At 43.6% G+C, this 285,178-nt stretch overlaps 12 protein-coding genes across 20 annotated transcripts; 4 read left to right on the plus strand and 8 right to left on the minus strand.

Moving 5' to 3' along the window:
- Window positions 1-30,673: 30,673 nt before the first annotated feature.
- LOC101880254 (nucleolar protein 8) lies at window positions 30,674-45,217 on the minus strand. Of its 5 annotated transcripts, none has more exons than XM_034066053.1 (17): window positions 45,172-45,217; window positions 44,447-44,630; window positions 44,142-44,204; window positions 43,114-43,192; window positions 42,654-42,801; window positions 41,839-41,907; window positions 39,591-41,519; window positions 39,190-39,306; window positions 37,679-37,798; window positions 37,334-37,418; window positions 36,303-36,447; window positions 34,582-34,665; window positions 33,887-34,164; window positions 32,861-32,987; window positions 32,359-32,429; window positions 31,603-31,685; window positions 30,674-31,288 (listed from the first exon to the last, which is right to left on the minus strand). In XM_034066053.1, exons 2-17 carry the CDS (start codon window positions 44,577-44,579, stop codon window positions 31,235-31,237), a joined length of 3,585 nt encoding a protein of 1,194 aa, XP_033921944.1. In that variant the 5' UTR covers window positions 44,580-44,630; window positions 45,172-45,217; the 3' UTR covers window positions 30,674-31,234. The 5 variants fall into 5 exon arrangements, with proteins under 5 accessions (XP_033921944.1, XP_033921942.1, XP_033921941.1 ...); XM_034066051.1 differs by lacking the exon at window positions 45,172-45,217 and adding an exon at window positions 44,937-45,002 and having other exon boundaries at window positions 44,501-44,630; XM_034066050.1 differs by lacking the exon at window positions 45,172-45,217 and adding an exon at window positions 44,937-45,002 and having other exon boundaries at window positions 36,303-36,444.
- A 2,092-nt stretch (window positions 45,218-47,309) lies between these two features.
- Window positions 47,310-49,151, minus strand: LOC101879765 (uncharacterized serine-rich protein C215.13). Its single transcript, XM_034066192.1, has 2 exons — window positions 49,061-49,151; window positions 47,310-48,625 (listed from the first exon to the last, which is right to left on the minus strand). Exons 1-2 carry the CDS (start codon window positions 49,149-49,151, stop codon window positions 47,310-47,312), a joined length of 1,407 nt encoding a protein of 468 aa, XP_033922083.1.
- Window positions 49,152-55,981: 6,830 nt separating this feature from the next.
- On the minus strand, window positions 55,982-60,841 carry WDR6 (WD repeat domain 6). Its single transcript, XM_034066468.1, has 6 exons — window positions 60,742-60,841; window positions 58,253-60,671; window positions 57,822-57,917; window positions 57,514-57,630; window positions 57,217-57,335; window positions 55,982-57,102 (listed from the first exon to the last, which is right to left on the minus strand). Exons 1-6 carry the CDS (start codon window positions 60,806-60,808, stop codon window positions 56,612-56,614), a joined length of 3,309 nt encoding a protein of 1,102 aa, XP_033922359.1. The 5' UTR covers window positions 60,809-60,841; the 3' UTR covers window positions 55,982-56,611.
- An 85-nt stretch (window positions 60,842-60,926) lies between these two features.
- Window positions 60,927-76,827, minus strand: P4HTM (prolyl 4-hydroxylase, transmembrane). Its single transcript, XM_005149462.2, has 9 exons — window positions 76,573-76,827; window positions 76,418-76,499; window positions 67,987-68,177; window positions 67,359-67,455; window positions 65,799-65,961; window positions 63,989-64,174; window positions 63,044-63,134; window positions 62,482-62,605; window positions 60,927-61,252 (listed from the first exon to the last, which is right to left on the minus strand). The coding sequence occupies exons 1-9, from the start codon at window positions 76,825-76,827 to the stop codon at window positions 61,032-61,034; spliced, it is 1,410 nt and encodes a 469-aa protein (XP_005149519.1). The 3' UTR covers window positions 60,927-61,031.
- On the plus strand, window positions 70,172-74,642 carry LOC101877404 (secreted frizzled-related protein 5-like). Its single transcript, XM_005149447.3, has 4 exons — window positions 70,172-70,522; window positions 70,927-71,096; window positions 72,026-72,115; window positions 72,589-74,642. Exons 1-4 carry the CDS (start codon window positions 70,197-70,199, stop codon window positions 72,921-72,923), a joined length of 921 nt encoding a protein of 306 aa, XP_005149504.1. The 5' UTR covers window positions 70,172-70,196; the 3' UTR covers window positions 72,924-74,642.
- Window positions 76,828-79,180: 2,353 nt separating the features above from the next.
- Window positions 79,181-111,092, minus strand: ARIH2 (ariadne RBR E3 ubiquitin protein ligase 2). Of its 2 annotated transcripts, none has more exons than XM_034066314.1 (15): window positions 110,787-111,092; window positions 106,659-107,006; window positions 93,726-93,793; window positions 91,982-92,045; window positions 89,600-89,747; window positions 88,842-88,963; window positions 87,873-87,982; window positions 86,763-86,880; window positions 85,936-85,986; window positions 85,812-85,833; window positions 84,153-84,304; window positions 82,943-83,086; window positions 82,550-82,618; window positions 81,303-81,386; window positions 79,181-80,847 (listed from the first exon to the last, which is right to left on the minus strand). In XM_034066314.1, exons 2-15 carry the CDS (start codon window positions 106,905-106,907, stop codon window positions 80,776-80,778), a joined length of 1,473 nt encoding a protein of 490 aa, XP_033922205.1. In that variant the 5' UTR covers window positions 106,908-107,006; window positions 110,787-111,092; the 3' UTR covers window positions 79,181-80,775. The 2 variants fall into 2 exon arrangements, with proteins under 2 accessions (XP_033922205.1, XP_030905090.1); XM_031049230.2 differs by lacking the exon at window positions 110,787-111,092 and adding an exon at window positions 109,190-109,205.
- Window positions 110,917-121,964, plus strand: SLC25A20 (solute carrier family 25 member 20). 4 transcript variants are annotated; one of them, XM_034066315.1, is made up of 6 exons: window positions 110,918-111,349; window positions 112,281-112,573; window positions 114,323-114,450; window positions 119,636-119,745; window positions 120,187-120,311; window positions 120,812-121,964. In XM_034066315.1, the coding sequence occupies exons 3-6, from the start codon at window positions 114,347-114,349 to the stop codon at window positions 120,872-120,874; spliced, it is 402 nt and encodes a 133-aa protein (XP_033922206.1). In that variant the 5' UTR covers window positions 110,918-111,349; window positions 112,281-112,573; window positions 114,323-114,346; the 3' UTR covers window positions 120,875-121,964. The 4 variants fall into 4 exon arrangements, with proteins under 4 accessions (XP_033922208.1, XP_033922206.1, XP_033922207.1 ...); XM_034066316.1 differs by having other exon boundaries at window positions 112,286-112,573; XM_034066317.1 differs by lacking the exon at window positions 112,281-112,573 and having other exon boundaries at window positions 110,917-111,349.
- Window positions 121,965-134,154: 12,190 nt separating this feature from the next.
- LOC117436668 (uncharacterized) lies at window positions 134,155-137,000 on the minus strand. The gene is made up of 4 exons (XM_034066193.1): window positions 136,586-137,000; window positions 135,929-136,123; window positions 135,275-135,337; window positions 134,155-134,511 (listed from the first exon to the last, which is right to left on the minus strand). The coding sequence occupies exons 1-4, from the start codon at window positions 136,904-136,906 to the stop codon at window positions 134,155-134,157; spliced, it is 936 nt and encodes a 311-aa protein (XP_033922084.1). The 5' UTR covers window positions 136,907-137,000.
- LOC117436656 (nucleolar protein 8-like) lies at window positions 136,882-149,877 on the plus strand. The gene is given in 16 exon segments (XM_034066039.1): window positions 136,882-136,949; window positions 137,310-137,493; window positions 137,736-137,798; window positions 138,748-138,826; window positions 139,139-139,286; window positions 140,035-140,103; window positions 140,423-141,230; window positions 141,233-141,791; window positions 141,793-142,286; window positions 142,289-142,338; window positions 142,623-142,739; window positions 144,137-144,256; window positions 144,517-144,601; window positions 145,488-145,632; window positions 147,271-147,428; window positions 148,866-149,877. Coding segments are annotated over 15 exon segments (2,991 nt in total). The 5' UTR covers window positions 136,882-136,943; the 3' UTR covers window positions 147,335-147,428; window positions 148,866-149,877.
- Window positions 149,878-154,234: 4,357 nt separating this feature from the next.
- Window positions 154,235-212,552, minus strand: ATXN7 (ataxin 7). The gene is made up of 8 exons (XM_034066194.1): window positions 212,330-212,552; window positions 211,900-212,160; window positions 211,236-211,304; window positions 189,796-189,900; window positions 162,793-163,045; window positions 161,813-162,075; window positions 160,971-161,053; window positions 154,235-154,300 (listed from the first exon to the last, which is right to left on the minus strand). Exons 2-8 carry the CDS (start codon window positions 212,147-212,149, stop codon window positions 154,235-154,237), a joined length of 1,089 nt encoding a protein of 362 aa, XP_033922085.1. The 5' UTR covers window positions 212,150-212,160; window positions 212,330-212,552.
- Window positions 212,553-236,571: 24,019 nt separating this feature from the next.
- THOC7 (THO complex subunit 7) lies at window positions 236,572-245,913 on the plus strand. Its single transcript, XM_034066440.1, has 8 exons — window positions 236,572-236,725; window positions 237,230-237,347; window positions 238,252-238,379; window positions 239,164-239,250; window positions 240,348-240,405; window positions 244,082-244,148; window positions 244,261-244,330; window positions 245,533-245,913. The coding sequence occupies exons 1-8, from the start codon at window positions 236,707-236,709 to the stop codon at window positions 245,598-245,600; spliced, it is 615 nt and encodes a 204-aa protein (XP_033922331.1). The 5' UTR covers window positions 236,572-236,706; the 3' UTR covers window positions 245,601-245,913.
- Window positions 245,914-281,321: 35,408 nt separating this feature from the next.
- On the minus strand, window positions 281,322-284,579 carry SNTN (sentan, cilia apical structure protein). The gene is made up of 4 exons (XM_005149388.2): window positions 284,447-284,579; window positions 283,791-283,825; window positions 283,309-283,448; window positions 281,322-281,577 (listed from the first exon to the last, which is right to left on the minus strand). The coding sequence occupies exons 1-4, from the start codon at window positions 284,554-284,556 to the stop codon at window positions 281,419-281,421; spliced, it is 444 nt and encodes a 147-aa protein (XP_005149445.1). The 5' UTR covers window positions 284,557-284,579; the 3' UTR covers window positions 281,322-281,418.
- Between the last annotated feature and the right edge of the window lie 599 nt (window positions 284,580-285,178).

Consider the following 285,178-nt stretch of genomic DNA (forward strand, 5'->3'; position numbering starts at 1 on the left):
GTTTCAAAGGGGGAAGTACTACAAAAGTACTGTCCCACCAGTATCCCTATGAACTCCAGCTGAGAGTCCAGTCCAGCTGGAGACTGAGTCAATAATCTTTGCTTCAATAAGAGTAGGAGCCCCCCAGATATCATGGTAATCTGCTATTTTTTTTCAATTCAACGGTTTCTGCAAGAGTCAAGTCAGTGGTGAAAAAATTAATAGTCATCTATCCTTAACAACTGAGTCAGTGCAACAGTGCTATTCGCTGCCAAGTTAAGGCCAGAGTAGAGTTTATCCTCTGTGATACTATCACAGGGACCTGCCTAGGCTAGCGTTTCCTGGTTACCTTGCTCAACCCCTTTTCTGTCTACAAATGAACCCTGTCATTCAGTTCCTGTCCCTAATTAGCTCCAAAAGCATGTCCCATGCAGATAATGTTGTGCTGCTCCCCAACCTAGACCTGCATCCATGCCCTTTCTGAACACCCCAAGTAATATGCCCACTTGCCATTTTGGGAAACATCAAGGCCAAATTCTCTGGTGCCTGTGTTTCCACATTTAGTTTCCACAGGATTCTCAATACAGATGTGGATGGCGCAGGGTCACTTAAGTCTGTTTACCAAATCAGTGAAAAATTCTGCTGTGTACCTGCCAGGCACATTGGAAGTATCCCCTGCCTATCCACAGTGCCCACATTCTTGGTCACTGAATCTGTCACTTGAAGATGAAGACAGAAGGTTACAACCCAGCTACTTGACCTCTGCTTTAAGCTGTATTGTGTTTACTGTGGTTCAAATGTCCAAACATGTTGGTTCTGCAGGGCAAAACTAACAAAATTATATTCAAACTCTATTTATAAAAAACATTCTTCTTCTTAAACCAGGTTATAACACACAAAATTGAGATTAGTTCAACAAAGTCAGACCAAAAGATGGACTAGCATTCTGTCTTCAACATTGCCATGTAAGACTGTAAGAAATAGGAAGGGCAAGGTACAAATTACAAAAATACAACACTTGCTCCAACTACTCTTCCAAATTGTGGCTATTTTCAACTTGGGGAACCTTCCAAGTCAGATGTGGCTCCCTATGTTTGGCAGTCCTCAACATATTTCTATTCCATATACAATTTCACTCTTGCAGCACAAGTAGATCTCTAATATCCTTTGGAAATAAGCTTCAGAAGTCTACTGTGTATTGCATCAAGTGCACAACCTCACTGTTAGGCTTATGCAGTATCTCTGAAGTTCTTGTATTGGAAGAGGTGCTGAACCTTAGATTTTAATTTAATCTCAGTAACAGCTCTTTAGCCTCTGTCACATCTCAAGTTTTCTCTTTCCTGAACTGAAGACTTTGAGCCTAATCATCTCTTTCTCACACTGATCAACCCTGTGATTTAGACAGGATTATTGCAAGAGTTGCAGCTCCTTTTGCAGTTTTTATAATCAGTTTCTCCATAAGTCACTGATACTATCTAAAAATTTATTATCTAAAATCTTCATCTTTGCATTTTGTCTTGTAAAATCACAGGTGACTTGTGCTTAAATTGCTTTGCATCTAGAAAGGTCATCTTATATTACTGAGATTACTTCATTGTAACCAGAAGTTATTTGGTTTGTAAATTTTACCACAGATCAACTGCAAAGTATTCAGCTCTTCCCCTTTTCAATGTAACAGCTGCCAACAAGATGTCTCTAAAGAAAATAGGACTAAATAATTTTAAATAGAGAAGTATTTTGTTCAGTATCAGAAAGGAAAGAATATTTTAAACACTACAGTGTTTGCCAGGTGATAAACTTCTTGTGCTTCACTGAATGTAGGTGCCAAGTTAGATTTACCTTTTTTTATGTTACAACCTGAAAGTAACTTCAGCTGTTTGTAAACAAACACAAAGTACTTGCTTCCAAACATGAGAAGAAAGAAAGAAAAACAAGATCACAACTTCCCTGTGGTATTCCTTATTAATCTATAGACAGGAAAACTGATAGTGAGTTGACAAGTCAGGGAAGAGTGACAGTTTTCTATCATATTACAGTCACATCACTAAAATCTTATCTTCTGGAAGAAATACAGTGCATTTCACAGTTCCAGCTGAAATTCGTCACTTAAAACAGCAGGACTACTGAAGCCTGTTTTCCGGTAGGCTCATGATTTTCAGAACTCTGCATCATGAGTTCATCCCTTAGGGATGACTTTCTGCAAACTGACATAGGAGAGAAATTTTAACAGAGATCTAAATCTGGGACTTTCTGTTGTGGATTCTGATCCCCAGGTTGAGTCCATATTGCATTCTTTAATACAGCATCACAGTCTGTGAATTTCTCCCTCTTCAGAACCAAAATGATTGGTGTGTCCTGCCCTTCAGATCTTCGCATCCCTCCTGGGTCTAGAAACTATTATTAGGGACACGCGTGCTACAATATGATCTTTAAGAGACAAAGCTAGTAAAGAAAAAGAATCAATACTATATACTTCAAAACATTTGAACAAATGTTTCTATTCTGTGGCTTGTATTAAAGTACTTCCAGTGCTGAGCTTCACAAGCACACATAGAAAGGTGCTATTCTTCCTGAAAACTAGATGTTAATACAATGGTAGTATTCATGCAGTTTATGAGATTATGAAGAATTTAGCTTATTCACTTTTCAGGAAAGTTGGGTGATATGCACCTAGACTGATATTAAAGCATATCTGAATAGCTTTAATATTGAAAATTAAAATGTTACCACTGGATTATGTATGCAATTAAGTAGAGCATGATCATTACTACTGTGATGATTATAAACAGCACTGTGATTACTATAAACATTGAGTTTGGGATCCTACCTGAGTTTATGCTGTTCCCACAAATGTTTTCCACAGGGGGAAAAAACTTCCATACACATAGTAATGAGCTGTTTATTCTTAACCACTGACATTAACATTGACCACTAGTTACCAAGTTTCAGAGGCAGAAACTTTCTTACTTTCCTCTCAGTTCATGTATACATTGTATGAGTGTGTTATCTAACTGCTAACCTGTTTATTACCTGGCTTATATCATTGTTTACTCCTGATCCATCAGTACCAGAGAAACTGCACATGCATGCACACATATCCATGAGTAAAGAAAAAACTTAGTATGTCTCATACATACTAAGGAAATACTGGATTAAAAGAGATCCTTTCATTCTGATTGCTCCTTAGCTGTTTTTCTGTGTCCCTATTTAAGTAACCCATGTTATGAGAAAAAGACAAATGTTTTCATGTTTCAAGACCTGCTTCAATCCATTTTACAGATAAGAAAGTCCTGTTACACATCAAGAAATTCTCACTATGCACAAGAGAATACTTTTTTTTCCCTCCCGTAACTAATTACTGCAAAAATTAGTAAGTATTGGATGTCTGTCTAAGGGTATCTACCTAAAGGTGCAGTGGTAGAAGCATTAGCCTTCCAGAACACAAGACAACCTCAAACATAGGTTTGATGCTTCCCCTTTTTGTTCAGAGAGCAGAAATTAGTCAGGCATATTAGAATCTGGTTTCCCTTTGGATCTGAGACATGTACTGTTTAATTAACAGTAATAAGCACACAGGCATGAAAGAAGCAATAAGCATGCATGGATTTCTTTGCTAAAACTTGCACAAGGAATATCACTCCTAAAGAGCTAGGAAAAGCAAGGCACAAATTTAACTAACCCTTGCAAGTCAAACAATGCAAGTGTTGGTGTGTATGCTGGCTCTTTTGTAGATCAGTATCCAGTATACCAACACAAAATTCTGCCAACTAAAAACATAAATCTTGATTTGGACACTCCCAAATTCCTAAGATTTGCTTTTATTATTGCCTTTATACTAATTGATCATTTTCACTTTCATTTGAGGAGGAAGCTTAGAGGAACACAACACCCCTGGCCCTTCAGAAGTTTATAGCTTTTGAGGGAAAATTGCCAGGCTTCTAAACGCATAGCATTTAAGGGGTACAAATCCAGCCTTAAAAAGTGCAAGCAAGCCTTCTCACTAGTGATCAGAAGGGATTCTCCATATCTCTGCTTTCTGGAAATATTTCTTGTGTTCATAATACTCGGTTTGCTTTAGCACCCTGCTGCTCCAGCTTTCTCCTTTCTCCCTTCTGTTCCTGAAGATCATCTGTTTCTCCCCTCTTATCCACACCTCTCATTGTCTTATTCTCCTTACTGTTCCTACACCCCAAAATTTGGTCTTGGTAGGACTGTAAGAGATAGTGATTATCAGAACAAGAAACTGCTTCACTTTCACATTGTTTGGTTAGGATCAACTCACTGACTTCAGTAATAACAGGAACTTGCTGTCCTCAGTTAATAAAATCACAAGAGAGCAAAGTTTCAGAACACTAGAAATACATTCTTAGTCAGACCAGTGGTCCATCCTGCTCAGTGCTTGACCTCCAATGGCAACAAAAAAAGTTGTTGAGAGGAAAGCCTGTTTTCTATTTTATGTTCCCCTCATATTTCCACAACATCTACTACTGTTATGCTAACTGTTCCAATTAGCTTATGGATCTGTCATCACAGATTGGTCTAATCCCTATTAGACCAATTGATACAATCTGCCCTATGCTAATTTTACTGAGATAAGGAACAGAATCTGTGTTAAGTACTTCTTTTTAACTAGTTTAAATTAGTGCCCCCTTTTCCTTCTACTGTTTTGTGATTAAACACATCAGATACTTCATACAGGAAGCACTATAAATATTTAACAATCGTAAAAAATATGGGACTATTCTGAGGCCACTTAACTATTACTCACTTCCCACAGTTATTCAGGACAGACAAACTTTAGCACTGTCTTACAGCCTAACCTTAAGCAAGGCAGGTCTATGCTAGTGCTACCACAGCCTTACACCAACACTTTGGACCTAATTCAACTTTACAAAGCCAGCAGGAGCTGTGTCTACACTTGTCAGGAGTGAGGTTGTCAGTCAGCTATGCTTTACAGCTTTCCATCTGCAGCATTCCGTCCTCCAAATTCTCTGGCGCTTTGAAAGGTTCAGGAAGTATGTACTGACTAGGTGAGAACTTGCACAGCCATTGTCTGCCCTATAACTGGGTCTGTCCATCCTGGCCTGCTAACTTCTGAAGGCTGTGGGAACAAATGGAGTGCAGAGAACTAGTTTCTGCCATTGTTTTATTGCTCTTTAAAAAAAAAATAAATCCTTGCTTGCATTACATTCCCAACCCCTCAGTTTTCACTTCAACATTTTTCATCACATGATACATGCAGGAAATATAAAAACTGACAAAAGTAAGAGCTTAATTGTGAAGTAGTGTAACAGGCGTTAGATATCTGAATTTAACTACTTCCAGTGGCTCAGTAAACCTGCTGAGCCAACACTATGCTCTTCTGAAAAACTTCAAACCAAAATCCTTGCCTAAACCCATTTCTTCACCTGTAATAAAATCTCCTCTATTAGCAAATTTGTATTCATATTAGTTTACAATGGCCTACCTAGTACACAGTAATGCTAGTTAGAATTACAGAAGAGATCTTTGCAGATCAGTTTTTAGAGACAATTAATCTCTTATCCTATTTATTTTGGACTACTGCTTTGCTTTGCCAAACGCAATACAAGCTACAGGTTTCACACTTCAAAATATAGCCTCTCCAAAACATACCTTAAATGCATAACAATTTGCATTATCTGAGAAAGAAAAGTAGACAACAGAACAAAAGCTGTTACAAGCACTTCTCCAACTTAAGGTCTGCATGATACTCCCTGCTGAATGCACCGAACTTAAGGACACTGATGGCATCATTTGCATGGTGCAGGTTTTGTTCATCTGTAAATGCCAGCCACACAGAGGAAATACTTGCCTAATCACAGCAGTGACCGCATGTACAACTGTTTCAGGCTAGAATCAATTCTTACTTAGGGAAACAATGCCTCTGTAACACAAATAAAAGACTAACAAAGCCTTTAAGTGTAGAAAATGGCTTGCATGGGATGTACACACAATTCTAAGAGGTGACCTGCTTTTTAGTTACTGATCAGTGTTTCCTAACTTGTTAAATGTTATTTTCAAGAATTTTAAGAGATACTCAGCTGAGATAAGGAAACATGGGAAGCAGCAAGGCACTGTGAATGAGTGGGGAGGGTGAGCCATTTGCTTCCCCAAGAGCCTGCAGCTCTGTCATCATGCAGACCAATATCCTTAAGCCTTACTAGTGGGAAAGAGCAAAAGGGTGGGGAAGAGGGAGAGAAAGCACCAACAGCACTTTAAATTATGTTAAAGTACAACTTTATCTAATTGTAGCAAGAAACAATTAAATTCATATAGGGGGAAAAAAAAGCCTCCTAATCAGAACTACAGTTCCCCAAATTCCTCTCAGCATTTAACCACTGAAGATAAGAACTCAAGTAAGTTCAGTCAAGACTCAGGACCTTACTTGTGTAAAATAAGAGATTTGGCCAGGCTCTTCCTGGCGATGCCAAGCAGGCAAGAGGCTTGGGTATAAACTAAAGACAATAAGAGGCAATGGGTATAAACTAAAACACACAAGGTTCCACGTGACCATTAGGAAGAACTTCTGTACTTTGAGCACTGGAATAGGCTGTCCAGAGAGATCAGGGAGTCTCCTTCCCCAGAGATAATCAAAAGCCAGCTGGACACAATTGTGAGCAGTGTGCTTGATGTGACCCTGCTTGAGCAGGGAGGTCAGACCAGACGATCCCCACTGGTACCTTCCAACCTCAACCATTCTGTGAGTCTGTGAAACAGAACAGGATGAAGAGCACCAGAGTTTAGAAATGGCTGCTGGTACAGCTGAATTAAGATTATAGCAGAAGGGATTCATGCCAAGATGCACTGTATTACATACAAAACGTAAGGGCTAAGTGGTAACACCAGTTAACCTCCTGAGTCACTGCCTCTGCCCTCACATGAGTATGACTAGATTTGTTAATGTTTGGCGGCGGTGGGGGTGGTGTTATATAAATAACTCCTATTAGTGCTGATCAGGGCTGCCCTTTGAACACCTTACTTCACAGAAGAAAATTCAGGACCAATTTGTTAAGCTCTTTCTACTGTAACCCTCTCATGCATTAGCTGCCAGGTTCTTGTAAAACTCACGGGGGGGGGAACAAGAAAACAAAACACCCAAATGAACAACCCAGCAGAGAGGTTAATGCCTGAAAAATCAGAAAGAGAAAAGGAGTGAAAATGAGAAAATATAAAATATGAAGGCTACTTCAGGAGGAGGCTGCGAAAGTGATTAAATGTAGGTATCCCATTATACCCTAGATTATTTCCCTTTCCCCATTATTCAAAATCCACAGTTCCTGTCTTTGCATTGGCCTGGCCTGTGCTTTGACTTAAAAACAAACAAAAAAAAAACCAACCGCCCCCCCCCCCCCCCAAAAAAAAAAAAAAACAAACAGAAAACAACAAACCACCAACACCCAAAACCCAACAAAAAGCCCACAACAAACTTCTGGACATATGGGGGGAGAGAATAAAAAAAAATGCCTGGAAAAAAATTGAGCTTGGGCTGATGTTTCAGTGCTTCAGGAAGTGTTTTTCTGGTAAGAGGAGAAAAAAAAAAGCACACAAATAAAAAGGTTTTCTGCTTGCTTCTCTGAAAGGGCTTAGGATTTATTTTCTAATTTTCCCAGCTACAGCCCTATAGTCTTCATCCATACATCTCTGTGCATCTCACTCACACTTCCTGTGCACATGTGATGCAACAGCCATGGTTGGTATATGCTGGCTGTGAAGAGATCCTTCCTGCCAGTAAGTCCCACCAGTTCTGAAAATACTGGCTTTAGTCATGCTTGCGTAGCACAACTCAATTACATGTTTTGTTCAAAAACACTCAGAGAGAAACAAGCCTTCTTCTGCTGTGCAGCATTTACAGAGAAACTGGTATTTTTTTATATGCAGAGTTGCTGCACTTCCGTTCCCACTGCCGTGTCCTTAAGCAGGCGTGCATGGCTCTGCAGACATACCTGCAGGATGTACCTGCTGCATGTGTGACATGCATTAAGCTGCTGCTCTGGGATATGCAGTACAGCCACTTCCTTTCGGAGACCCACCAGCCTGGCTGCTCATTCCCTGCACGTTAATTAAAAACATCAGCAACTATAGCTAATAGGGGAAGCTGAATAGATAATTACAAAATGCACACAATTGTCATTGTAAACTTTCCCTATGACAAAGAGAAGCACTAATTTTTCAGAGTTGTCAGCCCGGAACATTTTGTTTGTGGATTAACTTACCCACCACTAAAAATCAGATTACTTTACTACATCATGCACTACCCAGCTGTTAGCTCATCTTGGTCAAAAACCAAAACAAAATCCTGTTAACAGTTCCAAATCAGGATGGCCCTGTACCTCACTGGTGAAGTAATGAAGGCCATTATTCCAGGCTGGTTAGAAACTAGAGTTATATGAGACTATATTCCTAGCATTGCTTCAGATGGTATTTGTGACCCCTCAGCAACTCCCTTAGCCTTCTGGTGCCTCAGATGGAAGGCATGAAGGAGATTATTTCAGAGGAAGCAACATCTCTTTCCAACGCTGGAATCTCTAAATGATTATCTGTGAAATGCTTTGGGTTTACTGATAGGTTTTGATAAAAGACACGCTCACAGTACAACATATACCATTCCAGTGTACCTGTGAAACAAGCTTGAAAAATGCACTCAGTATTGTATAGCAAGAAATGCAACACAGTAATTTGCAACAGAGCTAAAAACAATTATCAGATGACAAAACTAGGGGAGAATAGGAAAAACAACTTCTCTGTTACAGCATCTACCCACAGTTTCCACCTGAGACCTACGTCCAAGATGTTTTCCCTTATTGACCACATGACATACCTTGCTCCTACAGACCAGGAACCAAAGATATTGTTTCCTATGACAGCCACTATAAATATGACATCACATTAATTAACCTTTCTTTTACTCCACTGTATGAATAATATTACAGTAGAAAGTCTAGATAATATGCTCATTAACTTTTCCATTCTTTGAACCAGTAAGCAGTCAAATTTGAGTGAAAGTATTTGAAGTAAGCTTCATATGTCTCAGTTTTTATTAAGTTATCTGCTCAGCATAAGAGACAACTTTTTTCTGATATATGAAGCAACAATTCTTTTAAGCAGATAGCAGAGCTGCAGCAATGGCTAAGTGACAATAATGAGACCAGACACCTTAAAACCTTGATATTGTTTCTGCCTTGCACCCAAGCTGACATCCTGCTGAGATCCTTCCACATTTGCCTCCCTTTACGGAACTGCAAAAGGCACAGCTCATCACAGCTAATAACATTAATGAGACTTCTATTGGGATTGCAATACATTTTTGTATTGAGAGCATTTGGACACTACTATTTGCCTAATTATTCCTCACCTAATTAATTATACTGGCAGTTGCACATCTTCAGGTACATAAATACTCTCCTGTGTTTGTTCAAGTGGAAAGATTCCCGTAACCCAATATATTGACATTAGCATAAAACCACCTGCATAACCTCCACCCAATATGGAAAATACTGAAGCTTTCTAAAAAAAGTGCATTAAAAGCTCCTTAGACCTCTATGTTTTCCCAATATAAGTAGTTCCTTGTTTTCAAAAGTATATTACAATTCTTATTTGATCATTCAGAGGGAATAAAAGGATTCATCACTCTGCTACATTACTCAGCACTTGGACATACAGTTAGGAATGAAAAGAAAGAAAAAGTACTTGTGTCTAAGTGTAATATTTTGTCTTAATGGCTTTCAGTCCAGTGGAGACACAGAGAATTCATTCATCCAGCTCTTCAGAGGAGATCCTGCAGCACTGACTACGTCAGCCTTGTCTTGTGAAATCTGGCCAAAATCCACTTTTAGGGAGATCCACAGAAAAATGGATTTCTCCCAGCAGGAAAAAGAACTTCACTCTGCAAAAGGACAAATCCTCTACAACTGACCACATGCACATTCCATTAAGAGTTAACTGACTATCCAAGCTTCTGAACTGACAAATCACTTACCATGCCAAGCACTCCTCCCCAGACTATTCACTCCATGCAATATATTCACTTTAACACATGCTTCAGACTTGCATCTTTTTCTGAACAATTACAAACAACATAGATGAATGTCTTCAGTAACTGCATGTCACCAGTTTCTGTGCTTTCCAATGTGTGTACAACCACCTTGTTTGGTTTGGTTCAAGACTAGTAATATACATCAAAATCTGCTTTTGAATGCCAGAACTATATGTGCCAGCAGGTAAATATTTCAGCACTACAGGCAGAATTAACTTTAATGAAATGACAGTCAAAAATTTGGGGACATATTTATGGCTAGTAGTTCCCTTAAATTCCATCTTAAGTTACACAGAGTGTCTTGGGATGCCTGTTTGTGACTGTCATTCAGTTATATCATGGATTTGATAATTCTAAACATTCATATCATTTTGAGAGTTCTCATTATCACTGTACTTTTAAAACAAACTTCTTATGACACAGACCACCCATAATGTTTCTATTGACTCTCCCTTATGACAGACTAAATTCGTGTTTCCAGTTGGAAGCCGTCAGCTTTGAAAGAACTGGTTAAGTATTTTAATGAGGTGCTGGCTTAGAGCTTCAATTTGAATACTCAGAAGGAACAACAGCTGATAACTTCCAGCCTCCAAGGCTACATGACACACTATTTTTTAAGAATATAAACAGGATTATTTAATGTTACAAAACAGAATTCGACTTTTCATTCTCTGGGACTGTAAAATTATTTCAATATGGATTTCCTCTAGGTTTTCCAGACACTATAGACATTATCAATTCTACTCAGTGCAAAAGCTTCCAGCTGTGTCAGTCTTAAGACTGCAACTAAGAAAAAAATCATGCCAATTAATTGAAGAGCCTCATAAAATAAAGGCAATACAAGGTTCTTTCTGAAGGACACATCCCAGTTAATATAAGACTCCTGTTTAATTGTCCAGCAGTCAAGTGCATTCTATTACTTGGCATTCTTACTTAATTGGAGTTGTACAAACAGAATGACTGCGCAGCAGGTTAGGCATGGATTTTACATTAGTCACCACAACATCAAGAACATATTTGAAACCTCAGCTGTGGATACAGCAGATTATACACACAACCAAAAAAAAGAACGTTTCCAGAATCATACCTCCTCCTATCCTGATTGTCAAAATTAAAAGATACATGTTCCCAGAAGGACCCAAAATATGTCCTGTCCTACTCCCTCACCTCCAATGAGCAGGGGCTAATCAGTGGGTAGAACAGGCCCTGGTAAGAATGTCATCTGGATTAAACTACTATAAAACATGCTTTAGCTAGGTATTTAGCCTGGTAATAAATCTGCTGTAAAACAAAATGCAAGAACAGCCCTTGTACTAAAAATGCTGAAATGAAAGGTGTATGTCTTATACAAAACTACATGGAAGTAGCAGACTACTTTAACCACCTCAACTTGCCATCTGCCTCTCTGCCAGGGTGCTACCATCTCTACTACAGAGTCAGCAGATCACGAAAGTGCTATCTTATCATTCAGGCAAAAATTCAGACAAGTTAGATCAGAAAAACAATTTACATTGTGAAGCCCGTCTAGCTCATTTTGCCTGAAATGGGTTACAGAACACTCCCATCACCCTACTAGGTGCCTTGCACATGACAGCAGGTAACCAGAAGTGACAACCTATAAATGAAATAAACTACAGTGGATTAAAATGTTAGATATTGCAAATTTCTGTTGATATTTTGGGGCTACACATTTCCTCATTTCCGTTGGCAAGAAATGAAGGCGAATTCTACCTCATCTTTTCAAATTCCTCTGCACTCAAAAAATGTCAAATTTTAACTAAAAACAGTAACAATTATGAAAAGTAACAGTGAATTGTTATTGTTATTATTATGCAACAGGAATGGATGTGCTTCATGTCATCTAAAGACATGCGATCCTCTTCCCTTTCATCGTACAAACAAGATAACTCACACAAGCTGGTTCAAGTTCAAGATTGCAGTTATTTTCCAACAGCTAACCCAGGCTGTGATTTAACTATGCCACAGAGAGCATGGCTTTGCAGCTCAGACACAGGACTGCACACCAACAAGCTCACACAGCTCTGCTGCTTCCATGGCTAACTGTGCTCAGAAACACGATGTAGCACCACGTAGGGATCCAAACTGCTCTAAGCCAAAGCCAACTCAAGTATTACTTCACTGCCACCTTAAAACTGGAAGCACATGACCAATGTAGCCAAGCTGCCTTTGAGCACAGCCAGGGTGAGCATAGCAAAGCTCTCGAGGTTCTGCTGCCCATGACTTGCCCTTGCAGAGCCACCTGGCTGTGCCCATAAAATCACAGAACAATGAGGTTGGAAAAGACCTTTAAGATCATTCAGGTCCAACCTCTACTCCAGCACTACCAGAACCACCACTAAAACATGCCACTAAGGGCCTCATCTACATGGTTTGTGGACACTTCCAGGGACAGTGATTCCACCACCTCCTTAATATCCAGTCTAAAGCTGCCTTGGCACAGCTTAAGGCCATTATTTTCTTGTCCTATCACTCGTTACTTGGGAAATGAGAAAAGCCACCTCCTCCCTCCATCCTCCTTTCAGGTAGTTGCAGCCCATGCTGTACTGATCAGCATTCCTTGCTCCAAGCATGAGGAATCCACACAGCCTAAACACAGGGAGGCCGTTAGGCCTGTTGCTATGGGCTACAACATACAGGATACATACTATCCAGATTCTTCTATAATCAGGAATTACAGCCTTATACATGTCCCTGGCAATGGTGAATTCACTGGATATAAATTGTGAGTCAGTCCACATTCTCTCCTAACAAGAACATGAATTTCAGAACATTAGAAATTCTCCAAGAGGCAGCACTTCAATGAATTTCTAATTGCATAAGCTAAGTTACTCTTCTGAATAAAGAATAATGATTTAGCATACCAGAGTAGTTCATAAATTTTGCATGTGGTTTTCTTGCCATTTTCTCTCCTGCTAAATGATAGAATTCACTGATTTCTATTTTGTCCCAATTATTTGTTAACTACAAGCATTTCTTCTTATAAGCTTAACATATAAAACAAACTTCTGCTGTCATATACTTCACCAATTATAATCTTGAAAAGTGTTTTATATATACACATACAGTATTTTAAATACTGCAATGTCACAGAATTTACTGGCAACCCCAGTATCACCAAAAACATAAGTTCAAAGAAATATAAACAGTAAGATAAGAGCAAAGCAAACTGTAAAGGTCAGAATCCATGCTAGGACGATCAGATGAAGGCAGGCAATCAAAACAAACTACCACACTTCAGAACACTTAACTTAGCAGTTTCCCAACTGTTAACTTCCTAATACAAATTATTTAACGTAGATTAATATTGGAAAGAAAAATGGAAGACACACCACAAAGATGATATGGCAAAGAGAACTGAAAGGTCTTGGAATGCCACTGAAGAACAAAGTCACACTGTCCACAGCTGTGTCTTTAAAGATATTACATGTCAAAACCCTAGCTCTCCAACTAGTAACACTCTCTGCACCTAAACAAGAAGCTGCCTCCGAGGAAGTATGAGCATGTAGCTTCTTCAGCTTATGGCTCTTCACAGAACAACACAAAACAAATTACTCTCATACAGTGGTAGGGGTCCTTAGGGAAGGAGACAGTGAAGATTCCAGAGGAGCACTGATAATTTTGCACAGCTCTTTCTACTTATGTATTACTTCAGGCTGTAGAATACAACAAACATAAGCAAGAAACAATTGCAAATATCTGGAAGATTTCTGTCAAGTGTTAAACACTGCAAAGCCTCCTTTCTCTCCCACTTCTGTCTTAACAGCCTCTCCCAGTCACCTGCTCCTCCTACATCTCTTGAGCCGTCCCTGGCACAAGACTACAATACATTTCAAATTAACTGCCACAGAACAAGAACTGGCCAAAATCCTGTGGCCAGATGAGCACTAGGCCTGGCATTAACTACGTGAAAAGAGCACATATTCCTTCAAGCATCAGCAAGTCTTCAGCTTAGTTTCTACTGTTTACATACAGGTAAAAACAAGTAAGAAAGTGCAGTGCAGAAGATATGACTGAATATTTGCGTAATAATGAGACATTATTAGCAACTGTTGGATTATTAATTTTGGTATCTTACCTTTCATCAGCAGCACAAAAGTCAACACTTTCACAAATACAGTATTTTACCATCTGAAATATGGCTTTAGATACAATTTCAGGGGAATGATGGCTGCTTGTTGTTTCAGAGAGTCAGATCTAGAACAGCTGGTATTTCACAGAATCCTTGAAAGCATCTGAACTAAGGGGCTAATGAACATTTCAGCTGGAGGCTTTAAAGGACATTTTAAAGCTTGCACATACCACAGAAGAGCACTTGGACTCTGAAATGGCCTATGACAGTATTTGTATATATCTGGGAAGGAGGGATTGCCCTCTCTGAATTTTTCAGTAAGTTCTGAATGTCCGTGTGTCTTAAATGCCAGCAGTCATCAGGTTCAGCTGATCAACATTTATTTGTGAAATAACCAGCTAGAATAACCCTCCTAGTTTCAGATTGCTCCTTCAGTCAGAAGGCTGACAACCTGCTCAGGAAAAAAAAATCTGCTCCTTTTCAGCACTTGCTTATTTTGCTGTCAGTCACTGAGGCTACTCTCAGTAAACTGACTCAGGGTCCTGGCTTCATAACAGTTTCATACCATACTGAATTTACATAGAGGAAGCCTTCATATGAAATAGTTACAGTACTTTTGATAAAGGAATGAAATGCAAACTTCACACTTCTCTTTCAAGAGGCTGGTGCCTTCTCTGCTTGTACTAGAAAATCTACACTTTCTAATCTGATAATAAAAAGAGCGGCAGAATAAGATAGGGATCATGGACTTAAGACTGCAGAGAATAATCCTAACAATTATTTTCTAGAACTAAACAATATGAAATGCTAGGAATATAAACAGGGAGATTGTTTAGGTTTTGGTTGTTTGGGTTTTCTTTTCCTTAACAGAGAAACCACGAAGAGCAGCTGAGCACCAAAGTGCACTGATAGCCTGCAGGAGACAGACACCTCATTTTTATTTGTAGCTTTAAAAATTAATCCTGCTGCCAAGGCTAGTGTTGATCTGCCCTATTTACAGCCACAAGGAACCAGAGACAAACACAGCTGAAGTTCTGCAAGACCTGGCATGCCAAAGTAAAGGCACTGCTTTATTATTAGTGCCATTCTAATGCTTGAATCCTCTGTCAAAGAAGAAAATCACCAATGGCAATTAAATATGAATAAACACAAAGTACATTCAAATGACCACCTGAGGTGCCCGGAGACCGACATTAACCAGCCTCACACTTATCCTCCTCAGCATAGACCTGAACCACCTTTGTGTCTAACCACATTTGACACTTCTCTTGAATGTTGTTCGTTTTGTTAAAAATCAGAAGCTTAAAATAACAGTACAGTTTTTGAACCTCTACATTGTTTAATATATTTCCCACTGTCATGCACTAAGACTTTTATCTTAGGTCAGAACAAAAGAATTCCAGACCCATGCCAGTGGGAGATAGAGAGAGTTTTGAAGTGATGTAAGGACAACAATTGTATGTTGGAGGGTTATTTCTGAAGAGCAGGCAGTTCAGGGGGTGTGGGTGGGCAGAGAAGTCAAATTGTGTCCCAAGAATAAAAAGGAAAACTTTTTAAAATGCACTTCTCCATTTTATCTTTCTTTCTCCCCCAAGACTAAAGGCAAAGATCTTGTATTGTGATTTTTTTTACACCAAAAGAGTTCATGTATCTATAAACTTAAAATGTTATTATTCTCAAAAATAGTAAAACTACAATATTTTACTAATGAAACATAAAAATTAAAATGAAAACATTAGCAAAGTATCCCTCAGTTCAATTGCAAGATACATAAAATGCTACCTGACAGTGTCAGTTTTCCATGGCAACAAAGTTTCACAAACAGGAATGGCATGCTTGAAAGATTCCTTTAGTAGATTCACCACAGTTGAAAAGCTTAGCAGGATGTGAACAAATACAGTGATCATCATTGCAGGAATTGTATAAAGAAATCAACTCCTTAAGCACTTTGTTTTGCAGTTTCAGTTAATAATCAACTACAACAAGAAAATAAAACAGACCTTGGCTATCAAGCCAAGACTGGAGTTTTCAGGAATTAATCATTTTGCCCACTGTATGGGAATGGGACGGGGACTTCCACAGAAAATCCCACCCACCTTCTGTCCAAGCTTACTAGCACAAGCATAGAAGTGGCAACAGTAGTGCCACCATCTCAGGAAGATGAGCTGCTGTTCCCACTGTTGCTGCACATGGTCATGCAGTTCGCCTTTTCCAGGCTGCAATTTGGGAGGTTGAAAATAATCACATAGAAGGGTTTTTGTTGGTGTTTTTACATTACATTTTTAACTAATCTGGGAGCCTTAAACAGTTTCATTACAAGCTGGGTTTATTACATCTCTATCATATAAAAAACTACTGTATCTAAACCTAAGTTTAAAGCACTACTCCAATATACAAAAAAACTTACTTTTACGATTACTTTATCTCCCAGAGCTCAAACAAGGTTATGTGAACAAACATGCATTTGTCAGGCTACAGAACAATATCAAAACTATATTTTCTCAAAGATAAATGAGGCTATTCCATTTGCCAACACATTTTTCCCACTGCCTGCAACAGCTGTAACCTGACAATGACAACAGCAATAAGTTAACTGCCAAGTCAATGTTTTTATTAATTTAGAATTAAAAACAGTAACTGCACTTCTTCAGCACTGCTCCATCTCCTTTCCTTGACAGTACAAAACACATCATGTATACTCAGCATCTAGTATATTCCCACTCAAGCTGTAGAACATGGCAGCATCCAAGCATCCACAATTTTCTGCATTGAGGCCTAAATGGATAATAACTCATCAGCCAGTTTGCTTATGCAAAGTAGGTATTACAGGTCACACCATGGCAGGAGAGTAGTATGCAGAAGGTATCTAGGAGATAAAAATCTATGTGAATCTACAGCAGAAAAGGTATAGTTTTAACCTATAAAAGAAATCAAACCCCACGTCTGTCTTCAAGAAACTATAGCATGTCAAATTAAGCTTTGCTTACACTTAGATGACCTTTCTTGGAAGGGCCGTAGCTATTTTTTTTAATCCCTTCCAATTTCAGTTTTTTCTAAATAATTAGAAAAGAACTAAGCCACAGATGTGCATTTTGGCTAGTATTTTATAGAAAAAATAACTTCATCTGTGAAGCTCATGAAGAAGATATTCAAACCAACAGCTTCTCTGCTACCTGTGCTCTTTCTCCTCACTATGACTGCACTTTGTTACTTGTACTAATGGCACAGATGAGAGCCAGCTCAAGAACAGGAATTTAAAGAGCTGTAATGTTTTATATCCCATTACTTTAAGTGTCACATGCAAAATTAAGCTAGTATAAATAGCACTCTACTACATGCAGGGGAACTAAAATAAGATCTTGCATATCGGATGTCTAGTATCAGTGATCATGTTTGTGAAAATGACTGTACAACAGGTACTGCATCCCTAGTGGCAAAAATCCCTTCAAGGGGAGAATCCAGCAGGGAGAAGACTGTAGAAACTCGTATTAGGTTTTCAGGTATTGTGCAGTGTATGGGCATCTGCACCAAGGGAGTAGCCCATAGAAGGAGGAGTAAGAGGAACCCTACACAGAACAAATTTCTGTAAACATAAGGACAGAGGTCGTTTGGCACCAGACACATGGTAGCAAAGCTAGATAAAGCATTTTATTCAAGCAAGTTAAGTCAGATAACACCTAAAGCTTCAGTCATTTCTCTTGTCTGCTTATGTTTCTGGAACATTAAAAAAAAGGGGGCAAAAAAAAAAGGCTTGTTAACCAAGTGTTCAACTGCTGCTCTGTACTGATGAGCTCAGCACTCCTTTAGCTATAATTTGACATGTTTTGCAAAGCTGGTGATTGTGAGCGTGAAGGGGCTGAGCACTGAACAGAACCTGCCTCTGAATTTGTTTCTCTGCAGCTGTCTCAGCTGTGCTGCCAGGAGAAAGCAAAAAGCAGTGACACCCCGATGAACTCCTGGTGAACCAGGAAAGCAGAAACTACAAACATTGAAGTATACGCAATGAGCATACATCATAAAGAAAAGACTATTTTGAGCAATATTCTTTTCTTAGCAGGAAGGCTAAAGGGCTCAAAAGCAAGTGCTTAAAGACTTGCGTATATTTTGGAGTATCTGAGCATGTCTACATGTGGTCTGATTTGCTGAAGAACTCTGTTCAGCAATTTAGGGGGAGGAGGGGGTAAGTGTTCTCAATGTATGCTCAGAAAAAACAAAATTAGGCCTTCTATGGTTTGGGTGTTCAATTTAGGGGGTGAATACATTGAAACATTAATTTTATTAGGAATATGAAAAGTTACTGGTGTAGCATTCTCTGTAAAGAACCAGCTCTTGAAATCATTATTACAAAGAGATCTCCAGCTTTCGGAAGTACAAATACTAAAGTTTTCATTTTTTCAGTTGCAAGGAAAAAACCAAATAAAAACCCCCCAAACCAACCCAAGCCTTAAAGCCAGAAAAATCTTGTTTGAGCTTTACAAGTCTGCAAGCCCACTGCATTTAGGTCTAATCAGTAACTTCCTGCTATTTAGATTTGTTAGCACTGAAGGGAAAGTTATCTTCATGGAAGGCAAATTTAGCTTAATGAGGATAATTAAAATGCGGTTTAATGAGCCTCCTACAAGATACATTTATGGAACAAAGACATAAAATCTTGACACGAAATAGCCAAGGTTGTATGATCTCCTAATTTTTGTCCAACAACAAAGTGGCATACAGCAATAACATCCCACATCTAAGGCTGACACTGCAACAGAGTTGACATTTTTAGATGGCTAACAAACCTCCACTTACCCAACTGATGCAGCTTATCAAAATTTATCTTGGCTCTGCAATCCTTTAATTGAAACAAACAACTGAACACTGAAAATTCATCACAGTGGTTCAAACACAGAGTCAGAAATTAAATAATTAAATGTTAAACGTGAACTATAAAGTACGGAAGAGAAAGAAGTTAACAGAAAACAAATGGGTTAAAATCATCACCTATCAAAGCTGCTGTATAGTGGTTTAATTTACCAGTCCCCACTCTCTTTTGTTGTCTTACAGCACTAAGGTATTACAGCTTTGTATCCCAAGATGCCTGTAAGACTATCTCAGCCAATGTCAGTTTTCCAGCACATCTGAGACACTGTTGTTACTAGGCTAGAATTATTTCATAGTGACAACTCAGAGCAGGATATGAAGAACATATCCTAACCTTCCTAATCTTCCCTGTCAGAAAGAATGAACAACAGGTTCATGTGCTACTTATCTTCTTTCCTAACTACTGGTCAGGACTCATCCAGCTTACTCCACTAGCTTGCAAAGCTTGGCAGAACATTAGCAAAGGACAGGTACAGTCAAAACAGCAAGCAGGTCTAAACTGTACAGCATTTTTCTCTGGGGTACTGTGCAGTTATCTAGTATCTCCTCGTAAGAGTGGAAAGTAGAAACTAGACAGGGAGAGCACTAACTCTGCTCATCTCATGGACCATACTCTATCTACAAAATGGCAACTTGATGTTTTAGAATTTTGTTTTGGTTATTTGCAGAATAGTTATTTGCTTTCAATAATTAAAGCAACAGAATCAATGTCATATTCTTCTCTCCTCCTCCCTCCTCTCCCATGCAATTACGCTAAAGTTTTGAGATTCTTGACATAAGTTCTTCTATTGCTAAGAACAAATAGAAGGAACAACTAATGGGTTGATGATTTTTTTCTGGATGTATACCTACCTACTGCACTTCCTAAAAAGCAAAATGCCTCATCTGCAATGCTGTACATGTCTTAGTGATCCATATGGAAATCAGTGAAAGGTACACTAGTCACAAGAGCAGACCCAAGTACCTACTACAGCTACCAAAAACTATAATTAAACACTACTGAAATAGTACAGCATTCCATATTGATGCTACACTAAAAAGCTAGTCTTAGAGGCTAGTTTCACTGTATGTTGTTGAAAATGTACCACAGCAAATCTGCGTAACTCCCTCATGTACGGTATGTATACTCCCTCATCACATGGCACCCAGAAGGGGTAACTATTTTGTACCAGTGTCACTTTTATAGACTGCTGACTGCTTTATAGCACCTGCATCTGTAACAACTTTCTTTCTATCAGTGTAGCATGCATCTGTCACATGTGGTTACATCTCCCTGCTCAATGACTTCTTTTGAAATGTACTATACTACGCCTTTCCAAAGCAGAACAATGCAGAGCAAAGTGTCATTCAATGAGTGCTCAGCATATACCCCATTTCTTCACTTGCCTTACAAGAACCGCAACAACAAGATAAAACTGGAGCCTTGCAAAAGCATCATGCTCGGACATTCAGTTGGAAAAAAAACCCCACAAATATTTTACTTATAAGTTTGACATTTGCACACCTGTTTTTACAAAATCAAAAGAGCAAAGGACTTTCAAATGATGATACTCCACATTCTTAAGCAAAAAAAGTTACCAAATGACAGCCTTAACACTGACCATTTAAACAAAGTAAAAGTTCTATTTTTCTTCAGATAAGAACTAGAAACACCACATGTAACACTTCACTGAGCTTATTCTTCAGGAAGCAGAATGCTCATATCCAGTATGTGCCATATTCTGTTGTGTGATCACAGATCAGTGTCCTCAGCTACCTGTCCTCAGCCTACCTGTAAGCTAAGCAGAACAGTATCGGTTTTTTGTCTGTGGATAAGACAGCATTTAAAAACCAAATGCAAACAAGATTATAGGATATAAAATACCATGAAGCTAAATTCAGGGACTAGTCAGAAACAGCGGGTCAAGTTACTCAGCACCGCAAAATGCCTCTGTGTTTAAGAACCTGCCTTTTAAAGAGGTACTGTGTATTTCTTCCCTGCAACTTAACTGCTGTTACTGTAGGCTGGACTTTGTTACCAAAGCAGGGATGCTGCTTGCTACCAGATTGTTAAACAAATCTGACAATCAGGCTAGAGATGGAATTGCCCCAGTTGCCCCAGCAAATGAAAATTTAAGTAAAAGACTGCTTTCCCTCTGTTCCAAAACACATAGTGGGCAAGACATTTAAAGATCCCTTTCTTCTGTATTTCTATTACCCAGTGCCCCCCCAAATGCCTTAAATACTTGGAAAGTGGGACCAGAATCGAGTTCCTCAGCACCACCTTTTCTAACTTGCATTAATTCTTAACCTCTCTTTCTTTACAGTGTAAGGTTACTTGCAAGGCTACATCTGCATTAGCTGTCCAACCCCCTCCATCTCAGTACAGGAAATGCACTAATACTAACGTTAACCTCATGGGATTCAGCAGCCCATAGTACAGCATGAGTTATGCTGTGCTGTAGCTTTCCAGGACTCCCACTGCTGTAGCCTTGTGCATAAAAATTGATGTTGGCAAACTGCAGTAACTGCCAATAAAGTTTGTTCACTGTCTCCTAAGTCCTCCTGAAAACTCTGTTCACAGAAATTTGGGCATTTTACTTATATACTTATTATACTGTAAAGCTAGCACTGCTAAAAGGTAGAGGGAACAAACTACAGAATCATTTCCTGGCAGATAAACTGATCTATTAAACAGAAAAGGCTCGGTTTAACCAAGTTCTGTTGCCCAAACTAGAGTAAAAGCTTCAGGACACCTTCTTAATGCCTGCAGTTCAGAAGCAGGTCAAGGAAAGAGCATATAAAAAATAAAAACACAGGAAGTGCTACAAAAGCTTCCACTTCATCTGACATCTCTGGATTGGCTTGGGGAGCTGTTGCTACGCAAACTCTGCCTGCTCCTACCACACGCAGTAAGCCTCACTCTTTGCCACAGCAGAGTAACAAAGCAGTATGGTAAGCGTTACCAAATGAGAGTATCAGTGACCTCCCCACCTCAAGCTAAGAGAAGTAACAAGTTTGCCTGAGAACATACAACTCCCTGAAATGAAACTGTATACAAGTAGAAAAACCTTCATGTACATACATTCCATCCGAAGCCATTCAAAGTTCCGCTATATTAGCTCGTTTCCAAAACAGCACATGATCCAAATTGCTGCCAGTGTCTTTTCTGATAAAAACTGAGTCATCATTGTAAGAAGGAAAGCAGAGACCAAGGTGAGGCAATTTCAAAAGGTACTAAGCTGAAAGCTGAAAGCAAATTAAACTCTCTCCTAAAACAAAAAATTAAAATACCTTATAGGTTTGTGGGTTTTACTTGGATTTTTTGTTTTTGAATTAAAAAAACGTTTTCCCTTTTTGTATGACCTGTGCATTAAAATCAACTCTCACAAGACTGTATCTAAGAGTCTAAAAATCTCATCTGTCCCAACATTAACTGTTCTTACTGGAAATCAAGGGTGTGTCCTAGCCCAAGGAGAAGTGATGCAAAAAAAAATCCCTGCTGCTAAAAGATATGAAATGGAAAACATAACATACTACCTCTTTAGCTCCTATTGTAATGCCAAGCAATGTTGTATTTGGAAGAAACCCCAGAAACTTAATAACAACTTGAATGTTCTGAGAACCGATATGCTTGAGCAAGCCTTGAGCATACCCTGGGATTCAGCAGTGCACTTTGATCATGAAAAAGTAATATTAAAGACCATCAGTAGTATAATTGTTACAGCTTTAAGTGTCATCTTCAAAAGGAGCTGTAATGTAAAAGACCTTGCATGCAGATTTCAGCAGTTAGTGGGACTTGAATCTCCACCACTAAAACCTGATTCATTTCTGGTGAATGGGAGAGTTCTTCACCAATTACAAAAAATAATTGGCCAAGAAGTCATGAGCCCTTTGTAATGAAAGTTAAACACACATGGCAATTACAGATCTGTACTTCTGGTATTGCAACAGTACACGTTAGATCTATAAAATAAGTGCATGCACCAACATGTCACTAGTAAGCTGAATTCCTCAGTTCTGCATAATGCAAAATAGCCAACATAATTTGATTTCCTTTGACGTCGTCCTTGTACATAAAGCATGGCTTGAACTCCACCAGTGAAAAAAAAAAAACGTGGTGACATAGACAAAGAGCAAATAATGGAGGCAGTTACATATGACCCTCCAGCTTCCTTACTGCACCCTCAGGGCACGTAGAGAAAAGAAGGCTGGCACATGCCTCAGCTGCTTCCACTCACCACCCAGTAGCCATGGCTGCACAGACAGGAGATTGTGGCAAACACCCTGTGACCTGAGAAATCCATGGACTTCTGAAGACAGAATTATAGAATAGTTAGGGTTGGAAAGGACCTTAAGATCATCTAGTTCCAACCCCCTGCCATGGGCAGGGACACCTCACACTAAACCATGTCATCCAAGGCTTTGTCCAACCTGGCCTTGAACACCACCAGGGATGGAGCATTCACAGCTTCCCTGCGCAATCCATTCCAGTGCCTCAGCACCCTAACAGTAAAGAATTTCTTCCTTATATCCAATCTCAACTTTCCCTGTTTAAGTTTTAACCCATTACCCCTTGTCCTATCACTACAGTCCCTAATGAATAGTCCCTCACCAGCATCCCTATAGGCCCCCTTCAGATACTGGAAGGCTCCTATGGGGTCTCCACACAGCCTTCTCTTCTCCAGGCTGAACAGCCCCAACTTTCTCAGCCTGTCTTCATACAGAAGGTGCTCCAGTCCCCTGATCAATCTCGTGGCCTCCTCTGGACTTGTTCCAACAGTTCCATGTCCTTTTTATGTTGAGGACACCAGAACTGCACACAATGCTCCAAGTGAGGTCTCATGAGAGCAGAGTACAGGGGCAGGATCACCTCCTCTGATCAGCTGGTAGCAATCCTTCTGATGCAGTCCAGGAATCCAGTTATAAACATGGAACTAAAAGAAGAGAGACCATCAATATTTTAATAATAATATAAAGAATAGTTTCTCCATCATCTAACTTGCAGTGGTGTGTTGACAGTATTATTAATATTATATTTAATCAGTTGGTATTTCTTCACAACTTTTTTTTTAATTAGAATTTTATCTTGAAGTTACTGGTTTTGACAAATGTATGAACAAATGTTTTCTTACTCTTTTGAACAAGTAACTTCACCTTAATTTCTTTGCAATAGAGCTGTAACACCTTAGCCCAGTGTTTGCTTCTATACGGAGCACCATGAAGTCACAGTTGTTTTCATGTCAATATCATTTAATTAAGCTTTATAGTCTCACCCTCCCATTCAATTTGTGCTTTAAAGCCCTCTGGTTGGAGGTGGAAGTACGATGATATGTAAAGAAGGAAGGGATATCTCCTCAAAGGAATGGGAGCTGAACTTAAGTTCATATCTAAAAATTAATCCCCAACCGTGTTCAAAAAACAAACCAACAAAAAACAGGGGAAAAAAAACAACTAAAAAAACCCCAAGAAAGTCACCTTTAACTCAGCAAGAACTTGTTTCCTTCCCAAAATGTGTTTATAAGCTACCATGTACTTTTCCCCAGAGCAATATATATCAGCAATAGGAACATCCATCCCTTTATGTACTGTCTAAGCACTCAATACTAGGCTTTGCCTCGTAAGACTTACTTTTTGCAGAATAATCTTCATTCAGCTGCTTGCTGAGGTCTCTGCCTTGCAGCTGATTTTGAGCTTTCTAATGTAAATTCTGCTTTAGTCTGTGACTCCTTACAGCTTACACTGTGAAAGGACTGGCTTAGAATTTCTAAGTACAAACAAAATAAATAGGCTGCCTAATTAATCATTAAGAAAGACTTACTTCAGTGTTTTCTGAACTGCCCTCATCAACTCTCATGTACTCTGGTTTAAAGCACTATCCTCCTAACCTACATTAACATCTTCATTGAAAATACACAGATTTTAAGTTAATTCAAATTACTGCATCTTATATGCTAGATTCATCTCAAAAAAGCTAAAAAAGTATTTCTATGGGCAAGAATATTTTTAGTTTATGTATAAGCAAATGTTAAAAAAAATAGGGCATGAGAAACACTGTCAAGTTTTTTGTGGTTTTATTTATTTATTAACTACTTAGCATAACTCTCAGTGTTAAAAGGCCAAAGACAGAATCAGACAAACCTAAGTTCTAGACACCTATTCCAACATGGAGACCATCTTACAATCTTCAAATAACCAATGCATGAACATCTTCACATCACATTCCTTTTTCTTTTTTTAAGCATAAGAACCTTTTCAAGCATGTATCTGCTTTGTTCTTTCTTCTTTAAAAAAAACTACCAAAAAAAAGCCTTTACTTTTTTAACTGACAATAGTCTTCAAGAACACTTACAAGGGACAGGCCCCCCTTTCTCCTTCAAAAGAATTACTATTTTCATGATGTGTTTTACAATGAGAGAATAGATTACCTTTCACAGAACATGAATACTATTAGGATACCATTGTGGAAAGCGGCTGCATGATTCAGTTAGGTACATGGCATTTATACTTAACATAACAAAGCACAAAATGCAAATAGAGAACAAAAGCCAGACTGTGTTGTCTTCAGTATTCTGAAAGTTATATACAGTCTGTTCCGGAGGCAGAAAAACAAGGATTGTAGGGAGAGGTGGGGGGTGTCCAAGTTTTCTTAAAGAGTATCACTTTGCGAAACAAACTACATCAAAATACATACATTTGAAGTGAGCACTTGAGAACTGAAAAGCAAAAACACACTAATCACACAGTCTAATAAAACTGATACTGAAAACAGCTGTAATTCCCAGTGGAGCTGTTTCAAACACTGTAAATACTGCTTCTAAAAACATAGGAAAAATTAAACCTTACTAGAAAAGATATTGACAAATATTGAGAAACTTCCCAAAGCATTCCTTACAGAGATGAAAGCTGTGCATTAAAAGTTTATTATCTGCTGCTCCAGTTGCACTGGATCATAACCGCTGACAGAAAATGTAAGCCACAAATACAAGGACTAGAAGGCACGTAGTACGGCTAGGAAGTTACAAAACTCTCCATGCCAAAGAACAGAGTCCTTTGAAGGTATCATTGGTTGTTAAAACAAAAATAATCCTTTGGCTTCTTTGTTCAGAAACCAGTCACTGGGCACAACCTACCCACAAGCAAGGTGTGTTTTGGATGGTGCCAGTCTGGTTAACCATGTCCTAACTCTGCCCTCACCTGACAAGAGCTGGTTCACCCCAAAGGAGGTGAGCATGGTAAAGCTGGCCAGGGGGCCAGGAAGGACTTCAGTACAAACATAAGCACTAAGCAGTAACCAGGCATTGCACTTCTTTGTTTGACACGGAGAAGTTGTAAAGAGCCCATTTTGTGTTGAGTTGCTTGGTGCTACTACAAGCAAAGTGCAGGAGTGAAAAATAAACAAAAATTAGGGAGTTGGATCTTTGCTCTCTACCTGAATTCCAGCTGGCAAGCAGATTTTAAAACCAACATAGGACATATCTGCCTCTTGTGTACCTGCCATACTGGACCACAGGTAGTATTTAGTTCCACAATTACAACTTAAGGCTTACAGCTCATTACTGCCATTAGGAAATTCCCCTTAGTTTAAGCTTCATACTTTTTCTCAAAAAAAAAAGAAAACCAAAAAACAACAAACAAACAAAATCCCCAAAATCCCAAAAGTCAAACAAAAAAAATAGCAAAACCAAACAAAACCAAACAAAAAAACAAGACAAAAATAACCCCAAATATCCCCCCAAAAACCCCAAAATATCCCTCCTCTCCCCAGTCTGTTGGTCCTATGAGCCCACATGTTAAAAGCTTCTGGATATAATGAGCAAATGCAAATATAACAAAAATAACAAATACAACTGCTGCCACAGTAAAAGATGATACCATTTTCACAATCAGATGTTTAAAACAAGGATCTTCTACACAGCGATTACCTACACTGAGATTATGGGCATATTTGCATTCAGAAAGTCTTTGGTTGATAGTAAAAATAAACCCAAAGTCTTGGTAGAAAGTTTAAGGAATTTGTATCAGTTTAAGAGTGTGAGACTGCCATTCTCCAGGGCAAATGGATCAAACCCAAGTATACTAACATATAAGCAAATTAAACGGAAATGTTTCTTCATTTTTTGCTCAGCAACATCTTACGTAAAACATGCCCAGTCATCTTTTTCTGGCGCGAGCTACAGCACCAACAGTTTTTGCAGAAACCAGACTGTTAACCATTCTCACAAGTGTGTGCGTGTGTGGCATCTTTTCAAGGCACTGCTCACTCAAGTGTTTCAGCACTTACCTGCCTGAGATGAAAATAAGTTAGCTAGCCACACAGAATTACCACTTACCAGCTCAATCATAGAAACTTAAGGTTCAATGTAATGTAAGTTACCTTAAGCCACTTCTGTGGTTAGGACTTCGCACATTATCTTGCATGGGACATAGGATAATAACATGCACATGCTCACTACCATCTCATCTGACAAGCATCTGTTCTTTTAAATACAGTATCTTGATCTGAAGCAGCAGGATGATACTTTTGTGTTTTCACAAGTACGTATCTAGGGCTCTAACACAGGACATTAAAGTACAGCTACTGAAGAGCTACTCTCTGTTAACTAACAGCAAGCGGACCACGAGTCAGTAACAAACACAGGCTAAATATACATTTTTACTGGGGTCTTACATTAATGCATGGTACCTTTCTGTTTCCAAGGAAAGAAAACTACATGCTCCTTCATTCAGTAGCAATATTCTGCTACGCTGCTAAATACATAAAAATTTAAATAGCTCAGTAGTACGACCTCAGCAACTTATGTCCTAATGATTTGAATGGTATTCTCACTCCACAGTCACAAAGTTGTATTGCTGTGTTATAGTGCAATAAAATGACCATAGCAGCCAGCCCAGAGCCAGCTTTCACTGCTTCAAGTTTTCAAAGCCTCTTGAGAAGCCTGGACACTTGTTCATTTAAGTAACCCATACTAACCTCTGTGTTACTATTTGAGTACTGTTGTACTCAGTCCAGCTGGATTAAAGCTAACTAGTGATATGCACAGCCATAACCTCAAGCTGCTGGGACCTTTAGGGAGAATGTCCTCACTCTCAAGTGGAACAACCTATTTCTAGGTTATACCAAATGGATGTTAATAGTCCTGCAGTAATGAAACACCAGTTCACATAAGCACCTGTCTTCAGCAAAGAGAAGGCTAGCAATTGCTTCCACAGTTACTCCTAAAATGCTGCCCTGCTCAAGTAATTTTTCAATGATGCTTCAGGCCTCAGGCTGTCTGGCAAAGAGAAGGAAAGAGCATGCACAGGGAAGAGTGACATCAGGTGGGGGAGGAGAAGACAAGAGTCAGCTATTACATAAATGAAAACTGGTTTTGGCTCCTGGAAGGGACTAGTCTCCTTTTATCACCATCTTTCACACCTTCCTCCTTACACTGCAAGGTCTGAAAGCACACACAACATGCTACCAATTTAACAGCTACAGCAAACAAGGAGCAAGGGAGTCAGTGGGTGTATCTGTTAGTCTCTGATGGATTTAGTATCAGCTAATATGCACTCAGGTTCAGAAAAACACAATTGCCAATCTAAGCAAGTTAGTTCCTTTCTTTGTGTGCATGCAGACCTGAAAACTACAGTTTGCTGAAAAGGAAGGCATTGTTCTAACAACAATATGGTGTGAACAAACTGCAACAGCACAGAACTTAGCTACTCTGAAATACACACAACAGCACCACCAGATGATGAAAGTTCCACACTTCAGAGAAGGGAATACAGGGCTAAGCAGAAAGTGACAGCTCAATAAACACAGCTCTGCCAAAAAAAAGAAAATGCATGCCAAGGAAAGAGCAACTGGGACAATGGAAAATACTGTGTTTGCCATCCATCCATTAACCAGTCCTCCCCAGGACCAGCCACCAGCCCACTGGCCTGGACATCATGTGCCACCCACTGTGCCACAAAGCCTGTGTGCCTGATGCTGCCACCAGGCAGGAGCTGGTGTGGTGCTTCCCAATGGGTATTTCTTTAGCCAGTCATATCAATTTAGTAAATGGATACTATCAATTGATAGTAAATGGAGTCTTGATTTTCAAAATATTCCAAGGTCCTGAGTAATCTGAGTGATAAGGCTCCAGGAAAGCACTAATTGTTAGCAAAGCAATTTAGCCATTTACTGACAGCAGCAATGCTGATCCATGTGTAAAGCACAATTTGACTAGAAAAAGGATTTTCTAGAAATGTGCCACTGCATAACATTCTCTCCTGTGCACAAGTAGTAAGGGAGTACACTGCAAAATATTTATTCAAACTAGAAGGACCTCTTAGCCTTAGAAAGGATCAGCATGACAAGAGTGCAGTTAAAGGGCCTCACAAACAGCCTGATAGCAACTTTCTTTCCACAAGGAAGTCTTGTGGAGGAGAAAGACACAAAACAACAAAACACAGAAACCACCACAAGAGTATAGAGCAAAGGACATTTACCTGCAGAAGCTTACTGCACCTAGGCTAGCACCAGGGCAGCTGAAGGAGGAGCTATTTCATCAGTTTCTGGGGGTCTTCAGAATCAGTGCTGCAGCAGCCTCAGTCCAGTGACAGGAGGAGTCCACAGGGGAAGGCAGACCAGACTGTGGACTCAAGGTGAGTACTTAGGCAGCAGTCACTTCCTCAACAAACACTGCCAAGTCCTGAGACCACTTTCAAACACAAAACACCAGACGGTGCCTTGGGCACAACCAGAATAGGAGAAAAGGAAGGCAGTATCTCCATATTGGAGAATCCAGGTCCAATCCAGGCAATTCAGGACCAAGACGGGAACCTCAAACTCCCAGAAGCCCTCCTCAAATACCAGCCAGCTGGCACTGCTGAGTGACCAGAGGCTTCCCAGGATGCTTCCTTCAGCTCATGCCTTTAGAGCATCCTCAGCCACCATCTTATATCAGCCACCTTCCAGGCCAGACTCTGGTGCTCAGGGTTCCCTTCTCCCACAGCTTCCTGACATTTCGCTCAGCCTTCTGACACCAGGGTATTCGAGAGCTCCATCACCTACAGAGCTGATTGGTGCAGGGAACATGACCTCGGTTCACAATGATGCTGTGCAAAGCCACAGCCCTTTGGCCATCTCCACTCGAGCATTGCTGCTCGGGAGTGCCTCAGAGCTCACCGCACAATCCCCCTGAAGAGCACGACCTGCTCTGACCATGCCCACACCTCATGTCTTCCCAATCACAGCAGTCAAGAAGAGGTGGACAAAGTGCTGCCACCGAGTTGTCTTTTGCACCCTCGATACCTCCTTCCCTTCCTCATTGCCTCGATACCTCCTTCCCTTCCTCAAGAGCCTGTCAGGTTCCCTCCCAGCTTCTCCTGCCTTCCTCAGGGAGGACGCTGCCCCCTACTCCACTGAATCAGTTTTCAAGCTGCATTAAGACCCATCAGGAAGGCACTTGGGGTGCACAGCACCTGTAAGACCACCTGCAGTTTGCCTGAAGAGCAAAGGGCTGTTTGAACCTGTACACCCTGTGGGATTTCCTTCATGCCTTGTCCCCCATTATTCTTAGATTCAGCCTTCCAGCCCTCCATCAACTTGCAACTGGGCTGGGGCCAGGCAAGTCCTGATGGAACCTCTCTGCTCAGCACGTATATTCATTTGGTGTAGGAATGAGACCTCATATGTACTAATATTCTTCATTCAACAGCAAGCATATCACACCAGCAAGATCTGTCCTCGATATTTATTGATGTTCACACTGAATTATGAAATTAAGAAATCAACTCTGAAGAAATACACGTATACCTATTTCAGACATCTTCCCTGTTAATATATGTGTTTTCATAACATTTTGACAAAATTTTACTCTGGAAATAATGCATTCCAAATATCTGTAAGGCAATCTGAAACAGATCTCTATTATGTTGGGCAGACTCCAGGATAGATGGTCTTACAGGCATAGAGCTACATGCCTTTGGGCAACACTGCTTGGCACCGGGGGCTGAGAACACAGCAAAATAACCTGGAGTTCTCTTTGTTGCATGATCACATTATAACAAGAAAAAACCAAAACAAACCAAAATGCCAGAACAAACAAACAAAACAAACAAAAAACAACAAAACCCTCCCCAAACAAAGTTCACCACATACAGGAAAAACAAAGTATTTTCCAATATTATTACCTATTAGATCTTTCAAAAACACAGTTTCTGAAACTAAATTTTTTCTGCAACTTCTCCAAAGAAGAAACCCAAAACTGGTCTCATCTGCCCAGTAAGATAAGAAATATTTACTGTTTTGCTTTCAGTTTCCTTCTTGCATCCTTATGCTTCTTCCGGCATTCCTGAAAAGATTCAAATTTGAGCACAACATTATGAGAAGTTTGGAAGCTCAGGGGTCCTGTCTTGATACTTTTTTACATGAAATAACTGGTCCTATACAATACAGAGATTCCGTAATTTACCTGACTGGACATCACATGATATCATAACTTATTTTATTATAGAATTTTTTAGTTCTTCAGTAATTACAAAGCTTCAAGCCCATCTAAAGATCGTAAATTATTTTTCAGTGCAAATTAAGGAAATAAACAGCTGTGTTCCCCCATCATGCAGAGCTTGCAGCCAGTTACTGAGTAACAGATGTTAAAGCACTCACCTCAAGCAATAACCTACGTCTGTCTTCCCAACCATCTCTTTCTTCACTGAGGTCTATTGATTTACAAAATAACTTCGGGCCCTCTGCACAAAAAGAATAAATTAATGTGGTTACACCCTTCTGAATATCCTCCTCTTTGTAACTCTCATGAGCGACACAGCAACAAAGTCAGGAGGCCCATTCTTCATATTCCCCTCTCGCCCCCACCACCACAGGAGCCTCCAACAGAAATGTTACGTCTTACGGCCTTGCGTCCTAAGAAAAACAAACGGCAGCAGCACCTTTCCTTGATAGGCTCCAACGCAGACTGCAGGGAAACCGCATTTGTTTCATTAGAAGCTCAGCACCACTATCCCGCATCTGCCAACAAATTGGCTAGAATATCAAAAGCAATTGCTTTGGTGGCATACGGGTGGTTGTTGGGCTGCTTGTGGTTTGGGGCTTTTGGTTGGTTGGTTGGTTTGTTGTTTTCTTTGCTTCAGGGCTTGTTTGGTTTTCTTTTGGGTTTTGGGTTTTTTTCTTGTTTGTTTTGGGTTTTTGTTTTTACTTTGAAATTAATGACATGAAGAAGGAAAACCCCCACAATATTTTGGATCAAAAACCTTGTAGGCATATGTGACTGATACCAGTAGTCGATATTTTTAACAAGAACATCAGAAACACTGAAAACAATCAACTATCAGATACATATGCCTGAAAGGATCCAAAATGTCTAGATAACTTGTCGAAAAGAGGGTGACTAAGTCGTGTTAATACCTCTTAGGCGTTCATCATCTTTGGAGAAGAAGAAGGATCTAGCACGTTCTGTCTGTGCTAAAGAGAAAAAACTAGAAAAAACAGAAAGGACATTCAGCATGGGAAGAGTTAGTGTCAAATTCCATTAGCCCAAGTCCAGGCTGGAAGGCTCCCGAGAAATAGTATCTCAGGCAGGACATTACACCACAGTAACCCAATACAACATCCTATAAAAAAATGTTGCTGAAGAAAACATCACATGCAATTGGACTTTGGGCCAAACCCACTACTCAGCAGAGTTCTCATCACTGAGCTAGAAAGTCAGCATTTTGACTCAACAATCACGTGTGGTATTAGCATTTTTGACCACTACATTCTGTGCAGCAAGGAATGGTTTCCACAGACGACTGCACTTGTCCGGAGATGTGGAAGGAGTCTCCCCATGAGCCAGGTGCTGTTATTAGTATTCCCATAGCATCAACCCACCACAACCAAGTAGACAACAACTACAAATAAAACTTGCATTTCTTTGCCACTTTTGCTTTCTGATGCCTCAGACTCATCATCACCCTCAGAACTGCTGTCTTGGAAACGTGGATCTTCTTGCCATTTGACTTTCACTGGTTTTATTATTTCAAGTATGTAGGGCTCTGCAATAAAAGAACAATTTAAAAAAACACCAAAAACTGTCAGATTATTCCCATAGTTGCCAATACTAATAGCTACTTCAGTGATACAATTACATGGAAATGACAGCTTTAAGAAGAATAGAAACCTCCCCTCCCGCGTTTTCTATGTCCTTGGGGCAGGTACGAATCGAGTTTGCTTTCTCATATGTCACAGATTTTGCCTTCAAAATTTCTAACTCGTGTCATTACACCACAGGCAAAGAATGCAGTAGTCATTCTGGGGCTTGTTATTAGGGTCCAGGGCTCTATCAATTCTCACCAACCTCACAATCATCAGCTGATCTGGAAGTAATGGTGCCTCTTCATATATTTAGCTTGCAGAAGTTGTAATAAAAGCTGTTTTGCACAGTGATCTACCTTAAAAAGTTCCTTTGCAAAGAAATTCATAATACCATAGTCTGTGTTTAAACTGTATTATTTTCATGTGTGTATTCCTCCCTCTAGTACACACAGGCAGTTGCTGAACTCTGACAGTATAATTTATTTAAAATCTTGATGGTTTACATGAAAGTGCATTTGACTTGTATGTCACCTTTTTCCCTATTTAAGAAATCTAGTGGATGACAACAAGGCTGCGCGAAGACCTCAGAGCAGCCTTCCAGTACCTGAAGGGGGCCTACAGGCATGCTGGTGAGGGACTATTCATTAGGGACTATAGAGGCAGGACATGGGGTAATGGGTTAAAACTGAAACAGGGGAAGTTTAGATTGGGTATAAGGAAGAAATTCTTTACTGTTAGGGTGGTGAGGTACTTGAAAGTCACCTGAGCCATGTATTTCTCTACATGATACAACTCCACGGTATCTGACACAAGCTACCCATCACAAGTTGCACTATTATTATGCATGTTCTGCTGTTACCTCCTGCCATGCCTGACTCCTCCGTATCTCCAAAGAAGGAAAACTTGAAACCACCAGACTCCTCAGCTGCGTTACTCCTGACATTAGGTCCCAAGTGGTCAGGTGGGGTTGAGTCCTCCACATCATCTTTGTCCCAGGGTGTTTCTTCACTTTTGTGTGATGTGCTCTTTGAAGAGCCAAACAGCTCTTTTAAATCAACAGCAATATCATAATACGTTTCTTGAGACACTTTGGGCAGTTTGTCACTCTCTTCCCTCTCCCTCTTCCTTTTAGCTTTACTGAAATGAGATTGTTAAAGGATGGTAACACTGTATGTGTATTTTTAAAAGAAAGGTTCCCATAGAGGCAACCTTGTTATTAATGTCTTCTTACACTTATCCAAGCAAATTAAATGTTATGAGATAGTATTTTTTTCTCACAGGTTTGCAAATCTTAGAAGTCCATGACTTGAAGCAAAGGGACAGCCGGAAGGTGAGAAAATTAAGACAGAAAATGGTGTGCCGAAATAGACGGACTAGAAAGAAAAGATGACATTATATGCTGGTTTTAGCGCTCACAATTTTTTACCTCTTTTGATTTTAGCAATAACAGAGGGAACTGAATAAAAAACAGAGCAGTCTCCAGAGTTCCAATGTCAGTCTGCTACAGCCATCTTTCCACAGGTCACAACCCTAGTTACCAAGCTGTACCATTACCTCTCCTGTTCTGTAGCACTTCGTTTCCTTTCAAAAACTGCATGGTCCTCTCTTGTGGGATCATAGCGGAGGGCATTCATATCTCTATAAAAACAGAAAGAAAAAACCATGAGGCATCCTAAATGCTCAAGTGAAAGCTACCCTAAACCTTTACAGTCAGATTCAAATTCACATTGAATTCCTGACCAAAACAGCTCCAAATCTATCTAAAGCCTAACTGGCATTTACGAAGTACCTGGTAGTCAGTGACTGGGTCAGGAAAAACTACAAACAGAAGTGGCTTTGATCAAATTGATGTATTTACTATAAAACCTAGACCTCAAGTTGTGTGTGTTATGCAGTAAGTCTCTACCTGTACCTGTTTATCTTTTGAGGAGCTATAGCAGTACAGCTATCCACACCAACAGATCTCAATTTCTTCTAGTACTAAACAGTTCAAAATTGAAATACCTGAGGGGGGAAAAAAACCCAAACAAAAAACCAAACCAAAACAAAACCAAGAAAATACCAGCCCAAACTCCCAAAACCCCACAGACTAACCAAGAAAAAACAAATACACACCCATTATGCCCACCTTCCAAAATCTAAACAGTTTGAGGACTTTCAGCTAAAGCAGTTCAAGGTTTAGACAAATCAAAACACTAGTGTAGCAAAGCCAATGCTGCCTTATGGCAATGCAAGAAGGCAAGCACTTGTTTCCCTTTCCCCTTCTCTCCCTAAATTAATTCTTATAGCATAAATTAACTACATGTAAATAGCTACACACTGTACCATTAACTGGGTACTAGAGAACACCATCATTCACAGAACTGTCCTAGACATCACCTTTGGGGCTGCACAGATGATTCCCCCCTCTGCTCAGGCTTTAGAGAATGCATTAGAATTTGTACGGAAGTAATTAACAATTAAATATGACTGTACAGTGGTCACGACTGGTATAGAGCAGTCAGCAATCAACTGATACAACTCCAGGAGTGACTGCTGTTAAAAACTGTCTGCTACTGCACTACCCTTAACGCTACTAACTTCCACCAGTTCACTCCACAGACCAATTTCTGTTAAAGGTCATAGTTAAATCTCACCATACTTCCCACAGTACATTTCCAGACCTCTATCATCGTCCTCTAATGAAGGCTACAGCATGCCCAACAGCAACATGTACCAATGTCCTAAACTAATGAAGAATTCAAGCAGAAATACAAGTAAATTAAAATAATAATTACAAAAAAGGATTAAAAAAAAAAGATGCAAATTCTCCACTGAAAAAGAGGACTGATGAAGGCCTAATCCCTTTCAAGCCAGCCAAAACAATACCCTTAGACTCTAACTTTGGTAGCAGTTAATAACTTACTGACTTACAGCCCAACTCTCATGTTCTTCATGTAGCCACATTAAGTTTGTCTCCACAGAGAATAGAAATGTGTCTTACCTACGCAAGGACTTCAAATGTTGATTTTTCATAATCAACACTCCAATCTACATCTATTAGAAGAAACCCGAGCAAGCACCAATAGTATTTTTGCATAAAATAACTATTATCAGTTGTATAATCTATTGAGACACTCAACTTGAGAAACTGCAGTGAAGACTAACCTCAAATGCACACAACAGAGAAGGAAACGCTTTTCCTAATCAGCTTGGTAAAAAATTTAGTTGTGTAACATAGGCAAAAACTAAGCTTTCCTAAAATTCCTTCTTTAACGAAAACAGACAATTCATACCTGAATTTCTTAGCACTTGCGGCCTTCTTTGTCAGCGTAGGGTGTTCCAAGTTGACATTCAAGAGACTTCCCAGGATTTCCAGATTTTTCTTTTTCTCTGCTGCAAGCTCTTCTTCCTCATCTGCCTTCAAGATGTTTGTCTCTGCTATAAGAAAAATACATCATCTTTCCCCTGCCTACCACTTGAGTAAGCCTGCCATATCTGATATACCAAATTATTATTATGTTACAAGTGCTCATGTCTCAGACACATCATTTCCTTCATTTTAAAGCTACTTGGAGGCTTTCTCCCTTGCACTGCAGAAAACCCGATCCATTATTTAACTTTTTCTCTGCTTACATCACATAACTGTACAACTACTTGGCCCTGATAAGACACTGGACAGATGATCACATTGAAGCAACAAAGGGAGTGCACAAGTAGGCAAAAATTTAAGTTTCAGAAACAAATTCTAGATCTTGAAAACTGTTAAGAATTGCAATTTTGGTAGGGGGTGGAAAAAAGAAATATTTTAACATGTTTTAACTTTTGGCTTTTCTGTCTTGTCCTGTTTAAAGAAAAAACAAAAAACTAAAAAAACCCGAAAAACTAAAAAAAAGTAACCCCCCCCCCGCCAAAAAAAAAAAATCTTTCTTTCTAAGGCTACTAAATCAGCCATGGACTGCAGGATGACTACAAAATTGTTTATGTGAGTGTAATGGTCAAAACGTTTATCTTAAGAAGTCACTGCTTAACTATGAAAAACATGGATAAACGCGTTTGGGATCATCCTGCATTAAAAAACTAGTTTCAGATGCTGACTGATGTACTAAGTACATCTCACTCAGCTCTTACAAATACTTCTGCGACACACGCGTTTGAGAAAACACAGCCACCAATGTATACTATGCACAGCCACAAGAGCCAAGCTGTTTTTCTTAAGAAATCACCGAAGTAAAAGTACTCCATAAGTTGTTTCAAGCATCCAATATTAAGGCTCCACGATGTAGCTCTGTTACTGTCATTAACCAGGAAACAGGAGCAGGTTTACCTTCTTCTTCACTGTCACTTTCAAGGAATCGAGCATCCATGCGGAATCTTTCATCCGTGCCAAGCCGTGACTGCAATTTCAAGAGCTAACCAAAATGAAAGACACTACTAAGCACTGGAGAAGAAAATTGACATTCAGTAACTTCAAAGATGACAACATCACAGAAACTCCACTCCCCAACATCTATCACTTCCGCCATGGCTTCTGTTTCCTCTGGTTTTGGGAATTCCATTGCAGTTTTGTCAAAATCACGTTCAGCAATCATGCAAACCCACGTGTGACGTACTTCTGAAACAGCATTAATGGAGACTTAGAAGACTGAATTATAGTTATGGGTTCACTCACTTTTTCACCAGCTCTGCCTTCAAACTGGGGCTTAATTTTGAATCTCTCAGCGTCCACATCATCTTGCTCATCCTCACTGCTGTCAAACAGTCTGCCCACAGTTTTAGGAGCAGATTCATCCTTACATAAACAAATAAAGAAGAAAGAGAAAAGTAGCAGTTTACCTATATTTCAGAAAATCAATCAGCATCAGCTTTGTTCATGTGCTTTCCAGTTTACCTGAAGAAGTGTATTTCTAGAACATGCAGCTCACTTACTGATCCATGTGCTGCAACTCCTACATTGTACACACAACTCGTACAGTTCTGTTTTACAGTTAAGACAAACTTTAGCATAGACAAAAATATCTATGCAAAGGGTAACTTGGCTTTTACAATACGAGATAATTGGGTATAAACCCCCAAATTTCTGATTACGTCAAGGGAGATACTGAAAGATATGTATGTCAAATTATACCCTTTCTAAACAAGCCTCACTTATGGCATAAACTCAAGGATATAGTTTAAGTCAGTTGATCAAAACCAATGCAAAAGGTAAGCACTCCATGGCTTTAAACAGTTTGCCATTAATCAGAAGTTCTTTTAAAGAAAGGGGAAATTATAGGGCATGGATTCTAAATACAGGGTAAGGATATACATGGGTGAAAGGAGTGATAAGCACAAGGAGAAATGAGAAAATGTTTTAATTACACAGTGAAAATGGTCAGAATCTTAGAACATTTATGAAGAAAAAAAAACCCAACAAAAGCAAACCCAATGCTCTGCCCCTTTCATAGAATCATAGAATAGTTAGGGTTGGAAAGGACCTTAAGATCATCCAGTTCCAACCCTCCTGCCATGGGCAGGGACACCTCACACTAAACCATATCACCCAAGGCTTCATCCAACTTAGCTGAGATGTGACTAAGAAAATATGACACAAGAAGTTCTCTTCCAGTGAGTATCTAACTGTGCTGAAAGCAAGGCAGTAAAATCCTGAGGAGCCTGCTAAATATGGTCACAGGTGCAGTGTGTGGAGGAAGTCCCACACAACTTCCCTGGACCCCAACATCACTTAAAAAAGGTGACATGTGCATTAACACAGTTAACTAATAGATTCTTCATTCACAAGCTTGGAAAGACCAGAGTCCCTCTACAGTACTCAAGCCAAAACTCTTCCCCCTCCTTTGACTAAAAGCAGTAACATTTCAAAACTAATTAATGTGACTTAAGCACTCTTTGTCTCTTCATCCAAGTCAGAGTCCCTTTCATACAAATCTCAAACTCCTTACACATTCTCAAAGTTCTCCAGTTTTAGCAGATGCAGGGTTAAATTCTTTGAAACCTACCCCATGTTACCAAAAAAGAGAGAAGAATCCTTCCTATTAATTCAAACCTGACCCACTTTTTTCTGTCACTTCACTAGAAAAAAGTCTTCAGAAAAAGAGGCATAATCATATGGAACACAAGGCACAGTCATACCCATATGGAATTACTTTACAGAATATTGGACTTGCTCCTAATAACACTTACGTGCTCAGGCGTATTTCCCAAGCTGGCATCTTTCTTCGACGTCTCATCTACTTCAGCTTCACTTTCCACATCTGAATGAAATATCACGTGTTTACGCTTGCCTGCTGGCTGGCTATCCTGTGGAAGAGCAAAACTCTGACGTCAAACTTAGCAAATACTTGCTACAGTCATACACAGTATCTAAAAGACATTTCCATGACATGAACGAAGAAATCTACTATTCCTCTTGCCACTCAAGACACATTCCAGGAATTAGCATTCATACTTTATACACATTCACAAGAAAAGTGACAATGTTAATCAAAAATTCCAATGATTTTTAGCATATCTTAAACCAAGTCTATTAATTCCCTGTTTCTTTTATTGCATACTATTCAGAGAGAAGTTGTTAGTGTCATTACCAGATTGGAGAGAGCTCCTTGAATGAGTTTCTTCTGTAACTCCCTCTCTCTCTGTCTCTCCCCTAGAGCTGCTAGCCTCCTTTTGTTATCCTGCAACTGTTTCTTTTCTGGTCTATGTTCCTTTGAAGCACTAGCATGAAGACAAAGCTCTTTATTTTCCAGAAGGCTTCTCTTCCCATCCTCATGTTTATCAGCTTCGCATTCTGGATTTTGATTGCTTACATCCTGCTTTGATTGTTTTGAAAGTACTCTGAGGCTTTTCAGTTGTCGCTTAGTGTGTTTCTGTGACACTGCAGCATTACTGTCCACGTCACTGCTTTCGTCTTCACTCTGATCAGTACAAGGAGCAGCATCTCCACACTCTGAACTTTGCTTGAATCGTGTAGAACTTGCATCTTTGTTCTTCCCTTGCAAGTGCAGCCTGGACACAGGCTGACCTCTCTCATCTGCAAAGGACGCAGCATCTGACAGTTCCCCCTGCGGTTCACAATGCGCATTTTGTTGCTTTTTACTGTTGAGCTCAACTGAACACATTTGATGGTTCTTTTGCTGTCTCTGAGATAACTCCTCCTCACAGGAAGAAACACAAGCTTCCAGATCTAATCTTTCTACAAACCTCTTCTCTAAACCAGCGCTGTCCCTGGGTAACTCCATTTCACAAAGGGACCCCATTCCTCTGAAGGGCTGATATTTCAAATGCAAATTATTTTGTCCCTTGAAACTTGCTTCATCAGCATCCTCCTCCCCTGCCAAAATCGCAGCAACTACATCTTCAGGGCAGATACATGTTTTCCTAACCGCAGGGCAAAATTTTGAAAGGTTTGTTTTATTTCCAACATTACCCTTAGGATATTCTTCAACAGCACACTGACTAGAGCTCCATGCACTGTCTAATTCTTCTCCGCGTGTTCCAGTAGCTAATGCTTGTAAGTCATCCAATGTAAGGTCTAAGCGGTAACAGTTCTGCATCGTGCAGTCATAATGCAAACTGCTTTCAGACTCCTCTTTCTCAGGATCTGAACAAGAGCTTTCATTATCACTTGGTTTTGTTGTACTGTTACCTGCTGTGCTCTGCAAGGCAGCAGTTTGGGATTTTTTCTTTTTGCCTTTTTTTTCTCTATATTCTTTTAAATGATGAGTTTTCACTGAGGATTTATTTAGCAAATCAATTTTTTTCTCAGTTAAGATGTCTTCATTTTCCACCTTCACCGGTTTACAACTGTCTAAAACTGCAGAGTTCTTGTTATGTAGATGTGGCCTTTTACTTTTAGCAATAATTTCACCTGTATTTGCTGACTGATAGCCATTATCACATCCCATAATCTTTTTCTCTCTAAAGTTTCCTTTGATAGCTTGCTTCATGGCATCTGGATTGCTTAAGGACCAATAACTACTGTATTTTAATTCAAAATTGTCCCCAACAATTTCCAAGTGGTCACTTTCAGCCTTGCCATTTTCAGCTTTCTGTACTTGCCTCTCTACCATTGCTCTGATTTCCTCTTCAGAATCACTATCACTCTCAGAAACACTCATATTATTTTGAAGCGTAACACCAGAAACATTGCTTTCATCTGATAATATGCCTCTCCCAGATACTTTATTATTAAGACTCCTCAGTGGAGACAATTTAGACTTCTCTTTGGCTTTCCATTTTGATCGCTGATCTAGCTGGGGTGAGCTTGTGGTTTTTGAACTTGACTGGCACCCAGAGGGGAGAACTACTGCTCCATTCAAAGCCTCACTGCCCAGCTGCCTCAGTTTTTTAGGTGGCTTCTTCAGTGCAGGTGACCCTCCTTTCCGCTTTGTGTTTATGCTGTCACCTCTCTCTTCCAAGTGCCAAGAGAGCTCAGAAACAGGAATGGCATTTGTCACGTCTGGCTCCAGCTTTCTAAGGTTATGGCAATATTTTGATGGGTCATATTTCATAATGTGAGTCTGAGATAAGGAACTAACCCAACATGATGCTTTCAGCAAGCAAACTTCCAGTCTTTACGAACAGGCTGGATTCTGTGTGAAAGGACAACCCAGAGTCCTTTTTCATGTCAGAACCTTAAGCCTTTAAGCAGCCGACTTGAAGTCTGAACAATGTATTCAAATCACACAAGCCTACTGCAAGATTTACTTAGGGAATCCAGTGAATCAACTTTGGCTGCTATGTCACCCTCTCAAACTGCGAAGCAAATGTTTCCCCATATGACAAAAGAAAGAAGGGAATCGTGCCTATTTCCAACCAACTGGAAAAGGATATTTTCTTTTTCTGTTGACTCCTGAGGTGCAGGATAGGTAAGACTCTTCCAAATTTGCCAACAACCCATTTCTGAAAGAGAAGAAAAACAACCAGTGTCAAATAAACAAGGAACGGAAGGAACCCCGCAATAAAACAAGATGCCTGCTCTTGGATAACAGAAGCAGTCATGAAGAACCATCTGTGACTAGCTCTTTTTTGTTTACTCTCTTCAGTGAGATTTATTTGTACCGAGCAAGTCAGTCAGCTTCCTTCACCAAAGAAAAAAAAAAGAACAAGAACATGCCTCAAACCCCCCCTCACCCTCCAAAACCACTCTGTGCTCAGCAAATAACTTGGAAAGCTTTGCAGAAAGTATAATCTTTGTTACCCAAATGTCCATGTTCAGTGCTTTCCTTCCAAGTCTTACTTTTACAAGCACGTGTAGACCATGACCCCGAACGTGCATGAGCACAGAGATTAGCTCCCGACAATCCAGACATCAAAAACGTATATGCTGTATAAAAAGAAGACACACACTCTGCCTACATGCTTTTAAGGGGGACACAAAGATGTTTCCACATAAAGGAGTAATTTAACATCACAAGAGTCTGATCAAGACGAGTTTTAGGAGTGACAAAGAACACCAGCAACATTCGACAGAAGGAATAAGTCTACACGTAAGGTATCTCCTTAGACTGCGTTTCACAAGTTGGACATTTCATAAGGGTTTCTTTACATAAAGGGTAGAGATTTGACACAAATACAGATGTAAGAAGCTCGTGCCCAATTCTGGCTTTTGTTTTGCTTTAGTTCTCTTCACACCTGCCCCACCATACCTTATGATCTGGCACCTCTGTACCTGGCACTGCTTTCATAAAGAAGTCCACAACTCCCACCTTTTTCAGCGATTCTAACAGAGACGTTTGGCCATTTCTCTGTGGCTTTTCCTTCTGCAGCTTTGCTTCCTCCCTCTCCCTGGCCAGCCTGTACCAACAAGCACATCATGCATGATAAAAAAGTCTGCCCGTGTGTTAAATTACAGCTGGTAGCAACTCTGTTCCATGGAACAGTAACCATTCCTACCCAAAGAAATAGCACATCTGCTGCCTTTAAAGGAATAATGATGGAAAACATGCTGCAGTATCTAATGAGCATCAACAGTGCCCCAGTGTAAATAAGATCTAGAAAGATTAAGAGCGTAGCAGCCAAAAGCACAATCATAATACTATCGGATAATCAGAAAAGGGGTAACTTCAGCAGCAACATATGCATGGGTTTTTTTAAATTCATTTTTACCTGTGCAGGAAGCTTTCTTTGGCCAACTGAATTTGCAGTGTCCCGCCTTTCCATTTTGTTTTATTTAAAAGTGTCATGCCTGTAAAACAAGGAGATGGGAAATGAATATTTGCTACATTAAAGAATAAAACAACAAAAAAGCACATCTCAGGCTTAACTATGCCTTCTGCTAGAAGTTCCTTCAGCATGGTATTATTACTCACTTGACTTAAGTTTGTATGTGAAAAGTCTAATACCCAAGCCTTAAACAAGAAAGTCCACATCCAAAATTCAAATTCTGACTTCAGAAGACTCATTCAAGTAATTCAGATACATGTAGCCTGATGTTTCTACATTACTGTCAGATAGGCTCTTCTTGACGTCACTTCTTGTGCACTCTGATAACACAGTTAAGGACTACAGAAAATCAGAGAGAAAAACGGTGTACTTGGAATTTTAGGATGCAAAGTGTCAAGGGCTCTTAAATAGTCACTTTCCAACAACTTTCCCATTCCTAACGGTAACATTTCCTACATAAAAGGGCATATTTCCAACTCCTCTCTTTGGGAACAGGCATCTTCACATGCCATTTTGCTGCTACGCATTATACAGGTCGTTTTATAACCCTGCAACTAGTTTTGTAATCCCATGACTTTGGAATTTGTAATACTGCTGTAACAGGAGCATGCTTTACATAAACTCTTCTGCTGGGCTTCCTCTCATATCAAGTCACAATGTTTTTACAGACCTGATGCAAGTGTTTGAAGCACATTTCCTATCACTTTTCCTACAAGGATTAGAACAAGATCATTAAGTCGCTCATCTCAATCACAAGCAGCTTTTTTAATGTGCTTACACCTACTTAGAGCTCCTGTAAAGTAACTTAAATCAAATTGCAGCTTAAAGGGAATGAACACGACAAAATAGAAGGAAACAGGCTCTACCTTGACCACATCCTGATACAACAACATTAGGTGCATTTTCAGTAATGCAACCTGGCTCCAAACCATAAATTACTTAAAAAGACATGAATAAAACCACATACTTACACTTTCTAAGATCTACATCTGAAATATTGACAGTGATGTAAGCAAAAGCTTTCAGAGGGTTTCCTGAGCAAAGAGAAACACTCAGTTCATTTCTATGTACTTTCACAGATTCCGTTAAAACTGAAAACTGACAATAATGTGTGTCATAAGCAAAAACAAAAAATAACCAAAACACAAACCAAAAAAACATAGCAAAAAAAAAAAAACAAACCCCAACCAAAACCGTTTCACACACAACTTAAAAACCACTTCGCTTTAAAAAGAATGGTTCCAAGTACTTTTAAAGACTGACACAAAGCTGTTACCCTGATCATCTTGTCTGGTAATAATCTCCGCATCCAAAACATGCCCAAACTTGCCAAATCGTTCCTGCAGCTCAGCCTTAGACACCGCATGGCCAAGCCCTCCAACATACAAGCGCTTCGGCACTCGCTGCATCTCCACGTGGGAAAGTCCGGCTGCGCCAGCTGTCCCGAGCTCTCCGGTTTTCTGTAAGAAGACCAGCACTGGTCACCACCACTAACACAGGAGGGATTAACGCGTTCATAGCACCGAGCCAAGGAACACCTCGTTCCCAAAGCAGCCAAGGCCGCCAACGCCGCCCCGTAACGGGAAACCGTGAGATGGGGACGAGGCCGCCGCCGCAGCAGCAGCACCACCAGCAGCAGCAGCTGCAGCAGCAGCTACAGCGGCAGCACCGGCAGCACCGGCAGAAGCGGCAGAAGCGGAGGCGGGAGCGGCACCGGCACCCACAGCCTCGCTACCCGCGGATCCTCACGGGACGCCAGCACCCACCAGCATCTCCAGCAGCGAAGAGTAACGCGGCGCACTTGAATTAATGTTCCCCCTCGCACCCCTGCCTGTGGCACAGGGGGAAAAAAGGTTCCGGCAGCTGCCTTTGCAGCAGTGTGGGGAGTACACGAGGTTAGGGTCTGGAGACGGGAGAAGGTGCGAGAGAAACGCACTAAAAGGAAAAGCAGTGAATTTGGCACAAGACACGAATCAGAAACCAACAACAGAAAACAGAGACCTCCACCACGAAACAACGCTTATGACACCAACTCCAACAACGACATCGGGAACCACCGTCGCAGGGACTATGTTTCCGGGCAGGAGTATGAAGCCGCAGCCGGCGCCCTCCGACTGCGCAGCCGCAATGGTAGCGGCCAGGCAGAAGCGGGCGATTGGGCAGTTGGAAGCGGGGGGTGGGGCAGGGCTGCTCTCGGCCTCTTCCAGGGAGCGCGCGGAGCCGCAGGGGCAGGCGGGACCCTGCAGCCGCCCAGCGGGTGCTGCGGCCGGAGCAGCGGAGGGGCTGCGGGGGCTGCTGCCGGCTCTGGCCGAGGGAGCTGTGAGGGGTAGGAGCAAAGCCGAGCACCGCTGCACCTCGCAGCTCCAACGGTTTTACCGGCCTTCGCCAACAGCCGCCTCAACATTTGTGGCTCTAATGACCATTACAGTTGCTTAAGCACCGTTTGCTTTCCCTGTAGTTTTCCTTAGAGCCTCCATTCCATGCCATGTGAGCATCTTTCATCATGAAGACAGCATTTTTCATTAACGCAACAAGGATGACTTCAGGGTAAAATTCCCCTGCTAAAAAGGACTCTCCCCATCTTTCTTGCAGGATGACTTCCCTGAAGAATCCACCTGCGACACCAGGACAAACACCAGACCCTGGCTCAGGAACAGCCAGAGTAGTTTCTTCATGGAGATTTACAAAATAACTTCGGGCCCTCTGCACAAAAAGAATAAATTAATGTGGTTACACCCTTCTGAATATCCTCCTCTTTGTAACTCTCATGAGCGACACAGCAACAAAGTCAGGAGGCCCATTCTTCATATTCCCCTCTCGCCCCCACCACCACAGGAGCCTCCAACAGAAATGTTACGTCTTACGGCCTTGCGTCCTAAGAAAAACAAACGGCAGCAGCACCTTTCCTTGATAGGCTCCAACACAGACTGCAGGGAAACCGCATTTGTTTCATTAGAAGCTCAGCACCACTATCCCGCATCTGCCAACAAATTGGCTAGAATATCAAAAGCAATTGCTTTGGTGGCATACGGGTGGTTGTTGGGCTGCTTGTGGTTTGGGGCTTTTGGTTGGTTGGTTGGTTTGTTGTTTTCTTTGCTTCAGGGCTTGTTTGGTTTTCTTTTGGGTTTTGGGTTTTTTTCTTGTTTGTTTTGGGTTTTTGTTTTTACTTTGAAATTAATGACATGAAGAAGAAAAACCCCCACAATATTTTGGATCAAAAACCTTGTAGGCATATGTGACTGATACCAGTAGTCGATATTTTTAACAAGAACATCAGAAACACTGAAAACAATCAACTATCAGATACATATGCCTGAAAGGATCCAAAATGTCTAGATAACTTGTCGAAAAGAGGGTGACTAAGTCGTGTTAATACCTCTTAGGCGTTCATCATCTTTGGAGAAGAAGAAGGATCTAGCACGTTCTGGACATTCAGCATGGGAAGAGTTAGTGTCACATTCCATTAGCCCAAGTCCAGGCTGGAAGGCTCCCAAGAAATAGTATCTCAGGCAGGACATTACACCACAGTAACCCAATACAACATCCTATAAAAAAATGTTGCTGAAGACACCCAGGCCCTGACGCTGCCCCTCGAGAAAGGGAGCAGAGGAGGAGAAAGCCAACCAATGAGCCTCGAATCTCCCAGTCCAGAGATGAAGGGCCACCTTTATTGTGCCAATGGAGGGGGATCAGAGCTGTCGCTCAGAGATGAAGCACGGTTGGTCCCACAGAGGAACCCGGGCCACCTGTTGGGAGTCCGGGCCCGATGTTGCAAGTGGGAGATGTCTCACACCCACATGGGCTTAGTGGGGAGGGAGCTGCTGTCGCATTCCGGTGCTGCGAAGCCAGAGGATGCCACTGATGGCAGCTGCCTGCTGGGGCTGCTGGGCTCAGGTATCGGTGAGCACTGGGACAGCCCCGCACTTCCTGGCTGTGGGTGCTCCTTTCACCACGTGGTGCTGCCGGTTGGCTTCTCTCCTGCTGTCTTCTGGGCCGCGTGCAGGCTGTTTGGTCTGACAGTTCAACTGGGAGCACTTTCACCATGGCTCGGGCCCCTGGGGGCTGGAGCCGCTGCTGCTCTCACACACTGGGGAGCCGTGGTATGGCCCCAGTGCCGCAGTGCCAGGAACGGCTGATGTTTAGTACCAGGGACCTGCCGCCTGCCTATCACTGCTGCTCTCTGATTCTTGGGAGCCATAGGAGGACAGCGATGACTCCTGGCTGTGACTTCTGGAGCTTCTGCTCCCTGATTGCTGGGAGCTAGAGGAGGACAGCGATGACTCCTGGCTGTGACTTCTGGAGCTTCTGCTCCCTGATTGCTGGGAGCTAGAGGAGGACAGCGATGACTCCTGGCTGTCACTGCTGGGGCTCCTGCTCCCTGATTGCTGGGAGCTAGAGGAGGACAGCGATGACTCCTGGCGGTCACTGCTGGGGCTCCTGCTCCCTGATTGCTGGGAGCTAGAGGAGGACAGCGATGACTCCTGGCTGTGACTTCTGGAGCTTCTGCTCCCTGATTGCTGGGAGCTAGAGGAGGACAGCAATGACTCCTGGCTCTCACTGCTGGGGCTCCTGCTCCCTGATTGCTGGGAGCTAGAGGAGGACAGCGATGGCTCCTGGCTGTCACTGCTGGAACTGCTGGTCACTCGTTCTTCGGGGCGCTGGGATAGCCCCGGCACAGCCCGTTTGCAGGCCCACCTTTTTGCACGTGGTGCTGGTGTGTGGCTGCCCTCACGGCGTCTTTTGCGCCGCATGGTGGGAGTTTGGGCCCGACGTCGCCAGCGGGAGCGGTCTCGCACCCGCACGGGCCCCGTGGATCTTGAGGTGCTACGCCTTTGGCGTGCTCTGGAGCCACGGGATGATGCTGATGGCCGCCGTCTTCTGCTGCTGCGGCTGTGGCTCGCACGGGCTGGCGATCTCTGGGACAGCCTGGGTGCAGCCTGGCTGCCGGGGCCCCTCTCAGCTGGTGCTGCTGGCGTGAGGCTGCTGTTGCCATGTCTTGTGGGCCGTGTGTAGGGAGTTCGGGCACAACGCTGCAAGCGGGAATGGTCTCGCACCCGGATGGGCCCAGGGGCTCCGGACATCCTTCTTCTTTCCACTGCTGTGGAGCCATGGGACGATGCCGATGGCTGCTGCCCAGTGGTGCTGCGGCTGTGGGTCTCAGATGCCTGGCTGTGGGTGCTGCTCGCAGCTTGGCTTCTCTCCCGCTGTCTTGCTGGTCGTGTATAGGGAGTGTGGATGTGACGATCACACCGGGCTCGGTTCCGTCGTCGCTGAGGCCCAGGGGGGCTGGAGCGGCTGCTGTGCTCAGGCACTGGGAAACCACGCAATGGCCTCGATTCCAACTGTTTGCTAGTGCTGGGCCTGATGGTCTCCTGTGCTGGAGGTCCCAGAGTCTGCCCCGATGCTGCTGCGGTGCTGGTGCTGGGACCATCGAGCTCTGGGCTGACTCTGGAGCCTGCAAGGGGAAGAAGGAAGGTCAAGGGTACGGCTACTAGGCCTGGGGCAGCATAGGCCAGAGCCGTGCCCCAGCCCTTCCTGGAGCCAAGCCCACAAAAGCCACCCACTTCTGTGCCTTGCAGGGCCCCTGGCCCCGGCCCATCCAGGTGCTTTGACACTTACAGGTGCCCGTGCCAGCACAGCTGTCACACTCCCATCTCTCCCTGCTGGTCCCCAAGTTGGAGCAGCGTCTGTGCGTGCCCTCAGCAGCGCAGGAGCCGCACAGGAGCAGCTGCCAGGGCCTGGGGAAAGAAACGGGTTCATGGCTCTGAGGATAAAGCGCCCGGAGCACGGCATCGTCCAGGAGAGCTCTTGCTCTCAGCCCTTCTGCTTCAAGCCCTTGCTGAGGCAGACATCCCATCCCCAGCCCCGGCGTGCAGCTTTGGCACCTTACCCCTCTCGCTCTGCCTCCTCCCTGCCTCCTGGACAAAGGCACTCCCTGGCATCACAGCTCCTGTGCCTCTGGTACAGTTCTGCGTATGCATTGTTGGCCTCCCATGACGCTTGTCTGATGGAGAAAGGAAAACTGATGAGCCCCTGCTGCCCTGGCACACGGCAGATGCAGGGCCTCCCCGCTCTTCCCCCCACACCGTGTCTCCTACTCCTCCATGGAGCTTGAGGCCAGGCTTAGGGGACAGCGAAGGGCCACAGCTGCTGCGGCAGGTCCAGGTGTGGCAGAGTGCCGGGCAGGGTGACACCAACCTTGCGGGGATTTGGATCCCCAGGAACATCATTTCCGTGAGAAATATATTCCTATTGTTACAGAGAGGGCACCGTAAGCAAAATATGCCGGCGCAAAGAGCCTGTCTCTGCAGGAGAAACACAAGGAGCATGAGTGAGGCTCTGCTGTTGCTGAGGCTGCCGTGCCTGGGGCGAGGGAATGGCTCCTACCTGGATGCAGGCCCTGTGGAACCAGGCATGTTTGCACACTGGGCACACCATGGTCCCATAGGTTGTTCTGCCTTCAACAGGGTTCAGGCAGATGAGGCAGGTGGTGTTCTCTGGAGCCACCTCCTCTTCCTGCTGTGGGCAGTGCTCCCAGCAGAAGCACCTAGGGGAAGAAGGAAAAAGATGGGTGAGATGAGAAGCGCTGGGCTCTTCCGTGGTGATGGCGAGGAGGGGGAGGAGGTACCTGTGCGGTAGGAAATACTGGGTGATGCATCCACCCTCCGTGGCACAGGGGAGATGGAACCTGCGGTTGCAGCCCGTCGCATGGCAGGTGATGGTGGCCCCCCTCTCACCACACACAAAGCAGTCCTGGAAAGAGCACAGCAGCCCCATCAGCGGCAGCCTCAGGGCCTCCACAGCCAGACCCGCACCTCAGGGGCAGGGCGTGGGATGTGGCCACTGCTGGGTCACAGATCTGCCTGGCAGAGCAGGCTCCTGTGTGCTGGAGCCTCTGCAGCTGCTGGGAGCAAGACTTTTGTCCCAGAGCTTGGTGGAAGGGCTTGGAATTTGTTCTTGGCATCTGCACTAAGCTCCCGCAAACATCTCCTGGCACAAATCTCCCCGATCCTCTCGGATCCTCACCCTTTGGGCTGCCTGCTGGACTGTACGTGAAATGTACGCAGTGAGAGATTGCATGGGTTCATCCTCTTCACTCCTTTCATAATTAATTGTGTTGGCAAAAATCTGCAGAAGAGAAGAGACGAGACGAGGAGCTGATGAGGGGCGTGCGGCAGGGCCGGTGTCCCGCAAAGCTGCAGCCAGCCCCAGAGGAACTCACTAGGCAAAATAAATGGACATGGGTCCCTTCAAAGTCCTCTAGTCGCCCGCAGATGTCCAGCTCTGTCTCTGACCGGTAACACAGCACACATGCTGGAGGGGAGAGAGCAAATGCCAGTGGGAATGAGCACCTCTGTGGGGCCGGGGGCACGTCCCCGAGGGATTGCCCCCAAGGGCTGCTCTGTCCCTGCCTAGCTGGCTGCTGGGCAGGGCTGGAAGCCTTGGGGAGCAAAGGGCATTGCAGGCATGGGTGTCCCAGTGGGTGCCCGCTGCCCAGCTGGGTCCCGCTTGCCAAAGAGAGTAGGGGCCCTCCCCAAGGGTGGCTTGGGAGCTCTTGACACCCCCTGCCAATGCTCCTGGCCCCACGCTGACCGTCCCAAGAGTCCCTCTGCCAGGCTGTAGGCGGGGGACTTTGCTCTCACCCTGCTCCATCGAGTCAGGTGTCTTAGAGTTCCTTGCAGATGTGAAAGAAATGAACGGTGGGTGTTTGGAGAGTCCCCGTCCCAGCAGTGCTGGGGCGTCTTCTCCAAATGCTCCTCTGCTACCTCTGAGGGAGAAGCAAGACACGGGTGAGCTCGCAGCACAGGCCCAGAGCCCTGTGGTCTCGAGACCCCTCCTCCCTCTGCAGCTCCCTGAGAGCCCCGTCTCTGCCCTGCCCTCTCCGCACCTCACCGGGTCGCAGTGACACCTGTGCCCAGCCTCCCCTTTTTATAGGCCTGCCACCGCTCACTGTGGCCACTGTGACATCAGCGCCGCTGGCACGCAGGCACCCCGGATACGGGCAGGGGCACCCTCGGCCACACACCACCCACTGTGACACGGCCACTGCATCACAGGGCTGGCTGTGAAGCACACGGGCAGGGACCCAATTCCTCGGCACCCGCGCCACAGGGGCGGCTGCTCCAGCAGCAAGTGCAGAGTCGGGGCCAGCTCAGGACATGGTTTCCTGGTGGACGCGGCAATGTTCAGTTAACGGTTGGACTCGCCGACCTTTAGGGCCTTCTCCAATCTAAACGATTTCTGTGACTCCCATTACCCTTCCACTATTACTTTATCACCTTTTGCTTCCCCTGTGACTTTCCTTCAATTGTCAGCCCACCAAGGATGACTTCCCTGAAGAATCCACCTGCGACACCAGGACAAACACCAGACCCTGGCTCGGGCACAACCAGAGTACGAATAAATTAATCGCGGAATAGTTTGTGTTGCCTGGACCTTCAATGGTCATCCAGTCCAACACCCCTGCAATGAGCAGGGACTTCTTCAACTAAATCAGACTGCCTCGAATCACACCCAGCATGGCCTCGAATGTCTCCAGGGATGGGGCATCTACCGTCTCTCTGGGCAGCCTGTGCCAGGATTTTACCACCCTCACTCTAAAGAATTTCTTCCTCACCTCCAGCCTCCCTCTTCCCTCTTTTAGCTTAAAGGCATTACCCCTCATGCTATCACAACAGGCCCTGCTATAAAAGTCTCTCCCCATCTTTCTTACAGGCCCCTTTTAAGAACGGGAAGGCTGCAGTAAGGGCTCCTCGGAGTCTTGTCTTCTCCAGGCTCAAGAAACCCAACCTTCTTAGCCTTTCCTCAGAGGAGAGGTGCTCCATCCCTCTGAGGGTTTCTGTGGCCCTCCTCTGGACCCTCTCCAACAGGTCCATGTCTTTCCTGTACAGAGGGCTCCAGAGCTGGATGCAGGACTGCAGGGGGATCTCATCAGAGCGGAGTAGAGGGGAAGAACCCCTTCTCTCCACCTGCTGGCCACTCTCCTTTGGATGCGGCCCGGGACACGGTTGGTTTCTGGGTTGCAAGCGCACACTGCTGCGTCATGTTGATTTTTTAGCCAGCACCCCAAATCCTTTTCCTCAGGGATGCAGTTACTGAGTAACAGATGTTAAAGCACTCACCTCAAGCAATAACCTACGTCTGTCTTCCCAACCATCTCTTTCTTCACTGAGGTCTATTGATTTACAAAATAACTTCGGGCCCTCTGCACAAAAAGAATAAATTAATGTGGTTACACCCTTCTGAATATCCTCCTCTTTGTAACCAGGCCAGACTCTGGTGCTCATGGTTCCCTTCTCCCACAGCTTCCTGACATTTCGCTCAGCCTTCTGACACCAGGGTATTCAAGAGCTCCGTCACCTACAGTGCTGACCAGTGCAGGGAACAAAGATCTCAGTTCACAGCGATGCTTTGCATGGCCACAACCCTTTGGCCATCTCCACTCGAGCATTGCTGCTCGGGAGTGCCTCAGAGCTCACCGTGCAATCCCCCTGAAGAGCACGACCTGCTCCGACCATGCCCACACCTCATGTCTTCCCAATCACGGCAGTCAAGAAGAGGTGGACAAAGTGCTGCCACCGAGTTCTCTTTTGCACTCTCAATACCTTCTTCCCTTCCTCAAAAGCCTTCTCAGGCTTTGTGAAGCATCAGTGCCTGAAGCTGAAGGGCTTTGTAGAGCAGCAGGTCCTGTTGGGGTACGACCCTAATCTGGATGTGCTTCTTGGTGATCCTCGTGTGCAGCAGCTTAGTCTGACATGTGGGGAGGAGAATGGCTGCAAACAGGCCTGTTCCCTTGTTTTCCAGTTGTTTTTATAGAAAATGGGGGGGGGGGGGGGGGGGGGGGGGGGGGGGGTGATCCCAGTTCCCTCCCTCTCTTATTTTTCTTTCATCTGGTTTGAGCTTGGGGCAGACCCGATGGTGCAAGTTGCTGGGGTTGAGTAAATGTTTGTGCGCTGCACTGAGTGTTCTTCCTTCCAGTGACGGAGGGGAAGCTGCAGTCCATGGTTGAGGTCAGCAAGCTTCTCTGAATGTACAGTGAGTAAACCTGTGTGCCTGCGGGCCCCCCATTTCACAGACATCATTCCCTTCTTCCTGTGCAACATCATGTGAGCTCCCCATTGTGCTCTGCTGCAGGCTGGAGGCAAGGGGAGCTGTTGCAGCACCGTGCATGTGGTGACCTGTGAGGTCGAATTCCTGCAGCAGCAACTGGATCTGCTCTGGAGGATTCTGGATCCAGGACCTCACACAGCTTTGCAGGTGAGGAACCTCCCACCCTCCTCACTGTCAGTCCCATCATCCCTGTGCTCAGCCGGCCTCCTTCAGTCCCTGCACTAGATGAGCTTTAAGGTCCCTTCCAATCCAAATCACTTCATGACGCAGACACAGCTTGAACAGGGCTGTCTTTAGCCCAGCTCAATACTGCATTCTAGGGGAGCTTCAGAGTTTCTGACCCCTGCTCTAGCCTCTCTCTCTCTGAAATACCTCACCTGTGGGCCAGTGAAGGTGACAAACCCCTCATCACCCACTGGGGCAGACCAGTATCTCCAGCAAGTTGGTGTGTAGCAAGGTGCCTGCTGTGTTGCTCTCTTGCTGAGGCTGCCTGTGCTCTACTCACCCCATTGGCAAACAGGCAGCCACACTGATTGAGCTGATGAGCACGGAGAGTTCTGTGCAGTCCCTTTAGTCTGCTTTTCATGGCCTCAGGGCTGTTTGCAGAGGACTGGAGCTGCTCAACCCCAGTCCCTGTGTCCTCCAGCAGTGCTGCTTCTGTTGCCCTCAGTGCTGCCAGGAGGAAAGGCAGCAGCAGGAGTTGGGTGCTGCAGAGGTGCAGGGTGGAGGGTGGTATCTACCCTGGGGTGAACTGTGTCTGTGAGAGGCTGTGTTCCTCCCAGGCTTCAAAAGCGCCAGATGCACAAAGCCTCTGTGATGAAGTACAGGGAGTTTGCACAAGGTGAGGGTTTGCTCAGCAGCTCCACACATGGGTGCTGCTCCATTGCCATCTCCACCACCCCTCTGAGTCCCCCCAGGCTGCGTGGTGCTCTCTCTCCCCTCCATGATGGACCCAGTGCTGACCATGGTTGGGGGAAGGTGTGTAATGTTCCATGGCACAGAGCAGCACCTGCAGATGAGGCCCAGGGCTGGTGTGGTGGTCCCCAGCTTCCACTGGAGCTCCCTGGCTCTGGAAAGGGTGTCCTGCTTGGGTGCAGGGGGTGATGGTTCATGGAAATGGAGTGATCTGTGCTAATGCCACCTCCACACATAAGGCCTGGACTGAGGTGATCGATAACCCTCACAGTGGCTGCCATCAGGTTTGAGATGCTGAGCACTGCTCACTGCAGTCAGGTAGGACAGTGGTTTGCACAGAGACAAACCGTGACAGAGACAGGCACACAGCAGTGGAGCAGCCTGGACTGTGACTTGTCTCTGCACCCAGATCACCCTGGACCTGGAGGACAGCAGCATCTCCACCAAGGGAACCAAGTCTTTGTGATGTACAACTGTGCCCGCCTGGCCATGCTCCTCGACAACTTCCAGCAGGTTGTGAAGCAGGGTGAGCATCACCTGCAACCCTCATGGCCACTGCAGGGCAGTTCCTCACGCCTGGAGCCACAGGGCTTTTTTAGGCACCACAGCAGCCTCCCACCTCCTTTCCAGGCATGTACCGACCTTAGCCACCCTCAGAGCTGAACTTCTGCCTCCGTGAAGAGGTGAGTGCTGGTAAGGGGAATGTGGGGACTAGCTCTGATGATGCTGCTGGCTGGGAGGACCCAGCCCTCTGACACAATCCTTTTCCAAGGTGAATGGCTCCCGCTCTTCAAATATCTTTTGCCCTTCCCTGAAGTCCTGCAGCAAGCAGCACAGCTGCCCACACCCACCAAGGGGATCCGGATCACAGGCAACACAGAAGCAGTAAGTGCACATGCCATAGCAGTCATGGGTGCTGCTCCACCAGTCCCAGACTAGGGCAAGGCTACCTGCTGGCTAAGGTGCTGCCCACTGGTGAGCAATGCAGGGGCAACACCAAGGTGAGACTGCAGAGCCCCTGGCGCTGCTCTTGCTGCGCTTGGGGTGGAGAAGGGCTGCCAAGGATGGCCAGACCCCACTAAACCAGCAGAAATTCTGTCTTGCAGGTATGCAAGTTCCTGATCTAGCTCAGCATGGATTTCGTCTTCTACTACAGCTGGGTGCACACCCTGGGGGTGAGTTGGACATCCCACCCATAAAGTCCTGGGGCTGCATTACATGTGTACAGCAGCCACATATGAAACAGGCGTTGGGGTGCCTGTAGCACAATGCAGCCTTGCACCACCCCCTCAAGGATCCATACATAGGGCAGAGAAGCAGCAGTGCCTCCAGCGCCAGCCTGAAGGGCCATACAATCACCAGCCCCGAGTCACTGCTTTTGTTCCCACAAGCTGTTTCCTCATCTCTTTGAGATGTTTGCCCGTCTCCAGCTGCTGGCAGCAGTACAGGACGTGTTCCACAGCACACTGGGCACACCGCACCTCCCACCCCTCAACCAAATCTGAAACAATCCTTGAGAGCCATGTCACAGTGTGACAGGCATCAGAACACCACGAGGGGAAGAAGAAGGACACATCCTCCCCAGAAGGGTGAGGGGCTGCTCCACTCTCAGACAGAGGGGTCAGGACATGCCTCAGCCCATGAAGTTTGGGTGTTTGGCTACATGCACCTGGTATGCCATGTTCAACCACCAGAAGGGAGGATGCTGGAGTGCCCTGCAAGTCAGACTAGGGAGTACTGGGAGAAGCAGCACTAGAGACCACGTACCACAAAGCCAGGCACCAACTGTGCTTTCTTCCAAGCTGTTTATTGAAGGTTGCTTCTTGCTGGCAGGCAGCTCCTATTGATCCCTGGCCCAGGCCCCGACACTGGGGTCCAATACATTTGCTGCTGGACAAATGCATGTGTGTGTGCCTGATTCTAACAGAGTCCCATGTGGGGCTCCAAAGAACCTATCCCTACTTGTGTCAGTACAGTCCCCAGCAATGCAGGGGCAGGGCTGTTCCACAGGGCCCTATCCCAAAGACCAGAAGCTGCAGCCTGCTACATGCTGCACCATTGCCCAGTCTTGCCCTCCTGCTGCCCTCAAGCACTCAATCCTCTACGGGACTAGGGCTGGAAAGCCTGGACATGGGTTCCTCCCATCTTGGGGTGAAGGAATTCCTCCTGGGCAGGTTAGGCTGTGGACCCCACTCCTCCTTTATTGCCTGGGGAGCTGCAGCTTGTCCAGGAGGGGTCAACTCTGCTTTCCCCCCTGAGATTACCAGCCTTGAGCACTGCAGGTGTGGCTGCGCTGTCCCCAAGGAGCCAAGCATGCCTGTGCCCTCAAGGGCACATCAGCATGGAGGGTGGCACAGAGGCCGTGGTAGTGGGCCCAGCACAAGTGCAGGGAACCGATTGGGCCACACTTGCCCTGCTACTGGGGAGGCTCTGATGGAGGGGGCTCTGGGGGCATTGTGCCACGCAGCATCTCCAGCCCCTGCCCACAGAGCACACAATAGAGCCACTGCTCCCCACTGGCCTCTATCCCCTCCCAGCAGTCCAGCTCAGCCAGGTCAGGCACATTGAAGAAGGTTGTGCTGAGCTCTTCCAGGCCCCTCGGGCCATGCTGCCACAGAATCAGGCGCTGGTCCACCGAGGCAGAGAGCAGCAGGTCTGGCCGCAGCACCCGGATCCCCATCACATGCGCAGCATGGGCAAAGGGCTGGGCCACCAGCTCCAGAATGTGCAGGCAGGTCCCCGCCATGGGGTTGTCCCCATCTAGGGTGACCTCCAGCAGGCAGATGTGGATGGAGCCATCATCACTGCCACTGGCCACCAGGTACCGTCCCTCCAGTGTTTCATAGATGTGCAGGCTGTTCACGCCACAGCTATGGGCCATCACAGTGAGCAGTGGGGCTCCCAGAGCTGGAGAAACAGGGTCAGTAGGAGAGTGATGGTCACCTTGGTCATAGGGAGCAGGGGAGCCACCAGTGTGGCATCTACAGGAGGCAGCACAGAGCCACTGGCCACTGCACTCACACAAGGGCTTCACTTCTCCCTCTGCTTTGTTCAGGGCATCCACTGCATCCATGATGGGGCTGGTGATGTCCCAGAAGGCGATGCCGCCGTCAGTGGCTGCGCTGCACAGGAGGTGCCTCCTGGAAAGGTGTTGGGGAGCCTCTGGCCACAGCCCTGAGGGTCCCCACTGAGATCTAGGTAGATCAGAGTAGCCACAACAGGCTGATTTCACCCTTCCCTCCACCTGCTGCCACCCCTGCAAGCACCAGCACTTCTCCCCAGAGCCCCATGGGCTGCAGCACAACATTCCAGGTTCACCTCTCCCCTCCTGCCCGTGTGTGCAGGAACGCCTCCACCTTCAGCACGCAGCGCTGGTGATGAAATGACTCTGCCACCAACACCAGCTTCCGGGCGGCCTCCAGCAGCCTGAAGACCCTGCAATGAAGCAGAGGACAGTTGGGTGTGCGAGAAGGGGGCTCTGTGCACCTCTGCCTCCACTGCCCACTGTGCACTGTCCTGCTCCTGGCTCAGAGCAGGCCACAGCCGTGGCAGCAGCCTCCCCTGTGGCGCCTGCTCCTCTCTGGTCATCAGCCCCAACTCCATTCTCCCTCACAACAGCTTCTCACCGGACTGATCCATCACTGCAGGCGGCAGCCAGGAACTTCCAGGGAGTCGGCATCTGCTTGGTGCTGGTCCCAGGTATGACTGAGAGGGACATATACCTGCAGGAAACACACGATGCTCACCAACGCCTCAGTGATGCCTGTGGCCTAGGGTACAGGAGGCCCAACTGAGCAGCCCAAGACTAGCACCGGACACAGCTCTAAGCACTCAGAGAAGGTACAAAGAAAGACCAAGGCTTTCTCTAACTCCTAAAGCCCCTCAAGGCTCAGCCACTGGATACAGGGCACCAGGGATGAGCACATGAAGCCATACCATGTCCTTCTGCCCCAGCTGAGCCCATAGCTGCACAGAGCAGGTATCCCAGTGCTATTCCCACCACCCTCCTGGACCATGGTCACCGCTAACCCCACCTTGAGCAGGCCCTGAGCACCACCTTGTCTCTGGGTCCATCTTGACGAGCTTGTGCCTATTCTTCTTCCGCTCCCAGTGCTCGTCCAGCCGGTGGGAAGCCACGTGGATGACCTGGCAGCCAACAGCACCTTCGGAGGCTGGGTCCGCAGCACACAGCAGCCGGTAGCACTCGATCTGCGCCCGGCCCCCCGCAGAGAAGAGCAGGGTGGACAAACCCTCATCATCAAAGCCTTCCTCACCAGGTCCCACGGGACCAGCCAGCACCAGTGCCCTCACACTGGAAACGTGGTCACTGAGCCGGGCAAGGGGCACAGCAGCCTGGGAGCACTCACTGAGCACCAGAACACAGGCCGTGGTATCCTCACTGCCCGTGACAAAGACGTTAATGGCAGCACGGCCAGGCACCTCCACTGCACCGAGGCGCCGCACGCAGGTAATCTCCCGCCCGTGCAGTGACGGCAGCAGCACCTGCTGCTCACGGGGCTCAACCCCACACTGGTACAGCAGCACATCCCCACACTTGACGAAAGCAACAGTCTCGGCCTCGGGGCTGCTGCAGTAGCTCCAGGAGCGGTGCCCCCCACCGCAGGGGATGCAGTGGAGGTTCTCACCCATCCGGCTGCTCCACACCACGAAGTTGTCAGCGTGAAAACCCAGAACTAGCAGGTCCCCATCTGTGGTGAAGCGCAGCTCTTCGATCCACTGCAGCCCTTTGCAGGGCCTGTGCTTCCACAGTACCTCCAGCTGCTGGTCCCGCACACGGAGCTGCCGGTACACCCCGTCCCGGCCTGTGCTGTAAATGTAGCCCCCATGGCAGGTCACTGAGGTAACCCCAGTCTTCCCATGAAGCCCAAAGAGCACTGACAGCGGGGCCTCGAGGGGAAGAGCTTCTTTGTGTGACAAGCAAGACAGCTCCAGCTCACTGCTGGTATCCTCACAGACACGGTTGGTGGCATCCTCGACAACCGGGTCAGTGTTGCCACTGGCAATGCTGGTGCTTTCCGCAGCCTGTCCTGAGGACCTGCTGCACGGGAAGAGGAGGAGGGACCCCCGGCGGTCCCCACAGAGCAGGAGCTGTCCTTGCAGGAATGCTGCACAGGTATGCCAGCGCTGCTTGCAGAGTGGCAGCAGGTACCGTCCCATGACCTGCACCCGGGGTGCCCGCCCGGGCCGGTGGGTGACATTCAGCCACAGCATCTCTCCGTCGGGCCCGGAGGCCAGCAGGGAGGAGGCACTGGGCGGCAGCCCAGGGTGGGGGGCCCAGCCCAGCCCGTGCACGGCCCCCTCGAACAGTCTCAGCTCGGTGGTGTCCCCGGGGCAGCTCAGGGAGAAGAGCAGGAGTCGCCCATCGCCACCGGCCAGGGCACAGAGCGTGTCCTCCCCATCGGGCAGCGGGGCGGCCGCCAGCATCGCACGGGGCCCGCCGGCAGCGGGGGGCAGCACTGGAGCCCAGCGCCCCGACGCCGCCTCGTAGGCCACCAGCCCGCCCGCCTCCCCCAGCACCAGCACCCGCCGCGGCCCAGCCAGCAGCACAGACCGCGGCCGCAGCGGACACCCCAGCTTCGTCGCCGAGGCCGCGGCCGCCCGCCGGGGCCGCCAGAGCCGGACGCCGCCGTCATCGCCGCCCGTGGCGAGGCAGCCGCCGGCGGGACGTAGAGCCAGGGCGCGCAGAGCCCCGCGGTGACCGCGCCGGTTCCGCCACACGTAGCCGCCGTCGTCCCACTCCAGGCAGGCACCGTCTTCACCGGCGCTGACCGGGCACTGACCCCGCAGCACCACGGCGGCCACCCGCGCACCGTGCCCGTAGCACACGAGCAGGCAGGAGCCGTCCCAAGCCCCCTGCTCGCCACTCAGGTCACCCACAGCCCAGAGCCGCACACTGCGGTCCTCGGAGGCAGAAGCGAGCAGTCCCCGCGGCGCTGAGTAGCAGAGCGCCAGTACCGTGCCACAGTGCCCACACAGCCGCATCTGCGGGACCTTGGCCGCTGCCACCCGCCACACCACCACTGTCCCCATCGCCGTCCCGGCCGCCAGCGCCAGCCGCTTCCAGCCCGTGCCCGCCAGCACGGCGCAGCGCAGCGCCCCGGTCCCGTCGCAGCTCGCCCACCGCAGCCAGCGCCCACCGCCCCGCCACTCGTACAGCGCCACGGTCCCGCTGCCCAGCGCCAGCACCAACAGCCCGCCCGGGACCCACCGCACCTCCCACACCCGCTCCCGCACCGCCCGCACCTCGCCGCCGCCGCACACAGCCAACCGCGCCCCGCCGGCCCGCACACCCAGCACCGCCAGCCAGCGCCCACCGAACACCGCCACCCGCCCCGCCGCCGCCCCGGGGTCGCGGTCCGGCCTCAGCCCCAGCACGCTGGCCTCACGCAGCACGTTCCGTCGCGCCGCTATCCCGCCTCCGCTGAGTCGGAACGCCACCACCTCCGGGCCCGTGCCTGTGGGACACCGCGTCAGCCTCCGCTGGTCCTGCTACCTCCAGCAGCCCCAGCCGGTGCCGGTGCTCACCCGCCAGCAACACATCCCCCGCGAACTCCAGCGCCGTCACCGGCGCCACCAAAGCCACTGACTCCATGTTAGCAATGGCATCTCCACCCCACTGATTCGCGGAGACCGCACCCACTACCCCCCCGCCCGCCGCTCATTGGTCCGGTCACCCGCAGCCCCGCCCCTAGAGCACAGGGAAGCGAGGCTCCGTCTCTGCACGCTTTATTGGTGCGCCACGCACCATCGCCCCCTCCGGCCCGGCGCGGGAAAAGGCCACGTGCGCGCCCCCGAGCAGCCTTTTGCGGTCAGCTCTACAGCTCCAAGTGCATCCCGCTGTACGCTTTATCCACTGTCCACTCGCCCGGGGCTCCTGGGGCTCCAGCCGCCACATATCTCTCCATCTCCTGCTGGAACTGCAGCTGGCGCCGCCGGTTGGGGTCAACATTGATCCAGTTGTTGGCAATCCACTTGGTGCCCTGTGTGACCAGGCAGCCCCCATGCAGGGCAAAGTCGTCCAGCTCTCCTACCCAGCCTGTGGAGCAAAGCCATATTAGGAGGGAGTGAGGAGTGCTGCTATCCCACCCACGGCATTGGCTTGAGTTTTGGCTCGGTTTTTGGCTCAGGTGCGTCTTACAGGAGTTGGCTCCTCCTGGCACCTCTCTATCTTACTGCTACCCCACCCTAGCACCTACAAGGAGTGCACGAGGGCAGGCTCCCCAGGTGCAAAATGCTCGTTACTGTCTTGTTTCCACCCAGCACAAGGGGCTCTTGCATTCTGCATCTCAGCCTCTGTTTTTCTCAACTCCTTCCAAAAGGGAAGGGCATGGAAGAGACAGGTGCTGCTGTTAGAAGGCCTGTAGAAGTCAGGCTCATGGACACATTACAGACTGCATTCCTGCAGTTCTAAATGATCCCGTCTTTACAGAGGTCTCATGTTATTTTCTGTAGCAGACTTGCATCAGCAGCTGGCTTCCATTTTTGAACAATCTGCTCATAAAAACACAACAGGGCACTTCTTGCAGGACAGTGATGATGTTGATTATCATCATCCAGCAGTCCAAACACTGGTCTTGTGACCTCCTCTGTGGATTTTCTAGAGATGGAAATATGGGCTACTCCCAGGAGACCTCCTTCCACCACTGTTCAAAATCTGCCATTGAAATTTTCTGGAGTCACTCTCTAGCAGCCTGGGAGGTTTGTGTCAATCCCCCAGCCTGTCTGTCAGGGAAAACCATGCTGTGCTTTGGGAGAAAAACAGCCCCGAGGACACATCACCCGGCTGCGGCTGAGCTATAAAGCAGAAGCTGGACCCAAGCACGGCAGAGCCATGCATGGTGCAGATCGTGCCTCCCTGTGCTGCAGAGCTGATGGCTGTGCCTTTTGTCTACCTCCCCTCTGGGCACCACCACATCAGTGAAACATTCTGAATTGCAGACCAAGTTCCAGCAGGAGTTTGAGCTTGCACAGTGGGGCAGCAGGCAGCTGGCGATGGCTACTGCAGCCAAGGTCTTTGTTTGCTAGCTGCTAGTCCTGTCCCCTAAAAGCACCAGGAGCCACTGACCTACTGCTTGTAAACAAAGGCCTTTCAGAGTCAGGAAGCTCCTACCCAGCTGGTGACAAGTAGACTCTATAGTTCCCACTAGCAGGCAGCTACCACCCCTTGGCTCCCTTCTGAGCTCCCAGCCACCACAAGAAGATGATGGCCATCACCTCTTGCAGTTCTATCCCTCCAATGAGCCAAGTCTTGAAACCAGCTTATACCTTCTCCATCTGACAGGTAGTTGTACCAGAAGACAGCAGTGCCTTGCTGAGGTTTCACTCGCAAATTGCCCTTGTTGCAGTTTTTCCGTGTATCTCGCAGGTCCACATCGTTCTGAATCAAAGACTGGCAAGAAACCACAGATACGGTGATGCAAACAGGGCTGGAATGAAGTGCACACACTGAGCTGCCAGTGCTCACCCTGCCCTCTGCCTGACTGCCCCACAGGGACAGCTCAGGGCTTTCACAGCCCACCACAGCAGCCAGTTTCAGGCCCCTGGAGGTCCATAACCTGTTTCTGAGCAGCTGCCCAGTCTTAATGCATTGCCTGACAGAAGCACAACATACCTGCTAAGACTTAGTCTGAGGAAGCCTGTCCAGACAGAAGCAAGCAGGACCCATTATGGCAGCAAGCCCACCAGACCACCACTTGCACCTCCCTGTGCTCATATGAGTATTAAATGTGTTCCAGCCTCACACACCAGACCCCTTCTGCAGCCGTAGAAAATAAAGACACTTACAGACTGTCTCCCCAGGGGTAATGTGTAAGTGAGATTCATTTACCATCTCTTCGTACGTCCTGTTGTCAGCTATAGGAAAGACTGTTTCGCCTCCCCCAGTCACGTTGTTCAGGTAGAACAGTACCGTCACATACCTAAAATACAGAGTGGCTGTCAGAGGACACAAATGGAACAGGAGGTGAAGCACAGCGGCTGTCTATACCCTGTCCCTCCACTGTACATACAGTGATTCCTCCAAGACACCATGAGATATGGGATTTCTTAGAATCCCAGACTGATTTGTGTTGGAAGGGACCTTAAAGCTCATCCAGTTCCAACCTCCTGCCACGCACACGGACACTTTCCACTAAAGCAGGTTGCCCCAATCCCCTCTGTCCAACCTGGCCTTGAACACTGCCAGGGATGGGGCAGCCACAGCTTCTCTGGGCACCCTGTGCCAGCGCCTCAGCACCCTCACAGGGAAGAGCTTCTGCCTAAGAGCTCATCTCAATCTCCCCTCTGTCAGGTTAAAGGCATTCCCCTTGTCCTGTCCCTACAGGCCCTTGTCCAAAGCCCCTCACCAGGTTTCTTGTTGGCCTCTTTAGCCACTCAAGCTGCTCTAAGGTGTCCCCAGAGCCTTCTCTTCTCCAGGCTAAACAAGCCCAACTCTCAGACTGTCAAGCTCTCAGCTTTGATGATTTGCATCATCAGCTTTTCTCCAAGAACAAGACAAGGACAACAAGGAAGATCCCCACTCACTCACAGCAGTGAGGGTGTGTTTCTAGTCTCCAATGGGGATGGCCCAACAGCTCTGCAGAACCACTCTGCCCTCATTGTGAGGACCCACAGGATTTGCCCACCAACCCCTTTAAACCCCTTCATGCCAGTGATCGCCAGAGCTGGTTCACGAGCCTACCAGCCAAGCACTGACTGCTACACGAGGTGAGGCCAAACATCTATCTCCACCTCTCCTCTAACATGTTCCAGATTGTTCCAAGGCAGAGCGTACCGGCAGGAGGTCTCAAAGGGAGCACTTTCATTGGCAACCAGCTTTGTGTGACTGCAGGCAGTCTCGGGGAAGACGGGGCCACTGTCCATATGGGCATGGTAGTGTCCTCCTTGGTCATAGCGCACAACCTGGAGGGGCTCACTGTGCTCCACAATCTCGGGGGGCAAGCGAGTCAGGCGCATTACCCTGGGGAAGAGGAGAGCAGAGCAGGTGAGGGGAAAACACCAACACCTGGTCAGCCACTACTACCAATCAGCAAAGGAATCTAGGGAAAGAAAACCCCCTTCCCAACAGACTGGATAGATGGATGGGCTGCAGCAAGCACGCCAAGAAGCAGACTAGGTCCTTAGAGATCTGTTGGACTATTAGCATCAGCTCAGCAAGTAATTATTAAGAGTACTCCAAAACCAAACAAAACCAAAGGGTGCATCTCCAGCAGGACTGCTCTGAGGAAGACTTCGCTTGCTCAGCAAGATCCCTTGTGTGTGTGTTCCTGGAGCCTTCACATGCCATCTCATCACTTCTCTGGACTCCTGCTTACCACCTACAGACCTTGGGACAGTTAGCAAAGCACAGGGACCCTGCTGAGAGTGAAGGAGAGACTAGCTCTAGGAATATTCTTGTCACCTAACTCACCTTTCCCTGTTGCCTTTTCAGCAGCCTCCCTCCCAGGGCAGAGGGGCACTGGAAGTGACCAAGGAGACCGGAGCCCTGCTGCTCTGGGATTTTTTTCCGCTGCTACATCTGAGATCATCCCCAAGGCAAGCAGGTACGTCTCGAGACCTGCCAAAGAACACTCAGAGCTCTGAGAATCTGGACCGGTGAAGCCCTCAGGGCAGGTGCAAGGGGAATGTGGCACCCAGGCAGGATGGCAAAGCCCCTCTGACCACTGCACAGTCCCGAGGGAGGATTAACAGCCTCCTTCAATGCTATGTCTTCACATCCTCATGTAACAGCAGCCAAATGAAGAGCATAAAAGCAGTGTGCTGATGCCTGTGTGTGCTGGCTAGCTGGCATGGAGAAGGTGGCAACCACAGTCTGCCTTAATCAAGGCAATATGTGACCCCATTCTCCTGCTGGAATGTCCTGAAGAAAAGGAGTAGCCAACAGCCATTTTCAAGCCTTGGGACAGATTTTACCCACCCATGTTCTGGGCGAGGACCAGCACCACAAGAACAAGGGAGGCTCCAGCCAATTATCTGAAACTCACCACAGCTAATGACTTGGCCTGTGTGCCGGGTTTCAATGCTTCCCAGTACCAAATCTGAGATGAAGAGAAGGGTAAGAGGTTCTCCTCTCTGCCATGGGCTGCCCTGTGATACGTGTGCTCAGAGGATTAAACTAACTTGGCTTCCTTGAGGTGAAGTTGTGCTTGCTAAAAATGTGCTCTAAAAAAAAGCTAAGCCAGATTTCAGTGAAATGTGTGAGTAACTAAAGCAGATGACAGCAACTACTGGCACCCAGACAGCATTGGAAACGGGCAGTTTCTCTCAGTAAGCTCATTTACTAATTAGAATGAATTTCTTCATATAATGCCAAGTCTTCCTGGTTTTATAGGGCTGTTCCCAAAAGTTAATGGAGTGCTGCAAGGGTTGATTTTTCTTTTTCATTCTCCATGGGACAGTAAAAAACTTTGCTCTAATGAAAACCTCTCCACATTTTGGAGCTGCGTTCATTGCTCTTTATACTCCAAAGACTTTTCATACAATTAGGAAGTGTGAATATTAGCAAGCCTGCTGCTGCTTTTCCCAGCACATGTGCTCCTTGTGCCTACACAAACCCAGCCACACCTCAGCTGCCTGGTCCTTACCTTTGCCGTATGGATCTCATCACCTGGTGAGCCCCCTCGCCCTGGTACAGCCATGTGTGCTGGCTGTTGCGCACCAAGTCACTCATCTTCACTTTCTGGCTTCCCATGTACTTGTGGAAATCATGGATATTTAATCGTTTGAACTCCTCCAAACTCAGCACACCTGTAGTAAGAGAGGAAAAGCTGGTGACAGTCCTGCAGGTAGGTAATAAACAGTTCCTGGTGTTCTGTATTCAGAGAAGCCACCAGATGAGGGCATTGCAGAAACTGCCTTCCTCAAACCAACCCCATCCACACTGGGGATCAGGTCGCAGAGAGCAGAGGATGCAGCACACTGCACGGGGCTGCCCAGCAGCCAGCACACATCATGGGCTGGAAGCAGAGCTCACCCAGACAGCGAACTCAGTGCTGCTGTGGTGCCAGATCACCTCCCTTGGACAACAGCACTCAGACACCAGGGTCAGCCTGGGACAGGTCCTTGGATGCCAGTGGTCATAACCAAATTATCCACCATTATTATTTCTAGTGTCTCCCTGTCCCCATGTTCCCCCTGCTCCACATGGTCTTTCATGACGCAGTGCCACATCCAGGTTGTGACCTGGTCTCTTGGTGTCACATACCAATCTAACAACAGAAGGAAGCAGCACTCTGGAAGTAAGGTCCTGCCAAGAGCATGTTAACGGGACCTTTCATTTGTTAATGTCTGGAATGGTGGAAAAGCCACAGAGGACTCAGACATACGCTCCTACCCCTGCCAAGAATGCCATTGGTACCCTCCGGCTATTTAGGCATTCACAGGGTACTGCTTCAACTCCAAAGCAGCTCCTCCTGAGCAGCTCTCAGTGCCAGGTCACTCGAAGACAGCGTGCAGAGCCTGTGTGTTCACTTAATTTGATTAGGAAATGGACAGTTGCTTAATTGAGGCCACACTAATTAGAGCAGCAGAAGTTAGAATACACATCCGGACCAGCGGGAGCCCTTGGGAGACCAGGGGCAGGAAGAGCAGAAGTGTCCTCACAGAATACAAGAGTTTGCAGTGGCAGAGATGGGGGTCAGTAGCAAAGGCTGACCAACAAGACCATCTCCACTTATTGAGGCCTGCCAGGGATGTGGGGCTCCCAGCTTGCTGCAGAAGTCTCCATGAAAACAGGGTGTAAGTGGAAGGCACCTTAACACCTGCAGCCCACGTAACAAGAGCTACATAGTCAGAAACAGAGCAGTCTGTCAGACCACAGGAGCACACACTGAAGGTCTTATTATAGCAGAGCATGAACCAAGGCAGGTCTGAGAGGTGAGAGGGAGCACAGAGCTGTGTTCTGGTCCTACTTCTGCAAGATCCAAGCCCAGGAGGTAGAACTAGTCTGCAGCTAGACTGGTGATGAAGAGGTTTACACTGATTTTACTTTTCTGCCAAGTCTCTAAAGCAGTGTTATTTTCCTTTGAAGAAAACAGGTAGAGAAGTGGGCCTGGGCAGGAACATTGCTCCTGCTTTGCCCCACATGGCTGTGTGAGGTTTGAACTGTGCTGAGGGTGAAGGCATTCCCATGCAGCTGCTCTTACCATTCCCATCAGGATCAGCCTTGACAGCAGTGTACATCTCCCGGATGTTTTCGGGGGTCATCCACCTGCCATTCCCAAGCCGGGTGTGGGTCAACACCTGAAATTCATAGATGGATCAATACCAGACACTGGTTTCTTGTACTACCAAACCCTACAGATTGCCCTGCTTGAGGCCTGGTGGGCTCTGCTCTGCAGCCAGGCGTCAGCACATCTCTGCAGAAAGACGACTGCAATGAGAACCATCTGCAGCCACACACAGCATGTGGCTGATGAGTGCTGTTATTTCCAGTTTAGGTCATGGCAAATGACTGCTGGGACATTGTTAACCAGTCCTGAAGTTCCTTCTTTTGAAGGGAAAGTAAAACCCACAGCACCAGGAACGTTTTACCCAGCATATTCAAAACACATCTGCCAAGGACCACTGCTGCCTCCCAACAGCAGCACAACTGCTGTACGCCTTCTAAGCTGAAGGCCAGCACAAGTCTTGAGACACAGAATCAAGCAAGTACTGACTGGAATATACTGGGGTCTGGCCCTACCCAAGCACATGGGTAATGAAGAGACCATCTGAGTAGGAGACCTCTGAGAAGATGCCAACAAACATCCCCAGGTTTGCCCCACACTCTACCTCTTTGAGCTGCAGCTGCCCATCGTGGTTGTGGTCCAGCAGATTGAAAATGTCCATCTGGCTGATTTCTATCATTCCCATGGCTTCCTCATAGCCATCTGTTGGTAGGATCTGGCTCTTCTGCAGCCCCTTCAGCTGGGCCAGATGGATGATGAGCTTGCACTCCTCCTCTGTCAGGAAGTCAGGAATTTCTGCGGCAGAAGCGTGAGCAGCAACAGACACTGAGGAACTGTTATAGTGAGACCCCAAACCAATGGCATGGCACTCAGAAAAAGGAGAAAAAAAGGGGGTGAGGAATTTAGGAACTAAGTTTGGGACATTCAAACACATCTGAGCACACACCATACACCTGTGCTGCTGGGGGTGGGTATTTTTACAGCAGCAGTTCATAAATGTTTGGATGCAGAGGTCAAGCCCTCAAACTCTCTCACAGATACCACAATGGACAAAGGAGTGAACAAACACCTGCGTATCACCACATATTATCACTTCAAAGGTGACATGTGGATCACAGTCTGGGAACTGCTGCTCTACAGGAAGAGAGGCGAGAAAAACTTTGTGGTGGGTAGTGGTGACTGCAGGGTTTCAGGCTTCCGTGGTCTCATGTGGAGAGGACAGCACTATGACCCTGGCACAGTGAAACCCAAAGAGCAAGGAGAAGACTTTCAGGCTTACTCCCACTCACTCCCTTGCTTCCCCACTAAAAAGGGTCTTTAAGTGCACTATTAAAGGGGAGGGCACTGCACATAGTGGATGCCACACTCCATACTGAGGTACTACCTGGGTGTCATTAGCTTTTCTTTGCAGCACAAAACCAGCAGCAATCAGGCAATAGTAGGAGCCCAAGCAGATTTAAATGCAGATAAGCAAATGACTAAGAAATTTCTCACTGCATAGTGCACGGGGCACTTGCAAAGTGCTGGCAAGGTCCTGTTCCACAGCAGTTACGCTGTGAGGGTGAGAAGATCCTTCTGGCTGGTGTCTGCCACTCCCAGGTCAATCTTGTTACCAGCTACTGAGGGTTTTGAAGGGGGAAATCAAAAACATCAAGGCAGGACAGGTTTAAGTGCTCCTAAGCCAAAGGTTCTGCTCTCCAAATTGCAGCTCCCTAGAGCTCCTGCAGGTATGTGCCATGGACACATTACATCTCAACTACAGCAACCCTCAAAGCGTGGAAAAACAAGAATTAGTTACTTCCATGACCTGAAATCAACCTTATCTGCTCAAACTGTCAATGAGCAGTTGGCTTCTTCCTAAGTACAGACCAGAACTAGCCCTGTGGAAAATGAGCTGTTCCTGAGAAACCCCAGCAACACAATGCAGCTGCCTGTATCTGTGACACCCTCTGAGGAAACAATTTCCACTACTGGCAGTGCATCCCAGAGGATGCTTCAGAGCCAGAGCTTCCACTGACCGCTTTGAACCCCATAGCACACCACCAGAATGAACTGTGCTGGCAAGCAATGCTCCCAGTACTTCCAGTTCCGCAAACTGGGCTATAATAATGATAGCTTCTGGAATCTTAATTATGTGCTGGAAGGAGGACAATCCCTCTCTCCAGAAGGATTTCTGAATGAAGGAACAACTCTCTTAACCAGAAACCGTGCTCTATCACACAGGCTGCGGGGTGAGGGGTCCAGGAAGGTGTTGCCAATCCCATCTGCAAACAACCTGGCTCCAGAGCTGCAAATTAGTTCCTCTCTACCCTCAGCTCTCCCAAACAGTTAACTTCTGTCTGTGAGACCATCCTATCTCTCTGCCCGCTCAACAATAGATCCTGCTAAACAAATGCTTCTTAATTGACTTTGACTTTGAGGTTTTACAAAAAACAAAAGAGAGGAAAACATTGGGCCTTATGAAATAATGACTAATCCTGGAGCTAGAGAAAGGGGAAGGGTTGGAGCATTGGTGTCAAACAGAGATTCAATCTTGGCTGAAAGAGCCCCAAGACACATGGGCCAAATCATTCATCCCTCCCCAAGTGCCCTCATTTCCACACCTGCTGATCCAAGCCAAACCCCTGCTAAAATCCAAACAATCAGGGCCGCTGGCAAATGAAAACTGGAGCATTGTCTTCCCCATGAGGGCTCTGAAAGGGCCGCACTTAATGAGGATAGATTGACAGAGAGGTGGTTCCTAGGCTATAAAAGACATCCCACAGTCAGAGGCAGCTCAGTCTGGGGTGTGCTGCCTGTCTTCCTGCTCCAAGCATGGTCACAGCTCACTACAGGCATCCCTTGAGGCTGAGTGACCCATGGCTGCTGGGCATCCTGGTGTACTTGCTGCTCTGGGGGTCTCCAGGGGCCTGGGCAAGCTACCTGAGGAGATCCTCCAGCTGCACACCCATCCCACCCCACATGGCGTTGTGCTACAACATCGGCTACTCCGAGATGAGGATTCCCAACCTGCTGGAGCATGAGACCATGCCAGAAGTGATCCAGCAGTCCTCCAGCTGGCTGCCCTTGCTGGCCAGGGAGTGCCACCCAGACGCTAGGATCTTCCTCTGCTCCCTCTTTGCACCAATCTGTTTGGACAGGTAAGATGTTTTTACAAGTTATTCCCGCTGTCTTAAGTAACACTCCCTGAAGAGCACAACTGCATTTATCTTTCGAGAGAACCCATGTCCAGCGCGACCAGTGCTGTCCCCAAGAAGCTGTGTGTCCCTCTTGGCAAGGGGCAGTTGGACTTCCCAGGAGGAAGCATCCCTCTGAAAGTGAAACATGAGCATTCCATCTCTCAGGAGCAGGAATATTATATTCCCTGCTGTGGGCTTTCCTGCTCTCCCACCTCAGGCACTGTTGCCGTCTTCCCCAGCCACCCCTCTCACACACTGCACTAGTTGCTGGTAACCACCAGCACAGCCCTGAGCAGCAGCAGCAAACCCCTCAGCCTGCTGCCAGGAGGAGCCCAGAGATGCTGCAATCCCCGTCCCCTCCCCAGGCTCATCTACCCCTGCCGCAGCCTGTGCGAAGCTGTCAAGAGAAGCTGCGCTCCTGTCATGGCTTGTTACGGGTACCCCTGGCCCGAAATCCTCAACTGCAACAAGTTCCCTGCTGATCACGAGCTGTGCATCGCAGCAGTGTCCATGGATGAAAACTCCACCAGCAGAAGTAAGTTTGGTTCTTTTCTCCTACGTTTTCCCATAGGCAACACTGAAAGCTCAGTGGATCAGCCTGTGCCTTGTTTATATTCCCAGAATTTCTGGGTTTAAGCTGTGTTTAAAGAAGTTATAAATTCCAGTTCTGTTCTCTGTGGGAGCGCCACTGTGTCTGGAAAATTAGAGTAACATTGACTGTAGCTTGTTCCCTTCTCTGCTGTATTCATTAGCTCCCTGGGTGCCATCAGACCACGCAGGGTTTGGGGCAAGGGGAAGGAACTGCTGTCAAAAGCCTAACGCCCAGGAACAGCGTGAGAGCTCATGGCATGCAGGCTCCAGGCAGTGAGAAGTGTCTCCAGCAGGGCTCTGGAGCTTCAGCCCTTGTCTTTCAGCTGTGTCCAGGGTTTAGAAACATGCAAAAAAGGAGAACTGTTTTGTAAGCCTTGTCTTTAAACATTAGGAAACACCACTAAGGGGAATGAGCCTCTGCAGACATGTCACACCAGAAAAAAAAGAATCTCTGAGACTGAAAGACTGAATTAAACACCCACATACTGGTGAATACTGGGGTAGATCCAAGAACAGCTAAGGGAAGGACAGACACCTTATTTCAGCATCACTGGATGTAGTCTGGCCACACCAGTGGTTTTAGTGTTTCATCCACACTAGGAGATCTTCACCAAGCATTTTCACTGCTGCTTTAACATGCATCAACACACACAAGCCTAAACAAAGCACAACAAGCAGCATCTGCCCCAGCCACAGAAAGGAGAACTTGACATTTCCCACCCTGGCAATCTGAGATGTCCCTGCATGGACTGGGTAGCTCAGGAGGAAGCACCACCCAGGAACAGCAACCCACCACTTGCAGATATCAAAAGTATCATTATGCCTTTTCCAGTGATGCTTGACAAGGGTGTTCTAACTAGATTTCTGTGGCAGCAGTACCCCGAGCCAGCTGCAAGGACTGTGAGCTTGAGGAAGCCCGCACTGCCAGGGAGATCCTGGAAAACCTCTGTGCCAATGATTTTGGTGAGTTCAACCTCCCCCCTCCTCTCAGTTGCTGCTGTTCCCTCTAGCAGCCACATACTGCCATGGACAGAAAATGGCTGCAGCTTTTACAGCAGATGCCAGGGATTTTAGGTATTAAGCATTCCCCAGGGAATTGGTGAAGTCACCAACTCTGGAAGTATTTAAAAGATGTGTAGATTTGGCACTGAGAAATATGGTTTAATGGTGGACTTGGCAGTGCTGAGTTAACAGTTTGACTCAATGATCTTAAAGGTCTTTTCCCACCTAAATGATTCTGTGATTCTAAAAATGGTGTTCAGTACTGGAAATTAACCTCAAAGGAGAACTCTTATAAGCTCACTGCAATTACAAGGGATGGATGTGTCACCATGTTACAGGAACAGCACAAAAGCCTTGCGCTGCTGTGTGATTAAGTAGTTAAGAGCTATATGGAAAGTAAATAGAACTAACAGCTCTTTTTCCAACCCCTATAGCAGTGAAAATACGAATCATGAGGAAGAACGCCACCACTACCATCTCAGACTTCGACCTGGACACCTCCAGGGTGGAGGTCCTGAAACATGGTCCCCTCCTCAGAACTGAAGTCCCTGGCAGGCTCCAGCAGTGGCTGGACATAGATGCGACCTGCGTCCACAACATCATGAGAGGCACACACACAGGGGTCTTCGTTGTAAGCGGTGAAGTGCAGAGTGACAAAGTGGTGGTGAACAAGGCCTACGCCTGGCAGAAGAAGAACAGGAACCTGCACCAGGCAGTGCGGAGGTGGAAACATCACCGCTGCCCTGATCAGGCTGGCCGGAAGGTCTGAAAGGTTTGAATTCCAACAGTAAGAAACTGCTCCCTTCCCTATGGCTAGAAAACTCCTTTCCCTGGAAGTCGGTGTTTTGGAGATGTACAGTCAATATTTTTAGGTGATTCAAAGCAGTCATAGTCCACAGATAGGCCCTCACTACACTGAGACAGAGCTTGAGGGTGCAGGTTTAACATACTCCTCACACAAGGCTCTGCAGATCCAGGAGTTGCAGTGGATGGCTTTGTGTAGGATCCGAGGTCACAACAAAACCAAACTGAACTCTGCAGGCAAAAGACCTTTGGTGCCAATTCCTCCTAGTTCTTGTCATCAAAGTCGATAGCCATTTCAGCTTCATTATTTGAACCTGAGCCACTGATGCTGTCCAAGTGCCTGCTTGCTTTCTGTCCAGAGAGATTAGACAAAAGTCCCCCTGACTGCTAAGTGATGCTGTTTGTGTAATGGAAAAGATACTCTTGAACAGTCTGAGATAAATTAGGGGGGAGACAACCCACCCCTGCAATGTCTGGCCCCTTAAAGAATTTAATATTAAACTCAGGCTGTCTCTTCAGCTTGCTGCATGAGAATTGACAAGCATCTTCAGAGGTAAAAGAAACAGCTGTTCTCATGCAGGAAAGGCAGACAGCAAAGATAGCTGAGGGCTTCTGCATAACAGGAAAAGCCACTTTTTAATACCAGAAATTCAGTTTGGATCCCCAGTAACTGGGATATCGAGATCTCACAAGAGCCTTGAGAAAGAGCAGAGCAGGAATGAGACATCAGCCATTGAAACCTCTGCTTTTGTGGGCAACAGCAGCTTTGCCTGGGACTTGGAGTGAGCCCTAATCCCAGCACAACAGCAGCTACTCGCAGCTGTGATAAGGGAAGGGGAGAGAAACATTACACAGTTGTCTGGCCTTATTTCTGCATGCAGAGGCAGAAAAGGTCGAAGAAGTCAATCTCACCAAGCTCTCTGCAGCTCACTCTCACCCAGGTAAGCAAGGACTAATTCCCTGTTGCAACTCTACAATCCGGACCAGAGAGCAGAAAACAGCAAATCCCCAAATGAAGAAACAAGTCGGATTTCTACAGCCTAACAAAAATTAAGTGGAAAGTTTTCCACACTAGATTAAACTTGGGACTGAAATAAAGGGAAAACCAGCTTTTCTGTGTGGTTCACGCTGCCTGCGGTCTTGGCTGTGGGCAGCCACCCTCTTTGATGGAGACACTGCCTCCCTGTGCTCGTAAAGCACACCAACAACTTGTGATGTGATCCCTTCAGCTTCAGTGTGGGCCGAGAGGAGCCCTCAGACACACACTGAAATTCAGCTGTGCTTGACATTTGTGCAGCAATTACTTCTATTCCCTGAGGATCTGAAGAAAAACACAGCCAGATTTCCTAGGTTTTATTCCTCCCTACTACCTTTTCTTGCAAACTGCCATCCAATCCGCAGAATCCACTCTCAAGTGATCCTGGCAATGGCAGCATCTTCTGAACTATGTTTGGAAAACACACCAGAACATATAAAAGCTCTGAAGGTTGAAAAGTCTTTGTCTGATATTTGTTTTCTATTAATAGGATTATTTGATCACTAATGTTTCCTAACTAAAAAGTGTACAGATGGTCTGACTTATGAGCTTTAGAAATGATGTCTCATAGCCAGAGGTGGGGGAAAAAGTAGGGCAGGGACTTTTTCATAGCTCCATGAAATACACTTGGGTTCAGTGCAGATGACTTACATTTAAAAGAGAAACCGCAAGTTCCCCTATTGTGCCAGTGCCATATTTCAAAGCACAGAGCTCACATTAAGTCATTAATGAGCTGTCCATTCCTTTAGTCCCACTACAGCCCAAAGCAAAGATCACAGATCAGCCACTTATTTCCTTAAACAGGCTCTCACATACCACAACACTTTGTGTTAAGTAATATTTCAGGAAATTTAAGAGTCTTTGTTTGCTAGTGACTTCCAGGTTTAACACAACCGAGTTAAATATACACTTCCACTCATTTAAACAGAGATACAATAAATCAGGGGTATTCTTAAACCAGATGATTTAGATTGGTTCTGTTTGCATAGACAGAGAAGCCTCTGGAAGTATTTTAAAGTCAGAGCTGCCTCCTGGCAGGTTTATCTGGGAAATAAGAGCAGTTTTCTTGAAGTTTCTAAATAGGGGCTTCCTTATCAGAGGATGAAGGAGAACAGACTCCGTGGGTCAATGTCTGTAAGACACCATCCTCGGGGAGTGAAGCTTCCCCTGGAACCAGTGGTGGTGCTGGAGTGACAAGTTAGAAGTTGTGGGATTACTGCTGCCAGGACAAACCTGCTCTGAGCAGCTTCAGCACCATCCTCACAGGCCAGGATCAACTCTTGTACTTAACTGGTAGCTGCAGGGCACAGAAGGTGGAAACAGGAAATTTCCCAAGTGAAAACCCAAACTGTGGCTCTGGTGATGGCACTGGGTTTGTGATCACTGTGGGGTGTCAGCTCCGGGCTGGTGTGTCAGACAGAAACCCGCTCTGAAATTTGCAAACCACAAGTACCACATATGTGGAGGTGCCAAAAGAACTCTGTATATTTCTTCCAGGTACTTATTGCATTGAGTTTAATAAGAAACCTACCTGATTTATGGCCAGGCTTTCAGTGTCTATATTCCATTTGCAATTGGAAAAAAACTTCTTTATGTATTATTGAGAAAACATCGAAAAGATTCTCAATGCTGTTTTTCAGACAACAGGTTTTCTCTGACATTGCAGTAGTAAGAATTTTGTAATCATCTGTCCCCAAAAATCAATTTATATATTCTCATTGGATGTCCAGAACAGAAGAGTTCAATTAATGACACTTTACCAGTCATCACAGAAAGGTAAAGGTTTTAAAACATCTGGAAGAAGGATGTTGTGTGGCTGCTTATCAGAGCAGCCAGAAATAAAGGTAAATCTGGAACAAGATGTAAAATGGTGGCAGACATTAAATCTGTCAATTCCCCTGTCGGTCATTTTCTCAGCACTGAAGCACCAACACTAAATTGCTTTATCACCATTGATTACCAAAACTTTGGGGATCTCTTGCACCTTCCTAATACTGAGCAGCTTCTTCAAGGTTCTCTTCAGCGATCTGCTGCCTGTTCATGGAATTTTAAAGGGAATCTGGAAAACCTGGAAAGGTTTATCTTCCAAATCCTTCTAAGTGAACCATCCGGAAAAGTCACCCCTGCCAATACCGTTATCAAAATGTCTTGAACAGAATCACACTCGTTATAAGGCAGAGCCGAGAACTGAATATGGCAGAAGTCGTTTCCCCGGGGAAGGCAGCGGGAGGGGGTGAGGCAGGAACCCCCATCCTCGGAACCCCCATCCCTGCCGGCCGCTGCCAGCTGGGACCGGCGGGCAGCGCTCCCGCAGCCCCGAAACCGGGTGACGGCCGCGCTGACGCCGCAGGGGAAGGGGGAAAGGAGCCGATCCGCCCGCTCCCGGCGTGCCCGGTGCCCGCCGCTGCGGGGCCGGTACTCACCAAAGAGCAGCGGCTTGAGGCTGAGGGTGCGCACGGCGTGGACCCTGCCCGGCACCAGCTCCACCCGCTGCGTGTGGCCCACCTGCGGGGGGAGAGCAGCGGTGAGCGGCGGCCGCAGCCCCGGCCCCAGCATCACCCCCCAGGCGCGGCCTTGCCTTGATGCCCTCGAGGCGCGGGAGGGCGCGGGCTGGCGGCGGCGGCGGCGGCGGGGGAGCTGCGGGCGGCCCTCCGGGCTCTCCGGCGCTGAGGTGCACGAAGAGCAGCAGCCCCAGCACGTTGAGGACGTAGAGGTGGGCGAACACCATGAGGACGAGGAAGTACGGCCGCGAACACACGGGTCTCGGGCGGCCGCCGGGCGGGCCGGGCAGCGGGGGACCCTCCGACCGCGAGGCCACCGGCGCCGCCGCCATCGCGTTCCCCCCGGCCCGCCAGGCCTCGCAGCGTCACCACGGCAACCGGCCGGCGTGCTGCGTCACCGCGCCGCGGGGGCGTGGCGATGGCGGCAAATAGCCCCCATCCCATCCAAGGGCCAGGACACCTCCTGAGTTAGAAATCACGATTTATTTCAAATAAACCATGGGCACACCGCTGGCAAATGTCTCCCGGGTTGTTTTTCTGCCCCTGACCCTCTCCGGTGCCTGCAAAGGAAAGCAAGGGGCAGCAGCACCCCGTTGGGGGTCACCCCCGGCCTGAGGCAAGGGAAGGCATTCCCAGAACAAGTGCCGCATTTAAAAATAAAGTTCTATTTTATTATTTTTCCCCCACTTGCTTGAAAAGTCATAAAACTTGAGAGTGCAAGAGTATAGTACAGAAACCTCCTGCAGCCCTGTCCCCACGCAGGCAGGAACAGCAGTCATGCAGTTCATGGTATACGTAGAAAAGGTTTTGTTACAGTCTGGGAAGCCTGAGGACTATTAGAGATGAGGCAGCCAATGTACTAACACGAGCAAAGCTGGAATAAAGAGAATGGGATGCAAGGATGGGTGTCAGACTGGTGTGGGGACTGAAAATGGGTAGGAAAACTAAAAAGAGAGCAAACGTTCCACAGTTGTAGCAGTAACTCAACAAAGGGAAGCTCACACCTTGATGCCTTCTACTCACCTACATTCATAGAATCATGGAGTGGTTTGGGTCAGAAGGGACCTTAAAGCTCATCCAGCTCCAAACCCCTGCCACAGGCAGTGACACCTTCCACTAGACCAGGTTGCATGTTTCACCATCCTCCTAGTGAAGAATTTATTCCTAATATCTAATCTAAATCTACACTCTTTCAGCTTAAAGCCATTTCCCCCACGTCCTGTCACTGCATGCTGTTGTAAGTCTCATGTAACCTCAACTGACTCAAAAAGAGCTGTGTACCTACTACAAGAGGAGAAAAATGTGGCCTCACCTTCTGGTGTTGAGAATTCCAGTCTCCTCCCTGTTACCTGCCTTGCTGGCAGCGTAAGTCACTCCACATAAAGAGCCAACAGTTTCCATGCTCTGCAGCTTTCATCCCAGAGCCTATGACTTTCTGTATGACACCACAACAGCAGCCAGTAACCCTGCCTGGGCTGCAAGTCAGTCCTGTTGCATTCCAATGTCCATAAACAGGATCTGTGCATGCAAAGCAGGACTTTAAGCACTTTCAGAACTGGTGTTTTGATTTCTTTTTGAATAAATGGAACTGGTTTCAGGAAATTAGAAGAATTAGGGGGGACACTGTGCAATATTTATTACTGTTCCTTAGCAAAGCATCTTGGCAGCCTGTTCAGAAAGTCTGGCCACAGCTGTATGATTGGGCTTGTCTATAAACAAGGATTCATAGCAAAGCATTTTGCGGGGGCATGGGAGAGGGAGGAAGGGCAGTAGGCAGGGAGGGAGAGAGACAAAAACCCATTCTCATCTAGCTCAAAGCTGGACATAACAGCAGGGAGAGCTCTTTGGGATTAGGGAACTCAGCATACTTGTTCTGCAAAATTTGGTGTTGTGATAGTTACATTTAGACAAGAACAACAGCAGCTTTTATCCTAACTGGTACTTTGCACATTACAGTTTTTAAAAACTGTTTAAACATTGATTCTAGGCACTGCAAACTGCTGGGTTTTGGCAAGCCTTACCCCATGCTGTCCCTTCACCTGGGTGCACTGTGCCCAGACTTTGATAGTCATTTGGGAAAAGGAGGGGAACAGAGAGTCTGACCTTTAGAATATACCATGAAGAGGGCACAAAGAAGCTGCTGCTGGGTGCAGAGGAGGGAATGATGTCAGGAGGCAGTGGCTGGAGCAATGACAGAATACAAAGAGCCATGGCTACGGAGCACTCCTCAACAGCAAGCAGCATTGCCCCTAGAAACCAGACTCCCTCCCTGTCCCTGCCCTGCTCCCTGGCTCCAGCTCTGCAACCCCACTCTACCTTCAGCTCCCACTCCACTGCCAGCAGCTCCTCAGCAGTGAATTCATCCCATTCCCTGAGGATACGTCCCACACCAGGGAAGGCAGGAAGGAAAGGGCCTCTCAGTTTGCAATGTTCTGCTGTGTACTAAAAGCGCAGCCACAGCATTAGCTCCTACGACAGCTACTCCTCTTGTGTTTGTTGAAATGCATCTGTCCAGTTAAAACTGTTGCAAATCACAGAATCCCGGGATGGTTTGTGTTGGAAGGACTTTAAAACTTATCCAGTTTCAACCCCTGCCACAGGCAGGGACACCTTCCACTAGAGCAGGTTGCTCATGTCACAGGTATATGAAGAAGGCTCCAACAGTTCACTTATTCTGACATGCAGTAATTTAGCACTTCCACCCCCCTCCAGTTTAATCTTTATAAAGTGACATTGTATAAGAGCAGTACAGGGATGCATCAAAAACAACACTTCCACATACAGCATGGAAGACAACCCCACAAGTTCCCCGCAGAGGTGAAGATTTCCTCAGATCAGACTCCAGCTCCACCTTACTGGCTGCAAACAGCATGTTCCTGGAGCAGGTGACATATATGCCTGTGAAATCTTAGCATGAGGCCTGCTTCCTGCAGCAAACAGGCAAGGCTCAGCATTCAAGTAACCTTTTCCATGTTAACCCCTACTAAGATGAACTAGGTTTTCATAGTTTTATTTTAGTGTATATTTTACATTAGAAAAAAGAATGTTAATAAAAAAGCTCCACATGCTCCTAACAACCAATTTTTCTGATAAGTCCCCACCAGTATCAATACTAATATACAAATAAATTAATTTTGCTGATTTTTCTGCCTCGCTTGGTGCAGGCTCTGCACAAGCAGTGCACCTGTATTCAAGTGTCCATCCGCATTGCCAACATGTGCCAGGGAGTGTGTTGTACATAATCCTTTCTCCTCATAACGTAGCATTGTTTAGTCTCATCTTGATGAATGGGATCAGATTTTCTGAGCCATGTTGCCCAGCAGGCACAAATAAACTTTACCAGGCTGCAAGGCACTGTTATAACATGGACTGTTTCACTCCTCAAAAGCCCCAAGCCTTGATTAACAACTGTATGCTACTATTCCCTCATCACTCACTTTGGCAATACAACATCCTCCCCACAAAAACAAGTAAAGCAAAAAATCTATATGGAAGACCTAAAAATTCATCAAATGCAGAATCTGATCTGACTCTAGGCATATCCCCCAGTGTAGGTCTCTTCCCTACAATTCCTCTGTTTGTTTTTGTTGGTGTAACAAGATTTTGCACATTTATTTGACAAGAAAAGAGATGTCACATGTCATCATCCTAAATCATGGCCACTGCTGGTACTGTTGGGTCAGACACAGCAGCAGCCACTCTTACCACCAGCCACTCTCTTCGTGCAATGCCAATGCTATAATGCCCTGGTTAAAGGAGCATCGCGAAATAGCTGGGATTTTGTAACCTCCTTCAGTGCCTAGGAGGATTTTTGGGTCAGAGGAAGGGAGAGAGGGGGAAAAGCCCATTAGATGTACAAGCAGATTAAGGAAAAACACTCCACTGCCAATTTACTTTTAAAAAGGGTTGTGTGTTATTCTAAGGTTTGTCTGTATAATTGTACAACCGTTGAAAATTACATAAATTGTAATGATCTAATACTATTAACAGCCATTCAGAGAAAAACTCCCTCCCCTTCAGAAACCATCAAGGGCAGGAGGGAAATGTCCCAGGAAATATGCCAATCTGAACTCTGGCCTCTAGCCTGGCAGAAACAGAAAAAGAAAGATAAAAGAACAAACTGGACTAAGATGTGGTGTTTGCATGTGTCTCACTTGCAAGGGGAGGGGTGGCTTTGTCCTTGGCCGTGTTATCCCAGAGGCAGTGCCTGCTTATCCTGGTGAAGCTGCCATCACTTCACTCGTTGCTCTCACCCCTGCACTTTGTCACTTCCTCCTGACTTATGTGTCATGGAAGTCTTTCAGCAGGGTCCTCCGTCTCTGCTCTGCTATGTGCATCTGATTCTCTAAGTCCTGGTAAAACAGAAGGTAGAAACTGTCAGCACGAGTTCCCCAGAGAAGAAGAGCTCATTTTCTTTAGGGAGAGACTAAGCTCTAGCCTGAGAAGCACCAACCTTTATGCACCAAATGTGCTCCCACTCACAAGATTGCAGATCCTTTTCCTTTTGACAGGGGCTCCCTCTGCAGTTACCTGGCTCCTATTCTGTTTAGAAAGCTACACACTTAAGGAATCTGCTCTTCACCAGAGGGCTACATGCAGCTTCCTCCAGAGCTTTGTTGGTCCTGTTTCAGCCTGCAGGAGATTTGCTGCAGCCCTCTCCCATTAGGCAGTGAGCACTTCACTTCTACATCTGCTGGCTAAGGGTGTGTTTCTGGATGCAGTTTCTCAGAATCCTCACTTAAATGCCTTAGCAGTGTGAAGGCCAAAGAAAATCTGGCCAACAGGCTCAAGCAAGCAGAACACTCACCCCTCTGTCATAGCTGTCTGCTCGTTCCACCTTCCATGAGAGATTTTCAATTTCAGCTTCCAGCTGGGCCTGCTGGTATTCAAACTACAGAAGGAAAAATCGGAGACAGCAACAAGAAACTAGTTTAGTGGAGTAGTTTCGTACCACACACTACACCTGGGAGCAGACAAATGTGTTCTGCTGACAGTTGTGCTGGCAGAACAGGTTTGTGCCTCCTCCTTATCCACCTTCAGCTAGACAGCATTACTCCTTCCAGCTGTTTCTTGTGTAAGCATTCTCCAACCTGCACCATCGAAAATTAATCCAGTCAGCTCAATACCACCACAGGTTACAAATAACTCCTTACTCAGCTCATTTTGCCACAAACAAGTCACAAAATGCTCTTGTGAGTAGCTCTGCAGGTAGAGCAGAGGGATATTAGGCAGAAGTTCTTCCCTGTGAGGGTGCTGAGGTGTTGGCACAGGGCGCCCAGAGAAGCTTTGGCTGCCCGATGCCTGGCAGCGTTCAAGGCCAGGTTGAACAGGGCTTGAAGCAACCTGCTCTAGTGGAAGGCGTCTGTGCGCATGGAAGGGGGTTGTAACTGGATGAGCTTTAAGGTGCCTTCCAACACAAACCAGTCTGTGTTTCTGTGTGACTGTTAACCACTGCTGGGAGCAGTAACTTCTTGCACTGGCACAGTGAGATCCAGCAGAGAACATCTGTCCACAGCCTCAGAAAATACGCATGTTGTTGTAGGGAGAGATTGGATAACAGGTTTTACTGGACAACTGAGTCAAAGAAACAACCTCTTCAGTGATTCCAGGGTTATTTTTGGACTTGTCCAGCCTGTGGTAGGCACCAAGCCAGCAAGAAACTTACAGCAGGAATAAAAAGCAAAGCTACGCCCTGATCCAAGGCTGGAAAAGCTATTCTCCAGCAGTTCTTCATATGAAATACGGCCCACAGCACCGTGCTAAGTCTTACCAAGGAACAAATGCACACTTCCAGCCTCAAAACATTATGGATAAATTGCTTGTTAGTGGAAGTGCAGTGAAGTGCCCTGGGAAAATAATGTAATGTATCAGAGGACTGAGGTGCCAGTAACTCAAAGTGAAGAGGAAAGGTGCAAAACCACCTATTATTTGTCCTGTCCTTACCTCAAACTCAGCACTTATATGTCAGACACTGCCAAGCTCTGGAATTCAGCCCAGCATGCTGCCAGCTACAGCACAAAAAGTTATCAGCACAGAAAGAGCAAAACTTCTTACCAGTTTCTTTCTGGGACCAGACTCCATGTAGTAGGCATACGGGTATGTGTACTGCAGGGTGTAACGACACTGTTGGGGAGTGGGAGGAAGAGAGAAAAAAGAAGGACAAGAGTCTCAGACTTGGAAGCCAGCACTGTCACATTTGTGTGACCACTACAGGCTAAGAAGCCACCTTCTGGCATGGACAACTGGGCACTTCATGGTGGAATTTCCTACATTTTCCTTAGAAGAACTTGTGCAGTTAAAGTATAACTTCACAGAGGTGACTTCCAAATTATTTTTGGCTAGTTTGCATCCTAGACCATAGGTACTTCCCCACATTCCCTTCTTCAGTGTTGTGAATTTAGCACTCTAGTGCCTATTCTCTGTGCCAACCAAGACACCACTAGTTACCTTTGCAAGTAGTTTTGCAGCATTTTGTAGGTATTGCCAGTCTATCCATGTTCCCAAGTTGTTCATAACTCTTTCTTGAATTTTCTCCTGGATTCGTTGGTATGTCTGTGCCTCCAGCTGCAGGCTTTTGTTGTGATTCTCCCACTGCAAGGGGTGAGAGATGGGAGACAGGGAAAGACAAAAATGGCATGAGACCAAAGTACTGCTGCTGTAAAAGCACAAGCTCTAGCAAGCAGAAATTGAACTGGGGCAAAATTCCAGCAAGGCAAGACATGCTGTGGGAAAGAACAGCCAGGCAGCACCTCCAGCAGCAAGTGGTGGAGGCTGTGTATGACAGACTGACAGCAGCAAAGAGCAGGGAGCAAACCCAGCTCCTCAGAGTGGGAATGCCCTCTGGTCATACAACGACCTTGTATCTCACAAGATGAATAGTAATGGTGATTCCCCTACTGAAAGGATTTCTACAGAAAGGTCAAGAGTTTAACATTTAACACAGGCTTAGTGAACTCCAACATCCGTGTGCACATTGTAAACATGGCCATTTCCTAAAACCTATTGGTCTGGAGAGCCAGGAATGAACACATGTTTTACCACAGGGTTTGGCTCATGATGTGAAGAATAAACTCATTTTAAGGGGGAAACTGAAACACAGCAGCATTTTATCTCTACCACGTTCTCTTCTAGAGATACTGCTCTAGAATTGCATTGTATGGCCAGGTGCATCGAGCCTGCTGTGTGGACAGAGATGCTCTGATTGCAGCTTTTAACTATGTGATTAATGTGAGGGAAACTTTGCTACAGCCACTGGAGCTTTGACCATGGCAGAGCTGGTTTAGTCTTTGTCTCTATAAAGACAGACTACAATGAAATGAAGTTCCCTGCATCCTGGAAGGAAATGATTGGAGCAATATCTATCTACTGCAGCAGCACTCAGCCTGCAGGAAAATGGTACAGTGGCACACAGGTAATACTTATTTTCTCTAGCACAAGGAAATACAGGGCCAAATGTGATTTGCTTTGGGTACAACATTACTGGTTTGGATGGGACTCACAGGGCAGGATTTTGAGTGACAAAACAAACAGGGCCTGAATATTCTGCACAGATTCTCTTTGGGCAGTTTTTTGCATGGAGATTGCTGGCAATGACCTTTGCACCAGGCAGGGAGCATTAAAAGGCTACAGCAGCTCTGGCCAAGGAGATGTCTCCTACCCTCTCAAAATAGAACAAGTACTTCTTAAGGGCCTCCCTGGCCTGTGCTTGCTGACTCTGGTTTACAATATCAGGATTCTCTTTGTACCGACTGCATTCGTAGTACTCGCTGCCGTGAGTCTTCCAGTCTCCCAGACACATCCAGCAGAAGTCTGCAGAAAACAGTGAAAACCCCACTGTGATACACAGGAAAAACACCTCCAAGAAAGAAAAGCTTCAGGAGACACAGCCCATCTGTTCTCAGACATTTCTGCTAAGCCAAGAGACATATACATTTTGTACCATCTTGCATAACAGAACACAAAAGTGAGCCACAAATACCAGCCTGTCTTGAAGATTTTCATTGTACAGCCTCCTGAGCAACTATGGAAAGTAAATCCTGAAGTGCTGCATCCTGTACACCAGGACCAATGGGCAGAACTGTACCTACACTCTGCACAGGCTGTCTGTCAGTCTAGATTAAAGAAGAGGCAGGCTGCAATCTTATTTGTGAGTTGCATCCTCCCCACCACAGGCATACTGCCCCATGTGCACCTCTGGCTGAATAAAATATGATCAAATCCAAAAGTGAACTAACTCATGCAAAAGAAACTCTGCCCTCAGTTCTCTCAAGAGGGGAACTACCCAAGTAACTTCAGAGATCAGTGGTTTATGACACTTCAAGTTAGGAGCTGCTGAATTGGGAAGAAAGTAGAGCAAAGAGAGCAATAGCAACACCTGTGTTACAGTTTCCTGCTTTAAGACTGAGGCTGTGAGTATTTTACTGGGAAGGAAAAAGAAGATTAAGTTGCTACAACAGGAATCACTTCTGTGTTACTCATAATTGTATGTCCAGAGATTACCAGCCTTCCCAACTACTAGTCCCTGTGGTACCTTGGCATTTGCCTGCTCACCCTTGTCACAGAGCTTCATCAAAGCACATCCAGTGCTGCTGAGCACCCCAAAGCAAAGGAAATGAGAGAGGACAGTAATCTTTAATCATCTTCCAAAGAAGGTATTACAATATTTCCTAGTGGCACACTTCACTGAGAGGTCCACACTTCACTATCTCGCTCCAAGGCAACAGGCATTAATTCTGCCATGACAACATAAGTGCAAGAACAGGCTGCTGCTTTGTAGGACCACACAATTGGTCAAAGATACTCAGGCTGCTAATTGCATAGGGGTGAACTGAGAGGTCCAGCAGCTGACATTACACAAAACAATTCACAGCTCCTGCAGTTTCAACTGGGTTGAAGCTCATTATTTCCATCACTAAGCAGAAAGGCTTAAGCTGATCTGAGTAAATGGTTCAGTTCTGCCAGTATTTTCAGCGGATGACAATTACATGGAAAGCATTTAATATGCTCCTCTGAGATGGATTCCACTGGCAATACTATGGCAGAGACGGAGACTTCTCGATAGAACGGACATGTCAGGGAGAAGGAGCCAAACTAGCACTGAATCAGAACACAGCTGAGACCACAGCCAGTGGGAAAAATATACAAAATAAAGGCATCACACACCAATCTGTAACTAAAATCCTGTTCACCTCTGACTTGGGGGGAAAGTATTTCAGTCAATGTTCACAATTTGTCTCCATATCACAAAAAAAAAAAGAAAAAAGAACATCACCACTAACAAGCCCTGAAGAGAAAACTTCTTCCAAATCCAACTTACCATGCTTGCACTTGGAGCATTGCTGAAAAAAGAAGAGACAGGAGGCACCAGTTAGTGGAAAGTGTGTGTGGATAAATATATGCTTAGAAGAAGGAAGGTCTGATGTGTTCAGGGAATTGCTCACCATGTGATTGCAGCCTCCATTCTTTTCAATACAGATATTGCACTTGGGACACTGCAAAAACAGAAGCATTTGTTAGATACAACTCTGCCTCTAGCAGCCTTCTGCAGAATGACAACACTTGTGTGATTATTCCCCTCCTGCATTTCTTTTTATATATATGCATAGGCATATATAAAAAAACATACATACATCCTGCCTCCCACCCATTCCTGACAGCTCCATTTAAAAAGGAGCTAACACAACTGAAGCTTGTGGCCCATTAGCACTGCCATGTTTGTCATTGGCTATGGTAGAACAAGTGCCAGCTGAGAACTCTTTTGAAGTCAGGCCACAAAATCCTCAAAAGACATGAGAAGTTCAAGCTGCAGACAGCTAATGTAGAGGATATAGGCAGTGTATCTATAACTTTGAAAAACAATTCTACAGGTAGAGTGCAGAGTATGTAACACTACTTCCTTTTCTTTGGTCTAAATCTACTAGAAGCACCCCAGTTTCTCATTAACAGACTTCATCTACTCAATTTTGCTGTCCTTGCCAAATCAAGACTTTATCTCCCTCACCTTCCAGTTCACAGTACTCCAGAGTTCAGGTTTAAATATCACTAGTGCCTTATTTGGCACTGACTCTGCACTTACTACACTCTCTCCTTCCTACATTTAAATACATCTTCACCAGTCATTTCAAAGTTATATCACAGGCCCCAGGGAGCTGCAAGGATCTACAGTCAGTGAAAAAGAAGCACACAATGCTGTGTATGCACAGAACTGTATCTTGCTTCCCAGGCAGGACTCGAGGACAAGAAAAAACATGCAGGTGCTTGTCCTTACATCTTTAGTGTGAGCACTGATGTAGTTGGCTGTTTCGGAGTCATCTGCACACTTGGTGAGCCATTTCCGAATGGTAGCACAGTCTGTGGGTGCATGGTACATCTGCCGACACTTAAAGCTGAACAGGGGAAAAAAAGACATTGATTTCCAAGGAATGGCTCAGGAATTGAGCTTTACCCGATGATCAAAATCTGGGAGGCCAAAAGAGGATAAGGGAGGCAAATGCACTTGCTTATTACTGGAGTGGAAAGACCGAGGCTGAACTTGAATAAATGCCCACCCTCTTGTGCAGAAGATGGACTCGGGGTGAGAACGAACTGAGGCATTCTCTGACACATTCCTCCCTGGACCCTACCTATGTCTGCTCTAACATGACTGCAGAGGCCCAGGGCATACCAGTGAGTTTATAAGTAGCCTGACTCCAGTGGCAGATACCAGGCACCTGCATTAGCATGACCTGACCAGTCCCAGGTAAGTAAGGGCCATTTATGTGGAGATACCAGTAAGCTGGGTCTCTAAACCAGTATGCATTGTGCTCCACATTCTCAACAGCAGTGATTCTGGAGTCCCAGGAGCAGAAGACATGTCAGCAGCCCACAAGCTATCTCTTTTATTTGGTCCCGTATACACTTGAACTTGAAGTCAGATGAGGAACATTAGCATTCCCATTGAGCAGAGTATTCTTGCATGAGCCTCAAAACACACTAGACACTCTGGAAGTCAAATACTTGTAAAAAACTTAAAACTCAATACCAGCAGACAGTGGTGAGGCCTCCACATCCATTACCAGAATCTCTATGAGTCCCTGTGTCTGTACCAAACTTTGTAACCTAGCCAAGACAGGAGAATGGCAGAACCCCTTCATTACTCAAGCCCTGCATTCCCTGGTTGTCAGAGCACCCAGCTCCCAAGAAGTTTGTGGAGCAAGAGGATGGCTGACCACCTGCAGAAAGTCAGACCCAAGTATTCAGTTCCTCAAGCTAACTCAAGTTACAAACAACTCCAGCAAAGCATTTGAGATGTTTTGACACTAAACCTGCTGACAAACAAATGGAGTAGCTCTGAGGACAGCATACACTTCCCCCATGATCTTAAAGCTTCCCTGCTTACCAGAAGACCTCATTGCAACGATTGCACTGCACTCGCCGGGCTTTTGGCTCTTGTACCTGTATAACCATAGGGCAATCTGCACCAGGACACAGCTGCAGCTGATAATGGCTCTGTGAACATACCAAAGTGGTAAGATCAGCAGTGGGTGCAGAAGAGCATTATCTATATAAGTTTCACCACTCTTATCCTCAAAACCATACAAGTCAATTATCTCTTGTTGAAAGAGTGAAAACTGTCACCAGGTTTTGGTTAACAGAGCAGATGAACCTCTTCTACATTAGGAGAGGGAGTATTACTTACAGCCTGTCCAGGACAGGGAATTCAAATGGAGTGTTACAGACAAAGTAAGAACAGCGACACAACCCTAAGACCTGATCAAGTCACTGAACAAACAATTTTACTCCATTTGAGCTCTTTCCCCATCCTCTTCCCATGGCGCAAAAATGTATTCAGCTGCTATCCTGTGGTGGTTATTCCCTCCCAAAGGGATATTATTGAAAAGAGGTGACACCACTCTTTCATGCTGCTTCTTGAGTGTTCCCAGTTACCAGATTGTTCCTGCACTTTCAGCCTTAACAACTGCTGCTTTAATTTCAAAACACTCACATAAAATGTTACTGAAGAAGCCAATTCAGTTGAGGCACACTAAGATGAAGGACTTGTTTTAGGTTCCAAAAAATATCTATGCAAGAGCAAGAAGGACTTTAAAACTCTGACTGAAGTTCTCAGCAGCAACATTCTGAGAATTCTGAAGCACCAGCCAAGGAGTTAGTGGGTGACCTTAGAGCAGAATGTACTTTGGCAACCTGCTGGAGCATTTTGTCAGTGAGACTGTCCTACAGGAGCAGCCACATCATGTTTCTTAGGGACGCTTTTGCTGCAGTTACTGCAGTTCTAATCAAAGATGCAAGACACTGCAAATGAGATTTCTGCAAGTCATCGGTGAATTGACTGAAAAAGCACACTTACCTCCACATAATCCCTGAAGAGGTAGCGCCTGTATTTGTCTTTCAGTTCTTCACTAGGCAGCAATGGAAACACAAAGTCTTCTGGTGTTCGAAGCAGGCAGTCCTGAGCCATGCAGGAGACCCCTGACAAAAGAAAGTTAGTTTAGTACCAGTTAGTTTAGCACAGTGCTACTTAGACTAAAAAGTGAACGCACACAGAGCATTCAAGGCAGTTTCCTAGGTACCATCTGTTGTTGTGGCAAGAGGGACACAACTGTGAAACAAATCTATCAGGGCTGCTGAAAAGCTGAAGCCCAGCTGTCTTCACCAAAAGACGACAGGACCACATGTGCATGCAGAACCAGCAAGTGCTTCAAACAGTATAAAACTGCATGTTACTGCCACGCCAGCATGAAAGACAGGCTATGAAAAGCCCAGAGCACCTCTGGCAGCTATGGGCTTCTACCCAACACAAAGTGAACATGACTGCATCTACAAGCACTCCAGAAGCAGTGCAATGATATATCACGAGAGAGGCAAACTCCAAATGCAGCAGATTTGCAGCTTCTAACCTAGCCAGGAGTAGAGCTTTTCTGGTGGTATGCCAACATTAACCAGGGATTATGGAAAGACCACTAGTTCAAGTTAAGTTTGTCACAAATACTCATTCCACACTCCATTTTCTCATTACTGAGATGTTTTAGACCAATTCAACCAGTCAGCATCAGAATGGCCAACATGCCAAACACAGACCCAGCACCATATCCACCTTGAACTCACCGACTCCAACACCATCCTTGACGAGCACTGTACAATGCTGCTCCCAACAGCTGCGACAGAACTGGTGCTGACAAGCCAGAGAGAGCAAGTTCTCCTTCCGGACAAACTGCATGCACACAGCGCAGTGATGGGAGGAATGTACCATTGCCTGGGAGAGAGACAAACCAGCATTACAGTGAATGCATCCCAGCTCTGCCAGGGAATTCTCACCTCATCCACAGGCACCTTCATTGTGACAATGGTCTCTGATGAGCTGCAGGGCAGAAGAGGTTCATAAGGAGCTGCTGTGTTGGGATGCTGCACTGCCCTTCTCAAAAACCTCTTTAATCTCACAGAGCACAACAGATCAATGTTCACTGAACAGCTCCTGCCTCTAATACAGTGCTACCCAGAACTCACCTTTACTTTTCTGGTTCTTACTCTTACCTTGTTTGAAAAATGAGGAAATACATCATGTTGTCCTTCCCTGAATTTACTGATACTGTTAGCTGAGCCAGACTCAATCATTGTTCCACAGATCCTGGAGAGCAGCTAGAGCTGCAAGCAGGCCTAGCAGTGCCCTTTACTGGACAATGATTTGGGTAAGAGGAGAGGCAACAGAAGCTGCAGTGTGTGTACAGAGGAAAGGGAGCTTGCAGACCATCATCTCACATCTCTTCTGTGTATGCTACATTTGGCAAAGCAGACATCATCCCTTCAGCTGAAAAGGATTAGAGGGTTTGTTTCAAGTCAGGCTAATAATTCTGCTATAATTCTGCTATAGCTGCACCAAACCACTGAGAAGCAGCCTGAATCTCCCCTTGGGTAGCACTGAGCTAGCCCCTCGACAACAGATCTAGCCTTCAACACCTCTCAGCTCACCCTTGGGACCTGAAGAACTGGGTCTAGCACGGCATCATCGAAAGAAGTCTCTGCAAAGCTGTTTGTTAGCAGAAGTTTACGTTCCTATTTCTCCTTTCAAAGAGAAGTCATACAATAATGTCTCATGTACTTAAACCTTTGCTACTCCTGAAGAAGCTTGTGTGAGTCTGTGAGACAGCAGCCGTCAGTTTCCATGGCAGAGCTGCAAAGAAGCAGCTGCATGATCCACAGCCACACACTATGGGAGAGCAGGACCACATGAAAAAGGAAATAGTGTGACTTTGTTCTCAATGGCCTCCCCTATGGACCAGAACAAGACTCGCTGAGTCTGCATCTGTGCTGATTGCCTGGATCAACTGCTCTACTTGAACAGCACATGCACCTGCCTCAACCCTTCCCAAGCTGAGCATCTGAGCTCACCACCACAGCTTCTCCATACAGTTGCCCTACAGACATTCAGTAGGAGCATCTGCCCCCAAACTATTATCATCCTGCATTAGGAGTTGAAGCACAGAGCAACTTGCTCCAGCACATACAAAAAGACTGGAATGAATTACCTACCAAACCAAGTTTGTCAAGACTTTTTAACTGTAATCTCTTCCCAAAGTGAAATCATCATTGCAGTGGAGAGTATTTAAGTGACAGCTGATACAAGATTCAGACATATCTCAAAATATATGGACTAATTTGCAGGTATGTCAAATAACAAAGACTTTTTTCTGGACTCTAGGCAGATAATTTGAGTCCATGAAGCTTACTCCTGTCAGCTCTTTTAGATGCCAAATCAGGCTTTCAAAATCTCCCCTCTCCCCCAACCCCAGGAGTGTTTCTCAGATGTAATATTTTACCACTCAAAATCTGTCACATGGCAACACGTTTCCTTTGGGGTAACTGTGGATTGTACCAAGACACTCACTGTGAATGCAACCTGTAAACATGCAACACAAAGTTTCTATTTAAAGAGAGAAAAAAAGAAGAATATCTAAAGACTTGTATAGCCCTGGCTGCAAAACACAAGCTGTTGGTTCAAACAGCACCACTGACTGGCTCAGCAGCAACAGCACTGGGAGATTTGGCTTAAGGATTCTTGAGCAAAAACTCGTAATAATATGGAAAATAATAATAATTATTAAAAAGTCTCTGTTCCAGTCACAGATGAGCTCTGTTCATCCTGTGCAGTCAGAGCTTCCCTTCAGTGTCTTTTACAAAGACAGCATAACTAGAACAGGTAGCCAAGCCCATGCACTCTGCTCCTTCTATTGTGTACCAACACTCATGCCAAAAAGCTGATCTTAATTTTCTTGAGGCAAGTAATTCTTGAACACTGCTCATTAAATGTCAGACACCTCTTGAATGTGTTCTTATTTAAAAAGTGAACCCAGCATTGAGTTAAAGTGTTGGACCTGAGTTTGTGAAGGGTTAACATGGGCCAGATTATGCCATTAGTAATGTAGAGTCCTTCAGTGAGGTGAGTCAGAGGTGTCTGCCAAGGGAACAGACCAAAATAGTTAGCATACTTACATGTTTGGATGAGGTGGGCTGAACTCGTGCTTCTACTAGCAATTGGGCAGCATTAGACTTGTGTCTGAAAAGGCAATTGAAGAACGACCAAATCAATCTCTGAATACATTTTGCTTTGTTAAATTGATCTTTCTCACCTGAAAATAGGCTCTGAGCAAATGATAGGGTAGGTTTGCATAAGGAAAGGGGAAATGTGTCCTGTGTGAGGATCCTTCACAGTGACCTGAACTCTCATCAACACAACTTTGAGATTTTCTTCAAAATCAGAAACAGGAACAATACTTTTTGCAGTAATGGATTAACATTTCCCTCCTACTCCTTGATGAACATTTTCCTACAACTCTTCTTCCCTCTGAAATATTATTTCAGAAGCTCAGATTTTCTATCCACGCTCCTGGAGGACTCCTAAGTCCATAACACTACATTTTAGTGAGACTCCTGTCTGTCTCCAGCTCCTTTGTAAAATCAAGCTATCTTGGTTAGGTCTCACTTCAACTTCAGTCTATTATCCAGTTAAGTATTTACTCTGTGACAGATTATCACCCTTTAGGCATAGGAAGCTGTCTATCAGCAGCCTCAGAATTAAACATGCTTTGCTCTTTGTGATTTCCATTGCAGAGGAATGTTTATATCTCAATGAATGCAGAAATAGCAGCATCACTGTTGTAACAGTACTGTAAATCCTCCCAACTAGCACTTTTCAGTTGTGCTAGGGAGCTTTTATTTGATAATGTCACTTTGTACCAACAAAAGTTTGACGACCAGATCACAGAATCAACTGGAGAACAACTTGCAAAGTCATAAAGTAAATCCTTTCCCAAACTTCCTCTTGTTTAAATTTAATTAATTAACATGCAGAATCACCCTGAGCTGCTATGCAGGAAACTCACCCTCTACATTCCCCAGAAAACAGCCTTCACAGGATGCACAGTAACCAATAAGCCCATTACCAAAGATGCTGCAACAATATCTATATACGAGATGCATCTCCCATATGTTCTCTGGATTAAGTTGTTGGCTACAGGGCCAAAAATGGCATGGCAGCATGACTCAGTCTGATGTGGTCTCTATTTTCAGACAATGCTCAGTTCTGAGCCAGTATTTGCTGGCGGGGCTGCCAGACAGCAGTGCCTCCTGACACACTTCCCATATACGCTTGGGCAGAGTTCGAACCCTCCTTCTGAAATCAGCTGGAGGACTTTGTTACAGTGACACTGACCAAGCAACAAAGGAGCTGCACTTCTCAGTTCTCTCACATCTTTGCTCTCCAAATGCCAGTCAGCTTGGAGGAAAAAAGCGTATGTTCAGAAGGAGCAAAAACGTCAATGTGACTGTACTAGTAAAGGATACAATCAGCGTAGGTTCAGTGCTGCTTTATGATTTATGGCTCATATGTTCAAAACAGAACATATGTTATCTTTATATTTGTTAAAGTAGGGAATACAGATGCACCACTCTCAATCTGTTACCTCAGAGTTTAAGCTTAATGTATCCACAGGGTTCCCAGCATGATACCAAGTCCTCAAACTGAAAAACACTTGCTACCACTACCCTCTCCTATTTACAGACTTCTTGTAGGCAATGCAGCCTCAACAACACAGCCTCTGCTCCCTAAGTGGACTGTGTGGCATGATTCAGGTTCAAGACCCATGTCAAAATGACACCTATGGACCACCCTGAGCATTCCTGCAAAGCAAGGAGCAAAAGCATTAAGCACAGAATAAATAAGACTATTTACACTTACCTTTCCAAAATCTCTGAGATTTGCCAGTGGAAACTAACTAATACTAGCTTTGCAACGGCATGTGATACCTAGGTAGAAAAGGAAAAAGTCAAGTTAGGCATGTTTTGAGGCCACACCTCTGCTTAGGTCTATGATTTTATAAAACTAGCAAGTTGTATAAACTCAGCACAATATCCCACAATACTCAATTCCCATTGAACTAATAAAGTTCACAGCCAGTGCACCTGCAATACACATGTTGGAATGAAGCATGAATGTACCCAAACTCACATACTGAGTCACAACAACACAGAGAGGAAGGAATCAAGAACTCACTGGAGTAGCTTAACTGCTCATAGAAGCCCCACATCCAGTCCTGGCCGTGGCCACCACTTGAGAGGCACAGATCAGGCTGGGATCAGGATCCTCACTGAGTGTGTAAAGTAGGAACCACAGGGCAGATGGTTACCACTTACTGAGCAAGAGAAGGAGTAACAGGTATGCTGTGACAGCAAAGGGTAAGGAAAAAAAACAAAACCTTCACTGTAGAAGAGAAAGTTATATGCTGGACTGGAACAGAAGATTGAAAGCTACAGTGACAGGGGCTATTTCCATGCAGAGCTGTTTGTACTACATGGACTCCTGGCAAACACTGGCACAGTCCACACTAGCCCCAGCATTCTCTAGAATACTGCAACTTGATATTTAAAGTCATGTTACAAGGGTGCAAGCAGACAAATTCTCCTTTGCATCTATGCATTAGTTTATTTCAGAAGGTAACAGACGCGTTTGCTAGCACAAAAAGGCTGGTACCCACCAAGACCACAGGCATCTGCTGAGCTGCTGGAGTTCAACTTGCCTCTCAACCTCTTCATGCCCTGGAGTTCAAAGCAAGCATTCAAGACACCTCTTCCAGAGGAATTCCTGGAAGGCAGGCGCATGGCCCCTGTCTCCTTACTCCTTTCTGTGCTAGGAAGCATAGGTGCAAGCCCAGTGGTCTGCACATTCTGCATTCAAACAATCTCTGATGTTAAAGCGCTCTACCTTTTACAGTCCAAGACAAACTATCATCACAGCACTTCTCTTACCATACATATAGAAAACACAACTCCTTCCATCCTAACTGAAGGAAGAGCTCCTTCCCTCCCCCCCCCCCCCCCCCCCCAAAGAAGCTGTCAGTCCAAATCATCAGCTGAAAAGCCATAAGCCTTCTTGAGTCCTGCCAAAAATTAATCACAGGATCCAATGTACCGGTAATACAGATACACAGGAATCACACCATAGCCCTGGAAGGAAAAACAAGCAATGGTCACTCCTTCAAAACAGACAACTCTGCACACCTGGGAGCAGTATATTCATTACTCTTCTAAATCTACTCCACTGAAGAGGTGCAGTTTCATAACACAACTGACCTATTCCTGCCATATGATACTGCCCTGGTCCTACACTGGCATTTCTCAGCACTGGATGGTGGATTCAGTGAGCTAAACCAGTGTAGCACCAACACACAGCACAGATGGAGTTTTAACTGTCTCTCATCCACCTCTGCTTTGTGATTTGCCTGCTTTGCTGGCCACTGAGACATCCCAGTAATAAAAGAGTAATTTTCAATGTTTAGATAATCCCTTTTCTCGAACTGAAACATCAGATCTGGTGTGTCACCTTCCTCAACTTCACTGGTGACGTGTCCCTCAGAAAACAAAGGCTGCCCCCCCTCCCGGCACAAAAGCTTGGGATGCGCTGGAGCGTGCCAAGCAGGGCTGCTGCTGACAGCACATACAGTCTGCTCCAGTTTTCCACATGAAGTGCCCCAGCCAGCCTTGGATACGTTTATTATGTTAAGCCCCCAGCCTGGTAGACCCAGACAGACACCTTTGACTTGCTTGTACAAGGAAGACATCTGCATTTTGAGTTTGTAAAACAAACAAGCATGAAGAATGTGGTCTCTACAAGACTGGCTTCCTGCAAATGCAAACCACACACTAATGAATCACTCTCCAACAGCAATGAAATTATCCCTCAGTAGCAGCAAGGAAGAATTACCATCTTGACAAAACAACAAACTACCTGACTGAAATATACGTAATACATAAAAATGAGTATTTTTCAGTTGGGTTTTCAGAGCCTGGGGTGTAGCAACCACTGCAGCATCATGACTCCATGAAGTTACTTGTTCCCAGACAAGGAACCAAGTACATTCAAGAATGAAGATGTATATAGAGACATATAAATACCAGCATACGCATTTCTGAGATCTAACAAACTATCCTAACGGAATCAAAAGCTTTTTAAGTCAAATTATTTGTCAGGCAACATGTGGAATCAATGCTCCAGAAAGATGTCAGATTAACAGATCTAGAAGAATAAGGCTTCTGTGACCATCTCTATTTTGCTCCAACTGCAAACACTGACAGGATCAGCTGTAGGTAGTGCTAATTTTATTACTTTTATTACTTTTATCATAAAAGCAGCCAAGAATAAAACATTTTCAATTCATAAAGCTGAGTTCATCTCATTTCATAAAAGCCCTGAAGCACTAAAGTTTTTGATATTACCTGGTTGGAGTACATGTCATCTTGTACAGAAAACCCCCAGAGTCAGCAACGTACCCACAGTCTGCTTGGCATGGCAGGACTAGTTCTTACATGATAAAGATAGATAACATGCAAACTGGAAGAAAAAGGAATGGGAAAGGAACAGATAACTGATGAGGCTGGGACCTTGCCTGCTGTGTGGTCTCACCCCATTACAATCTGTGTCCTACTCACCACCAGCAAGGGTTGGAATTCAGAAGGCAAATGTGAATATACCATCAGGGGACAACACTACTGGAGAGATTCAAGAAAACAAGCATGAAAAGAAAAGCAACCATTTAACAAAAGCCTGCTCCTATTGACTAGCAGCACTCTCCAGTCTCTTCAATGATTGTACATTCACAACGAGTGAATGATTGCACCAAGTCAGCCAGTTCTTCCGCAACACCACCCCAGAATAATTGAAGTATTTCTATGTAAGCAGGAGCCAAAACATGCTGTGTGCAGAGAAATACCACTGCAATCATAAGCTGGGTCCACACGTACATAATTTATTACCTTACAGTACTGGAGAAGCAGTGCACAGGCAGATAGTACTGGTTGAACTATTCAGTTAGAAGATATCAATGCCCCCTCCATAAGCACCCACTGCAGCATCTCAGCTTAAGAAATACAAGTCTTGGTTGCTGTCTAGGCACACTGTCCAATACAGCATTTCCTGGATAGTCAAAAGTTTCACACAATAAGAGATCTCAAACTTATAAAACACGTCAGAAAGAGCTACAATTCAGTCTCTTACCAGTCACTGGGTGCCACAAGAATCTCAGCTTATCCAGGAACAATAATGCTTTCTCTCAGACACAAAACAAATCATAGCATCATAGAATGGTTTGGATTGGAAGGGACCTTAAAGTTCCAACCCCCTGCCATGAGCATGGCCACCTTCCAATAGGTTGCTCCAGCCTCATCCAACCTGGACTTTGAATAAATTAAAAAAGTTTTTGATAATAGTCAGCTTTGTTTAAACTCTCCTATTCTTGCTTCAGAATACTAAGACCCAAAAAAAGATGGTGAGATAGCCTACTTGGTGTCTTGCTGGCAGCACGTCATTTCAGTAGTGTGTCAGAAGACACAGAAGGGAATGGCATATTCCAGATGATGCATGACTGTGTTAGTTTTTGCCTGCTACTGATGAACTGTGCCAGTACTTCCATATAACTTGATGTCTCCAGAACTCTTCTTGCTGTGATTAAATTTATTAAAGTTTAGAAGATGAAAGCTGAAAGCAGTAGACATACTACAAGATTTCTTTCTTTTCCTCCTTTCCATTTCCCAATTTTCTCACCCACCAGCTTAAAAGTTTAACATCAAAGATCAGTCTAAATCTGAACCCGGAAAATTTGAAGCTGAAAGAAGCCTGAAGATCAGGCTTCTTTCTTCATAATGGGGGAGCAAAGCTGAGAAAAAGAGTATCTAATCCAACGTGCCATTTCCAATTGCACTTTAAAACAGGAATCTGATCACGACAGAAACCTCTTCCAAACCTCCGTCAGCTTAACTCTGACTTAACAGTGATAGGAGGCTGCTGATTGCCAGAAACGGGCAGCAAATGCTAATGTTTATCACTGTACTTGAAAAGAGGTGCAGGGCCTATGCACACAGGATGGGTGCCAGGGGGAAGCTGCATAAGGGAAACACTCTATAGGAGTTGTAAAGAGTCTGAAAAATTTACAAAGTGCTGGATAAAACTGGCTTCTGAAAGTAGAACAAGGAAGAAATGTCAACACATTAAACACATATCTATTCGTTCTTTGCAAGAGAGCACAGTATTTATTTTTTTCTCATTATTTCTATCACCATTTATCGCCTGGGTTCTTTACTCTCCAAGATAAGCAAAATTCTCACACTTTGAAGTGAGAGAGTCTGGCACCCTTTAGGACAAGACTGTATCAAAAGAACAAAAATATCAAGCCAAGAACAAAGAAGCTCTACAGGTACCTTGTGTTTAGAGAGCTCTAAGCCAATTGTGCCTCAACTTGCATCCTTAGACAAGCTAAACTGTTTGAAGAGCTGAAGCTTTGTGCCTCTACAGCAGAACATCTTTCTAACCATGCCACTCTGACAGTTGCGAATTCATACAGAAACGTCCCCTAAAAGCTCAAAACCCACTGTCTTTTGTAGAGCTTACATTCTACAGAACCCCTCATGCATATGTAGGTTGCATGCATATTTCATGAGTTCATTTCACTTCTCTCCAAGGGATGGCCTATTTTTTGGAGGTGTGTTTCAATCCTGACTTTCACAGAGATATGGTATCAGGAATTCAAAACAAGAATCATCACATGATTCTCAAAGAAATTCAATTCAGAATGAGTTGGAGATATGATCTGGTTGTGGCTGACATCGCATGGCTTTGCATCAAGCTGACAATTCCTGTTAGATCAGGGTTGCTAAGATGAACACAAACCTGGCATAAAGAAATGCAGCTTCTATTTCTTGTCCTTCCCCTAATCAAAGGTTTTTATCCAGAGATTTAAGCAAATAGGATTAATTTTGAGAAGCATTTATTTTAATCCATGAGTGGTTTTTGTTAGTTCTACAAGGAAAGGATGAACTTGGGAAGGTATTAGTTTGTGTTACATCAAAACTTCTAAAAACCCACTCTTCAACCTTTTCAGCAGTAAAACCAGAGAGTGAGAGCCTCTGAAATTGTTGCTAGTGGTGAGCAACTATGGGCAAAATAGAGACTGAATTGAGATGGTGGCAGAGTAACACCTTAGAGAGAAATCATAATTTGTACTGAATAATTTTGCTGAAGAAAAAACCCCTTCTGACATGCTTTATTAAGGCTACTGAGGTAAGGAAAGTGACCCACAGATAAAAAAAAAATACTGGTTTATACACATCTCTCTTGTGGAAAGGAGATCTGACTCTCTCCACATCCCACTGGAAAAAGATTTCTGACTGCCCTGTTTTTACTGGAGATTTTCTCAGAAAACTGGAGAAATATTAGGAATTAAGAAGAAATAAAAGGGCAACAAAAAGCTTCTTTTTGGACCACATTTTCTCCTTCGCTCTGATCCACCTCTCTTTCAAACAGGCTTCCAATATGCAATCCTGGTAGAAAACTCCTGAGGTTTCAAGGACTTGAGCTGTGATTAATGTCACATCAGTGTTCAACATCTTGTCAAAGTCCCCTGTATCTGTTACAGGTTTCTGAGCATTAGAAGGCTGTTTATAAAATTGAATTAAAATTAATTTAACTTATCAAGGATAAAAAGACAAAGTCACAACAAAATCAAACACCCTGTTCTTTTAATTTGGGTTCAATCAGGCTTAAAATTGTCAGAAAGAGCCTTCCACCTTTTCACTCAGTATTGCTTACAATTTGTCTGACATTTCAGGCCCCCTCCTGATTACAGACTGCAGGGAAAGAAATACATTTTGGAATTTGTAATCTCAATATCATGGAAAAGGTTTGACAAGCAGCAGTACATGCGCTGTGCTTCATGATAGGGTTTTAATCTGTACCCCGTCACTCCCCCTCTGGCATGCAGAGATCTGGTGTCAGTTCACAAGATTAGAAGCATATTAGGGATGCAGAGTGCAGACTGGGAATGACAAACGCTGCTAGTGTTATACACATGACTTGTGAAACCACCAGTGCATAACCTAGCTGGCCACATACTCAAGAAAGGGGATCTTGGGTTAAATTCTAACTCCTTCTCCACACTTACACACTGCTTTAATCCATCTATTCTCCTACACAGGACAGCAACAATTTCGGATGCAACTGCCAACGAACAGGATCAGTAGGACTCAGCTAGGAAATCTCAGCATATGTATTTCTCAAGCTGTTAGGCCACCCTGAGGAGATTCAGAAATAAGTTACAAAAAATAAGACTTGAGCAAGATGCTATGCCAGAGGCATTACAGAATAGCTGTGAGATTCCTTCTTTGAAAGATTCAGAGCAAAAGAAATGCAGCAAAAAAGACAGCACAGATAAAGAGATTGACATGAGACTCCCCAGCTGTACTCACTGCAGTTATTCTTTCCAACCTAATGTAGTGTTTGAGAGCATCAGTGCCGCATGCACGTTACACTGTGCTCCCCATGTGCTGCCAACACACCCCATGGCACTCAGCTCAGCCCCTGCCTAGGTGTTTTCCCAGCAAAATTTAGAAGTGGACAATTCCCTCTGGTTGACAGGAAGGATGATTCTGAGGATGCACAAGGAGGAAGCAAAGGGCAGGTAATAACCCAAGTCCAGACAGCTGTGACTCCCAGTCACTCAGGACACAGGGCTGATAAACTGGAAAGCACTGGTGCAAGCACACAGCAGGGCACAGGGTTTAGCTAAGTGTGCAGTGAGTATTGCCAAACAACACAGTCCTTTCCTTGACAATTCCAGCTTCCAGGGTGTTTTTCTTCTGTTATAAAAAGAAGGGGAGGAGGAACAACTGTGTGAGCGAGTGTTTCACAGCACATAGCATAGCTCGCTCCCACTGGGCCATTCTTAACAGGCACAACACCCTGGTTTGGCGATGTGCTTTAGCTGCTTCATGGCACTCCTGTGATCCTGTTGTCCAGCTGTAAGCTTGCAACATGAAACAGTTACTGAAAGATTGTTTTGGAATCTTTAATGACTTGTGTCTCGCCTCTACCTCCCACCAAGATCATACTCATCAACAGCTGTGAACAGACTTTAGCTCTGCTCCCTGCAGTCACACTGACTGCAAGATACACTTAAGGCATGAATCACAAAGAAATGTGTGGGCTATAATCACCCTCCACATTTGTGGCTCATTTTCCCAATCAAGTTCAGAATTTCAGCAATAAGGAACAAAACTGATTTCTCTCCTCAAATGACTGAGAATTATAGAATAGTTAGGGTTGGAAAGGACCGTAAGATCATCTAGTTCCAATCCTGGTGCCACAGACAGGGACACCTCACACTAAACCATGTCGCCCAAGGCTCTGTTCAACCTGGCCTTGAACACCACCAGAGATGGAGCATGGGCTTCATGAAATTGTCACAAAGTCAGGGGTCTCCAGTCAGCTGTTATCTTCCTGGCCAGAAGTCTATGAAAACCTACTACACCTTCTTTTCCTAAAAACCTTTAGGAGTCAAAATAAAGCACACACTAATGACAGTTATGGACATACTCATGCTCTCTTGATGTTTAATACACTACTGAAGTACAGACATTCTGAAGCCAGTAGGCAAAACCACAATTTTTATACAGCAGAATTTCCAGTTTCTTCCTGCTGAGGAACAAAAAGTGGGTAAAGAAAAAAAGGTATGGCTCAAATGTGTGCGCTACAAAGAGTTCCAGCTTCAGCCTGGATGCCCCACATAATGTTTGCTTGATATTAAAACACAGAACATGGTACAGATACAAACCTGACTAATCTAGGGTTTACAGGTACTTGGAAATAGCATGTTATCATTGCCAAACAGCACCAGAGGGGTTCTGTGGAGAAGTCAAATTTGCCTATCAGGCTCTACCATTTATTATAAATGATGTTTAAATATTTACCGTTTACTAATATATACTTACATTTACCAATGTTGGCTCTTAGGGACATTAACTTTGAACATAAATTTTTCAAACCCTGTTCTTATATATACGCATGTTAATATTTCAAGGGGTTTTCATACCTCTCCTGTATTTGATGAACTTGGGCACAGCTCATCTTTTATGACTTCCATTTTATGTTGTATGTCAGTTTAATGAAGCCATTATGGCACCAAAAAAACGACAAGCATGCCACACAGCAGGTTTGTTCAGATAAGCACCCCACACCACATGCCTGGTCATGGTCTGCACAGCAATGCAGGGAGGCACATGCTGGTGTCTTGACAACTGGATAGTTACTGACTTCTTGGGATCGCATTGAACAGGCATCCTGCAAGCACCAACTCCTGTGGGTAAGGCTGCTCACAGAGGCTGCCAATCTCCACGCAGATGACTCTGGATCTGCTAAACATGGTATTTGAAAAGGACTGCTGCCAGCGTTCACCAGGCAGCTCTAAAACTCACTGTTCTGTGTCAGCGCAATTTGAGTGTGGGGAAGTTTCAGAGGGACATGTTTTTCTGAGCAAACACTAATTCGGTTGCATTGAAACATACAACATCAATGAGGTGCGCAAGAACATATGAAAAACTGTTTTCTCTCTGAAAAACCCATAGTGATAACATGGATTAACAGATTCAGAATTATGTCATGTCATCAAATACTTTTTGCATCTACCAAGTTTTATTCTTCAAGGAACAGGGCTAAAAAAAAATACCTCACAACACAAGCTGTTATTTCAAGAAGCAGAAGTAAACTTTTAGCTGTCTGGTAAATATTTGCACATTACTTGCTTTAGCAAAGTGAAAATTCAAAGTTCTTCAATTTTACTGTTCCTTTGGTTTTCATGGAATTACTACATCGGTATCACTTGCCTGTAATACACAACTACCTTTTCCTTGTTCCCTTGTACATGCAGAAGTATCTTAGCTTCATGACTGACAATCAGCTTCTAAAAAGATCTATAGTCTATGAATAAATCACTACTTGACTGTAATTGTTTTATCTAGTGGTTTATATCACGAGTTTCAAAAAACTGTTGTGAAAAACTAGAAAGATCCATGTCACCACTGAGACAGAGCAACTACTGCCAGTCATGTAGAACAGCACAGATATTCCAGACTTGCATCAAGACCCCCAGCAGAGCCAGGAAGTGTCATTCACAAACAAAAATAACATGACATCACACACTTAATTGCTTGCCAGTGACAGGGTCAACTTTGTTTTCACAACTGTTGCCTATCATACTGTTTGTATGCATGGACTGACAGTGCCACATCAGGATCCACAATCACTCAGTGACCTCTGACAGTTATCTTGAAAACAAACTTATTGCTATGATATTTCAATTCATTATCTTTGAAAGATAATGGAAGTTATAATTACATCTACTTTTGAAAAAGAACTGCTGTAATTCCTTTCCTGGTCTGCAGGCAATACGTGTCATTCTGCTTTCAAGAGCATTGCCTTTAACAAGTGTTGATTGTTGGTCAAGTGAGCTTTTGAGGAATGAAAAGTGATCTGCTTCAATTCACAGGCCTTTTGGTCACAGAATCACAGTTTTGGATATCAGTTTGAGATTTTCTTCTGGCATACTGCAGCAGAGATAGCCTGTCCTAATTTTAGTCAGGGTATTAACTGAACCCTCCAGAAACAGGCCTCCAGATTAACAGCACTAACCCAGAAGCAAATATTTCCTCCTATTTACTTGGAAAGCAAGGGCTTTAGTTACTAAAACCAAAATGAGGAGAAACTTTCAGAGTACTACTTGCAACATCCCTACATTGCTTCTGTATGGTTCTGGGATAACCACTACTGTAGTTGCAAACCTGCCACACAGCACAGCTGATTCTATTTACCACTACATTGTTTGTACTGTTTTTTTTCTATGCTCTAATTCCCCACCAGATAAAAAAAGGGAGTCAGAAAAATTCAAGGTAAAAGCTTCCTATGACAGTAAAATATGCAAGAACATACATCTAGCTACATGCTGTGTTTCATGCTTTTATCAGATTTCAGCTTTTCACTGATTTTTGTCTCTCTGGCATAAAAAGCAAGCACTTCATTCACACTTTTAACATATGCAGAGCCCTCACATCTGACCTGAGGTTCACCAGCCAATACAAAGTTTTCTCACCCGTCTGTTTAGCTTCAGTATGAGTGGGAACAAAGTCAGCTGTAACTCATGGGGAATTAAGTTATGCAAGAGGGTTTCAAAGAAGGATCACTCTTCACCTCCACACTTCTAAGAACACAGGAATTCAACAATCAGCTTGAAACAGCTGCAGAGGTTAAAAACCAAATGATGAGGGTTAATAAGCACAGCAACTGAAATACTATTTATTTAGATTATTATTAGCTGGTAATACTGCAGATTGTAAGTATGAAGACAATGAAGCTCAGAATACCCAAGTGTATAGACAATATGTCACAGAGAAAAACCATTTTTAATACCCACAATTCAACCTTTGGAAAGTGACTCACCTAATGACAATATAGAGTGTCAGAACATTCAAACATGGCATGGAGTCTATTTATTGCATTCTTTTTTTTTTTTTTTGCTTTAGGAAACTGTATTAGTCTATCAATTTCTTGTGATAGCAAACTGCTCAGATACCATACCATGCATTGCCTTTAACATGGCACCTCCTGAAGAGTTTTCAGTTTAACTTCATCTTTATCAGGAACTCCGCCTTAATTCCCAGCTAATGCTCAGATATATAACCAGTAGCTATCACAAGGTAAAGGAGATTAAATCAACAAAACAAACTAATGTGCTCCAAAAGAACCATTACCACTATACAAAATCCCCAAGACATTATGAAAAGTAGTCTTCAAAAGGAAGTTTTTAGAGCTCAAGCAAGTTAGAGGGAAGAAGTTAACACAGTTCTTACAAAAGTCTGCCCGTTTACTCATATCCATTAAATGAATGGAAAACAATGATAACAAATAGCTTAACATGTTCAACTTCATTCTTCTCTAAGCCTCTTAATTCAATGCAAATTCTTTCCACTCCAGTTTGTCTCAGAAAACTAACAAAATGACAAGTTTCCTCGGGGAAAGAGAGGGGAAGGAAGAAATGGGGTCAATGAAGTATTGTGAGAAAGTATGCCAGGAAACAAAAAAGTACATGCTGCAGATTAACAGCAGATTTCCAAGAAAGGAACAATTCCTGCACCATTGCTGCTAGCAAACTGAGAGTTAATGCGGCACTTCAAGAGCTAAGGTCTTTGTGGCTTACAAGATCACAGTTTTTCAGGCTTCTACCCAAATATATTTTTACTTTCTCATGCACAAACCAAAACGTAGCACTTGATGTAAGCATATTCTTCATATAAATGGAATCTAAATGCTCCCTGCTTGGATCATATTTGGGGTGAGAGTCAAGCTAGCGGGTTGGTATTACCTGAGCAGCCCAATGAGGTCTCCAGAATTCTTGGGAAAATTATTTTAGCTCTGGAAGCCTAATTTTAAAGACTAAATAAAGTATTGCTTTTGTTGATTCAAGAGAGCAATACGGCAGGGGTCACCTTTTTGAAGAGGGCTCCATTTGAAGGCAAACAGTAAGGAGCAGAAAAACTGTTCTAGATCTTTACTTAATCGCTAAGAACCAAGGGCAACTGGCAGCTGGAACAGCTATTCTCATTTGTTCTTTTCCTTTGCCTCCCTTTTCTAACAATCTGGAGAGAACAGCAGGCATTCAGAGCTCAAACTGCACATTTTGAAGAAATCAAAACACGAGTTTGACAGTCAAGAAAGAGCGAAACTTAATTTTCTGAGACAGTGAATGCTGGGAACAAGCACACAGCAAAATCAGAGACACAGCAAAAAGTATGGGTGCTCTTCAAAGCCTGTTCTTTATAGGCTTCATAGTCCTATTGTTATACTGCTTCTATAGGACACTGATGTGCAAGTAAGGATCAAGAGATCACTGTCATTGTTTAAAATTAGGTTTGATTCATACAAAATAAATAAGAATAAAAACCTATCCAACATGGTTTTTATATGCTGTGATCACCTGTCCTTTTTCAAAGGTTGCTCCAAAGAGCAAGCGGTAGGAGGCCTGTTACAGAGTAGATGCATCAGTAATTTCAATGCAGTGTCTACATCTAGACCTTAGAAAACTCTGCCTTCATCTGACCGGCACTGGGACTGAAGCACACTGATAAGGCAGAGGGGGAACCTCTTATTCTTACCCTGTAGTAAAGTTAATTGGTTGCACAAAGAAAACTTTGTGAAATTCTTATTGAGCATAATACCATGGAGCTGACTCACAGTGTGACTCTTCTGTGATGAATTAGTCACTACAAGAGCTGAAAAATGCATTGTACTTCAGTTGCTGTCACTGTAATGGTAGGGTTAATAACTGGCATGACACTTGATCTGTCTTTGAAAGTCTATGATTATTTTCTCAGAACCAACAAAGAAAGGTGATTTTGTTAGAATTACAAAGTTTCAGCATGTCTTCCTATCTGTCACATTCCTTGCACACAGCTGTACCAGTCTGCACCATTTATGATTTGGTTTGTTTCTTTTCTATATATCCTGTTTCCATTGTGTTAATGCAAAGAGTTGTAACTCAGGAATTTTGGTTATGAAGCTCAGCTCTGTAAAAAAAAAACCAACCTGTAAGGATCAACATTCAGTAAGGAAGATTTTTCAGGCCCCAGAACCAGAATGCAACAATTTTAAAACTTAGAGTCAGTTTTGAACCAGGGACCTTTAATAATGTTCCTCCAACCCCCCATAACAGCAACATTGTCACAGTTTTTTCAAAGTCTATACTCCACATTTGCCTTTTTCAATCACAGACTTATTTCAGGGTCAGAAACCTTTCCTCACCTTTAATGTAGCAGCCAAGCTGGCCATATGTTCATTCAGAGTGCTCTCCGACTCCTTGTAAGTCAGGCAGGTGAACTGATACTCCTCTGGATCAAAGGCATCTGCTCCCTGCTGCTCCACGTCGTTAGCTACCCCATCATAATAATCCTCAATATCCCCAGGATCCTCATCCTCTTCCTCCTCCTCGCAATTAGGGTCATAATCCTCTTCATTGCTGTCAGAGCCCTGGCTGTTCATGTCCACGGACATCTTAATGCCCTGTCAAAACTGCAGACCAGGAAAGCAATTGCAGCTTCTTTTTCTGCTCCAAACTTTATCCTTCTTTTGATTTCATCTGAGTTCTGTCTCCTAAGGGGGGAAAAACAGTTTTTTTCTGTTGCCTAAGGAACTGTAAGAGAGGCCACGTCAGTATCACACAGGTGATCGAACAGCCAGGAACAGACCAATGCAATGGCCCAGTTACAGATGATTCTGCTGTGCAGGTCCCTGGTTTGGATCCACTGCGACTCCTGTACCTGCAAAGCCAAAGCTGCTCTTACAGGCAAGGTCTAACACATCAGACTGGTTTATTCCATTGCATCTTAGCTCCCAGAGTGGGCCATGAGACTTCTGACATTTGGAAAGTGTCTGCGTAGCCTTCACTACAGATCTTTTCAGAGGTACACAACTAAGTTTATGGTATTAAGTTTTTACCAACGGCCTGAAGTGCTGCAGAAAAGCATCACATCCATTTCATCAACAGGAAAAACACAAACCCCTTAACTATGACCACAGGAGCCAGAAAGGCCACCTGTGATGCCCTGTACAAGTCCACATTGCTTCAGAACCACAAGCATTGAGTGGGACTTTGGAAATTAAGACAAGCAAAGAGATCTCTCACACCCACTTTAACATTCCTCAATACAATCTCAAAAGAAATGGTGAAATTCATCAAGCCCTTTAAGTAGGTTCTACTGGATGTGATGTGGTTTGGGCTTTACATCTGAGGGGGCAAATAAAATTCTCTCATTTTATTACCTTCCAATATATACTTCTTACCTTCTGAGTGTAGAAATTTATGCTCCTGTTGACTGCTGCTATTCAAGAAGATTCAGAACAGCCAACTGAACTACAAACCTTCTGCTGTGTAACTAAACCATATGAATGAGAGTTCTTAGAGGTTCAGCAGCAGAGCACACGTATCAACTTTGAATTGTGCCACCTCATCTGTAGTCACAAATCTTCATTTTAAACCAAATCATTTAGTTTTAAGAATGAACATATTAAATACAAAACTTAAAACAATGCTGCAACTGAATTTTACATGTACAATTATATACATAAAAACATAGCTTTGTTTTCCACAAGCAGCATGGACTGCATTTCTTACACATGTTTGCATTTTGCGTTACTATGTTGTTAGCTCTGTTACTCAAATATATTCCCACTGTATCACAATTTGTAGCTGCTGGGGAAACCATGAACTAGCTTTGAGAATCCTGACTTTAGAGCTCAGGAAATCACAATCACAAATTACATTACTTTTTCTCAACTTGTTTGCTTTCTATTTCCAGCAACCTGGCCAAGCAGCACAGAATAAGCAGGAAGAGATGTGATGTATGATTAACTTGAGGGGCAGCAGATACAAACCTCCACTGAGAGAAGATGAAGGCTAGCAGCTAATTGTATTATCCCCTGAATTCTGATATCCATTCCCTCCATTTGCTCCTTGATTCCTCAGCCATCCACAAAATAAATAGCACACAAGTATTTTAAAGCACTGCTTCCCATTGAACTTCAGAGGAGCAGAAGCACCATCTCTCCATACTGGAAAGAGACAGGCATGAAATCCAATTTGACAGACACAAGGCAAACCTAAATGGTCCCTCCCTCTGTTCTGCTTAATGATTTAGTTCTGGGCTTAATCTGTATCAACACTGACTTCCTGCATAAAAACTTAATAGATCTTTACCTGCTAAACCTTACGTTAAAGGAGTAACTGTGAACACTCCTACAGAGCCATCAATAGCCCAATGTGCCACAGCTTTGTTCAGCCAACCTCAGAGCATCACAAAGCCCAGGCAAGTTCCACCAGTCAGGAAAGGTCCCAAACTCACTCAGATCATTCTACACCCTAGAGGTGGAACAAAAACCCCAAACACTTGGTCCATTTGCTCTCTCAACACCTGGTGAGTCCTATCCAAGCAAGGAGATGTTTTTAGATATCTAAGTAGAATATCAGGCCCACCTGGTACTTCAGCAGGTACATACCAGTCACTGGGGAGGAGGCTCAGAAGAGCACAGAAATGTTTCTCTGTGCCACTAACACACTTACTTGAACAGAGCACTGTCTGCACAGGCAAATGGGCCACATCAAGCAGAAAAGTCTGCAGATGTGATAACTTTCATGACTCCTGTCACAATACTCTCAGAAAGAACTCACTTCCAGCATAATGAAATGTCATACGTATGTGTGGAGAGAGCAAAGCTAAGGCACAATCTCAATGGACAAAGCATAACAAGGTACTAGGAAAACGAGGAACAGAACTCACCTAACAGCACAATGCACTCATTCATGGGCAAATCAGAAGCTCTCTGAAGATAAGGCAAGACACAGATATACTTAACAGCACTAGTTTTTAAAATAATAAAGATGTTAAGCTCAAAAAAGAGGCCCTAAAAAGCAAAGAGTACTCAGATTAGATAATTACCATAATCCCTCAAATCAGATTATAAAATTTTAAACTTAATTTAGATTGCTTTTGGACCCAAGGGAGGATGAGGTCCTTTCTTTACCACTTTCATCCATGATACTCCTTCATCTTCACTAACACGGGTACAATTTAATCCCTTTGCTCTCTCCAGTCTCCTTGCAGGAACTCCCAAACACACCCACCCCTATGCTCTGCTGCCTGCCAGCTCCAACAGAGATGCCCTCTTGCCGACTCCTGCTTTGCAAAAAATCTTCTCCACAAGGACTTATGAGACAAAACAGCTTCAAATATGACACCATCAGTCTCTCTCTGATCTCACTACCTCGTATCTTGTCCCACTGCTACCTCTGTGTGATTTCTATCATAAGTCTTTTGAATGATGCACCTCTTCTTGTAGTATTTTTCAACCATGTGAGATGGCTTTTTCTTCTTTTGCCTCTTGATTGAAAACTCCAAAACAGAGACAGTGTAACTCAAGTCTGTCTCCTGAAACACTTGTCCATGTAACCTGTAAACATGCCAACACTACTCCGAAAACATCTACTATCCAGCTCCACAATGGCTATCAGTGTTAATCACACCTTCCCTTAGGTCACCCAAATGTATAATCCATGGATTATCCCTAAATTCTCTACCACACACACAGCACATACACCTCGCAGTTTCTCCACTGAGATTTTAGATAAGATTTCTTCATCCCAAGAGTGAGAAACTAGAACGACACCAGACGTTCTCCACCACAGATGACTCTGCAGAGCCCTCCATGTACATCCCAAATGAATGTGCACACACTCCTCCCACTGCTCAGTCTTTGTTCATACTAGCATGCCTGCCTTGTCCTCCTCAACTTATCCAACCCATTTCATTCCCATCCTTTCCCATTTATCAAGTTATTACAAATATACCTATGCAAGTCTTCCTTCTGTAATAGCTCTGAGCTCAGGAAGAAAGGTGCCCACTCCACTTAAATTACCTCAGGTCCACCTCTTTTCTAAGCGTTCAAGACTAAACCCTGTTTGTCCCGCACAGCCGGAACAAGGGAAGCCCGGGAGAACTGGGAGCTGTGGAGGGAGAGCCAGGAGCAAGAAGCCCCAACAAAGCCCGTGCCCCTGCCCGGCTTCTCCCCGCGGCAGCACAACCCCAGCACTGAACCTAGCACAAGTCCCAGGGAAGCGGCACCTCGTCCCTCTCGCCGGGATCGCCCCGCCCCAGGACCTGCCGCGCCGCCTGGACCCCGCGGAGAGACACGGACACGGACACGGACACGGACACGGACACGGACACGGACACGGACACGGACACGGACACGGACACGGACACGGACACGGACACGGACACGGACACGGACACGGACACGGCAGCAGCACTCCCCGGGCACTCACGGCTTCCCGGCATCGTGACACAGACGACCCCCACCAGAGCTCCCCGCACTTACCGGGCGCCGCGAGGCGGGCCGTGCGGCGGCGCGGCGATTAGGGAGCGGCGCGGGGCTCCTCCTGCCGGGCCACCGCTGCCTGCGCGCCGGAAGCACCGGCCTCCACGGGGCGTCACTTCCGCTGGGCGGGTCCCAAGCTCGGAACACGACGAAGCTCCGGAAGAGGAAGGGTGAGGTGATGGGAAGGATTGAGTTGACGGTGTGGAGTCACTGCAAGGAGCTGCCTGAGTGCTCTCAGGAGCCGCTGTCGGACCCACGGGACCGCAGCCGGTAGCAGCGCTCGACGGAGGAAGGTCCCACAGCTGCTGCCGCGCTTCCAACCTGCCCCGCGCTCACCGCCCCCAGCATCCCGGCGTGCCGCGCGGCCCGGCACTGGGGTAAAGGTCGCTGGGCGGAGGAGATGGTGCTAGCTCGACGGGGACGCAGTTCTCTGGCCCCGTTCTTCACCCGGCGCCGCCATGGCGGAGCAGCTGCAGCCTATCAGCCCCGTGCAGAATTTCTTTGCTAGCGGTTTCTGAAGGATCGGCTTGGCATTCGTGGGGCACCCGCTGGACACCATCAAGGTGAGGTAGTGGGCGCCGACGGGTTCCGGTGCTGTGCAGTGCTGTTCAGTCTGTGGCAGACAGCGGGGACTACAGTTCCCGGCGGGCAGTGCGCGGGGAAAAGCACGGCTTCCTGCGGGGGGTGGTGGGAGGACTACACATCCCGGTGTGCACCGCGCGGAGGGAGGCTGGATGGTCTTACGGTCCCGGTGTACCTCGCGGGGCCTGTCGTGCGGAGGGGCGCCCTCTGTCGGTGCGGAGGCCGCCGGGTCCCGTTAACAGCTGGTTTCTAGTAAACGTTCAAATAAGGGCGTCGGTTTTTTTGGCGTGGAGGAGTTGGAAGGCGAAGCTGATCCCGTCAGCACCGGGCTGTGGCGGGAACCCGGCCCTCTGGGACAGGCAGGAGTCGGAAGCGACCCACGGAACACACAGGGTGGAGACACAGGGCAAACACATGGAGACAGATGGGGTATAGAAGGAGGGTGCATCCATACACCAAATATGTGAGGAAGGGGAGCAGTGACACGACATCAGCTCTCAGGTATTGAGGTGGAGTTGTTATCCTGATGTCATCCCAGCAATAATTAAATACATGAAAATTTAATCTCATCTCTTCTGCAGAGGGTGAAACTTATGTCAATCTCTAACAAAATCATAAAGTCCGGTCAGAAAGCTTATTCTGTGACAGTAATCTCATATCATCTTATCATAGAATGGTTTTGGCTGGAAGAGATCTTAAAGCTCATTCAGTTCCAACCCCCTGCCTCAGGCAGGGACACCTTCCACTAGATCAGGTTGCTCCAAGCCCTATCCAACCTGGCCTTGAGCACTGCCAGGGATATATTTCATATAGAGGTATTCTCATATAGAGGTATATTTCATATAGAGGTATTCATTGAAGTTTAGATAGTAATATTTAATAAAATATTGTTTTCATATCCCATCTCACAAGGTCAGACTGCAAACCCAGCCGAAGCCACAGCCTGGTCAGCCTTTGCTCTATTCTGGGACTTTTGACTGCTTCAGAAAGACTCTGGTTGGAGAGGTACACCGTTAGCACGTCATCTGCAGCGCCTGCCAAAATCATCAGTTTTTTCTGTGTGTGGCAGGAATGGAATCATGTAGGAATGTTGCTCTCCTGGAGACTACACCATTCTGGGGTTACCAGTTGGAGTGGTTCTAATCCAAGTTTATAGGTGGATTACAAAACTCGTGGAATACCTGGCATCCACATTACCTCCACGTGTATGTGTCTGTTTTGTTAAACGCTTTTGGTTGAAAATAGCATGATATTAATGCCTGAAGTTATAGGCTAGAGTGAATGTTGGCAGCTGTTTGTCAGCTTTGTTGTTGTAATCAGTGGAATCTTGCTGTCTTTGGTGTTTGGAGTTGTCTCTGGAAATGTTGATATAGGCAGGATATCAACTTTGTTGACACAAGTAGTTGTTTTGCTTTTTTCTATAATGTGTTATACCATCTGCAAGAAGGCAGAGGAGAATTAATAGGTAGTTTTATTTCTTCTTCTATTCGGTTTTTGGGTTACAGAGGGACAGTTACAGCAGTTTTGTTCAGTTTTCAGAAAGTGGACAGTGGTTTTCACTCCTGAATCAGCCATATCATGCAATTGAACCATAGTCTATTTTGGTTTTAGAAAGACAGGCAGCCTTGGTTTAAAGCCTTGTAAGTGACACAGAATCTATTTTTCTGCCTCACAAGTTTTCCCAGCAGCTACTTACCACTTGGAAACAATGGCTGTAAAGTCCAACTGTTGGTTTACTAGTCTGAAGTCTGATTTTTAACCATTGGGTCTTGTTGGGTAACTAAGATCTGCCTCATATCCAAAATCTTCTTTCATGATGGTATTAACAGGTTGTTATGCAACCAAAATAAATCTTGCTTCCCTAGTCTCTCCCACAAAGCACTGAAATGCATTTCTAGTCCTGAATCTCCTGCATTTATTAACACCCCTGCTGAAGCACAGACATTAGAGCTGAACCATAATAATAGCCTTGTGATGTGAAGTTCAAAGTTATGCTGCCTCTCGACTTCTACTCAATACTCATCAGTTTCTTTGAGGAAAACTATTAAACCTCCCTGCCAAGGCCTTTTGTTTCCCTCTGGGGGAAATGGAAACAGGGAACTGCTCACAGGAAGGTTGAGCAGGAGTGTCTAATCTTTCTCACCTACATCCAGTTTCATTAGAGTCAGTTGTGCCTATAAGAGTACAGACACATACTGAGATACAGTAATTTATTTTGGGAGAGGAAAGAAAGGGGTGGACAGACCAGCAAATATTTAACTTGTGCATCTAGTCTTTATCTAGAAAGACAACTCCTTTCTGTTAGGTAAAGTTTAGTTCAAAGGCAAAATAAATGAGATAACTGCTGCTGTTGAGGTCTGCATGAGAATTTTTCCATGTGTGTAGCCTGCTGAAAGGAAACATCAGGAACGTAAATTTGTATGCTGGAAAGGTTTTGACTTGGAGAAGGAAAAAAAAAACATTTTGCTCTTGAACTCTTTTCAAATTGAGTTTGTGTGGGGAGTGAAGTGGTTCAGGTTGGTCTGTCTGGCTCTTCCTTTATTTAGAGAATTAATCGAGCATTCGCAGGCTCAGTGTCAGGATTTTACATTACTGCATTTGATGACTTATTAATAAAGCATACTTATTAATAAGAGAGGACTTTCAACATAAACCTTAGGACTATTACTCTGTTGGCTTATAACTTAATTTCCTCATACTTGAGATAGAAGTACAGGATGAACAGAAGGGTATAAGTGGTGCCTGTGTTTCCCAAGAAGGACAACTTTCCCTTGTAACAACTCCTGAGCCTCAACTAAACATGTATCATTACAAATGAACAACAGACCCCATTATTCCTGTGATTAATTTGGTTGTATGACTGACACTGTATTGTAGCTGTTCTCTTCGCAGTAAGTTGATGTGTGCAAAGTCTATGCAAAACCAATTAATTATTGTGATATTGTTTCTTGCAGGGAGTCTGAGGCTTATAGAGAGGAATGGCAGCTCGTATTATCAAAGTGTCACCCATGTTTGCTGTGTGCTTCTTTGGATTTGGCTTGGGAAAAAGGCTCCAGCAGAGAAAACCTGATGACGTTTTGATGTGAGTTTCTGAGTTAATCAGGCACTTGGGAAAGGCACTGCAAGGTTCTTGCAGGCTGCTGCATCGTTGCATGTTGAGTGTAATGTAAATTTGTCTCCTTTCCTAGGTTATAAATATAGTTCTAAAAATTAAAACACTTGTGTTTAAATGCTTCTGGAAACATAGGACTGATAGCACAGGCTGAAAACAGCATGCGGGCAGATGCTGTGCAATTCCCTTTCTACATAAAAAAGAGTCATTAAGGAACAATTCTGGTTTAGATGGGTACAAGTATGAGCTATATAATGGTTGCCTGCCAACAGTCTTGCTACTAACAGAAGCTATGGGAAAAATAAATTCATGGCCAAGCAGTCTTGATAGTGTTCACAGTACTGGTTCTGTTTCCCCTGTTAGCTGTGACTCTTGCTGTGTCCTTACATCAGGGTATAGTAATAACCACAGAAATGTTTTATCACTAGTTTCTGAAGGGAGTTGTTTATGAGCAGCCCTTCTCTCAGGCATGTTTAAGCTTCTGGAAAAGAGGTGGGAAGCTAAGAAAACATTGTGTGGTTCTCTACACGCTGACTTAGGCATGAAAAAAGCCCCCCACCAATAAAGTACTCTGTTACCCAGTTGTGATTTCTAGCTCTACAGGAACAGAGCTGTAGGTTAGCAACATTATATTCTATTATTTGTGCAATACATAGGAGCTCAGTCAGGAATCAGGAGTCCACTGTGTTGAGCTGCGTGTGATGGGGTGCGGAGATGTGTTTTCTGTTGGAGCCTTGCCTGCATGGGGACTGACCAGGTGGTGTGAGTGCATGTGGCTCTGCAGCACTAACCACTGCTGAGACAGAGTGAGCTTCCTCTGCTTGGGTAGCTCAGAGGGAGCCAGTGCTGAGATGCTGGGGCACTGCTCACCCCATTTTAGTGTCCTCAAGCAGACAAAGGCTGAAGGGTGAGACCAGGGGGACAGTACAGAGTGGACAGTACAAGGAAACAAATGGGCTGTGGGCATGTTTCCAGCAGCCTAATCACCTCAGTTCCTTGTGTTTTATACGCACCATACCAAAGGGATGCTTTAAGAAGCAAGCTGGAGAAGAGCAGTGTAGGTTTTTGAGTCTTTATGTGGAACTCCTCTCAAGCCGAACAGTGGGAGAAAAAGAACAAATAGATGGTGGAACTGTTGTGCCCAACTGTGCTGTGGGTGCAGATTTGGCACAGTAAGATACAGTGTGCTTGGGACATGAGGGTTAAAAATAAAGGTCAGACTCTTAGCATCATGGTTATAGGTCTAGAGACAGGCAGGGTGGCAGTGGTTCCCTGTCAACGCAGGAGTCACAGACAGCGCGGAGACAATCAGTGTTATCGAGCGATTGCCAGACTTTATTAGATACAGTGCTCTTCTTATACCCTTACTCCCTTATGTAACAGCCTTGAATACTGAGCTCTAATTGGTTAGTCTAGAGGTTACTATCGCTTACAGAGCTAATGTTTACAACTTGTTATAATTGCGATTAAATACCTTACTCTAAAAATACAGTCGGAAACTACAACCTTGGCAGAGATCATTCTGTGCACGTTTTCAGTGGAAAATTACAGAGGCCTAACAAGACAACTGACCTTATGCCTGCCAAAAATCTTCTTACTTTACAGTAACAAGGCTCAGGGTATCGGGATCGCTCACTACGTGGCCTTGGTTCTTTAAGAATTCCCACAGTTCCCAATGCAGGGAAGATTTGGAAGGAAGGAGATAGAACAGGCTCCTCAGGTTTCACTCCATCTTTTCTATGCCTGACTAATCCAAAGGTCAGCTAGAAAACTCAAAGCTTAGTTTGAGCAGGAGGTGCATATGGAGTGGTGAGGGAGGTCTGAATGGTCCAGAAGATTTAATCGGAATTTAAGAGTAAAGAAAGGTGGAAGAATTAGAAAACCTGAATAGAATGCCATCTCTTAGGCAAGTGAAGAGAAGCAAGAGGTGTGGAATTTAGTTAAATTGAGATGTTAGGTCATCTTACTAGAGGAGGTAGCAGGAGGTTGGACTTGAAGATAAGTTTATGATGCTTCTGTAAGGAATTTCTGTCACAGAGATTTTGCCATGTGAAAGCAGATGTGGAATGATTGAGATGACAGCATCGATGCTGACAGGCTGGAGTGAGGAACTGAGAGGTTACAGAAAGGAGGCTCCTCGCTGCACAAGTAGGAATACGTGTGGAAGCTGGGGTCACTGAGAAGTGTGGGAGACTGGAGGAGAAAGAGACTGCTGGGAATAAAAATGAATGGGGAATGCTGTAGTAAAAATATGCAAGTATAAGGAATACTAACAAATACAGCGGATATGAAGAGCTGAATTACAGTTGCTGTGGGAACCAGCATGTTGAATCCTAGAGATGTTAAATGTTTAGCTTTAATTATGCATTGATGAGGCACTTCTGCACTGATCAAAAGCAGTGGATGCATTTCCAGTTCCACCACTACTGTGTGGAACAGTATAATCTGGTGATAACAGGTGTCTTTCTGCCCTTCATTTCTTACGTGCTGTGTGCACTAGTGTCTCTTCTGTTTCCTCGGGCAGATATCCTCAGCTGTTTGCTGCTGGCATGTTGTCAGGTGTGTTCACAACAGCAATCATGGCTCCAAGAGAGAAAATTAAGTGCCTTTAGCAGGTAAGGCATTGGATGGTGGTGATCAGAATTTAATTTTAGGGGTCTTGTCTTTCCATGCGAGAAACTTCTTTGGTTAGTTTATTTACTCTGTTCTGACAGGAGACAACTGTCATTTAATGCAACTCTGTCATGAAGAAGCATTATACAAACTCACCGTGACAGTATAAGTACACACAGCATTCATTGCTCTAGCAATTTTACAGAGCACAAGCACAATGCTATCTAGTACTGGCATTGGTAGATGCCTCTGTTCACTTCAAAGTCTGGAAAAGTGTTTTTTTTCAGTATGGAAATGTTACCTTGACAGGTTTCCAATACAGACCTAAGGAATTCATTCCAAAACACATGAAATAGTGACATGATGATATATTGGAAGCTTTTGTACACATACAAATTGAAGGTGACTTTTTGTCAATGCAAATGTAGAATTACCTAACTGACTTCAGTTGTTTCAGGCTTATGCTGTGGAAAAATAAGGGAGAATCTAGTCTCTGCATGCAACAGTAAACAAATCCTCAGCTTGAATGTGAGAGAGCTGTTTGAGGAAGTGACACAGAGGTTTCATATGCAGGAGTGCCTGTGGGACAAATATGTGCTCCTTCCTGTCTGGAAACACACACATGGCTTTCTAACTATTAGCTGAATGATTGTTCACCAGCCAGAAACCTTCACTAGTAAGAAACTATCACTTTAATCCTTTAGATCCAGGCAGCTACAGGTGAAACTAAATACAGTCGCTCTTTGGACTGTGCATGGCTGTACTGTGAGGCTGGGATTTGTGACATGTATAAGGGGACTGTGCTCACCCTCATGAGAGGTAATTTATGGGGTTATCATGATGCTTCTTCTGCGTGGGATACTTTAAGGGAGGAAGCTTGACATGTTATCGTAGATCACACAGTCCCTTTAGACAATTGAAGATGCTGTGTCACCCTCCTTTCTTTTTTTCCAGTCTGCAGAGCTACTCCAATGCTTCAAAGGGACTGAGAAATAAACATGAGATTCTCAGTGAGTGAGGAAGAGATTAGATGACAAGGATCAGAGGGATATAGAAAGTAATTAAGATCTGAGAAGCCAAAAGAAGTGAGAGACTTCAGGAGAGGAGCAGAGAGAGCAAAGACAAATACAGAAGAGGACTTTGTGTATTCCTTTCTTTTTCCTTCCTTGGAGAAGGCCTGTGACTGTTGCTGTATCATGCTGCTTTTGAGGAGGTGATTGCAGCAGTTCTGCCTTCTACCCAGTTGAGTGTCGGTTATTTTTGACTGGGATGTCATGACCCCTCTCACAACAACGGAAGTAATTGTGCCAGACTTTGAATCCTTCATGTGTTTTGATACTTTATTCTTTGAAAGGTGTTAGATTGTTTCCTGTACTGGGGCAACATTTCCCAGTTTCTGTGCTTTGATATCCCAGTTTAGGCATTTGTTCTGTGCTTCTCATGGAAGTGTAGCAGGTACCAATGTAACTCTGGCAATGTAACTCAGGCTGGTTCTCCAGTTCAGGCATGAGCTGAGAGTGGGCTATGGGAGTACCTTAAAAAAAACCCAGAATAGAATTATTAGAACAAATAATGTGCAAAGCTCCTAATTGTTGTAGCCTGCTGTGCAGTAACTAAGAAAACTTACAGCTTTCTTATCATTAGCTTAACAGCCAGCAGGCAGGTTACAGTCTGACTTGAAAGGCTGCTTGTAGAAGTACTTGTGAAAGGGTGCTCAGTTATTGCCTTTAGAACCTGCTCTCCATTGGAAAGTTCAGGTTCCTCTGTCCAGAGCAACAGAAGATTTGGCCTGTAGAGGAGGTTCAGAAAAGAATCAGGATGTGCTCAGTGGTGGTGCTGAGCTGGCCTGGGACTGCTCTGCCTCTAGGCTTCCTTTCGCGCTACTCATAGTCTTCGCTGTTTACCTACCAGATGTCCCAGCCAGCAGAATGTATTTCATGACATATGAGTGGCTGAAGAGCATTCTGACCCCTGAGGGAAAGAGGTTAGTGAGATCTCACAGTCATCATTTTCTGCACTTCCCAGGCACTGCTGGCTAATCTCCCCAGATACAAAGAGATTTAGAGCAGTGTCATCACAACAAATTAAATGGTTGTTCATCTTGTGAGTTGAGGTGGTTTGGGCTTGGGTTAACTGACAAAAGTGTATTCTGAGGTTCTCTCAGATTTGAGCCTTGGATCTTGTTAGCCAAGTAAGCAATACCTCAAGTATCTTCGTTTTCACCCTTATGTGTGCAGAGAGCTGGGGATTTTTGTGTTGGGTCTTTTGTTTTGTTTATTTTATTTCACAGAGCAGCTGTTGTGTGCTGCTGAAGGAACCTGTAGTGTGGAGGTAGTACATTTGCCCACAAAGCTCTAATTTGTGGAAATCTTGCTCAGACTCAGTGCTCTGTGTGTGTCTGCAGCATTGTGCTGCCTTCTGGCTCTTAGCTGTGCTGCCTCTTTGTCACCTTAGTGAAAACAGATGAGAATTTACTTCTTTTTTTAACTTCCTCTGATTTTGTTTTCTTTTCTCCTTTCCTCCCACCCCAATCCCACCACAGTGTGAATGACCTCAGTGCACCAAGGATCCTTTTTGCTGGGGGCCTGGCTGGGATCTTCAACTGGGAAGTTGCCATTCCACCAGACATGCTGACATCCCATTTCCAGACTGGTGAGTTTTATGTCAGCTTGTCACAACCTCACTGAGTGTGGTGCTTTGGAAATGGGATGGGCAGCAATGGAAGATACCATCTGAGCATGCATCTGGGTAGGAGCTTGTCTTGAGCTTGAGACATGTATGTGAAGAACCCAAGTATGTTCTTAGCTTTTTAGGCAATTTGGTGGACTTGATGATGTCCATCATCAAGTGGTGATGGTGAGCACTTACCTTCTGTTTACTGAGCCTTTAGTAAGATGTCTTTTTTTTGTTTGCTTGCTTTTGACTGAGAGATAATTTTCCTGAGCAGATGTTGTCACAACATAGCTTGAGCAGTGCTTGGATTCTGGTGTCACCTAGATGGCATAGCAGTATGAACCTGTTGAAAATCCTGGGCTGTTACATTTATGCTTTTGACTACCACACGGCTACTAATGTGTTTTGCATCCCTTTCAGCTCCTCCAGGAAAATACCCAAATGGCTTTAGAGATGTGCTGAGAGAACTTATCAGAGAGGAAGGGGCTGCATCTCTGTATAAGGGCTTCACAGCTGTATTGATAAGAGCATTTCCTTCTAATGCAGTAAGTAGTGATCCAGCTGGGGTTTGGGGATGGCTGCTCACAGGGAATGTTTGCAATCGGCAGAGGAGAGAACTGGCTGATCAGTGTTGTACCATTTCAGTGAGATTCTTGTCTCTGCAGGTGCTTTTAGCTGTTGGTATCTGGGTTCTAAAAATGTACCTTAGTCTAGGAGGAACACCAAATAAAACTTTCTTCGAAGCTTTATGTGAAAGCCTTTTGTTGGCTTTCTCTGATAGTCTTTCTCTGCTGACCCTTCATCCAGTAGAAGACAGAAATCCATGGTTAAATTTAGACCAGCTTTCCCTTCAGTAAATAATGAACTGAAAAGAGAAGTTGTGCCTTTATGTGGAGAGATATAGTAGAATCCTTGCCTCTGGTCCAAGGCCTTTTTTTCTTCTCTCCCATCAGCCCCATCAGGTGTGCGTAGTGCTGCATTTGAAAAACAGTTTGGATCAGGTTTTTAGAATACTTATGTGTTCTGTGTGTTCTCTCTTTTCCAGGCATGTTTCCTTGGGTTTGAAGTTGCCATGAAGTTTCTTAACTGGGTTGCACCAGGTCTATGAAGACTAGGAAGTCTCTGGAAATGAGAGAGGAGGAGAGTGCAAGTCTGCCTCAAAGGAATAAATGAATGATCATTTGAAGTTTCAGGAATGATTGCTTGCCTAATACCTTTTTGCCTTCCTCACATTCTTTAGGTGGTGCTAATGTGCCATTCAGAAACATAAGCCATAGCTCTGAAACAGAGTTAATGAGGAGTTAGAGGTGATTCACCTGTCTTCTGAGCCAATGTACCACAGCAGCATTGCTGCTAACAGACAGCTTTAACTGTTACACAATTACACATGCTATCTTAAGTCCTTCCTGGTTTTTAAAAATGTAATTCTTTATTTACTGAAGAAATATGTAGCTGTTAGTGCTGAAAAGCTTCCACAAAACAGTTGTTTGGCAGTGTGTACTTAACTCAGGGTGTATGTTAACAGCTGCACATGCTAGTGTCTACAAGCAGTATCAGAGCATTCTTGTCTCCTGTAGTTTTAGTTGTGGCTACTCCTATGTTTTCATCTTAAGCATGTAATGAAGCAAGCACAGAACTAAGCAGGGGAGGCCAGAGCTATGTTTCACGGGGCAAGAGGTGTTACAGATGCTGTAGCAGATCTTGCTGATCTTTTCTATGGAACTAATAGGGAAAATGAATTATGCTTAACATTTGTACTAAGCTTTACTGAGACAGCCAGAGGGGAAACATGTTTGATTAACCTCAACTTTTCTCATAAATCCCTTTCTGTCCCACTGAAGATATCCAAATGTGACTTCAAAAGTACAGCACGGTTCATAGCAACCCATGCTATATTTGAATCATCAGAGGCTGCGTCCTGGGATCCAGTCCCTGACACTGACCTGAGAAAATTTAACAGCACTTCTGAGAGCTCCATTGCTCTGACACCAAGGGGAGTACAGGAAGGAGATGCTGGCTCTGCATCTTGTCTAGCTTTAGTCTTGCTCCTGTTCCTTGTTTTCTCTTAATATCATTAAACATAATCATATTTTCACTGAGAAATGACTAATATTAAGAAGCAAAAAGAAATTCTAATTTCTCTTGGTTTTGATGCAGTGTTATGAAGCTCAATAAAGCTAACTGTTCCTTGGCTGGAATGTGTGCTGCTGTTAGTTCACTTCTTGCATGGTTAGTTTTGCAAACATTTTCCAGTTCTTAAGTCCAAGATGTGATTGTGAAGTACATTGTGTTGTGCTGCCTGTAGCTGTTAACCTCTTGCCTCTAAGCTGTTGGATTTCTGTCACGAGCTGTGGAAATTAATGTTCTGCTCTTCACATGTTTGTCATGCAAGTCCTGTTAGGAGCTGTGTTGCAGATGTGACTTTTTAACACTAAAATAACTAACACTAAAATAACATCTTGCCTGTCGAAGTGGTTTATGTTTTTCCAGGGAGAAGCCTGGACACAGATACAGGGGGGCTGTAAATGAAAGCATCTGTCTTGATGGCCCACAGGAAAGGATGCTGAGAGTTTGTCCTTGGTCTGGTGCAGTCTGTAGGCCTGTACCATAAGGACACAGTCTGCACCTTTTGGCTTTCCACAGGCAGAGTCAGCCTTGAAAGCTTTCCACCCACCCAGTGCTGCTGCAGAAACCCTGAATCCCACTTTCCTTCCCAATTCTTTGGAAGGACCAGATGGGAACTTGCCTTCCCCATAGTCTGTCTTGTGTTTTACAGAGTAGGGTAGCTCCTGTTGTGGGAGACTCCCAGTCACTTGGAGCTGTTTCCCCATTCTTGCTGAGTTAATAGTGGTTCAGTAGAAGTGGTGCATAAAGGACACTAACCTCTCAAATGACAATTCTAGGTTTACTGTGGCTAAATCCAAACTAGTTTCAAGAGGACTAGGTCTGTGTTTATGGCTCTGTGCTGCCTCACCCCCAGATGCTCTCCTGTACTCTGGTTCTCTAGCTGTTCTGGCCGCATTGCTGACTCCTGTGCTAGGGCTGTGATGACTAGCAGCAGATTTCAGCTTTAAGAAGTGGTCTAAGGATGGATTTTTTTTTCCCCTTATATCTTACCCACGTGCTCCAGAAATACTGATGTTTACTGGGAGGGATGTGCATCTGTCTTAAAATTCCACACACTGATGCTTAAACTGCCCATTGCAGCTGCCCTGTCAAATGCATCCTGTTGAACTTCTCATCTCATAGGAAGCAGGGGAAAAGAGCATCACCATCCTGGCTGCTCTGGGCTGGTTATGAAGCAGTTGCTCAGCAGATGGCTGTCTGGGGCTATGAGCAGGATGCAGCAAACCCGCAAGGTCAGAGTCATGGAAGCCAGCATTGCTGCTGCAGGACACTGCATCCGCTTGTGGCAGCTGCACCTGTCCCGGCTGAACTGCACAAATTCCACATCTGGGTCAGGATGTGCAGGCAGCTGGGATGGAAGAGCCCCCCACCCATCCTGCTGAGGAAGACTGTGACCTCCAGGCTCGGTGATGAGCTGTGTGCTGTAGTTCGTATTCCCTCCCATCCCCGTCCTGCTAGGCTGAAAACCTGCAGACTATGAAAACCATTCTTGGACACAGAATGTGGAACTAGTAGCACCCTGGACTCACTTGTTGGGATGAAAAGCACAGCTCCTCCATTCAGGCACTGAGGAGCTTTCTCAGTCTGTGTGCTGGCCTCTTGCTTGGTGCTCCAGGTCTTACCTTGGTGCTGTCACCAGCCCAGGCTTGCCCATCCCTGTGCCCTTCAGCAGGGCTTGCTCTGAAAGACTGAAATATTCCCTACAATCTAATAGATCAGTTGTTACTAGTAACCATGAACTGTCCCCCTTCTGCCAAACTATCCCTTTTAATACTTCTTTAATAAAGCGTTTCAGATCCTTTTCCAAATTTCAATTATCCAGATTATATTCTCCCCACTGTGAAGTTTTTGCAGACTTACACACTTTGTGTGACAAACCTCTGTCTGTTTAAATATGCTCAGTTTCATTTGGTGCTTTAGGTAAGTAAAACATGGGAGAAAGCAATTGGGAATGAGGAGCTGCTTTCCAACAGCAGTGATGGAAGGAGAGAGCTTTGGGAAGGCTGATCAGACACATCTGGTTCAAAACCTGAAACCAAGGCACCGTGGAGATATTTAAAAAGCTGCCTGTGTCTGTTAACACTCTCCCATGGATAATATGCCAAATCCTTGCCCCAGGGTGTGTGTGGCCTCAGGATGAGATGGGTCTGAGCACAGGTACAGTTTCCTGCACACTGAGGACTCTCTGGCTTTCAGAAGCTCAGATTTGAATTCAAATGTTATTTTCTAATTGCCTGGCCTCTTGTGGGAATTCAGATAATCTATATTCAGGTTAATGCTGCTCAGTAGAGGCTGGTAAGTTGGGTTTCCATACCAGCAAAGAATACCAATGACATTTCTCTTCATGCTCCTTGAATATGTTTTTGCTGTATCAGAATTCACAAGATTCTTGTGCTTCACATCCTGGCCCATCTTGCCTTGATGCAAATGAATTTTTTCCAGTGGTGATTCACGGTGCCTGGGAGTATTCCAGAAGTAATCCATGACACGTAAGTCTTCCATGCTTGCATTGCTCAACCTCTTTCAGTCCTCTTCACCATTTAGTCCAAAGGATGTCCTGGGAGGCAGCACTGGAAGCCAAGCTGAATAATTTCCACTGCTCTGTCTTTATCCAATCAGCCACTCATCTCACCATTGATGACCTTCCCTCTGGTCTCAGGGGCCACTGTAGAAGAAATGTCTCAGTAAAGCAGTAGCTGGCATTTCAGAGCTGCCCTTGAGCAAGTGATCTTCACCATGGCCAGAACAGTCCATCCAGTGATTTGCAGACCCTAAGCAGGAATGCACCTCACATGTGCAGCAAGGGATGGTTCTCCTCATAGAATCATAGAATGGTTTGGGTTGGAAAAGACCTTAAGATCATCCAGTTTCTACCTCCTGCCATGGGTAGGGATGCCTCACGCTAGACCATGTCACCCAAGGCTCCATCCAACCTGGCCTTAAACACCACCAGGAATGGAGCATCTTGCATCATGACATCTTGCTTTCAACCACAATGTGTGACTGTGCTGCTTGTTTGTACGAACCACGAACAAAGCTGCCTGTGGGGTCAATTGCTTGAAGCCATGCTCACTGCAGCATAGCACTGGTGCCACCAGTGTGCTCTGCACCGAACGGCTTCAATAGCACTGCCCAACTGTTCCTATTGGAAAACCATTGCAGCTGCCTCTGCAGCTCCTTGCTGGGGACCCAGAGGAGGGCAGGGAAATGCCTGCCTTGCACAGGAGCTTCCCAGGGAAGAGGGCTGTGGGAATTCCTGGTATTCCTGTCCCTTTCCTGCTCTCCAGGATGTATTTTGGGTGATCCAAATGCTCATTTATAATGCGGGTTCAGCGCCTGCTCAGATGTGGCTCTGTTTTACTCCATACTTTGCCTTTCTGCCGAGCAGACCCTGCCCCAGAAAGCTGCCCAGTAAAGGGAATGGGCTGCCTGGTGCTGGATGCTTGAAATGGAAAACTATTTCTAATTTAGGGAGATCTGTGTATAAAACTGAGGACATTTTCCATTGCCTCACTGTGTTGGAATAGTTCTGGGAGCGTATCTCAAATCTAGTAAAAATGTAAGCCAAAAAGCAGAGATTGGGCAGGATTTTTGCTAACACATCTCTGAATTCAGACACTTTAAGCTCAGATGGTTCAGTCTGAGCAGTTTACAGTGCATAGGTTCTCCCCAGGCTTATTAGAAGCCTGGCTATAAAGATCAGCATCACAGCTACAGAGACAGCTGTAGGTAGGCTTCACTTCCCTTTGCAGGTGACAGTTTGAGTGTGGATTTGCTGAAGTACATGACACTGTTGCTACCCTTCAGCATTCTGAGTGGAAGCCTGGGATATTTATCCATGCAAAAAGCTGGCTTCCCTTCTCTGTGAGAAACCTGAGCTTGGGATTCTCCACCTAACAGAGAGGAGATTCAGGTTAGATTAATAAGTTCTTCACTGCCCAGAGAAGCTGTGGTTGCCTCATCCGTGGCAGCGTCCAAGGCCAGGTTGGACGCAGGGGCTTGGAGCAACCTGCTTAGTGGAAGGTGTCCCTGCCCTGGCAAGCAGTTGGAACTGGATGGGCTTTAAGGTCCGTTTGAACCCAAACCATTCTGTGATCCTCTGCTGCTGCTGGTCTGAGTCTGAGAGCACATGAGCTCTGGATACCAAAGTAAATTCTGAGCTGCATGGTTTTGGATTCCCCAGGGCTGAAAGCATATCCCAGCAGCAGCATTTCTTCTTGGTACTATTTCCTGTTTCCTAATACTTATTTATTGCTGGCAGCTGCTTGCTCCTTCCTCTCTCTCCGCTCATACTACCAAAAATTTCTGAACTGTGATCTACCCTTGAATATTTGTCCTGGTGAACCAAATGCAAGGGAATAAACTCCCTGTCATTTCTCATCTTTAATCTCTATGCAGATTGAATCTGAAGCTTTTGAAATGAGTAAAATCACAGCAATTCCTGCTCGGGCTCAGCCAACGTGGTTCAGAAAATCTCCCGACTGCCCACATGGACAAATCCTATAAAACCACTTCCCTCTGAAACACAATCCCTGAGCTCATCCCCCTCCCAGCTCTCCGCTCACCCTTGACTCCCCATCAATCACTGCCAAGCAATTATCTGCTTCGTTTAGTGCCTCCTGGCCGGAGCCAAAGTTCAGGAGCGGGCAGAAGATGCCAGGAGATCACTCGGCGGAGGGAACTCGCTGTTCCCTCCGCCCGGTCGCCCGTTTCGCAGCAGAGGCAGCCGTGCTCAGCCGCAAGGCACGGGGAGAGCGGCTGCAGCGCGGCCGAGCGCCGCCTCCAGCAGCACAGGCTGCTCCTGGAAAAGGGCTTGAAGGTGCCCTGGGAGGGAGGCTGGGGCAGGGGCTCCTCTCTGGTAGTACCTTGGGAAACCGGGATCTGCTGCTGCCGGGATGGGGAAGGAGTGTGGATGGAGAGCCCTGATAGTGCTCCCAGTCTCCACCCTTGCTCATCACTCCAGCGGCTCCATACAGGGGAAGCGAGGCTGTCCCGGGTCCCCTCTGCCTCCGTTCTGGATCAAGACGGCAAAGCTCAGCTTCTCCTGGGCTGGGAGGTGCCTGGAGGTGGTTCTACTTCTGCCGCGGGTCACATGGATTAGGCACGGTGACGTTGTGCCGGTGTGAAATGCCTGTCTCTCCTGAGATGAGCAATTCTTTGTGATACGGACGAGTTCTCTCATGTGCTGATGATAAATTGGTGGGGATGGGAGCAGCGAAGGGGATGAAGCATCCTGCTGTCCAGCACACAGCCTGCCCCAAAGGCACAGCTGCCTCCTGGCATTTTCCTCATTAACGCTCTCAAATGAGGCGAGCAGCTCTCCCTGTCACCAGCACAGGCACATTTAGAGATGCCAGAGCTGTTTGCTGATAGATGACAGCAGCCTTCCCCGGTATGGAACTGTGCCACCCTCTCCCCTTGCTTTATCCCGCTCCAGGCACAGGGAAGGTGGAGGACGTCTGCAGAGAAGTGTCCCAATGGGAGCTGGATTGTAAGCACGGCTCCTCCACCTCGCTCCCTCAAACAGGGACTGTATTCATGTAATTCTTGACATGACCTCCAAGAATGCTCTTTCCGGAGAAGGTAAAAACACACTGTGTCACCAAGGACTGCCTTACTAGCACCAGGGATCTCTCAGCACAAATCTCTGCCCCCAGTGAGGGTGACAGGAAGCATAAAGAACCCAACACCCCACGGTGCTGCCTCCAGCTCTGCCATCCACAGCCACACACTGGGATTTACTGGGATGGAACTATCTGCATCTAGAGCTCGGGACTCAGTTTTCAGCATAATCACCCTTTGGACACCTTCCTGGATTTGACCTCTACAATATCTAGTGGCAAAGAGTGGCACTGTTTAATGATGTGCTGTTTTGTTTCAGATGGGCTGAATGGTGATGTCACTGGTGTCACTGAAATCTTGTCTTGTGAGAATTCATAACAAATTATTTCCCCTTCATCTTCTCTGAAATAATCTGTGACTTTCTGGGCCCTTCTCCTTTGGCTCCTTTTCCAAGCTGACGTCTTGTTTAACCTTTCATTGTACAAAGCCACAATCCTGCTTCCCCCCTTTTTTTATTTCTAGTTCTATATACATTTTTTATGTACAGATAATAGTTCTATTGATATTTTCTATTTTATTCTCTATTATTTTCCTCTAGGCACTGGCACAGTTGATTAATTAAAACCAGCATTGATTTCTAAATATGCTGAAAAGTTTAGTTATTGAGTAGCTGGCTAATATTCTGTCTTCTGCATGGTCTTCTATAATCAAACCCCTCTGGTCCATAATTTTTTAATTATCTGGAAAAACTTCCACTAAATTCACAGCATATCCTTTGCAGAAGGTGATGTACACATTGAGAAACTATGAGCTTTCTAATTTAATCTATGTAGTTTAGCAACCTTTACACCATCAATAAACAAGAACTGTTTTTTTCTGAGCAAAAGATGACTCAGCTGTTTCTTTATCCTGGCTCCATTCTAGTAATGGCAATATTGACAACGCTCAGACCATAGCATTTACATTGTCTTCTTCTTGATTTATGTCCCTTCTATTTATACTCCAGCTCACCTGCTAAAGCTTTGCTGAGAATAATGGTAAGATCCTGAAGTGAGGTGTCTAGGGAAGATGCTTGGCTTGATTTTTATGCTTAGTTTTACTTGCTAAAGGAGCTGCTTATCATATTAGTTGTATGGCTGCTCTGGAGTCACCAAAGTACAATTGCTAGGAAACTTGAAAACTGCTAAATGTTTGCTCACAAGTTTTCTGAAGATCTTTGGCAGCTGTGTGTCACCTCTGAGTGTTGCCACAATTCAACTTCAAACGGAAGGATCTTGCCAAAATCACTGGTTTCCTGGAATGTTTATGTCCAGGAGGGCTAACTGCAGTGCCAACCTCACCTGGATGACCATGGTGATGAAAATGGGAAGTCCGACTTCATTATGTGAAGATGGTTTCAACCAGATGCCAAGAATAACTGGGCATCAAGAATAATTTTTTTTTCCAAGAGCTTCTTTACCCCAAATGTTGCTTAAGCGACTTCTTTTCCTAAATAAATTAAGAGGTTTCCATTTATCCATACAGATAACATGGAGCAATATCTTTAATTTCTCTAACTCGTTTCAGTGACCAGAGTATTCATTTCCAAAACAGTGTTCCCTAAGACATCATCCAGAAACCAAATACTGCTTCTAAGGTCTGCTCATGATGTTCCTTCTGTTCCAGTAGCTCTTTCCTAAACAGTTTCAATATGAAGTGAAAGATGAATAAGAAACTTGTTATTCCATCTATGTCATAAGTAAAATGCAATCTCATTTCACTCAGGGCAGGTCTCCTCAGCAGTCTGGGAGCCTGAACTGGTGATACAGTGAGTACTTGTTGCCTTCTATATTTTACCTTCTTTAGTGGGTGTTTTCCTATAAAAATATATACTTGTCAAAAATCCAGCAAGAATTTGACCTTTCCCAAAGTACTGGCCTATTTTAAAGAGAATTTTAAACTCTTTGCTTTTGGCTGTGAGCAGAAGTTGAACCCTGTGATAGGAATAACTGGGCAAGCAACTGTGTCCTTTAAAATGAAATACCATCAATCCTTATTCTTATATACAGCTTCAGTCTGGAAAGACATTAGTAAAGAGTGCACAGCTTCCCTTTGCTTGAGCTGCAGGAAACAGCTGCTGGAGCAGATCTTTCATAGAATCACAGAATCCCAAACTGGTTTGGATGGAAGGGACCTTAAAGCTCATTCGGTTCCAACCCCTGCCATGGGCAGGAACACCTTCCACTAGAGCAGGTTGCTCCAAGCCCTGTCCAACCTGGCCTTGAACACTGCCAGGGATGGCGCAGTTGCTGTGGGTACCTGGCACCAGCTCCTATTTCCTCATCACACAAAGTCTTCAGGAGGATCATTTACATTTTATTTAACTTCTTCTTTCCTGAGCTCATTGTCTCTGTATTTTTCCACCCAGTTAAATCAAGCTCCCTAGAGCTCTCCTTCTAAGCACAAGCACTGTCATGGTGCAACTTTCATACTTGCTAACTCCCAAGAAATACTCCCATATAACCTTCTGGTTATCCCTCACGTATTCAAACCCTCTGGTTTAGCTGCACTTTTGCTACTGCAGTAACATTTTCCATCCTTTTGTCCTTTTTTCCCCTTTGCTTTTCACCCTATTGAGTTTCTCATTAGCCACAGATTATTTTTTTTTAAGCAGCTAATTATTGGCTTCTCTCTCTAGACTCTTCTTCTGTGTGCCTGAGACTTGAGTTTGACCCCAAGCAACTGGAATACATTTTCCAGTTTCTTGTTTAAAGCCTCCCTGTAAGTAAAAACAACTTTGCAAACTGAAAGAAGATTTAAATCAGCATTCTTTCTGTAACAGATTTCTCTGATCACTGCTTTCATTTCCACAGCATTTGCTTGGCAGCAAGGCCTTGAGAAAATAGCAGCTCATTGCTTTGGAGATAAACTCTTATCTGCTTTATAATTTAATATCCCTGCCACTAAGTGGAAAATTCGCTTGTCAGTCTCTGTGCCTGTTACATAGCCTCAGAAGCAGCAATAACATTTACCGTGTCAGCTCCTAGGACAGCTCAGATTAAACAACTTTGCAATTAAAGTGTTTACAGATTACAGCCTTTTCCCTCCTTCCTCATTTCAGGCCATTTCATTAGTCAACTGTTTTCTCATTGCCTGGTTTTTCTGTAGCTCTGTGGCATTGTCATACTACTCAGGCTCAGGTTTCTCCTTGGCTTGCTCAAACACCATCCCTCACCATCAGCATCCTGAACTGCCTCCCTGCTACTGCACCTGGGTAGGTCAACTCATCCTTCTGTACCACTTCTAGACCCTTCTTGTCTTTGCTGTTATGGTTTCATTTCAGCCAACCAACATTTCAAGTTTGAAACATCCTTCTCAATAAGATAGCAAATCTTTCATAACCCTGTGCCCAGCTTTAAAGGGGTTGATGGGTTTAAAGTGTAAGTGAGAAGAGTTTACCTTCTAATACAAAGCTAAACAGCAAAATAAATAGATAAAATAGACAAATAGAAAAGTTGCTTTTGAGCCAAGCCCCATTTTGATGCTGCATTCTCAAATCTAGTAACTGCATAAGGGTGTTTTCAGAGCAGGAGAAATTAGACAGCTATTGAGGGGAAAAGTGAAGCACGGTTTGAATGGGCTGCCAAATGTACAAAGGAAACCAAGAGGAAACACCATGCTTCTAGCTTTGATAAGGCTGCGGTACTTGCAATGCTGTTTGTAATGGTCATGTTCCTTCACATGGGAAATAACTCAGCAGGAAGCTGCTGTCAAATGGAAACCGCTGAGTGATGGGGGAAGAATCACCTCTGATCTGCTCTGGGGTGCACTCTGCTGTCAGAAAAAGCTACATTCCCCCTTGCCTTTATCATAAAGAGTTCAAAAACTCAGCGGCAGGGATGAGAGGAGGCGGGGGAAAGACAGGAGACAGGGAGGCAGGGAGACAGGCCATAATTACATTCTTCTTTCTCATATGACTAAACAGGATCAAAGGAGCAACAGCAATGCATATCCCCTGCCAAGAGATCCTCCTGAAAATCTTCCTTTCCCAGGGCAGCCTGAATGTAAGAATAAGCTGAAACATGGCAGATTACTCCAACAGGATAGAGCACGTTGGTACCACCCTGGTCTCTGTGTCCCAGGCTCCCTTTGCAGATGTTTATGGAGAGCACCTGCTGACAGACTGGACTGAAGATGGGTTGTAAAGGGTGTTGATGGAGAAGATAAGAAATGTATTTGCATCAGGGGAGGAGAAGGAAGAATGAGGAGTCCATAGAAAAGTGAAGTGGTGGAAATGATGAGCTAGGAAAGCAGCAGCGTTTACTGCAGACAAGAGAGAAACAAGATTGTGTCCACAGGAGCCAAGAAAACAGCTGGTTGTGGTTAAACCACAGAATAATGTAGGGACTGGATGTGATTCAGCTCAGAGAGAATAAATAAATGTTGGATCTTTCCTACATGTGAAAGGAAAATGTGATTCCCAAGGCTACTGCTGCGATCAGCACAGTCATTCAGAAAAACCAGCAAGAGGTCAGAGAAAGCGGCATCCTTTCAAAGCTAAATGATGCAAAACTGCACACTCGGAGAAACATTTCTCACAGTTCAGGCATCTGTTGCAAACACAATTAACCATACCTTTGCTATGCGAAGAAGGACAGCAAATGTCCTACAGAAAATGTGCCAGGAATGCCTCAGAGAGAATAAGGCAAATCAGAGATACAAGGATAAATACAATTCTATGAAATCAAGTAGTAGTGCTGTAGCTGTAAGTACAGGCAATGTTTACTTAAAGCCAGATATGTTAACATCGAGACACAGCACTGCAGCATATGGTAATGTTTCCAGAGGCAATAAAGTAACACTAGACTACTGAAGCAGGCTGTGCTCTTCCGCAAGATTCAGTGTAAGTTTAAAAGAAAAGAAAAGCACTGCTAGCACACAGAAAAAGAGTGCTGCATTCAAGAGATGCTGTTTATTCAAGGGCTTCTTAATCCAATAGTGTAAAGGGAGAAGGGATTCCTATGACAACAGACAAATTACACGGACATTACTTATCGTCTTGTGTAAATTCTTCTATCCTTTACCATCTGCCTGCCTCTCACAGGCAGAGCCCTTATTGCAGCCTTCCCGTTCTTAAAAGGGGCCTGTAAGAAAGATGGGGAGAGACTTTTATAGCAGGGCCTGTTGTGATAGCATGAGGGGTAATGCCTTTAAGCTAAAAGAGGGAAGAGGGAGGCTGGAGGTGAGGAAGAAATTCTTTAGAGTGAGGGTGGTAAAATCCTGGCACAGGCTGCCCAGAGAGACGGTAGATGCCCCATCCCTGGAGACATTCGAGGCCATGCTGGGTGTAATTCGAGGCAGTCTGATTTAGTTGAAGAAGTCCCTGCTCATTGCAGGGGTGTTGGACTGGATGACCATTGAAGGTCCAGGCAACACAAACTATTCCGCGATTAATTTATTCGTACTCTGGTTGTGCCCGAGCCAGGGTCTGGTGTTTGTCCTGGTGTCGCAGGTGGATTCTTCAGGGAAGTCATCCTTGGTGGGCTGACAATTGAAGGAAAGTCACAGGGGAAGCAAAAGGTGATAAAGTAATAGTGGAAGGGTAATGGGAGTCACAGAAATCGTTTAGATTGGAGAAGGCCCTAAAGGTCAGCGAGTCCAACCGTTAACTGAACATTGCCGCGTCCACCAGGAAACCATGTCCTGAGCTGGCCCCCGACTCTGCACTTGCTGCTGGAGCAGCCGCCCCTGTGGCGCGGGTGCCGAGGAATTGGGTCCCTGCCCGTGTGCTTCACAGCCAGCCCTGTGATGCAGTGGCCGTGTCACAGTGGGTGGTGTGTGGCCGAGGGTGCCCCTGCCCGTATCCGGGGTGCCTGCGTGCCAGCGGCGCTGATGTCACAGTGGCCACAGTGAGCGGGGGCAGGCCTATAAAAAGGGGAGGCTGGGCACAGGTGTCACTGCGACCCGGTGAGGTGCGGAGAGGGCAGGGCAGAGACGGGGCTCTCAGGGAGCTGCAGAGGGAGGAGGGGTCTCGAGACCACAGGGCTCTGGGCCTGTGCTGCGAGCTCACCCGTGTCTTGCTTCTCCCTCAGAGGTAGCAGAGGAGCATTTGGAGAAGACGCCCCAGCACTGCTGGGACGGGGACTCTCCAAACACCCACCGTTCATTTCTTTCACATCTGCAAGGAGCTCTGAGACACCTGACTCGATGGAGCAGGGTGAGAGCAAAGTCCCCCGCCTACAGCCTGGCAGAGGGACTCTTGGGACGGTCAGCGTGGGGCCAGGAGCATTGGCAGGGGGTGTCAAGAGCTCCCAAGCCACCCTTGGGGAGGGCCCCTACTCTCTTTGGCAAGCGGGACCCAGCTGGGCAGCGGGCACCCACTGGGACACCCATGCCTGCAATGCCCTTTGCTCCCCAAGGCTTCCAGCCCTGCCCAGCAGCCAGCTAGGCAGGGACAGAGCAGCCCTTGGGGGCAATCCCTCGGGGACGTGCCCCACCAGCACCACGTGCAAAAAGGTGGGCCTGCAAACGGGCTGTGCCGGGGCTATCCCAGCGCCCCGAAGAACGAGTGACCAGCAGTTCCAGCAGTGACAGCCAGGAGCCATCGCTGTCCTCCTCTAGCTCCCAGCAATCAGGGAGCAGGAGCCCCAGCAGTGACAGCCAGGAGTCATTGCTGTCCTCCTGTAGCTCCCAGCAATCAGGGAGCAGAAGCTCCAGAAGTCACAGCCAGGAGTCATCGCTGTCCTCCTCTAGCTCCCAGCAATCAGGGAGCAGGAGCCCCAGCAGTGACAGCCAGGAGTCATTGCTGTCCTCCTCTAGCTCCCAGCAATCAGGGAGCAGAAGCCCCAGCAGTGACAGCCAGGAGTCATCGCTGTCCTCCTCTAGCTCCCAGCAATCAGGGAGCAGGAGCCCCAGCAGTGACAGCCAGGAGTCATCGCTGTCCTCCTCTAGCTCCCAGCAATCAGGGAGCAGAAGCCCCAGCAGTGACAGCCAGGAGTCATCGCTGTCCTCCTCTAGCTCCCAGCAATCAGGGAGCAGGAGCCCCAGCAGTGACAGCCAGGAGTCATCGCTGTCCTCCTATGGCTCCCAAGAATCAGAGAGCAGCAGCCCCAGCAGTGATAGGCAGGCGGCAGGTCCCTGGTACTAAACATCAGCCGTTCCTGGCACTGCGGCACTGGGGCCATACCACGGCTCCCCAGTGTGTGAGAGCAGCAGCGGCTCCAGCCCCCAGGGGCCCGAGCCATGGTGAAAGTGCTCCCAGTTGAACTGTCAGACCAAACAGCCTGCACGCGGCCCAGAAGACAGCAGGAGAGAAGCCAACCGGCAGCACCACGTGGTGAAAGGAGCACCCACAGCCAGGAAGTGCGGGGCTGTCCCAGTGCTCACCGATACCTGAGCCCAGCAGCCCCAGCAGGCAGCTGCCATCAGTGGCATCCTCTGGCTTCGCAGCACCGGAATGCGACAGCAGCTCCCTCCCCACTAAGCCCATGTGGGTGTGAGACATCTCCCACTTGCAACATCGGGCCCGGACTCCCAACAGGTGGCCCGGGTTCCTCTGTGGGACCAACCGTGCTTCATCTCTGAGCGACAGCTCTGATCCCCCTCCATTGGCACAATAAAGGTGGCCCTTCATCTCTGGACTGGGAGATTCGAGGCTCATTGGTTGGCTTTCTCCTCCTCTGCTCCCTTTCTCGAGGGGCAGCGTCAGGGCCTGGGTGTCTTCAGCAACATTTTTTTATAGGATGTTGTATTGGGTTACTGTGGTGTAATGTCCTGCCTGAGATACTATTTCTTGGGAGCCTTCCAGCCTGGACTTGGGCTAATGGAATTTGACACTAACTCTTCCCATGCTGAATGTCCAGAACGTGCTAGATCCTTCTTCTTCTCCAAAGATGATGAACGCCTAAGAGGTATTAACACAACTTAGTCACCCTCTTTTCGACAAGTTATCTAGACATTTTGGATCCTTTCAGGCATATGTATCTGATAGTTGATTGTTTTCAGTGTTTCTGATGTTCTTGTTAAAAATATCGACTACTGGTATCAGTCACATATGCCTACAAGGTTTTTGATCCAAAATATTGTGGGGGTTTTTCTTCTTCATGTCATTAATTTCAAAGTAAAAACAAAAACCCAAAACAAACAAGAAAAAAAAACCCAAAAGAAAACCAAACAAGCCCTGAAGCAAAGAAAACAACAAACCAACCAACCAACCAAAAGCCCCAAACCACAAGCAGCCCAACAACCACCCGTATGCCACCAAAGCAATTGCTTTTGATATTCTAGCCAATCTGTTGGCAGATGCGGGATAGTGGTGCTGAGCTTCTAATGAAACAAATGCGGTTTCCCTGCAGTCTGCGTTGGAGCCTATCAAGGAAAGGTGCTGCTGCCGTTTGTTTTTCTTAGGACGCAAGGCCGTAAGACGTAACATTTCTGTTGGAGGCTCCTGTGGTGGTGGGGGCGAGAGGGGAATATGAAGAATGGGCCTCCTGACTTTGTTGCTGTGTCGCTCATGAGAGTTACAAAGAGGAGGATATTCAGAAGGGTGTAACCACATTAATTTATTCTTTTTGTGCAGAGGGCCCGAAGTTATTTTGTAAATCTCCATGAAGAAACTACTCTGGCTGTTCCTGAGCCAGGGTCTGGTGTTTGTCCTGGTGTCGCAGGTGGATTCTTCAGGGAAGTCATCCTGCAAGAAAGATGGGGAGAGTCCTTTTTAGCAGGGGAATTTTACCCTGAAGTCATCCTTGTTGCGTTAATGAAAAATGCTGTCTTCATGATGAAAGATGCTCACATGGCATGGAATGGAGGCTCTAAGGAAAACTACAGGGAAAGCAAACGGTGCTTAAGCAACTGTAATGGTCATTAGAGCCGCAAATGTTGAGGCGGCTGTTGGCGAAGGCCGGTAAAACCGTTGGAGCTGCGAGGTGCAGCGGTGCTCGGCTTTGCTCCTACCCCTCACAGCTCCCTCGGCCAGAGCCGGCAGCAGCCCCCGCAGCCCCTCCGCTGCTCCGGCCGCAGCACCCGCTGGGCGGCTGCAGGGTCCCGCCTGCCCCTGCGGCTCCGCGCGCTCCCTGGAAGAGGCCGAGAGCAGCCCTGCCCCACCCCCCGCTTCCAACTGCCCAATCGCCCGCTTCTGCCTGGACGCTACCATTGCGGCTGCGCAGTCGGAGGGCGCCGGCTGCGGCTTCATACTCCTGCCCGGAAACATAGTCCCTGCGACGGTGGTTCCCGATGTTGTTGTTGGAGTTGGTGTCATAAGCGTTGTTTCGTGGTGGAGGTCTCTGTTTTCTGTTGTTGGTTTCTGATTCGTGTCTTGTGCCAAATTCACTGCTTTTCCTTTTAGTGCGTTTCTCTCGCACCTTCTCCCGTCTCCAGACCCAAACCTCGTGTACTCCCCACACTGCTGCAAAGGCAGCTGCCGGAACCTTTTTTCCCCCTGTGCCACAGGCAGGGGTGCGAGGGGGAACATTAATTCAAGTGCGCCGCGTTACTCTTCGCTGCTGGAGATGCTGGTGGGTGCTGGCGTCCCGTGAGGATCCGCGGGTAGCGAGGCTGTGGGTGCCGGTGCCGCTCCCGCCTCCGCTTCTGCCGCTTCTGCCGCTTCTGCCGGTGCCTCCGGTGCTGCCGGTGCTGCCGGTGCCGCTCCCGCCTCCGCTTCTGCCGGTGCTGCCGCTGTAGCTGCTGCTGCAGCTGCTGCTGCCGGTGGTGCTGCTGCTGCGGCGGCGGCCTCGTCCCGATCTCACGGTTTCCCGTTACGGGGCGGCGTTGGCGGCCTTGGCTGCTTTGGGAACGAGGTGTTCCTTGGCTCGGTGCTATGAACGCGTTAATCCCTCCTGTGTTAGTGGTGGTGACCAGTGCTGGTCTTCTTACAGAAAACCGGAGAGCTCGGGACAGCTGGCGCAGCCGGACTTTCCCACGTGGAGATGCAGCGAGTGCCGAAGCGCTTGTATGTTGGAGGGCTTGGCCATGCGGTGTCTAAGGCTGAGCTGCAGGAACGATTTGGCAAGTTTGGGCATGTTTTGGATGCGGAGATTATTACCAGACAAGATGATCAGGGTAACAGCTTTGTGTCAGTCTTTAAAAGTACTTGGAACCATTCTTTTTAAAGCGAAGTGGTTTTTAAGTTGTGTGTGAAACGGTTTTGGTTGGGGTTTGTTTTTTTTTTTTTGCTATGTTTTTTTGGTTTGTGTTTTGGTTATTTTTTGTTTTTGCTTATGACACACATTATTGTCAGTTTTCAGTTTTAACGGAATCTGTGAAAGTACATAGAAATGAACTGAGTGTTTCTCTTTGCTCAGGGAACCCTCTGAAAGCTTTTGCTTACATCACTGTCAATATTTCAGATGTAGATCTTAGAAAGTGTAAGTATGTGGTTTTATTCATTTCTTTTTAAGTAATTTATGGTTTGGAGCCAGGTTGCATTACTGAAAATGCACCTAATGTTGTTGTATCAGGATGTGGTCAAGGTAGAGCCTGTTTCCTTCTATTTTGTCGTGTTCATTCCCTTTAAGCTGCAATTTGATTTAAGTTACTTTACAGGAGCTCTAAGTAGGTGTAAGCACATTAAAAAAGCTGCTTGTGATTGAGATGAGCGACTTAATGATCTTGTTCTAATCCTTGTAGGAAAAGTGATAGGAAATGTGCTTCAAACACTTGCATCAGGTCTGTAAAAACATTGTGACTTGATATGAGAGGAAGCCCAGCAGAAGAGTTTATGTAAAGCATGCTCCTGTTACAGCAGTATTACAAATTCCAAAGTCATGGGATTACAAAACTAGTTGCAGGGTTATAAAACGACCTGTATAATGCGTAGCAGCAAAATGGCATGTGAAGATGCCTGTTCCCAAAGAGAGGAGTTGGAAATATGCCCTTTTATGTAGGAAATGTTACCGTTAGGAATGGGAAAGTTGTTGGAAAGTGACTATTTAAGAGCCCTTGACACTTTGCATCCTAAAATTCCAAGTACACCGTTTTTCTCTCTGATTTTCTGTAGTCCTTAACTGTGTTATCAGAGTGCACAAGAAGTGACGTCAAGAAGAGCCTATCTGACAGTAATGTAGAAACATCAGGGTACATGTATCTGAATTACTTGAATGAGTCTTCTGAAGTCAGAATTTGAATTTTGGATGTGGACTTTCTTGTTTAAGGCTTGGGTATTAGACTTTTCACATACAAACTTAAGTCAAGTGAGTAATAATACCATGCTGAAGGAACTTCTAGCAGAAGGCATAGTTAAGCCTGAGATGTGCTTTTTTGTTGTTTTATTCTTTAATGTAGCAAATATTCATTTCCCATCTCCTTGTTTTACAGGCATGACACTTTTAAATAAAACAAAATGGAAAGGCGGGACACTGCAAATTCAGTTGGCCAAAGAAAGCTTCCTGCACAGGTAAAAATGAATTTAAAAAAACCCATGCATATGTTGCTGCTGAAGTTACCCCTTTTCTGATTATCCGATAGTATTATGATTGTGCTTTCGGCTGCTACGCTCTTAATCTTTCTAGATCTTATTTACACTGGGGCACTGTTGATGCTCATTAGATACTGCAGCATGTTTTCCATCATTATTCCTTTAAAGGCAGCAGATGTGCTATTTCTTTGGGTAGGAATGGTTACTGTTCCATGGAACAGAGTTGCTACCAGCTGTAATTTAACACACGGGCAGACTTTTTTATCATGCATGATGTGCTTGTTGGTACAGGCTGGCCAGGGAGAGGGAGGAAGCAAAGCTGCAGAAGGAAAAGCCACAGAGAAATGGCCAAACATCTCTGTTAGAATCGCTGAAAAAGGTGGGAGTTGTGGACTTCTTTATGAAAGCAGTGCCAGGTACAGAGGTGCCAGATCATAAGGTATGGTGGGGCAGGTGTGAAGAGAACTAAAGCAAAACAAAAGCCAGAATTGGGCACATGCTTCTTACATCTGTATTTGTGTCAAATCTCTACCCTTTATGTAAAGAAACCCTTAGGAAATGTCCAACTTGTGAAACGCAGTCTAAGGAGATACCTTACGTGTAGACTTACTCCTTCTGTCGAATGTTGCTGGTGTTCTTTGTCACTCCTAAAACTTGTCTTGATCAGACTCTTGTGATGTTAAATTACTCCTTTATGTGGAAACATCTTTGTGTCCCCCTTAAAAGCATGTAGGCAGAGTGTGTGTCTTCTTTTTATACAGCATATACGTTTTTGATGTCTGGATTGTCGGGAGCTAATCTCTGTGCTCATGCACGTTCGGGGTCATGGTCTACACGTGCTTGTAAAAGTAAGACTTGGAAGGAAAGCACTGAACATGGACATTTGGGTAACAAAGATTATACTTTCTGCAAAGCTTTCCAAGTTATTTGCTGAGCACAGAGTGGTTTTGGAGGGTGAGGGGGGGGTTTGAGGCATGTTCTTGTTCTTTTTTTTTTTCTTTGGTGAAGGAAGCTGACTGACTTGCTCGGTACAAATAAATCTCACTGAAGAGAGTAAACAAAAAAGAGCTAGTCACAGATGGTTCTTCATGACTGCTTCTGTTATCCAAGAGCAGGCATCTTGTTTTATTGCGGGGTTCCTTCCGTTCCTTGTTTATTTGACACTGGTTGTTTTTCTTCTCTTTCAGAAATGGGTTGTTGGCAAATTTGGAAGAGTCTTACCTATCCTGCACCTCAGGAGTCAACAGAAAAAGAAAATATCCTTTTCCAGTTGGTTGGACATAGGCACGATTCCCTTCTTTCTTTTGTCATATGGGGAAACATTTGCTTCGCAGTCTGAGAGGGTGACATAGCAGCCAAAGTTGATTCACTGGATTCCCTAAGTAAATCTTGCAGTAGGCTTGTGTGATTTGAATACATTGTTCAGACTTCAAGTTGGCTGCTTAAAGGCTTAAGGTTCTGACATGAAAAAGGACTCTGGGTTGTCCTTTCACACAGAATCCAGCCTGTTCGTAAAGACTGGAAGTTTGCTTGCTGAAAGCATCATGTTGGGTTAGTTCCTTATCTCAGACTCACATTATGAAATATGACCCATCAAAATATTGCCATAACCTTAGAAAGCTGGAGCCAGACGTGACAAATGCCGTTCCTGTTTCTGAGCTCTCTTGGCACTTGGAAGCGAGAGGTGACAGCATAAACACAAAGCGGAAAGGAGGGTCACCTGCACTGAAGAAGCCACCTAAAAAACTGAGGCAGCTGGGCAGTGAGGCTTTGAATGGAGCAGTAGTTCTCCCCTCTGGGTGCCAGTCAAGTTCAAAAACCACAAGCTCACCCCAGCTAGATCAGCGATCAAAATGGAAAGCCAAAGAGAAGTCTAAATTGTCTCCACTGAGGAGTCTTAATAATAAAGTATCTGGGAGAGGCATATTATCAGATGAAAGCAATGTTTCTGGTGTTACGCCTCAAAATAATATGAGTGTTTCTGAGAGTGATAGTGATTCTGAAGAGGAAATCAGAGCAATGGTAGAGAGGCAAGTACAGAAAGCTGAAAATGGCAAGGCTGAAAGTGACCACTTGGAAATTGTTGGGGACAATTTTGAATTAAAATACAGTAGTTATTGGTCCTTAAGCAATCCAGATGCCATGAAGCAAGCTATCAAAGGAAACTTTAGAGAGAAAAAGATTATGGGATGTGATAATGGCTATCAGTCAGCAAATACAGGTGAAATTATTGCTAAAAGTAAAAGGCCACATCTACATAACAAGAACTCTGCAGTTTTAGACAGTTGTAAACCGGTGAAGGTGGAAAATGAAGACATCTTAACTGAGAAAAAAATTGATTTGCTAAATAAATCCTCAGTGAAAACTCATCATTTAAAAGAATATAGAGAAAAAAAGGCAAAAAGAAAAAATCCCAAACTGCTGCCTTGCAGAGCACAGCAGGTAACAGTACAACAAAAACAAGTGATAATGAAAGCTCTTGTTCAGATCCTGAGAAAGAGGAGTCTGAAAGCAGTTTGCATTATGACTGCACGATGCAGAACTGTTACCGCTTAGACCTTACATTGGATGACTTACAAGCATTAGCTACTGGAACACGCGGAGAAGAATTAGACAGTGCATGGAGCTCTAGTCAGTGTGCTGTTGAGGAATATCCTAAGGGTAATGTTGGAAATAAAACAAACCTTTCAAAATTTTGCCCTGCGGTTAGGAAAACATGTATCTGCCCTGAAGATGTAGTTGCTGCGATTTTGGCAGGGGAGGAGGATGCTGATGAAGCAAGTTTCAAGGGACAAAATAATTTGCATTTGAAATATCAGCCCTTCAGAGGAATGGGGTCCCTTTGTGAAATGGAGTTACCCAGGGACAGCGCTGGTTTAGAGAAGAGGTTTGTAGAAAGATTAGATCTGGAAGCTTGTGTTTCTTCCTGTGAGGAGGAGTTAGAGACAGCAAAAGAACCATCAAATGTGTTCAGTTGAACTCAACAGTAAAAAGCAACAAAATGCGCATTGTGAACCGCAGGGGGAACTGTCAGATGCTGCGTCCTTTGCAGATGAGAGAGGTCAGCCTGTGTCCAGGCTGCACTTGCAAGGGAAGAACAAAGATGCAAGTTCTACACGATTCAAGCAAAGTTCAGAGTGTGGAGATGCTGCTCCTTGTACTGATCAGAGTGAAGACGAAAGCAGTGACGTGGACAGTAATGCAGTGTCACAGAAACGCACTAAGCGACAACTGAAAAGCCTCAGAGTACTTTCAAAACAATCAAAGCAGGATGTAAGCAATCAAAATCCAGAATGCGAAGCTGATAAACATGAGGATGGGAAGAGAAGCCTTCTGGAAAATAAAGAGCTTTGTCTTCATGCTAGTGCTTCAAAGGAGCATAGACCAGAAAAGAAACAGTTGCAGGATAACAAAAGGAGGCTAGCAGCTCTAGGGGAGAGACAGAGAGGGAGTTACAGAAGAAACTCATTCAAGGAGCTCTCTCCAATCTGGTAATGACACTAACAACTTCTCTCTGAATAGTATGCAATAAAAGAAACAGGGAATTAATAGACGTGGTTTAAGATATGCTAAAAATCATTGGAATTTTTGATTAACATTGTCACTTTTCTTGTGAATGTGTATAAAGTATGAATGCTAATTCCTGGAATGTGTCTTGAGTGGCAAGAGGAATAGTAGATTTCTTCGTTCATGTCATGGAAACGTCTTTTAGATACTGTGTATGACTGTAGCAAGTATTTGCTAAGTTTGACGTCAGAGTTTTGCTCTTCCACAGGATAGCCAGCCAGCAGGCAAGCATAAACACGTGATATTTCATTCAGATGTGGAAAGTGAAGCTGAAGTAGATGAGACGTCGAAGAAAGATGCCAGCTTGGGAAATACGCCTGAGCACGTAAGTGTTATTAGGAGCAAGTCCAATATTCTGTAAAGTAATTCCATATGGGTATGACTGTGCCTTGTGTTCCATATGATTATGCCTCTTTTTCTGAAGACTTTTTTCTAGTGAAGTGACAGAAAAAAGTGGGTCAGGTTTGAATTAATAGGAAGGATTCTTCTCTCTTTTTTGGTAACATGGGGTAGGTTTCAAAGAATTTAACCCTGCATCTGCTAAAACTGGAGAACTTTGAGAATGTGTAAGGAGTTTGAGATTTGTATGAAAGGGACTCTGACTTGGATGAAGAGACAAAGAGTGCTTAAGTCACATTAATTAGTTTTGAAATGTTACTGCTTTTAGTCAAAGGAGGGGGAAGAGTTTTGGCTTGAGTACTGTAGAGGGACTCTGGTCTTTCCAAGCTTGTGAATGAAGAATCTATTAGTTAACTGTGTTAATGCACATGTCACCTTTTTTAAGTGATGTTGGGGTCCAGGGAAGTTGTGTGGGACTTCCTCCACACACTGCACCTGTGACCATATTTAGCAGACTCCTCAGGATTTTACTGCCTTGCTTTCAGCACAGTTAGATACTCACTGGAAGAGAACTTCTTGTGTCATATTTTCTTAGTCACATCTCAGCTAAGTTGGATGAAGCCTTGGGTGATATGGTTTAGTGTGAGGTGTCCCTGCCCATGGCAGGAGGGTTGGAACTGGATGATCTTAAGGTCCTTTCCAACCCTAACTATTCTATGATTCTATGAAAGGGGCAGAGCATTGGGTTTGCTTTTGTTGGGTTTTTTTTTTCTTCATAAATGTTCTAAGATTCTGACCATTTTCACTGTGTAATTAAAACATTTTTCTCATTTCTCCTTGTGCTTATCACTCCTTTCACCCGTGTATATCCTTACCCTGTATTTAGAATCCATGCCCTATAATTTCCCCTTTCTTTAAAAGAACTTCTGATTAATGGCAAACTGTTTAAAGCCATGGAGTGCTTACCTTTTGCATTGGTTTTGATCAACTGACTTAAACTATATCCTTGAGTTTATGCCATAAGTGAGGCTTGTTTAGAAAGGGTATAATTTGACATGCATATCTTTCAATATCTCCCTTGACGTAATCAGAAATTTGGGGTTTTATACCCAATTATCTCGTATTGTAAAAGCCAAGTTACCCTTTGCATAGATATTTTTGTCTATGCTAAAGTTTAATAGTCTTAACTGTAAAACAGAACTGTACGAGTTGTGTGCACAATGTAGGAGTTGCAGCACATGGATCAGTAAGTGAGCTGCATGTTCTATAAATACACTTCTTCAGGTAAACTGGAAAGCACATGAACAAAGCTGATGCTGATTGATTTTCTGAAATATAGGTAAACTGCTACTTTTCTCTTTCTTCTTTATTTGTTTATGTAAGGATGAATCTGCTCCTAAAACCGTGGGCAGACTGTTTGACAGCAGTGAGGATGAGCAAGATGATGTGGACGCTGAGAGATTCAAAATTAAGCCCCAGTTTGAAGGCAGAGCTGGTGAAAAAGTGAGTGAACCCATTACTATAATTCAGTCTTCTAAGTCTCCATTAATGCTGTTTCAGAAGTACGTCACACGTGGGTTTGCATGATTGCTGAACGTGATTTTGACAAAACTGCAGTGGAATTCCCAAAACCAGAGGAAAAAGAAGCCATGGAGGAAGTGATAGATGTTGGGGAGTGGAGTTTCTGTGATGTTGTCATCTTTGAAGTTACTGAATGTCAATTTTCTTCTCCAGTGCTTAGTAGTGTCTTTCATTTTGGTTAGCTCTTGAAATTGCAGTCACGGCTTGGCACGGATGAAAGATTCCGCATGGATGCTCGATTCCTTGAAAGTGACAGTGAAGAAGAAGGTAAACCTGCTCCTGTTTCCTGGTTAATGACAGTAACAGAGCTACATCGTGGAGCCTTAATATTGGATGCTTGAAACAACTTATGGAGTACTTTTACTTCGGTGATTTCTTAAGAAAAACAGCTTGGCTCTTGTGGCTGTGCATAGTATACATTGGTGGCTGTGTTTTCTCAAACGCGTGTGTCGCAGAAGTATTTGTAAGAGCTGAGTGAGATGTACTTAGTACATCAGTCAGCATCTGAAACTAGTTTTTTAATGCAGGATGATCCCAAATGCGTTTATCCATGTTTTTCATAGTTAAGCAGTGACTTCTTAAGATAAACGTTTTGACCATTACACTCACATAAACAATTTTGTAGTCATCCTGCAGTCCATGGCTGATTTAGTAGCCTTAGAAAGAAAGATTTTTTTTTTTTGGCGGGGGGGGTTACTTTTTTTTAGTTTTTTCGGGTTTTTTTAGTTTTTTGTTTTTTCTTTAAACAGGACAAGACAGAAAAGCCAAAAGTTAAAACATGTTAAAATATTTCTTTTTTCCACCCCCTATCAAAATTGCAATTCTTAACAGTTTTCAAGATCTAGAATTTGTTTCTGAAACTTAAATTTTTGCCTACTTGTGCCACTCCCTTTGTTGCTTCAATGTGATCATCTGTCCAGTGTCTTATCAGGGCCAAGTAGTTGTACAGTTATGTGATATAAGCAGAGAAAAAGTTAAATAATGGATCGGGTTTTCTGCAGTGCAAGGGAGAAAGCCTCCAAGTAGCTTTAAAATGAAGGAAATGATGTGTCTGAGACATGAGCACTTGTAACATAATAATAATTTGGTATATCAGATATGGCAGGCTTACTCAAGTGGTAGGCAGGGGAAAGATGATGTATTTTTCTTATAGCAGAGACAAACATCTTGAAGGCAGATGAGGAAGAAGAGCTTGCAGCAGAGAAAAAGAAAAATCTGGAAATCCTGGGAAGTCTCTTGAATGTCAACTTGGAACACCCTACGCTGACAAAGAAGGCCGCAAGTGCTAAGAAATTCAGGTATGAATTGTCTGTTTTCGTTAAAGAAGGAATTTTAGGAAAGCTTAGTTTTTGCCTATGTTACACAACTAAATTTTTTACCAAGCTGATTAGGAAAAGCGTTTCCTTCTCTGTTGTGTGCATTTGAGGTTAGTCTTCACTGCAGTTTCTCAAGTTGAGTGTCTCAATAGATTATACAACTGATAATAGTTATTTTATGCAAAAATACTATTGGTGCTTGCTCGGGTTTCTTCTAATAGATGTAGATTGGAGTGTTGATTATGAAAAATCAACATTTCAAGTCCTTGCGTAGGTAAGACACATTTCTATTCTCTGTGGAGACAAACTTAATGTGGCTACATGAAGAACATGAGAGTTGGGCTGTAGGTCAGTAAGTTATTAACTGCTACCAAAGTTAGAGTCTAAGGGTATTGTTTTGGCTGGCTTGAAAGGGATTAGGCCTTCATCAGTCCTCTTTTTCAGTGGAGAATTTGCATCTTTTTTTTTTTAATCCTTTTTTGTAATTATTATTTTCATTTACCTGTATTTCTGCTTGAATTCTTCATTAGTTTAGGACATTGGTACATGTTGCTGTTGGGCATGCTGTAGCCTTCATTAGAGGACGATGATAGAGGTCTGGAAATGTACTGTGGGAAGTATGGTGAGATTTAACTATGACCTTTAACAGAAATTGGTCTGTGGAGTGAACTGGTGGAAGTTAGTAGCGTTAAGGGTAGTGCAGTAGCAGACAGTTTTTAACAGCAGTCACTCCTGGAGTTGTATCAGTTGATTGCTGACTGCTCTATACCAGTCGTGACCACTGTACAGTCATATTTAATTGTTAATTACTTCCGTACAAATTCTAATGCATTCTCTAAAGCCTGAGCAGAGGGGGGAATCATCTGTGCAGCCCCGAAGGTGATGTCTAGGACAGTTCTGTGAATGATGGTGTTCTCTAGTACCCAGTTAATGGTACAGTGTGTAGCTATTTACATGTAGTTAATTTATGCTATAAGAATTAATTTAGGGAGAGAAGGGGAAAGGGAAACAAGTGCTTGCCTTCTTGCATTGCCATAAGGCAGCATTGGCTTTGCTACACTAGTGTTTTGATTTGTCTAAACCTTGAACTGCTTTAGCTGAAAGTCCTCAAACTGTTTAGATTTTGGAAGGTGGGCATAATGGGTGTGTATTTGTTTTTTCTTGGTTAGTCTGTGGGGTTTTGGGAGTTTGGGCTGGTATTTTCTTGGTTTTGTTTTGGTTTGGTTTTTTGTTTGGGTTTTTTTCCCCCCTCAGGTATTTCAATTTTGAACTGTTTAGTACTAGAAGAAATTGAGATCTGTTGGTGTGGATAGCTGTACTGCTATAGCTCCTCAAAAGATAAACAGGTACAGGTAGAGACTTACTGCATAACACACACAACTTGAGGTCTAGGTTTTATAGTAAATACATCAATTTGATTAAAGCCACTTCTGTTTGTAGTTTTTCCTGACCCAGTCACTGATTACCGGGTACTTCGTAAATGCCAGTTAGGCTTTAGATAGATTTGGAGCTGTTTTGGTCAGGAATTCAATGTGAATTTGAATCTGACTGTAAAGGTTTAGGGTAGCTTTCACTTGAGCATTTAGGATGCCTCATGGTTTTTTCTTTCTGTTTTTATAGAGATATTAATGGCCTCCGCTATGATCCCACAAGAGAGGACCTACTATTCTTGGCCATTTTGTAAAAGGAACACTCAGCACTGCAGTATTTCATTCTATCTTCATTTCATGAACATCTAGTTGCTCACGAAGCAGCAGGCATGTTTGATTTCCTCACAGGTAATTCTATAGAAATTTTATTTCCAGACAGGTCTGACTTTGAGCACTATCTTACCCCTCAGCTTTCTGAGGGATGATTTAGAGACAGATTATGGGCGTCTCTCCCCACTCCTGCTCATGGTAGCTCTACATGGAGAGATTCAGGCTGGATGTGAGGAAAAACATCTTTACAAGGAGGCTGGTAAAATACCTGCACAGGCTGCCCAGAGAGGTGATAGGTGCACCACCCCTGGAGACATTTGAGGCCAGGCTGGATGTGGTTCTGTGCAACCTGATCTAGTGGAAGATGTCCCTGCTCATTGCAGGGGATTGGACTAGATGAGTTCTGAAGGGCTCTTCCAACCCAAACTATTCTAGCATTCCAAGATAAGTCAGCTAGAGTCTGAAAACACTTCCGAGTGTGTCAGCTTACTATTAGGAAGCAATTTTTGCTCACTATTTTGTATTATCACTGCTGCCTTTTGCTCTGCTATAGACCATAGAACCTTCACTGAGTCAATAGCACATTACCTATGCACCCCACTGCTGTATTAAACCGAGGAAGTCAGGAGGTGACTACAGTCCCCATAAAGAATCAGCACAATTTTGTAGAGATTAAAAACTTTACCTACACCCACAGCGGTGGATAAAGAAGTCTGAAAAGAATATTTCAAGTGACGTTGAAGAATTACAGTGGGCTTTGCAGGGGGGAGGCGCACGTGCGCTGCTTTAACTCCATCCCCAAAGCAAGAGCCGACGGGCACCGGCTGCTCCCCGTGCCGCGGCGCGCCGCTGGGTGGCGCTCAAACACTGGCAGCGGCCACAGCCTCCGCGCACACACGCCCCCCTCGTGCGCTGAGCTCCGGTAGCGCTCCGGCTCCAGGCCCAACCCGCCCGCCCACCCAAACGGAATGCCATGGGAAAGAAAACCCGACAGCAACAGGCAGCAGCAGAGCCTAAGCAGGGGCTTGGACATTCAGACTGACAGAAGGCCGCTGCTTGCGCAGGGACGGTCGTTAGCAATAGGAACTGAAACAGCCCAAGCTGTGCTATCGGTTTTCATCTCTGTTCCCCTCCCCTGAAGCTAGGAGAGCTGGCCTCTCTGTCCTTCACGAGGAAGGTGTTCCCCATTTGATGCGCAGACATTTCTCAAACTTTGTAAGGAACGCCCCACATGGCAGCTCATCAGGATTTAATTCTCACTCTGGACAGCCTCAACATCTCTTGCTCTAAATGTCCCCTGAGTTCCTGGGGCAACTTATGTTGCTCGGAGCTCCTGACACCTACTGCTAGGCTTGATGCTTACAGCCAAAAGCAGACTTCTAACTATAGCTAGTTAATGTGCACCAAAATGCTATTTTGATGACCCGTTGAGCTGCTTCTGCCTTTAACATTTTTTTTTTTTAGCTCAAGCTTACTTTTGTTGGTGTGTTGATAACCACGGTTCTTGCATTTTAGGATTCTGGATGCTCCTGCCACAATTATAGAAGAAAAGGGCTGTGAAAACCTGCATGGTTTCAGGAAGAAAACTCTGGAATTCAATGCCTGTTTAACCTACGTTTTGACCTTTCTATCCCAGTGAAACACCAATACCCAGAAAAACCATCAGCTGACCACTGCAGCCTTCACTTTTATACACCAGAGCCCTCGTAAGAAGACAACGTAAGAAATAAGGAGCCATTTGCTATGAGTAATGCCGAACAGACAAGCATTGGCAGAACAAAACCGGAGGCCTTACCCTATGGTGCCTTTTTCTTCCCAGCCTCTCTAGGTCCAGACTGACAGAATATGCAAGCGAACACAGTAGTTTAATCACAACCAAGAATGCTAAGGTTAGGTTTAACTAAAAACTTCAATCAGTAGAGATTTAAATCAAGAACAGTCTAATTTAGTATTGAGAATGTCTTTATTTCCCAATTTGGTTGTCCTGCACAGAAAAAGAAAAGGTCAGACATTTCAAAGCTCTTACTTACTCTATCCCCAGGATGCTGATGTTTATGACAGTTACTGGGAAGTTCTTAAATGTATGAAGCAATTTCGATAAGAAATTGGGATTAAAATATATCCATACTATCACTGGTAGCTACTCACCTTAGGCAGGGGGCAGCTTCCACTACAACAAGAGAACAAATGCAGAAAGCAGACAGAGTCACCCTTTCCCAGGGCATTTTCTGTTTGATTTTTATCAGGCAGTGATAAAGGAGTCTGCAAAAACATTGGACAGCCAAACGTATGCTTCTGATGAAACAAAGCCAAAACAATCCAGGGACATGGACCAAAACCTGTCAAGTGTGGGAATGACAGCCTCAGTAATACTGATAATCTGGGAGAGAAGAGTTAGGAAAAATTCCTTGCTTCGCTATGAATTTCCTTTGCTCAGACAAAGGGGCTTCAGGTCCCCAGCTCTAAAGCAAATGGCACCATCAAATCCTTATTTTGAGAGAAAGAAAGCAATAAACATTAAAACTTTGGAGCAGTGTTTCTGTAATTCCTGTGTAATTCTGTAATTACACAGTGTTTCTGTAATACTGAACACCTGATTTTTGTTAATGTGCAAGATGTTTTGGGGCTTCAGGCCTTGGCTCTTCAGGCTCTGGTTTGCACACAAGATTCTTTACAAAATCTGCAAGCACAGGAATAAAACCAGGATACATTTGCATTTATTAATTACTTAGCAATACTACACTAAAAGGTGGACACATCTTACACTTCTATCTGTTTGTTCCCTTCAGAAGCTGCTTCCACCCACGCTTTATACTACCGGTAAGTTCTCCTGCTCTGAGGACAGCCTCACAAGATCTTCCAAAGAAAATGAAAAGGTATATGAGCAAAATCTGGCCTTTCTTGCTGGCACTTGCACACTTCATACACTTTCAAGACAATAAAACAATACAGAATCTCAGCCTGCTAATAAGAAAATGTTATTCTGATGACGTTTGCAGCTACTTCTGCTTAAGACAAGGTCAGCATCTGCAAAAGAACTTTCCTGTCTTTGTGCTTACGAGCCAGCAACCAGAAAAGTCTCTACTCCACACTTGGAAGTAGTTTCTCAGATGCCTTTCATTAATGGTCAATACTTGCTTTTAATCATGCTCCCTTGTTAGGTATGACTGCTAAGAGAAAAGTATAGGTTACTATAGCAGAAAGTTAATGTTACCACTCTTACCAACAGGAGCATCAATGTCAATTTAGCTGGTATATTTACTTGAAAGGAAAGTGTTAGGAAAAAAACATTCTTTCTAAATCCCTAAGATGCTCAGAACTTCTTTCCAAAGTCTAAAACAGTTGCAGGAGTTTTCAAGAACTGCAGTCACCCAGGTTTCCAAAGTGTAAAAAGCTGATCTTCTCTGCCTCACAATGAGGTTTATGTCAGTAGAGTTTTCTAAGTGCATTAAGGTGCTTCCTTAAGAAATAATCACAAAGTACAGAATAAGGATGGTGTAAATCACAGGGATTAATCTGATCAAGAAAAGCTAAACAGAACTCAGGCCACCTGTGTTTTCAGTGACTCCATTCTGCCTCCCCCCCCCTTTTCTCCTTCTCCCAGCTCATAGTGGACTCCTAACACAGAAATAAACCAAGCACACACAGCAAGACATGAAGATCAGAACAATCCAGCACTGCAGCAGGATCACGGCAAGAACTGACCAGACTCCACAACCCCAAACACCCCTGTCTTTAGGAACTCACCTCTTCCCAGGCACAAGCAAGAGCCGTGACCCCAGCCTGAAATGCCCTGGGGCAGGGGTGGGGCGAACCAGCAGCTGGGAGAAAAGAGGCAGGATGAGCAAGGGCTTTGGTTCCTTTGCGTGTGATGCCTGCAGCACTCCTGGTGCTCAGGATCGGCTCCATAGGAGTTGCATTTACTGAGCCTGACTTCAGAGGAGAGGTTTCTGTTCATCTGGTACCAGGAATGCTTTCTTCCTGGAGCAAAGTGTCTGGACTACAGCAGCATGACTGCAGCCTATGAGGGGAGGGAAGGAGAGGTCACAGCTGCTTCTTGTGCTCTTTGTCCCACAGGAGGTGGGGTGATGGAGCAGTGCTGCTTTTGCTTTTACCCCAGGAAACTTTAAATAACCCAGCCCACAGCTCGTGAAGTTTAATTGTGCTGTGGCTCTAGCAGTTCCATTCTGCCTGTGCATCACTCCTGGCACTACACTGCAAGCAGCTGCTTGGGGTTCTCTTTCATTGCCTGTGGAGGAATAATGTCTGTGCTCTCAGGAAGGCTTTCACCCCTGGCAGAGCATCCTGCTGCGCTGTCACTAACATCTTCCCTGCTGGTGCACTCCCCGACTTGGCGGGTCGCAAGCAGATCGATGATGAGGGCGGAAGGTTTCCTGAGGAAGGCTTTTCCTTGCAACAGCTCCAGCCACTCTCGTGTTTTGGGTAACACCAGTGTAGGATGTACAGCTGGAAGCTTGGAAGATGCTGGTTTGTGAAAGCTGTGTGGAAGAGAAGGCAATGGGACAAGTGGTCTCCAAGGCCCCAGAAACCCAGAGCCTCTTCTGTGCTAAACTTTGCAGCTTCTTGGGAAAGTTTGCCCTGCCAGGTCAGAAATGGTCCCTGCTCAGGCACCTAAACCCAGCGAGATGAGATCGTGGAGAGAATTCAAACTTTATTCTGGTTGTAAGTTGGCTGAATGGCTTTTCCCAGTGAAGCCCCGGCCCTGGAGGAAGAGATCCCTTGTTTTCCACACCCTGCTATTTCTCTGGTCCAAAGGAAGTTGTGTCAACTCCTTTACTTCCTGCACAGAAAATCGGCACTTCTCTGTTCCTGCGAATCCTCTTTGCTGTCTCTGGGCTGAGGAGTGACTTCTTTGTTCTGTTAACCTGTAGATATGCAGCTGTGCCCAGGAGCATCCCACACTGCCTCAGTCCTGTTTGGCACAGGAACCCCTGTGCAGCGGTATCTTGAAGGGGTCCATACCTCTGCCTGGGGAGCGTGTGGGCTTCTGGAAGCTGCTCCTCTGGTTCACCTTGACTGCACGCTGTCTGGGGACTCCACCTTATTTAGTTCTTTGTTATTTCTCTCATTTATTTCTTTATTTGGTTGGTTGGTGTCTGCCTTTGTCACAGTTTTCTTTGACTGTTTCCACGGGCTGCTCCCGAGTTGGAGCATTTAGAAATTTAGAGCTGGGGATGGAGAGATTGCAGCTATTTTCACATGAGATGATGTGTTCCCAGAGTTCAGACTCCTCCCTTTCTAAGCCACGCAGAGTGTTGCACTACATGGTTTCTATCCCCTTCAGCATTACTTTCTTTGCATATTTCAGTGGGTACTTGTTTTGAGAAGGACAGTTCCCTGAGGTCCATGAATGATGCCAGCAGAGCATCCAGAGTGTTGGTGATGTGGTATGTTTTTATTTAATATCCACTGTATTATAGTCATGTCTACTTTCACAAAAATACATTTTCCTTAAAAAAGTAAAAGATGCAGTGATGCTTATTAGAGGGGGAGGGGGGATGGGATGGGACGATAGGACAGGGAGGACTGGGGGGACACCAGAGGGGGGAAATGATACCAGTCACTTGCACCTTGAAGATGCTCCACAGCACTTCATTTGCCTGTGCTCCTGGGGGGAGCTGCCTTCTCTGGGAGTCCCAGAAGCTGGATCTTGTTTCCCCAGCGAATCCAAAACCCCCGTGAGTGTGCCCGTGCCAGGCAGGGGTTCCCTGCTGCTGTGGAGCCATCCCCAGCACCTATGGGCAGCTGGCAGAATGCTGCAGGCAGCATGGGAGACCTGGAGGGGCCCGGCTGGGAAGGGAGAGGGGCTGCAGCCCCCTCAGGAGCAGCATGGGACTCTGCCAAACCCTGCACATTCAGGGTACCCCCTCCCTGGCCCTGTTCCCCTGCTCACCTTCAGCATTCAGCAGCTTGCGGCCTCTGCACGTGTCTGTCAGGAAGAGGCTATTGGCCCGGGTGGGCATCCCTGGCCCAGATTTACCTGGGGACCAAGGGAGCAGGTGAAAGCAGGGCTGGCAGTGCCAGCCCAAGGTGGCATCGCCTGACTTGGTAAAATGAGCCAATAGGCTGCAGAAGCCACAGACTCATGCCTAATGATGGCAGGGATGGGAGAAGAAGGGGGACACAGCCATCAGCATGGGGACAGCCCAGGTGCACCATCAGGGGAAGGATCCCCTGCACTATTTCAGGTGACTAAAAGGAAAAGGTCAAGCAAGAGCAGGAGCTCTGGCACGTGCAGCCTGTGGCTGCCCCATCCTGCCTGAGCCTTGCCCGCAGCTTCCCCACCTGCCCGCTCCCAGCCATACAGAGGATGCCGCTGCCATCCCTAGGCTTGGGGAGCACCACAGGTGTTTCCTTCAGCCCATCCCCCGCTACTCAAGAGCTAGAAGTCTCCTCTGTTTGCCCTTGCCAAGGCACTTCTCTGTCCTTGACCTTCTGCAAACTGGGTGCTGCATCAACATGGGCAGCATCTTCAGTCAGAGGGGACACTTAGTGATGGGTCAAGCAAAGTGTGCTGGAAAGCGGCACTTGTGCCCTGGTCCAGGAATCAAACACAGGGAAGGCAAATGTGAACACAGTCTGTTTATTTTAAGCGGGGGACATAAAAATAGGGGGTGGGGATGTAGTGTGGGGGGGGTGGAAATTGTATGTTGAGAGTAAAACAGTGCTAAAATGCTAGTAAAATTGTGGTAAAAATACTAGTTTACTAGTGTTAGAACAACAACAGAACAACAGTGTAACAACAAAAAGCTACAATAAAACAACAAACCAACAACAGTATAAGAACAAAACAAGAACAGTGTAACAAGAATATTAGAACAACTGCAGAACAAACACAGAACAATCAAAGTCATCAACAAAGATCAGAGACGCTGATGTTTTGCCACTGGTGGCCCAAAAGGCCGCTTGGCATCTCTGTGGTCCTCCTCCTTTGAGAAGAAAAAACCCGAAAAGAACAGATTTAATCACAGCCACGTACATCGCAATTTAGAAGGCAGGAGGTGCTGTAACAGCTCCAGTATAAAAACCAAGTGTGATTTCATTAGAGAACGCTTCAGTATTTGTGGGGGTTTGTGTAATTTCAACTGCACCCACGACACACAATTACAGGGCTCAGAGAGAAGAAGACCCAGCAGCGAAGCCCTCCTGGGGGTGGTGCGGACCCCACGGGCAGGGGGGAGCAGCTCTCGGGTGACCCCTGGCTCCTGCAGCCTGTGCCCCGCTCCCACTGAACAGCACCAGGGGAGACAGCACCGCAGCTCCTGGGAGCTGGTAAATCCCAAACGGGGGGGAGGGTGAGCCACAAATGCAAAACAATTGGGATCTGGGGAGGAGGAGGAGGAGCCCAATCCGCTCTGGCCTCCCTCAGTGGCTCCAGAGCACCCCAGCATGGGAAAGGGGATAAGAAGGGAGGGGAGAGACTGCCAGGGCTGGAGCAAAAGTTTCCACCTTAGGGAACGTGGCAAAATAAAGCCAGGACAGAAACGCTGCCCAGACACACAGAGGTTCATCAGCCTCGGCTTGGGAACTCTTCCAGCAGATACTTACTGAGAAAATACTTTCATTAGAGGAATTCCTGCTTCATTAACATCTTTATTTGAGATGGAAATGTTAAATCAAACAAATCCCATTGAAATGTCTTGCCTTGTGTGATTGGTAGTGATTCCAAGTCCAGTATGAAGAGTTATCTGCTCCAGAACTGTAAACTGTAAGGATCTGTTGATTTATTACGAACTACTGTGGTTTGAGAAACTAATCTTGGCTAAATGAAGTAGAGTGAATAGTCTTCAAATAAAATCATATGTTGTGATGATGACTGATTCTGCCTTGACTATTCTGTAGCTCTTTCTTGCATTTAAACAAAAATAATAGACTTAGAATAGTCCGTGCATATTCAACTAAGACAGGATTGCTCAGTCCCTTTTGTGGTTGGTACAAGTTGTTGGGTTTTGGTTTTGGTGGTAGGTTTGGGTTTTTTTAGTTCCCCCAAAGGCTTATTCTAAACAGTTTGAAAATAAGTGAACTTTGTAGGTAAAACTTGTTTCCCTCAGGTAAGCATTCTGTTAAAGTTTAAGTCTGCTAATGTGTTCAATGCAACCTCTGTTTTGATATAAAATACAGCATTTTGTTTCAAGTGTAGAGACTGGGTTCTGATGAAGCAGAACTGAACTGAAAAGTGGCTGCTGTTCTGAAAGTATGAACTAACTAAATATTAGAACAAACTTAGATGCCTGGAGAAAGAAGAGCAGGCGGGTTGTTTGAGGAAGAGGGCAGGAGGCTCTTGACACTCACATTGTCTGCTTTTTGTCCCAGCATATTGGAGCAGAATCAGGGTAACACTTCCCATGCAGGCCTTTGCTATTGGCATGTTGTATCTGCTCTGTGCTTCAGTTTTCAGTGTGGATATCTGTCAGTGGATTGGTTTGGCCAAGATCACTCTATGGAATCTTGTAGGTCTGAGCTTTAGACAGCCCTGAAAGTGTGAATGTTCATATTTGCTTCTCCTGTCTACTCCCATGTCCAAGTCATATCAGGTAGAACAGAGATCAGATATCCAGACCTTGTAAGAACACCGAGTATAGAAATCTAATCAAATAGGATTCCATAAAAAATAACTGCTCTCCTGGGCAGGGATGTTAGCAGCACATGTACAGGTTTTGAATAATAAAAACTTATTGATAGAAACCCTTTGTAAAGGCTTTCACATACAGATTTTCTGTATGTGAAATGTTAGTTAAGGAAACCTATTTCTGCGCAGTTATTACAACACCTAGTAGATCAAGCTGGCTGGTTGTTTTTTAGGTGGCTTGCACTTGATGCTGATCTAAAAGGTGATGCTGTCAGGAGTCACTTAGAGAAATGTCTTAAAACAACTCTGAATAACAATGCAGCTCAAATTAGGTATGCAAACCTGTTATTCATATTACAAATGAGAGAAAAAACAAGCTGGGAAAGTGTCCTCAACTTGCACAATGACTTACACATTGAGGATAGTTTCTGATGACTTCCTCAGCTGCTAACCTCTCCCCATGACATAGTGTTGTGATAGAGACTTTCTAGTGGATTTCCTGGGATCGTGTTCTATTCTTGTATGTAAAGTATCTTAGAGCTCTTAGTTCTGTTCAGAGTGCTGTTTCATGACTGATGTGCATATGACTGCTTGGAAGATATTTGGATGGAATGTTTTTGTAGCTTTAGTCATAAAGTTGTCAAATCACTGAACTTTCCTGCTGTCCATGCTAACTAAACTTGACTACATTAATAAGACTGGAATTTAGGATTACACCTGACTTGCAAAGTTCTAGCCAGCTGCATGTGGTAGACATCGGAAGCTCTGTAGGCTCCTTTGTAGGTGAGAATGTGATTTATCTGCCCTGGTTTTGACATGGCTTTGGAGTGAGATGATCATAGTCTCAGAAACTTCTTATCCTGATAAGGTCTCTATTGAACGTTGCTGAGTGTGCCAGTCTTGAATACAGGCAAATATGTGTACCCACCAAACACTTGTCTGACCCTTAAGAGTGGAAACATGTATCAGATACTCAGGAGAAAATAAAAAGCCTCACACTCACAGGCCCTTGTTCTCATGGGGGACTTCACCCACCCTGACATCTGTTGGGGCGACGGTACGGCCCAGCACAAGCAATCCAGGAGGTTTCTCGATTGTGTGGAAGACAACTTCCTTCTGCAAGCAATAGAGGAGCAGACGAGGAGAGGTGACCTGCTTGACCTCGTGCTCACCAACAGGGAAGGGCTTGTTGGAAATGTGACTCTCCAGGGAAGTCTTGGATGCAGTGATCACGAGATGGTCGGATTTGAGGTCCTCAAGACAGTGAGAAGAGTGTGCAGTAAGCTCACTGCCCTGGACTTCAGAGAGCAGACTTTGGGCTCCTCAGGAACCTGCTTAGCAAGGTTCCATGGGATATAGCCCTTGAGTGTAAGGGGGCCCAAGACTCTTGATTAACATTCAAGGATCACCTGCTACAGGCTCAGGAGTGTTGCATCCCGACCAGAAGGAAGTGCAGCAGGAGGGCCAGGAGACCTCCTTGGATGGATAAGGAGCTGCTGAGGAAAATTCACAAGAAAAAAGAGGCTTATAAAAGGTGGAAAAAAGGACAGGTGGCCTGGGATGAATACAGGGATATTGTCCAGGTAGTTAGGGACCAAGTTAGGAAAGCTAAAGCCCAATTGGAGCTAAACTTGGCAAGGGATGTTAAAGATAATAGGAAGGGATTTTATAGGTATGCAGAGGCTAAAAAACAGACTAGGGACAATGTAGGCCCCATCCGGAAACATTTGGGAGAACTGGCTACACAGGACTTGGAGAAGGCTGAGGTTCTGAATGGCTTCTTTGCCTCGGTCTTCACTGGCAAAGGCTCTGACTGCACCACCCAAGTCTTGGAAGGTGGATGCAGGGACTGTGAGAACAAAGACCTTGGGCCCACTGTAGGAGAGGATCTGGTTCGAGACCATCTTAAGAACCTGAATGTGCACAAGTCCATGGGACCTGATGAAATCCATCCGTGGGTCCTGAAGGAGCTGGTGAATAAAGTTGCAAAGCCACTGGCCATCATATCTGAAAAATCATGGCAGTCAGGTGAAGTTCCTGATGACTGGAAAAAGGGAAATAGAACCCCCATTTTCAAGAAGGGGAAAATGGATGACCCAGGGAATTACAGACCAGTCAGTCTCACCTCTGTGCCTGGCAAAATCTGGGAGCAGATTCTCCTGGAAGGCATGCTAGGGCACATGAAAAACAACAAGGTGCTTGGTGACAGCCAGCATGGCTTCACTAGGGGGAAATCCTGCCTGACCAATTTGGTGGCCTTCTATGATGGGGCTACAAAAGTGATGGACAGGGGTGGAGCAGTTGACGTCACCTATCTGGACTTGTGCAAAGCGTTCGACACTGTCCCACATGACATCCTTGTCTCTAAGGAGAGATGGAGTGATGACTCTATTGGAGTGTCATCAATTTGATAGGTGGACCACTCGGTGGATAAAGAACTGGCTGGATGGTCACACTCAAAGAGTTGTGGTCAATGGCTCAATGTCCAGCTGGAGACCAGTAACAAGTGGTGTCCCTCAGGGATTGGTGTTGGGACTGGTCTTTTTTAATATCTTTGTCGCTGACATGGACAATGGAATTGAGTGTGCCCTCAGCAAGTTTGCCGATGACACCAAGCTGTGTGGTTCTGTTGATACGCTAGAGGGAAGGAATGCCATCCAGAGGGACCTTGACACACTTGTGAGGTGGGCTGACGCCAACCTTATGAAGTTTAACCATGACAAGTGTAAGGTCCTACAGCTGGGTTGGAGCAATCCCAGACACAGCTACAGGTTGGGCAAAAAGGAAATTCAGTGCAGCCCTGTGGGCAGACTTGGGGGTGTTGGTCAATGAGAAAATGAACATGAGTTGGCTTCAGTGTGTGCTCACAGCCATGAAAGCCAACCGTATCCTGGGCTGCATCAAAAGGAGCGTGACCAGCAGGTCGAAGGAGGTGATCCTGCCCCTCTACTCTGCTCTTGTGAGACCTCACTTGGAGCATTGTGTGTAGTTCTGGTGTCCTCAACATAGAAAGGACATGGAACTGTTAGAACAAGTCCAGAGGAGGCCACAAGGATGATCAGGGACTGGAGCACCTCCCATATGAAGACAGGTTGAGAAAGTTGGGGCTGTTCAGCCTGGAGAAGAGAAGGCTGCGTGGAGACCTCATAGCAGCCTTCCAGTATCTGAAGGGGGTCTGCAGGGATGCTGGTGAGGGACTATTCATTAGGGACTGTAGTGATAGGACAAGGGGTAACGAGTTGAAACTTAGGGGAAGTTTAGGCTGGATATAAGGAAGAAATTCTTTACTGTGAGGGTGGTGAGGTACTGGAATGGGTTGCCCAGGGAGGTAGTGAATGCTCCATCCCTGTCAGTGTTCAAGGCCAGGCTGGATGAAGCCTTGGGTGACATGGTTTAGTGTGAGGTGTCCCTGCCCATGGCAGGGGGGTTGGAACTAGATGATCTTGAGGTCCTTTCCAATCCTAACTATTCTATGATTCTATAAGGTGGCATTTCTGATATACTGGGTGTGATAGATGAATGTGGCACTGAATGCTTCCTGGTGAGATACTGGCTTCCTTTTAGATGTAGACTTGTGAATCAGACTCCTTCCAATCCTTTTAACTATCCCAGTTCTTCCCTTTCTCATATTACCCCAAGAACTCAGATGCTGGTGGAAATGGTAGTGGGTTTTTTTGTTCAATCTCCTCTTTAACTTGAGTGATGTAACTCTGCTGGATTGTGGTGTGATGGGATACACAGCATACTTCAAACAGGCTAGCCAAAGAAGGCTCTTCAGAAGACAGTATAAATTTCTACCAAAATTACATGACCAATGCAAATTTGAATACACATTCTAAACTTACTGCTGAGAATCTTAATTCCAAAGCTTAAAAAAATATTACAGAACTCAAAGGTTTTCATCAGTATGTATTCTATTTCCAGTGGTGTATGGAAACAGATTTGGACAGGATAGTAACTGGAACACCAGCTCCAACTTCACAGAGAAGACTTGGGGCTTAACAAGCCCAGTGTGCTTTGCACTTTAGTTACTGGGTTCAGACATTTGCTTACTGGCAAGCAAATAGGGAGGGAGCAGGAAAGGACCTTCCTTCTGTGAATGGTAAGTGTGGGATGTTGAAAAAGGACTGCTTTGAGTATGTGTAAACAGAAAGGTTTTATGGCATGAAGACTGCTGCAGAAAGCAGATGTCTCAAAATAGATTATCCCCATTCTTGCTTGTCTTTCTGACTCTTGGGTAAAATGGTGCATGGGAGCAGATCCTCGTCTAGGTAAACTGGTTACTGGGTCAAATTAGTAGCTGGGTTTCTGTGGTCTGTGAGAGAGAGCTGGTTTTGAGACCTTTATGTTGAAATCAGTGTCTAAAGGAACATTGACAATGCCTAGCGGAGACCACTGCTGTGGGCTTAAGGGACTATAAGAAGCAAAGACAGTACCTTTCAAGCTTCTGGTTAGGGTGTTAACAGTCAGTTTTTAACTAAGTAACTAACCTGAGCTTTCAATTGTCTGTCTTCAGGTATGCCACAACTCGTGAACATGGAGCTGCAGAACTTACACAATCAAGAAATCATGGATTTTAAACAAAGCGGCTACAAGAAGAAGTTAGTAAATTGTAGAGCTGTGGTGGGACTGTGATCTCAGTGGTTGTGGGATGGCAGAGCCATGCAGAGGGATGTGTGCCATGAAAACAGCTGAGGAGGGACTCAAAAGGTGTCCCCAAAAAGATCATGCTGACCCCCTACTACCCACACACAAAGGAACATTATCTGCCCCATGTCAATATCCATGTTTAAAAGGTTTATACAAAAATACAAATCTCAGAGTTATTTTAAGAAATAAGTCTTTGAATAAATCATTAACTGAACTTCAAAACCAATTCCTTCTCGGTTTTGGGCAACATATTTTGAGAGGTGCCATTTACAGTGGTAATTACTGACAGCAGAAATCTGGAATTTTCCATTTTCTGTCATATTCCTCAGGAAATTGAATTAAAACTTTACATAATTTTATTTTGATTGAGATAATCCTACCTTGCATGTCAAAGACCTAGTACAAGGTTTCCTGGTTTCCACATCAATGACACCACAGTATATATCAGGATCAAATTCTCTCTCTGTCAAAGGTACACAGTATTGAAAAGATATCAAAAGACATTGTGAAATAGTAACATCTATTTTCATTATAAAAATTAACCAGATTGGAATCTGTTTCCAAATGCAACACAGGCAAATGTACCAATAAAACTGCACAATAAAATTGCACACAATAATGTCTACATTCTCAGCAAGCTTATGGTGTGCTGAGATACAGATCTCAAGTCTACAAACAGAATGGAGAAATTCACAGCTATAAGGGACCCTGAAGGAGGAGTAAATACTACATTTTAGGATTAGAGTCCACCACCAATATGAACTGTGACAAACAGTGGGTTTTTTGGTGTTGAGAACTTGTCTATCATTTCACTAACACTCAAAGTTACTGCATTTAAGAAGTGTAAAGGTCAGACAGAGTTTCCACTTTTTAAGGTGCTAGTCATTCCATTTGCTATGTACATTTTGGACCTTCCATATAAAAAGAAGGAAAGGAAAATACTTAAAGATAGTAATTCAATGTAATTTTATAACTGTAAGAACTGACAGGCCTTAGAGGACTGTATGGTTTCTGAAAGCAATATCCACATTTCAAGTTGTGTTCTTTAAGAGTATGTCAAATTATAGATTTAAATTCTAATACATAAACATATATAATTACAAGTTAGTGTTATAAAAGTGCTTAATTTACTTCTGAAGCTTATGTCTATATATTCTGTGTATGTGTTTCTATAGATACACTACTAAGAGAAATATAGCAAATAATAATTAAAAACAATTACCTGACAATCTTTTATGTAAAAATTTCCTATTATTTGTATTTTCTTCAGGTTTCTTTTCCAAAAACGGAGGCACAGAGAGAAGACCTTTACCATTCAGTATCTGTCCAGGGGAAGGCAAGGGTGGCTTTGGTATTGAGGGACAATTAAGGCCAGTCTTTATTGAGGAACTCACAGTAGTAGAACAAGTTGGACCAACAGCAGCTTTCAGTTGGGCACCATCTATCTTTGGATGAATCTTTTCCACTTTGACAGATGGAGTCATACTATTTATGGAAAAAAGAAAAGGGGGGAGAAATTAAAAATTATAGTCATAAATTATAAAAGTACTTAACATGTTATTACTAAACACTACTCTGATCTATTCACAATGCAAATGAAGGCCTTCCTCCTTTATTCACAGATTTTTCGTTCTTATCTTTGTTTTCAAATTTTTTACCGTGTCTGTAATCTCTTCTGACCTCTTTTTCCCATTTTCTTGTAAGTATTTCAGAGAGTCTTCAGAGACTTGGATTCACAAATAAACCTATTACCAAAGCAACTGGAATAAGCCTGTTGTGTCCAGTGAGAAATGCCCCGTTCTGTGACAGTAAATTATATTATCAGTTGTGTAATCTCAAGTGTGCATGTCAAAATTCACCTGAATCAGAGCTAGAACTCCCTTATGATCAAAGTGTGCACAACAGATTGAAGAATTAAGAACCTCTAATAAAATGGCTTGTATTCATAGTGATTTAAGACGCAGCTTTGCAAGGGTTCTTGTTCAACAGTCATGTTATATCATGACATATATATATAAATATATGTATCATAACATACATAACCTGATCATGTTATAATCTTAGACTAGGCTGCTGGAAAAGATCTGCAGCAGTTTAAAGTGATTTCACTCAAACTCCTCCGAAACACAAAGAAAATTCTACTGATACAGTAGTGTCTATGCAAGTAATAACATTTAGTTCTTTGTCAAAAAGCATACTCACATTTTATCATGGGGAACTTTGCTATGCTGTACCGAATGCATTAACCTGTTGTTTCCGCTGATCTGCAGCTTGTCTTTGGGTGATTTCAACAACTTGGAATTTGATGATGATGCACTAGTACCTCCACTAGATGAACGATTGCTCCCACTTCCACAGCTACCTTTGTTTTTTGCAGGGAAGGATGATATGAGGGAAAATACTGAAGAGGAGGGAGGAGTCAAAGGTGGCTTGCTGGAGGAGCTGTGTCTTCTTTCTGAAAAGAAGGAAGAAAAAGGGATTTTAAGCTCCCATACAGAAACAATTCTCAAATATTTCATGTTGTCATTTACTCCATTAACATTTTTCCTTTATTAGCTTGGGAGGTCCCCTGCCACACACAAAGCATAGAGAATTTGAGCCTCACTCTAATCCAGGAGGTTCCACTCACTGCTGGTCCCCAGCCGGTTATGGGAGTCTCTTTTAACTTTGGGAGCTACATGCCACAGCCACTAATGCCTGGCTTTTAATAATGCTCCCCACTTTCCATCTTAAAGAACAAGAAAGCGAGAATGAAACCTAGCCCTCAGACACACAGAGCAGAGAGACCCCTGTCCTCCAGCCAAACAAGCTTAAATGTATTTCCTCAAAGGATAACAATTTGTCTCCTAATTATTAATATTATACAGGAGCCAATGTTTTAACTTTGACTTCACAACAACCTTTTAGTATGGTCTACTAGACCTTCACAGTGTGAGAATGCCCCTGAGAACAATACCTGAAGTACTGACTACAGTGGATTTTGGGGTGCTGTGGTGGTTGCTTTTTGTTTGCTTTGTTTTCCTCTTATTAATTCTACAGGATTTCTATCTCCTCTAAAAAAAAAATAAAATCTGAACATCTGAATTAAGAGTGGTCAGGTTCCATCAATGAATGTGTTGGCAAATAAATTATTTATTGTTAAGACATTAATATATTGCTAGCACCAATTCAGTTCAAATATTAATGTAATTGCAATTAATTAAATCAAATCCATAAGTATATAATTAATTGATGCATTTAATGGTATTAATTACTATAATTGTTATTACTGTAATTATATAAAAATGCAACTCTTTGGAACAATGAATTCCCAATCACAGCTCCAGGGAGCCCCCAGTTCTGCCTACACATGGACATGCTAAATGACCTTTTGCTCAACTGATACTTGGGCACCTGTGTTTTCTCGATGATCTCTGTAATTAACACCTGCTTAAGAGTCATCTGGTAATCAAGTATATGCAAACCACAGATCTAAGTGAGACTTAAGAATGTCCAGGTCCATCAGGGGAGTGTAAATGCACCTTTCACCTTGACAGCAATAACACCTCTTCCTCAGCCAAGTGATGTTACAGGTGCCCAAGTCCACCACCCATCCATCCCTGGATCAGTTTACAGATTTTTACTTTCATTTCAGTAAATTGTGAAAGAAGCAGGCTACTCATGAAGTTACAGCTACTTCAAGAGCGAAAGTCAAGTCCAATGCAACCTGTATGGAAGGCTGTAACACTCTTGAAAATATAAATTAATATACCCATCTTCTGCTTATATGACCTATTTTCATGTTATGAGCAAGCTGGTCTAATGGAAGGTGTCAGGGGTTTGGAACTAGATGATATTTAAAGTCCCTTCCAATCCAAACCATTCTATAATTTTATCTCCCCCGCTATCCTCAATACAGCAAACACTCAGATGATAACCAACAAGGACTCCATTCATAGCTGGAAGCCACAAAACAAGCCAGGACTAACCCTGCACCAATGTCATGAGGCCAATCACCTGCGAGCAAGACTAATGGGGTGCAACAGCAAGAACCAGGGGAAAAAAGTCAAGCCACTCCAGCAGTGCAAGAGGAAGACATAGGAATCTGACATCTAGGAACCTTCTGACAGAGGTGGGGAAGCAGTGTTTTAAATATGTTCATTACTTATGGGAGGGGAAAGAAGGGGAAAACATAAGAGCTTTGACTGGAGTAGGAAACTCCAGTCAAGAAGCATCTCAGATTGAACCATGTGATGTGTTTCTCTGTTTAACTGCACAATGGGTGCACCCTAAGGAACCTTCTGCAAGAGAGTCATCACTTCTTAATTAGTGTTTACCAAAAAGCTGAGAGGTCATGTGAAATGCCTGACAGAAATAAATCACTGCATTTATGCATCACCCATGTCAAGAAACAACTACTTTAAAGCGAGTGTTCAGAACTAGTTACCTGTGATACTCAAAGTCATCTACTTAGTTTTCTAGAACCAGATGCCATTGAAGGGTTTGTAAGTGAAGTATGTTAGCACACTGACGTTCTAGTAAATGGCTGTGCTTCTAATGACATACTGCCTATTGCCAAATGTCTTTTTATAGTAATAGCAAGAATCCCTGAGCAGCTTTGATAAGTTACTATTTGAGGGCCATTAGTTCAGCGATGCTACACCCTGTGAGATTACTCTGTGAGATAACGAGCAAAATTGTTCTCTTCCACTTTCTGTATATTTAGAAAAACTCAAAGCCCAAGTTCTTACCACAGTTACAAATAATCCCAATCCAGTGGATGACTAATGAAATCTTTGGGAGTTAAATGTGGGCTTTTTTTTAAGGAAGAGAGGGTGTTACTTCCTTGGCAGATGAGAAGGGACTAGAGGAAGACTGATACCTCCTTGCATCCCATCATGAGTAATAAAGTAGACAAAATATTCATCTCAGCTATTAATCCAAGTGACAGGAACACTTTTTTTCTGGCAGCTTCAACTGCTACTGTTCCAGTACTGAACTGTCACTGACTACTGTTTGCATGAACATTTCATATCACCAGTCTCAAACAAGTGAGTTAATACCAAAAGAAAGTGTTTTATACTGCTGCTAACGAACAAAAACCCAAACAAAACAGAGAGAATTTCTATTCCACAGACAAATATACAATCTGGAACACACAGTTTCTGAAAGGGATGTTCTAAGTCTGTGAAACCTTCAATCACTCCTTCTGTACATAACCATGACCTGTGTAGTTTATCAACAAAAGGAAAAGACTTTCAGCTCATTTGTCATAACCTGCCTGGACCTGTTTCAAGTTGACTTTTACGTAGAGGTGGAGCTGCTATTGGGATTTGTTTTGGTCTTTTTATAAACTTCATGTTTTCAAGTGAAATCTGCTCAAGGTCTCTTTTGTATCTTTGCATCTGAAGACTACTGGTGCCTCACCTTACTGCAGAAAGCTAATAGTTTTGAAACCAGACGTGTTAGCTTGGCAATCTTGATCTGATGAATATATTTATTGACAGACTGACATAGTATTTTAATGAAAAAATTACTACACAAACTGTCACTGAATAATGAAGACCACCATGCTTATTATGCTAAGTATATTATAATGATAAATTCTACTAATCATCTGCCAATCTAACACAGTTCCCATTTCCCATTAACTCTGACTCAGCCTGAAAACATTAAAAAATATAATTATCTTCAGGTGTTCAGTTTTCATATTTTACAAGTTAACACTTATGTCCTTTAATAATATTTCTTGAGAGAAAAGCAACTTTTTGATGTCATGACTGCTTTTGCAACACATCGAAGTGATATTTCAAATACTGCACCTATGGAACATGATTCTAAACTCTAAAATTTCAGGTAGGATTTTGTCCTTGGTTTTGGTGTTTTGCTTTTTTAAATACCAGAAATATCTAAGTTTTGGCTATGGAAAAAGAACTGGGAAACCTTCCTTGATCCCATAGCACTGGGTAGAACCTGACCTAAAATGAGAAGCTGCATTCAATGCTAAACCTTACCAGACAAATTTCTCTCCTTAAATATCTTTGCATTTATGTTACATCTTTGTGATCCTAAGTAGAAGGCCTGTAGGGAGAGTTAGAAAGCTGTGAGAAGACATGGAATCACATCAAAGGTTGCCTCTGCTTGGTGACCAGGATGTGTGCTATCTACCAATTTTGACAAATACAGCAAAGAGTTTTTGTGCTACTAGACAAGAATTAAATAAGCATACTGCCAAAGAACACAAAACTTCTTGATAAAATGGATATTGATAATGCAAATCTCAAGAGTTTTTAAAAAATACAAAGTTAAACATCTTCACTTGGCCCTTAGTCTGGCTGCCAGTTTTCTTGGGTTTAAAACCTTATTTTCCATTGTGTATTTGCTACTAAACTTGCATAAGTTTCTGACAAAATGCTAAAAAGTAACCTGGAAGGGGAACAAAAACAAGGGGAAAGAAAAAAGGAACATTTCTTACCATGTTTGGCTACTACTACTTGTTTTTCCATCAATGAATAAACACTTGGACTCACTGTGATTAATAACCTCATTTATTTTGTTAAAATAAAAAGATATGCCTTTATAGAGAAAAATATTCTGTTTTTCATAAAATGCTACTTTCTTTGCTGTATGCTTAACAACAACATCAAAAAAAGAGTAATAACCCTCTAAACATTCCTCCCAAGTCTACATTTAGTTCCCAAAATGTAGGAAGTGTTTTGTGTTGTTAATTCTGTCTGGGCATCAATTTGCTTTGGGCAGCAAATACAAGATGTACAGATCAAATTTCATAAACCCTTGGGTTTTTTATACTCACTTCTTACATAAGTACTGGGCATAAAGTCAAACTGACCTGTGTCAGTACAAGCAAAGCTGTCGTTACAACTGAAGCATACCTGAACACACTAAGTTTAGTTCAGTGAAACATGGTGCAACTTCAGTTAGCAGTCAGAAAAACAGCTTGAACATAGGTTTAGCCTGAGTGTGTTATTCAAGAGTATAGAATTAGATGTGTATACTGAAACAAAGCATAATGATAATTTTATGTTGAAGAAACTACTGTATCATACATCTGTCTCACCTAAGCATGATAAAAGTGCAATTTAAAGCAAACTGATTTTTCTCCATCCGAGCTGCTACTTGACTTGTCATTTGAGAAATTTAGTGCAGCCATATTAAAACAAACATCTTTCACCTGAGGATATAATCTGTTTTCTGTCAATATGACCATTATATTCCTAGAGTAGTTGTGGAGAGCAAATTAACTTGATCTGATTTCTCCAGAAAGATCGGATCCGTGGCCTGACAGGAGAGCAGGGGCACTGCTGTGGAGAAGCATCTCACCAGAGTGCCAGACCTTACTCAGCAAGCAACTAAAATTCCTTTTGTGGCTCTAACTCAAATGATCATGTTGGGCTCTGACCCACCATGACAAAGAAATAAGAAAAACATTAGATTTATGAGGATTTCACAGGGGAAACCTGGGAGCTAAATCAGTCATGAGCATAGCAGGCAAATTACTCTTCATTTGATGCCTCCCTGGCAGCCACATCTGCATCTGCTTGGGAACAATCGCCTGTGTGGGATCTTGATCTGCTGCTCACTCATTGATGCTTCATTATCCCGCTCTAATCACAGGGGCTAGATACCAAGGATTCTGACTTAATCTTCCACTGATGTCCCTTTAATCACCCCATCAGTTCTCTTTGCACTGTAAGTCAGGATGAGGTCACTCCATCTTCAAATGTGCAGTGTTTAAACATACTCTGAGCAGAAGAGACAGCATCCAAACAAAGCTGTATTCTTCACTCCAGTAAAGAAAGTTACAGAAAGGAATATTTATAGAGTCCAAGCCATCAGTAAGACAGACTGCCAAGGCTTGACTGGCACAAGTACAATCTGTCATGTCTCTAGAGAGAATTCTTCTATTTCATAAAGAAAAAAAACCCCACGCTGCTTTGCAACTGGCAGCTGATATTATTGTTTACCACTCAGTGTTAGCAAAACCACAAAGAGAACCTGAGGGATAGTCATGTATGCTTATAGCACTTCATTCACAGAAAAATAGCAGGCTAGCAGAAGAGAAAGGAAAATAGAGTGTATCATTTATATCACAGCATACCGAATGCAAGTCACGGCAGCACATACAAAAGCATTATGTCGCTTTACGTATTTACATCAACTGCCACCATAGCCTTAACTTGACTAGAGTTCTTCTGTATTATACATAAATAGCAATAGGTATAAATAATATATCTATTTAGGGTTTTATAGTATCTTTTATGCACATAACTATGTCAAGTAAGCAGTATTGATGCAACCTTATGTCCTGCACTTCCTCACTTTAAAAATACCCAGCACAACTGCAGTAGCAAATATTTCTATTGCCTATGTAGATACCACCATGTAAAGAGACAGTTCAGCTACAATGATAAAGCTTTACTTAAAATGTGCCTCTTCTCAAATATCTATTAAATAAAATACCTCAGCAATTTTGAAGAGTATATTTTAAAACCCAGATTTCTCCTCCATAAGTTGGTATGTTAACAGGTATGCTTTGCCTGGCAGAGATTTAAACATGCTGGTTTATATATATATTTTACATTACACCTTCACCACACATGTGCTACAGCATTATTCAAAGAGACTCTTACATTTACATTGAGATGGTTAATATCCAAGAGGTTAAAACAGCAGCAAAATTTGAAGTAATACACTAGAGAATAACATAACTATAGAGATCAGTGATTTTTAAAATCCCCTATAAAATGTTCTTTCACATTAAAACAATTCATGGAGGCTTCAGCTTGGTAAGGGCCATAAAACATTTACCCTCACCTACAATGAGAAGTTAGAAAATTACCTTCCTCTCAGAAAATCGTTTGTTGAAGCCAAAAGACAAATAAAGCCAATATATCAAGACCTTTCTAACTGCTGACTGGGTAAGCTCCAAAGTTATTTGTCAGTTCCTAGGACACTTTTACTTCTCACATGAGGGCTGTACCACCACTAAGCTTTACATGTCTGTCATCTGTTTTCGGTATCCTTCTTTAAATGACGCCACTGGTGCATCTAATTCCCACTCTGCTGTCCACTGCTCCTCATCCTAGCAAAGGTTCCACTGTTGCAGGTACAAATTCCTGCACCATTCCCTTGTCATTCACCTCCAAAACACATGCTACAAGCTTCCTAAAAGGCATAAAATACACTGGATAAGAGTATGAAAAAGGAGTAGAAAATCTGGCTTTGCTTTAAGTAGGGTGCACCCATCCATTACAAAAACTCACAATTACAGAGGGGAAAAAAAATAAAGACATGCCTTGGTTACAAATGCTCAATTCAGAACCCTAAGCTCTCATACATACAAATATTTGGATTTCAGTGTAACATTCAAGTACCAAAATCCCCCCATAGTAATTCACACATGTAAAGGAAACATAGCTGGGTGTTTATGATGGCCCAGTACACTTAAAAGTCACTGATAATTTTGAATTATGTGTTTGTAGTAGCTACTTTAACTAAAAGTTTCATGTAACCTATTTTTATCAGTACAGAAGTGTGAGACTGCCATATTTTAGGCTCAACTCTCACTTCAGTTTGTTTTTAAAAGCAGGTTTACCAAAGCACTTAACACAGCAATTGCAAGTCAAATTGGGAATTGGAAAACATTCTGGCTCTGGTCTTCCAGCCTCACTGCACTGCATTAGGTGTCCTGCTTGAACAACCAGAAGCTTCACACCATTTAAATTTGAATATTAGCAAATTATTTACTCAGCTCCGAAGAGGTGTTATGAATGTAAGTTAAGCACATCTCTCTGATAGAAACTGAAGGCAAATGTTAGCTTTTGCTATTATTTTGTTCACTTCCCTACGGTAGTTACAGAGAAGCACTGGCTACTTTTAAGGATGTTAAACCAATTACTCGACTACCAATTTCTAAGTATGTATGTTTATTATTTTCCTAGAGATTTACTTTCAAGAACTACAATCCACTCCCAAGTGATCACTGTGCAAAATATGTTAGATAGAGGCATGAAACTCCATGTAAGTAGGGTCACAGTTTTGTTTCTGCCATTGAAAAAACACAGGGAATAAAAAAAACCCTTTGTTTTCATCAGTAAGATTGTGAATTCCAGCTTCAATACTTTAAAATTCTATTTCAAAAAAGGAGATGATTCTGTACCTATGACTTAGGGTATTTAAATTATGCTTTTAAAACTGGTACACCTACAGCATGACCAAGAGGATGCTGTAATTCTCCAACAGCACAATGCTAACTGGACAGGAATGTCCATCTCCACCATGGTAACTGCTGCAAGATGGCCCCAAACCAAAACCACCTCTCCTGATCTCCAAGGTTACCACCACAGAAAGGACAGCAAGGAACAAATTGCAGTTATTAAGAATGCAGCAAAAAACCCAGAAACACTAAAATGTATTTAATTAAACAGCCTTCAAGTTCATCCCCTTCTCCACTGCTGCCTCCCCATTAGTCTATGCTACTAAAGCTACTTTTCCCATTTTTCACATTGATTACTAATCATTTCAACCCCCCTTGTATTCAGTGCACCTGAGCAGTTCTGTAATCAATTTCCACAGGATTTAAAATTCCTTTTTAAAACACACAGGGTTTGCCCCTGAGAGATGTAAAACACTCTTTGAAGTATTAACCAATGCACACTGTCACCCCAAGCCTGCAGACAGACTGAGAGTTTTGCTGCATCATGCAGCTCCCTCATGCAGTGGCAAACTGGAATTAGGGATGCTCCCACTGGGTTAGTTTCAGCTATTCAGAGCCTTGTGGAGACCAGTCAAACTCTTGAGAGCAATGTGGAAAACCTGATAGAAGCTGGACATTAAATTATTCATGGAGCAGAACCACAAGCTTAATGGAGACATGACCACTTGGTAGTCCCTCTTCATCACCCAGAAAAGGCTGTTTTCCCCATCCTCCTCCATCCCTCTCTTTACTCAGGTAAACCCAAGCACAAGGGCTTTAACATCTCAAAAAGACTGACATAATATGCAAGACCAAACTTCTGGTACACTTTCCTGTCTAACATGCCAAGTGATGGAGAAAAGCACAGACTTCTCACCAGGGAACAGGCCCTGGCCCTTTAGGTCAGCAGCTGTCTTGTAAACCTGTCAAGTACTGGCATGTAATTATTGCAGGGTTATTATGGAAGGACAGTAGAGTGTCTTAGATGGTAATCAGGCCATAGAGAGATTACAACGTCCACATTATGAGCACTAATTTCGGCACAGCCTTTGGATGACATGACAGTACCTGCGCTGTTTGATTAAAAAGCGGATATTGACAAATTATCCTTTTGCTATTAAAAAAGCAGATATTGAATAAATTATTCTTTTGCTATTAAAAAATACAATTATTTAGAGCAAGCTTTAGAAAAGCCACAGTGATACAAAACAAAAGCACCAAACACAACGTTAAGCACTACAGAGGCACAGCATACCAAGGAGCAGCGTGGCTCAGCTTCCTCAAAAATGCACTGGAAACTGCTGTCTCACATATGCTTACTCTGAATGACATTAAGGAAAAGCTTCAGTTTTTCAATATAAGCCTAAAGCAAACTAAAAGTAATAATAAAAAAAAGAAACCATTACTCCAAAATTTAATAAAAAGTTGAGCAAACAGAAGTTTAATGGACAACAGCGTGTTGAATGCATGGGAGTAAAGAACTAAGGGAATAACCACCACTTAATTTCTCATTTTCTCTCTCTTTCTGCCTGTTATCCACACAGAAATCAGGTTTACACCTTTATCACGTTCTGAGCCAGGGAATAGAGGAAGTATCACTGGATATACACAAAAATAGCAGCGTCAGCTAAGTAAATCACATCCTTTGATTCCATCATTAAGAAAATACAGGGTCAAAAGACACTGAGCACAAATATTTTCCTTAGATGCTGCACAACTACTTAGTGATGGACATCCACTGCCACATGATACAAAAGCTCTGTAAGGTTAACAAAATAAAATAAACATGCACATGGCTACTTAGAACTAGCAACTACAACAGCCCTTCCTCTTCCCTGAGGTGCTACTACTCACAGCAAAAACATTGATGGAGCCGAGTTGAAAGCTCCCATTGTTGTCTCCAATGTTATCCATCTCTCACCTCTGTTCCTGTATGTACAGGACCAACCACGCACACCCTACTGATGTGACAATTCATGTGCTTCCCTATGAGAAACAGAATGAAAGTGTTGCTGGGCCTCTACACCGATGGGTACTGCCCATCTGCAGGAAAACGTGGAGAAATGAAGGGATCCAGGCTGGGTAACACCTCATCTTCTGTTCTGGGGTTTTAAACACAAGATCTTTAACTTCATCAGAATGGAAAGACGGGAAGCAAACCTGTGGTCAGGTGAAGAGTGGTATTTTTAAAGGATGTTTCAAGAGGTGAACAACTTTCCAGAAATGTGAAATTTCTTGGAACATAAATAATTTGCCACACAAATGGAAAATGGGGAATAAATAATTTGGTTTCTTGTTTTAAGTCAGATCCTTACATTATTTTACCTTGATTTAACATTTCTAGACATTAGTAATTTTTCAACTATAAAACAGGATCATAACAGCTTATTTCACTAACACTCGTCAATCAGAACAGGTGTGAAACAAGTTTCCTGTTTAAACACACTGACCACATTAACTATACCCTAATTAAAATTTTATCGCAGCATTAGCACAAAGTATCACAGAAATCACAAATACAGTCAAATGAGGGCATGAAACTACTGTGCTTGCATAATAATGTCTTTCAAATTAGATAACCAAGCCTTTGCACATTTCACTTTGAGAGGATGGAGCAATGCTGTAATTAGGATGTGCTAAGATGTTTGTGCACGTTTAACGTTTTAAATAAGAACACAACTGCACCTGACATATCCAGTCTGTGTCTGCATGTCCCATCTCCTCCCAAGCAGAGATATAACAGCATAGACCATCCTGCCCAGAGCATATAACAGAGCCATAACAAGGAACTTATTTGTCCTCTGATTTATAAATTACATGGGTGAGCACACACAGGAAAACAAGCTAAAACCAACACAGTCTTAATAGTTTATTTAATTAACACTTTGACTAACAGCTGCCAATTTATCCTAGACAAATTAACCTAGACAGGATTGCAATAGGCCCTGAAGGCTTTAGAGTGCCTTTAGAGTGGTTTTGGGGATATCTGAGTTTCTTTAGAGAGCCTGTGGTCACGTACTCCAGAGAGAGCCTGGCAGGGTCTGCACAGAGCAGAGTTCACCCTCACTGGGTTGTCCCCATCTGCAGGGAACACACTGCTTTTACAGCAGGGCCAGAGCATGCCGGTGACATTTCAGAAGGGCTCAGGGAGCTGCTTGCAGAGCTTAATCTCTCGCTGTGAGACTGATTATCCACGGGGAGCCCCATCAAGGCCCCATGACACCTGCAGGCGACGCTGCAATCACCGACCACCGCGCACCGAGGCTGCGGCTCCAGGCTGGTAGCAAAATGCTGTCCCCAGCCTTCTGGCCAGGCTCAGCTCCAGCAATGGTGGGCATTGTTGCCACAGAGGTGGCATCGGCACCAGTGATGTACAGGCTGCAGGAATGCTGTTATGAAGGAAGGCTCCCCTGAGCCTTCTCCTCAGCCTGGAGAAGAGAATGCTGCAGGGGGACCTTGCAAAACTCTTCAAGTACCTAGGGAGGGCCTACAAAAAATCTGTAGAAGGGCTTTTGACAAGGGCCCATAGGGACAAGACAAGGGGAAATGGCTTTAAGCTGACAGAAGGGAGATTTAGATTAGACATTAGGAAGAAGTTCATTACTGTGAGGGTTGTGAGGCACTGGCACAGGGTGCCCAGAGAAGCTGTGGCTGCCCAATCCCTGGCAGTGTTCAAGGCCAGGCTGGACACAGGGGCTTGGAGCAACCTGCTCTAGTGGAAGGTGTCCCTGCCTGTGGCAGGGGATATGGCACTATATGACTTTAGGTCCCTTTCAACCCAAACCATTCTGTGATTCTATGATCAACTACAAGCAGCATGAAAGGGGTTGGAACTGGATAAGCTTCAAGGTCCCTTCCAACCCAAACCATTCTATGATTCTGCAGCAGCAAAAAATTCACTCCAATATTTACTATCTTGAACTTCCAGATAGGTCTCAAAAACCTAAATTTCCAGATTCTAAGGTCTGATGTCAAAGACTGATTTTTCACCCAAAGCCAGTACATAGATACTAAAATCTAATTTTTATCAAATTTCTGGGCCATTTTCTAAGTAATCACTCAAAAATTATAGTGAATCTGCTGACAGAAAAAATTGGAAGAAACAGCTTGTGGCCTGCTCTTCTTTTAAATTACCATAATCAAAACTGATTTCTCTGATCTTTCCTCACTTACTGAATTACACCAAAATTTACGTTTAAAACCAAGCAAATCACTTTTTCACTAAAACAAGGTTAGCCAAGAGGAAAGGCAGCTGGCCTGTATAAACACCTTTATGTGTTAGTATCAGTGTGCTAGCATATTACTTCCATTAAGAAGGGTTAAAAGGCAGCAAGGAGCACCATTTCACTAGATTAGGGTTTGTTTGGGATGTTTTTTCTCTTTTTAAAGGAACATGCAGAAACTGTAAGACTACTGCTCCCATTAACAAGCTTAGACATGAATACTAAATCCTAAATCCTAAATCACAAATACTAAATACTAACTTTCCCCATGTCTATGCACTCAAAGTACAAGGCAGAAACCAGCTCCTATTTGCTCTGAATTTCAAGTTGACAGCTCATGTCACCTATCCATTAATTGTGAAGGACAACTCAGGAAAGCAAAGACATTTCCTTGGATTATGCTAGTTTTAAAACACATCTCCTTCTATAGCTAAAATTAGTACCAGAGGCATGCATGCTTTTGAAGGAATTTGTTTCTATTGTACACTCTTCTACTTGACACCCGTAATTAAGACCGAGTTAAGTCTCTATCATATTTTGAAGTCAGGGATTTTGTGAACCACTAAACTACTATGCAGGGAACCAGCACTGATGTATTTGTCTCTTAAAAACTAGAATTTATCATTTTTTAGTCTCTGATTGGGCTTACACTCATTTGAGGACCAAGAGGGCAAGTAACTTCTATTTTGTTACTTGTTCCACAAATAAACTGACCAAGATCAGGCAATTTAATTCCCAAGTGGAACAATACATAACTCTGTCTTCCTTCTAAGTAAGAATAAGGACAAAAAACCCAACTGCTAAGAAACCCCAACAGCTGGGCATCAAGGCAGGAGCTGGAATGGATGGGAGAGGCATGACAGTAAATTCTCATGGGGAGAAACAACAGCCCACAGAGAGGCACACAATGACAGAGAGAGAATGCAATGGGATTTTATGCCTGCTTATAACAGCAGTGTACATGCCAACTGCCTCAACAACAAATGCAAGTTTAGTTTTATTTACTGTTTCCCAATGACTAAAGTCTAAGTAAGTCCATATAGTAAATACTCACTGAGTTTCACCTTGAAACAGACTGTGCACATGCCACAGTGCAATCCCACGCTGCAAGAGTACTCTGACAAATGCAAAAGTAATTTTACTTAACATGGTAAAAACAACCCATTATGGAAGGCAATGAAATCCCAAAATTCTTTTCCTGGTGTAAGTATTGCAAAAGGTTTTATTTTCTATCAACACTAATTGAAGTAATTAAAAATAATTCCCCAAAGCACCACCAACATTAGATAATATAAACATACTATCAGTTAATATCTGAGCTCAGAGCCCTAAAATCAGCCTTGCAAGCTATGAGGATCCTTTGGGTAGATCCATACACAAAGGGACATACACCTGCACACACTGCTTGCTCCCTTCTCTAACATCAGGGCAGCACAGGCAGGGCAGAAGGGAGAGCAGCAGTTCAATGTGAATCATTGCAGAGAACATAATTTCCAGGTCTTTGGTGTTGCAAGATCACCCAAGAAGGTAACTGGACTTGTGTTGAAACCACTGCAATGGGAGAAAGTTTGCTTCCTGCTACTCAAGATAAGGTGAAGAACAGCATCCACCTCCTCCTGTTCTCACTGGCCACAGGTAACATGAAAACATATTTACATGATTTGTGATGCTATCACTATGCACACACATGCAGGAGTTCTCTGGTATGAATGAGTACTGCAGAATGTTAAGAAATGCCTCAAAAAATATTCTACAACCTGAAGTATTTTGCACATTTTGCATTGCCAATAAAATTGATTTTAAGAATGGCTAGAGCATTTCTGATATTTTACTTACATTATATTTTTTTGCCTGGCTTTGTGAAGCAAGGTAAACACAGCTCTACCATGTCTGCTACCACCTGACTACATTTTAGCGTTCTGTATGTTGAAATTGGGTTAATTTCAAGACAAATGAAGAACTGACTGTGAGGTGGTGTAGCTTCCTGCCCCCTGCTGAGAGAGGTCCCAGAGATACTGGGATTTATCATTAGCATTAAAATCAGCATTTACATAGCAGAGGTGAGACCTTTCAAGTGCTTTTATGGAAGGAAGATCTTCACTGGTCAGTCATCAGGTACACACTCCAGCTTAGCTGTGCCATGATGTGTCTGATTAATCTGGCAGCCAAAGACCCAAAACCCAAAGGGAACCAGGAACAAAACACGACACAAGACCTAAAGCTATGTATGTACACAGGGCAGGAGGTGTTGCAACAGGAGGGTGCGCAATGGCAAAACACACAGGAGAAAGCCACAGATGACCAGGCTTCATTATCTGCAATACACATGAAACAACACATTTATCCTTTCCCAAAATTCAGCAATCTCAGGCACCAATTTCACAATCACTTTAAGCTGGCTGGTGCGAGGTAATACTGCCACAGCAGATCTCTGCCCTCTCCCCCAATCCCAACTGCTTCCTTCAAGCCTTTCCACCATCCGCTTGCTCCTTAACAAAGAGCAAACCCCTTAGCTCACAGGCCTGACAGTCTTACAAAACCAAAGGCCTCCTTGTGCAACTAATTGAGCTAGGAGAAGCAAGGATTAAAGTGTGACTTGATCCCAGGGAATGGGCTGGAGGCCTAAGCAACAGGGGATGGCTAAGAACTGGGTTGTGAGCTGCAGTCATCATTACTCTGCCAGTTCCTGGAAGTTTTGGAGGGTACATAACAAAAAAGTTCAGACTCCCATGGAATTTCATCTGCTTGATATCACCACTGCATAAACTGGGCTTGCTTACACTGCAGCTTGCTTATGTTTACATCTAGTACTGCCTAAAAAGATTATGTTGTAAATATTTTGTTTTAAAGAGAATGTTTGGTTACTGGCTACTATTATTATCCTTCCTGGAAGGAAGAGAATGATGGGCCATGAGCCAACACCAAACTTCTTAAAGTTGATCAATCAAGAACTCCAGTGTAGTTAGTTAGAAAAATTACTTGGCTGCTATAGTGGCTGCACAGAAAGAACTTCACCATGTGCTACGTGAGACCACAAAACCAGCCTTAGTGAAAGGAACAGCAAAATCATACAGAAAGTAGCACTACAAACTTGATTGTAAGGCCTTGTATGCCTTTCCTCCTCTCCCCAAAGATGGAAACAAGTGCTTCAAAGTACCATTATGACTGAAATATCCAGAACCTCCAGAAACATGGGACAATGGATTTTGCAATCAGTGGATTTTTCTCTCCAGCAACTGCCACTTTGGAGAGGGTGTTACATGCTACAGAAAACACAAAAGTATCAGGCAAGATTTTTGGGTTTGGTGTTTCCTTTTCTCTTCCAAATGGGCATGCTTGGAAGTTCCTCAGGTTTTCGAGAAGTGAAGCAAGTCCAAATTCAAACGAGTTCAGAGGAACAACTTGTCAGGCTTGTTGGTGCACAACCAAGTGACAGCGTTTTATATCTCAGTATCAAATCCACTTACACAATGTGCTTGTTTATACCAGAAATATCAAATAACTGCTACCCATATCGCAGGTGTGCACACACAGAGAGGGAAGGCTTCTACAGAGACTTATGCTATTTTCAGGGAATTAAACCACGAAAAGACATTAGATTTCAAGTGTCCAACCCACAGCTATTGTGGACCACTGCCACCTGAACAACTAGGACAGGGCAGAGGAAACAGCAAGCAGCCCAGGAGCTAATATGGGCTTTCAGCACATCCTAACTATATGCCAAGCCTTCATCCTTCCCCAGTATGTTCTTGTGAGCACAGAAAAACGTGATGAGTATGGTCCTAAAGGTCAGCAACCACCCTTGATCTGAACACTGATTGAGCCTATGGAGAGCTGAGCTGAGAAAGGAACTGGCCACCACAAAACACAAGTAACACTAGCTGTCACTCTCAATCTGTGAAGAGCAAGATGCGAGCATTAAGCTTTGCAATACTACTCACATATGTAAGTTTATATAATCTCTAAATCAGAGGTATTTTTAGAAGCTGGCTGGTGGATAGCTTTGTGACCCACATGATGACCTTTGGTCAGAGTACATGGTACTACGAGGGGAGGGGAGCTAACTGTGGCAGTTTAGAAAACTCTCCTTAGACCTTAGAGGCCAGGAGAGGGCCCACGTGGCATGCTTCCAGGCACATACATGGTTACATGTGGTTCGTCGCAGGCTGTAAGCCAAAATGAAACTGAAGAAAGCGAGCACTTGCTAGTCCCATGCCAATGATGAGAATGGCCAGAGACTTAAAGAGTACTATAAGGTTTCTCATTATGATCCAGAAGTGAAAGAGATTAAACAGTTACTTAACTAAGACCACCCTGACACAGCAGAACATCAAAACGCTTAGCCTACAAACTCAAAGGCAGAGTTCAGCCACATAGCAGCAAAGGAGATGCAGCTAATTTTCCCATTAGCGAGGAGCCATAACTTCCATGTGAATATCTACAAACAATAATGAACAGCTCTTAAAACCATCACAGTATATCACACAAAACTTCTGTTCAAATCCAACTCTACAAATAACCCACAAACAAGTTTTCTGCCTCAAAGGTGGAAGGGCACACAGAAAAGAGTATATACACCTGCTACCTAATGCACAGAATAAGCTGCAACCCAGATACTAGAGCTTTTTTCAACCACAAGACATGACAAACAGGTTCTTTGCAACTGGCACGGTCATACACAGAGGACATATGGCACAATACAACTGCCTGGCAGAAGAAGAAAATCCTATGGGGTAAAAACATAAGGAGATGACCTGGCTAGAAGAGGAGGCTTCCTTTCAAAAGCTACTCTATACAGAACTGTGAGTTAAAGATTTTCTGACCAACTTGCCAAACAACAAAGAAAAAAAAAATAAACCAGTCGTGTAGGAACAGCTTCAACTCTCCAGGAGCCCGGTCTAATTGCATCATTTACAAAGCAGTGCAAAGAGTGAGTGTCACACCAACATGGGCAACTTGTTATCAGGTGAACAGAGAACAGAAAAGAGGACGAGTATCACTTGACAATGGCTGTACAACCTGGGGAAACAAAATGCAATTGCAGTTTGTGTTCAGCAGCACTCTCAGACATTAGAGAACTTGTATGAGCAGCAGAACAGGTGACGTTTATCAGGAGGTTACACGTTAAGCCACATTGATGGCTTTTTCTCCTACATCATTTTGCTGTTATTCAAAAGATTAGCCTGTTGCCCCTGCTGCATGACAACTGGAGGAACATCTACATAAATTACAGAGTAAAAATACTGATTTTCTATACAAGCACTATTATGTTTTTGTTTCATCAATAGATAATAGGGTTTGGAAGTATTTTGGCTGTTACTGCTCGAGATAGCTAATGATGGTCTATTTAGTCAATAATAGTTTCATGGACTTACATGAAATTTCACCTTAAATTTCTCTATTTCTGCTTGTTATTTTCTACATTACTAGTAGTTTACCTGTGTTTTCAAGTTTCACATTGTTATGGAGCTCGTACAAAGCTGGGTACTGCACTAGCTAATCCAAGACTGCTATTGAAAAGCTGTTTGTTACAGGTAGACATGACATTTAGGAATCTGAATTGACTTCAAGGCCATTTACATTACTTTGATGTAATTAATTAATGTTAATCTGAATTAAGCCTAATGACTAGCTTAAAAAGTTGGCATTAGTTGTGCTCTTCTGAATTTCAGCCTGCAATTATTAACTTACTAGGTAAAACAGATAGATTACTGACTGCTATTCACCAATAAACTTGCAGGTTTCAGTGTATACAAAGTGTTATACACCCCCTTTTCTGGGAATACCTTAAAAACAGTTTCTAGGCTGTATGTGTACCATATGTTAGATTTTAAATGTATTATATTGCCTGGAAGAAGAACAAACAAGCAGTATCATGTCAAGACCAGCAAGTTTGGTTTTAAAAAGCCTGCAAACTGGTTACCAAATTGAGTAAACAACAGGTGAAAATTATTTGACATAATGCCTACATAAACTAGGTAGCAGCTGCCTTGCAGTCAAGCCTAAAACCAAAATGCTACTGATTTCTTTCATTTGCCAAGAATAACTGTCTCAAGCTTTTCCCCAAAGTGCAACACTCACCTTCCTGCCTGGTCACCCCTTGGTGCCCTATTGCTGTAGGTGACCATACAGCTTTCAGAATGCTGCCTACTTTTCCTGAGGCAGCAGATAAAGCTCCTACAAAACACTGCTTTTATGTAGGTCTAGCATGGATAACTTCCCTTCAGCTAGTACAGTACCTCCTTTCCTCCCTACTTGTAGGGAACTGGTGGGCATTCCTCTCACTGCAAACACTGCTGAAAGCTACACATACAACCTACTTTCTAAGAAAGATAACATTCACAGCACAGAAAACGAGAATTTAAAAACAAACTTAAGCAAAAGACAGTAGAAGGAATGTATATAAGTAAAACAAAAAGATGACCTATTAATAAGTGCATATGCATGCATATAACCATCTCTTTTCTTTATGGTGAGTGCCTAGTAAAGCCAGGAGAGGCGTCTCAAGTAGGACACACTGTTGTTCTCCCCACCAAAACGTGCAAAATCCAAGAATGCCAGGATGTTACAAGCCCCGCTAACAGCATTGCTGCCAAAACACAGAGAGGAAAAACTAGTGGAAAAAACCCCTTGTGTTTGTTTTGCCCTGTTTAATGTCTCCTTTCTTTCACTCCTCCCCCCCGCCCCCCCCCGCTATACAGAGTCATAAAATCAGCACCATACCTACTTCATTCTGCAAGGTCATTTTCTCTTACCTTCCTTATTTAGCTTCTCCCTTACTGTCTTCATGTCTTTCTTTTTATATGTCTTTTACTCAAGTTCTTTGTTTTACATTTCCCTTTTTAGCTATTCCCCCGTGTCCTCTCTTTCCCCTCCTCGGACACACACCCACCCAGACTGCAAACCACTTAATTCTAGCTGTGCTCAGTCAGCCCTGCCAAAGCTGCTGTGCTGCTGCCCAGCTGGGTGCTGCACAGTTCTGTGCTGGGAGCAGTGGTATCCTGGCAAATAAAGCCATGGAAGTCATAGTCACTGATGAGATTTCCTATCTGACCTTCATAGCTGTTTTGCAGAGGAAGGGAGACCATGTGCAAATCCTCTCCCAAATGCAGTGGTTGTTGGAGAGTCGGGTGGTGAGATGAGAGAGTCTGTGCAACTTGAAACTGTGTCCTTCCATAAAGGGAAAAACTAGGAAAACAAAACAGGCAAAAAGCAACCAAACTATTTTCTTTGTGACAGTTCAATACTCAACATAGTTTCATAAGCTTCCCAGAATACTTCTCCCTGGAACTGCAAAGCACTGTGGTGTTCATCTGAGGCTTGCAGCTCTCAGAATAATCTACAGAGTTCATGAGAACTCATCATTCTCCCCAAAAAACAAATTAGCAAGCACTTATAATTTATCTGCATGTGGCTGGCTTTTGAAATTAAGCTACTTCTAACTCCACTCTTCAACACAGTTCTGACATTCTCAACTCTCCTTCACAACAGCAGAAATCCTGCCCTTTTCTACTCCAATTCAGGCTTCTTCCACTTCCCCAGCTCCTAAACAGGTTGCAGCTTCATTCTTCTGCACTCAGCTTTGGGCTGCATGCCAAACCCTGCATGCCCATGGCCTGCCCTCGCACTGTGTGCCACCTCCTCTGGCAGGACTCCAGCCCGAAGGAGTGGCTTAAGCATTAGAAAGAGCCCTTTTAACTGTGAAGGAAACCTTCCAAGGATGAGAGGCACATAAGCTAATGTGGAACGGCCTTCCCTGAACCTCCAGAAAATCTGAAATGATGGTTATGAGAGCTGTGTTCTGCTCCACGTGCCGTTTCATCACTCAAAACGAGTTCTGAATGATGAAACTTCACATTGACTTTTAGATTGGTTAACTAACTGTCAATCACTTTTAATTGCAGACCTGGTGCAGCTATCCCAGCTGGCTTCTTCCAAAAGGAAGCTGTAGCCAAATACACTCCACAGATACTTTTTATGAGAATTACTTGTTCTCTTCAGATCTTACTCCATTTCTATTGATCAACATACTTCTCCCTCTTGCTGAACAGCTATTTCGGTAAGTGACAGTGAATGTGGCACCGCTTCCTCTTTTCCCACAAAGATAAATATCTTTGTTTTTCTTTCTTTCCACTTGTTCTTCCCTGTCAATGTTTACCTTGAAAAGGGAGCAGTCAGTCCCAGTCTCTAAAAACACCTAGCAAGGAGATCACTATAAAAGAGCAGGGGTTTCATGGAACTCTTGTACGTTGAGGCTTGTTTTAAATACTTTAACATTTCAGTAAGAACAGAATTAACATTCTCAGTAATAAACCACATGGATTTCTGCATCTATGGCAGAACATCATGAAATTCAATTGACACTAACCACAGGGAAAAGAAAAAATGCACAAAAGTACTTTTAAGTTAGTAGCATTTTAGACATGGTAAGTGTAAATAGTAAACTGAATGATCAATTTCCTCTTTAATTCTGAAGCTGACGATCACCTTTTTGTTAACTGATACTTAAAACTGCTTTATGTCTTCAATAGAGCTTGACAAATCCATGTACCCACAAAAAAGGAGGAAGTTTTCCTAGAAAACTATCAGCTTCTCAAAGAGCCTCCCTATGCTTTCAGGTAATAAAACAAGCACCACAGCCATCACACTTACAAAAATAACCTTCGGCATATGAACTATTTGCAAAGTTACAATTAACTGCAGTGCCCAGCTTCAGCACTCCTTAAAATCTGCATGGCGCATTTAGTATTCAGCTAATGGCTTTGAGGTACACATTTCAAAGCCTGAAATACATATATAACATATATATATGTGTGTATATACATATATATATTATATCAACACACATTCTTTCTTTCCAGGTGGTAATGCTTTCTTATTTACCAATGCATCACTTAAAAATAACCAAATAACCAGCTGAAATTAGGCTTTTCTTGTTGTTTCTGAAATGAATCCTGTGCTGACCTCTGAGCCCATTCTCTTCTGGGAATATGCCAAGATGAATCTTGCAAAAGCACAGCATTTCACATAACTCTGCCAAGAAATTAAACTACTTGTTGCTGAACCCACAGACTAAGATCCAACTGCTGGCATCTGGAGTGAGCAAACTACTGAAAGAGGACTGCGTATTTAAACAGAAGTTGCTGAAGCTGCCAGTGATAATTTGTTAAATCGTATATATTAACTCGAGCCATAACATGCCAAAAGTCACCTGCACATGTTTGGCAATATGCTTGGCAGATTACTCCAGCACATCTGTGGCACACCACATAATACGCAAGCTTTCCTTTTGGTCAGACTACTACAGAAGCTCACCGATACTCAAGAAAATTCTTATGATTTGTATAAAACATTCCTATCCTGCTTTAAAAAGACATTAACAAACAGTGGATACTTGTTTACTCAAAGTGCTTGCTGCCAAAATTATACAGGCTATAATGAGGGTTTATCCTTCCCAAAACTTGGATGAGCTCAGGTAACCTCCTATTAGCGGAAAACAACCCAAGAACTAAAACCATCAACCCCTACTTAAACAAACCCCCATCCTGAGGTCCAATGGCTTTGGAACAAGATTCAGTACATTTCTCTCTTTACTTATCTGCTTCAAATGTTGCCTTGTACAGATATTTTATCTTTGACTTTACAATCAAATGAGAGTGCTTAGCATGGACTGCAAACAAGTAACATCTGCACAACTGTGAAAAACACAAATTTAAACTATGAAATACTGATGTCAGGTTTTGCAGAACCACTGGCTGCTGCCATATTTGAAGTAACAGGAAGAGGGTAGGAGAAATTTATATTTGATTCACAGTATGTCAGAAGAACCCAAACTTGTAACACTGCAGAGGTTGCAATACTTAAATAACACATGAAATAGCATCCAAAACACAACAGCATATTGGCAGGGATAGTTAACAGATCATTTATCCCAATTAAAAATGTAACAAATATCACATGTTCTCTCCAAACCCAAGCACTTAACACCAACACCAAAATAACCCCCCCTTATGACTAGCAAAGTAGTAAACCTGCTAACTAAAGGTGGGCGTGAGAACTGGCTGGGAGAGGAAGGAGCATAGTTATACAATTAGATGAAGGAGATCACAAGAGACCTTACACTGACTTGCAGGACAGACCCAAGTAAGTTACACAAGTGAGCATCTCTGGCTCTACCACTAGGATCTGCCCCCTGAGTCTCATCAGACTGAGTATAATGCATGATAACCTCCTCTATCCAATATCCCAACCTCCTAGAAATCACACAAGGTGGGCTAATCTGTATTATCATCCTGCTTCTGAATCCTGTGCTTGAGGTTAAAAGGTGTACTGATCAGAAACTTAAACACTTGAGCAATTCCCCACCAGCTCAGAGAGCAGTAGCCAGCAAAGCTCACAGTAGTTGCTCACCTTTGCCACTGCATGCCAAGCCTATGGAAGTTAAAACACCAGACATAGCTTTTTAATGACTCAACAGCCCAACACACTATTATCATCTCTTTCCAACACGTACTGTATTAATGGGTTTCACAATCACTACATGACTCACAGGTATTCCCAGTTTAAGTTTTACAGGTAGCCTTCAGTATTATTGCTGAGAGTTTAACCCCACTTTGTATTCACAGAAACCAAAGTACAGAGGAAACGGGGAACTGGAAAAAACAAACCCTAGGATAAATTAGAAGGAAGAAACCCCACATCTCTACACTGATGCTACTTTCTACACTGAGCCATCTCCTCTCTCCGAGCTATAAAGCAGCCCAGACAGTGCAGAGAGGCAGCTCTCCTCAGACAGGAGGCTGATAACCACAGGAGATGTGATAAACCCTTGGAACTGCCAAAATATCAACAAAATCTCACACAGGCTGAAAACCATGTCACTTCAGGGGTTCCACGAACAACCTGAAGTAACTGTCACAATAGATTCCTCAAAGAGCAGCCTTCCAGTGAGGCATGAGAACTGCCTCTAACATATTTTCAGTGGAAGGAGACAGAAAGAGGAAGTAAAAGGAAAACAGGTACATCCCACCGCCTTGAGCAGTGTGGCAGTTAGCAATTTGACAGGCAGGTAAGTTACTGTAAGAATTTATACATTAAGAGAGAAAACTGTAGGGACTTCAGAAATATACCTGATTTGAATGCAGAGGGAAGGTCTATGTGGCACAGAAGTTGGAGATGCTGGCATATGATAATACAGACTGGAGAGAAATACTCCAATTGGAGAAAAATACTGTTTTCTCAGAACAGATCATGATGACAAGTGATCTCAGGTGTTTCACCCAGAAGACTGAATGCCTGAATATTACACATTTTCATCATCTTTCACCTCTGAATTGATGTACAGCCATCCAAAGAAGATGTTGGTACCATGTAAGCGTAACCATTCCAAAAGCAGCAGCAAGAATCCTAGCAATGAAGGACATAAATCACTTGTCCATCTCCACAAATGAAGCAGTTGAGATGTGACAGAACACAGGATCTGTCTTGAAACAACTACTCTTTGGTTCTTGCCCCACTAGGTCCCCAGCATCACTGCTGCCCTAGGCCAAGAAGCTAGAATCATTTGTGGTTACTGAAGGTCATCATCTGTACACAGGCTAGAAGAAATACCACAGGAAGACTTTGGGTATCTTACTATATTAAAATGCTTTTAAAAACTAACCTACACATGGTGTTAAATGTACCAAATACGTCACCAAATGTTACAAATCAGTGTAAGTATTTATATACCAACAGTATATAATAAATGACAATTCATACTCCAAATGCTTTGATTGCATCAAAAAGCAAAGTTCATTTTAAACTGATATCTCTTCTAGTCAAACCCATGAAATATTAAAGTACCAGTTACGTATAAAAATCTGTGATTCGTATTAATGCAGTATTTAACTAAAAAGGTCAAATATTATGATTAATTAGGTTACATTTAAGTTATTTCTTATGGATGTGGAGACTACTTGTAGTCTGGGGAAAAAAAAAACAGCATATGTCCTGCAATGCACTTTCAGCCTACCTAGTTAAGTAGTTTATCACAAATATGCTTTGGGAAGAAATTAATTAGCTCATTAGGTTTAGTTAATTGTTTGCTTGGCCCTCCTTTGACAAAAATGACATCTTAAAAGAGCATATTCTGCTACTTCAGAAAACAAACCCCCACATGACAAGTGTCAAAGAACACCGAGTACAAGCGACACACACCACCAGGAGCTGCAGAATGTATTAAGAGATTACTATTTCTCTGGTAACAATTAAAAATAGCTTTAAAAGACCCTAAGAACATCTCAAAGGCGCAGCTTCACACTGCAATACTTCAACAGGTTTTCAGAAAAATCTCCTTTATCACTCCCTGAAATAATGCCACAAATAAAAGACTACTTCAGGGCAAACTGCGATCAATCCAAACACCGTTTTACTTTCTTACTATGATAGTGTACTTTCTGAGTTAAAAGCTCTGTGTGTTTTGAGGACTGCAGCAATTTCTTTCCGTGTTAAAATAAATCCTACACCATTGCCTGGTAATCAATCACCTGCCATATCCATCAGATTTCACATTCAATTTGCTAAAACAAGGGACAATTGTGTAAGCATTTCATGAACATAAAGGCTGACAGAAAGCAATGAGAGCTAGCATTACCCAAAATCACCAAGTCAGCCTTCTTACCTTTCTGAGGCTATTAGTTTGGCAAACTAAGGTCTTTAATGACATTCACCCCACCCAAGCCTGTTTTTCTCATCAGAATGACCCCGCCTGTTTCCTCTACACACCACAGGCTTCACTGAGTGTCTTCATTGTTCAGAATGCACTTAAGGAATACTAAGAATAACCTCGTCTTTTCCATCCCCTCCTTCTATGTTTCCCTCAAAGTATGTGCCTGCCACTGATGTAAGGTTTACCTTAGAGAAAGGTTCATGGTTATAAGTCATGCTCCTAAAATGTGACACAGATGGGAATAGTTAGTGTTTATTCTTTTACAGTGTTTTCCACACCTTCATTTTGTAGTTCCCTCTTTACTCTGTTCCTTTTAAATTGCAAATAGTGCTTACAAAAGAGCTTGAGTTAACTTCACCTAACAAGCTTAACACTGATACAAGCAGTATTACAACAAGTTTTCACATCCGTGGTCAAGCAGCAGTGCTCTACCTATCCAGTTCCTAAACCCTTCTTCAATCTGCCCCTAAGGCTGTCATGCCAACAACTACAACACTGGGTCCTGCAGTACAGATACACATTTGTCAGGCAGTATTTGGCAATCACCTGCTCAATTCAGAAGGACAACCCAAAGTGTCTGCAGATATCCACTGCTCTCCATCATTACCAACCTAAGCCAGTTCCATGTTAGTGCCACTAAGATATAAGATGCAATATGCTAGCACTCAGAACAGAGTACCATCCAGTCCTCCCCCATATATTTATTTTTAACTGTCAGAATCAATTTAATATGGTATTTTAGAAGGATTTATTAGACATCCCAAACTGATACTCAGTGACAGGTGAGGAATCAACACTGGCAATGGGTGGACTTGCTGTTGGCTGATACAAAGGTTTACAGCAACCAGAGTAAGAAAATCTGACGCCTTTTTCTTCTTGTGGCTCCCTACAGCTCTGAAGACCTATGTCCACAAAACTATAGATGTTTTATAAGATGTTTTATTAGTATTGCATCCACAGAATAATATGCAAACTAGTAAGAATTACATCAAAAAACCTATTCAGATTCTTCGAGTCACTCTGTGCAACACAAGCACAGAATTCAGCAGCAAGGGTAGGGATATAATCCATAAGGCATAACAACACAAACCCAAACAAGTGAGAGGTGGAAAGGATAGGAAGTTCACCCTCTGCACAGTGTAGGAAAACCCTTTGCCAGTCTCTAGGAAGCAGCAGAAACAATCTCTTTTCTTGCCAAAGGGCTGGATTATTTAAGATGCAAGAAAAGTTGTATCCAGCATCTCCTACCCTTTTAAACACCATCAGGAGGCTTAGAAAAGAGGGAATGTGTACAAATGCGACGTGAGGAAGAGTAATTCAGCAGATGCTCTGTCGATCTATTTTATTAGTACTGGGACAGAAAACATCCTCTGAATTTCTCAAGAAACAAAAAGCTGAATACCAAAAACCTCCTATCAAAACACTGGCATGAAACTGTTTGAGGTTAATTTCTAGCCTTAAGTGTGGAAAAGAAGAACTGCCATCCTCCCCAGTGAGGTTTGTAGGAAGTAACAGTGCACTTGAAATTGTGCAGCACTTCACATTTTTTCAGTCCTTTATAAACACTGGCTGACACCAACCAACACAATAAGAGCTTCCTAGCATAGTTTATATACAAAACCATCAGACCAGTAAAACAAATACAAATTGATACTTCTGAAAATAAATAAATAAACTTACTGGCCATTGAGTGTTTTACAACCAGATCTGTAAGTTTAGCCTTTAGCTTAAGTTCACACTGTAAGAGAACCTGTGTGAAAATAACCTGTGTGAACACACGAGGAAAAATGACACACACAGACACAAGGACACTACATTTACTGTCTGTGAAATGTATTAGACATGTCATTTCAAAACTGAATGGTATGGCTTCAGCATTTCAAGAAGGCATAGAAAAAATCCAAAGGAACAAGATCTTTATGTAATGGCATCACAATGCATACAAAATGCTCACAGGTTATGTTCTTTGACATTATTTTGAATGCAATGATCTATGTACCATCAAAAATAAAAAAAATTGCCAGGCTTAATCCTGATTTAACTTCACCCTTAATTATTAAAAATAGTTAAGCACTTACCATAATGTGATTGAAATGCCTGTGGTTTTACGACCTGATTACAGTGGTTACACATCACCAAATAGAAATCATCATGAGCCGGGCAAAGACCAAATATTGGCATATCTAAAAACAAAAAGACAAAATGGCATCTCTCAGCTGCTGACAATTATTGAGAAACAGTTTAATTACAGAGCCATGACACTAGTGTTGAATCATAATTGTAATACATTTGTATCAAATTTGAAAATAAGGAAAAAAGAGCATATAATGCAAGAGATAATTTTGTGCTGGAGAATGACAAAGGCAAAAATCTTCCTACAATGATAAATGTAAAATGAGCGATTACGTGCAGAAAACATCTATTAGGAAACTGATTTAGGACTGATTATTTTATACCAGATGCAAGAATGTAATAAAAAGAGACTGACTTTAAATGACAACCACAACATCAGAGAGGATGTTTAATGTATTCTGAAAGAGGTCTGGATTTTATTCCAATTACATAAACTCAAAAAAATGAACTTTATTTTTTTTTTTTTAAACCATTTTAAAACAGAGTCATTCACCAGGCACTATTACATGCCTAATGGTTTTATTTATTTAACAGTGCATTATAGTCCAGCCATCTGCTGCCAGAGATCTGTGTAACAGCTATGGAAGAGAGAGAAATAGAGATAACAGTATGTCAGAGCATGTGTGGATTTCAGAGATAACACACATACTTGCAGACTTTTCCTAATAAAAATAGTTTCTACCATTTTGTTAAGAGTATAGTTTCTTATGAATACAGTTTAACAGTTCAAACTGCATTCAGATACTACTGGAGCATTAAATATAAGATTTACTACATAACTTCAAGGTATATTACATTTATAGAACTAAAAATTATCATGAATCACCAGAAGATACAAAACAGGAAACTGAAAACATAATAGTATAAATTAATTACTGCGAACCCCGTGGCTAAGGGATCTACAGCACTATTTAAAGGTTTAAAACTGATATAAGAAAATTGAATTTTCTTCAAAAGAAATACCCAAGTTATAGATTTATCTTAAAAGTAACTTAGAAATTAAGTTAAACTTATTTATCTCAATGCTAGAATTGACATCAGTGCTTTGTTTTACAGATACTAATTTGCCTGTGTGTATTTTTAACAACATCCATATTTTTGCTCATTAATGGAGCACTAATTATGACATAAATTGAGCAACCCGCATTTGAACAGTGAATGTGCCCTAACACAAGGTAACCACTGGCAGAATGACACTGTCAGCCCTGCAGAGCCCCATGGACACTTTGTTTCTCACAGACAAAAGAACGTATCCCCACGGAAAAGCTTCCAGAGTGAAGGGCTCCTTTTGTAGTAAGAGTCTTAATCATATTAACTACTTTCCTTTTAAAAATGAGATTTATCCCTGGTTTTCCAAAAATATTGTTAGTGCTACATGAAAATTAAGCGTAATTCCTGCCATAACAGCTGCAACTAGATTTTGCTGCTGGATGCAAATACAATGACCATGGACATCTGACATGGCTGTGAGAGATCAGAGCTACACGTCTGTAAGTGACAGGTACCTTTTTGCAACTGATCTTACACTGAGTAAATAACTCTGATTTGCACTTCATTAAGTAGTGACTCTTGCTCATTTATTTATATGATAATTATTAACAGAAGCATGAAGACCTCAGGCACACCTAACTTAATTCAAACTAGGCATGACTAGTAAATACATGCTGGTAACAAAAAAAAAGCCAGATAGGAATAAGAAACTTCTACTTTTCAATACCTACTTTCTGTAATGTAATATTAATATAGATAAGAAAAAAATGTGTATAAACTCAAATGCTAATATTTCATGCAGGAGCTTTTTGAGTATGCTTGTGTAAAAGAGTTTCCACAGGGCGATCAAATACTTCCATCTGACTACTCACAGACCATGATGAATGGGACAACAACAGCATGCTGCCTGCTATTTACACAGTTAATAGCACATGGAGAGGCTACTACCGTATAACATCTAAGGAACTGTAAATCCACACCCTGGTACCTATTCCCATAATCGTACTTTTCAGACAACACTGGTTTCACAGACTTTACACCAGCTTCTACAGTATGTGGGGGGGAAATTCGCTTACACCAGAAGAGGATTGCCTACTTCTGTATCTCTTGGAAGATAAAGCACTCCTTGACACTAGTCTGAGACATCTCACTTACTCTCTAAGTACCCTTCTATGAATATTTGCTGGCCATAAAGTGCTACAATTTTAAACAAGTGAAACAAATTGGCAAAACGATGGAAACAAAAATGTTTTCCTGTTTCAGTTTGGGGATCCCAACAAATGAGTGATTCATGAGTGTCCTTTACACTCTGAAGCACATATGCAGGATTTTAAAATCAAAGCTCTGAGGGACAGAAAGTAACGCCAAAATACTAAGAAATATATAAACTCATGAAGAGCCACTCTAAGAGTAAAACCACTTGACAAAGAAATAAAGGGTTTGCTGCACACCTAAAATCTCAACTGTGAGTGCAAAGGAAGTCACACACAAGACTCCAGGCCAGATCACAGACATCAATGTAAAAGATCTTCTACCCCCAGTTCCCTTGTACTGTACTGATACAGATACTGACATACAGCAGCATTTAAATGTAACCAGTGAGGAAGCAGTGATGGTTAGAGTCCCAAATGCAATTCCTTTTGCTTTCTCATATGAGGTAAAATAACCCATAGCTTTTCTATTATTAAAACATGTATTTAAAATAGACATAACCAAATCTTTTTGTTGGGGAAATTGATAGGGCCCAAGTAACACCAGAACCTGATGATGCCAAGTGCTGCATGAGCACATGACACTAGCACAGAATAGATACCAGTGGGCAAAAACTAGTATCAATGCTTCACCTGAGCTAGTTTTAACAAAGGGTCTGAAGCTATAAGAAGTGTGACTCAACCAAGATTGGTTAAGACAACTGCAAGAGACTTGAATCCACACTTCCCAACCCAGGAGCCTCAGCCACAACACACCCCATGTGTTTAATGTGCTTCGCTATTATTTTAGATGAGCGGAGCAAGAGCAGGTCTCAGGAAAACCTTACTTCAGTTTGTGTTTGAACAGGGTGAACACTTATGTGGCACTGCTGCAAGACTGACAAATGAGACCATGCAAGTGGCAAAGAATAACAGAACTTACGTAAGAAGTACTTACCAAGAGGAGGAGATGGATGCCTAATTTTTCTGTTCCCCTCTCAACCACTTATGAAAGTTCTCAAGTCTTGCAGTTGATATTCTAATGCCTAATACTTTATACCTATTTCATTTAATGACACGCAAATTCTCTATTTAAAAGTCTAATGAAGTTTATAGTATTTTGCCAGTGTCATTTCAAATGCACTGCTCCTCCGAGTTTAAAGATCACTTTTTTAAATACTTTGCTGTACATGTAAAGCCTGTGCCTCTCAAGGAAGAGCCTAGCAACCGTGATTCATATGTTCCTCTTTCAAAGCTGGGCTCATTTAACTCTCTCCATCTGGGAATGTTTTTCAAGGTCAAACTAAAAATTTAAACCAAGACCTCAAACTTTCCATTTATTTCTCCATAAATGTAGTATTTCTGCAGTATCGACATACAAATACTATTATAAGAGCTCCTAGTTATGTTAATTCTACTAATGTCATAAAGAAAAACTTCATTCACCTCCACGAAACCTCTGGACATTGTGACCTCCACCGTTCACTTCTCCTTTCAAATGTAAATTAGTTACAGTGGTTTTAAAAAGGTAACTTTGTTTTACATATTACTCTACTCCTAAGCAAGACTGGAACAAGCCTGTGCCATAGGCAGTTCTGAGGTATCTTAACTGCAGTATTTGTTGAACATGTAATAAGGAAAATGACAGTCATGTTCTCCACAACCATAAAGGGTAGAATAATAGAAATATACTACTTTTATTACTTTAACAGGATCTGACAGTACCTGGGAAAAGTGTTATAGGCAAATAGGATAACTGTTAGTTAAGATACCTTGTAGCACTGTTCATGCAGAAAGCAGACAAAACCTCCCCAAAACCTCTGTAATTACTCTATGAATCGCTACTCTGTGATCTGGAGGCATGGCATGAAGAGGGAGAATGAAGCACATGAAATAGCAAACTCAGGCAGGTTGCAGACAGAAAGCTGAGCTCGGTTACAATCAGACCAACTGCTCAGAGCCAGCTCAAACAGCTAAAGCTCTGCCCAAGAAATCTGCACGCTGGATGTGAGTCCTGCTGTACCTGTAGTTGGTAACAAGCAATCTTCAGGTGCAGGAAAGATCTCAAGTCAAGCTTTAAGCAAAGTACACTGCTTTTAACAGCAGTATAAGGTACTGTAACTCAGTTATCTTAAGTAAAGCTCCCATCAATTTTAAGTTAAATAATCCCTTATTTTAACTGATTAAAACTGATCTAAGTTAACATCTCAAAACTTACCTTTCATCCACAAACACTTAACTTCCTGCAACTGAAATACTATTTTCTACACATTATTTTCCCAAACTGTTTTCCAGAAACACTCAAGTACTTATCATTCATGAACACACATGTGGTTTTGTATACTTATCAGTGTTGAAATGAAATTAAACTACTGGCAATCCTTTTACCATGTACTCTGCAAGACAGTAATAAGAAAAAGAATATTTCTAAGCAGATAGTGTGAACAAAGTAAGTAAAACTAATACTAACGCAAAGTGAGTATTCAGAGTGCTCTGGTTTACATACGTTTTAAACCAAAACAAGAGATTTCTGGTAAAATATACATACTTAAGGGTTTATTTTTTTTCAAAATCTCAAGTAATGAACACTTACGTGTTAATCGAACCCAAGTATTTTATGAATCATATGTGCAGGCCTAACAAATTTGTGCCTGCAAAGAACATATGCAAAGTCAAACCCAACATGATTAAGCTTACACACTGAAACACTCTTCCTAAGAATGTGCCCCATAAGGTTTCTGTTCATGTTGCCTTAGATACAAAAGAACCTTTTAATACAAAATAAAGTAAAACAAATGGACATCCCCCTACCCAAGCTGCTATTTCATTTAGGTTCAGAAGGAAGCATTGTTAAAGAATTTTCTGCAAGGTTACCTATTTTTTCGATTCCTTGCCAGCTCCACTCTGTACATTAAGTAGCTCACTTTTCTGCACATTCAGCTCTGAACGCCCAGCTATGCAAGGAGGCATTTGAAAGGCACAGTTCTCCTTGGGTTCCCAGCACAAGTGCATGAACTTTGTTTCACCGTGCAGTTGCTGATTGACTGGGTGAAGGATGGAACAGCTGAAGACTTGATTAAATGGTTTTACTACATTTTTCACTTGGGCAAATACAGCAACTACACAGCATTTTATTGAAGTCCTAAGAATATCTAAACATCAAAGTTTTAGCTTGGAGAAGTTACTTTCACTTCAACACCAAAAACCCCCACAATCTAGTTTAACTGGGCACAGGAGCTGCATTACCAGATTTGATCACCATTGTAAATCTTTACAACTGTTAGAACACTTCATCTCCAAAAGTGGAGCTCCCTAAGTCCACTCTCTTTCCAAAGCTCAAAACTGCCTATTATTCCAAACCTATGGTTCTGTAGTTTTGACTTTGCTTTCCCAAATTCAAGCAGAACCTTGCCCAGTGAAACCTGAAAGGGTGAAGAAGGACCCACCTCTCCCAGCTCCCATTTTCCATGGGTTCAGCTATGCTGTATTTCCAACATCCTTTCCCCTGCACTGCCCCTTCCTGCTTCACCTCTAGCAAAAAGGTTTGATGCTGCAGGCAGTAACACAGGAGTGTGTGCATACCCAGGCAATAAATCCAAACACCATCCTTTTGCAGGCTACAAGAACATTATCGCTGCAATTCTCCCATAGCATTTCCTCCCTCTCTCTGTGAGATGCAGAATGCAGCACTGACAGTCACCACATCTCCTGTTCTCCGATATTCAGCAGTCCTGGGAAACCTCTGCATCATGCCTACTGATGAAAACTGAGCAGCAGATACCAAAGAGAAGCATGTCATGCACACGTGCACCTGCATCCTAGCATGCAGCTGGGAGTTCTAATTTTAGGCACCCAAGATTTGAATGTTCATGTAATTATATACAAAACAACGCATTAAAGCAGACAAAGTATTTAGTTAAATTCTTTGTATATGAATTCAGCTACCCACAATTAATCTGTTGGAAATTCTCACACAAAATCTATATCAAATTGTCCAATTCAAAACTATTAAATGGGTTTCCTAAGTTTATTGCACAGAATAATACCAAATTTCAGTGAGCAAGTTTACAGAAGATTGTCTGCAGAGAGGCTGATTAATACATTTTTCAGTGAAACAAATAGCGTATTTAAAGCTTTTCAGCAGATTAAGTCTCCCCACACATTGTATTCTGTTACATCAGGTTTTCATCAGCAATTTGAATGAAATCACTCAGCTGCAAAAACTATTCCCATTTCCTCATTAATGGGCTTTCAAAGATAAAGATATTTGAAATTTCTCCAGCCAATTTGTATAATATTATGTAAATGCTGAACTTCCAATTTGTCATGTTCGAAATCTTTATTCAAAGTCATACATTCTTTTTAGGTGTCATGATCTCACCATGCTGTTGCTGCATTTCAGGGAAGCCAACAAGTTATTATTTTTGGGTTTGTGTCAAAAAGAATCCCAAACAAAACTATTTGCTATCTTCCCAACACCAAAATAGCTCAAGGAAGCCTCAAAGTTGAGCTTAATATTGCAATTATGACACAAAAGTTAAATAGAATTCAGGAAATAACTTGGGAGCTCACATAGTAAAATTCAAATCTGGGCTAATTTAATATGAAAGCATACACATAATCACTCCAGTTATTAAACAGAAAACCAGGGTCTATTATGGAAGGGAAAAGTTCTGGATAAGCAATTAATCACATAGCCTCAATTAAATAAGTCATCCACAGAATAGTCTAAACTGTATCTTAAGGCATATACCCTGCAGCATGCTACTGTTATGAATTAACATCAACAGGTTTGGTTCTTCTCTTTCATGCACAGCACTCTGTACATTGCAGCAGCTATACTTTTGTAGTTGGGGAAAAAGTTTTAGTTAAACCTAAACTCAGTTTACATAAACTGCTCTCTGCAATACAAGTATTTTGATACATGATGAATGCAAGTGATGTTCCAAAGCTCCTCATCCTCTCCCATCTCCTATTTAGACATACTTCTGAGGAAATCAATTGGCATGTATGGGTTTTATGATCTTTCCCCATGTAATTAACCAAATCACAGCAACACAACTGGGTGCTGGCTGCATCTCGATGCCCAGTAACTGGGGGAGTCTTAACAACCATTCACCTACAGATTTACACATTTTCTTATTGATAACTGGAGGAATACAGTGTGCTCCTGATAAAATAACAAAACTTAGTAATAATAAAACCACATTATCTTCCCGGACACATAGGACACATATAGCGCTCATCTTGCATCATTTCACACTGTTTGCCTAATACCTGAGGGAGAAAACCATCATATGCAAGAACCCCAAAAAGAAGTAAGGAAAATTACAGAGATTACCTGTTAACTGAATTTTATTTCAGTATTTTATTAGGCAACCCAACTACCTAAAAACACCCCACCCCTGCCACTCCCATTCTCAATGCACTGGAACATCCACCCCAAAAGTAAGAATGTTTCAATCACGTCTATTATAGCTCTAAGAAAACTGATGCCTGTCAATTCTCACATACCAACTTACACTTCCACACCCCTCTCAATTTGGCAGGCACTACAGTTTTTGCATTAAAATTTACTTCCTTTGCTTTACAGATTTACTAGCAGTTGATTTGATACAATTAGAATAAACTGCAAGTTGCACAGCAACAAGCATATGAATGTACTATAATGAATAAACCAGTAGTACTGTGATAGCATTAAAAGATAACGTGGAGAATAAAACAATTTTTTTGCTGTTGTAGTAAAAGCTAACTCATCTCTTTTGTATTTGAAGACACATGTAGCAACACAAAGTATGCTAAACTTAGCTATTGCATACCTTTAGACAAATAAATATGACTATTTTAATTATCAAGTTGAGGAACCAGTAAGTCTTTACTTCTCACAATTGATGTATTCCAGCATTTACAGAGCTACAGTTGTCAGAGCTTCCCTTCCAAGAGGAGATTTATCTGTTCCGAAGTGTTGGGCTTTAAACCAGTGAGAGTTGTCTTCTGACACACACTTATACTAACTAAATAGATAAGCACTGAAGAAAATCAAGCTACCTATTCACAGTAAAAGGTCAGTAATTCCACTGTTAGCTGTTTGTGATACAACAAAAACTTAGTGCAGCCCAAAAAAATCTTTATGGAGATGAAATTTGTTTTATTGTTACAGAATTCTGAATTCTTCTAAAGATTAAATTTAGGGTTTGCCTTTACACATCATTTCACCTTTAGAATAAGCCCATTGCTATCCTTATTTCAAGATGTGTTTCTTGGCTCTTAAGAGTGATTCACTGTATTTTAGGAGTCTGACTTCACAAAATTCTCCAGAATTCCATCTTCAAACATTACACATGAAATACATGATACCTGATACAGACTGAAAGAGAGTTTAAAAACACAGGATTAACAAACCTGTACCAGGTATTCTTCTTTTGTATCTGGCACCATTTCTCTACTACAAAAATCACCAATTCCACTCTTCAATAGAACCAGGTTGGGAAGGACTGCATTCAAAACTGAAGATCACTTAGAACATGTCATACCTGCACAAGACCTGAAAGGGCTGACATGCTTGAAAGTAATTTTTCTGCTCTTTCATGGTGTGGGCCTCTGTAACATAAGCAGAACACCAGCCCACTTCTGATGTACACAGAAGATAATACCAAAAGCAAAACAAAACAAAAGCAAAGGAGAGAAGAATTTGCTCAGGCTCTTTAATGTACTGATTCAGCTGGTTTCATCTAGCTCATGTTTCTGAGAGAAATTTCTAAGACTAATTCTCTCCTCTGGTCCCTCCACAGCTAACAGTGTTCTTCTCACACTTGGGAAGAAGGTATATGAACACTTAGAAATGGACTTAAATGCACAGAGTAATGTGACAAAAGAACTTTTGTCTCTTTTGTGGGCCAGCCAGGAAGGAAAATGCTCTGCCCTTGGAAAAAAGTACTGAATATGGCACAACTTTTACATTTTAGTCATGTCAAAAAGGACATAAACTCAATAAACCTGATTATACAAGCAGCAAGATAAAGTCATCCTTATGCAGATGCAAGATTAGATATATTTGGAGTATGATCATGCAATGAGCAAGAAGTGTCCTGCACCCTGCCAAGAACCCTACAGACTTCAAGCAGTGGTCCTGATACAGCATGTTAGACTAGGCCTGTTTGCAGTCCTGTAGAGTAGATATTACAGAAGACGTATGGAGTCAGTTTTATAAGCAAGAGGCACAGCAAAAGAGGAAATCTGAAGTTGGTACTTAAGAAAAGGCATGGAGAAAAGCACATTTCAGAGCACTAGTTACCCACCCCTAGGTGACTCAGGATGACATCGCTAAGGTTAAACAGGTAACAGAAAATTGAAAAGTAAACAGGATCCTTTGATATTATAACAAAAATTTTACCACCCTCCAGCATGCTGACAAGAGCCAACACATCCACCTTCCTACATCAGACAGAAGATAACTACTGCAAACACATCTAGGATGTCAAGACTGTGGTTTACAATGGAAGCAGACCGTGTGCCAGTCACAGCAGTCACACACGCATGGATTTCAGGACCTACACTGAGGTCTTCAGCTCAAACCAGCTTGGAGACTACTGGTGCCTATCCAGGGTAGGCAGGAAGCCAAAATCTCAGCTGCCAAACTTGTTGAGCCAGTCTTCCCAGTGATGGCCCACAATGCACTGCTTTGTGTTTGGAAACTGCTCAAAAGCTTTTGCTTCCAGCAACAGTGTGGAGCACTTGGGGAAAGATGCCAAAGGAGTCCAAGAAAGGGTATCATAGGGCCACCATAACAGTGGGTACACCCCAAATGCTCCCGTCAGCTGGTGACATCACCCTGAGTCACTGCGATGACAAAACAACACTGGGCTTCCTGTGAAGCCTGGATTTCACAGAGTGCAGGAGAACTCTTAGTGTGATTAAATTATAAATAAACCTGCTGATGCTGCACCTTACCAGCATTTCTTCCCATTTCAAAATGAAGACCATCAGTCTATCCAGACTGTGATTTTGGTCCTTTCCCAGGACAGGAGCCTTCCTTCATGTCATCGTGATTATCCACAATGACTCTCAATGATGTCAGCAGGAGGACAGAGAATTGCAGTGCTGCACAGAGAATCCTTTTTTCGTCCCAAGCAGCTGTAAACAAGCCTTAGGTGAGGCACACTGACAAGCACACTGAAGATTTTCCTCCTGTGCTCCACCTGCTCCATGGGTAAGAATAGCTTTCTTATCTCCCAAGGCTATGAAGCTAACACTTCAGATCATTAAATTCAGGCCACAAAAACAGAAGAGTCTTCTAAGTTTTACTCCAGCAAATCACATAGTGGTCTATGCCCCTACATTTCAGGGCACAAGCTAACAGTCAGGTAGAACCAAAAGGAAATTTCCCAAGCAGGGGCTAAAGTGCTTTGGACTTCTCCAAATACCCCACAGAAACAGCAGTGTTGAAATAGCCAGGCAAAGCAAACCAAGTCAGCTGGCTATTAAAGCAGGCTTGAGAAAGGGAACAACAGATAAAGAGAGGGCTCTGCCCCAGCTGAGATACAAAACATAATCAAACTATATCATGAGTAGTTCAAACATTGATATTTTCCCCAGTCTCATAACACAACTGATAGAAGTCTTCCTTCAGTGACTTGGCCACAAAAGAAAGATAAAGAACACTTAGGACAAAAATTTGCAGCCTATTCTGCAAGCACATATTGCACTAGCTTTGGTAAGAAATAGAGTTCTATTGAATTTGTATCAAAACTCCCCTGTAAATTCCAAACTACAACACGAAACAGCAGCTCCTGAACAAGCATGATTTGCAGACAGATGCTCTGGGTAACACACCTTACACAGAAAGAAAAAACAAAATTGCTTTAAAATTCAACTTTAAGTATTTTTATGAAGTAAATGCTGCCCACCAGGAAATTCATTTAAGCCTTTCCTCTCAAACACTTCCATTTAGTCCCAGCGAGAGCAGGACAACTGCCACCTCTCTTAGCAGGGCAGAAAAGACACATTCAAACAGATTCTATGTTTTACAAAATGAATTATCAAAGAAAACATCCTAAAATCCAAGATTATATCCCTTACAAAAAAAAAACCAAAAACCCAGCAAAGCCTTCTAGCTGTCAAAGTTAAACTTCTCTAACACATTTATAGAGTCATATTAACTGAACAGGAATGAAACAGACAACTTCAGTATTTCCAGGGAAAAGTAGGGAAAATGCTGGGAAAACTTACTATTTTGAAAGCTGTTTTCCATATTATTTCACATGGCTGCCTCAATAATCCAACACCCTCACTGTCTGGCTAATGGAAAAACTTTTCATTCCTTTGATATAGCCATCAAAACCACAGCCAGTTAACTCAAATCTTTGCAGTCTGAGGCCTCTGGATATTCCTCATTACTATAGATTTGTTCTGAAGGGATAAGAAGGATATTTGGTATGGCTCACACTCACATACACTGTATAGATGATCCTTCTTTCTCCTTCTGGCATCATTCACAACAGCCTTACAATAAAAGATAAAAAGAAATGGTGCCTCAGCAGAGTAACTCATATTCAAAAGGTATTTTCTCCAGTTCACAAAGTTCCTGGGAACCACCTCAGGAATTGCAGTCAAAAACCATTTTGATTTCTATTACCTGGCTTTCTGACAGGGCTAATTGCTGAAAATTAATAAATAATTAAAACATACTAATCAGTATGTTAAATAAGATAAACTAGTTCTTGCTCACTGTTTAGCTTTCACAATACACTACTCATAACTGATAAACACTGCAGTTATCCACTGATACATCATCTCGCACAGAGATCCCCAAAATACAAGATCTACTATGCTCTACTGTCACATAGGTAGGCATGTAAAAACTGGACCAAATTCACTCAAATGATTCATCATCAAGCATGGGTCAACAGGTTTGAGGATTACCAGACCTAAAAGGTGCTGGAAAATTCAGTACCTTCTTTAAGCAACCATCACCTTGTTTTGGAAACAACTTGACAGTTAGAATGCAACAACTATTTCACAAATGTTTCACTCAGCATAGATGGAGGAGCTGCTTAATCCCACATTACCAGGAGGAAAGAAAAGAAGATTGCAGAATCACACCCCAGGTATAAACTGATACGGGTTTTCTTCTGTATTTCAGCTTGAAACAATAGCCAGAGGGTGTCACTTAGGCTTCATACACCTTGACAAAGCAATGGATACAATATCCAGGGGCTGACAATTAAAACGTTTGCATTAGAGAAGTACTTTGCTGGCTGATCACAGGTTGTAGTGAATGTGGCTGTCACACACACAAAGTCTCATCGGCCAAGCCCCATAGCCTGGTCCTGCATCCTCCTTCCAGTCAGAAGCAAGACTTCAGTGGCTCAACAAGACCTTGCATCGCTGGACACTACCTACTAAACTATCAGAACCAAAATTTTTCCACTGACAGTATCTGCCACTGTGTTTATGATGTCAGTGAAAAAGACAGTAGAGCGAAAAATGCATTTATGAAGGGCAAAATACAACTGAATTTGATGTTAAAAGAAAAGAAACACTACTGCGTAGTCCGCATATTATTTGCTTTTCAAATTTAAACTTTGACACTTCATTTTAATGTAAGCTGTTATAGGACTTCCAGGCAACTTTAACAGCATTAAACTGTCCAACAAACTTTCCTGCAAATAAAAAGAGCTCTAGATGTCAGAACAAAACCACACAGAGCATCACAGACTTACAACCCCAAAGCTGCTCCCTGTTGATTTTAGCCTTTAAGCTGCTTGGTGTATATGTTTCAGTGCCAGTTGAGAATGCTGCATTTTCATTAAATGTTTGTAGTGTGATAGATAAAGTTTTCTGACTGTTACAACCCACCAGAAGAGAAGGGAGGTATAACCAATTCTCCCTTTCACCTTCTATTACCAATGAAGTTTGTCTGTGGACAAACTGGTAGCTAAAGCTATCGAAAGTCAAAATCAGGGCAGGGTGAGACTGTAAATAAATGATCCTTCTCATGGGAAAGCAGGTTCCCACAAAAGAGCTTATTCCACAAGGGCTGACAAGCAACATTTACACACAAGTAACTGAGCACTTGAGTATTTCTCATCTACTTGAGCCAATAACCTGGAATATTTACCATCATGATGACCATTCCCAAAGCTAGTGATCGTGGCTCCAAGTGATGGGGGAGCAGCTGTGAGTGCAGTTTACTTTGATGAAGTCATCCTTGTAGTATCTGGGGTTACCATGAGTATCCAGCTTACCACGAGAATCAGTCTGACAGCCACTGCACCACCGGACCTGGCTCACATCTGTACACAGCCTGCACAAGCAGGGACAACTTCTGACTGTCCAAAGCCTTCTAGCAATGGGAACAGTGATTACAATACATTCTTTGCCTTCTATAACAACTGCTTTTACAGTTGTGCTACTCTGCTCCAATACACTTTGAATTCCCTTTGCCAGATTTTAACACTTGCTGCTACAAACTTGAAGTGTAAGTACACTGTTAGAATGAGTCCAGAGGAGGCCAAAGATGCCCTGAGGGCTGGAGCACCTCTGCTCTGGAGACAGGCTGAGAGCTGGACTTGTACAGCCTGGAGAAGTCACATCTCTGAGGAGACCTTAGAGCAGGTTCCAGTGCTTAAAGGGGCCAACAAGAAAGCTGGAGAGCACCTTTTGATAAGGACGTGTAGGAACAGGACAAGGGAGAATGGCTTTAAACTGACAGACGGAAGATTTACATTAGATTTTGGGAAGAAATCCTTCACTGTGAGGGAGGCTCTAGCACAGGGTGCCCAGAGAAGCTGTGGCTGCCCCATCCCTGGCAGTGTTCAAGACCAGGCTGGACATGGCTTGGAGCAACCTGCTCTAGTGGAAGGTGTCCCTGCCCATGGCAGGGGGTTGGAATGGCATGAGCTTTCAGGTCCCTTCCAACCAAAACCATTCTACGGTTCTAAAAAGATGCATTCATCTCCTACACTGTAAGAATATCTAGGCAATAACCTTGGTATCTTAGAAGCATAGAATAGTTACAGTTGGAAAGAACCTTAAGATCATGTAGTTCGAACCCCCCTGCCATGGGCAGGGACACCTCACACTAAACCATATCACCCAAGGCTTCATCCAACCTGGCCTTGAACACCACTAGGGATGGTGCATTCACAACCTCCCTGGGCAACCCATTCCAGTGCCTCACCACTCTTACAGTAAAGAATTTCTTCCTTATATCCAGTCTAAACTTCCCCTATTTAAGTTTTAACCCATTATCCTTTGTCCTATCACTACAGTCCCTAATGAAGAGTCCCTCCCCAGCATCCTTATAAACCCCCTTCAGACACTGGAAGGCTGCTATGAGGTCTCCACGCAGCCTTCTCTTCTCCAGGCTGAACAGCCCCAACTTTCTCAGCCTGTCTTCATACAGGAGCTGCTCCAGTCCCCTGATCATCCTCATGACCATCCTCTGGACTAGTTCTAACAGTTCCATGTCCTTTTTATGTTGAGGACACCAGAACTGCACACAATACTCCAAGTGAGGTTTCCCAAGAGCAGAGTAGAAGGGCAGGATCACCTTTGGCCTGCTGGTCACGCTTCTTTTAATGCAGCCCAGGATATGTTGGCTTACATGTGAGCAACTTCCACACCAGTGGTGATTTTTCATTAAAAATGAAGAGAAACAATTTTAAAGCATCTTATAGACTATTTAGAATACTTCATTACAAATCAAATACTGTAATGCTTTGTGAAAGATTAAATCTTTTCTGTTTTGTAAGTGCTAAGACATCACACATATCCCCAGCTGTCCTGTGGATGTTACAGCCATACGCTAGCATAGTCAGAGAAGGTGTAAGAACTGTATGCATTTTCTTTTATAGATCCACTGCAGTGGAAGCAATAGCTTTTAAAATAGTTACCTTAGAGACAGTAATCTGCATCCTCTTAACCCAATTTATTTAAAAGTACCCTTCACTAAGCCTTTGTGTCTTTCCTGCTCTACTTAGACACTAGTGTTATCAACTCTAATATTACAGTCATATTTCTACATATTTATCACATTGTTCTTCTCTTACTGAGCATCTGTAGACAAATATAGAATAGAAACTACATAAAAAGCAGTATTTAATCAAGAATTATCAAGACATCACCTCTTCCACGCAGGGATAACCCAGCTAATCATACATACCTCTTAAGAAGCGTTAGGTAACAGTGAGTTCCTGACAGCGATGTACGTGTATAGACAACCATCTCAAAGGTTCTTATAAAGAGAAAAATATCCTGCTTCCTCACATATTACAGACAGATTGAGGCAGTTTTTTGGCTGCAGTTCCACTGAAAGTCCCCAACGCTTTGCAATATCACACTAATACTATGGTAATATCAAAAACCTGCAAAGTATCTTTAAAGCATAAAAGATGACACAGTTCTAAGTTGCAGTCGAACATCACAATATTCTATTTATAACATGTGACTCATCTCAGCAGAAATAATTAAATATTGTAAACAGAACTTGGATTTGAGGGAAAAAATAACAAGAAAACGAGGACCAGTCACTGCAGATCAGCTCAAAATCCTGTCACACTGCATGGGGCTTAAGCTATCTCATCGAATCTCTCCAATTTTCTTAAACAGTTCAGTGCACTTTTAAAGTCTCCTTGTAATTGTTTTACGATAACCAGCCCACAAATCCTTACACCACTTTGTGTAAATAGTCAATTAAAATGCAATGAAATGAAGAGGAGATTTATCTGATTATAGACTGTGAACAGCTATGCAGGATGTCAAAAGAGTGGCACTTTGTACTGCTACCTTGAAATATGTATTTCAATCTATTACAAATTCTCATCATGTATTTGCAGGCAGTCAAGAACTATAGAGCCCTCTAAGCAACTTTGACATGATTTAACACAACAAAAATCAACTCAATTGAACACCTCCCAAGGCTGAATAAAGACAAATATGAAATAAGATGCTCTTACTTGTATTTACAACTTAATACTGGAACAAAAGTTTCACAAATACCTGCATTTTTTATTGAACTTGCGGCTGGGAAAATTCTAGATGTTGGGTCTATGTAGTAAAGATGCTCCTAGTGAGCCCTCCTGGCCTCATCCTGGATTTCACTGCTCAACCCTGCCCAGCTCAGGGCTCAAGAAGAACAAGGGTTCATTAAATGTACCCTCACAACTTTGGTTAACTTCCATTTCAACAACTAATGTAATCAAATCTGAAAGCTTATAACGAATGCCCTTCCTAGAGGTTCATGGAGTCTCTTCCCCCATGCCCAGGACATATTAACTGTCCAAGAGCCAAAGTTCAACTGTTATCAGGTGACACGATGCTGAAGAGAATTTGCTCCCACCTGCAATCCTGATGGATTCCTGCAGTCACGAAGTCTTCTGAAGTGTCTTCTGAAGGTGCCCACCAAAATCTGGCAACCTGCACTCTCACAGAATATTCAACACTTGCTTTATTAAGACCAGTATAGTCTGTTAAGACTGATTCCATTCTACATCACCACACAGCAAGCATCAATTCAGATCCTTCCAAGCACCATCAAATGCACCAGTGACCATTGCTCAACTGACCCAAACTTATGATGAAGTAATTGTCTTCCCTGCATCTCCCTCCACAACCATCTGAGGACCACCTCAGCCAAAATAGCTTGGCTACGTATAGAAAGCAATCACACACTTCCTCAGGATTCTCAGAAGCACCAAGTGCAAACAGAACAAATCACTAGCAGCCTGTATGGATGCTGTAAGGACAGACAAGACCTTTTTAGCCAAGACTCAACAATCTTGATCAATGATGATTGATCAAATCGAGCTCAAGACCCAAGTAGAGAACAACTGTTCTCCACTCCTCCTAAGTTGAACAGAGAACAACTGTTCACTACTCCTCCTAACCCTTTGTTGCATTTAGCTATAAGCTATGGTGACGGTGCTAGTGAAGAGCTTGAAACAGGCAGTACCAAGGGATTCGCCTCTCAAAGTATGTAACACACCAAAACAAACAAGGGGTTGTATATGTAACTGAAAGAATGAGATGTTTAAGCTCTAGTAAAGACACCCCACCATTTCAGAATGCCCTAAATACATTATTAAACACCTAATTTCAAATTGTCTAACCAAATCTTCTCCACACTTATTTTCCATTCTGAGATACTGTAACTTCCTTCACATTCTTATTATACAGATCTTAAACTTATTTCATAAGTCAATGTAAGAATCTAACAGACTTTCACCCCAACCACTTCAAAAGGGTTACACACTTAACTATTACTGCAGGTATCTATGATCTCTGTGAAGAGCAGATAGGTTCTTTCCTCTGTCTCTCCAATCAAGCCTTGGTGGCAGTGGTGATTTGTATTAAATAAAACCAAAAGCACAACATACAAGATAACTGGTAGCAACTAGGAGTTTAATGCGGAGAGAATCAGTTTCTCAGGGAGTGAGAGAGGGCTAAGCCCCCAGTCACAATAAACATCTTCAGATCTGTTTCTACTTAGTGAGTGAAACTCTTCCATAGAGTGAAAGGAATAAACCTGTTGTCAAATTCTGCAAGAAGCATAAGTTCACCCTGTTGAAGCCTGTCAATGTTACCATGAATGAACTCTATGCTTACACACAGAGTTCTATTTTCAGATCATCTTTGCAACAGTAATGGGCTAAAAAACTTTTAAAAGCAAACCCAATTCAACAAAGGTTAGCATTTTCAGAACTTGTTTGTAAGAATCATCATGTTCAAATGAAAACTACAGACACATAAACCTCCTTTTGAGACCTACTGCATCTCCAACATGAACCAGGCATATGTGAGCACACTGGCTGCATCTGCTGGCACATGTTCCCAGCACCACAAGTCTGAAGATCCACTTTAGCAATGTTCATTTCAAAACAAAAGAAAAAATGCATGAAGACTACATTTTCTGCCTTGCCATTTTAGGATGCATTTATTGATCATAATGCAACATGCTGTACTTGCTTCATCACAGCAAAAGCTGTGTGGCAGAGGAATCACACCTTCAGCTGGTTCACAAGTAATTAAGTGACTGTGAGCTAAAAGATTCTGTCATATGAACTACATATGAAAATAACTGAAACAATTGCTTCCAACATGCTCTTACATTGATAGTACTGCTGATCACAAGAATATTTCAGTGTAAAAAGTGAATTTTAAAGGGTACTTTAAAGTAACATTTTTTCCGTCATGATGGATGCTCCTTTCTCATCTCCATCTGTTGCGCATTTTCCAAACCAAAAGTGAGCCTAGTCCATTGGGCCTGTACCTTGTTCGTGCAGCTCCGATTTCTACATCAAAGCACAGTGTGGATTGTTACTGCCTCAAAAAGCAGTAGAAGCATCCAGCAAGTTTCTCACTTTGTGAAGGTCTGTGAGGATGCCAACAGGAATGATTGCATGTTATGGATTAGCAGAACAGAACGCATGTAAGAGCAGTGAAAAAGAAACAGGGGAGCAGAAGAGACAAACACAGGGAGTTTGGGAAGCTCAATTTTTTGTTCTTACATCGATGTGAGCTTGGTTACATCAAGAAGGGTTAGATACAGAAAAAAAAGTGTATGAGACTATGAACTAATTTTAGTTTCCTGACCCCTACATGGAACTAGCATCACTGACAGGTATTAAGGACTCATCAGGCTTCACAACCAAAAGCATGCTGAGAGGAGCTGCCTGATCAGCCAATAGGAACTGCCAGTGACGAAGACGTGCCCAAAATCTTGCCCCTCTCCACAGCTTGCAAATATTGTCCTGGAATTACACAGTTATGTCCTTTATTCCTTTAAAGAAATAACAGGCATTATTCTTTCCCTATAAAAATAACAAAAGGAGGAGCTGGAAATGCTGAGTCCCTTTTTAATACAGTGTTACGACAACGGGAACACTCACTCTTCGCTCAGGAGGAACAGACACTCTTTCCTACCAGCCTGAAATCCACCTCTCACCACACATGCCAATGATGAAGCTGTTCCCACTAGAAGATGAAGAGAAACCACATGTGGGAAAGGAACCAACTACATGCCACGACCCAGTGGGTACAACAGGCGAGTGGGAACCTGACCTGAAAGCTGACAATGGTTAAATAAAGCAAGCAGTTCTTGGGTTTGAACCTGATTCTAATAAGTGGGCTGTAAAGTCATGTTCCTTCCTTCACTGCCTCTCCAAGCCATGAATATTTAATTCTTTTATGCAAACTGGAAGAGTTGCAATGCAAGGTTAAATTAGCCTAAATAACCTTGAAATCCTTTTGTGAAGTTGGGCCTCTGAGTCAACTCCCGATCTGGAGAGAAATAACTTTCTTACACAACGAGTTCTGTTGTTGGCTATATTTAAAACACTGTGTGGTATCAAGACAAAATCTTGAGGTTAGAGTTGATTTGACAGAATGTATATCTTTGGTTCACCTTCCTATGCTAAGATACATGGTTTAGACAGTTCAATTATTTAATGTTTGTGCCTCAATTTTGAATACAAAATTCTTCCTGAGGAATCAGTTACAGGATTCTCAAAGCTGTATTTAATAAAACAACACACACATCCTAGCATCTTTCACTGCTCTGTAAGTGCAAACTGAGCTTTTGCTTCTGCTCCCTATACAATAGCTACAGGTAGACACCAAGGCAGAGTCTCATCCCTATGTCATAAAGCAACCAAAACAAACAGAGGTTTGGAAGCCTGACAGGGCTACTAAGTTTCACTTTTAATTCTCACAGTATTTTATGAACTTCCTTTAACTCCTAACCCTACAAATGACTCGCATGGCTGGAGTCAGTGCAGAGAAGCTGTGTCTCAGGGGTCACCCTATGCAAAAACAGTTTTATGAGCTCTCTCCAGAGGAAAAGAAAAAAAGATTATTCTTCACCCTGCCAGCTAATCTTTGAAATCTGGAAACCGTAGATGCTTGCATTTTAAGAGGTAGAAATAAGAAAGAATGTTTGAAAATCCTTATTAGTAAAATCTTTATGAGACTAATGTGTACACTTATTGTTACAAATGCTGTTCTAGCACTTGAATGATTTGTCTATACAGAAAAATAAATATTCAACACAACTACTACTAGATTGGAACTCAGCAGTGGAAGTAATAAAGTCATTTTTTAAATGCTTAAGAACTCATGCAGACACAAAGAAGCTAGCGCAATGGCAAAAGTGATGCTGAATGCCACAGCACAGCTGCCTGTTACATCTTTCTTACAGGTCACTGACCACTGACTTTGGTCCTAGAAATTGATTTTTCCACAATGTTAGCTACAGTAGGAATTCTACAACAAATAGATATTCTGATTCAGCCCCAAGATGCGTCACTGCCTCCTCACCTTACTAGTCTGTGCCACCTTGCTTGAGACTTCACCTGCTGTCTGTAGCTCACAAGTAGGTAAGGGCCGAATCAGATCATCTCCTAGGGTCCTAAGCCGAGTTTACGAACTCACTCTTCCATTTCTAACAGCATCAAATTAATTATTTGGAATTAACTGATCTAGTATTTAAACCAGCAAGGCCTGTTCTGTGGTATGCTTCTCCAAGTCCAACAGTACCGAGCTAGCAACAACAGGAGGAAAGTTTTAGAACATTTCTCTGCTATAAAACAACTGTTAAACTGGAAAAACAAACCAACAGGAATTGAACACCACAAATCATATTCATCACTGTTGGGTTTTTTCCACTCCCTGTTACAAAATTATCAATAATCTATAGCTCCCATTCATCATCTGCTTACAACTTGGAGCAGCATTGTTACTCTTGAGATGAACTGGGCTGTTAATGGGCTTTAGCTAATCACAGGTGAAAGGTCATTCTCATTTAGGAGTACCCTAAGAAATAAACATTAACACACGGACATGACAGAGTAAATGTATCAGTGTTCAAGCACTGACAGTGATTACACTAAAAGTCAAAATGTTTTAGTTCAAGAGAAAATATCAGTGCTGGTCACACAGCTTCCTTTTAGTCTTACTTGTATTCTTAAATAATAATCCAAAGAGAAACACTGCAAAGACAACAAGTAACCTCTGCCCTACCTTGTAGTTTTGAGATTATATATTAATTTAATAACAATGCTAATGACACCACTCACTAACAGGCCACAAGTCCCAAATCCAAAGCGACAGGATTGAAGTCTCCCTTTTCTTTCCCACACACATTCTCTCATAACTCGTTACGAGAGGGAAAACTCCGTGTGCTTCTCTTCATGACTGAATCAACTCACCTTCTCGGCAAAGTCGCATTGCTTCTCGGTTCCGTCCGTATTCCTTAAAACTTTCTTCTAACGCCGTTCCTAAAACCGAAAACCCACAAGATGTCAATGTGCGCACAAATCAGAGAAGCAGAACTGACCCCTCCGCTACTGACCTGCCGCCCGTTCCCCCGCGGGAACAAACTGGTAACTCAGGAATAGGCGTTCGAGTCGCTGCCACAATAAGCACGGCTTCCGAGAGCCTGACACCTCTCGTCCCGTCCCCGGCAGCGGAGCCGCTGTCACGGCGGGGGCTGCCTCACCTGAGTCGGGACCTGCCCCCGGCCGGGGCTCAATCGAGGGCAGGAGCAACCGGCCTCTGGGGACGGGCTCAGACCTCACCGCACGGTGTCCCGGATTAAAGGAACTGGGGCAAACCGCTCCTCATCCCGCGCCGCGCCCGAGTCCCGGGGACCGCGCACCGGACAACGAACTCGGCCGCGACACTAGGGGAGAAGCGCGACGGGAGCACAAACGGACCCAACCTCCTCCTAGGGCCCGGTCCCCGCGGCGCCCTCCGGCCGGGCACCCTGCCGCGCCGCACCGGGGGCAACCCCCCCCACTACAAACCAGGCCGGTAGAACGGTTGAGGATGGGGGGGGTATGGGGGAGGAAGTGAGGCTTGGCGGCCACTCACCGTCGTTCCCGTGAAGTTTAGCAGCATCGACCCAATGGCTCCAGGGTTGCCCCAGCATCGCCTCGGGGCTGGGCAGGGACCTGCGCTCTCCGACGGCCGCCATTGCCGCTGCGGTGGCGGCGGGGCCGGCGCCGCTCCCGCCTCCTCCGCCTCCTCCTCCTTCGCCGTGGCGGGGCCGCCGCTGCCGCTGCCTGACCGCCGCCGCGCTGCGCTGCTCCCTCCTGACGTCACCCGCGGCCCGCGCCGACATTCTTTCCGCTGCTATAGAACGTAATGAGAGGGTGGGGGGGGGGGGGAAAGTCATAGGGAGCTTTTTAAGGTGGCGCCGAGGTCTTTAAGGAAGCGCCGAGATGATAACCAGCTTTAATGGCTTTTAACCCCTTTTCCCCCTTCTTCTCTAGGACTCTCTATAGGGAAGGCGTCCACTCACCTCATCGGCGGCCCATGGGGAAGGAGCCGGGCTCCCATTATTGTACTGGGAAGCGCTCCCTTTCCTCTTTATTGCGCTAACAAAGCGGGGGAAAAGAGCTGGAATAGAGGAGGGTTACACCGTCCTCCAAGCGCTCCCCGGCTCCATGGGCCGCTCTTTCTCAAGCCTCACCGCGACCCTACAAAAACAACGGCCGCATCACAACCCCGCCTGGCATCGGGGAGAAGGGGGAAGGGGGGGCGGAATGGAGGAACGCGACGCTGAAGGAGGCGTGACGCGCAAAAGCGGCTCCTCCCCTCTTGACCGGTCCACCTTAAATGCGGTGGCTCCTTAAAGGCAGTGGAGAGCAGGAAACGAGTTCCTAGCGGGTAGAGGCCTGACCCCCGTCCCGTCCTCCCGTCTTCCTCCCCCGTCTCTCCCCCAGGGCGTTGGAGGTGGGGGGAACGGGGCCAGATCTTCCCCTTCATTCTGCTCGTAACCTGTCTCACGGGGAGGTCTTGTCATTGATATTCCACATTTCTTTTTGTCCAACAGTGTCCTGGTTGTATTTTATTTCCCTAAACTTTGGGATAAAAGCTCGGATTAAAGGATGCTTTCGTGCTTGGCAAGTCCTAGTTACGGAGTTTAAGCAAAATAGAGTTGTTTGATAAAAAACATCATGGTTTAGAAACTATTATAGTTTCTAAACTATAGATTCTAACCCCTTATTTATTACAGGGGTCTCTCTTCAATAGAATAAAAAGTTCTAGTAACGACATCAAGTAAATTTTTGTAAAGGTTTCTGGCCACACTTTATGCTGCCATCAGTGTCAACCTCACAGAATCATAGAATAGTAAGGGTTGGAAAGGACCTTAAGATAATCTAATTCCAACTGCCTGCCATGGGCAGGAACACCTCACACTAAATCATGTCATCCAAGATTCCATCCAGCCTGGCCTTGAACATTGCCAGGGATGAAGCATTCACAACATCCTCAACAAACAGCCAAAAACTTAGATAAAAGTGACTCGCTGCTTCCTCTACGGGTCCTCAGCCCATGTGTAGTAAGTATGAGAGCACAGGACTCAAACTGCTCACAGATCCCATATGTGTATTTGCAAAACCAGGCAGCAGAAATCAAAGCTGTAAATTAATCTGTTTAGGCTACAAGGTCCCAGTCCTGCAGAAGTGTGTATACATGCAGGCTTAGTAAAGGCTTCACTGGTTTCCTTTAAAGTGTGGAACTATACAAGCTACAGATCATAGAATCATGGAATGGTTTGGGTTGGAAGGCTTAAAGCTCATCCAGTTCCAACCCCCTGCCACGGGCAAGGACACTTTCCACAAAAGCAGGTTGCTCCAAGCCCTGTCCAACCTGGCCTTGGACACTGATAGAGATGGGACAGCCACGGCTTCTCTGGGCACCCTGTGCCAGCGCCTCAGCACCCTCACTGTAAAGAACTTCCTTATATCTAATCTAAATCTACTCTCTTTCAGCTGTTTCTTTCCGAATTCTTGCATATAGAAGATGCACAAATATGAGTTAATCAGATAATCATCATATGGGATCGGCTGTCATTGTAAGAATAGTTTCAGTGTTCCACTCAACTGATAATTTATGTCACACTCGGAATGTGTCTTGTAGAGTTGTATGTCTAATACAGAATAGCTGGTGAGGTTTTTCTCTTGTCTTAATCACTGCAAATCTAAGTTAACTCCTTAATAAAAGGCAAACACCAAGAGATTTAGATAAAGAGCAACAATGACTCCTGCTGCAGACATCTGTAGTAGGGTTAATTAACAAAGGCTATCAACTTCTGGAGCTCAGCCCTGACCTTTCAGACAATTACACCCTTAACTGTATTTCAGCTTCCCAAAACAGTGAAATAATTCCTCCTCTTAGTTTAAGCATGAGTGAAGATGTTTATGGAACTAGAATCTAAAGATAAATGATGAATGATGGGCATTATTGCTTGATTAATTATCAAACTGTATGCGTTGTAATACAGAAAGCTACTTAAAATCAAAGCTGAGAACATGACTGGAAAAAAAATGTCAGTCAGGTGCTAAACAATTCCTGGACAGAGCTTTTTTTACGGTGTAGAAGCCAGATAGGTGAAAAAAAAAATAAAAAATCATTATTTCCTTCAAGCTTGGCTCTTCAAATGCTCCACAAATGGAGCCTAACAACATCCATAGCTGAATTCTGACCCCAGCCATAGGATAAGGCATGTTACAGACAGAACTGTATTTTCTGTATCAAATAATCTGATTTATGTTACAAACTTCACTCATACAGCTCTCCTTTAGTCTGAAGAAAGCAGACAGAAAGCTGCCTCAGCTACAGTTTGGAAGAGTCTTTGATACATCCGAGTGTCCATCAAATTCATAAAGGCTTTTCCTATTATTTATTTTGCATAGATCATAAAGCACATACAGTGATGGGTGACCAGACAGAGCCACAGAACACCATCATCTACCTTTTAATAGTGATCGGATTTTACCATGGTTTATCAATTTAACATTCACACATCACATGGTTCTTTTCTTTAAATATTACTGATAGATGTATGTCAAATCACACAAAAGTTCAATAGCCTCATTTGGCAGAATCACACCAATCAGCCAACTACTTTAACCAGCCAGTGCATTAGCAACTGTTCAGTTTCTAAGGTTGACACTCCTTAAGTTCATCAAAAGCACCTCTTGCTTTAAAAGTGCCAAGCAGGTAAAGCACACACCTCTGTTCTTTCATGTAACTTTGATTATCCCCTTTCTCAATCTTATTTTTTGCCCTTTCAATCCGATTGCTACATTTTTCTCCCCCCCCCTCCCCCCCCTTCACAGCTTTTGTTATTTCTTCCCTATATATTCCCATTCAAGATCTAATTCTGCAGCTTGGGCCTCAGGCTGTCCTTCTGTAATCCTTCTTCCACTACTATTTTCCCTATGTGTCGTGAATACATCAGTATTCCAGCAGAGGGAGGAAAGTGGCAGAAGAATCATCAGTGCATCAGCTCAATGCACAAGACAGATCACTCAAGAGAGCAGGAACAGGGCAGATGAAAATGTAATTTTACATGGCCTGAAAATGGAGAGAATTTTCTTTTCCCACAAAGTGACCAGGTTGAAAATGTACTTGGGTTGTTTTAAGCACTCAGGTTCAGTTCTCTTAAATTGTTTCCATAGTGCTATACATGGATGTATTGATGATTTTAGGGAAAATAGGGAAAACCCTGAAAATCCATCATATTAGTAGGAAATCAGAATTGAAAACACATGTCCACACTGTAGGCTTTGAACAGAAATTATTATTACAAATCTGAGACATCCACGTGAGGAGGATGCTCATACAAAGCTTCCTGGGCAGTCAGCAGAGTCAGGATAGTTTTCACATTAGTTTGGTTCCTCCTGATCCAAAGCATTTTTGAAGAAGCCCTTCTCTTCCTGCTGGCCACAGAAGTAATCATAGATGACCATGCACATAAATTAGGCACCTACATTAGGTACCCAAAGTTAAGTTGGATTAATCTGGTTAGGAGTGGGAAGAACAGTGGTTTGAAAAGCACTGCCTAGCAGCCAATGTTCCTTTAAGAGAACATAAAGGGGTCCAGAAATGCTACAGTTTGAAGGGCTTAGCTGAGGAATGAAAATAGCCTAAGAATTAGCATCAGGACTGAGACAGTGTGTGAATAATCATGAACTACTCATATGTGTGAGCGTGAACAGGTGTTCAGAGAATGGAGAGAAGAAACAAGATCAGTTAAGTCAGATAGACAGTGGGAAAGGAAATGTGAGGCAGAAAAGCAGCAGAAAACTGTGGATGATGTGGAGAAAGCAGCCAAATAATGGGGTGAAGAAAGCATAAACAAAAAATATAACATGGCCTGCAAAATGAAAGAAAGGAGTCAAGAAGACGAAACCAATTATACAAAAAAGGAAAACCTACAGTATTAAACCTCACTAAGTAGATTTAACAATGTAATGTACATGGTTGGTGGTACTGTGATTGAATGTATGCTTACAAACTGCATACAATGACTGCTTAAAGCTGTACATGTACCACCAGGTTTCGTTCTTTTGCCAGGGGGACTGGGAAAGCTGTTCAAATAGGGAGCACCTACTTCAGCTGCTCAGTTACAACCTGTAAGACAGCCTCTGTATGGGACCTGAAATACGGTTAACGCTAAACTGGAATGAAAAGGTAGGGATGAATTTGTAGCTGAACTCTTAAGAACAGGAGCACAATGATATGATTCACTGATGATTTTTCACAATGGAAGTGAAAGAAGACAAGAACTGAAGTGCAAAGGGAGAGGGAGGAAGAACCTATGAGGGTGTTGCTTTATCAGTTCTCAAAAGAAAAATAGTGAATTCACAACAAAGTCTGTCAAGGAAAAGATCTGAGGGGCATTAAAGAAAATAAAAAAAAAAGTTATCTCTAGCCACAAGGTATGAAATGATCAAGAAGGTCTTAAAAACCAAGAACAAATATTATTAGTGAAGACTTGTTGGTAGGTAAGATTCAGAATGAAATGACAACTCAAGTAGCTGATACGCTGAAGTTCTGACCCTCTGTCAGCTCCTGCTGACAGCGGTGCAATGGGGAGTACACACCGTGTACTTACCTTTGGTAAGTACTTCTCTGGTACGAGAAGCGTAAGAATATAATCGGGCAAGTGAGGAAGCCAGACATAAAAAGTTAATATAAATCAGAACAGACAGAGCTGGGAAAACTATCCGCCATTCAAAACAGACTATTTCATTTAAGCCCTGCTATAGAAAAATACTAATCCATAAAGAAAAATGCATTATGGTAATCTGTAGCTCACCTTCACCTCCAGTGAAATTAAGCAACTTCTCCCTTTATAACTATACACAAGACTGTGATTCCCCAGAAAAACAATCATGAGCAGCACACAATAAAAAATTACACAACAAACCATGCCAGTCTGTTATCCTCTCTCCCCCGGATCCTGGCTTCAGGTTGATACATGTAATTTCATTGATGAGTAATACTTCAACGGGGGAGTCAAAGATACTCAGAAGTGCTGGAATACAGCTACTTTAAATACTGGAATATGAAATTACTGTGGGTAACTCTTATAAACCACCTGTACCAGGGAAAATAACAATATTGTTAAAATTTGAAGACTTAAAGTATCCTTTTCTGAGGAGAAAGAATGGGAGAATATAGGTCAATAAATGTAAGTAAATCTGCAAAGAATTCTGCATTAGGATAAAAAGGCAGCAGATGCCCCTGTATGTTTATCCAAGCATCACAGTGACAATAGTGAACATAGTGTAACATTTTTACATCCAATTTGTAAGTCAATGTCATTGCCATGGGCTAATAGGATCTACAGTATCTAGCAAAACTTTACAACTATTTCCTTCTTAACTATCAAATATGACACAGCAATCTAACACAGAATATGGAGTGTAAGGAATACAGGAACACAGATCATTGCCCTGCATAGATGTCACTAAATACTGTCAATTCTTGAAAAGAATATTACAGAGAATACACTGAGTAGTAACACAAAGTTTTAAAGTGTTAGAGGGAAATAGGTAAAGCTACACAAGATTCATCCAGTTAATATGTAGAAATCAAACTAATGTTTATTAGTATTATATTAAGGTATTGAAATCACCTTTTGAATTTGGAAATGTTAAAACCATTTTGCCAATCCAACTATGCAGATGAATCATTTTAATCAGAGGAATCAGAAATGGGTATGACCTTTTAAATTCTCATTTATACATGGAGACTAAGATATTACAAATAGAATGATTAAAATACACAGCTCTTCAGGTCAATTGTAAGAAAACATTAGTGCTGTATTTCAATTTATTGAAATCAAAGCACTGGGAACAGTTTGCTACCTATGATTTTCCAATGGAACCTAACTACCATGCAAGGTTTCATAACCCTGCCTGGTTTCTTGCCAGCTTGTCCATGTAGCTAGCTCCTTGGCAATTCATTGAGGCAGAACACAGCCCTCGGGCCTCAGGAGTTCCCTGAGACCACAATGATGCCTACCTACAATGTGAAGCTGCCTCAGTCCTCATACCCTCAGAAGTTCAATATGCTGGTTAACATCAATTAAGGATCCTGAGAACACTGGCACAAGCAAATTTAACTTCATACCATCCTTCTCACATATTGCTTGCTGCTTCCTGATGCTCCTTGCACTGATCACCAATTTAGCTAGTTAGCAACAATACACAGAATCATAGAATAGTTAGGGTTGGAAAGGGCCTTAAGATCATCTAGTTCCAACCCCCCTGCTTTGGGCAGAGACACCTCACACTAAACCATATCACCCAAGGCTTCATCCAACCTGGCCTTGAATACTGCTAGGGATGGAGCATTCACAACTTCCCTGGGCAACCCATTCCAGTACCTCACCACCCTAACAATAAAGAATTTCTTCCTTATATCCAATCTAAACCTCCCCTGTTTAAGTTTCAACTCGTTACCCCTTGTCCTATCACTACAGTCCCTAATGAACAGTCCCTCCCCAGCATCCCTGTAGGCCTCCCTCAGATACTGGAAGCCTGCTATGAGGTCTCCACGCAGCCTTCTCTTCTTCAGGCTGAACAGCCCCAGCTTTCTTAGCCTGTCTTCATACGGGAGGTGCTCCAGTCCCCTAATCATCCTCGTGGCCCTCCTCTGGACTTCTTCCAACAGTTCCATGTCCTTTTTATGTTGAGGACACCAGAACTGCACACAATACTCCAAGTGAGGTCTCAGAAGACCAGAGTACAGGGGCAGGATCACCTCCTTTGATCTGCTGGTCACGCTTCTTTTGATGCAGCCCAGAATACAGTTGGTTTTCTGGGCTGTAAGCGCACACTGCTGGCTCATGTTCATTTTCTCTTCAACCAACACCCCCAAGTCCTTCTCCACAGGGCTGCACTGAATTTCCTTTTTCCCAACCTGTAGCTGTGTAAATTGGACCGGGACAGGTCTACTGGACTTGATAGGATGCATGCAAGGGTGCTGAGAAAGTCAGTTTGGAAGGTCATGGATGTTGACTGTGAAATTGCTGGCAAACTGGCTAAACTGCTGTGCTCATGGTGGTAATGGCTCGAAATCAAACTGGCCAGCAGTCACAAACAGAGCTCCCTGGGATACACCCAAAGGAAGTGTCATATGTACAACAGACTGTGACAGGCTGGAAGACTAGGCCAGATTCAAGAGACACGTTAAAAAACTACAGGCTCAGCAGCGAGCCAACATTGTGATGAGAAGGTTGGAAAATTTAATGAAGAAATTTTAAGGAACTGGGTTTGTTCATCTAAAAATGAGAAGGCTCAGCTGGGATGTAATCACAGTCTTCCAGTAAGTAAGAGATATTTATAGAGAAGATGGAGGTACTCTCTTCACCACACCTCAGATAACCACCTGCTTTCAACAGAAGGTTGGACCAGATGATGTCCAGCGGATTCCTCCAATCTAGACCTTCCTATGGTAATATGAAAACCTGATAGATGTGTGACCCTATTTAGTGACAAGGAACAAGGAATTAGATAAGAACAATGCAATTTTTTTGCAGCCTGAGGCACTCTGGGTTCTCAGTCTGCTGGAAAACCCAGGGAAGCATTTTGTTACAGAAACTTCATATACCACAGCTTCCAGTGTTACATGTAAATGTCAAACATTCCTCACTCTTCTTGAACCCAGGTTAACTCATCCATTTAAGTAAGTTTTGCAGACCAGCTCCATGCTAGCTGTTATGGGCCTTTCTGCTGCAACCTATTTTAAGATCTATTAAAAGATTATTTGTGCAGAATATACTATCCAGCCTATAACAAACAGTATTCTTCAAGTCTGTACATAAGAAAAATGCAGACTTAGAGTGAAGTCTTTTCTTTCATGAAATCAACAAAAAATATGTAAAATGCTGAAATGATATGATGAAAAATAGTAGAGATAAATGTAAGGGAAACATACAGAAAGAAACAGATATTGTTTCAATGAATTAGTAGTGCCTGATAAAATACTTTAGCACTAGCAGCTTTTTAACCATAATTTCAATTTATTATAGTAGTTTTCTAGTTTTGCTAACATCCTGCCAAGAATGCTAGTTATAGAGAACAACCCTACTGCATCAGGCAACTGCACAGTCTTAGTTTACAATCTTACTTTCTGAACTTGTAAGATAACAAAACTGCCGAACCTGGTAAATTATAGTGTATACCAGAGCCTAACAGCCTTTAAATGCCTAAAATTATCATGGAAACTTGGAAATAGACAAACATAATTATTCAGAAAATTCAGCTTAATTCTTCTAAAATATAATAAATACATTAAAAATATTGCCTGACACATTTTACTTCTCCAACTCACTACATGTAAATGACTGAGAGAAACAATCCAACTTACTTTATCTAAGTCTGGCTGTTCCATGCACTGAACTCCCTTCAGGTTGATTTTAAGGTTGCTGAATTTCCCACTGAAACATTATATTAAACACCTGCATTTAAAATAAGTCTCCCCACTGCATCTGGTAACACTTCAGACTTGCTTTGCAATCCTGCTAATATCCTGTTCCCTACACTTCTCACATCTAAAGTATGTGAATATTATGCTTAAGGAAAATATTTGGCTAAGCATGTCACAGTACCTTGAAAGTATGGTGAATCGCTGGCTTGATTTATCAATTGATCTTCATCTGTTCAGATTTTGAAAGCTGTTTCTAACTTGTACCTGATTAATTCTGAAAGAAAACAAAAAAAGCACTAAGACATTCGAAACCTTACCTCCATTTCATAACTACAACTGTATCTATTTAAAAACTACTAAGAAGCATTTCATCAATTGTACAAATTCAGTTTCTGCAATGGATTTCAAAGGTAAGCAGGGAGCTGTTATGCACTCTTATGTACAGAGCAGCTCTCTAAATGGCAGCCTGACATTACCAGAAAGGTATGCATTGGATGAAATCTCAATCTTCAGCCCAGTTACTGCACTTACATCGACTATTACTGACCAGACTTCCAAGCAGGCAGTTGTGTCTGTACCACAAGCTGGTTACACGAAAGGGTGGGATTTTCTACCCAGGATTTTGCTAGAATACGGTGCGATCTGACAACAGGGGCTCTCGGTACAGTCATTGACATTTTTACCACCATGTCATAGAACGCAGCTAGCTAAAAATGATCCCTCATGTAACAGTCCTCAGTGACTAGAACTGCATTGCTGATGAAGGATTCACAAAAGCTTGAGAGATGTATAGGTTGAGGTTGTCCTTCCCACCAAAAGAACTTTCATCATCACAATCAAAATCCTTTCATTCAATGCTTATAAACTTACACAGGAACCAAATATAAGCCTAGTTTGCTTTGGCTGAGCATAAATCAAACCACAGCCCTGTTAAAATATTAAGAAATTTTCACCCATCCTTGTGTACAAGGTTATGTGAAAGATCAAATAACTAATTCCAAAGCACTTACAAAAATCAATCTGGTGATTGTTTTTTGCATCTACTAAAAAGTCATGCAGTTAGATAGAAATAAGCCAATCTAGCGCTGGGACCAGATGACACTTCAGAGAAAACTGCTTTTTTCCTCTCCAGGGATTAAAGTTCAGATGAGAGAAATGTAGTCCAAGAGGGCATGGAAGCCGCCCCACAGGCTGCAGCCTCTGCCCCAGTGGAAGGTGCAGGATGAGCCTGTTCCTGCCTTCTGCTGCGCCTCTGGGAAGCTATCTACAAATTGGGTTCATGGCTTCAAATTCTTCTTATGTATCGAGGATAAACACCTCCGCGTCCCGTCCCCCCCCCTTTTTTTCCTTTCCTTTTAAACTGCAGCTTTGCAGCTGACACTATCTTGCCTGAGATCACCTACAGATATATTGACTATTTCAAACTTTACTCTTCTCAGTGATATACCTAAACCTAAGAAGCACATCTGAGATTAATTATATTCCAGTTACTCCATAAAATCCAAAACTTTCTTGCCTTCAGTGGACAACACTTGAGAGCAGGATTATTTCCTCTCTTTTCTTTGCAGACATGTTCTGCTTTATGATTAATAAAACTCACAGTTAACATATTTCTGCACTAGTAGAAGTCTCAGAAAACATTGTATTTCCCTGTTACACACACCAATCTTGTTGAATACTACAGTATAAAACTTTCTCTTCAACTCTTGCTGTTGCTCACTGGGAAAGGCAATGCCAAAGTGTTTGCCAAAAATCCATTTTCTCCTTCGTTTGTTTTGGATAGGAGACTCTTACTTCATAGGGACCAACCCCTTCACCAAAGATCATCCAGTGCCTAGCCTTAAAGTCCCAATCCCTTCAAGCATATGACTTCACTGCAGTGGAAATAACTCACCCCTTCATCTCTTCCCCAATTTCTTCAGGGGATATGAGAGTTCTGCATGCAAAGCGCTTTTCTATCCTGACATAAACATTATTTGTTACATCAAAGGTAAGTTCCATCACTTCATGTAACAATGAAAGCAAAAACTACCTATAAAACAGAAGACCTCTGAAGACTTGAAGATATAGAAATAGGGTAGTAAGTAAATGTAAAAAATGGACCAGATGAGGATGAAGGATGGATCAGCAAGAATTTTATTCCTATATACAAGAGATCAGAGCATAGTATGTCACACCTGTGAATTTTGCTGTAGGGATTACATCTGGAGTTGAGTTTGAAGGAACTTTAGAGAGTAAGTTTCAAAAGAATAAAGTGACAGCTTAATGAGCCTCAAAAGAGGACTTTTTCTCTGGATAATGGGTGGCAAAGAGCAGGAATGATTCTTGTTGAGAATTTACAGCAGGTCAATTACAACCACAACTGTCAGCAGACAGTAATGCAGAGAATAGATGGGATGACTGAGAACAAAGCAGGAGGAGCTCTCTAAGCTTTGGTACCCTGAGAAAGGGAGAGCTGGTCGGAGGATGGAAAGATGACAACAGCAGTCAAAGCAGCAGTCAAGGAAAATAGAAAAAGGCCTGCATACTGCATGCATTTTTAAACCAGTGAAGCAGACTAAGCATGATGCCACTCTCAACGCTTGACTATCAGAGAAACTTGGTTGCAATTGCTCTTTAATACTTTGAGGAGATACTGATATGCTACACAGGAAACCACAGTCTGGCAGAGCAAAAGCTGTATCGCAGTCAAAACTGCATCTACACAGACATATATAATAAAGGCACAGTTACAGTGACTAATGTGTATTATCCATTTAAGGGGAAACACACTGACATTTCCTTTATTTTAATCAGTTGATTTGCAATTACAATTTTTATGTAAGTATATATGATAAAGCATCCTGAGCTTCTGAAAGTTCAAAACTAATGCCTCAGCTACACAAACTCCTTTAACTCTTTCATCTTTTAAGCTGTCAGAAATATGCACCAAAGAATGTCCCTGACTTTTGGAACATTTCTCCTTCGTTATCTATTAAATATCCAAATTTAAGATGAAGTACAATGTCTACATTTATATAAGCCATTATATAGCTATAATACCATTTATACAGGTATAATCACCTCGATACTGGGCTTCATTTAGACATGTTATAATTATGGGGATAATCTAACAATGTCTTATTCTTTCCCTTGGAAAAATGGGCACAGGAGGTGTGTGTGGAAAGAACAGGAGCTGGTCAGCAAAATGCTGGAGGCTGCTCTTGGAGCTAGCTAATAGCTCAAGGGTAAATCAGAGCAACTCTCAGGATACTACACAATCTCAGAGGGTCAGAGATGGTGAAAGAACTGTAGGCACGTAATTGTCCCTTTCGGTTCCCTTTGGGAGACACAATTCATTACATCTTCACAGACTAAAAAATAAGCACCAGCTACATCCTTCCAATAGGGATTAGGTAACCAAACTTTGGTAAATACAATTGTAAAACTGTAGCATCTCAAGATTTCATTTAGTTCCTCTGTATACCACTATAAATTATTTCTCTGAAACACAAATGCAACAGAATATTCAGTGCAAAATTTGATACAAGTTATTCTGAAACTATTTCAGGCATGCACAGGTATCTTCAGAATGAGAAGGGCCAAACCTCAGTAATATCTTTGTTACCACATAACCTTTTGGATAATTCTAAATAAATTGATAAAGATTGTAATATAATTGTGCACAGCAAAGTGCACGTGAGAAGTCTTAACTCTGACTCCTGTCCTATTCCTTTGTCTAATGGCAACAGAAAAAGACTTGCATTCATTATTTTGCTCAACAAATCACATTATCACTAACTTTAGTTTTATCTTCCAACATTTTTTCTTTTAACTTTGAAACCTTTTTAGCAGCAACAATAACAAAGTCATAAGAAGCCTCTGCACACTACACTTTTAACACTACAACCACACAGAGCACAGAACACAAAGATTTGGTTTCAGAAATAATGAAAGATATTCTATAAGAAAGTAACTTGTCATATAATTCAAAACACCTGCACCTTACAGTATGATTTATATCACCATTTGAAAGTCCAGTCCATAAAACACGTTAGCTTACTGCACCAAACTAAGATAAATAAGGACAGTTTAAATTGAATTTATACATTTCTTTAAACATGGTATTTATATACATCTGTAGAGAAGAAAAATACATGTTCTGCACTTCATGCCACAGCAGTATTTCATACCAATTACAACTTGTATTACAACAGAAACACAAACAATAACAGTCTGGTAGCAAGCAATAGAACACTGGACATGATTTTCCCCTTTTTTAAATTAATAAAATCCTGCTTGGTTAATTTAAAAGGGTGTATGAAACAACACAGTAATGTTTAAAAGAATACACAAACATACAATATAAATCTACTTTTCAGGAGAGAAAGGCACAGCTAATCAAGACAATGCAGAGTACATGATTACCCTGATTTGCAAAATTTATTACTGAGCTGCTCTGTTAAAGGTAATATTATTCAAACTACCCTGTCACGGTTATTGGAGATTAAAGATTTCAAATTAGCTCCTCATGTATATCATTATTATGAGTGGTTGCATTTTATCTGTCTAATTTTAAATTACTGCAGGCAGATGAAAGTCATCTTAAAATCTGACTCATAATTTAGGTACCATAGCACTAACCTTAGCAGAGATGCTGGGTCTTACACAGGTACAACACTATTCTCAATGTAAACAAAGGACACTGGCATGCACCCCAGGCTAAGGATGTCAGCATTTTTCCAGCACCTTTCTGACTGTTCCATTTTATGGTGATGCAATATGACCTACATTTTCAACGGCCAAAGAGAGACAGAGAGATAGAAAGGGAGGAGATAGAGACAAGAAAGATAGACAGACCTTTGCTGTCCTTATCCTCCATTAACTACAGCTTTAACTGTCCCTCATGAGGATGGTAATGGGCAAGAATAAAAGCAGAATAACCTGATTGCAAATTCTGAATGAGAAGCTCAAAGATAGGTTAGCATAAGAGATAGCAATATTTTTCTTTCTGCAATCCTGTGAACAAGTCCATAGCAATACCTTCAATGGGAAAGAACAGTGGAATCAATAATTTTATAATAAGTTGCCAGGACAAAGCTGCTTGTAATACAGATGTTTATTTTACTACCTTTTATTTCCCAGCATGTTCCTACAACTTCATTGCTATGTATGCCCTTTAGAGCTCAAAAGAAAACACAAAATCGTTTACATCGTTAGCATACTTTTTACAGACAGAGAAATTGAGGCAGGAGGAGTGATTTGCACAGTTACCTACCATGCTCAAGGTAGGATTGGTAATAGAAAGCATCATTCCTCGTATCTCTGTACTGTGCAATCTATTAGGGACAGTGATACCTGTCAGCCTAATATATAATTTTGACCTAACACCAGAATTATCTCTATCTTGTCTTTCTGACACGAGCTTCACACTGAAAGCTGTGTTAAATTACTGCTTTCCCTCACAACCGATAGTCCACACTTCTCAAACTGGCCCCGGCAATGCACTTGACAGTGAACAGTAGAACTGGTGTAAAAAGCCAATGGTATTTTTCATAATAAACACATAAAAATTAAAGACCTAATAAAATCTTTGGTTGCTTTTTTTATTCTTCTGCAAGTAAAGCACGTTTCCTTTCAAACATCATTAGTTTTTCACAGCTAAACTTGTACATTAAGAAATGAAAAGCTTGTTGCTAGGATTGTATTAAGCAAAAATTAAGATCTTCTGATTTTCACTTAATCTTTTAGTGCAAAAAAAGATCCTGCAGAGTATCTGCAAAGCACTTACAGGATCACAGTCCCTTTACTGATATTGGTAGTTAATACAATACACAATATAAACCCTTTTCATTGAAATTCTGGAAATACAGAATGACTCCAGTGCTTTCCAAAGAGTTTCTTGGGATTTGCACACATGTAAACAAGACTGTAACTTGGCACTGCGTTTGCAACCATGTCATTGCAAACCAGAGATCAATAAAATCAGACATCAATAAAATCACATGTATAGATTCATTCCTGGGGTTTAACTGCATTTATTATAACAATAGCTTTCTTAGCAAGCAGTGTTCATCTGATTAAGTGAAATCATCCTAAAACAGCAAGTGCTGAGAAACTGTTGTTCATATGCTTGAGCACTGCTGCCTTTTCTATCTGCTATGTTACATCAGACTGTTCAATAGTGGTGAGTTAGGAAGGCAAACAGCACCTGTACAAGGGCAGGGAGAGAAAAAATTTCAAGCCCATCCTGCTTTAAAGAGAAGAGACAAGAGTGGAGAGTCAGATGGCAAACAAGTATGAAGGAAAGAAATTACCTGTAAAGAGATGGGATGGAGTTTGGAAATTAAGGGAGGCTGGACACTGTAAAGGGAGAATGGGAGAAAAGGGGTGGGGGAAGATGCAATGTCTTAAGTAAAAAGAGACCTATTTCTCCAACAACACGTGCCCATGAGACTGTGAGGAGATCCTCACTCGATTAAAATGAGATTACGGTCACACATTTCTTCACTCCTACTATCCCTGGCTGCACCTTGGTCAATCTGTTTTACTCTTTGAAACAAAATTCAGCGGAAAACTGGTATTTTTTCCATTAGAAACAAATTTAGCTCTGTTAATCTAGGACAAGAGTCTTGCTGATATAAAAGAAATCTCTTCACTATCCTCAGCATTACTGAAGCTTTCTTGTAAATGTTCCACTGCAACATTTTCTCAGTTCCCTTTATATTTCACCCTTTGTTTTTGTCTTTGCAGTACCTCTGTTGCAGCAGGGAAGGGGAGAGAAGCTGAGGTGATACTTTTATTGCTGTCCAGCACAATACAAATTCCAGGAAGAGAAGCCGTCCGGTGCAGAGACCTGTAGGGTCCAATTCCAGCAAGGCAGACCTGTTCCCCCCTTTGCCTACCAGTGACTGCCACCTACAGTCAGAGCACACCGCCTCACACGGGCCATGGTAGTGCTAAAGATGTGAGAGGTATGAAAGAAATGTCAAGCCCATTCAAAAAGCCCTCAACAATCTCCCATTCTACAAAGATATAACTACCTTAAAGAAATAACTTATTTGGGTTTCTCTTCTTAGCACACACTCGACCCGTGTCTCCCTGCTTTTCTCTGGACACTGTAATTGCATTTTGTTATAAACATTTCAGTTGTACATGTGGGGAAACTATTTGTTAACATAGCACCGCACTGCTTTTCTAGTAAATCCTGTGTTTCAGCCTGTTTGCTGAGAAACATGCTAAGAAACTGAGAACAAAATGTCACCATAAACTCTCAATAGCTACATTTCCTATTTTTGAAGTATTTGTATTTCTAAAGCAAGATTTACTCTTGAGATTTAAATTCTGATAACAACAGACAACTATATCACAGCCTCAGCACGCCTCTTGATGAAGACACTTGCCTGGGAAGATCTTTCACTTGACATCAGATGATTTTTGGCAAAAGAGATCACGGAATTTCCAATGACTCTTCCCTCCTTTCTCAACAGAAAGGGTAATGCAGCCTAAAGAAGTCTGGGCCCTGCTGACAACTGGATTAGCAGAAATCATTCTTCTTTAAGCACAGTGACACATAGTTAAGGCAGTATTTCCTATTTCTATAGCTTTGTCAAAATAAATGCACATTTTGATGGGAATTACTGTAATATATTTCTCAATGACAACAGTCCTGTACCATACCCATACCTACTAGAAGCTGTCTTGTGCTAGACCTACCTGTTACCTACTTCTCCCCAAGAAATGACAGCACTGCAGCTGCTTAAAAGACACCACGGGCACAGAAGGCAGCAGAGAACAACTCCTTATTTAAAGACAACTATACTGTTGAGTAACTTTAAGAGGCCTCTTCAAGGGAGCAGCACGTTCTTATAGCATCTATTGCCACAAAAGAGCAACAAAGAGAACCTCCACCATAAAAAAAGGCACAGAACAGCAATTACACTCACTGATCCTAGCAGAAAGAGAAGAAAATGTAGGTTGCAAAATGGATCTCTTAAGAGTTGTACCTCTGTGCTAAATTTAGTAGGACAGTCCTAGAAAGACAGGATGGGGAACAGACTCTGCAGAAAGGCAATTACAAATAAAGATTTGATAAGAACAATCCAGTCATTAGGAAACTTATTACCTGTATTATTATCATATTACAGGTCTATGCCAACATTGGAGAAGACTAGTAAAGTTCAAAATCCCTTTAGGAGCTTGCAGACCAGGATGGGTTTCTTTAACATAAACATGTGAAAACAGCAGCTCTTGAGCTATTTCCATTTGTTTGATGACATAAACTACCGTTACAGTCAGTTGCTCCTGTCTGTGAAAGGCTTTCACATAACAGCAGGAAAGAAAAGCTTTATCAGAAAACCTGACTGTAAATATCCTCCTATTCCAAATCTGGACAAAGTGACTACAGCTTAAGTGCAATTTAGGTATTTTGAAAATCAAATTTCAAATTCATGACATAAAGAAAAAGAAATTTCATCTGTTTTATTTTAATATATATGCACACAATTTTATTTTAGGATACTGTTCAACAATGTCCTAACTTTACACACACACACCAAAAACCACAAGCAGATCTCAAAAATGAAAGAAACCCATCAAAACCCCAACCCATAACTGCCAAAGTGACACTGGAATGAAACTGAAGTGAAAATATAATGAACCACAAAATCACAGGTGCACACTTGTAGTTATTATTAGCATGGGTTTGTTTTACCCTCATCTCTCATAGGCCAATCTTTATTCATGTAGGTTATAAAATCCAATTTATCTGCCTTGCCTCCTTTGTTAGTTCAATTATCTCCCTGTATAATCAATATTTAAATTTATATTAAAATAAAGGCAAAACACAGATAAGCAAAAAGAACTTCTGGTGGTTTTCAAAGAACATTTTGGGCTTAATGTTTTGGGCACACATAACCACTTTTGTACCTCAACTGAAAATGTACATGTATACCTAAACAGGTATACACACTCACTTTATAGATAACATATTTTGCGTTAAATTTCTCTTTTTCCCACTGTTTGACATTAATTTTTCTATTTACATTTTGCAACAGTTCATGAAGAAGATTATTTCATTTCACTTTCTTTTTGTTCGTTTCCCTATACTTTTCAAGTCCAAATTCTATCCCTGCTTGCAAATATAATTTGAAAATCACCAGGAAGACACTTGTACGTCTTTGAACAGAATCTGGTCTGCAATGCAAAAATTATCCTTTATGTTCTTTTGCACTTCTAGTTTGCTTTTATGGATTATTTCCCTAAATACCTTAGTCCCCAGTCATCTAGCATCTCCTGTGTTGGGCTATGCTGTGGTGTTCAGCTTGTCTTTCTGACAGCAGCACCACCTCACACTAATCAACAGCCTGGTGATTACAAAATTTACTCTGATGGAAAGAATTATGGGCATTAATCCCCTCAGGAAGGAGGATAGCTGGGTTAAAGTCTCCCACACATGTGGTGAGCAGTGTAGCGGATAACAGCTCCACTAATGATGAAAGGGGAACCAGAACCATTGCCACCTCCTGGGTTTTGAAAGCAAAGACTGACCTTTGCTCCCTTTTTGAAAGAAAGGGCTTATGATCCTAATTTCAAGAGAGCGTGAATCCAAAATGCTCCCTAGAGAAAGGTGCTTAGCCCTGGATAGAGGCAGGATTTAAGCACATTCTTACTTTGGCTACTGCACAGAAAACATGTAGATTCATCATCTCCCTCAAGCTGCTCTGGTGGGTATAATTTTAATGAAACATCAGCAAATACTAAAGCATTTGCCCCCCTCCACCTTCCTGGAAACATGATCCCAGTGGCTTCAGCCTTCCCTTTGGTACAATTATCTTGAGAAAGGTAAGGAAATGCCATAACCTGGATCTGTGAGTCTCTGCTGGAAAAGACAAGTTACCTTCTCGTAACAACAATCAGAAATGAAGTTCACTGTTTTCATTCAACATATGACATGCTAAAACCTAAACCTGAGCAGGCATCTCAAAGCATGCGACCATGGCTCCAGTTATTGCTATTTCACTGCTCAGGCTTGTAACTTACTCACGAATCAGGGGATGAGAACATGCTTCAGCATACCATGTTTTGTTGGAAATGTAAACAGTAGCTGTGCTTAAACACTATCCACTGATGGAGTTACTCTATGAAATGAAAATAAACCACAAAATAACCCAAAGCAAAATATAAACCAAAACTAAAACAACAAATGAGTTCATAGATATAGAACTGGTACTTTCTTCCTTTATCTGCTGAGATAGAAGTGTTTCTTTCAACATCCATCCAAGACACAGTCAAGCTCAAAGCATTGTAAGATTTCCACATATCTTCTTTTATGGATTTGGATTGCTTTTTAACAAATATAATAGAACAAAACAAACTGAACCAACCAACTTGTATTAAATATGGAAAAGCTGGCTGAGAGGCTGCGCAATAGCTCTGATTCAGCTTTCTTAGCCAAGGCAAAGCATCTGGCCACGTGATTCAGAAAACACCACTCTGAAGTCGAGCAGGAGCTGATTTCCAAAGGAGGAAATGCCTGTTTTCCCTGGTAATCTGTGTGCAAAGTTTCCTCAGTAGCACTAACAGCTATTTATTTAAACATGATACAAGTCAATATAATATTCAGAACTCTCTTATTGTTCATCCAATGTTTGGAGCCACAGTTAAGTACAAACATTTACCATCTGGCCTGATGCCAACACAGATGAATTCTTCTTAGTTAGTGTTAAAACCTCATTCAACATCCACCTCTTCCTCTGAAAACTCTGGCACACCACTGATGATCATCAGGGCACAATATAAATGCTCCAAATCCACAAATAGAAGGATTGGGAAAGGAAAAAGAAAAACATGCTCTTTTTTTTATTAGAAAAATAAAGTCACATTGAAAACATCCTGCCAACAAACTAGGAGGCTACTAGATAACTGACTAATGCTGCCAAAAATCATTCCGAAAGGATATATGACTGTTTCCTCACAAAACACAAAAACACAGTCTAAAATTACCTGACAGTCATTTTCAATCCCCGCATACAGACAGTGTGTGGGATCTCTAAGCCACTGCACAGGCAGCTGAAGCCTATGGTGTTAACCATCTTAGAAGAACTATCTGACCATCTAATTTGTCTTGCATCAGTTTCATGAGATACCTGTTAAAACACCTTGACTTTCTTGCCAAGTGGAAACCTACCAAGCCACTGGCATATCTATCATAACCCAGTGTGTCACTTCAAACGTCTGGTTAAATTAAAGCACTGCTGGACACAGATGCAAGTCATGCTTCCATTAGCTGGGCACATCCCACCAACCTGTAAGCTCAGTTTTCTATATTCAGTACATAAATTTCCTGTATCCTGTAGTTTCACCTTGAGTTTGACAAGCTTTAGTAAGTTAGTGACAAAACGTACAATAATTGATCTTCAAGCTTCATAAATATTCAGTAGGATCCAGGTATGAAATGTAGAAAGCTGTTGCATAATTCCTGTGAAGATAGCTGGAAAAGGTCAACATCAGAATGCCACCTCTAAAATAGAGATTAACCAAGAGACAGAGCCCTTACTTAGGAAGAATTATCTAAAGGGTCCATGCAGCACTATTTTTTAAGACTAAGATAAGCTTTTGTCTCCCTTCATGAGAAAAGTAGTAAAGAAATGTCTTTCCAATAAACAAAATATTTCCAGGACTTGCATTTTACAAAGTTCTCCTTTGAAAAAATGCTGGAATTTTACAGGCTTCTTCCAGTTACAAAGCAAAAAACCAAGAAACAAACAAAATCCTGTAGCCCACAACTTGTGTTGCCATTACTATCTGCTTTCTAAAGTACAGTATTAACAGGCCATTTAATCAGTCTTGGTAACACAGGCAGTAGACAGAAAAATTGATTACTGTTCCCATAATAAAATGTTGCATTTTTAAATTATTGCTCTTGTCACTACAGTCACAACAAGTATTTGCACTCTCCCTCCTCTCGTTATGTTGTAATTCTATGAAAATGTGCTAGCTCTGCAGAAACATAAGGGTCCATGTTAGGAAAGCTTTTTATAAGGCTAAGAACCACATAGCTGAGTGTCTAAAAGTAAAATAGAAACCCTACGACATTTTTGCCCCTATCCCTCCATTGAAATATTTCAAATTTACCTGCCAAAAGTGAGTGTTTTAAAATCTGCAGAACCAGACCACAAGTGTCTTAAGAACTTTTACAGGATAAGATGACAAGCTCTTGAAACACCGATGCTAGTTTTCTGTAAGTGAGGCTAAAGAAAGCTGCAAAGAAAACCCAACAATCCAACATGACTTAAAACAGGACAACAGGGTGACATCAGCTTGATTTGGTCTTGCCCAAAATCATGGTATACAATCAAAGAAATAAATGATGGTGGTAAAAAGAAACACTAAACATAGGCTTACAGAAAATAGGTCTCACTAAATAGATTTGGTATGGCTTTCTGACAAGAATATAGGTTGGACTGGATAAAAATATCTTGTAGTTTCTGACCTACTATACTTAGATCTCAGTAAGATTTAGTGCCACAAACCAGTCTGATTTAGAAGTTATTCAACACGAAGAAAACCTGGAATCTAAAACCACCTCATAAATTATTAGGGAGGCTTAGGAAAAATATTTGAAATCCACCTCATCAATAGTTAAAGCTGTTTTCTTGGCTCTAAAATCATAGCTCATTAGAGCCTGGAATACTATAAAAAGTTTCTTCCCTTTTAACTTTTTCTACAGTTGGAAAAAAACCCCATATATAGAGAGTTAAAGAAAAGGGGAGGAGGTATAAAATCACTTTAAAGTTTGACTCCCATAGATTATTTACTTTTTAGGAAAGAAAACTCCAACAGTAACAGATTTCCTCAATAAAAAGGTGTACTTAAAAGCCACTTTTTTCAGCAAAATATAAAGGGTAGTAATGAAAAAACTGAGCCAGTTCCACACACATGTAACATCTTGCAGTACTAAACTTACCTAGCTTATACTTCCCATATTCAGAGTCACCTGGAAATGTTACAGAGGATCATTTGACACTTTTGACAAGGACAGGTGTGCAACAAATTATTATGTATAAGCTGCTTCAGGGTCTTACCAAATGGCACACATAAAGGAATTCAAGGGAGGAGGGAAAACGACATCACATTTAGCTTGGTTGTAAGCCTGCACACACAGATACTTACTCCTAAAGAGCTGGCACAGCTCTACCCTTGCTATACCCTGTGCAAGACATTACTGCATGACTCTCCAATACGGATGTCCTAAGAAGGTACAATGCTACTCAGTATTTCTGCCAGGCAGTTGAAGGATTATATAAAAGTCTGAGTCCGCACAGAATACAAGAACTGGTGAAGGACAAATAAATAAGAGTAGGTCAAGCCTGCTCCAGAGATCCACATTATATATGACACTGAATTAATGGGAAAAACATGCTGGTATACAGCCCAGCACAACACACACTTCACACATGTGAAACAAGGGATATTTCATACAAGATGGGGATCTCTATTTGGAGCAAATGGAAAGAAGACTCCAAGTACACAACAAATACTCAAGTGCATAGAGAAACCCAGCAAGCTGGACCTGGCTTCCTGGGCACAAATATCTCATGGATATTTAAAATGGCAAAATAGAGCAGGGAAGAGAACAGGCTATTCCATCAATACATAGCCTTAGTTTCTGGTGATTTATTTACCAATAATAAGGAGGGAAGTTAATGAACATTGATGATGCCATAAAGCCCTGTCTTGAAAAGAAAAATGATGGCTTTGTTCTCAAAATTGTTCTTAAGAACTTCAGACCCAGGACAAAGAATTTGTAAGAATCTTATAATTAGTAACACATATGAAGACAAGAATGGCAAAAAAATCATTAGATATTATGAAATAATCATATGTACTGCTTTATTCTATATTAATTACTCAAGGACTATCTATCTTTGTTGAGAGTTTAATAAGATTATCTGATCAACACTGGAATGATGAACAAAAAGTGAGAAAAGATTCTATTGGATTAAATGATAGAAAAGAGCACAAAAGTATTCTAACACGACTAAATAACAACTGTGGATTTTCACTTGCAATAGTCTGCAGATCAGATCAAGGTCTACCTGTGGTAGAAATGGAAAAGGTTTAGAAAACAGAAAGAGCTCAAAGACAGGCAAGAAAAACAGTAAGTTTTTCATCCAGTCATTAGGACTGGATGCTTCAAGATGCTTAAGACTTCCAAGAGGTAATCAGCAGGTGAAGAGGGAAATAAAGCATGCTGCAAAGAGAAGTTCAGCTAGGTCTTCTTGTCACCCTTCGGCAAAATACTAGGGCTAGATCATAGTGACCAAAGCCTTACAAAAACTAAAAGTTTTTGTCAAACTAACTATATTAAATGGCAACAAATTCAGAATTCATAAAAGTGAGCATTTTTAATAGTGCTTACATAGCTCATGAATTCATGACCTGTTCTTCAGCCCAAACTTTGTATAAATGAATAGAGAGTTAGGTTTCCACATAAATTATATCACTCACAAAACACATAATAATACATAAAGAATTTCAAGAACAGAAATCATTTATCTAGGTTTTCTATGCTGGAAACTCTTTATTCCCAAGAGTTCAGGCAGAGTTTTAAGGACCATTCTCTGCAATGCTTTCCCAATAGCACCTTCCAAAGAACCTCACCAGTTGCTTATTGACAACAAAGCACTGGCTTGAAACAATCTACAAATCCGTATTTACCACCATCCAGAACAAAAAAGCAACTCATAATCACTCCCAGCTCTAAAACCCAGGAAGCACAGATCACAGCACACATTCACTTTGTTCTTTTCTTACCTCATTTTTCCCACCACCATCAGTGCGAAGTGCTGAGCAGAACAAGTCATGTACATACCATAATGAAAAGGGAGTAAGAAGGTGTCAGGCTCTGGACGTATGTCTCATGTATCATGATATATACTACAGTAACATTGCCAGCTTTAGCACTGCCCAAGTGTCTAAGTCTGTGGACCAAAAGCCTAAAATTCAACACTTAGTATCAGTAACAAAACCTCTTTTCTCCAGACACCTCTAGCCTTTTTTCCAGTGCCAGCTTAGCTTTTCAGGGTCGGAAGAAACGACTTTTGTTCTTATCCACTGGTGAGAGCAAAACTTGCCAGGAAAATACCAGAATAATGATGTATTTTACGCCATGGGCCCTGCTGCTTGTCTTCCCTCAATGATGAGCCCAAGGGCAGCCCAGGAGATGCCAACCTGCTCCCTCATGCCTGCGCCACGGGCATGCCCTATGCACCCTCACCAGGGAGTGGGCACAACGGGGCTGCTACGCCCGCTCACTCAAGACACAGGGACCATCCAGCCACCATGGAGGGTCATGCCACCCCTGAAGCGCCATCACCTCAGTGCTGGGCACCACAGGAGGACCGTCCATCTGCTCCACCGTGCCATCCCCACCATCACCGCAGCCCCCAGGCCGTGCAGGAGCCCTCTGAGGGGAGAAGGGGGCCGCCAAGGGCGATGGTAACGGCGGCCCCGGGAGGACACCGGGAGGCAGGACCGTGGCTGAAGGCGCACCCCAGCCCGGCGGCCACCCCGCCACGGCGCGTCGAAGGGCGAGGGAGCATGTGCCGGGGGCATGGCAGGGCGGCCCGGGCGGGGGGGCGGCGGGGCCGGGGGCGCGGTGGCGGGGGCGGGGAGGTGGAGCCTGGCTGCAGGCGCGGGGACCGCCGCTTCCCTCCCCCGTCGGCCCCTCACCTGGCGGGGCCGCTCCTTGCCAGGGGGCCGGTTTCACGCGGGGCGCAGGCCTCGCCCGCCGGCCCTCCCCGCGGCAGCCGCCGCCGGGCCGTGCGTCTGCCGACAGCCGGCTCAGGCCCCAGCCGCCGCCGCCGCCTCCCCCTCCATGGCCGCCGCTCTCGCCGGCTGCATTGTGGGAAGCTGACCTCACTCACTGCTGCCGCCGCCCCGCCGGCTCCGGCACTCGCCGCCATGGGGGCCGTGACCGACGGTGAGACCTCCCTCCACTCCTTCCTTCCTAACTCCCTCCCTCCGCGCGCCCCGGCTCCGACCCCGGCCCGCTCCGCTCCTCTCTGCGCCGGGCTCGCCTCGTCTCTCGCCCGCCGGCTGCCGCCGCACAGCCCCGGCTTCTTGCCAGCCCGCCAGGGAACGGCGCCCGGCTCCCTGGCCTCAGGCCTCTCCCCGCGGCCCCCCGAGCCCGACCCCCGGCCTCTCACCCCGTAGGCTGGCCTCCATCCTGACTCCGGCCCCGCAGCTCCGCTCCGGGACCCCTCATGCCGGGGCTCGCTCGGGCCTTGGGCGCCCCCCACCCCCAGGCCTGTCCGCTCGGGTCCCTCAGCCGCGCGCTCCGGCCCTGCGGCGCCTGCTCTTGAGCAGACGCTCCCTGTTTAGTCCCGGGAATCGTTCCCTGCGGGCCCGGGATGGAGCTCGCGCTCGGCTCGGGGATGCGGCTGCCATAGCGTGAGGCATTAAACGAGGGTTTTTTCCCCCTCAGATGAAGTTATCCGCAAGCGACTTCTGATCGATGGCGATGGTGCTGGTGACGACAGGCGGATCAATTTGTTGGTGAAGAGCTTCATTAAGTGGTGTAATTCCGGATCTCAAGAGGAAGGGTATTTGTTTTCTGATTCTGTTTGTTTGTTTTAGTCTTGGGACCGATTAGCTTGCGTTTCAGCGGAAAACTGGGCTTGATCCGTTAGGAAAAGATCTGTATTAAAACGTATACATATGCTGTTCACTATGGCTCTGTGGTGCTTCCAGTGCAAACGCTGAGCCCCGTGGTAGGAGATGAGGACTCGAGCCAGGTCAGAAACCGCTGAAGGCTGCAGGGCTGTATCATCAAATCTGCCAGAACCACTCCAATGCCCTCAGGATTGTCGTCTGGGAGCCCTGCTCTTTATTATAACAGGACTGTGACTCGGGTATCTTAGTTGGCAGCTCTGCACTTGTTCTGTCAGGGAAGGGAGTGCTGCTGGTATTTCTGCTGCTGTGGTTCTCTCCTTTATGTTTAAACACCAAAAAACCCCAAACCAGCCTAAAGTGGTAAGGGATGAGTGATAATGTGCTGTTCTGCTGTAGATCCCTACTAGCACTGGATATAAATTCCCAAAGAGCTTGGTATAATGATTGTGTGTACAGAGAAGCAGTGCACTATTAAAATGCTAATCCTGGTGGTCACAGAGCCAGCCCAAGCTGGGAACTTTACAACCCCTGGATCAATCTGCTCCTTGCTGTAACAATCACTTTACAGCTATAAGGACAGAGAAGTGGTGTTAATGAGTGCAGTGTTTCCACCTAAACTTGTAAAGAAATAAACATTGACTCTTTGGAATATTTTCTTTGGTTAATAATTGTTATTTAACTTGCCTTCTGCTACATGAGGGTTTGTTTTCTTGTTTTGTAAAGGTAGGGGGGATTTTTGTGCTGCTTAGGAGTAAGTAGCTTAATAAATATGAAAATAAAGATTTAATAAGTGAATAATGAATACATACAAATAAGCATCTTGTCTGTTTCCAGATATACCCAGTACCAACGAATGCTGAGTACTTTATCCCAGTGTGAATTTTCAATGGGAAAAACTCTTTTGGTGTACGATATGAACCTGAGAGAAATGGAAAACTATGAAAAAATCTATAAGGACATAGGTAAAGTGAGAAAATATTACTATTTTCTTCTTGACAGTTGCTCTTTCATTAATATTTTGTGAGTATAATAGATACATGAGTGGTTTAGGGTTTTTTTCTTAATAGGGAGCACTCATACATATGCTGTAAGCATCTTATCAATGTATAAAATATACAGAATCACAGAATGGTTTGGGTTGGAAGGGGCCTTAAAGCTTCATCAAGTTCCAACCCCCTGCCATGGACAGGGACACCTTCCACTAGAGCAGGTTGCTCCAAGCTCATGTGTCAAACCTGGCCTTGAACACTGCCAGGGATGGGGCAGCCACAGCTTCTTTGGACACCCTGTGCCAGCACCTCAGTACCCTCACAGTAAAGAACTTCTTCCTTATATCCAATCTAAAACTTGCCTGTATAAGTTTAAACCCATTATCCTTTGTCCTATCACTACAGTCCCTGATGAGAATAGTCCCTTCTCCAGCATCCTTGTAGGCTCCCTTCAGGTACTAGAAGGCTGCTATGAGGTCTCAATGCAGTTTCTCTTCTCCAGGCTGAACAGCTCCAATTTTCTCAGCTGTCCTCCTATGAGAGATGCTTCAGCCCCTAATCATCCTCATGGCCTCTGCTGGTCTTGCTGCAGTACAGATAAAGAGGTTTTTTAACCTATTGAAATGTGTGTAGTTTTGAAGCCTATAAGGCAGGCAGGCAGCCAGCCTTGCCACAATTAGCTCTGTATCTCTGTACGGTTTAGCAGAATAATTGTTTGAGGTAAGTATAACTCTGCAACTTTCTTTTTTCCTTTAAGAAAATAGCATAGCTGCAGCACATGAGAAGATTTCTGAATGCAAAAAGCAAATTCTGCAAGCAAAAAGGATTCGAAAAAACCGCCAGGGTAAGGAGCATTACCTGTATTTATACACTGGGCAGTTTCGGTGTTTGGTTGGCTTTTCAAATACATTGTATTGGAAAACAGATTCCCAGTTTTACAAAGTGCAAAGGAATATACACAGAGACAGTGGTGCCAGTTACACACCCAGCAACACTGTTTATATCCTCACTGAACCTGTTATGAGTGGTATATTTTTTTCCCTACTCTTAAAAGCATTTCAATAGAAATTTAAAGCATTTCCCTGTAGTAGTTTTATCAAAAGTTTAGCAGTGGAAGAAAAGGATTTGTTTTTTTATTGACATGATCAGAATGCTAAATGAGAATGTTTAGGAGTATAACAGATTAAATGTTTTAAACACAACTGATCTATTTTGTGGATAATTTTAGACTCAGCTGGAAATTAAAAGAACTTTAACCAGTAGGAATGTAGAACTCTTACGTCTTTACAAACACAGGTCCAAAGTGTTTGATTTCTGATATGTTCTGACTAGCCTGCAGCACAGATTTTGCCATATGAATGAGGTGGTTGGCATAGATACTATCTTACTATCAGGAAATGGCTATGTTAGTTGCCCATGTAACTATAATACTGTTCTTAATGTGTAATACAGTTTAAAAAAATGCTGTTGCTTCTCATGGCAGCATGTTAAACATTTAAGGTTCTTAGAAAAATATGTGTAACATCAGCACCATTTTCTGTACACCTACAACTGTATCTAAAACCAATGCTGTGGTCATACAAATGACCAAGTGTGCAGCAATGCAGAGCTACCTAAAGGTGTTTTCTGGCCACATCCTTTACTAATCACTAGTACTGGGTAAATTTGAGTGGGTAGATAATGGCTTACAGTCATATTTGTAGTTTATTTAAAATCTCTTTTGATGTAATGAAATGTTATAGCATGGTATAAATTACATACATTTTTATATATGTGTATTTGCAGGTACTTTTTTTATATATGTGTTATTACAAATTGGAAGAATGTTAAAATAGTTTTTCAGGAAGGAGAAAGAATTTGCACCATTCTGTGATACCTCAGTTTTGGTTCTTGAATCAATACTTTAAGCATTATTTAGATAATAATTTAAATTTCTTTCAGAATACGATGCATTGGCTAAAGTCATACAGCACCATCCAGACAGACATGAAACACTGAAGTAAGTGTGAGACTACATTAAATTATAATAAGCCAATAAGCTGGAAGTAACCATAGTTGACATTCATTGGTTTCAGTTTGACTTTTCCTCACTTTTATGTAACTTCTTGTGACACAAGAAAAACTTGGCGTTTGTTTTAAAATTGTGCCCTTATCAGCTTTCTTTCATTAATCTCTTCCCTGCATAGGCTCAGATACGTTGCTGGTCATTCTGTATTTGAGATGTTTCCATTGCTAAAGTGAATAAGTGAACTCAGAGGTGAATGCACATGTAACGTTAGTTTACCAGGAATGAGCTACTCTGAAAAGAGAGATAGTGGTGAAGTGCTGTAAAGTGTGCCAGTGAAGGAATCAATAGACACCCAAAATGCATAACACACAACAAGAGAAAGCAGGAGAAAGCTTTTAGGGTTTTTGTTGTTTTCCTTGTAGTAGTTGTTCCTGCATGCCCGGTTATAAATGACTGCATGGTGTACCACGGTATAACCTGCCCTGGCATGCAGGTTAGACCTACCTGGTGTCCAACTAGTCTTGCATGTATTGCTTGTGTCACTGTGGGATTTGGATCACTATCTGTGCTTTTGGGTCATTTGTGGGGAGATAATCTTCTTAACTTCGAGCCCCAGAAACATTCCAGAATTTACTGCATCTTTGAGTTTGTTCTCAATCTGATTACAAATGCAGTGTGGTGTTACTGCTGTCATTTAAGCACAGCTTTTGCCTATCCTGTTGCCCATTTCCAGTGAAATTGCACAGGAAGGCTGTCTTTTCACATTCCATGGTCTTTAATGGCAAAAAGATTTTTTTTATTATATTACCCTAAAAATAGGATGTTTCTAGCTATAAAGCCACTGAGAGTATTTCACATATTCCTTCCTTGTATGTTGTTTTTGTGTGCCTTGATTTTGTTACCACAACTTCAGTTATTACAGGCAGTTCTTATGAGGCATGACTACTTACTTCATTAGGCAGCATGTGCTATTTATCAAGTGGGGCTTCATAATAATTACAGAATTGAGGGTTTTCAACAAATCAAGTAAGAATTGAAATACCTAAGTGGTGATATTTTCTTAGAGGATGCCAGGTTTAGGTTTAGAGGGGCTGTTCTAATTTTGTTTTATCACATCCAAGCATAAGTTTCTTAGGCAAAGCTGGAAATTATGGTAAGGTACAGCTAGTAAATTGAGTTTTTTGTCTTTTCTTTAACATTATAATCTACTTACCAAAGTGTATTACAGATAGGAAAAACGGTGTAATCCTCTGGAAGAACAGCCAGAGTGTATGCCCTTCATCCTTCATATCTGGAGTCAAAAACATAGGCTGTAACTATAATATAGTATGATCCCTCATTTTACAGATGGGGAGATAGGGCCTGGTTACAGAATTGAACATTTTTAAAGGAAGCTTGGTTCATTAGGTATTTTAGCTTTAACTGACCTCTCCAAGTGAATAGACTTTAAATACAGGAATCAGAAAAGTTTTCATCCAGTACTTCAATTAGAAGGCTTCCTTTCTCTCCAGTTTGAGGAAAGCATACAGAAAATGAGACTGTTAACCAAGAAGGATCACCCTTACATCAGAATTCAGGAAGCCTCACTGACAATGTCACACTTCTTGTGGACTTCTAATCACTAAAAAAAGTCGATAGAACCTTTTGTGAGGAGAAATGTCATGGTTTATTACAAGAATTACATTTATAGCCTTTAAAGGTTATAGGGCACAATAGAACAAAGTTCAGAAAAATACCTTATGATTTTAAAGGGACTGTTTCTTGGAAAAGCAGTCATACAGCACAAAGGAAGAAAAGCTGTTATCAGCTTAGTCACAAGTAATACACAAGAGCCAATTCAGGAAGTAACAGGAGCTGAACTATTAAATGGCAGTGCCCACAGTGTTAATTAGATGCAGTATCAGAAGAGCTCTTACAAGGACCAAAGCAAGACATCGAGTCTTAGAAAAGGAGATACAGAAATGAGAAGGCTAGGCAGAGATTCTCTGGAGTGGAAAGTAAAATTCCAGATCTAGCTTAGATGTTACTGGAAGCAAATCTTCTCACAGTCTGCTTATACCTGACAGCACAGTGTAAACAGCAACATTTGGCCAAATGGAAGCCTTTCAGAAACTAGAAACTAGTAAAACCACTGTATGAGCCTATAAGCTGTTAGTCTGTTTCCATTAAAGGAAAGGATAATGTCACACCCAGCCCTCTTCCAGGCATTCCCTTCAGGGTACTAAGTGTAGTGGCTCAAAAGAAGACAACCCCCTCAGGTAGCACTAAACTAAATCTGTTCCCCAGCCATCATGAGTTTCTTAGGACTGGAGGCCTTGCTGTGATTCCCTGCCCAGACTAGTTGCTGGATTTCTCAGTGCTTCAGAAAAAGCTTTATTTCATTTCTGGGCCTTACATGTCTCTGCTGATCAAGGATGAACATCTTCAATCCACTTCACCTTTAAAGAAACACATTGTTCTCATTGCGCAAAGCATCAACTGTCGTAGGCATTAGAGGGAAATCAGAAGGACCAAACTGGACATTTGAGTTTGAGTTGATGCTGTGTCCTCATTTGAAAGCTGGTGTACATTATTATACCTATTACTCTTTGCCCTACCTCAAAAAGGATTGGATGTGGTGGGTCCAAGTGAGACCAGAAATGCTTACAGAAAGATCCCAAGAGATGTTGAAAGATAATATACTTCAAAAGGGTATGGATAATAATGGAGATTACAGGTGTTGCATGTTTCCTTTATCTGTTGATGCCAGAGGCAAACAATTAAATTAAAAATTGGCATTTGAGAAGGAAGTGAGTATTTATATGGATCACAGTGTTAAATTCTGTTTGGTAAGGCATAAGTTATAGCATGTAATTCCATCAAAAACACGGCTTATTCTACACATGTTTGCTGTAAAGTCTACACGTTTCCCAGTAACTCTTGTCTGGTCAGGCCATTGTCAGAGGCTTTGTACTTGACTGTGTGTGGTCAGTTGCTGTGTTTATATGTTGGGTATGTAGGTTTATCAGATATGTTCTCCAGGTTGATGCTGTGTTTTTATTTAATCTACTTATGTCAACATGAAAAAAATCTGTGAAGTAGCAAAACCAATGAAAATGCCATGGGTGTTTAATGTAACCCACTTTTAACTTTCATTGTATGGTCAATACCATGTTTGTAGCAGGGCTGAATTGTTAGCAGTCCAAATTCCCTGTACAGCTGTTATAGGCTCACAGAATGGTTTGGGTTGGAAAAGACCTTAAGATCATCCAGTTCCAACCCCCCTGCCTTGGGCAGGGATGCCTCACACTAAACCATGTTGCCCAAGATTCCATCCAGCCTGTCCTTGAACACTGCCAGGGATGGAGCATTTACCACTTCTTTGAGCAACCCATTCCAGTGCCTCACCACCCTCACAGTAAAGAGCTTCTTCCTTATATCTAACCTGAACTTCCCCTGTTTAAGTTTAAATCCATCAGCTCTTGTCCTATCACTAAGTGTCCTGGCTTGAAGATTGTGTTTTCTGTAATTTAACATCTATGTGAAGTGGCCTTACCTCTGTGTCACTTCATTTGTTAGGCTTTGTTTAGCTATGCTGTTTATTTAATGGTTCCTTTTCCTTTCCTTATATCTGTTTTGCAACAACTCTGCAGAACTTTTAAAAATTACTGCAACAATTTCTTTCCAGGCAGCTGGAAGCTTTGGGAAAAGAACTGCAACATCTTTCTCACATTAAAGAGAATGTTGAAGATAAGGTAGGTTTTTCATAGAGATTGTTAGATAATAAATTATTAGGAACATAATGAATGGAGAATCTGCTATGTGTCTGTGCTCTGTTTCCTAAAATACATATTTTTATCATTCCAGTTGGAACTGAGAAGAAAGCAGTTTCATGTTCTCCTGAGCACCATCCATGAACTTCAGCAAACCCTGGAGAGTAAGTGATGTTCTTGGGTATTTTATCTATAACTGGGGTGGGTTTCAGCAGATCAAAAGGACTTGCAGCTTCCAGCAGTGGCCAGATGTGTGCAGCTGAGGCTGGAGACCTCTTGAATCAGCAGCAAGATTTTTCCAGTAGTAGCCCAGAGCCTGAGACTGCTCAGACTTTCTTCTCCTACAAACTGGCCACTGTGTCATTTCCTGACTAGCTTCAGATTAGTCTGTAGACAACAAACTTATTTAAAACATGGGGGTGGAGAATGACAACTTGATGCTGTTTCTGTTTTTAAACAGAAAAGATATTTCTTACAGAAAAGTATTGTTGGGCATACTTCCAAACTTGTTTGTGTAATTCCAGTTTCGGTGGTTATGAATGTGTTACTGCCATTGTGGTATTGTTTGAGGCTTTGCTAAAGAGAAACTGGGATAGAGGAAAGCAAAATGAGTTGCTTGGACAGTGAGTCTGTAATAGAGGAGGGACTAAAACTGTCATACACAAGAGCTAAAGTCAGGAATTGATTCATACTCATCTTTTGTCATATAAATGCTTAATATTTTCAAATCAGCATTTACTTTTCATTCTGTAATATGGATGATATTGTTTTAAGTAGTATTTGCTGAGTATTTGCCTTGTCTTTCAAAGATGGAATCATTGGTTTAGCCTTTGAGTATGACCTGATTAAATACATACATGGCTATAAGAGCAGACTTTCATTCTCTAAGGCTGTCTAGAACTACTCAAGCAGAATGAACTGTTAATCCTAGGTGCATTTTAGCAGAAGGATATTGTTGTTATGTACTACTAATACTTCCTTAAGTAGTGGTCTCTAAAATACATATGAATGTATAGTTTACCTTTCAGTTCTAGGATTTTGTGAAAGAAGTAACAGTTCAGTGGACGGCACAGCTTCATTTTGAACTAAAAAAACCCTTAATAGGCAAAGCAAAAGGATGTGATTTAAATTTGGTACTTTTTGCTTGAATTGATGCTATAGGGTTTACCCCATGTTTCCTGCAAAAGCTTTTGCAGACAAAATCCTTTAACTTTGAAGGATTTTGTTTCAATTTGAATTCGCATTTTGTGTAATGAGACAATCAACTACACGTTTAAGGCAATCAACATAAAGTATATAAGTGCTCTGCAATGCAGTCTATAAGTACAGCCAAGCATGTTTGCCTAACAGTCATATTGAATTTTAGATGATGAAAAACTTTCAGAAGCTGAAGAATCTCAGGAAACTCAGATTGAAACAGAGACCAAACAGTAGATGTGATATGAAGACTGACCATACTTCTGAAGAATGTCCAAGTGTCTTCAGTTTGTGTTGAAACCAACAGTAAAGAGGGATGGAGCAAAATACTGTTTTCTGCTATTTCTGTGGTGTTCTGTACACAAATACTTGTTTTTTCTTCAGGGGAAGCCAGCTACAGATCTATGCAGACAGGCAATTTGCGTTAATCCCCAAAGTTTGCAGTTCCTGTAAGAAATATACTTTGTTTTTATAAAGAATGAAATGTCTACACAGTGTTTATGAACTAAGGTGTTTGCAAAACATTGTCAATAAAAGGTGTTTACAAAGAGTTTTGTGGGTGTAGCACACATTGAGCCTAATAGTAAGGACACTTTTACTTACATGGCATTGGACTGCGAGTGGTGCATCTTCGCATAAGTCCTGGCTTCTGTACCTCAGTCCAGATAGGACCTAAACCTGAACTAAGTGGGGCTTTAATTTGTCAGAGTAGCTGCCGTTTTAAATTCACCTGTGACTAGACTAGAATTTGCTAGTTTCATATAAAAAAATTACTTTTGTAGAATTCATGCAAAGGGTGCAAACCAACAAAAATCACACTGTATTAGCTTTATTTTCTTCTCAAGGTGATGCAAAGAGCTGCAGTGATTTGAGCCTCACTACGCTGTGTTTTGTGCAACCACATCAGAAGTCACACTTTGAAATGACATGTTTGAAACTGCAGTTCAAAAACTTTGTTCATGTAGAAGGAGGAATCTAATCCCGATACCATTTATAATCTGCTTCTGGATTTTATCTGCCAATTGGCTATTACAAAATACATAATAGTTCCCAAAACATATGGTATAACTCTTTCTTTCTCATGACAGACTGAAGCAATAGAGCAGCAATCACGCTATTAAAGAATCTCAGATACTTTTATTATTAATAAGGAAGGTGGAATCTTTCCACCTGGGTCATCCTGCAGTCTGTTGGGAGGTAGGAAATACAAGTTTCAACCTTACCAACAAGTGAAGTGAGTATACTTTGAGCTTCTGCAAGGCAGGGAGAAGGAAGGAGGGGCAGCAGTAGGTCATGTCAGTACCTGTACTCTATGTTCTAAGAACACCTGTTACAAAAAGCCTCCAGTGGTTTGGATAAAGGAAACACTTGTTGGATCGTGCTCAGACTGACTCATAAGCATATATGGTTGAGGTAAAGTATCTTACACAGAATAGAGCCACCTCAAGATAGGTGACAGCTGAGGGATTTCCAGGAGCGTGGCTCTGGACTCCTGCCGTCTAAATGCCATATAATTCCCACTCTCAGTGGTAGGGGATCTCTGAACAGACACTTCCAAGCTTGCTTTGCTCACATTCCAAGTTTGCTAAAGGCAAGCCAGCTGAACGAGGAGTCAAAGCATTTTGGTAGCACAACAGAGCCCTGCACTAATAAGCTGTCAGAAGTCTTCCAGTTCACAGCTGATCAGCTCAGAACACAGGGGAAGCTGAGGTTTGCCTGACAGAGCCTGCGGAGGCATGCAGGGCTTCTCCTGCACTACAAATGTTGCAGATCGGGAGGGATGGGTAAGCAAACAAAAGGTATTTAATATGAAAAAGACATTGTCAAAAAGTATTTAGTGTTCTCAATTTCACACACCCCCCTCCTAACAACAGTGAATAGCAGAACATTCTGTAGAGCAGCAATATTAAGTTATTGCCAAACCAGGGAGGAGTCACTTCCATGGATGTATGAATTACAAGGATCATAAATGACAAAATCTAAACACGCTTAAAGCATATATAATTCTGTGTTTGAAAGGCCCTCTGTGCCTACCTGGATTGTATTTTGCTGCAGAGGTGGTGACATTCACCAGCTCAAATGGTCTCTGTGACGGCATTGTCACGAAAACCTCAATTTTTCCTGTTTTACACAGTTCTTTGGAAATTACCTGTAACACTCAAGTATCTTATCCCAGAGCTCGTGCTGCTCTGTATAGAACCTGACCAGAAACAGCCTGTGTCTGTTCCTCTTCTAAGGAATACATAAGTGGAAACAGAAGTTGCACAGAAGAGAAGCAACACAAATGCACAGCAAAGTAAGGAGTATATTCGAGTTTGAACTACGTTGATGCAATCTTGGATATATCGTACTAGTGTATGGACCACTTAATATACACAACAGACCCAGCGGAGTAAAGCAGTAAGGGGTAACCTTTCATGTTTCATCCTGATTGTCAAACGTGTTCCTGGGTTACCTTAACCGTCATTCCTCAGGTCTGTTTTAACAAATGTTATTATCCATGTCACAAAAGTCCCTGTAAGTGCCAGTTGTAGCCCAGGGCCCATTGGTCGCAGGCAACTGTACAAAGGCAGAACAAAAAGTCTGTTCTACCCCCTTATACCAGGCAGCACCACAACTGCCGGGACACAGAGCCAGGCTGGGAGCAGTGTCCCAAGCCAAGGTCTTGATAGTAATCTTAAGCTGGGATGTAACATTCCATAGTATTTGTCCAGGTAGCAGAGACCTGAAGGGCGGGATGAACCTCTGCAGACTGAAATGGTGGAGGGCTTGTTTTGCTAGAGAGCCAGGAAGCAGAGCTGCCTGTGTTAGGCCACATTGCTGCTGAACGACAGGAGCTGGTATTAATCGAGGAACCTAGGAGGAACAGAAGCAAACTCGTTTTTCTACATTTGTTCAGTTGGTTCCGTGTCGGTTTTGCATGGGGCCGCACGTTTGGATGACACACACCACCACAGCTCCCGGCAGTGCCGACTCACAACGCCCAAGGGTTAGACCTCCGGGCTTACCCACAACGCTGGAACCGAAGTGACTCAGGGGCTGCTCAGAGGAGCATCTGCTGAGGCGAGGCAGAGGCAGGATGACGCGGGCAGCATTTAGCTTCCACCCCACCGGCATAAAACTCATCCCCGGCTTCCCTCAGTGCAGAGCTGGCCGCCGAGCTCCTCGTTCCCTCCTGCCCAGCACATCCTGCTCGCTCCCCACACCCCAGACACGGAGCCCGGGCAGCCGGGACCCGCGGGCGGCCGGCAGGGGGCAGCAGAGCCCGGGCTGTCCCCAAGAGCACTGCGCGGGGAACCGGCGGAGACCGGTGCCCTCGGACGGTGTTCCCGTCGCTTCCCGGCCTCGCAAGTCCTTTAAAACCCGTTAAAACGGTGTCTAGAGGGGTTAAAGACTCAAAGTGTTCTCTCTGCTTCCCCTCCCCAGCGTGGTTTATCAGCGTGTCGCCTGAAATACTCTGAGGCGCTGGCACAGGGTGCCCAGAGAAGCTGTGGCTGCCCCATCCCTGGCAGTGTTCAAGGCCAGGTTGGACACAGGGGCTTGGAGCAACCTGCTCCAGTGGAAGGTGTCCCTGCCCGTGGCAGGGGGCTGGAACTGGATGAGCTTTAAGGTCCCTTCCAACCCAAATAATTCTCTGATTCTATGATTCTCCAAATCTCTCTTAAACCACCCATACCCACATAAAACGCTGCCGAGGAGCGACAGGTACAATACTGAAACCTTTGCTCTTTTTAACACCCCACAACATGACACAATGAATCAATATTTAATTTTCCTACTGATAGGAGCAAACAGACACGTCCTGCTTTCCTCTCCCACACAAGGGCAGGAAGAGCAGCAAGCATCCTCCATCTCTCCTGCCTCTGGTACACCCAGCCCAAGGCAAGAGATGTTTTTGGATCATTCCATAGAGAGATGCTCAGGATTTGCAGCATCACAGTGAGAAACCTGGCAAAAGTTTGCTCAAAGCGTTATGCTGTGTGAGAATGCTCAAACAGTCAATGGCTGAGACACAGGTGCTTTTGAATCACTCTCACGTTGAGGAAAAATTAAAAGCAAACCAACAAAACAATGTTTTTTAAATGCTTTGCCAGTTTGCTTGCAAGTCACCACTGAGAGAATTTAAAATGATGGGTTATCTCCAAGGAGGGAAGGATCGTGCTTTTCTGAACAGAAAAGGGTTTAATCTCAAATACATGCTGGAAATAACAGTGTGTACTGCGTGGAACAAATAGGATCCTCTAGTAGCACTTTTGGAACAAAAACCAGCATAAGCTTTGAGCTGGCAGGTCAAGTTGTCTGTAGCCACCTTTCCAACCACTCCTCCATAAAACATTACTACAGTTAAATCTTGCATGAAACTAAGTGAAATTCATATTTGTATTGAACTTTATGCACCAAAATCTCCAAGCATTAGCTCCTATTTCAAACAAAATATTTTCCGTAAAGCAAATTATTGTTGCTGAAAAAAGCCTCCCAAACAACATTAGGCTTCAAAGCCAAAACCAAAAGCTTCTGGTTGATTACCAACCACAGGAGACAAGCTTAGACACAACACATGGGAATAACCAGCAATGTCCAAAGCAGTTTCTCCCAGTTATATTTAGGAAACTTTTCCAAAGTGGCAGAAAGTCAGAGGTGGGGATGTTTTAACTTATTTCACAGGAAACCTGGAAAAAAAATGACATATTGATTTCTGTCTTTTACTTAGCGTTTGTTACCATTGATACCTTTGGACTCATTCTGCATGAGCTCACTTTCAGATCAGAAAGCTTTTAAATCAATTCCGCTTCACTCTGTTGTGGCTGCTGGAGATAGGAAGGGCTGTGGAGGACTGGAGCCACCCCCCCTGCTATTATGTCATTAGTGTCCCAAAACCACAGCAGGAACACCTGTAATGGGAGCATCCACTACCTGCCTACACATCCATGGATGCCCAAGTGTCAGGAGACAGTTTATGCTGGACATTGTCCTTGGGGTGGCCAATGTGTGCTGCTTATTTTTCAAAGCTTGTAGCGCTGTGTGAGATCTCTGCCCTCCTGACATATCAGCATGACACTTCATTGGGCGGACTTGAGACGTGATTGAAGGCAAACTGATGGTCCTGGTGACAGAAACCTTCCCTGGGAGATGTGTGCCTCAGATAAATAAAATGTGATCATCAGAACTAAGATCTGTAGCAGCAGTGGGATTCACTGAAAGAATGAGACAACTTCTGCATCTCAGGACTCATCCTGTCAGGGGTACATATTCGTTCATATAAAATCAGGTTCTTCCCAGCACTACTTAGCACACTGATGAAGAAAACAAAATCCCCAGGACCAGCCTTTCTCAGCCTAGAAATAAACACCACATCCAAGGGAAGATTTCTTCCTGTACACTGTGCGGGCTCTGGCAATGTTTGTGTGTCCCTTTGCTTGTGGCAGCGGGTGGCAGCATAGACAGTGCTCTCCACGACCTGCTTGGGCATAAAGGCTGTGCTGAAGAGTTGGGGAAGCAAAGCGTTGTATTTGATATGTGTTTGGGTTTGATTTTTCAATGTTACTCAGTCAGGAGGATGCTGTAAGAGACACTAAATCCCTCTTTGAATATACAGCTTCCATTGGTATTCAACTTGTGCTTGTGTTCTCTTCTCTTCCTTACTGCCTAACCCATCAAACCTGCCAGCTGCTTCACTAAGTACACTAAGAAATGGCAAAGGATCTCAAGGCACATGAGGAAAACCAGTCATTTAATCTCCTTGCTCTAATATAGTAAAGAACCAGCATATTTACTGAATGTAAAGGGATGTAAAAAAGGGTTTTGTGTTCCACTGCAGCATCTCTCAAGATGCAGACAGAGACATTCTCTAAGCTTAAATAGGACTAAATGCAGACTCCAATTCTTCAAGCGCATCAGCAAACACTGATTTGCTGATGCTTACCCTACACCAAATAATGTAATAGGTAATAAACCAAAACAGTTCACCTGCATTTCAGGCCTCTTGTAATGCTGATTCATTAGCTGTCATATAAGGGCTGCAGTTAGTACCCAACAAAACTTCTCTTTTGGGGTGGCAACTCTTAAGAAGGAAGCAACGCTGCTCTTGTGATCTGGATTAGGGACCATGCTGAAATGATGCAGGGAGGTTGCAAAACCACTCAGATAAAATGCAAAAATCAAATGAGAAAGAACAGGAAAACCATTGCAGTGTGTTTTGGGGGCAGAATCCAAAGGAAAATAAAGGGAATGTTTGGCAACATGGCTTTTCCGCAGAGTTGTGGCTGCAGGACCAGCAGAAACGCTGTGCAAGCTCAGCCTTGGTGATGCAGCAAGGGACTGTGGGCTCTGCTCAGCAGTGCCTGCACCTCGCTCCCACAGGTCTGGCCTTTGTTAGTGTTTACTTGGCCTGTGGACAGTTTTTAATCCCATGTCATGTTTTTTCAAGTGCATCAGTTCCTGCTGTAGCCTGCTGCCAGCTGATAGATGGTTTATGCCATTAACAGCTCCTGAGGACAAGAATTCCCACTGAAGAGCAGTGGGAATACTTTCTCCTGCTAGTGCAAGTAGCAAGCAGAGGACTTCAAAATCCCTGTAACCTGCATGCAGCCAGCTGCAAAGCAAGCTTGGCTTGGGGTGAAAAGAAACTGTGGGACATAGCTCCATAGGGAGAAACAGCTAAAACATAACAAATCCTCTAGGCAGAGTGCTCAAAGACAGGCTGTAGCTTTAAACCACTGTGGTGCCTGCAGGGAGTGACCATGTAAGAGATGTGAGCCAGTGGGCTTATTTTCTTGGAAGAGCAGAAAGAAGGAAAAAAGAAGCAAAATTAAGAAGGGAAAAGCAAAGAAATTTAACTGTGAGCTGATTTTCCCTGTCTTATTCCCATTCTCCAGGATTAGATCTATAGCCTCTGTATGTGCTTGTATATGCACAAATGTGCATGTGAGCACACACATACACACACTCACAGCTTGAAACCTTGCAGACAGTCCGAAAGCACTTGTGGAACCTTAAACTGATTAAATCAGCATACACATCTCAGTGACTCCCATGTTTTGCTGAAAGTCTCACCCCCATCACTACAGTGGCTTTTCAATCCAGCCAGCCCAGAGCTCCCTCCACTGCCTTCCACTCTCAGGCCTCTACCAGCAATACAAATAGTAAGACAAAGCCACACACAGTTGAGGAGTAAATACTCATTATTATTTGCCTTGACACTTGGGGAAGCACTGGGAAGTTCAACTACCTTGCTATTTCACATTGTCCTGTTATCACCCAATGTCAAACTTCCGCTGCTTGTTTGCTTTACAATTGCTCATCCCTTGGGAAAACTGCAGGCGAAGAGTCAGGGCATATGGAACAGAGAGCAGCAATTTCGCTGAGAAATAATAGTAACCAAAATGAACTGATTATCAGTGCAAATGAGACAAGCAAGATTCCCAGTTGCATTATCTCCAAATTGCTACCTGCCTGTTGCTGTGCCTGTGATTAGCTGGGTTCGACACCCCATCCTTTTCCTGCTCATTAATTTCAGCAGTAATTCCAGTGAGTGTAACAGGATCAGATTGCATCTGTTTGCTAAAATGCTGTAAAGGTCCCTGGATGGTGCACTTGAGCCAGAAAGACACTGAAATTCCTTTGAGGTGTCTGTTCCTGGGGCTTCACAGCAGAGTAGCTACTGGTGTGCATGTAAGGGACCTGGTGTGCCTGGACACCATGTGCAGATGCTGCACCTCCCTCCGGTCCCCTCAGGCACAGCAGGTGACTTGCTTCTCTTTGCCTTTTCTTAACTCACAGGTTAAAGTAAGGTACTTGAACTGCCCAAACAGCCAGAACAGTGATTTAGGCTGCAGAGGATCTTTGGAGGTCTCTAGTCCAACCTCCTGCTCTGAAGCAGGGCCAGCTTCAGAGTTAGGTGAGGTTGCTCAGAGCCTGGACCAGCGTATTTGAGTGTCCCCAGGGCTGGAGGTCCCACAGCCTCTCTGGGTCCTGGTTCCAACACTTAACCATTCACACGAGGAAAACTTCTACGCCTTGCACTCTGACATTCCCTTACCAGCCATTGTGCTGTTGCCCCAGCCCTTGCAACCATGGGATGAAGTGGGCTCTGTCACACAGCTGAGCATTGCCCGGATGTGACCTTCCTTCAGCAGCTCCCCCAGACCAGTTGTGCTTTACAAGGCTTCTTGTACCATGATCTGGCCACTGAATTTAGTGTGCAGTTGTGCTACTGCTCATTTAGACAAAGCATTGAACAGGTGAAAAAGCTCCTCTGTTGACAGTGCTCCACTATTTTTTTCTGCAGTAAAATAGGAGAAGGTTGGGTTTCACATAACATGGGAATTGAGCTCTTGGACAGCATTATTACCTCCCTGCTGTCAGCCCATCCAGCCTGGCTTTCCAGCCCCCAAGGGAAGAGAGATGTCCCAGCATTTACCATGTCAGATCCTACCCTGCTGTCAGCCTGGGTGGCTGAAAACCTCACCCTGAAACTGTTCTTTCTGGAAGCAGTTTTGCTTGTGGTGTTTCCCGCAGAGCACACTGTGCACTGTACCTTTCCCTCAGCAGTAGGCTGACATGATGAGTGTCTCCTTCCCAATAATTTTTTGTTTGAAGATCCTGAAGGAAAATAATTTTTCATGCTCCCCATCAGAAAACCAAACAATTACAGTGGTGAGTGATATTGTAGCAGTGCCTATAATTAAGGAACTGCCAGCATTTTAATTATAAACTAATAACTTCAGTGGCTGACAATCCAGCTGTACAGCAGAGCCATTAAAAGCAAGATTGCCAGTTCCAGAGTTATAGACCAGCAATTAAAATTTTAAGGAGCTTTTTTTGTACTTCTTGCTTATTAAGATGTGTTTCTTGCCTATTAAGGGCTTTGGGGAAATTTCAGTGAAGTCCTTACATTAATGAATAGTGGGTTTTCCTTTAACTTTCAATGTTTCCTCTGTCACAGCATGGGGTGAAGACATCCTGAGGAGAGCAAGTATCTCACCAGGCTTTCTGCAACCACACTGAAGCTGACATAAGTGTTGCTTTAACATGTTACACCTTCCAAGCACTGGGACAGTTATTGTTCAGTACCACCAAGGAGCTTTGCTTAACTGTTTAGAATGTGTTTTAAGTACCAGTGGGGATTTATTTAGTTATTACTTAAAAAAAATAAGATTTTAAGCAATAAAATTTCATCAAGAATTAAGAGGTTAAGAACTCACTACTTTGCAATATTAAAAACATTAAAAATGAGATGAAGCTAGTCCCTTCCCCAGCTTCTGAGCCATTGCAGAACCAGGCTGAGGATCAACTTTCCTTTTCCTTCATTCAGGAATTCAAAGCATTCAGATGATGCAGATATGGAGTCCCTCCGGACTGGCTGCCCCTGGAATGGTTCACACATTCCAAGCCTGTGCTCATCCTACAGCCAAGCAGGTCAAGGGGAACAGAGCAGCCAGCAGCACACAGCCAAGTGGCAACCAGTGAGCATACCAGTACCTGTGAGCTCATATAGCCCTGTGCATATAGGTACCAGACACACCAGCATCACCTACTCAGTGAGTCTGCTGCTGAAAACTTCCCTACCCTGCAGCAGCCGTTGCACATCCCAGCACTGCGATGGAAACACTCCCAGTAAATGCTGCTGTTAGGTCAAGCCACTTCAAACCAAGTGCAGGATGAGAAACAGGGTAACAGAAATGACAAACACTGATCTAGGGATGTATGCACAGGCAGATGTTACCTGCCAGCAAGGCAGGAGTGTGCTGGGACCCAGGCTGTGCCTGGCTTACACAGCCAGCCTTGCCCTCACTGCAATGGGGACAAAGCCCCAGCCCGGGCATGGCCCGTCCTCACCTCCATGCCTTTTCCATCATGGGTCTCCAGTGAGAACTAGTGTACAGGCTGTTCACGCATCTCCTGCCTGGGGACACACAGGGATGCTCAGCCTTTGCACAGAGACATTCACTACCCAGGAAATCACCTGCACTGCAATGCATCTCTGAGAACATATTTCAAACCTTCAGGCCTGGCTCAAGGGAAAGGTCCCTGCAGAGCTCAGAAGAAGCAACACTTGGGAATAAAAGCTTGCTGATTGAGACACACCATGTCTTAATTACACAGAGCCAGTATTCCCAGCGCTGCCTTTGCAGAAGCAGATATTGCTGCTCGGCCTCTCGTGATTCTGAATGCCACAAATACACTTATTTGTTTCCATTACTTACATTTTGCATATTTTTCTAAACCTCAGATTATTAAGCACAGTTTTCTATGCTGGAGAGCTCAAATACCACAACATGCAGGGGTTTGCCTCAAAGCTTCTAGCAGGCACTAGTGACATCTAAGCTATGCTAAAATACTTCTTTGTCCCCCTCTTTAAACCTTATAAATGATGATTTGAGACCTTTTCCATAAGCTTTTGAAGAGCTGTGCTAAAGGAGGGAGGATTAACCTCAGGGCAGGGCATAAGCAAGTACAGAAACTGGGGTCTGTTCATCACTCAGACAATCACTTCTCATTCCAGAGCTAGTTATGTGAGATGTTAATTTGAACTGGCAGCAGATTTTAGCATTTGCCATGGATTTTAGTTTTCATGTTATTAAAACCTTTCAATGAAGTTTTCCAGGATAGATCTTACTTCAACCTTTGCTGCTGTGACGTTCAACACTAGTTGAGAATATACACACTCCAAAGGGTAAAGGGGGGTATTTTATTACTGTTAAGTGTCCTGTGCTTGGCCTTAACTTCTTCACAGTATAGGACACTGAGAAACACTGGGGTTATGTCCACAGGATTTGCAGCATCCCTCCTTTCCTTGTATGTGACAGGACTGCCTAGAGCTTTTATGCTGGAGCAAAACATTTACTGTTGATACTGGAACCATTTCTATGACATCTTCTTTCAGTCTAGAATGTGTTTAGTTTATCCTCTCTTTATAACGATAGTTCCACCAAAGTGGTTACCACGCTTCAGAGAATCTTCCCTCCACAGGTTTCATTTCCCTTCTGAAACCAGAGACAACTGCTGAAAACAGCTTATACCCATTTCTTTTTTCTAACTGGAAAAAACCCTCTTGAACCCTGAAGCTGTATCTTTAGAAGACTGATGGCAAACCCTGAATTCATTTACTTGTTCAGCACAACTTGCTCTTGAGGTGTCACATGGTTCTTTATGTACTTACTCCCAGCTCTTTGTTCAAGCCTCCTATTTCATATTTTAAAAGCAAAAATGATCAAAACAAACCCTGTGAAAGGGCTCTTTTTTCCCCTCTGCTTGCCTCTCTTTGCATAGGGATGCCTTGCAAACCTGCCCTTGCTCTCCTTCTCTCCACTTGCTTCTCACCAGTGTTGGGAGCAGAGCTCCTCTAAAGCATCACTTCCCACCCGGGATGGGGGAGATCCTCAGCTGATTCACCCACTGCAGTCTAATGGGTTTCTGTACTTGCTGGGAAGTGACCCACAGTCCTGAGTGTAAAAGAGGAGCAGAAAACAGGAGAAAGATTGCTGTCTAATTATAGGTAGTACTTCTACACACAGGCACAAGATGTTAATGTCAGGAAAGCTCATTTCTGTCCTGTGTCTTCCATTACTTATTCTGCATTCTTCTTAGGATACAGGAGAGAGCAACTCCTACATACAATTTATATATATCTGTAGATGTGTGAGAGATTTTTAATAAAAAGAGGATGACAGTTGCCACAGGAAATTATGGATACATGCATATGTACACACGCGAACACGCACCCGGAGCCTTTGAGACTCTTCCATTTCTTGAAGGAAATACTTCTAAAGAAGTGTGATGTCCCTCTTGCTCGAACCAAGAGCTCAGCAGCAAAGAAGGGGGTGAATATGCATCTAAGCCTTCCTCATAAGCTCTGATCTAAGAGAACATGTCACTTTGTCATGTGGGCATGTGAATAAGTCATCTTCATGTAAGCCACAGCACAGCTACTCTAGTAAATATGCATTTACCCTTCAGTTACTGCAAGGTGGAACATACAGAGGGGTAACTGCTTCACATGGCAATTGTGAGCTCAGCTTTCCTCTCCAGGAGGGGAGAGTGGGGTTTCATTTCTACTCCACTCTAAATGCAGCGACCAAAGAAATGAGGCAGCTTCACCTGAGATTCAGACACTGACAAAAGGCAGGAAGACTCAAGCTTGTTTTCCTCCAAAACTCCTGTAATTGCTACAATAATAATCAGTTAAGGGAAGGATAGTTCAATCAATCTGGCCCTGGGAAAACATTAAGTAATAACAGTTTTGTACGAGCTTCAGCCTAGTTTCTTTATTAAAAACCTACATCAAAGCCCATGCCTAGTCCAGGCTATTCATGCTACCACTCTCATTTGAAACGTGCTCGTACACCAGAGAATCCTGATGGATTGGAGCCCTAGGAGGTAAACCAGCAGATTGAGGAGGTTAAATGTATTTCTTTACTAATGGGACTGATGCTGTTCAAAGCTCCCATAAAAATTCAGTGTGAAGAGCTTCCTAAACTCAGGGGGTTTATAGCCTTCATGATCATTCAGCCTTTAAGCAGATACAAAGACAATTTTTCTCTGCCTCTCTCTGAATATATCCATCTCCTCAGGAGCAAGGGAAAGACTTTTAAAGAGAACTTGATAAAATTCCTGAGACAGCTCATTAATTCTAGTCACTTCAGCAGTGACTTCCCTACCAATTGTGGTGCTCAAAGAGGTTATGGATTGCCTTAGTAAGAATGAATCCTATTCATTAGCCATTTCCCTGCACTTGCATATTAATATTGTCTGGCCTTGTTAAATATAGAAACCTATTTTCTTCTAATCCATCTTTAACAGGCATTTTGTTTCCTAAGGGTAGCCACAAAATAATTAATAATGAGTTATCCCACCTCTAAAAAGTTTGTGAAATTCCCCAAGTGCCCTCCTGTTGCTGTTGGGGAGCTGGGGCAGGCTGCTGGTTCGCTCTATAGATATTGTGCTTGTACCACTGTTTTGGTGGGAAATTTAGGATCTTTTGCCCTGCACACCCTCTTCTCCACTTTGTGAAGACATGATTTAAACAGTAGAAGTTTTATCTCTATTACACATGTGCAGAGAAGCTGTGGCTGCCCCATCCCTGGCAGTGTTCAAGGCCAGGTTGGATGGGGTTTGGAGTAACCTGCTCTAGTGGAAGGTGTCCTTGCCCATGGCAAGGGGTTGGAACTGAATGAGCATTAAGGTCTCTTCCAACCCAAACCATTCTATGATTCTATTATAAACAGCATTCAGTGGTGAGAATAGGAAATAACAATCACAGACAGTGCAAGCTGTAGATGTGAAGGACTTTGTAGCAGTTCCTTATCCTCTCCACAGCTCAGCTTCATACAGCACTACCCAACTGAATATCACTAAAACTCTCAAGTAACTCAAAAGCAGAAAGACTTGGAAGCAGCAGGAGGTAACTTGCTTCCAAAGAAATCTTTATTCTGCAGGGTAAAGGGAATTCTGTTAATTTATTTGACTAAAATGAGAGCTGGTTGAAATCTCTCAACTGTGTTTTACTGAATGAGGTTTTTCATGTAAACAGAACTTCTGAAGGACCTTGGGGAGAGGAGGTGTATTGAAGAAAATATTGCTTTCTTGGCAAAAGAAAGCTTAAAACTTTGGAAGTTTCTATGAAAATGAGGTCTCTTGTGCTGTTAACTACATACCCTGAAATAAGAAAAGGGATTTTCACCTTTTTTCATCAGCTTCCAAGATTAATAGCCTTACAAGAATCTAATCCTTTTGGAAATCCAGCACAAATACTTCCCTTTTGCATCTTGCAATAGCAAACTATTCAGCCAAAGTAGATACACAAAAACCTAGCAACTTATTTGTGCTCATTTGGTCATTCTGATGAGGCTGCAGTAAAAGAACTGGAAACTGGAAGAATTACAAGGGAACTCCCAAATACTAAGTGGCAGCCAAAACCTCCCCCTGGTACTGACAATGCACCATCAACAAGGAGTGGTTCAAACCCATGGCTGCTGCTCAGCTTCTGGCTGTTGGTGTGGCAATATTCATTGTAATGAGGAGTTTCTGATGAGCTGTTTATAGCACAAGCCTGGGTACGGATCATTTTCTGAGAATAACTTCAGAGAAAGAACTAAAAACCACTATCTGCTGCAGCTTTTTGACAACTTGTAATTATGGTTGGAACTGCAGTCAAGTGATTTCAGACAGGAGAGCAGGTAATTTCCCAGAGTTATCCACTGGAGCAGCAGCCTCCCTATCAGGTCACTCATGGAAAAGAGAATGCTCACACCATCCAAGTTCCTGCAGGAACTTGAGTAAATACAAGAGTATGTGCGGGAGGGGAAAATGCGCTTTTTTTTTATCCCTTAAGGAAAAAAAAACCCTTCAATTTTTCTACACTTTACAGTCTCTAGTTATTTTCTTTAGGCTAAAAATACACCGAAAAACTCAGCTCTCAAGTATTCCTGCACAGCACTGAATCCCTCCATCCCCATGTGTCTGCTGCTATGTATTGGAGCTCCAATTGTGAGCATCACACTTCAGCATTTAATTCTGCACTGAGTGACCTCCACTATTTTCATACTGACTGGACACACAATATAACCATGACAAAAGTCCTTTTCCTGCTCTTTTAGCAACTGACTTGCTTCCCATCCTCAGTACTTGTGCTGTATGTTTGATTCACTCCAGTTCAAATGCCATCTAGCATGGTTCTCTGTGTTTTCAGGAGCTGGCCCCTTGTGGGGAAGGACAGTTAGATTCAGCATCCTTTAAATCATTGCTTACTTTAGCAACGGTACAACTGAACCTGCTCCCAACAAATTTCACTCTACTTTGATGCAAGACCAACATAAATGAGATCAGAAATGTGATTCATCACTTTTAGAAGCCACATTGCTGTGTTTTTCAAGAGTCATGATGCTCTCTCAGCTGAATTTTACCAAGAAATCAATTATCTACTAGCAATTGCATTTATCAAAACAGGTTTCCAGCAATGTAAATCATCGTCACCTTGATGAAGCTGGTAGCGCCAAGCACAAGCTGGGCAAGTAGCCTACCTCTTATTAGGATGAATGGCAATATATGATACTTGTTCAGCTGACAGACATTTATGGAGAATAATTATGGAGACTACAAGAATATCAGTTACTTTGGCATGTTAATGATTGCTCTTTAATTAGATATACAGGCACAGAAGTGATTGCAAATAATTCAGTTGTTGCTGAGCTAATGTGTCTTTACCAGGACAGGTCCCAGATGTGCTTGGTTCTGCACCAAAGAGCAGTCCGTCAAGTATGGGAAGCTCTTCAAGCAAGACCAAGGCTGGAAACACCATCTGTGAAGTAACACTGAGCCCAAGTGTCTTGTTTGCCACAAACTGCCCTGTTCATGGTGGTGTCTAGCCAGACCCAAGCCCACCCCTAGCTGGAAGCAAAGTGGATGGGGTACCAAACAGCTGGTGCTATTCAGGTTTACATGGGATACAGCAGTGAAGGAAGGAGAGATGTTCTGTGGAGGATGAGCCCCTAGCAGGTCACAGTGAGTGCTTGCTGTGCCATGGTGCTCATGGGGCAGGCAGGCATCCTGCCCTCAGGGCTGCTGGGGATGGAGGTGGCTTTAAGCAGCCTCTTCCATACTATTTTCAGAATGCAATTTGAAAACTAAACACTCTTTCACTTTTGACCTCAGATATTAATATCTCAAAGAATTACCTTGTCATTATGTGGAATATATTATTCCAACCATGCTTAATTTTAATAACCACCTAGCATTAGCAGTATGACTTGCTTTGTCAAGCTTTCAAGGTCACTGAGGAGTTAGTTTGTGAGGATCCAACTGAAATTGCAGGTGTTAATGTACGTGAAACACTGGTATCTGTATATAGTAACACAAGGCCTTTCCACACAGCAACATTTTTAATGCTAACTACTTATTTAAAAATCCTTTCTATAGATCGCTTCTATTTTCTTATCCTTCAAATCAAAAAGCCCTATTTCAATCCACTTCCTAGAAAACTGGTGAGCAAAGCAGCTTCCACTTCTCTCTCCAGACACTACAGCTATGTTATCACAAGGACCATCCTCCCTGTACTCCATTTCCCCAGGAATTTCTTCCTTGTGGTCTGCAGTGAATGTCACAGGGTAAAAAGAGAGCAGTGACCTATGAATTGGTATTTAATCCCTTGTTTCTAGGAGTAGAATGCAAAGTTGGCTGCATTTCCAGAACGGATGCTGGCTTAATAACTTTTCCCAGTGTCCTATAGCAACCCTGTTGGCATACATCACCCTTTACACAGACACCACACATGCACATACATCTATGGGTGCAAAACTTATATGCATTTCAGCTCCCCTTTTTTAACCCAAGTGTGGATAATGGAGCATGGTGTGGACAATCATGGCTTTGCTGGGATTTAAGGAAAGACTAAACTCCCCGCAGCCCCCTGCCTGCCACCAATAGTCTCCACAAGAAGGAGAAGAGCTGCTTTGTTCAGCATCAGCCATCCTTGCTTAGAAAGAGAATTTGCTTTCAACAAAATACACAATTGCTACACATGGCATTCCTCAAAACAATGCCATGTTTAGCAATTTGTAGCATTAAACATCGAAAGGAATTTTCTCTGATGGAGTTTGACAACTTTCCCCAAGAAATAAAATTAAATTTCTTCAAGCTGCCAATAGTCTTTAATAGAAGCAGATTTAAATACAAACTAAAGTTCCCTTGCACTGTGCTGTAAATCACAAGGGAAACATAATTCATTTGCAGCAGTTTTCAACAAGAAAACTTGGCAGCCTTTCAGCAAGTTTCATAATTGCTCTATTTTAAACTTCAGCTTGAAAATGCTCAAGATAGCTTTTAGTTTTATTGAAAGGTTAATTTCACACCTACAGAAAAATATCAGTTTTCCATTAGCTCCAACGGAGTGTTAAATGTGAAAATTACAGTCCCTTCATATAAATGTGCAGAGTTTGTTGCATTTTTAACCCAGCTTGCTTTCCCATTCTTTCCTGAGCACTGATTTCCATCACTCATTGCATGGACTTGGTATTACTCCTGGGTGAGTGCTGCAAGACAACACTGGCTGCAGCAGTTTGGGTGCTAGCTATATGCAGGACAAGCACTGAGCAACACTACTAACTCCTCACAGATTTATGTCTCAAAAATCACCATTTTTGTATCTCTGGACTCAACTTGTTTATAGAACAGTACAGACAAGGGGTAGACAAGAGATTTACCTGTCTCCCTTCCGATCCATAAGCTACAATTGGGGGCCAGCCTGCTTCTGTGGGCCCCCTCCCATGACCAGGCAAGAACAACTCCTCTCTTACTGGAGGGGTCAAATTAGGGTGCAGAATTAGGAAGAACCCCAATAGAATATTTCTGGTGACCTATGCCATTGGTACAATGTCCCGTCCCACAAAGGGGCACTGTCCATCAGTCATTTGGGCTGGGGAAATGTCCCCCTGGAGCCACTCCTACATAGCCAGTGGAGCCCCAGTAGGGCACTTCTAGAACTAAATATCTTGCCATAGATATTTTGTGACACAGCCTGAACCTCAGCCTTGCATGCTTTCGACCAGGTTTTGGATGGTCCCTGCAAATATAATGCTTTAATGGTTGGTGTTTTGCTGTCTTCACTTCCCCAAATCTAGTGCTTTTCCCCAGCTTCTTGACTCAGTGCTTCCCAGCAATTAAACACATATAGCACTTGTAGCAGTAGTTTCAGTTACCCCCGTGGATACGGACACTTCATGGCTCGCAAAACCATCGTTCCTCCAAGTGTGTGTGTGAGCATGACTGTTGGAGGGGGTGGAGGACAGGCAGATAGAGAGGAGCGAGTTTGTGCAGCCATATGCAGAAGGAATGCCATTAGGAAAAAAACCTAGCCTTTGCCTCCAAGAAAACTATGAATCAGTCTCTCCTTTAATGGGAAAAAAATCACACTGAATTTCATTTAAGTGTCTTAAATTCCGTCTCACCAGAAACTATTTATCAAGTGAAAAGGGATAGAGAGTGGGTTAATTAATCCTAAAGAATCCTGGTACCATGGCTCTGTGCAAGGTTATTTACCATTGCATTGTTTTCCCTTAAGTGCAAAGCATGACCTTGTCGTTGCCAAGGACTTCCGCTTGAGGAAGCTGATGCTCAGGACAGAGAGATCGTCTCTGGCACCTCATCAGAGCTGCCATATCTCCCCATCCAACCAAGCAAGATTCAGTTCACAGCCACCAGCACGCCAGGGTGCTGAGCCACAGGACAGCTGAGATTACAGCACATATATGGGCTGCTGCACCCAAGTACAATTTAATCACTACTTGCAGACAAAGGATTAATACAATAAAAGAAGCAGCTTTCTTGATTGAGAGTTACATTCCCTGCCATGAGCTGCTCTATGTCAGTGCAATGGCACACAGGGGCAGGCCGTGCAGCACAGCATAGATACGGATCACAGAGCACCTTTTCCTCCATAGCACACAGTATCCATCTCACTTAGGAAGAGCTCCTGGAGTTTTGGTAATCAGTGGGAATTTCTGTTGCAAGCTTCATATCCACAGTCCCCAAGAAATAACTGGGGACATCTCATGCTCCAGAGCTCAGGTAAAGCAGACTTCATGCATGGTAGAGACAGCCAAGACTGCAAATAGGTTGGTGTGGACTCCAGATCAAGCAGATTGATTTGGAAAAGAGCTTAGAGAAGCAGTTTTCAGTCAGGTGTGGAGGTTGCGAGCAGCCAATGCTGAAGCAGAGGTGGCATTTTGCCTTTTTAAGACTGGCATGTGTGAGAAGTTAGGCAGAACCCTGATAAGGAATAAAAGATAGCAATAAAATAAATGACTTTTCTTTAGTTGCTTGCTTCCCTTTTATAATGGGTTTCTAGTTTCTTCTCACAGTTATGAAAATAAATAACTTGGATGTCTCCGATTCTCTTGTCTAGAAACAGCAGGAAAAATGCAGCTTATGGAAGAACCTGTCTTTTTGAAAACAAGCTTCCTTTTAACATTTGCAAGTTATCAGCCTTGCAAGGACCCTGGCAGCAGGTGAGCCATCCTGCAGGAGATGAATGGGCAATTGCTTGTGCAATTTGGTTGAGTTACTGGGAAGTTGAGAGAAAGGAAAGTTCAGTCACATCAGTAAGAGCATGTCCAGGCATCCCTCTGAATGCCCCAGGTGAGCAGCATCCCTCATCCCAAAGGCAGATAACCTTTATACTTCTCTCTGGCATTCAGTCTCTGGCCTTTAGAATCGTTGATCTTCCGATCTGCTCCATGTAAATCACACTTCCCCTTTTTATGATATTCTAATTAAGAAAACTGTGATAACAGTAACTAATTATGTCCATAACACATTTTGAAGTGCTCTCTCTGCCTGTCAACACTCAGAACGGGAGTCTAAACTTTGGCAGGGGTCCCGGAGCCAAAAAAGGGTCTGGAGCAAGATGCCATTAACCTCCTGTCATGAATCTTAGATAAAGAAGTTCCTATGAACAACCAGTGGTTCCTTTGCTGTCAGTCTCCAGGCCCCTTGTTCAGCATTTCTAATAATAAGCAGCTCAATTGCACTATTCTAACCACTCTCAAGCACACGGTCACTGTCATTTCACTATCCCATTATCCTGATTAAATACCTATTTGGAAGGATTGGGTATTATGATGCATTACAAGCAGTATTTAATGTTTTAGGAGACTCTGAACTACACCAGCCCTTTAAAGAAAACCCTACTACAATCAGTACAATTGAAAAGCGTCCCCAAATTACACACAAAACCATCAAGTTTTGTCACCTTGATGTTTCAGCTGCAATTGAAGCTGTTTCAGCTTCAGTTTCTTTCTCCCATTTCATAAAGCTGCTCAGTGCAGCACATGTGCATCAGAGAAAGCACAATCAGGGCCTGGGGAGCACTTCTTGTTGGGGTCAGAAGGGAGAGCTTCCCAGAACTCGAGACACTGGGGTTTCCAAGGCTGGGGGAATACAATCACATTTCAGCAACATGACACAGCAAAGCTCTGCAGCTCGTTTAACTGCCTGAGAAAACAAACACATCTACATTTGAGAAGTTCCAGCAGTTACCAAAGACTCTCACACCTGCTTTGCTGGGACATCACAAGAGAGGTGATGGTCAATACTCCTGATGGGAGACGCCTTGAGCTACTGGCATTACAAATAAGCATCCTCCATCCCCAATTCCTCCATCTCTTCTACCAGTAACACACCCAGCTTGGAGATGTAACTTCACCCTCCCACTGCCCCCAGTCCTAATTGGGATGGATATTCAGGGCTTCCTGGCTTCCCATAGCTTTGCCTCCCCTCCATAACACAGTGCTGCCAGCTAGAGCCCTGCAGGCACCTAATTGCCTCCATAAGGGTGTTTTGTTACTAAAAATGGGGTAGAACAAACTCCTGACTGTCAAATGGGGGGGGGTGGTGGGGGTGTGGGGGGGTGTGGTGGTGGTTCAAGTTACCCTATAGCACCTTTGGCCAACATGTTTATACTATTTTTCTCCCTGGTTTAATTCCTGAGAAAATCACCTAACACGCTGGTTTTCACTTTGTAAAAAGAGATGTAAACCATTTGAATGCCACAGCCCTCAGCTGCAACAGCAAAGAAAACCCATCATCTTGATAAATAACGAGTGAAAACTGCAGGTTTCTGGCTATATAGATGGTAGGGAGTGCCTCTCTACTGAGTTTTAATACTTTAGCCATGTCAGACGTGTGAGTTACAGCTTTTTGCAGTGGGCAAATTGATTATATAGATTCATGTGGTCTACAGAATACGTGATAGTCACAAAAGGTGGCATAAATATGTATTACAGTGCTAACAGCTTGTTTTATTTCAATGCCTGACAGGTTACAGCTGACATTGAAGAGAACAGTGATGAGCAGCCACTTTGCAAGCCCTCTCTGTAAAAGGCAAATATATCTGACAGTGGTACTGGTGGGACAGCCCTCCACAGTCTTCAGCTAAACTGTTATGATAGAGACTTGAGGAGCTCTGCAATGCAGTTTCAGGTTGTATCTGGTAGTGTGCTTTGCACTCTCCTGAGCTGGCTGCAATTAGAGATAAGTTATCGGTCATTTCTTTTGGATTAACTTGTACCATGTCTGTGTAACACGGTAGTCCTGCTTGCCATTTAGAAAGCAAAATGTATTCAAATGACTAGATAATAAGCCTATTAGCCATGCTAATTTAACTTATATTATCAGGGTTAAAAGCATACAGCTATTGCCAAGCCCAGGGGTGCAATTTAACGAGAAACAGCTAGAGTGAATCAGATCACAGCAAAGAGCAGTGGCTGGCCTAATCAGGGCAGACCAGACAGGTGATGCAGGTGCTCTCCACATCTTTCATAATGTGCTTTCAGAAGCATCCTTCTATGATGTACCACAAAGAGCTGCAAATTCAGACCACAAATGTCCTGGTTGGATTTCAAGGGTGTAGCAGCCCAGCAGTCAGCACTGTGCCTGCAACAAGGCATCCCAAACAGCCCATTACACTAAATGCTGTTCTGTGTCTGCACACTGCCATCTCTGCCCATGAGCTGTAGAGTTTGCACGTGGAGAAAATTGGGATGCAGAATGACCACCACAAGCTTGAAAACCAGCAGTGAATAACTATTAAGTAGTCATTTTTGAGCTGGGTATTTCCTTTTGATGCTGCTTTGAAGGTGTGATCCACTGTTATGGGAGCTTTTTTATGTCATTTATACCACTGCCAAGTGAAAATAAAATGCTGCCAGGCTAGAAGAGCAGCTCCTTGCTCCCGCTGTGACTGCAAACAAAGCAGGTTACACCTCTGCTTGAGAGGTTTACAGCAGCAGTGGTGATGCTGGACCTCCTCAGGGAAGATGTTTTGAAGGTTAACAAAGACTAGGCTCACAGACAAAGGCTGTTCTGTTACTACACAACACACCTTGAGGGGTTTCACATTGTGATCTCAGGCAACAAGAATGAGGGTGACAGGGCAAAACTGAGTTTCTCCCAGGGCAATTTTGCACTAAAATGCAGAGCTCTACTGCAATAATGCTGGTTGGGGGTCAGTGGCTTGGGTGGAATGGAAAAAGTGAAAGGAATATTAAAAGAAAAATCCCAAGTTTCAATGGAAATGTATGTAATGATTAAAGGAAGCTAAAGAAAGGGGAAAAAAAAGTTTTCCCTTATAGAAAAACATTTCCATTTCACAGCCAGAAAGTATCATCTCACTTTTAGTGCTCTCTGCTTTTTCTGAGGAGCTAGAAGTTGGCAGAATGAAACAACTCCAGGAAGTGTCACCAAGTGGAAAAAAAGCAAATTTCTGGGAGTTTTAACCATACAATGGGATGCCACACAGCATCTGCTCCTTTGGCAAAGTATCGGCTCACATTTGTTTTGAGACATCAACAGCTTTATTCATTATTAAGGATTATTCACATGCCAAGGAGAGATTGGCATTTCTGAGAGAGGCTCCACGGATTTTAGCACATGCCTCCTTATTCAGAGTTTACACCAGAAATATGGCAACCACCATCCTCTTGTCCTTAAAAAGATTTTTCTCATTGATTAGCGCATGGTTTAGATCAAAATGAGGAGACAGGAACAATTCCAGTCAGTGCGAGCAGTCCCTTGTCTGAAGGATACACCTCCAGAAGTGATGAGCTGTTGATCACTTGGACAGAAACAAACCCCAAACCCTGAAAAAGCTTTGAATTGAGAAAGGGATCTAATTTGCAGCTCATCACCTGACTGTCAGGTGTCAGCTCCACATTGATTGCTGCTACCACCTCGCTGATGGATAGCACATCTTGAGTGCTTCTCTAATGATCCCCCTGCTTGCCAATGCTCCCCGGAGCTATGTGCACCCATGGGTAATAGGTAGAAAGATTTTGAAATCATAGATAAAAACAGGCCAACCCCGGTCTGTGATGAACTATACATGAAATATGGGCGTTTCTTAGCACAGATGCCCTCAAACTCTTCCATCATTCCTGAAGCTCTCTGCGCTGAGCCCCTGGCTGCCCACGGGGTTTTACCCACAGCAAAGCTGGGCAGGCACAGAGAGGGTTTTGTCCAAACACTATCCATGTGCCTGCCAGAACTGGCAAGACAGCTCTGCTCTTCATCAGAAAACCTGGCCAAAAAAAGCAGCAGAGCAGAAGATGCATCTCTTCCCAAGAGGATAAGTAGCTGAGCTTTATATAACCCAGAAATGATTCAGAAAAGGCAATGGAGAGACCCTCTATGAGCAAAGCACAGGGCTGACCATTCCCATACAGGATCCCACCTGCCGTAACCCCATCCCAAGAATCCCCTTTAAGCCATGACTTCACAGAACTTTTAAAACCATATATTTGAATATTTTCATGCATATGAAGCTCTGCTTCACTGTCGTAGGATAAGCCAGTTAACCAATAACCTCCTCCTGGCTGCAGTAAGCATCAAGACATGAACTGGATCAAGGCAGCATGAGGGAATGTCTGCATAGCTCCAAGCCTGATCCAAAAGCCTGTGTTTGTAACTCTAAACACTTGCAGACACAAACGCCTATCTCAGATTTACCCGTGGAAGTAGCAGATTTGAGAACATACTGCTTGTGCCCTGCTCCCGTGACCTACTCCCCTGGATGCTGCAGTACACCCCATCTATCTAGTGGCCACAGCTCCCAGCTCAAACTGAGCCAACTTGCATCAGCTGTACTTCAATGTGCTCATCTGCACTCAGCAGCCACTTCACAGCTGATTGAGATGTCTCTGCCTCTGGCAGTGTTGTGGTTTAAGCAACCACGCAGCCGCTCTCTCACTCCCCCCTTCTCAAGACATCGATCTAAGGGGGTCCCTAGCACTGTGATGCCCCCTCACACACCTGCTGAACCCAGGACACAGAGGGAAAAGCAGACCTACAAAGCCACCCTTCTTGTGAATTAGAGACCAAGCACACACCAAGTATGTGTCAGGCTCCAAGTTAATTCACTTCATCCACTACACAAGCAAGGACAATCTTCCCCCCTGCACACATGTAACCATGTTAAATGTTTCCCTCTATTTACAAGGATGCTCTGTTTTCACCCCTTGAACCCCTCATTGATGTACCTTTGGCCAGGTGGCAGCATTTATCAAGCACAGCGCACTCCTCCTTTCATTAGATCAGACACAGGAGCTTGTATTTATAGGCTTTCATGGGCTCTGAATATCTTAAATATCTTTCTGTTACTATCTATGCAGAACCACAGTCATTTTCATTTGGAAGACAGCCAGCCTGTAGCACAGCTCCTTCATCAGGCAGGTTTAAAGTCTGTGTTCAACCCTACAGGCAGCACTGCCAAAAGCTGAGACCCAGAGGCAGGGTAGGAGAGGTGTATGTGCTGGGACATCTCGAGAGGTATCGATGGCCACCTACTGAGTTTGCTGAGCAATTATTTACATAAAGGTGTGTTTATGCAGGGAGCAGCTCTATGGTATTTGCATACATGCTTCACTCGGTTAACTCCAGCATTGCAATACAGACAGAAGCTGCAAGAGACAGTAGGAATACTGGTGTGAGGCCCCAGATAGATATTCTATAGTAACTCTAATTTAGCTTGGGGAGCCAGAGACCCTATAAACTAAAGCATCATGTCTAAAGTCACAGGGTGCTTTCTATATTTCCTAGTAAATGTCTTAAAATGAGTTGTTTGAAGATACACCACCACAAAGCCTGGCTTATTCATGTTTATATTAGGAATCATTTGCCTTTCAGAAGTTATATTAGAGACAAAATCATGTATAAGGTGGGGGTAGAACCCATTGTGCACAAGACAAGTGTCTGCAATGATTTGCCTGGGTAAAAGTTATTTAATTTAGTGAGATATGTTGTACTCAAGTGTTTAAATGAGAAACCTGCTCTGAGCTGAGGATCTCTGATTAGACAGAGGGGAGCAGTAATCACTTGGAGCACTGCACACAAAGGGCGAGCAACCACTCAGAATCCCTAATTCATAACTTATTTATGCACTGCAGAGCCCACACACCTTAATGATTTAGATATTCTGTTTCATGCCAAATGACTAAACGTTCCTCATGCGAACAGGCAGCTGCTCGCAGTCAGATCATTCATCTTTCAAAACAGCAACAAAGCAAGCCTGTCCCCTCTGGTTGGTGGTCTCTCTCTAGGCAAAGGCATCTCGAGGTTGCTCCATTTCAACAAGCATCATTTGAGAGCCTGCTGTGGGTAAGTTTAAGCAGACAAAGTTGTGAGGTTGCTTCTCAATAAGCAAACTGCGATGGTTACTGTGTACTGTGAACGTACCAACACATCACCTCTCCCAGTGACCACAGGAGAGCTGCTTCTAGAAACACAGCAAGAGTCCCCTTTATCCCAGCATCAGATCTCTATATATACAGGTAATGTGTGGAAAGCCTGAAGCAGTGAGCTACCTATTCAAAGTGCATCCATACTAAGGTAATCTCCCCACATCAGCACCTTAACCTGGCCTCTTCCAAGACCAGTAACAGCAGCTTCCCAGCTTGACTTCAAATCTGCATCTTTCCCTGGGTTTGAATTGCAGAAGAGGGGAGATTGAGATGAGCTCTTAGGCAGAAGTTCTTCCCTGTAAGGGTGCTGAGAAGCTGTGGCTGCCCCATCCCTGGCAGTGCTCAAGGCCAGGTTGGACGGGGCTTGGAGCAAGCTGCTCTAGTGGAAGGTGTCCCTGCCTATGGCAGGGGGTTGGAACTGAATGAGCTTTAAGATCTCTTCCAACCAGACCCAGTCTGTGATTCTCTGATGCTGGCTCAGTGGTCTGAGCCTTTTTGTTTTTCCTACACTTTTAACAGAATGCACTGCAAAGTCTGTGTTACACTGAGCTAGAGGCACACGGAACCACTCCCATGATCTCTTCATGAATCAAAGACTGCTGCAGTGAGCCAGCAACCAACACTGGGGTCTCAGGTTGTACTGGCTGGTGGGACACCTCCTTGTGTACACGGGAGCAGATTCTCACCATCCTGCTTCTGTCTCATAAGAGTCATTGCTCAGACTCCTACCACATAGAGAGAGAGAAAAGCCACAAACATCTTCCTGTGTGGCAAGTACAGATAGTGCTGTTGTCTTTATGTCAATTTCTAGTGGCATCAGCACACACCAGGCTTGAAATCTGTTCTGTCTGGGATGAGCAGAGAGATCTTTGCCTGCTGTCTTTGCTAGTAAATTAGCATGTCTTACATTAATTCATCAAATTAAGAGCCCTGCCATAAAGCAGAGAAAACTTGTTGGAAAAAAAAATCCCTTGTTAAATAATCCATGCAATTTTGTTTTGGATACTTCAACCAACAGCATCCCTACCCTGCAGGGAGGGTCAGAAAGGCTCCCTTAGCACAAAGGCCACAAACAGCCAGCGGCTAGGCTTGTACATCCTGAAGTATATGGATGGGGGAGGCTCAGTACAGTGGCTTCAGGAGGTGTGATGATACACTTAATGTAGGGTATTAATGCCAAATGGCAAGTCAGGGCGGTTTTGTGTCTCATACTATTAATGCCTAAGAGCAGAGCACTGGGAGCTGGGATTTGGCTGGGCTAACACACACTGTATTGTGCTATATATCCCTGTGTGTGAGCAACTCCAGTTACCTCAGTACAGGTACTATTCATCACCAGCCTGTATCCTCAAGTTCCACCCGCAGCATGGCAATCCCAGAAAGGGCACTTCCCAAGACCCCCCTGCTTGCCCCCTACCGCAGATTTGGGGGTTCACCTGGCTGGGGTTTTATGGTGGCTCCTTGAGTCAGTCCACTCACCATAGGGGAGGATTTGGGGTTGTGCCCCTCCTTGAAACCCAGTTCACCCAGAGCATCTCCAGGACCCTGTCATTGTAAATAACAGAACCCCTTTGGACTTTCAGCCTTGTGTTTCTAGGCAAGCCACCATGTCCCAGCTTTCCTTAAATCCCCAAGGATCTGTTAGCTAATGAATAACTGAGACCTAATTCTGGAGCAGTGTCTCAGCACTCGAGATCACATCATGAGAAACATAGTATTTGGCTCCTGCCACAAGCACTTGTGGAAGGGGGTCACTTGGGAAAGAGCTGACAACTCTCCTGTAGTAATTACCTTCAGTGAGACGCAGTTACAATGCAGCAGTGTGATACACACAAATGGCAAACCAGCAAGTCCCCGATATCACCATGGCCTCCTTCCCCTGCCATATCCCTATCAACTAAGAGGCAGATAGCTGAACAATCAGATTAAAAAAGGGGGGGAAAAGGTATTTTTGGATGATTTTCCACTGCAGATCTAGCCACAAGTGCCTGTGGTGGAGCAACAGCCCCTCTTGTTAACATCAGTACCAGAGACGTGAGAAAAAGACAAATGCAATACCAGGTTTTAAAGAGAGCCCTGGGACCTGGCAGCTTCAGTACCTGGAAAACTGGGGGAAGCTGTGTCAAGAGCAGCACCATCAGCAGGGAGAGAGCACAGTGGCTCCTGGCAGAAAACAGCACCATCACACAAGCAGCAGTGACCAGCACAGTGATTACCTACTCCATTTAGCAGCATTTTGATGCCAAAGGGCTTCTCAAAAAGCCCCTCTCAAAAGCACTTAAAGCCACTAGGATGTCACAGGAGGAGAGGCAGGATCCTTTAATGCATTAATAACTAGAGGGATGAAAAACCCAAAATCTGTAAGATTTGGAACAAACCCATTTTTCTACAGAGGAGGGATGTACACAGGGATCCACACTGCTCACTGTAGCCAAAAATGGCCTAGGAAACCATGCAGAAGCAAGACAGAGTTTGTAAGTGAGGCATATCAGGACAGTAAAAACTGGAGATTTTACGTATGTATATGTACACAGAGAAATATTTTATATGTAGCTTATATATAATAAGCATAAATTATACATATATATTAGATCTTATGTATGTATAAACCAAAATATAATGTGTATTATTTTAAACATATATACATTTTATGTATATACATACACACACACAAACAAGTGTATACATAACTAAAGTCCATCCCTTTTCTACAGTCTTTCCCTGGGTACCAGGCCTCAGCCCCTCTCACAGGGCAGATGGCAGAGGGATACAGTCAGTAATGCAACACAGCAGCATGCACAGCTCCATGGAACAATGACAACAGAAGCATATCAACAACAACTTAAATACATTTCTTCAGAGCAACCTGAATACCAAACCTTGAGCCTGGGATCCATTTTGGTCCCAGAAGTCAAACCCACCTATTCTCTCCTGGGGTATCAGCCCATTTCCATTCTGGCCACACAAAGACATGGGCAAGCACACAGCCACCCTTTGCCAAGACACGCAGAACAGCTTCCAGAAGAGCCCATAAGTGCAGCAAGTGTTTTTAGAGGCCATTACAGAGACCTGGGATGCTGCAGCAATTGGTGCCATGGAGCTTGAAAAGGTAACAGCTTAAATTCATTTGTTTATTAGCCAATAGCTCAGGCTCTGGTCTATTTCTTTAACAAACTGACTGGGTGCTTCAATTGATTTTAAAGTACCTATTGGCCCCTGTTAAGTCACAGTGCTCATTAGGATGCATACATCTAGGCAGGAATCTTGTTATGAAATAGTTGTCAGTGGCAAAATACTCCCAGATTGCAGGAGAGCAGAGAGCTCACATCACTTCCAGCTCAAGGGAACAATCCTGCCTTTCCTAAGCTCTTAGTGTTTGCAGAAAGAAGTAGCATCACCAGACTAGACCTTCTTAAAGCTGCTGGGATGCAAGCTTTGTGCTCAAGACAGCCTTCACAACTGAATTAAGTCAAAGACAACAACAACCCCCACAATGATTAGCACCAGCATTTCTTTTCTTGTATATTAATAAATCTCTGATGCAAAATGATATTTCACATACCTGTAAAGCAGCACAAAATAGCTCTCCTGCCTGCACACTATGGGAAGGCTGGCACCTCAACCTCTCTCCCAAGAAATTTATAGAAAAAGGGGGGGTTTCCCTTTATCAGAATTCTGAGCTGATTTGAAACCCACAACAGCTGAGAGCTCCCATTTAAATCCCTAAGAAAGAGTTGCTAAATGTTTTTCTGGGCTAGAAAAAGAGAGAATCAGAGTGTTCCCTTTTGAAGGCTTTGTCTATAACAGCTTTTGGAAACAGCAGATATGTCCAGAGCATGGCTACCACCTAGTAAAGTTAAAAGCTAAGTTCCTTAGAAGAGCTTTTCCACTGTGTTAGATGCATACATCCAACATAGTAAGAAAAATGGTCTCTTCAGGTTTCAAAAGTCTCCAGACTCAGCCTTGAACTTCCTTCAAGCCCAAAGATCACTCTTCTGTTATATCAGTGATCTCTTTAACTCCCACAGAGGATGTTAATCCCTCCCAGACCCTGTATCAGGCAGCAGAGACCTGCCTCCTTCACCACATCTCTGAGGTGCTGCCTGTGTAGCCTGAGGCATCAGCACCTTGTCTACCATCCCAGATCTCAAACACCCACCCCAGCATCCCCTGCCCAGCTGTGCTCCCTCCTCGCTGGGTTGTGACTCTGCAGCATTGTTGCTCCTCAACCATCATCACCCCAAGCTAGGCATAGCCTGGGATTCGCTACATGAATCCAGATGCATGTGGAAGATCCTTTCTTTCAACCCAGCTCTGCCACAGAGGCAGCTCATGCCATCCTTTAACAGGGGTAAAAAGCCTGAAGTTCTCCTGTGGTCTCAACGGCGAGAATAAATACTGAAAAAGAATTAAGCATTGCTCTTTTATTTGCTAGCTTACCCACTCTTTCCCTCACATACACTTGAGCACTCCCAGCATTGCTTCACCTCAGGTTGCATTCAGCAGAAGGCTTTAGGTGCTCATTAATTAATACCTAATTTGTGTAGGCCTTTGCTTACAATCCTTACGCAAATTGCTCTCAAATTGTGTTGTTTTCAGCTGAGCTGAATCCAAGCACTAAAAAGCCAGAAGAGAAAAGACAAATTGAGGAGTATATGTGCAGGTAATAAAGCTTTTCCTCAGAGGCTTGGCAACAACCTTGGGTCATGTGTACTACAAGCATAAATTTAGATATGAGATAAAGAGCGCTGTAATGGTTGAGTCTTGCAGAACATGTGAGTTAAAAGCTGCTCTTGGAAAGAAACTATTGATAAACACTCACTGACATGTTGGTTATTAATGTGATGTTTTTATATAAACACTTTCTCCTCTAGGAACATGATGGATTTTTACCACAGGAGGAAAGAAGAGCTTTTCATATATAATTTAATCATTATGTATGTGCCTGGTATTAACACCACATTTGACAAAGCCATGTCTAGTGTGATCTGGTTTTAATTTGGGCTCCTATTACAGTTTGTTGTAGCTGCCTAATTAAAGTTTTTCAAGGAAGTAATCAGCATTATTACCATAGTGAGATCAGTTTAATAAGAAGGTAATTTTGCAATTTGTTTTCATTAATTAGGCAAAACCCCATAAAATCCACACAGTGGCATATAAGCCCAAGGAAGCTGTGACACCAGCTGCGGCACCCAAGGAAAGATGAAATTTACCTCTTGATGTCCTGTCCTCAATATGGTTTTCATCCCTGCAGCTTTAGAAAACCAAATTCTGTCATACAATGCTTAACCTGGATCCAAACAACACGTAAAAGTGCATTGTGAAGGATGGAGGCAGAACAGCTACATCAAGAGATGTGGGAAATGAGTCAATGTCTATACTTCAGCTGTCCCAGGTGTTAGAGTAAACCAATCTCATTCTGCTGTGAAAAGGAATCAAAGTAATAGTGGAAGGGCTCTCTGGGCCATCTTTGGAGAATGAAAGGTCTCTGGGCTGAACTGTAAATCTTTCTACATGTCCCCACTGTAAGAATACTGGGACGATTTCTAGTACTAACCAGCTTTGTTGTTCAAACTCAAGCAGAGACCAAGCACACACCAATTTATCCGAAGAGCTGTCCTAACTCTGGCTGCCTTTCCAGAGAGCTTGTATTTAGTTTTGTAACAGTGATTAATACTTAACAAGCCACACACTAATCACATGCAGCAAAGCAAGATCATTTACTGTGATGCTTGTTTTCCTCTGCTCTTATGACGCTAGGGTACCCAGAGGCCAACTAGCTGCTGCGTTGCAAGGATAGAAGAGCTCCTGGTATCCTGTACATCTCATATTGATCATCTCAGGGCAAGCAGGCATTGATTTTGGCCGCTGATGAACCTCTGCATCTGTTTGGGCTGCTGGTTTTACTGTGGGGTTACAAACATGCCCACTTGAGGAGCTGCTTCCCTCCACTCCAGAGCTCCTGACCTGGCACTGATTTCAGCAGCAGCTTCACAGGAGTATGTGCTGTGGTTTGCATTTCTGTCGACATCAAGATCCAGCAGACAGCAACCAAGAAAGCTGGATCATGGCAAGGAGGATAAAACAGAGGAAATCACAAATGGAAAGTGGTCCCTTGGCTCCAGGGGTTGTGTTATGGGTGTCAGAAGGGGCTGCACCTTGTGCTGCCATCTCGTGAGGGGCCATCACTTACACAGGATCCCTGCCTGCCCAGAGGCCCTTGGTACTCAAGGTCCTTTTTGAGACTCAGTGGCAAGCCATTACATATTCATTATAGAACCCAGCCTGAATTTTGTCCCAGAGGAACCAAGTACCACCTATGCTCTGCACCACAGAGCCTTTCCAAGTTGGCCTTTCTGGGACTCTGAATGGGAGGAACAATGATCAAGGCACTACACCAGCTATGCACCACCAGCCTCTGCTACAGACAACCAGTGGTGTGCTTGGGTCAGTCTTATAAGTTTCTTTGTGTTCAGTTTGGAGGATCACAGTTCAGCTCCTCTGTAGATGCTGGATGCTGGGACTGAGTCTCACGATGGCTATGGATCACTTCAACTCACTCCTACAATAACAATGAATAAAGGCTAAGTTCCGCAGCTCTGAATCTGTCTAACCTAATGGCTGTTTTGTGCAGTTGGGGATTAGAGGGACAGCCTGATATATCTGTCTACTGAATATCATTTGCTGTTTACCTTTCCTGGAGGAGGACTCAGATCTAGGATCATAACACTTGCAGGGTGAAGGAACAGCAGATGAACAAAACAAGATGACACAGCTTCATGGAAACCTTGTAAACCACCAACTGCAGTAAAAGTCAATGCTGGAATTGAAAGCTGTCAGTTCAGAAAGACATAAACCCACCACCTTTTCTTTACTTGGATTCCCTGGCTGAGCTTAGAGCAGCGATTTTCTCTTTTCCAGGAGGTGTTTCACAGTGTTTCTTTGAGGCACACAAACCATTTGGAGAGAACATAATTCTGGGACAAAGCTTTTCATCTGTTCTGTAGTGACCTCCTGGGGGGATGCTGCACGTAGTATCTTTGTTAGTCATTCCAACACTCCTTTAGAAGGTTTTCTGACCAGGTAGCCACAGTTTTACTGCTATCTTGGCAGGCTATGGTGCAAACCTCTACCTCTACATGTGAAGCAACCTGTTGCAACAACCACTAGAGTGGATGTAGCAAAAAGACAAAGACCACAGCACTTGGAAGTACACACACATACTTGCAAAGTCTGTGCAACCACAGCAAAGTTTATTTGACATGAAAAAGTAACACAGCACTTACTTTGAGGGAGGAGGAGACAAGCAGGATGTCTCAGACTGCGAGACATCACCAGTGTTCATGCTCCAGTGCACCAGACAGGTCTTACTGAAGGTACAGTAACAGAGAGACAGTGAGGGAGCACACTTCTCTTCCCTGAAAGATTTACACATGATTGCACACACAGTGAGTGTGGCCATAGACCCCCAGCAGAAAGCTCAATGTGCAAAGCAATGCTGGGGGTCACTGTAAGTCAGTGGCTGGATGTGAAAGCTCCCCTGCAACCTGGGAGGGCATCTTAGGCTGAAGCTACATATTCAAAACCTCCAAGTGCAACAGGCGACAGATTTAAGGCCAGATAGGGTGTAAGAAGCCATGGGTAGGAGCTGTAAGTGTAAGTATGAGAATGAACCTGCCTTCCTGAGCTAATACTTGGAAATGGAAGCTGAAGATCTGAGGCTGGAGCTCTCACTGATCCCCATTTCTCCTCTGTCAGTCATTTGGAAGCTCACGTAACTGCAGAGGTGACTCAGACTTTTCAGAACAGAACTTTAAGCTTACATGAAAAGTCTGCAGAGCCTCCTAAGGATGGTTATTCACACCTGGACAATGTAGCTGCACGAATCCCAACCCAAGCCCATAAAGGTCAGGTTTTGACTAGCTGCTCTTCATCCTGCCTTCACTTCTAGGGGGTACCAGATATTGATGCAATGTTCACACATGCTGAGGCAGAGGAGCCTGCAGATTTCATCAGTTTATCTGCCTGCTCAACTCCTTAGCACTTGTGTGGGCTCTGCTATGAGAAATCAATGATGAATTCCCATCGCTTCCAATAGGAGCAAGCTAGAAACAAAATAAAGCACAACAGTAGCCTTTTAAGAAAGCTTTTAGCTGGCTCCCTGAGGATGCAGCCAGATAGACTGTCTATGCCAGATCAGCTTCAAAGCTGTTAGCTGAGAGTTCTCAGAGCAGCCACAGCCTGAGCTAATAAAAATGCATCTTCCACAGCTGAGCTCAAAACTCTGCCTATTCCTAACTATAGGAGGATGCTCTTCCAGGTGTCTCCTTCTGCCTTTGAGCATTGGACAGGACTTTCAAGGTCTGATGCAGATCAAGCTTTGCACATCCTATTCACTTTGTTCAGGAACTCCTGTAGAAACCATCAAAGTGACTCTTGGAAAACCATGGACTTCTGTGCAAGGAGCCCAGCGTAGATTGACATCCAGTTCCAGCTCTGCTGCACTTGCTGACTTCTTACTTTGGATTTGCACTGTGCTTAGCTGAAGGGGCTTTTGATGGAAGCCAGGAATTTAGGATGCTAGCTCACAGCACACTGTGCTACAAGAAAAAAAGTTTGCATATGAAGAAATGACATAAAAGGCTCTTAAGTAATTAATTCAAGCCTGCAAAATTAAGAAACATTTTAGCAATAACAGAAACTGTGTTAGAGCCTTATCAATTTCAAAGAACTCTTTCTTAATTGTCTTCACAATATTGCTCCTTTTGGCTATTTGTTGTAAAGGGGTATTAGGAAATTTATGCTTTCAGAGTCTCCAGTGGCTCCCAGACAAGATTTTCAGGGCTCTGCCTTGTTTTCTCTACTTTATTAATGGGAAAGCCTTCCAGAGATTTTCATTCCATCTTTTTACCCCAGAAATGGGGCATCAGCTGATTTTCTGAAGCTTTCAGAGATCATCTACCTAGAGAAGCAAAGGGACTGAGCAACACTAGGAACACATCATCAATATGAAGCTGTGATACCTGCCTGGATAAGACTACCAGATTAAGTCCTCATTTTGATCCAGGCTGCTTGGTCAAGGTCAGCTTCCTCAGAGGACACAAGCCCAGAAGGGATGGATTCCAGGGGAGGTTTGCCCTCTTCATCCATCCCTGTGCTCCCCTATCCCATCTCTCACAGCACAGGTTCACCAGTCCCTCAGTGCAAGGTTTGTGTGAGATGTGTCTATGACCAAGCAAATGGCTGCCTGTGAGTTCTGTCACTTCTTGCTAGAGGTTTGATACTGCTATTCTTGCACTCACTATCAGAGCAAGGGGTTTGGCTGATACGAGGTTTTATTTGTAGGAGGGCCATTTGTGAATGTTTAGCCATGTCCTGGCTGAGGCCAAACCTCATGGAGCAGCACCTTAGCTGCTGAGCTTTGTTTCAAACCCCACATTTGCATTTCTTCTCTCAGCTCCATCCAATACAGCACAAAGACACAACCCGTCTTTCTCAAAACAACTGTCTGCAGGCTCCTGCTGCCTTTCGTTTGCACCAAAATCCATTACAAAACATCCTCTTAGCTTCTGGGAACACTGAGAGCCTTTTTATGTCAAGAAGTTAAATCTTGTTACTCAGCTGGCATTAATTTCCGTTGTTTAACACCAATGCTTTTGATCCCTTCCTCTTAAAAAAATTATGCACCAAAGCTAAATCATTCTTGTCTTCTCCTTTCCAGACAAGGAAGAAGAGACAATGAAAAGGGTTGCAATGTTTCACTGGCTCACTCAGCTCTCGTGACAGAGGCTTGTTAAATTCTTACAGAGGACATTCTATTCCCAGGGTAAGAGACTGCTTTTTGTGCACCAAAGGGGTGTTATTGGGCTAAAGGCTAGGTCTGAGCCAGGATCTCTTAGGTAGGAGTCAAAACATAGATTAGGATGGTGAACATTTAATACTGAGGCACTAGCACCCACCAAGTCCATGGCTGGGTAGCCAATTATCACTCAGCTCCAATACAAACAAATTATTGGCCACACTTAATTCCTCACCATCATTAGTCTGGGCCACTCTTATCTTATCTGTCTTGTCCTCTTGACACTCTGATGAAACAACAGGCTCAGGTGCTGACAAGTTTAACTCAGTGATCCCTTCGATGCTGGTGCAAGCACAGCACTGCCAAAGCGACACTACAAATGCTGGACCTGAAATTCCTCCCATAGTGACCATTCAATGAAAAGGTGAACTGGAAGAGGAAATAAACACACATAAATACTTCTCTCAGGAGGGTCAGTGATGGCTTGCAAATCATACAGGATGAGGTCATTATTTACTCAAGATTTGTGGTTGCTACCAATTGTGAAACCCATCCCTGGTATCACTCTCTCAGTACTGGGGTAACAAAATCCTGGGAAGCTGACTGGCCATGACATGAATGCTGTGCCCTGAAGAGAGATGGAACTGCATGTTTTGACACAGTTTCCCCATCATCTCCCCACAATGGGGTGGGAGATGATGGAGAGGTCTGGGAGAGCACAGGCTGCCTTTCCCCAGCATTAAGCTGGTCTGGGGGCTGCATCCCGATGCTAGCTGGTGTTGGGGCCTCAGGACCCACTGAGATCCAGTCAGCACACCATCCCAGAACATGTACATGAAGCCCTTAGCACCAACATTTCACTCCATGGATCATTTGTATAGAGAAGTGAGATCATTCAGGTTTGGACAAGACTTTATTCCATATAAAGGGATCAGCACTGAGTATCCAGGCACTCAGTGTTATCTCTGCTTGTGCTTCATGCCTGCTTTCCTTATGAACCACCAAGCCCTTTCTTCTCCTAAAGCACTGCTCATTTTGTGGTTTTCATGTTTCTGATCTGCTGCAGCAGGTCAGACATTAGAGTGAGGCTGACTAACAAGATCATGAAGTCTTCAAAATCAATTTTGTTGTCTGGCTCCTCATCCAGGGCAGAAATGATTTCCTGGTATTTTGGTTTGTTTTCTTGGCCCTATGGAGGATTTTAAATGGGAAAAAAGAAGAAAAAAGAAATGAAAAAAAAAGAAGTTCCTTTTTTATTGCATCATACAAAAAGACACCTATTTAAAAGTCTCTGTATTTTCCTATATTCTCATTCAGGTTTTTATGCCCACATTCGTATTAGTTTTTCTAAAGGTATCCCAAGAAACTCAAACAGAAATATTATTGTAATCAGACAGGAGAAAAACTGGTTCCCAAAGGTTACCACCTGAACCCAGAATACATCTTTTAAGACACCTCGTCATAGCTGAAAATCTGGCAGGGATGATGCTGCAGCAGGTAACTGCTGGGAAAAACGGAATCCTGTGTCTTGATGAAACCAACCCACCCTCCTACCTTTATATGAAGATATTTCTCATATATATAGTGTGAACACCTCAGAAACTGTTGATTTTATAGACATAACTTCAGTAACTTCTATTCTCTGCCATGTTAGACATTACTAATGAAATGGAAGGGATTTGAAATGGAAGGGATTATTAACAAGTATGTATTATGTCTGTTATTCGTATTTCTTTATGCATAACAGAAACAAAAAAGCTACAGGATTTATTTTTTAGCTTAATAATCTTTAAAACATCACAAATTCCAGATTTGATTGGCTATTGAAGTTTTCACATCATTTTCCATAAGGAATCTGTTTTCTAACCAGCTGACAATTCCCCCTTCCCAACTGGTCACATTATCTTGTTATTCTTGGAAGCAAATGTATTGTCAAGAATGTCCTAAACACCTCATTTACTGAGTTGAGCTCTTTTTACTAGTCCTGCATTGTTTTTCCTACCACCTTGAACACTGCCAGGGATGGAACATCACCACTTCTCTGGGCAGCCTGTTCCAGTGCCTTACCACCTCACAGGAAAGAGCTTCTGCCTTATATCTAAACTGAGTACCAGTACAGCTGTTTCCCACCATACTCAACTGCCATAAACACCCCGGGTGAGTGACTGATGGAGAGGTACTTTCTGCTCTCTTACTCTCAGCAGTCCCACCAGTGACTGACCAGTGTTGCAGCTCTGCAGCACTGGGCTGGCTCTCCTGGTACCAGATCAGTGCTCTGGCAAACTACCAGACACCTCATTAAATGCCATTAGATGACAGGACAAGGGGGTATGGCTTAAACTAGAATAGGTTAGATTTAAATTAGATCTTAGGCACAAGTTCTTCCTGTGAGGGTGCTGAGGTGCTGGCACAGGGTGCCCAGAGAAGCTGTGGCTGCCCCATCCCTGGCAGTGTTCAAGGCCAGGTTGGACACAGGCGCTTGGAGCAAGGTGCTCTAGTGGAAGGTGTCCCTGCCTGTGGCAGGGGTTGGAGCTGGAGGAGCTTTAAGGTCCCTTCCAAGCCAAACTATTCTATGATTCTATGATGGTTTCTTCTCTTCATAAATACAGTCTCTTGTCATCATCTGAGGTTTTTTGTTTTGTTTTCCTCCCCAAAATCCATATTTTCTTTTAAGAAAACCCCATGAACAAGCACATCAATTTATTGAGCCTCTCCACCTTTAGCCCTATGTTAGGTCCAGTATCAGCATAAAAGAGCTAATTCACTACCAGTGTTCACACTAAATCACTGAGGTCTCTCTTGACATTGTCTCATGGAGTGATGCTCAGGTGCAGAACAGAGCCTGAGGTGCCATTTCTGCACCCAAATCACCCAGCCAGTGCCACCCCACCACCACCCTCTCATCCACCATTCCCCTCACCTGTATGAAAACCCCAAACTGGGTTTGCAGCAAGCTTTTGGCTTCACCTTTGCTGAGCTTGCCGTCAGGGTCAGCAGAGTTGTTATACACCAATGCCACTGTAGCAAAAGCTTTCTCAAGGTCTGAGCCTTTTCCTAGAGCTGGGGGAGGGAATCATCAGACTATCAGAAAAAGTGGCATTATAATATAAAGAAATCTGTCAGAACCATCCTGAGTGAGTGGGAATCTGTGTAGTTTAATTAATGAGACTGAAACTGTTTATACCCTGGTCCAGATTTTATTTGGAGTGGGACAGCAACACACCTCATGTCCCATGGAAACATACCCTGAGAGGAAGCTTTTGGGGCAGCAATGCAGGGTGACACATGAGACCCATCAAGTCTACTCCTACCCCTCTTATCTTGCATCAGCTCTGCTAAATCACCAGATTTATTGTCTGAAGAAGACCTGAACCCAAAGAAGCAATGAATGGGTCCCCTTACCTTTTATTGATGCCAGCTGTTTGGCTATGGGTATGCTGGTAGGGAGAGAGAAGAGAGGCACAGTTATCACCTGGTGAATTGTGTGCATATATGGTTTCTCTCCATGAGTAAGCTTGCTCATTTTTGTTTCATTTAATCCCCCAGAAACTCAGGGCTTCCCAAGGGAGACCAGTTTTTCTTCACAACTGAAAGGAAAATGGTCTTTACAAGCAGCACTCAGCATCACACAGCTCCTAATTCCTCACCTAAGCAAGGAGCCTGGAGTTGTTATTAAAGGTGCTTATTAAATAATTTTCAGAGAGGGGCATTGCAAAATCCTTTAAGCAATTTCTTTAGAACTTGAAAGTGCTTCTCAGCTTTAAGCCCATCCTCAGGGAAGAACAGAGGGGTCTATCATCCCCTGCTCACCAGTGCTCCCAGTTTGGGGCAGACATGCAGCTTTATTTCCAGCAGGACTTAAATCAGTGAGCAGCCCCTCCCTGCTTCCCATTAAAACACAGAGCCTGCTCACTTCAGCTAAAGGGCTAGAAATAATTACAGAGCAGCCAACACACAGCAGAAGATTTTGCTTGTAACAGAGGCAAACGCATCCAGATAATGAACTTTAAGTCAAATGGCAGATCACCTGAGATGGAAAGAGCAAAATGATGACTTACCACTTGGACATGTCTGCTGCAGCCAAAGGGCTCTTTTTGGTAGGTGCAGGAGCCGGGTTATTGTCCAAGCACTGCTTTGTACTGGAGACACTGGCTCTGCAGCCACACATCTCGAGGCTAGGGTGTTTGTGATCTCTAAGCAACTTGAGTAATAGCAAGCAGGTAAATTCAAGCTCTACCTTGTGGAAGCTTGCAGCCCTGCCTTATCAATAATGGAAACACTACCTGGTGATCATGGAGCTGGTTAAACACATGGGTCTAAAGCAGCCCCTGTTGACAAGTAGCATGGCTTTGATTTGATGTGAGAATTTGACAGAAACAAGGCAAATTAATGGAACCTGAATCCTCTTAGATCTGTAGGGATGTAACTGCATCAGGAATAACTTAAGAACCTGAATCCATTGAGCTATACACATTATCATTTCCATGAGAAATGTTTCTAGTGTGGGCTAATGTAACTTGCCCAAAGCTATAAAGTGAGTTGTTCCAATAGATAGTCAGAAATCCCATTTGCCTGACCCAGCATTTATCCCAGGTGAGGACACTCCTGCTCTAATATTTATTCCCTAATGCAGAGCAAAGAGATCTGTTCTTCCTCTGAACCTCTTGCGAAGCAGCATCCAGCATAGAGCCTCTGCTTTGGTTTCTATGTGAGTGGATACTACCTGCTTCCAAAACCAGCATGGAACCATATGGCAGAGCAGTCGCAAGTTGAGGAACTGGAAGAGCTCT

This window comes from Melopsittacus undulatus, chromosome 9 (genome assembly GCF_012275295.1).
Source record: "Melopsittacus undulatus isolate bMelUnd1 chromosome 9, bMelUnd1.mat.Z, whole genome shotgun sequence".
Taxonomy (NCBI): Eukaryota; Metazoa; Chordata; class Aves; order Psittaciformes; family Psittaculidae; genus Melopsittacus; species Melopsittacus undulatus.

Coding starts and splice junctions, on each gene's coding strand:
- LOC101880254 (XM_005149463.3), bottom strand. Junction 41,908..42,653: donor CAGAGGTGCCAGATCATAAG/GTATGGTGGGGC, acceptor CTTCTCTTTCAG/AAATGGGTTGTTGGCAAATT. Junction 31,289..31,602: donor GACGTAGGTTATTGCTTGAG/GTGAGTGCTTTA, acceptor GAATCTTTTCAG/GAATGCCGGAAGAAGCATAA.
- LOC101879765 (XM_034066192.1), bottom strand. CDS start 49,151: ATGCATACGCAGAACTGTACCAGAGGCACAGGAGCTGTGATGCCAGGG. Junction 48,626..49,060: donor GAGGAGGCAGAGCGAGAGGG/GTAAGGTGCCAA, acceptor TTCCCCTTGCAG/GCTCCAGAGTCAGCCCAGAG.
- WDR6 (XM_034066468.1), bottom strand. CDS start 60,808: ATGGAGTCAGTGGCTTTGGTGGCGCCGGTGACGGCGCTGGAGTTCGCG. Junction 57,918..58,252: donor AAGATGGACCCAGAGACAAG/GTGGTGCTCAGG, acceptor TGTTTCCTGCAG/GTATATGTCCCTCTCAGTCA. Junction 57,103..57,216: donor GGGAGAAGTGAAGCCCTTGT/GTGAGTGCAGTG, acceptor CTGTTTCTCCAG/CTCTGGGAGCCCCACTGCTC.
- LOC101877404 (XM_005149447.3), top strand. CDS start 70,197: ATGGTCACAGCTCACTACAGGCATCCCTTGAGGCTGAGTGACCCATGG. Junction 71,097..72,025: donor TGAAAACTCCACCAGCAGAA/GTAAGTTTGGTT, acceptor TTTCTGTGGCAG/CAGTACCCCGAGCCAGCTGC. Junction 72,116..72,588: donor CCTCTGTGCCAATGATTTTG/GTGAGTTCAACC, acceptor CAACCCCTATAG/CAGTGAAAATACGAATCATG.
- P4HTM (XM_005149462.2), bottom strand. CDS start 76,827: ATGGCGGCGGCGCCGGTGGCCTCGCGGTCGGAGGGTCCCCCGCTGCCC. Junction 68,178..76,417: donor CCTCAAGCCGCTGCTCTTTG/GTGAGTACCGGC, acceptor CTTCTGCCGCAG/AAATTCCTGACTTCCTGACA. Junction 62,606..63,043: donor ACAGGACGTACGAAGAGATG/GTAAATGAATCT, acceptor GTTTCTTGCCAG/TCTTTGATTCAGAACGATGT.
- ARIH2 (XM_034066314.1), bottom strand. CDS start 106,907: ATGTCCGTGGACATGAACAGCCAGGGCTCTGACAGCAATGAAGAGGAT. Junction 89,748..91,981: donor AGCCCACCTCATCCAAACAT/GTAAGTATGCTA, acceptor TCTCTCTCCCAG/GCAATGGTACATTCCTCCCA. Junction 86,881..87,872: donor CGTTGCAATGAGGTCTTCTG/GTAAGCAGGGAA, acceptor TCCCCTGTTCAG/CTTTAAGTGTCGGCAGATGT.
- SLC25A20 (XM_034066317.1), top strand. CDS start 114,347: ATGGCAGCTCGTATTATCAAAGTGTCACCCATGTTTGCTGTGTGCTTC. Junction 114,451..119,635: donor AAACCTGATGACGTTTTGAT/GTGAGTTTCTGA, acceptor ATCCCACCACAG/TGTGAATGACCTCAGTGCAC. Junction 120,312..120,811: donor GAGCATTTCCTTCTAATGCA/GTAAGTAGTGAT, acceptor TCTCTTTTCCAG/GCATGTTTCCTTGGGTTTGA.
- LOC117436668 (XM_034066193.1), bottom strand. CDS start 136,906: ATGTTCCCCCTCGCACCCCTGCCTGTGGCACAGGGGGAAAAAAGGTTC. Junction 136,124..136,585: donor CCGACTGCGCAGCCGCAATG/GTAGCGTCCAGG, acceptor TCTTTCTTGCAG/GATGACTTCCCTGAAGAATC. Junction 135,338..135,928: donor ATGAGCGACACAGCAACAAA/GTCAGGAGGCCC, acceptor AATACCTCTTAG/GCGTTCATCATCTTTGGAGA.
- ATXN7 (XM_034066194.1), bottom strand. CDS start 212,149: ATGTCGGCGCGGGCCGCGGGTGACGTCAGGAGGGAGCAGCGCAGCGCG. Junction 211,305..211,899: donor TAAACTTCACGGGAACGACG/GTGAGTGGCCGC, acceptor TTTCGGTTTTAG/GAACGGCGTTAGAAGAAAGT. Junction 162,076..162,792: donor AAAGTTCCCCATGATAAAAT/GTGAGTATGCTT, acceptor TTCCATAAATAG/TATGACTCCATCTGTCAAAG.
- THOC7 (XM_034066440.1), top strand. Junction 244,149..244,260: donor AAGAGAATGTTGAAGATAAG/GTAGGTTTTTCA, acceptor TTATCATTCCAG/TTGGAACTGAGAAGAAAGCA. Junction 244,331..245,532: donor ACTTCAGCAAACCCTGGAGA/GTAAGTGATGTT, acceptor ATTGAATTTTAG/ATGATGAAAAACTTTCAGAA.
- SNTN (XM_005149388.2), bottom strand. CDS start 284,556: ATGTGTGGCTGCAGAGCCAGTGTCTCCAGTACAAAGCAGTGCTTGGAC. Junction 283,826..284,446: donor GCAGCAGACATGTCCAAGTG/GTAAGTCATCAT, acceptor TCTCCCTACCAG/CATACCCATAGCCAAACAGC. Junction 283,449..283,790: donor ACAGCTGGCATCAATAAAAG/GTAAGGGGACCC, acceptor TCCCTCCCCCAG/CTCTAGGAAAAGGCTCAGAC.